The following is a 288358-nucleotide window of genomic DNA, read 5'->3' on the forward strand; positions in this document are numbered from 1 at the left end:
GTGTGTTAAATATGTTTCTGTTTTAGTCCCCCCCCCCCCCAACCTTTCACTACTAACATGTATATCACCAATTGGAAAGTTTATCACCATTGACAACAAGGTACTTATGGCAACTGGTCACCACACTACTACATAGACTACAAATGGCTATTTCAATCAAGCCTGAACATAAGGCATCTGTCACAGAACATATTATAATCTATAGGTTGTGTGATAATTTGTTGTCTGACAATACCTGTGACAGGTGTCTTTTGTCCAGTCTGATCTATATATATATATATATATATATCCTAAAATATTAGCACAACCCTTAAAGCTGTACTACTTTGTTTCACGGTAAACCATGAAAAGATAAAAAGGTGCAATGTATGCTGACACAAATTGATTTCAACACTGGCTTAATAACATTTTAAAGTACTTTTAATATATATGTCCTGACTTGTACACGTATAATATGGTGTGTGATAATCTGTACTTGACAAAGTCTGTGACAAGGTGCTTTATGCCCAGATCTGATTTCAATCCTGCTTTAAATAGTTCTCAGATAAATATATGAATATTCAAAGATAGATGTGATCATACATACAGTAGTATTCACACACTCACATTGATAGATGTGGTCATACATACACAGTAGTATTCACACACTCACATTCAACTACATGTACTTTATCAAGACTATTGATTCTAGGGCCTGTTTTCTATGTACATGTACGTGCTTTCACCATCGTAAAATCTAATGTAATTGGATTGTTTACATGTACATGTAACCTACGAAAACGCGTGCAGAAATGCTGCGAAAACGCATACATGTAAAACAGGCTTAACAGATGTGTTTGTATTGGCAATTCAATATTAATTGAAATTAACAGAATTTGCAATCTGATTCTTGTCTACCATATGAAATTATTAGTAATATTGTTCAATGCTATCAACAAATTCTAAAAATTAAATAGACACCTGAGGAAATAAAATTCATATAAAATTCACAAAGCACCAAAAACAATGTACATCTGTCACAAACAATGTATTAAAGATACATTATGTAAGATTTAGATAAAGAGCTAGTCATTCTTGCTATAACAGTTCGAAAATAGATAATGTAAAATGAATAATTTGAAAATTTCATTCAAATTACTCTAAGCCAAAAAAAAAGGGTTTCTGTTTCCTGTAACGGATGGAAAATAGGGTAGGGTTGGTAGGAAGTTTTTTTTTTATTTAATGTTACATTGTTAGATCTAGTAGATGTACCGTAGCATAATATTCTGTGCGAAAATCTTCAATTTTATGTTACGTTGAGTCGCCGCCGAGGAACATGAAGCATGAATAGATTGGTGGATGGAATTTTTGGATAATTGTTTAAAATTTATCAGAGGCTAGATTATGATTTAAATATTCTCTTAGGGGGCGCAAATGGACTTTTTAGTCGTTCTATGCTAAAAAAAAAATAGCGTAGGGAGGCCATTTTGTTCAAGGGTAAGAACTCACGATGAAAACTTAAAAAATCATTTATTTGTCTTGTTTTAAATACCAATCGAGCAGATCCTATCCACCTGTTTGAAATATACGTTAGCTTGTTTTTGTCAAATTGCGTGCCGTTACTTATTAGAACGAAGGTTGTGAGGATTATGGCTTTTCAGGATGTGCAGTGTTAAATCTATACGAAACCTGTAGTCCCGATTTTCACGTCAGTTGGCAATCTCGCGTCAAATCGTTCGCTGTACAGTGCTCGCTTATTCCGATCGGTAAATGCAGATTCAAAGAACGATGACATTTATATCCATTTATAGCAATAAATAAAGTCATTTTCATGAATCCAGTAGGCTTAGCGTATTTTGAATGGTCGCTCGTTGAACCAAAAAGTTTTTTATTTCCCTTGAGACTAAAAAAATAATTGAGTCCGCAGGTTTTGTAATGGGTTGGTCGGGTTACCGGAAACATAACATTTTTTTTTTGGCCCTATTGCGATCGAAGATATTAGCCTTTGAAGGTTTGACAAGATGTGCGCAATAATTTCAACCACCTTACTGGTTGTTCAAAGTTAAGTCTCGCTCCTCCATTTTTAGCTTAAATCAAAATATGGCTGAACTGTTCTAATCTTTTTAATATCGGAGAAATCCGATGCCACCGAGAGTTGATTATGGCCTGGATAAGTTAATTAATGTTTAATTAATAATTTAGAAAACATTTTAAGCCTAAAGAAAGACCTGCAATAGGCAGATTTAGCTCTTGCATAATGTTTGTTTAATGTTATCATATTCTGTAAGATTCATGGACATCAGTTGATAATTGCAGTCTGCAGTTGTGCCATATGAAATGTATTAATATTTTACACTGTGCGTGTAGTATTTGACCAAGCATGTTCAATGGCAAGTAAACTTTATAAATATCATCAGGTTGATTATTTTTTTTTCTTAATAGGGTTTGTCGTACTATTGTGCAGCAACCAGTATAATGAAGATAGGCCATGCACAGTGTGGGGCTATTGGCGAAATTTGCTACGGCAGTGTGATTTCTGATTTGTGGTTGTACGGTAATTTGGATTCCACAGGGTGCAATCTGAGACACAATCACCCATTGGCTGACAAATATGTATGAATTGGCCATACATTGTAGAATTCTTAATTTAGAATATTGGCTGAGCGCAGCTATGAACCGGTCTGCCCAGACGTCGGTTTGAAAATGGCAGACCGATTTAAATGAATGTTTATGTTTTTGTTGCGCACAATTCTTCATGAAAATAGTGTTGGATTATTATAAATTTGTGTCGGATGTGGCAAGAAATGATTCCTTTTGGCGATCAAAGAAGAATCACAGTGAAAAATTAGACGGTAAGGATTCCAAAATAGCCTTAGAACTGAGATGGGGGAAAAGCCTTATTTTCATATTAGTTGTCTTTAGGACGCGCCAGTAACGAGAAAGCACTAGGGGTTACTAAAGTACATGTAACTATCTGTAGTTGTAGGGTGAAGACATGGGGATAGGAAAGAATCTGTGCAGACTTACCGGGCCCTCTAGAGTTAGGTCAGCTTCCCCCTCGTTACTTCGATCCGAAGTCATTGGGTCAGCTGGTCTCTTCTACGTTTCACTCAACCTAAAATAAAATAGAATTTAAATTTTAAATCATATGAAATGGGGTAAATGTCCTACTGTTCTGTACTGATGGACCTAATGCAGTGTGCTGTGGGGGAAATTTGACCCCGACAGAGGTTCAACGGTCTACTCTTATATCGAATTCCAACTGTCAAGGGTTCTTTTACATGTAAGCCAATGTGTATACAGGCCCTCAGGTTTTTATGCCCCACCCAAAAAACTATACATCGTCTCTTCCCACCCAGGCCTTCTATCCTGCACCTACATGTATGACAATAGGGATCCACATCTGAAAATCCGGATGAACTTTCTCGGCCACAGAGAGAGATGGGGTTTAATGTCCACTCAACACAAAAAAGGCCATTTCGGGACTAACATATGGTTCAATTTTATTTCAATAATCTGCTTGCGAATGGGTGTCTTCAGCAGTGGGATGAAACTGGAGGACCTGGAAAAAACCCACAAGGTTGAACAGGCGACTCTATTCCTTGTCACGTACAACCAGGTAATCGAAACCACACCAGTTGACTCAATGACTGACCTTATGATACAAAGTCCATTTCGGGACTAGCATATGGTTTAAATTTATTTCAATAATTTGTTTGTGCATAGGGATCTTTAGCTGTTGGAGAAAACCAAAGGACCCAGAGAAAACCCACGTACAAATGTACTTGTAGTTGAACACGACCCTACTCCTTGTCACATGTCAAGCCAGGAATAGAAACCACACCTCTTGACTCAATGACAGACTTCATCATCTAAAGTACACGCGTTAAACCACAATGTTTGTTTCACTAAACTTGTTCCAGTGGACTGTCCGATTTTATAAGTTTTATAGTTCCGAAATGACCTGGTTTGTGTTGAGTCGATGGTAAACCCATTCTCTCTTGTGCGTAGTGTACAGTTCTCGTCAATATATATTATATATATCATAGCTTTTCATATCATACATGTATTTTACAACAATACAAAAAACTGTAAATGGGGTTCAACGTCCTACTGGTCTGCACTGACTGGGCTAATGAAAACGGACATCCCTCTTTACATCATATAGAGCCATGTACATAATAATGATGGCTTATGTTACAGACTTCATATCAAATCAAACACTGTATTACATGTAAAACAAACGGGATGAATTCAGTTATTTATAATCCTACTTTCTGCTCCAACTGGGCTAATGAAGACAGTGGGCTATGAGGGAGGAAGTATGTGTGCGTTAATGTGCACATGGAACCTGGGTTATTCATCCCATACGAACGACTCGACAGCTTTCCTCGTCGGGCCCTCCCTCCCTCCGTCCTGAACCATTGACAAGAAGAAGCCATGCCGGAAAATCCTGGGGAACGTTCTTGTTCAACACTGGGGGCTAACCGGAGACCTCCAGGCTTGTAAGCCAGCTTTCTCCTCAATGAACCACTGTGGCTCCTATAATCATGAAATGAAATAAAATGGGACCTCCAGGCTTGTAAGCCAGCTTCCTCCTCAATGAACCACCGTGGCTTCTATAATCATGAAATGAAATAAAATGGGACCTCCAGGCTTGTAAGCCAGCTTCCTCCTCAATGAACCACCGTGGCTCCTATAATCATGGACATTCACCTTTTATACAAATTAATTTAAATAACACCAATGGCATTTTATCTACACTGAAGCTCATCCTGTAATCAAGGCTTGTAACAGCTGATCAGAACACACCATTACATTCAATCATCAGTTAATTAAACAATTTACATGTATATCAATGAACACACAGTGCTGAGGCTGATACCATTTTAAATATTATCGATCGATGCACGGAAAGCAAACATCAATACTCGCAAATTAAATTAAAATACCTTGACTTAAATTAAGTCTGTTAAAAGGATTATTTAGTGAACAAATTAATTCTAATGTAATTTTCTCTCTGCAGTATAAATGTCAAAGCAAGTATGAAAAACATTGCTGGAATTTTTTCAGTGGAGAAATCATATTTATAGGGGACTATTGGAACTGATAAGAGAATAAATAACAGATCGCTACCGAACTACAATAATTTAATTCTTCATAACTTTTCAATGCATTTGTTTTAATATCCACTCTATGTTGAACATACATTATGCAAGAGCTAAATCTGTCTATTTCAGGTCTTTCTTTAGGCCTGAAATGTTATCTAAATTATTAATTAGACATTAATTAACCTATCCAGGCCATAATCAACTCTAGATGGCAGCGCTAGCCTGCGATCTTTAGTGGATTGTAAGTCGTTTTACTGCATAACTTTCCTTCTCTATTAAACGATTAAATGGATAATCGAGACTATGCTGTTTATCGTACTGACTTTAGTAATGATGACCGAGGCTTATGGGAATTTCAGTCGCTTAGTTCTCGGTTCATAATGGTTCAATTTTTATTTCAATACTTCGATAACGCGTAGGGGTCTTTAGCAGTGGAAGGAAAGCGAAGGACCCGGAGAAAACCCACGAGGTTGAACAGGCGACCCAACTCCTTGTCACATATAACCGGGAAATTGAAACCACGCCAGTTGACTCAATGACAGACTTTATGATACTACGCGCACGGCTGCACGAGCTAACCATTCGGCCATCCAATCCCCCAACTGTCAATTGACATCCAAACTAATTACTCATGTCCAAAGGACTCGAGCTTACATGAAAGTTTAAATGTGTTCCCCTGTTCGATGTATAGCAAGTAGACCAGTAATCATGTTGCACCATTTATGAAATTTTAAATGCTTTATCCACTTTGATGCGTAGCAAGTGGGTTAGTTATCGTCCTACACCACTTACGATGGAAACCAGACTGATCGTCTCTGCTAACACATGATCCAACCAAGGACACCCCTGCATGGTTACTGGTTAGTTACCCATCCTCACAGTGGCTTACTTTTCAAAACAGAATTTAACTATATGGAATGCGAATGACTGTGGAGCAGCTGCGACTCCGTGAGTAAGACGCTGGACTCTCTGTCTGGCGTAGTATCCACCTTTCAGTGTTGCAGGACAGAGGACCTGACAAGGAAATAACTTCTTACTGACATCCGAAATAATGCATGGAAAAAAAACCATGACGATTGGAATTCAAAATAAGAATAAGCGATTAGCCTACCATTCCTCATTTTATTTTTGAACGATCCAGAGTTTTAGTAGTGCAAGCAGATAGGCTTATCCACAAAGGATTTATCAATATTCATAATTTGAAGTCACAAATAAATTTCTCAGCGGGAAGTTGTGAGAGGGTCTATACAATCAGATTTTTTTTCAAATCTTGTTTTGTACCGGTAAGCTTATGGCTTATTCCATATTTTTTATTTCCCGAATGCAGTGAATTTTAATTAGATTAAACTAATAATCTGTTCATGGTTACGCTTATTGACATATTGCTGAACATATCAAGTCCGAATAAAATACATTTTTATCTATAAGTATGATAGACAGTGAAGACGTCTGAATTGCTATAAATTGATCAATCCAACATTATGTTCCGTAGACGTACTTACGTAGTGCAAATTCCCAGCATAAAATACTGAACATTAATAGGAGAAATATAAAGCTCATATTATAGAAGAATTTGATAATTCAAAGATTAAACGTATACGAGTGAACGACTGTGCAGAAAATATGCAAGCTGCAAGTTGAGAAAGGGCATAATCAGATGATTCTTGGTTGGCAAGTTGAAAGTTTTCTCAGGTTGTGGGGGCCGCCATATTGTTTCATCAAACAAGCCATCTATGGCCGCGTTTCATTCGATTGATACTATATCTCACCGTAAAAAAATTCAAATTATTAGATCGTACAATGTTGTATCGAAGTGGTAGGAACCTTATAAACTGTGAATTAATCCAAAAATTCGCGAAGGAACTTGTGAAAACAACCAAATCTTCATGGAAATGATATGGGGGCGCCACTGCTCGACTACGCCTGCTGGTTGTCCTTACATGTTGAATGTGGTTTATAGATTATTTGCGCTTGTACGGACATGACAAGTACAAAATTAGATTCCTTAGGCATTAAAGAATCGAATGTCAATATATTCCAGTTCTAAATTACGTGTTTATAATCCAATTTAGTCCATTACACTTTACACGTGACTGCAGCAAAAATAACCGCAGAACATGGCGTCGACTATTTAGAATGAGCATGCTTTTTTTCCAAATTTCAGCTTACCTTCAATCGGTCGCTAATTGAGGCTTTCCTGGTATCCTCACTAACTACAGCTAACAAACCCAACCACTGCTAAACTAGAAAAACACGAAAATACATTTACTATCATCAAAAACAACGAAAATCTGCATGCAAGGGACAGCTCCGTATCGTAACCTTGTGAGTCGATCGACAGCCACCCTGGTCACATGGGGCGCTCACATCCAACATGGCAACCACTCAATGAATGCAAATAAACTGATTAAGTTATTTCTTAAAGGATATTGTCCTAGTTTAGGATAAAGGAAATGACAGGTAATGGTGTTAATTATTTAGATACTTTTTATTCGGTTTTAATTACATGTTTCGTTATTTCCGCCTTTCACGAGCCGCATTACAGCTAACGGAGTAATACATAATAATGGCGCGAGTGATGCGGTCTTGGGATATGGAGACGCGGAACTTCATTATTTGTAATGATTAAAGCGACCAGTATTCTGTAATAATCCTGCTAATTATGCATGTATCAGGCGGAGAAAACGTATTTATTCTATTTCATCGGCTTCTGCTCGACGACTTTCTTCTTGCAATGGTTGTTAACCGAATAGTTTTATCTGAGGCGAGGAGCCAATTGGAATTTTTCCGTGAAATGTCGTTTACCGTCGTGAGCTTTGCCCTTTTATGGAAACGCGATTTATTGAAAACGACTCACACTGGATTTAAACTGTGTTGTTTCTAGCCATCAAAATTTTTAATTAAATGAGTTTAGCACCAATCAAAGTATAAATAACAAGGTGTTAATTAGAATGTCGATTTGAACTGCATGAATTGAGTCATTTGACCCGCCGATCAGACGAAATGACCTACTTGAAACTTCTCGCGAGGCACAGGAACGGCTAACACGCGGATACACAGTCACTATGGATAGTAGTGTATGGGCCAAGCACACCGCAATAACTACTGTCAGTAGGCTATTCTTGTATTGTAGATAGTGAACGCCAACGGTTGCCCTGCAAAACAATATATTCTCGAATTAAAAACATATAGGGTTCATGAAGTTTTTACCTGAGATATATACAATTATTAAAGCAATATTAATATTGTCAATCGATAATATAGCAAGTCAACGTGCCGGCTTGATAAACTATCACAAATTACCACGTGGAGTATTTTAACACTGTTCATTTTGAACACGTGGTTTGATATGTACACGTTTATATAAAAAAAAAAAATTTTTTTAAACATTCCACGTCACGTCATAATACAGTTATTGCAATATAATTTCAGCGAGATTGTGGATAGGTTTATTAATTCTATTTATTGATTTCATAGGAATGTGTTTCTGTGTAAAATGTAAATCCTGTTAATGTTATCGCTCGATCCTGTTCGGCTCATAACAGTCGGAATAACATGTTTGTGTTTGGTTTCTAATCCAGTTTTAATTGATGTTTGTCATCAGTGTCAATCATAGCCAGTGTGATATTTCATAACAAGGTAATGACGGAAATTAATCTAATATCAGTATAAATTTTAAGTTTTTCGAATTAGGCTACATAGGCGACTATTGTAACTATAAATAGAGAGAGGGGGAGGGAGAGAGGGTTTAACGTACACCGGACACAGACTAGGTCATTTCGGGACCAACACATGGTTCAATTTTATTTCAATAATTCGCTTACACATAGGTTGGACAGGCTACTACTTTACTCCTTGTACAACCGGGGAATCAAAACCACGCCAGTTGACTCAATGACAGACCTTATAATACAACGCGCGCACGTGAAATAAACAGACACAACACGATGTATTGAAATATGAAAAAAAAAAATCTAAAAAAAAAGAAATATATACATGAAATGTGTTAAATAGAATATATGTAGGCGTAGATAAATTAGTCTACAACCTTTGGCAACAAAATATCATCGGTGAAAGAGCGAGACATTTCGGACTTAAATACCAATGTGCACCAACAATTATTATGAAACTTATTGTCTTGCTGAGAGTATTATGAAATAGTAAGTGCAGGGGGACCGCACCACACTCAATTACTCAAGATAAACCCACGGACAGGAAACAATATACAGACACCACAAACAACAAACGGATCAGATCAAGTGAGTGGGTCCGGAAGATAACCGTATCTAGGCGACCACTGCGATGAACTGTCCCGGGCCTGTCCTGATACAGATTTCACTCAAAATGAAAAACAGATTAATAAAAGGGAAGCAATTCAAGAACAGGGAAATATGTCCCAAAATACCAGCGAGTCATGATCGGCTACAGTGCTACAAGAAATCTCAATGTAGGCACATTGAAGGAAAAAACCTTTATAAATAACCATTTTCCTGAAATGTAGTAAAACACCAAGTAAAATTAAATGGCTTATGCAGTACACAAAAATAGGGATCAAAACATTATAAGCGTTTGAAAAAATTCAAGTGTATTAATTACAAAGTTACACATTGTGAGTTTTATATAATGGATGCTGAACAATATACAATGTTGAAATCTGAGCCCAGTCATATATTCTAACACACAAAAGGAACCAGCGTGAAAATACACAGAAATGTGTTCGAAAATGCAGTGGGGGTTAACGCCCTACTTTTTTGCACCGACCAGACTGAAAACGGGCATAGATAAATGAAATGAAATGAAATAAAATGGGGTTTAACGTCCTACTGTTCTGCTCCGACTGGACTAATGAAAACGCGCATACGTCATACAGTATGAGGGAAATTTTGTCAGCGGCGCTACGGCCTATACTCTTATTTCGAATTCCAACTGTCAAGGGATCTTTTACGTGTACACTGGAAAATACAGGGGAACTTTCTCATCCAACACCGGGATCGAAACCCAGACCCCCCTCTCAGTTAGTGAACCAGCGCCTTACTGAGCCACTGTGGCCCCCTCCCCCACATGTGTTCACAGCTTTTATCAGTAGTATTGTAACGTATAACTTCTATACACAAATTTTGAATAAAACCTCATAATATGAAAGGTCTAAAGGGTCCACAATGTTGCTTTTGGAATTTAGATCTATAAATAAACAGATGTCGGAGGGGAAAATATGATGGAATCGTTAGTATACGTGACATGGTGATTATTGTGGGGTGGGTCTATAAGTAATGTATGAGGTCGGTGTCTTTATTAACTCACAGTTGACATCAAAACTTTTTAGCAAAAAGCACCCGACTAAAGAGGAAGGAAGACATCTTTCATTTTCAGCCATAGCTCTTCCTACAGATGTTTCCCTTTGTCATTGTCTAGTGGTTCGAATGGGGCGACAAATACATGTAGAGGTCCCGTATAGACCGGAAATGAGAGAGAAATGGGGTTTAACGTCCACTCGACACCAACTAGGTCATTTCGGGACTAACATGTGGTTTAATTTAATTCAATAATTCGCTTGCGCGTAGTTTTCTTAAGCAGTGGGAGGAAACCGGAGGACCCGGAGAAAACCCACGAGGTTGGACAGGCGACCCTACTCCTTGTCACGTACAGCCGGGATTCGAAACCACGCCAGTTGACTCAATGACAGACTTTATGATACAACGCGCACCATTCAGCCATGGGATCCCCCCCCCCTTAGTGAAATCAAACATGTAATACCTCTGACAACAATCTGAATCGAAATAGTGACCTGGCTGTTTCGAGGGATTTTTGTTGAGGGGTCATTCATCATCGGACCAGCAGATAAGAGCAAAATATCGATTGCACGTAGTTCATAATCAAATTCTGCACCGGTCAAAACAGTGAATCAGCTGATGGTAAAAGCCTGCAGTCACAGCCGCGAGATTAAAATCACAAATTAACCAGTAAAATCTCGAAAAATAACGGCAAGTAGCGCGTAGTGGAGCGAATTTTCTGGAATTGCAGTTTGAGTTTGAGACATCCTGAATCAAATTCAGAATTTTTTGAAACTCTGAACCCAGGTTGGGAATTACATCATCCCAATAATGGTCAGTAAAATTCCCGATTTCGGGATGGAAATAATTTTCATATTTTTCATTTAATATCGCCCGAAAAAATTGTTTTTCCCGACTCCGTCCGGGTGGCTGCAGCTGGGAATCTTTATCCCTTACACATATAATTGTTAATAAACTATTATTATTATTATTATACAGTGTTTGCAGCTGGGAATCGATCTTTATCCCTTGCACATATAATTGTTAATAAACTATTATTATATTATTATAAAGTGTTTAAATCACATAAAGGTCACCACGGTGGTTCAGTGAGTAAGACCTTGGCTCGCTATACTGGATGTTTCGATTCCCCGGTTGTACGTGACAAGGAGTAGGGCCGCCTGTCCAACCTCATGGATTTTCTCAGGAAGCTCCGGTTTCCCCTCACTGCTAAATAGACCCCTACGCGCAAGTGAATTATTGAAATAAAATTGACCCATGTGTTAGTCCCGAAATGACCTAGTTTGTGTCGAGTGGATGTGAAACCCTCTCTCTCACTCTCTCTTTCTCTCTCTCTCTCTCTCTCTGGGGGGTTGGATGGCTGAATGGTTAGCACGTGCGCGCTGTATCATAAAGTCTGTCATTGAATCAACTGGCGTGGTTTCGATTCCCCGGTTGTGCGTGACAAGGAGTAGGGTCGCCTGTCCAACCTCGTGGGTTTTCTCCGGGTTCTCCGGTTTCCTTCCACTGCTAAATACCCCTAGGCGCAAGCGAATTATGGAAATAAAATTGAACCATATGTTAGTCCCGAAATGACCTAGTTTGTGTCGAGTAGACGTTAAACCCCATTTCTCTCTCTCTCTCTCTCTCTCTCTCTCTCTCTCTGGAGTCACGGTGGCTAGGCGGTTAAGACGCTGGCTCGCTAGCCTGGAGGTTGGGTGTTCGATCCCAGCATTGGCCGAGAAAGTTCATCCAGATTTCCCCTTGTCAGTGGTGCAGAACGGATGGCCTGACAATGACAGTTGTTTAGTCCTTCGGAAGAGACGAAAAACCGAGGGCCCGTGTATATATTGGACTGCACGTAAAAGATCCCCTGGCAGTTGGAATTCAATATAAGAGTAGGCGATAGTGCCGCTGCCCGGGCAAAATTTCCCTCATAGAACACTGTATGGCGTATGCTCGTCTTCATTAGCCCAGTATTGGAGCAGAACAGTAGGACGTTAAACCCCATTTCATTTCATTTCATCCCTCCCAATCTCTCTCTCTCTCGCTAACCTGGATTTTCCGGGTATAAATAACACGAGGCACGTGTTGTTGTCAGCTGACCTATATATTAAAGAGTAGATAGGATTATATTATATAATAATCAGTTTCATTATTCATAACATATACATATAACATTACTCTCCATTGGTTGACACGGACATACGTCACAGTTGCTAGACAGGAGATAAACATCAATAAACATAACACAGGGTATTATAATACATTTTATATATTGGATCTTATTGTAAAACATTTCCGATATTCTCATTTCATAATGTCACATTCATTATTCGCTCTATCTATTAGGAACACGTATATCATATGTATATTATTTGTACATAGATCTATATAATGTGTAGGAATTTGTATAGTTCAGAATAAATACAACTGCAAGTTAAAAACAAATATATCTTTAAGTTAGAAAGAAAAGTTTCCTGGAAAGTAGACTTTCCCCAAATTGTTTTTAACAGCCTCTGTAAGATTTCAGTTACACCCGAAAATTCTGGACCTTACAACAGCTTCACATTGTGTAACAAATGTGTAAATTGATATTCTTTCATTAGGGTAATTTAATAAATTTAAATACAGCTATTGGTTTAAAAAAGAAAAAGTACAATAGTCTTCAGATATTTCTGTTTAGATTAATTATTTTTCTCGCCCCGCCCCCACCCCACTGACAGAGTGTTTAGTTTTTAACCATGACATGTTCCCTTGAAAACCAAGAACAGCGTTGGCGCCATCGGTCAGTGATCAACAGGGGGAGATCCAGACGGGGTGGGGGGGGACCCCCTGTTCAGCTACAGAATTTTTTTTTGGGGTAAAACAAAACTTTTTATGAGAAAAGTGTCACGGTCATGTGCTTTATTCTTTATCATCAAATGGTGGAATGGGATGGGCATTCAAAGCGCGAGATAATGATATAGACATATGTGATATCACAATTAATGATTTGCATCAATGAAATTGAATCACAATGTGATCCTATTAATTCATATTAAAAAATGACGTCAAACGGGGTGTTGGATTTATCTCTTTAAAAAACTCATTGTATACACGTACAAAAAGACGAAAGAGACCATGTATTTCTCAAAAGATTTCAAGCGGGTGGGGGAGAGACCCCCCCCCTCCCAAGATACAAAGCCCCTCCTGCAAAAATTCCTGGATCCGCCCCTGATCAATCACTATTAAACGCGTTCTTCATACTGTTTAATTCAGAAAAGCCTATATTAATAAATTATGTTTTTCAAGTTTATTATTAAAAGATGCATTTCGGTTATGAAATATAATCCCTTGGTTGGTTTTCGGTGCGAGATACAACGTAAAATTACAATGACGTCAAAAAGCACCTGTAATGACGTCACAATCACTGGGACGAACTACTTTTTTATGTTTTAGAACTTCAATTGAAATTCAAATCAGACTCGGAGACTTTTTTTTATCGATATTTGGCCATGGTGGGTTTCATAATAAAAACTTTTGCTTCATAAATTTCTTTTCAACTAATTTCAACATTTTTATTTGTTTAAACAAATTTTATGGATGCCAAAATACGTTTATTCGCGTACGCATAGGCCTATAATTTTTAAATTTGAAAGTCCAGTTGAGTCTGCGTTTGAATCTCACACAATCGTATTTATTGATGTAAGGGAGAGAATCCGTTTTTTTAAATAAAGGGAACAAACTCCTTTTTATGACAGAAATATTACCTGGACACAGATCACGAAATATTCCTACGCAAAGGCCAAAGCTATTTTTAGTCTTCCTCTCCCTTTTCCCTTTTCCCCCTTTTGCATGGCGATTTTTGTTGACTTTTTGGTGTAGAATCGAGGAAAAGGGTTTGAAAATACATTTCTGCCAGATTTTGGTGAATATTCATAATTTTGATGCAGAAGGATACAAGAGTTGAGAGGTTGGTTACGTTGAAATGTAGGGCCTGAAATTGCATGTTTACTTGTCTCTACTTCCAGCTTGTGTATCTCAAGTTTTTCATGAAGAACCTCATACGTGCTTTTGGGCAAGTGGTTGCCGCATGTTGCTCCATCTGTGGTAGAAAGCGTTCTACCCAACGAAAATTTGGGAAAAAGTTAGAGCCGGTCTAAGATACGAGAATTAACATTGGAGTCAATGGGGAAATCTTTAGTGATCTGTGTCCACCTAGTCGTGTTGGTGAAAATATATGAAGTTTAAGTCTGGAAGTTTAAGTCTTGGGGTTAACGAACTCAGATGATAACAGAAATGGTGAACAGTAAGAGAAACTTTTCAATTAATTGTGGGTGTTAATTAGCTTAATTAGCCAATTAACAGTATGTTGTTGATCACAGACCAATTCACTCTATGACCTGTATTCCGGTTAATTTTCCACGACGTACAAGATATGTCATTATATATCCCGGTCGGAGCAGTTTAACAAACCATATTTCATTTCATTTCATTTCAGAAAGTCAAAAGTAGCTTTATTTTGTTAATCGCATCTCGAGATTTTTATTCAGGTACTGAGTGTGCGTGTGTGTGTGTGTGTGTGAGGGGGGGGGGGGCACGTTCAGCAGGCCAGTAGCTAGCGGGGGTGGGGGGAGTAGCCACCCCCTCTTGGCACCCCCGCTAGCTACGGTCCTGACCTTGAGCTGATGTGCTTGTCTTTTAACTACAACTGGGGCTTGTTACTTTCTGTACCTTGCAAACTCCTTTTGTTTATTATTTAATTAATGCCTGTATATATTAAACATCTTTAAAATAAGATATTTTAGCTTACTGTTATGAATAATTAAACATTATAGACCTACCCATTGTAGCGTCAGCAACCCTACATTCACGGCAAATATTATCAGTTAAGTGGATCAAGCAATGTTTTTATACGCCCACATTTAAATGTGGTCGTATATTGTCGTCGCCCCCGTCCGTCGGTCCGACGTCCACAATTACTTGTGGACGCTCTAGAGGCTAAAGTTAATATCCAATTGACTTTAAATTTATACACAGTGTTTAAGGCCATGAGACGAAGAAGCCTATTAATATTCAGCGATTTCTGATAATTACTGCCAGAGTTATGGCCCTTGATCACTTCAAAATATCTTGTGGACGCTCTAGAGGCCAAAGTTAATATCCGATTGACTTTAAATTTATACACTGTGTTTAAGGTCATGAGATGAAAAAGATTATTGATTTTCAGCGATTTCCAATAATTACTGCCAGAGTTATGGCCCTTGATCACTTCAAAAAATCTTGTGAATGCTCTAGAGGCGAAAGTTAATATCCGATTGACTTTAAATTTATACACAGTGTTTAAGGTCATGAGACGAAGAAGCCTATTGATTTTCAGCGATTTCTGATAATTACTGCCAGAGTTATGGCCCTTGATCACTTCAAAATATCTTGTGGACGCTCTAGAGGCCAAAGTTAATATCCGATTGACTTTAAATTTATACATTGTGTTTAAGGTCATGAGACGAAGAAGCCTATTGATTTTCAGCGATTTCTGATAATTACTGCCTTGATCACTTCAAAAAATCTTATGGACGCTCTAGAGGTCAAAGTCAATATCCGATTGAGTTTAAATTTATACACAGTGTTTAAGGTCATGAGACGAAGAAGTTTATTCATTTTCAGCCATTTTCAATAATTACTGCCAGAGTTATGGCCCTTGATCACTTCAAAAAATCTTGTAAATGCTCTAGAGGCTATAGTTAATATCCGATTGACTTTAAATTTATACACAGTGTTAAAAGTCATGAGACGAGGAAGCCTATTATGGCCCTTGATCACTTTGAAAAATCTTGTGGACGCTCTAGAGGCCAAAGTTAATATCCGATTGAGTTTAAAATTTATACACAGTGTTTAAGGTCATGAGACGAAGAAGTTTATTCATTTACAGCGATTTTCGATAATTACTGCCAGAGTTATGGCCCTTGATCACTTCAAAAAATCTTGTAAATGCTCTAGAGGCTAAAGTTAATATCCGATTGACTTTAAATTGATACAGAGTGTTTGAGGTCAAGAGACGAAGAATCGTATTGATTTTCAACCTATCTTTACTTACTTTACAGTAGTAGCATGTAGTTATAGTAGTAGTACTAGTAGTAGTTATATTATATATTGTGGGGGGTTGGATGGACGAATGGTTAGCATGTGCATGTTGTATCATAAGGTCTGTCATTGAGTCAACTGGCATGGGTTTGATTCCCCAGTTGTATGTGACGTAGGGTCGCCTGTCCAACCTCTTGGGTTTTCTCCAGGTCCTCTGGTTTCCTCCCACTGCTAAAGACCCTTGTGCGCAAGCAATTTATTGAAATAAAATTGAACCATATGTTAGTCCCGAAATGGCCTAGTTTGTGTGGAGTTGACATTAAACCCCATCTCTCTCTCTCTCTCTCTCTCTCTCTCTCTCTCTCTCTCTCTCTCTCTCTCTCTCTCTTAAATTGAATGGGCCTAATATCATATTTCTTTTCTTTTCTTCAGATATGCTTGATGTCAGTGAAACTTGATGTTAGTGAAACTTGATGGAAGAGAACGTTGATGTTAACGAAACCAGTGAATATTTGATGCCATGTGTTCAATACAGAGTTTAACTATGGGTGTATGCAGACCTAGATTATCATGTTTAAAGATAATCTCATATGATGTTAATCCCGTATATTTAACAACAATGCAATGTTACGCTTTCAGCAGAAATAGAAAGCACCATTCAGATTGTAAGAGTTTCAAGGGCATTATAAGAAAGGATAACTCTACATGCAAACTAAATAATAACAAATCTGTCATCAAAATTCAGGGAATTTCCCATCGTGAATTAAGACGTTCAAGTAATTGGCCTTATACCTTTCAAAGACATTCTTGCGAACATGACAGTCGTTATTTGATTAACCAGCGACACTTTCATACTTGTGTTAGACTTTTGTCCCGTCCATTGACGGATCCTGAGAATAGAGGTCAGAGTCAAGATGGTGTGAACTTTGACACGTTGGGGTCATGGAATAATCGTATTGACATGCCTATACTCATGGAGGAAAGTATTAAGAAAGGTGAGTATGAATTTATTAAGTCAGGTATAAAAATGAAATGGGGTTTAAAGTCCTACTGTTCTGCTTCGACTGGGCTAATGAAGACGTGTATACATATACGTCATACAGTGCCAAGGTTTTTTTTTATAGCACACCAATGTGTACACAGGAGTCAAAAGGTCGCATAATGGGGCATATTTTATCAAATTCGCCTTTTCATCTAGTTCTCATATTTCGATGCGTGTGAAAAGGGGTTTATCGATATTGTTTTAAAATGTTGAATATGGAGTATTCCAAAAAATATAGATATTGAGAACGAAAATGTTGTATTTCCTTGAAAAAAATCAACTTTGTGTCTTACCAAAGCATTACAATCGAACGAAATATAGTCCGTATTGTTTTATGGTTAGTTACGTATTATTGAAATTATTGTTGAGCCCCCGTCCTCCACGGTTCGAAAGCAAATAAACGTGAATCTTTCCCCCCGAGATACGTCCTTGCTTTTTAAAATTGCCAATAACTAGCTTTCCCTCCTTATTTAACCTGATATGTATGGATAATAATAATAATAATGTAAATTTGTAGAGCGCCAAATCCATCCTAAAGCATGCTCAAAGCGCAATGAGACAATATTTATATACACAGTGAATAGAAAGTCTAATTCTCATAGCATTCTCGAAATAAGTGAGTCTTCAGCTGTAATTTGAAAGTAGTCAAAGTTTCACTGTTTCGGATTTTCAGCGGCTAGCTACTTAATGATTTAACGACTACAAGTACATTTTTTACAGACATGAGTAGGCCATAGTGCCGCTGCCCGGGCAAAATTTCCCTCATAGCACACTGTATGGTGTATGCCTGTCTTTATTAGCCCAGTATAGGAGCAGAACAGTTGAATGTTAAACCCCATTTCATTTCATTTCAGAATTTTAAAATTTTGTTTTTTAATTTTCTAATTGTCTCCCCCCACCACAGGTAAACTGATCCCACGTGTGGCTTTCCATGACATTAGCAGCTCCTCCTTGATTGGTCGAAGAAAAACCAACGAAGATCGTTTTGTTACCAAAGAATTAATACCTGGTCTCCATTATTTCGCAATATTTGATGGTCATGGTGGGCCGTTTGCCGTCGATTATATCTCAAGTCATTTAGAAGATCATCTACGGTACTGGACAACAAAGACTACCTCATTAGCAGACGTCATAGAGAAGTCATTTTTAAATATAAATAATATGTTGTGTCGTCATGTCAACCATTACTATATAGGTAGGTAATTTACTAATTATAGGTGTGTATGTGGCTCAGTGGGTAAGGCGCTAGCTCGCTGACTAGGAGGTCTCAGATTCGTTCTCGGTATTGATCGAGTAACTTCCTCGTGATTTCCCAGCGGTGGTTTCCAACTTGTCAGTGAAACAGGATGGAGGCCTGACAAGGACAGTGTCTAGTCGTTCGGATGACACATGTTTACACATTGGCATACATGTAAAAAATCCCATGAATGTTGGAATTTTAAATAAGAGTATGACGTAAGCTTGTCGTCATTAGCCCAGTTAGTGTAGAAAAGTAGGACGTTAAACCCGTTAGACCGGAGGCTTACCGAGGGGGGTGTCCATCAAATGGCCACAAAATCAGACCCATCTTTTCTATAGTAAAATTTATGCATAGAATAAGTTGCTGAGTGGTGATCAGTCCGCCGTTGGGGCATTTTCGAGATATTTAGGGTCAAAGGTCAAATGAGGTCATTTGTACTGAAAGTAAATGTGCAGTCATTCTTGTATCATGAAAATATGCTGAATATGATCAAAAGTAATCACTCTTTCAATAAAAATGTAAACTTACTAAATTCACCTTTGTTCTTTGTGACCGCGGGGGTCAAAAGGTGAAATTTTCCGTTTTTGCACTAGGAAGATTTAAACCAATAAAATGTCAGTGTAAAATATAAAAACTAAAGTGAAACCTGTTCTAATTAATAATAGGAACATTTAAAATTTATCTTTAGTGTGGTCTTAGCACTGTAAATAAATATCTCCATATATCTCGACAATTACGCCACAATATTTATATATATGCCAAGCCTCAAATCAGTTTCACACAATTATAGTCACTAAATAAACGATCATGTTGTACTTAATAAGCTATGACCATTAATCATGTATAAATAATAGACTGAAAACTGGTTCCAAGAGTCGTCCATAACATCCAGACACTTTTGAGTAAAAGATAGGTTACGTGCCCTTGTTTTGAAATTAGTCTCGCATAACCAGTCTATCAACCATTCTACGTCTGATTGACAGGTCGGGATAATCAAGACTACTTTTTTACGAAACATATCAGAAAGCTAGAACAAGAAATTGAATTTAGAAATAAGCACGTTAGGTAGCTCAACAATCGTTTTAAGAAGCTTGTAAAAGTAAAATGAAACTACTGCTAGTATCACGTTCCTGTCTAACCCGAGTGATTCAGAGATATTATTTGTACTAAACCAAAAAATGCCGCTCTTAACGGTACAGTTAATGATAAAGGGATTTAAAAAATGAAACGAACGTAATTTCTAAATCTGCTGTAATAACCAAGAAGCTTAATTTTACTGCTATTCAAAATCGTCAACAATAAATTTTTTACGGCTGTAATAGTTGATAGATTTGTAGAGAATTGCACGTGCCATGGCTATTTATAGTATCATACTGTCAGAAAGTTGGTCTCGGCACGGCGAATGTGCACGCTTCAGTGGTAGTCTCGAACTATCAGCGGTGGACTGTATTTCTGTGAGTACATGGGTCACCCTAATAACAGAACCAGAACACTTCGAAACCGGTTTCAAAAGTGCGTAAATTTGCAAAAATATTTTTGGGACTTTTCCTTTAACGCGATTGAAAGAAATATTGGTTTATATATTTTTAGATACAGACACATATAGTACTGGTACAACAGCTACCGTCTGCTTGTTACGAAACAGTATAGAATTAGTAGTAGGACATGTCGGAGATAGTCGTGCAATATTGTGTCGAAATGGGGAAGCCATTCGTTTAACGAAGGAAGACACACCCGAAGATCCGGTGGAAGCCGAGCGAATTAAACAAAATGATGGACAGATTGTATATAATAGTCTAGGACTACCTCAAGTAAATGGACGGTTGGCGATGACTCGTAGTCTTGGTGACGTGGACTTGAAGAAATATGGTGTTTCGGCAACCCCACATATTAGATCTATAGAGGTGAGTTGTCATAATGTGTATTAGTTTGGATGGGACAAAAAAATGAGGTTCCATGTACACATTGCGTGTGCGTAAAAGATCCCTTGGTAGTTGGAATTTGATGTAAGAGTAAGCCGTAGTTCTGCTGTCTGGGCAAAATTTCCCTCATAGCACACTGTATGGCGTATGCCCGTCTTCATTAGCCCAGTCAGAGCAGAACAGTAGGCTGTTAAACCCCATTTCATTTCATTTTATTTGGTTTTAATGTCTTATATCCAAGGCTCTTACAGAACTTGTTGCATCATTTCTATAAATTGAATTGTTTTACACATACTAACATTTAGATATCTTGTAAACACTAGAATACAGTGATATAAATATTCCCATTGTTTTCATGGATTGTCTCCCTTGTCAGTCTGCTTTCATTTAGATTAAAACCTGTATCACCGCTAAGCTTATGGTCAGCCCTTGGATCCAGTTATCTAATTTGATAATATTTTTGTTGCTTCTTGATGGCAAGGCCTTCAAGGCCCATGTTGTCCGTGGGTTTATCTTGTCAGCTTTTTCTTGGTTTCTTGATGTCTTATTTAAGATTTTACCAGCTGACCAGTATAATGGATTGTGTAGTTGGAACTACACTATAGAATAATGCAAATTTTTATTAGAAATAATTAATTTCAGAAAATGCTTAAATCATTAACAAATTGGTGTGCCTTTACTCTGATTAACTACAATTTTATTGTATTTATGGTGTTGCCACGTGTATCCATAGTGTTGCCATGTGTATCCATGGTGTTGCCATGTGTATCCATGTTGCCACGTGTATCCATAGTGTTGCCATGTGTAATTTTATTGCCATCTTTAACATGAAATCAACTTGAAATTATTGGGTAATTTAGATTCTGGTAGCTATAATTTCTGATTGATCGATTTCGGTAGGTTTTGGACATAAATTGTTTTTTTGGTGTTGAGAGGTAGGATGGCCGAATGGTTAGCGTGTGCATGCTGTATCATAAGTTTTGTCATTGAGTCAACTGGCGTAGTTTCGATTCCCCGGTTGTACGTGACAAGGAGTAGGGTCACCTGTCCAAACTCGTGGGTTTTCTCCGGGTCCTCCAATTTGCTCCAACTGCTAAAGACCCCCACCCCCGTATGCGCAAGCGAATTATTGAAATAAAATTGAACCATATTTTAGTCCTGAAATGACCTAGTTTGTGTCAGGTGGACGTTAAACCCGTCTCACAGCCTGTAGTTGCCTTTTAATCTGCTATATTGTGTCTTAAATTTAAAATTGTTAAAATATTTGCAGGTAAAACATGGCAGGGATGCGTTTCTGGTGCTGGATACAGATGGTGTGAATTTTGTATTGAGTGATAAGGAAACTGTTTGTATCGTTAGCAGTTGTCCATCACCTAAAGAAGCAGCAAGTAGTCTGGTTGATCAAGCCTTACACTTCGGTTCCGAAGACAATACTACATCTGTCATCATTCCATTTGGTGCTTGGGGTAAATATCGCGACGCTGATCGTTCTATGCCGTACAGTTTTGGACGAAATTTATTTGGTAACAGATACAAGTACGGCTGATAGTAATTTAATTCACTAACTAAACCTTGCCAGTAGATTTTGTGGAGGCTTGCTTGACTTTTGCAACAAAGCTTGCCTGTTGATATGGGTGCCATGTTTAATGTAATGAGGTTATTTTAAGAACTGAAATGTTATATAAACTATTAATTAGACATTAATTAACATGAAAAGATCTTAATCAACTCTCGTTGCCATCTTATGTTTCCGATTTTCACTGGATTTGAATCCGATCTGCTGTTCAACGTCTGGTGATGATTAAACGCCAAAATGTATAATCGAGACTTTGTTAATTATCGTGACAGCAGTAACAATGACAATCATGGCTACAATGATTTTAAAAGAAGTTTTCTTGGCTTAGAGTGAAGCAATTTGACTGAAATTTTCAGCATATTCCCTTTACATCATCTAGCTTTTAACTATTATAGTGAGAACTGCCAAATCTTTATCTAATCTTCCATTATGTAGCTTTAATAAAGGGAAATAGTTAGTATAGTGAGAGCTGCTAACTCTTTATCCAATCTTCCAGGGGTGTTGGATGGCCAAATGGTTAGCACGCGCGCTGTATCATACAGTCTGTCATTGAGTCAACTGGCGTGGTTTCGAATCCCCAGTTGTACGTGACAAGGAGTAGGGTCGCCTGTCCAACCTCATGGGTTTTCTCCGGGTCCTCAGATTTCTTCCCACTGCTAAAGACCCCAAGCGAATTATTGAAATAAAATTAAACCATATGTTAGTCCCGAAATGACCTAGTTTGTGTTGAGTGGACGTTAAACCCCATTTCTCTCTCTCTCTTGTCCAATCTTCCATAATGTAGCTTTAATAAAGGGAAATAACTCCTTTTAACAGGATTGAGACTACTATTTCTTAATGATATATTAGACTGGTTCTATATTAAAGACAGGACACAGCCTCAGGACAAAACCAAACCTGATTCTATAGAAACTTATATAAAATTCAACATCCCATTTTCAGAAATGTTTGTTATACAATTGACATGTTTTTATACGCCCACATTTTCATGTGGATGTATATTGTCGTCGCCCCTGTCCGTCCACAATTTGTTTGTGGACACTCTACAGGTCACAATTCTTATCCGATTTTGACGAAACTTGAAATATAGGTTTATCTTCAAAAGATCTTGGCTGCTTTCGATATTGGCATGTATCGGATCGAAACTTCATGGATTATGGCCCCTGTTTGTACAAAAAATCACGTTTTTAGCTTGTGGACACTATAGAGGTCACAATTTTTATCCGATTTTGTTGAAACTTGATATGTAAGTTGATAACCCAAAGATCTCGGTTCCTTTCGATATTCGCGCATATCGGAACCTAACTTCCTGAATTATGGCCCCTGATTGTACTAAAAATAACGTTTTTAGCTTGTGGACCCTATAGAGGTCATAATTTTTATCCAATTTAAAAAAACATATTATTATATCACCGTTACACCCTAAGGACGGCTGAGTTCGAATTTCGTGAAAATCGGCCCAAAATTGACAGACAAAATGGCCGCTGTTCGTTCTCAAATATGTAAAAATATGGTATATCAAGGTTGTGGACCCTATAGAGGTCACAATTTTCTGGCAGCCACTGGTTTTTTTAAATGTCAGTTTGCACACAAGATATTTTACTAGGACAGTGGCTTTCTACTTTAGTTTCAATAATATCACAGTCCTTATGCTCAGAACACATAGCAGTTGCTCAATTATCAAGTCTGCAGCATTCCTAATTGATGGAATTGAGTCCTGTAAAAGTTCTGCTAGTCCTACAGTCTGACCTGTTAATAGCAGAATGATGGCATTATCAAATGTTTTGCGATATTTAGTTTCTGCATACCTCAACGCCTAAAGTTGTCATGGTTACTGGATTGACACTTTCAATCTAGGAACTGGGAGAATTCAGTCCCACCATGGTCAACCAAGTAGCCCATATGGTTTTTTATCCCATTGAAAGGAAGTGAAAACACTGCAGGAATAAATACCCCTTTCCTTTGGTAAAGCACAGGAATCTGACCTTCTATCCGTATATATATGCATACACCATGTCCAACCAGACAATATACAATAAAAAAAGAACAGGAATGCAATGCCTGTTGAAAACTCAATTTTACCTGCTCTCGCTTCGGCTCGTTTTTTTTCAACAATTCGTAATGTCAGGCAACCAAACCTCTGTCGATTCACTCAGATATGTTTTTTCTTCAATCTAGTCGTTTTCATTTGCATAAATACTCCCACAAAACGATATCATAGCCACTTGTTTCCAATATTTACATTACTTTCGTCCGTTTCCATTTTGTCACGGCTGCCATGCGCTGACGTCACACAAAAATCTAACCAACCTCTGAAGTCCTGTATACTTCTGCCTCAAAATTATGAATATTCACCAATACCTGGCAGAAAATGTATATGCAAACCCTCTTCTTCGATTCTACACCCAAAAGTCAACAAAATTCGCCATGCAAAAGGGGGAAAATGGAAAGGGAGAGAAAAACTAAAAATATCTTTGGCACTTGTTTCAATGGTCTACTCACTGAGGATTGATTTTGTGTGACGTCAGCGCATTCCTGTTCTTTTTTTATTGTATATTGTCTGGTTGGACATGGTGTATGCATACATGTATATATACGGATAGAAGGTCAGACTCCTGTGGGTAAAGTAGGAATACACTTCCATTCGAGCAAAGTAGGAATACCCTGTTCATGGGGCAAAGTAGGAATACCCTTTTGATCAGGCAAAGTAGAACACCTTTCTAGAACACCAGGTATCACTTTTCCGTTATGTAGAAAGTCAAATTTTAAAAATAACTCACTGTATTTTTGTTTGATTTGCTTTTATGAACGTATTTAAGATTATACATTGTTTTTATATGGGGTTTTATTTTGGTTTCGGTACCCACAGTTTTTATATGGGGTTTTATTTTGGTTTCGGTACCCACAGTTTTTTGTAACTGGAGATCCAACAATATCTTTGAAAATGAAATATGATAGCTTTTTATACTTACTTCCTGTTTAATATTAATATAAAGATTATTGTATAAATATTGGTTTGTTACAAAATAAAATATTATATCATATAATGTTGAGTAAACCTTGAACACTCTTTCTAATCTACATAAAGCCACCCTGACCTCTATGGGCCTTCGAACAATGTCCGATGGTACTCCCCTGGTGACACCCTAACCCTAGCCACCCTGACCTCTATGGGCCTTCGAACAATGTCCGATGGTACTCCCCTGGTGATAACACAGACAAGGGAGAGGTAGAAACTTACTTCTGTATATTTGAATATACCAAATTAATAGATCTTTGTAGTCTTGATAAATAAATAAAATGGGGGTTAACGTTCTACTGTTCTGCTCCGACTGGGCTAATGAAGACGGGCATACACCATACAATGTGCTATGAGGGGAAATTTTACGTACATGCCAATGTGTAGACTGGACCTTGTTTTTTTTTTGTCCCATCCAAATGACAAGCCCTCCTTCCTGTACCACGGACAAGGGAAAAACCACGCCGGAAATATCTCGATGGACTTCCTCGGACAATGCAGGCTAGCGAGCGAGCGTCTTACCCACCGTGGTTCCTTACCTATAACATAGAGATTCCCTCCATCGTTTCCCTGGGTTTGGAATGATGATGACTGAGTCTTCTTGTTAAGTTTCCACTTTGAGTCTTGTCAATCTGCATCGTTACAGCCCCCCCCCCCCCCACCATAGAATTTGTTGCTAATGTATTCTTTAATGGGTAGCCAAGACAACATGAAAACGTCTACTAGACAAAGAAATGGGGTTTACCATCCACTCAACAAATAAAACTAAGTCATTTTGGGACTAATATAACATAAGAGTCTTTAGCAGTGGGAGGAAATCGGAGGACCAGGAGAAAACCCACGAGGTTGGACAGGTGACCCTACTCCTTGTCACGTACAACCGGGGAATAGAAACCATGCCAGTTTACTCAATGACAGACCTTACGATACAGCGAGCATGCATTAACCCACTAGACCCCACCAAGTTAAAGCTTGAGGAATATTCAAGATAGGTTGCCAGGCAACAAAACATACGCCCACAGCAGCTTAATTGTCGGGCAGTCAACAAGAGTTGTAAAATTTTACTTTTGTCAGTAATGTAACATTTATCATACACTCAAATCTGATTAAGAGTAACAACTCATTAAGTAATTATCAGAAAATCATTAGAATTTGTTTGGCCCATGCTAACGTTTAGTATATAAAACATTTAATATCATGGATTTAGCTGTTCAAGTTATCAAAAATCATTGAAAATCAATATACTCTGTGTATCAATCTAAAGTCAATTGAAATGATTATATATGGGCGTAAACACGGTGTATAAATATAATATCAATCAGATGATAACTATGGTCTCTAAAGCATCCACAAGATTTTTCAAAGTGATCAAGGGCCATAACTCTGTCAGTAATTATCGTAAATCATTGAAAATCAATAGGCTTCTTGCCTTTTTCATCTCATGACCTTAAACACTGTGTATAAACCCTAAACCCACATGGATATTAACTTTTGCCTCTTGTGGACGCCAGACGGACGGACGGGCGGGGGCAACAACAATATACAATCATATTTCAATGTAGGGCGTATAAAAATAGAGAGAGAGAAAAATGGGGTTTAACGTTCACTCGACACAAACTAGGTCATTTCGGGACTAACATGTGGTTTAATTTTATTTCAATAATTTTATTTCGGTCTTTAGCAGTGGGAGGACCTGGAGAAAACCCACGAGGTTGGACAGGCGACCTTACTCCTTGTCACTTACAACTGGGGATTCAAAACCACGCCAGTTGACTCAAGGACAGGCCGTATGATACAGCACGCACGAGCTAACCATTCGACCATCCAACCCCCCTGTATAAAAACAACATAAGAGTATAGTATCTTGCTGAATGCTTATTTATTGTTTTACATATATAGCAGTTTACAAGCCAGCTTTCAATATAAAGAAATTACAAAACAAACAAACAGACGGAGAAATGACAATTTACAATCATTAGACAATTCGTTAAAGATGCATAGCCAAAAATTCACGCTACAAATATAGTCTTAAAATTTCATAGTATTTTTATACTGCAAGAAATACCATTTATGTAGTGTACCAGTACATTATATATTGAAATAGAAAACAAAGATAGCCAATAATACACCCTCAAATAACTCAGAACTATAGTCCTAAATAACACAGAACTTGATTCTTAAATTTCATAGCTCAGAACTTTAGTTTTAAATTTCATAGCTCAGAACTGTAGTCTTAAATAACTCAGAACTTTAGTCTTAAATTTTATAGCTCAGAACATTAGTCTTAAATTTCATAAATTGACTAACTATCCACAACCCCTGCAAGTAAGGTTTGTCGAAAGAAAATTTAGATTCAGGAATTCTTGAAAAGTTAGTTATGGTGCAGTGTTCGTACAAAAATATTTTTATGTGAATGCTGTTTTTGGATAAAGAACTATAAGCCAAAAGATTCCCACAATTCAAAAAAAGTCTAATAAGTGTGTGTATATAATTGAACTAGTTCAGTAAAGAGAAGAAAATTCAGGATTAAAACTGAAGATTTTAGTGTAGTGCAGACTTAAATTATTAACCAATCAAACCCAGTTTTTTTTTCAAAATTTTTTAAATTCCATCCTGTATACCAATGTAGACAATTTGATTTGTCTTTCAGTTCATGGGATCCGAACACATATTTTAAAGATAATATTTCACAGGTCAATGATGTAGTAAAAAAAGGGAGAGAAAATGTAACCGTCAACCAATATTTATGATATAATAAATAGGTCATAGTCATTAATACTTCTTAAATGTCTATAAAATAAAAACTAACACCAGCGATGAAAACGGAGAGGTAAGAATATTGGTATTGTCTATTGCCAGGCCGGTTAGTGGGGGAGGAGTTAAATCAAACAGGGTTTAACGTCCAACTGAAGATGGGCATACTCCATACAGTGTGCTATGAGGGAAATTTTGCCTGGGCAGCGGCACTATGGCTTACTCTTGTATCGAATTCCAACTGCCATGGGATCTGTTATGTGCATGCCAATGTGTACATGGGACCTCAGTTTTTCCTACCAACTGAACGACTAGACAGCTGTCTAAGTCAGGCCCTCCGTCCTGCACCACTGACAAGGGGTATCATTTATAAGCAATTCTGAGTTAAGGAGAGGGGTGGGTAGTCAGAGTGTCGTAACTGGAGGTGTGGGGATTTCCAACCCTCTCCAACCGACCTGATACAAAGACTCTACTAAGACTATGTTAAGAAAGATATGAATCAAATCTAAATGTAATTTATATACATATTTCTACTCTTTAACAATTACCCAAAAAGGGTTATTATTTATTTCTTTTAAAGGGCCAATCCCGATAATATTTTGGAGAATAAAACTGCTTAATTTTGTGTTAAAATCCCTTAAAATTCTCTACCTAAGAGCCGAGCAACTAACTCAATATTTGTAATACGTTTTCAAACAACTTAAACCTGCCAGTCGTCATCTGGAAATGGAGACCGATGTCAAAACTGTATTATACGGTGTCTGGATAAAACCAGACTTTTATAAATAAACGGGAATCGATTATCAGGTCGCCCAACGAAAAAATTGACCCGAAATCTTAAAAGGGTTACGTGTCCAGATAAGCATTTTTGACTTTCATGTCCAAACGACTTAATATTTTGAGCTGATATTTTGAGACAAGGTAAATTCACCATTTCTCTATATTTGGGCGTTTAAATTTCATACGTACTCAGACTTTTATTTTTGAGACTCAATTCAAATCGGGATAGTCCCTTTAATTTAAAATTTATATATATATATGTGTGTATCTATCCTATTAAGATTTTTAATGATTTATTAACATATATATATATATATATATATATATATCTATATAATCCAAACCATATATCTCCATATATTAGCTTAATACACACATTCAAACTCTCTCTTTATATACAAGGGCTTCAATACAAGGAGGATGATCTTGTCCAGTTGCGGTTTCACGGCGGATGTAACGTTTGGTTTCACACCAGGTGTGCTTCCACCATTGTGATATGGCAGACGATCTTGTCCAGTGTGTTTAACAGCTTTATTTAACCTCTGTTTCAACCTTACGGAATTAATGTCCGTTTTAACCTAAATGATTTTCGGCTCCACTTCAACCTAAGTGGTTTTAATGTCCGTGTAAACCTAAGTGATTATAACGTCCACTTCAACCCAAGTGATTTTAACGTCCACCTCAACCTAAGTGGTTTTAATGTCCGTGTAAACCTAAGTGGTTTTAATGTCCGTGTAAACCTAAGTGATTATAACGTCCACTTCAACCCAAGTGATTTTAACGTCCACCTCAACCTAAGTGGTTTTAATGTCCGTGTAAACCTAAGTGGTTTTAATGTCCGTGTAAACCTAAGTGATTTTAACGTCCACCTCAACCTAAGTGATTTTAATGTCCATTTCAACCTAAGTGATTTTAACGTCCACTTCAACCCAAGTGATTTTAACGTCCTTTTCAAACTAAGCGATTTTAACGTCCGTTTCAACCTAAGTGATTTTAAAGTCCATTTCAACCTAAGTGATTTTAACGTCCGTTTCAACCTAAGTGATTTTAAAGTCCGTGTAAACCTAAGTGATTTTAACGTCCACCTCAACCCAAGTGGTTTTAATGTCCGTGTAAACCTAAGTGATTTTAACGTCCACCTCAACCTAAGTGATTTTAATGTCCATTTCAACCTAAGTGATTTTAACGTCCACTTCAACCCAAGTGATTTTAACGTCCTTTTCAAACTAAGCGATTTTAACGTCCGTTTCAACCTAAGTGATTTTAAAGTCCATTTCAACCTAAGTGATTTTAACGTCCGTTTCAACCTAAGTGATTTTAAAGTCCATTTCAACCTAAGAGATTATAACGTCCACTTCAACCCAAGTGATTTTAACGTCCGTGTAAACCTAAGTGATTTTAACGTCCACCTCAACCTAAGTGATTTTAATGTCCATTTCAACCTAAGTGATTTTAACGTCCACTTCAACCCAAGTGATTTTAACGTCCTTTTCAAACTAAGCGATTTTAACGTCCGTTTCAACCTAAGTGATTTTAAAGTCCATTTCAACCTAAGTGATTTTAACGTCCACTTCAACCCAAGTGATTTTAACGTCCTTTTCAAACTAAGTGATTTTAACGTCTATTCCAACCTATGTGATATCGTAGACAATAACCAAGACTACATCAGTATTATAGCAAGTCCTCTCTCTATAGGGCGTAACCGTGATATAGTGAGAGAGAGATGTGGGTTTAACGTCCACTCGTCAGGAGAAAACCCACAAGGTAGGACAGACAACGCTACTCCTTGACACGTTCAAGTGGGGATTCAAATCCACAACAAGGAGTTGAGTTTATATCATATTTTTTAAAGTAGTTGTGATCTGATTGGACATCAGCCTTGTAATGAAGCCCCTTGTAGTATACGTTATATCTAAATTAATATTAATACTTTCTTTCGTATAGGTTTACACTAGAAAATTCAAAATTTAATATAAACTTGTATGTACACACAGCAGATTTTTAAATATTTATCTTCAATAATGATACGTACAAAATTGTCACGAATTTAATTAATTTAATATATTTCGCTGAATTTGCTATAAAATGAATCCAGGAAAATTGGATAAAATTATGGCACGAAGAGATATACTTAGAATTTATAAAGTTTACAATAATATCTGACTTTATATGTATTTACGTTGATTTACTTGTTTCACAGAAGACTATTCCCTATAGTGAATTAATGCCGGACATCAACTGTGCAATATTGTATACGAGAAAATGCCCGGTTGATTAGATATTCAGAGTAAAATATTTTAATAGTTAAATCAGCCAACCCTATCAATATTTTAAATAATAATATAAAAAGGGTCTTTACATATATGTCTAATGATTTTTATAATAAAAATTGGACACAAAAAAAAAACGCACATGCACATGTAACATACAAAAAAAAAAAAAAAACATGCAGCCAAAAATTGTGATTTATTTTTTTTTTTGTACAGATTAGTTTATTTCTTATAATACATATAGACAACAAAACTTTATTTTATATGAAACCGACTAATTTATTCATATAGTTTTTGTTTGTTCGCGGTAAAAAAAACACAGACTATACAATTATATATATATATATATATTATTATTATAATATAAAACGATCGCATTACACAGTTATTTCTGTCTACATGATTCATGTTCGACATTATGTAAAGCCAAACACACCAAAAAACAAGCTCAGCATTTTTGGCAATACTGGGTTACCATACCCTTTTTTTTTTTTTTTAGTTCAGAAAATATTTTTTGAATTTAATCATTGTCGTTTCAGGTTATTTAAGGAAAATATAATAGCACGGATCACAAAAAAATCTGACTGATATTTTTTTTAACATTAGAATTTAAGAAGCCAATTTGTAGTTTGAAAGATTTCCCCGGAAACATGGCCTCTGAAGAAGTGATAGCTAGATTTAACGTTCGGATTTGATCCACTGATTTGATTACACGTCTCATACCAATGTATGATTGGTTGAAATATTTCCCATCATGCCACATGTTAGTTATGACGATTGATCTTATCGAGCTAATATTTTCTACGACTTATAACTATCAGAATAAATAAACTAATTAGCTAAAATACATAATAACATATTGATGATTAATCAAATACGAATGGAGACAATATTTGCAATGTTAAGAGCGGTTGCCAGGCAATGAAACATACACCAAAAGCAGCTAAATACTTCAAACCGTCTATTATGATTGTCACACTCAGATGATAACTTTGCTCTCCAGAATATCCACAAGATTATTTAGATTGATCAAGGGCAATAACTCGGTAAGTAATTATAAGAAATATTTGAAAATAAACTGTGTGTATCAACTTCAAGTTAATAGGATGATGGCCTCTAGAGTGTCAATAAGTAATTGTGGACTAACGGACATGGGTGATGACAATATAAGACCACATTTAAATCTGGGAGTATAAAAACTGTGAAGATGCCATAAAGACTACCGTATTCAAACTCTTTCTAGAATAATAAATAAATCATTTCTTATAAAAACAAAATACTTGGGTTTGAGTTATTCAATAACAATTATATTTGTGACCAAAAACAAAATTCAAGGCAAATTTTGGCAATCAACAAATGGTAATAAAATGGTAGACTTGATTGATAAGTCCATAAGTTAAGACTTTGTTATCAAGTTAAAACAATTGAGGCAATTCCTCTTGTTGATATATATTTGAATGTATTTTTGTGATATAATTCCCTGGGAATGTTGCAACATTGGTTTTTTTTAGTAGTTAGTGCTGTTCTCCTACAGTTAATATTATATCAAAAACTAAAATATTAAACATACATTATGCAAGAGCTAAATCTGCCTAGTGCAGGTCTTTCTTTAGGCCTGAAATGTTTTCTAAATTATTAATTAACTGATCCAGGTCATAATCAACTCTCAATGGCATCGGATTTCTCCGATATTAAATAGATTAGAATGATTCAGCCATATTTTGATTTAATTTAAAAATGAAGGAGCAAGACTTATCTTCGAACAACCAGTACGGTGGTTGAAATTATTGCACGTCTTGTCAAACCTTCAAAGGCTAATTTCTTCACTCGCAGTAAAGTAATTTGAATGAAATTATTCGTTTTCGTTATCTATTTTCGAACTATTATAGCAAGAATGGCTAGCTCTTTATCTAAATCTTACATAATGTATCTTTAAATCAAGGTACCCATATACGATAATCGAAACGCTGTGTCCATAATCAAAATTCTTATTTCTTTTCTCTCCAGAAAATGGAATATAAAAACACAGGATCTGACAAACAAACATGATGTAAATTGGGTTCGGAGGCATCACAGCATGACGTCACTTTTAAATAACAAGATGGCAGGACAGCATGATGTCATATCTAAATAACAAGATGGCAGGACAGCATGATGTCATATCTAAATAACAAGATGACATGACATGATATTGAATTCTTACTTAAAGATGCATTATATAAGCTTTAGATAAAGAGCTGTTTTTGCTAAAATAGTTCAGAAATAGATAATGCAAAATGAATATATTGAAAATTTTATTAAATTTTCTTTATTCTTGACGAAGTTATGACTGTTTGAAGATATAGCGCAGATTGTTCATCGTCGTAGCAACGGTACTTTGCAACCGAGACTAAGTCTCAATTATTCATTTTAACGTTAAATTTTTAAATCTTGCAGTTTGTTCAAATCCATTTAAAATCTTGGCCATCCAATGGTCCAGAGAGTTAATTATAGGCTATGTTAATTAATGTCTAAATAATAGCTTATATAAGATTTGAAAACATTATAAAGATCTACAATAGGAAAATTTACCTCTTACATGATGCATCTTTTATGGAATATCTAAACTGTGTGTTTACAAGATGTCACGTATCAATATAAGGTAGTAAAGTTGTCAAGATTATCGGGGAAAACACCAAAATCAACCCATTTAAAATTCAGATTTAAAACGATACTATTTTTATTTCTCCTTAATACAATCGCTAATAGCAACAAACCACACACACAAAAACATATTGAGCATTTTTAATTTTTTGTATATATTCATATATATTTATTCTACCTAATAATTTATACAAATTTCATACAAAAAAAATTATTATTATTATATTAATATTATATTGCAAGATCATAGCACTAAAACAAAAAGTCGTGGAGTACAAGAAAACTATTCATGGAAATCGAAAAAGCATTCGCACCATTTTTATTTGTACATGTATAATATTTACTTCTGGATTCAATGACTGATTACAATTTTGCGTAATAGTTAAATTTTACAAATCTTAAATTAGCACAGCCTCTTTGATTTGGGTCCAAAATAAGATTTTCGATTTAACTGGATTTTATGGGAATTTGTTTTATTTAACATCCAATTGACACAAACTAGGTCATTTTGAGACTAACATATGGTTCAATTTTATTTCAATAGGGGTCTTTAGCAGTGGGAGGAAATCGGAGGACCCAGAAATAACCCATGAGATTGGGCAGGCGACCCTACTCCTTGTCACATACAACCTGGGAATCGAAACTACGCCAGTTGACTCAATGACAGACCTTAACACACACGCGCTAACAATTCGGCCATCCAGATGAACCCAATTCAATACTTTATTTTAAACTAAATCAAAGAGGTTTAGGCTATGTTATATACATGTGTTTATAAAAGCAGTAGTTTGTAATTTGAGTTATTTCTAAAAAATATATTCTCTTAATTATGTTATGGTCTTGGTTAAATTATGCTTTAAAAGAACTCGAACTAAACTATGGAAGCAAATGATTGAGTGTATTGTGTACCAATATCAATATAATGCCGAGAAGGGTACATCAAAATATATTAAGGGTAATAACAGTTCCCAGGAAAGGCAGGATTTTGTTATTTTTGAAGGCTGATTATAGCATGTTTTTATCTGTACTGTGGAGTGGAAATAACTGAAAGATCTGACCTCAAGTTCACAAAGCATTCTCAGACTTAAGTTAATAATTTACTAAAAGATTTTCGCCTTTTTTAAACTCAAATATAGCCCTTTAAAAACTTTTATTGTTTTAATGTATCAAATACACCAATAAGGAACTATGTGCAAAGTTTTGTGTATCTGGATCAAAGATATTTCTCATAAACAGTGATTGAAAGTTGAGTAAATTCTTAACTTACGTTTGAGAATGCTTTGTGAACTTGGGGATCTGCTATAAAGTAAAATACATACTTGGCTATTGTAATGATATCAAAATTCATTAACAAAATAACAAAAAAAAATAAACCGACCAAACATACAAAAAGCCATAAAACAGAACTAACCAGAATTTAATTATTACTGGTAATGTCTAATAAATTTCACTAGCTTGATACTAAAAAGCTATACAAGCACATTTACTGAAACGTTGTGGTATGTTAACATGCTGGTAATGAATGAATGTATCCAATGAATTTTTGTTTACTCACAAAAAAATACACAAAAAAAAAAATCTAACAAACTGTATAAAAGATTCCTTCCTTGTTAGTATATCGTGATATTTGTAAAATATACAAAATTAGGATGTTCGCGATTTATTACAAAATAAAACGTTTTTCTTCACGATTGGTCAGGTGTATCAAACTCCGTAGAATCGTAGCTCTTGGATGAATTTATTCCACGTAACACACAGTTATTACTTTACGTCATAGACCTCTCCGTTGCGTTACTTCTTCAACAGCAGCATTATGGGTTCATATCACTTTTAATGTCTGATTTGTCTTCAAACAAAGTACGAGCGTATTATATGCACCAGGGGTCAAACATGATGTCATTGTAGCCATTTTGAAATTGTGACGTCATATCAAAAATCAAAGTCCCTCAATCGATGCACAGAACGGTATGTCAGGTTTCATGTTGATATTACTTGTATTATTTTTTAACTGCGTCGCTTCAAGAAGAAGAACAAGTAATTCCAGGTTCAACAGCGTTGTTTTACATCAGCAACAGACAATCCAGTAAATTTCTAACAACCATAACTTTAATTAACAGAAATGATCTGTAATTTAATGATCTAAAACCATTGACAGAAATGATCCGTAATTCAATGATCTAAAATCATTAACAGAAATGATCCGTAATTTAATGATCTAAAACCATTGACAGAAATGATCCGTAATTTAACAACCTAAGACCATTCATAGAAATGATAGTAAATTAATGATCTAAAATCATTGACGAATTTCAGTCTGATGTAAGATGAACAATACCTTCACAAAGTATCTAAACAAATTGTTTTATTTCCTTTTAGAAGATAAAAAAAGTCAGTTCAGGTCTCTGGTTCTGTACTTAAGTAACTGAATTTCCACGTAAAAATTCCCAACCTTTCGGTTAACGCCTGAACAGTAAGTGTCAAGTAAAACAAGCTGTGTTTATCCAGTATTCAGTAATCAACCAATCAAATCGCATACAGACATCCTCAACTTTTATCGGAGGGAGAAGAAAGTAATTTCTGCTAATTGTTTACACTCCCTAGTATTCAGTAATCAACCAATCAAATTGCATACATCCTCAAGTTTTATCGGAGGGAGAAGTAAGTATTTTCTGCTATTTGTTTACACTCCCTAGTTTATTAGTTCCTCTATATTATTTACATATTGTATGCTACATATATGGGATCCAACTGATCAGCCAAGAAACCGTCACGTAGATGCATTCGCTGTTTTTCTCCGCGAGAATTTATTGGCACGATTCCAGGATCTACAACCACCACGACACCCACAATTAAATAATGATCTTCTAATACACTATTGGTTACTAAGGGAACTAAATCCAGAGCTTCATTTTCGTTTCCGTCCAGTTCGACAACAACAACTAAAAGATTGGTCCATGTAAACACAGCACTGAAGGAGAAAAATAATTTAATTATAAAAAACATAACTAACCTGTTTAAAAACATTCTATTATTTTCAAATGAATCATATGGAGTTTTATAGCACGTCAGCTCCAACTGGGCTATATGCTGCCATGAGACAAATTAAACCAATATTACATAAATATATTTATATACATGAATAAAAACAAGAATGACAGATATAGATAAAAATAAATAGATATAAGTCCTTTAAAAGGGGGAGGGTGATTAGATGGTCGAATGGTTTAATGTTCACTCGACACAAACGAGATCATTTCGGGACTAACATATGATTCAATTATATTTTAATAATTCGCTTGTAAGTAGGAGTCTTTTAGCATCGGGAGGAAACTGGGGAGGAAAAACACGAGTTTGGACACGTGACCCTACTCCTTGTCATGGACAACCGGGGAATCGAAACCACGCCAGTTGACTAAATGACAGACCTTACGTGGCAGCGTACACATGCGCTTACCATTTGGCCATTCAACCCCCCCAGTGATGCAGGAAGGAGGGCCTTACAAGGAAAAATGTCTAGTCACTATTGGCATTACGTTAAAGAACCCTCGACTTACCATTCACATATTTTACGATGACATCGCTGGGCACTGTTTTCGATGTCCATTGGGTGATATCTCATTCCACGTAACATTATCGTCTCATCTAGAGCCCCAACAACAAATATAGCATCATGTCGCTCTGAAAGATAGACACACATATAATAATCTAACACATTCATTGCTCTGTCGGGGGGGTAGCTCGTCTCGTTATCTGTTTGATCAATTTGTCAGAGAGAGAGAGAGAGACAGTAGGTCATTTGGGGACTAACATATGGTTCAATTTTATTTCAATAATTCGCTTGCGCGTAGGGGTTTTTAGCAGTGAGAGGAAACCGGAGGATCTGGAGAAAACCAAACAAGATGGGACAGGATATCATATTCCTTGTCACGTACAACTGGGGAATCGAAACCACGCCAGTTGACTCAATGACAGACCTTATCATTCAGATGAACTTTCAAAAGCACAAATGAAAGACATAAAATCACACGATACATTTATCTGTCGTGTGTTTTTGGATTCAATGTCATATTACATTAGCCTTTTTTAATGCACGTGCAAAAACCATGTGAAATGTCAGGCAAAGCTAACCGAGCACATCTTTACTAATCGGCTACAAGATTTGCAAAACCAGTCGATAAATTATTCAACATGATATTACTACAACATGTACATCGTTAATATGTTTCATCTAGAGCCTCCTAACTGTGTACATTATTTCCTCAAACTAGTATGGTTTACAATTTAAAAGCATAATGTCCTCAGTAGTTTACATAGATTAGTCTGTGTTATATTCTAAGATCAGTCATTCTGTGACTGTCAGCGTTGTATTCTAAAATCAGTCATTCTATGACTGTCAGTGTTGCATTCTAAGATCAGTCATTCTATGACTGTCAGCGTTATATTCTAAGATCAGTCATTCTGTGACTGTCAGTGTTGTATTCTAAGATCAGTCATTCTATGACTGTCAGTGTTGTATTCTAAGATCAGTCATTCTGTGACTGTCAGTGTTGTATTCTAAGATCAGTTATTCTTTGACTGTCAGCGTTATATTCTAAGATCAGTCATTCTGTGACTGTCAGTGTTATATTCTAAGATCAGTCATTCTATGACTGTCAGCGTTATATTCTAAGATCATTCATTCTGTGACTGTCAGCGTTGTATTCTAATATCAGTCATTCTATGATTGTCAGTGTTACATTCTAAGATCAGTCATTCTGTGACTGTCAGTGTTATATTCTAAGATCAGTCATTCTATGACTGTCAGCGTTATATTCTAAGATCAGTCATTCTGTGACTGTCAGTGTTATATTTTAACATCAACCAGTCAATCTATCTAACCATGTATTTATCAAAGCAAAAGTCGTTTTGATCATAAATAAGAATATATATATATTATTAGAGAATAATCTTACCTCCGTCTGACTGGGTTAATTCAGTTCGTCTGATAAAACCAAGGAAACCAGTTCGAGCGTACGAGGTACCAACATCACCGGTTTCTAGTCTTGAATCGTAATGATCCTGATTTAATGATTCCTCACCGTAAACTGAATAATATCCTGTAGAATTATGTGGACTGCTCACCCAAATCTAGAAAAACAAACCAACATGTCATAATTGTAGTAATTAATTAAGTATTATATAATTCATGTCGTAGTAATTAATTAAACTCTTATATAATTTGTGTTGTAGTAATTAATTAAACTATTATATAATTTATGTCACAGTTCGTTCGTTCGTTCGTTCTTGGTGTTTAACGTCTGCTTCCACATAAGTGATATCGCAGACAAGACATAGGAGAGCCGAACCTGATTCCTGTTTTTTAGAATATGATTTTGCAATCTTTCCATTTGGCCTTAGGCCATGGATTTGGTTTAGTGGGAAGTTCTTCCCTTTATTTAATATAAAACATATCGTTTGGTAGATGATCTCGTCTGCTTCTGGATTGGTAGATGTCATCGTTTTAGTGTTTAGGTGCCAGGCCCGTCTTATCGTGGCCTCCCCTTACTCCACTATCCCACTCTCTGGGTTTGGTATCAGTTTTATTTGCGGAATTGTGTTTAGGTGCCGAGTTCGTCTGACCGTAACTCCCCCTTACTCAACTATCCTGCTAGTGGGGTTTGTGTTTAGGTGCCAGGCCCGTCTTATCGTGACCTCCCCTTACTCCACTATCCCACTCTGTAGGTTTGGTGTCTGTTTTTGGTGGAATAGTGTTTAGATGCCGAGTCCGTCTGATCGTGACTCCCCCTTACTCCACTATCCTGCCAGTTTGGTATAAATCCCCTATGTAGTTTAGTGTGTAGATGCCGGGCCCGTCTAACCGTGACCCCTTCTTACTTCACTATTCTACTTAGTCCAACTGTGTCCATTAGGGCATGGATTTGTTCGAAGATTTGCAGTTTCAGATCTGGTCTCGGGAAGAGTAGGTTCTTAGTGTTGAATGGTATGTTGTTGGTCTCCATTGTTCTCACTAGTTCCCTTCTCTCCTCCTCGTATACCTCGCAGTCTACCAGGACATGGTTGGTGGTACATTCTTCTCCGCACTCACAGATGATGACTTGGTGTTTGTAGTCTCGCAGCCGCTCTTTCACCCTTAGCTTCGATATAGGTCTACAAATATCTCTTCTAGGGTGATTGAGTGTTGTCTTTGTGTAGATCTTGTCATCCAGCCGGAATCTGTATGTGTCAAGTTCAACGAGATTTAATTCCCAAATTGAATTGACCTGTCTTTTGACCATACTGTAGATTTCCGTGGTGCTGTAGTCTATGGTGCGGAGTGGTACTGTGTCCTTGAGACCTTCATTGGCGAGTCGATCTGCCTCCTCGTTTCCTCTAATGTTGACATGTGATGGAATCCACACGAGTTCTACTTTGCTTCCCTTCTCTATAACCCTCTGGTACAGCTGCCTGATTTCCAAAAGGACTTCTGGTCTTGAGTCCGAGTTGTCATTTTGGATTGAAATCAGACTGCTCAATCCAAAATGACAACTCGGACTCAAGACCAGAAGTCATTTTGGAAATCATAGTAATTAATTAAACTCTTATATAGTTTGTGTTGTAGTAATTAATTAAAATATTATATAATTTGTGTTGTAGTAATTAAACTATTATATAACTCGTGCTGTAGTAATTAAACTATTATTTAATTCATGTTGAAGTGAGTAATTAAAATATTACCTCTCCTAGATGTGAATCAGCACATTGACCTTTAGTTTCAGGATTAGCAATAACCACTTTAACACCTGGTAATAACTACAAATATACGAAAACATGTGGCACCTGGTAATAATTACAAATATACAAAAACATGTGACATCCAATATAAGAAATAAAAAACTCCTCCATTTAGGGTTGAAGGATGTCAATACATCTGTTTACTGTTACAAAGTTTGTTAAAATTGATCTAGTGAAAGAACACATAATTTATATTTAAACTAGTACAAAAATTGACTTTTTTAAAAACAAATGTTTTAATACCTAGTCAAAAGTCTTAAATTAAAAAATTCTAAGACTGTCAAAGTTTCAACTAAATGAAATTCAATCTAGCGTGATAAAAATGAAGATGGATGTAGAAATTTGATTAAGTGCGTTATAAAGTTTACCTTTCCAGATTCCATTACACACATACTATTAGGACTTCCCTTCTCCACCAACGTAACTCTATCATTACGTAACGCACGCAGATCTACGTAGGCTGTTGTTGGTTCTGGACACGATGCACCCTGAAATAAAATAAATTACATTTATATCGCGCTGATTCCACATACAGTCGTGCTTATAGCGCTACAAAAACACAATCACTCTTACAAATATTTCTCATATAAGTATGTTTTCAATCTGGATCTAAACGAGTCTAATGATGGACAGGATCTAAGTTTTTCAGATAGCGAGTTCCACAAATTGGCAGCAACATCACCAAATAGAAACCATGCTACTTGACTCAATGACAGAGCAAATTATCCAACGCCTAAGCGTTAAACTATTCAGCAAAACACTCCCTGCCCCCCAAAATATAAACTATTTACCGTTAAACCAATGGCTACGTTGACACGGCAACCAAAACTGGTACTGACAGATCTATGACTTAAACCTAGACTAGCGAAAAGTTTAGTGAAGGAACTTGTTAGTTGTATTCTTGGTCGTTCTTCAGCTACGATAACACATGCTCGTACACACGAGAGATTCACACCTTTAGTCTGAAATGTAAAAATAAGAATTTTTTTTACATGTAATGATGTGTCATTTTTATTTCGCTAAAATATCAAATTTCTTACACCTTAACACACGCTAAATATGTGAGAGAGAGAGAGATGGGGTTTAACGTCCACTCGACACAAACTAGGTCATTTCGGGACTAACATATGGTTTAATTTTATTTCGATAAATTGCTTGTGCGTAGGGGTCTTTAGCAGTGGGAGGAAACTGGAGAACCCGGAGAAAACTCACGAGGTTGGACAGGCGACCCTACTCCTTGTCACGTACAACTGGGGATTCGAAACCACGCCAGTTGACTCAATGACAGGCTTTATGATACAGCGCGCACGCTAACCATTCAGCCATCCAACCCCCCTCGCTAAATATGTACCCAGATTGATTATTTAATAAAATCAAAATACCATCGCTAGATTGTATCTCCCAATGGATTCAAGCAGATATAAAATAGGCCTGTAATTAAGGTTCCTCCACATCAAATTTCTCCCAACTTTCACAAACATACTAACCTTTAATGCAACAGTTGATGTACCTAGACCCTTCGTACATAATTCCATTACACCATACGAACAAAATGTATCACGAACTGTAAAATATAATAAACATACCACTATATGTAACTAAATACAGTTCTTATACACATATTGTCACACTTCTCGGATATATTTAAACATACATTATGCAAGAGCTAAATCTGCCTATTGCAGATCTTTTTTTAGGCCTAAAATGTTATCTAAATTATTAATTAGAAATTAATTAACTTATCCAGACCAGCGGAATGGAATACATTTTTTGAAAAGTAATTAAATCGATAAATGGATAATCGAGACTTTGTTTTTTATCGTACCGACTTTAGTAATGATGATTGAGGCCAGCCAAAAATTCAGAAGCTAATATCTCGGTTTTAGAGAGGAACAATTTGACGGAAATTTTCAGCATATTCTATTTATGTTATCTATTACCTAATCTTCCATAATAATCCTTTACGTATTGAAAATTATACTTTTGAAATTTTCGCTCCTGTTGTTATCTCTGTGGCCATCCAATAATAACATTGATGTAAATGGCGTCCCGTGTCCTGATGTATGAAATATTAAATCACAAGTAAATGTTATCCTATTTCAACATATGTGAGTATGTGTGATCTTTAAATCCTTTGAATTGAATTGACTGCTGTCATAGACGAACAATTGATTGATTTGTCCACGCAACACAAGATTAGTCAATTATAAAATAAAAGAGTTAAAATGGCTGACCTTTATATTGACTGACAGCTGTTAACCATACAGCAGGATTAGCCTCAACTTCAGACGGTGGAATTAAAATGGAATGATGACCAGAATAGATGCTGCAAAATAAACAAATCAACTTTCATGCATTTGACACAACAATTACAGACAGTACATTTAACTTGCCAGATAACCTTCCCGCAAGACGAGACAGAAATCAGGTTTAATGTCCACTTGACACAAACTAGGTCACTTCGGGACTAACACATGGTTTAATTTTATTTAAACAATTTGCAAGAGCGTAGGGATCTTTAGCAGTGGGAGAAAACCCACGAGGTTGGACAGGCGACCCCCTACTCCTTGTCACGTACAACCGGGGAATCGAAATCCTGCCAGTTGACTGAAGCAGAGTTATTGTATACCAAAAGATGTGACGGAGAGGCAAACAGATGGGACGAACCATTTTGATAGTCCTCTGCTTCCTGCATGAGAAAATATACTAAACATTTACTGACCTGCTCAAACACCAAAGAGCGAAACCAAGACCACAATATGGATCTAGACATAAAACAACATCACGAGATGGATAGAGTTCACACTGTAATTTCTGCGCACGACATAACGCTGTCGCTGCTGCATGGGATAACTGAAACAAAACAATTACATCATATTATATATTATTATCACAACTTTAATCTTTCCACAAAGAATCTTAAAACTGAACTTTTTATCTGGGCTTTTAATAATGAAAATTTTTCATTATTTGTTTTAAAAGAGAGAGAGAGAGAGAGAGAGAGAGAAAGAGAGAGAGAGAGAGAGAGAGAGAAAGAGAAATGGGCTTTAACGTCCACTCCACACAAACTAGGTCATTTTGGGACCAACATATCCTTGGTGGGGAATCAAAAGGTCGTATCTGGATTTTGCAAAATTGTCTAGGAGAGCCAAAAATAGCACAGAGGTTAAGAATCAAAATGTCTTATAAAATCGTCACATCAAAATGTTGTATGTAAAATGTTGTATTTCTGAAGCTTTTTTCAAATATTTCTGTACAAAGTGTATGTTTAGCCATTAAAACAGTATGTAATTATCCACACGTATCAAGTTCATCATCTAGTCCAGAAATAAGGAATGGAAGCTGATTATTTGCAATTTTATACAGCAAAGACGCATCTCAGGAAAATATTCACCTTTACCTGCTTCAATTTCATAGATTTCACACAGTAGAGGCTCAACAATAATTTCAATAATACGTATTTAACCATAAAACAATACTGGCTATATTTCATTTGATTGTAATGCTTTGGTAAGACACAAAGTTGATTTTTTTCAAGAAAATACGACATTTTCACTCTTAATAATTTTTTTTTTTTTTGGAACACCCCATTTACGACATTTTGAAACAGTATCTATAAAACCTCTTTTTATTGGCTTAGAAATACGACAACCAGATGAAAAGATGCACAAGAAAATTCTCATTCTGAAGAAGAAAAAAAGTGAATTTCGCAAACTATGCCATATACGACCTTTTCACTCCCCATCAACAATATGATTCAACTTTATTTTAATAATTCACTTGCGTGTAGGGGTCTTTTAGCAGTAAGAGAAAATGGCAGGACCCGGAGAAAACCCATAAAGTTGGACAGGCGACCCTACTCCTTGTCACGTACAACAGGGGATTCGAAACCACACCAGTTGACTCAATGACAGACATTATGATACAGCGTGTACGTGCTGACCATTCGGCCATACAACCCCCCTAATGTTTGAGTAAAACAGAAAATTAGTATGTGCAGGCAAGTATGCCCAAATGCATAAGACCTAATTTTTAAGGTAAAACTTGTTTATATCAACGGGTTTTAAGATCCAACACAGCGTGTCCTACTTCTTATAAAACTACTCACCTTGACACCAGCTAACATACCAGTGGTTGAAACACTGAAATCTAAATAACAGATCATTTCAGGTGTAGGGGCGCGATATACTGCCGCTAACTTCTTCTTGGTGAGATCATCGGTATCTAAAACAGTTGGCCAGGTTTTAGGATCAACAAATACGGCTGCTTCCTGTTAAAACAAAATAAAATAAAATTTTAACATTTACCCCTTAAAATATTAAGAATGAACGAATTACAAAAACTTGAATAGTTAATGTACATCAATCTTTGTCTAAAAAAAAAGAAGCACATCTAATTTTTAAATGTGAATTCCTACTGGCATGCCTATGTGTATACTGGACTTTATGAATACTAATGATTCACTGGTTGAGCACAAAAACATCATATAACAAATATTAGCTCATGGTCAACGAAAAGGCTGCATTCTTCAAATATCTTAACTTAACTTTTCTTGAAAAAGGGCCCTAGTATTTTTCTTACATTATTTCAACTTAGATTTAAGTAATTTGACAACTATTGTATTAATTAACTCACCTCAGATTTTAGTAATTTGACAACTATTGTATTAGTTAACTCACCTTAGATTTAAGTAATTTGACAACTATTGTATTAGTTAACTCACCTTAGATTTAAGTAATTTGACAACTATTGTATTAGTTAACTCACCTTAGATTTAAGTAATTTGACAACTATTGTATTAGTTAACTCACCTTAGATTTAAGTAATTTGACAACTATTGTATTAGTTAACTCACCTTAGATTTAAGTAATTTGACAACTATTGTATTAGTTAACTCACCTTAGATTTAAGTAATTTGACAACTATTGTATTAGTTAATATGGCTACAGATTTGCTGACTTCTACAGTCATTCGTACAGTAGGTAATGTAGAAGCTATATTCTGGGCATGTGGAGGTCGTATTGTCACTGGTACACATCCTGTACAAACACAAGTTTTAAGGAGAATTATTTTTAAAACAAAATTTTTGTCCAATAAACTTTTTTTAAACCATATTATGCTTATTCCATGGTTTTTGGATTGAAGAAGACAAAAGGGAGGCAGGGGTCACTCTCCTTAATTCCCCAAAGTAAATAGCGTGGCTGATGTCTTTTGGCGTACTTCCCAAACAATTCTGTAATGAGGCTGACGCCCCTCGACTTAATCCCAAAATCGAAACACTCAAGAAATAATTGTAAATTCATCTTTTTGTAAAGCATGGAGTAAACTGGTAAACATGAGAAGAAAATGATGATTAACGGACTTAGTCAAGGTACTGATGTAATCAAACTATACACCAAGTTTCATCACTCTCACTAAATTACAACTAAACTTATCATACTCCTAAGTATCGAGAAATCAAATTGATTATCTCAGTCTAGCCCAGGCAGAAAATGCCCCTCATCAGTCACATGATCAACATTTATACCAAGTTTCATCATTCTACCTCATTTAGAAGTAAAGTTTTTATGTTCGAAATGTTGTTACGGGCAGGCAAAACCCACTTTAACCGTCCCCAGCATCAGGGGGGCAAAAATATAAAATATTGATAACTTACCTACATAAAGACAACCATAAAATGCTGCAATAAGTTCAATTCCTGAAAAAATACAAATAATATTTATCAGTGAATTTTATACAATTAACTTATGCATCTACTTAAATAATATTAACTTTAATTTAACATTTTCTCCAAATTTATCTACCGAGCATTTCACTTCAAAATTGTGCCAACAGGTAAACATAGCAAGATATTTTAAGTTGACACTATTGTGTAGATGCTGTTACTGGCCAGGCCCTTCTACCTGCACCACTGTCCACTGACCGGGGGGGGGGGGGGAACCAACCTGGAAGTTTCTTGGCCAGCACTGTGATCAAACCCTGGACCGTCTGGTTACCTAGCCAATGTCCTAATCACTGAGCCACTGCAGCTCCAATAACTTTATGAAAATATCTAATTAAGAAATAGGTAAAATATTTTACCTGGAGTATAAACAAGAGCAACATGATCTCCTGTATTTAATTTTCCTTTCTCCATTAATAAACAACCTATTCTTTCAGCTCGTTTATGTAATTGGGAACAGGTAACTGTCATATGTTGCTGTACCTGTACAAAATAAACAATACAATTATTCTTCATTACGAAAACTAAGATCTTAATATCACCAGTAGATAATCTCCCAGTTTACCAAAAACTTATAAGCGCGCACCTACTCCTTGTCAGGTACAATATGGGTATTGAATACAGGCCACATGCACGGAGGAGAGAAGGCAGATACAATATGGGTATTGAATACAGGCCACATGTATGTACCGTTGCAGGTACTGCACTCCTAGTCAACTACAAGTCTGGGATCAAAGTCAAGCTACTTGACTTAATGACAGACCCCATGATCTAAAGCGTACATGTTAGACCCTTCAGCCACTCATCCACCCCCCCCCCCCAGTGTTCTATGTGGGAAATTTTGCCAGGACAGCAGCACTATGGCCTACTCTTATATCTAATTCCATCTTGCCAATGTATACACGAGACCGCAGTTTTCCGTCCCATCCAAGCGACTATACATTGTCCCTTGCCAGGCCCTTCGTTTTGCACCAGACGTGGGGAATCCACAGCGGAAAATCCTGATGAACTTTCTCTGTCAACGCAATGTAACCTCCATGTTAATAGCGAGCCACTGTGGCTCCCCCTTGTATTAATGAAGTTTAAAGGAGCTAAATCGCTAATATTTTGGACCTAGAAATTGGCACAAATGGGTCGCAACACATATAATAATGTAATATGAATTTATATAAACTGTTTTACATTCAATCGTGTCCGTTTTACTGTGAATTGTCATCAGTTATGTTAGGCGAAATACGCCATAAGTCTCAACCGCAAGTCAGTTTCTAGCGTCTGGTTATTCCAGTCAACACCGATATTATCTATTGCGCATGCTCTCCAAATAAGAACATGATATCACCGTTTGACATGACTTGTGGAATATGTCTAGCCTCATTCTTTGAGCACATTGTTACAAATGGCGCTGAAACGCATTATGGTACACAATTCGTGTACCAATGGTAAAATGTTTATTTTGTCTTAAATATTGGATATCAGAAGCCCATCTTTTCCAGGTAAGATCACAACACCAATGCTGATTTAATTGACAAATTATTCGTGTTGTCAATGTCGAAGATTTTGGATGATATTGAGTTACAGACTTAGCTACTTTAAATAATTACCCGTGAGTTGAGCATAGTAAAGAGAACATGATCAGGTGTCGTCTGGGCTCTCCATCGTAGGATTTCTGTTAAATATTGATGCTGGAAATAAAATGTATCAATCTTTATGTTTAATATACTGACAAGTATTTATCTTACAGTGGTGATACTGTTTCTGATAAATACATGTGAAATGCTGGAAGTCAGTGGAGGGTCTTGTCTCTTCTAGGGTCAGGGTTATCACCAGAATCAAGCATTCATGACCGGAATCAGCGTTCATGACTGGAATCATGGGTTCATGATCAGAATCAAGGGTTCATGACTGAAAACAGGGTTCTTTACTAGAATCAACCGATCATGACTGGAACCTCCTGTGTAGTGAGCAAATAGCATGCTCACAGAGACACCGTACGTGGTTCCCAATAAATCTCACAACCACAGAAATAATTAACCAACTACAAATAAAACTTTACCACAATTAACCAACTACAAATAAAACTTTACCACGATTAACCAACTACAGATTAAAATGAAACAAACCTTTCTAGAAACATCTGATTCTTCTTCTGATAAACCCAGATCTCGACCAGCAGCCCACGCTAATCTGGCACCCTGGACAATATTCCCAACATGTACAGCTGATGGAGTCACATCTAAAAATATAACAATTTATATACATAATGTCCACATTTCTATCTAGTACTCTGGAAACATGGAAACTCTGGGACCTTGATCACCTAGACATGGAGATGGGAGGGACCAGATATCATCTAGACATGGAGAGGGGAGGGACCAGATCTCATCTAGACATGGAGAGGGGAGGGACCAGATATCATCTAGAAATGGAGATGGGAGGGACCAGATATCATCTAGACATGGAGAGGGGAGGGACCAGATATCATCTAGACATGGAGATGGGAGGGACCAGATATCATCTAGACATGGAAAGGGGAGGGACCAGATATCACCTAGACATGGAGAGGGGAGGGACCAGATCTCATCTAGACATGGAAACTCTGGGACCTTGATCACCTAGACATGGAAATGGGAGGGACCAGATATCATCTAGACATGGAGAGGGGAGGGACCAGATCTCATCTAGACAATTGCTTGTGGACGCCTGACATTGGGGTGACGAAAATATACGATCACATTTCGTTGTGGGCGTATAAAAATAGTAAAATGTAATAATTACCTGGATGTAATTCTCGTGGTTTAGGTAAATTTGTAACACATGTATGAGGACACATTAAAACATTAGCTGGATGTAACGAGCCTTCTAAAAACTTCTTCTTTGTCTCATAAAGATGGATACCACCTAATGGAGTCTGAAATAAATGGCAATAGTTCATCAAGGTTGTAAACTACATGAGCTGTGTTACCACATCAAGTCTTGTACATAATATCTATCAGTCTAGATATTGGTATAATTTGATATCAATTAATATAATTTGACAATATTTAATATAATATAAGTTGACAATATTTAATATAATTTGATATAATTTAATATAATTTGATATAATTTAATATAATTTGATAAAATTTAATATAATTTGATAAAATTTAATATAATTTGATATCATTTAATATAATTTGATAATATTTAATATAATTCAATATAAATTGATATTATTTAAAATAATCTGATATTATTTAATAAAATATCATCTAATATTTGATATTATTTAAAATAATCTGATATTATTTAATAAAATATCATCTAATATTTGATATTATTTAAAATAATCTGATATTATTTAATAAAATATCATCTAATATTTGATATTATTTAAAATAAATTGATATTATTTAACATAATTTGATATTATATGACATAATCTAATATAATTCAATAAAATGTGAGGATTATCATTTCGCCAGATTCATAGAGGATGGGGTGGGGGTGGGGAGAAGCTAGCAAAAATTTCCAAACTGGATTATTTCAGGATATACAAATGACATATTTATCTTATCTCAATAATTTGGTTGAGTGAAGGGATTTTTACTAGTAGGAAGAAAACAATGGAAGGAATAAAGTTTTGATGTTCTTACCTTAGGAAGATAGTTAGGAGGAACTAGAGCTAAACAGAAAACACCAACTTGATGTATAGAATCTACAGCTTGTAATACACGACTCATCCATTGAAAACTCTACAATATATAAATTTAAGTGATATTAATTATATTACATCCAATATAACCGATATAGATTATAATATAACTAATATAGATTATAATATATCCAATATAACTGATATAAAATATAACATAGTCAATATAACCAGTATAACAGACAGTGTCATCAAGAAATAAGGTAAACCTGAAAAATTAAGGCCACTTACACAAGAGAGAGAGAGAGAGATGGGGTTAACGTCCACTCGACACCAACTAGGTCATTTTGGGACTAACACTTGGTTGAATTTTATTTCAACAATTCGTTTGCGCATAGGAGTTTTTAGCAGTGGCTGGAAACTGGAGGACCCAGAGAAAACCCACGAGGTTGGACAGGCAACCCTAATCCTTGTCACGTACAACCCGGAAATTGAAACCACGCCAGTTGACTCAATGACAGACCTTATGATACAGCGCGCAAGTGCTAACCATTCTGCCATCCAACCCCCAAGGTAAACCTCAAAGATTAAGACCACACACAAAAGAGAGAGAAATGGGGTTTAACGTCCACTCGACACAAACTAGGTCATGGGACTAACCCATGGTTCAATTTTATTTCAACAAAGGGGTCTTTAGCAATGGGAGGAAATCAGAGGACTTTGAGAAAACCCACAAGGTTGGACAGACAACCCTACTTCTTGCCACGTCCAACCCGGGAATCGAAACCATGCCAGTTGACTCAATGACAGGCTTTATGATACAACGCGCATGTGCTAACCATTCGCCTCCCCTCTCACAAAAGAGTACTTTCATTTCTATACCCCAGGATATTGTCACAGTAAAATTCACAGGAAATTGATAAATATTAAATGTCCTGTAACATACCTCTTCTTCTGTACAGTCTGGTCTTTGTTCAGCAATTATAACTATCCTTTCATCCTTTAATACACTTATAGAAAATACAGCTATCCTACAAAATACACACAAAAAACATCTTTTAATACATTCATAGAAAATACAGCTATCCTACAAAATACACACAAAAAACATCTTTTAATACATTCATAGAAAATACAGCTATCCTACAAAATACACACAAAAAACATATTTTAATACATTCATAGAAAATACAGCTATCCTACAAAATACACACAAAAAACATCTTTTAATACATTCATAGAAAATACAGCTATCCTACAAAATACACACAAAAAACATCTTTTAATACACTGATAGAAAATACAGCTATCCTACAAAATACACACAAAAAACATCTTTTAATACATTCATAGAAAATACAGCTATCCTACAAAATACACACAAAAAACATCCTTTAATACATTCATAGAAAATACAGCTATCCTACAAAATACACACAAAAAACATCCTTTAATACATTCATAGAAAATACAGCTATCCTACAAAATACACACAAAAAACATCCTTTAATACATTCATAGAAAATACAGCTATCCTACAAAATACACACAAAAAACATCTTTTAATACATTCATAGTAAATACAGAGAGTGAAGTGGGTTAGACGTCCACTCGACACAAAGTAGGTTATTTTGGGACTAACATATGGTTTAATTTTATTTCATTAAATTGATTATGCATGTATGCGTAGGGGTCTTTAGCAGTGGATAAAACCGGAGGACCCAGAGAAAACCCACGAGGTTGGACAGGCGACCCTTCTCTTTGTCACATACAAGCAGGGAATCGAAACCACGTCACTTAACTCAATGACAGACCGAATAATGCCAAGCGGACGTGTTAACCATTCTCCCTCTGAGTATGGATAGATTTAAACAAATGGTCTAGAATGCTTACCTTCCTCTATATATAAATTTCATTGGTTCCACAGCCAAAACAGTTGCAATGATGTCATCAGTATTATGACGTCGGGTTCCTATTTGCATTAACCCTTCCTTACTACCACACACAAACACTAAACCTCCCTGAAAATATACAAAATATTACAACTACATACAAACACTAAACCTTCTTGAACAAGCCCACAGTGAGGCTGATGTCCCCCGCCGAAATCCCAAAATAAATAGGTGACACATATTAATTAATCGCACATTTATTTTTTTCAAAAGTATCGAGCAACAAACTATACACTAAGTTTCATCACTCTCTATCAGATAGAATCAAGATTATCTTGTCCCAAAGCATCGACCAATGAAATTGATTAGCTCTGCTTAGCTTCAGCTCGCAATGTTAATTATTGAATTCAGTCAAGACATTCACCTAATGAACATCTACATCAAGTTTGAACATTCTACCTCAATTAAAAGAGTTGTTATTTTCCAAAGTCTTGACCAATCAAATTGCTTATCGCTCCTTCAACTAAGCAGAAAATTCTCACCATTAAACTTAGTCAAGGTAAATGAATGCCTACACCTAGTATGAACATTCTACCTCAATTAGAAGGAGAGTTATTGTGTTCCAAAGTCTCGACCAATTAAATTGCATATTGCTCTGCTTACCCTGAGCAGAAAATGCTCATTATCGAACTTAGTCAATGTATTGATGTAATGAAACTATACACCAAGTTTCATCACTCTCACTTAATTAGGACTAAAGTTATCGTGTCGAAAGGCGGGGGACAAAAAAAAACATCATAAGGACTGAATGCGATAGTTACTTATTTTTAATTGAATTTGAATTCTGACTGCCAAAGGGATCTTTTACACTAAACGAAATGTAAATCTAAATGTATAACTTACCGGACCTAGGAAGCCAATCAAACCAGTTCTTACATAAAGATTATCACCGATTGGTCGACCATCTGCATGGAGAGGTTCCACCTGAAAAAAACAGAATAACAATCACAATATATTGGCAGATCATGTCGACATTAGTGAATTAAGTTTATTAAAAGTTATTCCTGAATTTAAATTATTCAGATGAACCTTACAACCAAGACTACTGCCTACCTGGAATGTAGCACTGGTAATACCCTGTAGTCCCCAATATCCAGACCCAGTGTAACCAGCACATACACATAATTCTCCTACTTCGTCTGTTTTACATAAGATTGGAGCACCGTCTAATTTTATTACCACCATCACAGCTACAAATACAAAATATATATGTCTATTACTTTAGCAACAATCTCATCTTAATCTCATCTAGAGCAAAAATCTCCTATAGAGCAACAATCTTATATAGCACATAGGGTTTAACGTCCACTCAACACCAACTAGGCCATTTGAGGATTAACATATGGTTCAATTTTTTTTTTTTTAGCAATGGGAGGAAACTGGAGAACCCAGAGAAAACCTATGAAATTGGACATGTACAAGCGGGGAATCGAAACCATGCCACTTTGACTCAGTGACAGACCTTATGATGCAACAAGCACACAACCCCTGTCCTGGCTTAGATTCAACCGGATTCTACCCAACACCTGAGGCTGACAGGTGTTGTAACAAGATTATCGAATTTATCTTTGTAAATATTGAACAGAATTGAATCATTTTAAGGCTGATATCTTTCAGAGATTCAACTTTTATAATATGGTAGTTTGCAAGGGATTTAAGATACCCAAATGGGAATAACTGACTTTAATGTAAATTAAATGAAATAGGGTTTAACGGCCTACTGTTCAGCTCTGACTGGGCTAATGAAGACGGGTATCTGTCATACAGTGTGCTACGAGGGAAATTTTGCCCTATCGCCTACTCTTATATCGAATTCCAACTGCCAGGGGATCTTTTACGTGCATGCCAATGGGTACACTGGACCTCCTATCAGAAGACTATACATTATTCTTTGCCAGTCCCTCCGTTCTGCACCACTGACAAGGGGAACTTTCTCAGGCAACGCAGGGACTGAACACGAGACCTTGAGGTTAGCGAGCCAATATCCTACTCACTGCGGCTCCTAACTTTAATGTATGTATAATAATTTATCTTACCTCCCGGCATCACCTGACCACAGTCTTGTAGAGTTAGAGATGTTAGACTGTTCTCACTATCAACTCTAACAACACCATAACTCAAACCCTGCATAGATAATATACCACGGCCAGTTGCACTAGAACTTGTCCTACCAGGTCTAAAACAATAAAAACATTAAAATATATAAATGAATATATTGAATGAATGTGAAATACACCAGATTAAATGATGCCTGGATTACAGTGTTAAACATTCACTAAAATAAGATACAATAATTCCAAGACTGCGACGAATAACCACTTCTTACTCTAGTTGTAGTAGTGAATGTAAGAATCCGTGGAACAGTGCAGGTCAGTGAGAATCTCACTGATACAGTGGGGGGGAAAAGGAGACAGTCCTTTTTAAAAAAATAATCCCAAAATATAATCTCCCAGCAACACAATTGACAAGACTGTTGTATGGAAGTAGAAGATTTTATTCTGGGACGCATTTCGGGCAGCAGCCCTTTTTCAACTGGCTATCCCAGAACATGTTTTGGGCAGCAGCCCTTTTTCAACTAAAACTCGTCCTGGTATAAAAACTTCTACTTTCGTACAACAGTCTTATCAATTGTGTTGCTGGGGGATTATATTTTGAAAGAACAAGATACAAGAAGATTGAACAAACCTTCTAACAGATACAGTTAAAGCTTCAGAAGAACTGGCACACGGACAAATAGACTCAGGTCGTAAACCTTTACTCTGGAAAGCACTTAGGAAGGAATCACATGATGTTAAAGACCCTGAAAAAAAACAAAAAAACATACATCGTTAAAAATAAACGTAAAACTTATTAACATTTTCTGGTTGTGCATCTTGACTCTTGTCAAGCATTAAGTGTGAGGGTGGGATTTATCAGCACTACATAAAAATATAGATAGCAGCTAGTTAACAGAACAGCCTCTATAGCTTCCACAAATGCAACTACTATTTCTAGCTTTCAGCCACTTTCGTCACTGGCAAGAAGATTCTGCCAAATTTAAACACATCTTAAAAGCAAAGTTAACTCCCTGTGATTTATTAATGAAAGAAGAGTTCGATCATCTTGTTTTTAAAGCAGAAATGGGGTTTAACATCCTACTCCAAGTGTCAATATCCAATGAGGGACATTTTGCCCGGTCAGCAACTGAATTCCAACTGTCAAGGGTTCTTTTATGTGTACACCTATTTGTACACATGGCAATTTGTACATTCACCAATTTGTACATACACCAATTTGTACACACGCCAATTTGTACACAGGACTCTTGTTTTCATTAAATGGTAAATTATAATTGTATACTTACAGGGATTAGCACCATCAGCTACTAATAATAATCGTAGTGATGTAAAATTAATATCTTTATGATCTTTCTGGGCTAATAAACCCCAATGCATGTCTCGAGATTTCACCACAGCTACTGACGCTAGAATTACATAAATCATACATTAATTATGATATTTCAAAAATAGATAATGCAAAATGAATATGTTGAAAATTTCATTCAAATTATTTTATTTTGAGCAAATTTATCAATGGTTGTAGTTTTGACAAGATGTTTGCATTGATTGTAACCACCGTACTGTTCATTCGAGTCTTAGCCTCACTTCTCCATATTTAAATTAAATCATTAATCTACTTAAAATCAGAGCCATCCAATGGCATTGATAGTTGATTATGGTCGTGTCATGTTAATAAATCTGTAATTAATAATTTATATAACATTTCAGACCCAAAGATTTAGCTGTTTAAGATTTGACAATGTTTGTATAGCCCTGTCTTGACACAAACTAGGTCATTTCGGGACTAATGTATGGTTTAATTTTATTTCAATAATTTGTTACACGTAGGGGTCTTTAGCAATGGGTTGAAACTGGAGGACCCGGAGAAAACCCACGAGGTTAGACAGGTGACCCTACTCCTTGTCAAGTACAACCGGGGAATCGAAACCACCCCAGTTGACTCAATGACAGACCTTATGATACAACGTGCACATGCTAACCATTCGGCCATCCAAGACCCCCTTTTTGTAAAGATATCTTGGTATAAATATAATTGGGACAGCAAGACAGAGCCTATTTTAATATTCCTCCCTGAAATAGTAAACTTTAATTTACCTTTATATTTTGTAACCATTTTCATCCAGGAAGCTGGATCGACTTTCATTAAGGAATAGGGAATAAATATCACATGCATACCATTAAAAACACTCTGTAATAAACATACATATATACATTTATATCATCATTTTGAGTTGGCATCAAAATACAGGTACTGAAATGAGATGGGACTTAACGTTTTAGTTGTGATTCATTGCTGACCCAAATCTCAACTAATAAAAAAAGAATATTCTTCAATTATTTAAAGGGGCATAAGGTAAGTTTAGATAAAGAGCTGACAGTTCTCACTATAATAAATAGATAATGAAAACACAATATGCTGAAAATTTCTGCCAAGTTACTCCACTCAGAACTGAGATATTAGTGATTCAATTTTAGGCTACCCTAGATCGTCGTTACTAACGTTGGCACGATAATAAACAATGTCTTGATTATCCATTTTTACGTTAAATCATCCATCACAAAATATCGCAAGGCTAACGATGGCATCGAGAGTAAATTGTGGTCTGGATTAGTTAATTAATAATTCAGATAAATTTCAGGCCTAATGAAAGACCTGCAACTGGCAGAATTACCTCTTGTATAATGTATGTTTAAACTATAAATATTTCAAGAAAAGCATTGTTCTCAGGTACTTTACCCATATGGCCCACAATTTATCTAGGAACCCTAACCTCAGCTAATGAAAAGGTAGCATGTTTAAAATATCAATCCCTAAAGATTATCAAGCAAATAGATAAAAATAAAACTTACACAAAGTATACCATGCCAGAGACCAACTTCTCTTTTAAAATCTAAAACACACACCATTACTTCTCCTTCTGTATAATTACAGCCAACGGTTAACGTCCGACAATGTGATAACATGGTATTTCTGGTTACCGTGACACCCACGGTACTGCCATCTTTATTTATAGTATACTGTAATAAATAAAACAATAAACAATACAGTTTACAATACCTGACTGGCAACGGTATGAATCTCACCTGACTGGCAACGGTATGAATCTCACCTGACTGGCAAGGGTATGAAGCTCACCTGACTGGCAAGGGTATGAAGCTCACCTCTATTCAAATATTAGTAATATGTTAACAAACCCTATAAAAGTGTGAGTTATTTGTTAAAAAAAACCTGATATAGTGTGAGTAATCTGTTAACAAATTCCTATATAAGTGTGAGTAATCTGTGAACTCACCTCACACTAGTGTGGGTAATATGTGAACTCACCTCACACAAGTGTGGGTGAAGTGTGTGTTATATGTTTACTCACTTCAATGCAAATATAAGTAAAATTTTGTGATATCTAGGGTGTCCACAAGCTAAAAATATGATTTTTCCCAACAATCAGGGGCCATAATTGTGACCTGTAGAGTGTCCACAAACAAATTGTGGATGGACAGACGTCCAGATATCCAGACAGACAGGGGCGATGACATGAAAATGTTTACTGACCTCTATATAAGCAGGTACATCATCTGATACACGAGATAATGCCTGCCAATCTTTTGGTGCTTTACTTAAATTTTCTGTAACAAACCAATTTAACTTCGGCCAACCTAAAAGAAAATCATTTAAAAATAATTACAATAAACAAATCAAATTGATAGTGGAACTGTTGTATTTCTCGTTACAACAAGAAATAATTTGTTTGTCAGCCCCTCATGATTATTCGTAACAACCAGAAACTGAAAGTGGCAACCATATTTAAAGGTAGCAAACTCAATTTGAATACAGGGAACTCAATTTGAATACAGGGAACCCAATTTGTACATAGCAAACTCAATTTAAATATGGGGAACCCAAATTTTTCATTCCATCCAAATAACAAGACACAATCGAAATTGTTTCATCGACATTTTGGTAATTGAACTGGAATATACAGATCAGGATTCTATGGAATCCAATTACTGCTTATTACTGAACGACGTCTGGACATTGCTTGATAAGGACACAATCTGTGTGTCAACTGCTCAGACATAGCTAAGTTTAAAATAATCTCAAATGTCCTTTTCTGGACAACAACATCAAGATTTGTAAAATTTTTAATTACCTTTAAAAACTAGAACTTCTCCACTGTTGGATTTTGGTAAACCCTTAAAACATGCTTCGGAGGTCAACGCCCAGTTGACGCTTAAACTTCCTAATAAAAACCCTACTCCCTGACCTCCAGCATCCTAAAATAAAAACAAGGTCAAAGGTTACTTTATGCTTATTTAAAACCCATACTGGTCCTTCATAGATTGATTAAACAGCGGGCTTGTTTGTGTTATGGCAGACGTTAAAAGCTTTAGAAATTATAGAAATAAGCAAAATAAAAAAAATAAAAAAACAAAAAATTCACAAAAACGGACAAAAGAATTTTACAATTGAGACATCTTCACACCGTCAAGAGAATAAAGTATTCTACTGTGTAATCACCCTTGACTATTATCACTACAACTTGTATATCATGTAGAGGTCATTATTACTAGTACAAAGTTCCATGTTTTACACTACAACTTGGATATCGTTTAGTTGTACAAAGTTCCATGTATGACACTAGAACACGGATAATGTTTAGTTGTACAAAGTTCCATGTATGACACTAGAACACGGATAATGTTTAGTTGTACAAAGTTCCATGTATGACACTAGAACACAGATAATGTTTAGTTGTACAAAGTTCCATGTATTAAACTACAACATGGATATTGGGTAGTCACGCTGTTTTATCAGGATTTTCTGTATTCAATGTTTAGTTTCAAACCATTGTTGGCTAATTGTTCAAATTCGTGGAGAATCATCAAAAAATATTGGGCTCCTGCTGTTGCATAGTTTAAAATAGTCCGTCTAGATTAGATAATGAGTGTTCTGTTTACAATTGTAAAATACCAGAGTGTATAGTATAGTCCTGTTCAACATCATGATGTGTAGTGTATAGTCCTGTATAACAAGGACTGTCACAGTCTACAAGTAATTCTGTTATTTTTATTAATCTTCTTACTGAGCATTCTAACAATATGGGATTTAACGTCCACTCGACACAAACTAGGTCATTTTGGGACTAACAAATGGTTCAACTTTATTTCAATAAATCGCTTGCGCGTATGGGTCAATAGCAGTGGGAGGAAACCGGAAGACCCAGAGAAAACCCACAAGGTTGGACAGGCGACCTGCTCCTTGTCACATACAAGAGGGAGAATGGAAACCACGCCAGTTGACTCAATGACAGACTTTATGATATAACACACACGCGCTAACCATTGCAGCCATCGGTGAATACATGTAGATGATAATATCACTTGACGGTTGTGAAGATGTTGTAACGGAAGAAAATATCTTGAAATTAAAAATTAGTAATGAACAGAAATTAAAAATCAATGATGAGTTAAAACTAAAAAATTAATGTTAACGGAATAAAATGAAAGTTAATTATATCAAAATAAATATGATGAGTATGATGAATTAATGGAGAAGACAGTGAAAGAATTTATAACCAAGAGTTGTATCCTCTGAAAATTGCAGTCCAATTACTTCATTCTGATCCAAGATATGAGCTTCTGAATATTAACTAAAGTCAGTAAGATAAAAAACAAAGTCTTGATTATCCATTTTTACGTTTAATTATTTTTCAAAAAATGTATTCCAATCCGTTCAATATCGCAGACTAGCGTCGACATCGAGAGTTGATTATGGTCTGGATAAGTTAATTAATGTCTAATTAATAGTTTATATAACATTTCAAGCATAAAGAAAGACCTGCAATAGACAGATTTAGCTCTTGCATAATGTATGTTTAAGATAAGGTTTCTAACTTTTAAAAGTGTGTTCTATCTTCTCCCACTCCCCCTCCCCCCCCCACCTGAGTAATTTAAATGACCACCCCTTGGAGAGACCATGGACTAGGACCATTAATAGTTTAGCAAGACGGATGGACCAGTTGGCCAATGTGTTAAATTCTTTCACTGACAGAAATGGGGGGTACAATAAATGAAATAATATCAAATCAAATAAAACCAATGATAGAAGATGTAAAAACAGAAAACTAGGACAAAACAAACTAAATAAATACAGTTGATGTAAAACGTCCGACACTGATCCCCAACCAAGTGAGTGAAAGTAATGTTGCCAATGTTAATCATACATTTTTGGGACGACATCAAGAATTAACCAGCGTGATGTTGCGTACAGGTTTGTTCTTTGTCACACCTGGGCTCTGTTTCTCGAAATCTTAACTAAAGATAAAATCCAAATTTTAGTAGATACTTCAATTTTGATTGGCTAAGCACTAAAATCAATTTAATATTATCCAATCAAATTACTAAAATTTGGATTTTATCTTAGTTAAAATTTCTTGAAACAGGCCCCAGATTGTGACTTGAACCTGAACGACTACACAATCTTTGTTTGTCATCCTCGTATACATAGCCTTATAAGTGAAAGCAGCATTTGTAACATCCCAATAAGTAACAGACCATAGTTACAAGTCAAGATGATTTTCACAAAAAAGAGAGATTTATCATTGGAAATTTTACACCAACGGATTAAAAAAAATAATAAAAATAAAATAGCAAGATAAATAAGGCAAGTAGCAAAAATAATGCATAATACAGGGATATAAATAAAACATAACAGATGTTAGTATGGGTATCGTTGGTAACCATTTCTATCACCATATATTGATAATTACACCTGTTCCTACATAGATGCTAAATCACTACGTATACTTTTCCTTGCAAAATGGGGGGTTGGATGGCCAAGTGGTGAGCACGTACGCGCTGTATCATAAGTTCCGTCATTGAGTCAACTGGCATGGTTTCGATTCCCCGGGTTGTACGTGACAAGGAAAAGGGTCACCTGTCCAACCTTGTGGGTTTTGTCTAGGTCCCTCGGTTTCCTTCCACTGCTAAAGACCCCTATGCACAAGCGAATTATTGAAATAAAATTGAACAATGAGTTAGTCCCGAAATGACCTATCCTTATTTAAACTATTTATTAGGGCTACAGGTGCCCTAGAATATTTTGAGTCAGCTAAGAATTAACTCTAATTCAATTTACACTAATACACTAGCCGTATTATCTTTTCCTCATTTTATAAATATTCCAATTTTCTTAATTTTATTTTTTTGGGTTATTGACAAAACTATTTTCTCCTGTTTCTAAATGTAATTAATATTTAAATATAGCTTTTTCTCCTAACTTATACAGTAATTCTATTTCTAAATCCAGTTTAATGAATAATAATATAATTCTGTTTCTAAATCAAGTTAATATTTTACAGTGAATAGTTTTTGCTTTGAAATTATACAGCAACTATTTTTCTAAATCTAATTCATATTTTTAATGAATAGTTTTTTTCTCCCAAATCCATTTCTAAATCTGGTTAATAATTTTTAATGAATAATATTTTCTCCTAGTTTAAATCCATTCAATATTTTTTAATGATTTTTTTCTCCTCGTCTAATTCTGGTTAATTTTTTAAATCACACAGGGTTGTTTTTCTGATCACCTTTTTGTTGACTAACACCAAATCTATTGAGGGTAAATTTATATTAGAAAAGATAAAATCAATCTAGAATCTCAAGAATGCGACCTAATTTTATAAATAACATTTTGTATTGACATCTAACAAATTGAAGAATTGATGGCCATTATGTAACATATTTTTTTTGACAATTAATCAATTTTGTCCTCCAAGACCATGCCCATTCTGGGCAATTACCGGTAAAATTCACGATTTTTATTATATTTTTTTGACAAATGTGTGGAACGTTTTCAATAATTACATGTTCTGTCAATATCCACAAATATCAAAAAAAATTCAAAATTTGCACGCAATGTTTCAAAGATCATGTGTTTAAAACAAATGAAATGAAATGGAAAATCCACATGTACTTTCTCAGCCAAGTTATTGGACTCTAACACTCATTTTAAACTGTAGTGAGATGAAAGTAGGTCATTTCGGAACTAACACATTGACCCGAAGAAAACCAATGAGTTTGGACAGGCGACCCTACTCCTTATCACGTACAAGCAGGGAGTCGAAGCCACAGCAATTAACCCAATGACAAAATGAAATTAAAATAAATGAAACAGGGTTTAACGTCCTACTGGACTCAATAACAGACCCTATGATCTAACATGTACGCGTTAAACCATTCCCCCGACCCCGACCACCCACACACCCGTGTGGCAAGATGATTGTAATATATGTAGTACATCACATAATATATTTTATTAGTATATTTCTACTAAAGATATATCATTATAAAAATTTCTTTAGGAAAGATAATAAAGCAAAGCCTACATGCCCCAAATATATGCAATCATAAAACTCTCTAATTCAGTATAAATTCAATAACTATTGAACGTTCTTTAATGATGCACACTATGCATCTAGCTGACTTCAGCAATTTGATTATAATAATCTTATCATATGCTTTCTATTCTACAACAACAAAAACCTGCTCACAAAAAAATCGGAAGGATAAATTATATCTTGGACAGGAAAGTAAAACTGAAATTATAACTCAATTACTCTGATGTAAGAATCTATGACATTGATAATTTAGAGGTGAAGGAGAATGTTTATTGAAGAAAATAGGGAAATGAAATGAAATGGGGTTTAACGTCCTACAGTTCTGCTCCAACTGGGCTAAGGAAGAAGGGCATATGCCGTGTAGTGAACTATGAGGTTGAGCGTCCTACAGTTCTGCTCCAACTGGGCGAAGGAAGAAGGCCTTATGTCACACAGTGTGCGATGAGCAGCACTATGACCTACTCTTATTTTGAGTTCAAAATTTCAAGAGTTCTGTTATGTGCATGCAAATGTGTACACGGAACCTTAGTTTTTGGTCCCATACGAAAGACTAGATACTCTTGTTTGGCTGGCCCTCATCTTAATCCTTGTCACATATAACTGAGTTATAGGTTTAGCTGCTTGTTTACAACATATGCGTTTAAATAACGTGTTGTATTATATTAAAGTTACAATGGGTTTAAATTCTGATTGTGAACAGTTACAGAAACAACAATGTATTCATTCAAATAACGTCTTGTATTATATATTTAAAGTAACAATGGGTGTGGGTAAATTAGGCTTGGAAACAACGGTTTTAGTTGTACCTAACAAAATCAAAATGTCCGACACTAATGCACTAGTATCTGACATGTATTATAAAACACAACATAAGGTATATATAGATATAACTACTTCTCTGTGATTAAATAACCAGGTTTCCTAACACTTGACAACAAGACCTGTACGTTTTACAAAACATCGTTATTAAATAATAGAGAAGTAGTTATATCTATATATACCTTGTGTTGTGTGTTGTTATGAATAGAGAACTAGTTATATCTATATATACCTTGTGTTGTGTTTTGTTATGAATAGTTAACCGTGCATCTAGATGTCATTTAAAGAATTAAAAATATCAATAAAAACACGGAACGACAGACGAATTTGTGCTGGACAAAGTGTCAGGCGCTGTAGGGGTTGTGCCTGATAATGTCTATGACAGGTGCCTGACAATTTCTATGACAGGCGCCGTAGGGATTATGCCTGTTAATGTCTATGACAGGTGTGTTTAATTGTAATTGTGAACAGGTTTTTTAACGAACTACGACAACAAATAAACTATGTTAGTTACATTCTGTACAATACGTTGATATACCCTCTTCGTTAACGGAACTTCTACCGGTACTGGTACCACTCCTGCTGTTATACAGCCATAAAACGCACAGATATATGATATAGGGTCGTTGTTAGGGTAAACTAATGCTACCTGAAACACACAGAGAGATGATAGTCATATTAAATCTTAGTGTTCACATTAAAGAAATAAAATGGAGTTTAATGTCCTACTGTTCTGCTCCGACTGGGCTAATAAAGACTGGCATATGCCATACAGTGTTCAATGAGGGAAAATCAGATTCAACATTCTTGTAAAAATGAATTAATAACTTACTCTATCTCCTTGTTTGACACCAATACCTTCCTTCTGTCCGACTTTATTCAATAAATTATACGCTATTTTATGACTTCTATTCAATAATTTACCTGTAATAGAAAAAAATGTTTAAACATAGGGATCAAGAGGGAGGGAGAGAATGGGGTTTAACATCCACTTTGCACAAACTAACAAGATGAACATGGTTCTATTTTGTTTCTATATTTCACATACGCTCAGGGGTCTTTTGTAAAGGACACAATGAAAACCCAGGAGTTTTGACAGCCGAAGCTACTCCTTGTCACGTACAAGCTTAGGATCACAACCACGCCACTTGATTCAATGACAGACCTTATGATCTAAACTGCACACAACCATCCAATCACCATGGTTGATATTTGGTATTGTATATTCTTGGATGTGTGTTTGTCCCAGAAATAAATATCACAAGATGATATGAGAGTGAGAAATAGGGTTTAACACAAACTAGATCATTTCGGTAGGGGTCTTTAGCAGTGGGAGGGAACCTGAGGGTAGGGTAGGCGACCCTACACATCGTCATGTGCTAGTGTGTGATTGAGAACTACACGACTTTAATTAATGGCAGATCTAATAATCTAAACCACACAGATTGGTCTACTCAACCACCTGACCTTGCTAGAAGAACACAGATAAAAAAAATTAGGGAAAGTGCTGTACAAACGATTTTTAATAATAGTTAAAATTATTAAAAAGATTTCACAACTAGGTAGAAATGTTACATTCCTATTGCACAAAACATTAATTTTTTAAAATTTAATCCGACATTATTACAAAAAGCATACTTATTTATACTTCGAAAAATATCTCAACAGATGTAACTTTAAAAATAAAATTTAAAATGAATTTTTAACATACAGGTATATTTAATAAGTTACAATTTATTGACATGTCATAGTAATGTATCTGTATCCATGTTGTCACATGGTTAAATATCTTGACAAATCCATCTTTATCATATATTACAGGCATATTCATTTAAATATAAACGAAAGTGGTTGACATCTTGTAACTTGACAGGGTTTTTTATTTCCCAACCCAGTTCACCAAAATATATTCAGACAAATAAATATAATGAGATAAAATCGTGTTTTCTGTACCAAACGGATGAATGAAGATGGACATATTTTATGCTGTGTGCTATGAGAGAAATTTTGCCAGGGCAGTGGTGCTATATATTTTAAACTGTCGGTATAAATGGGACTTCCATTTGAACAACTAAATGTTTTTTCTTGCCAGACCCTCCTGCACCATTGAAAAATGAAGTGAAATGAAATGGGGTTTAACATCCTACTGTTCTGCTCCGAACTGGGCTAATGAGGATGGGCATACACGTATACAGTGTGCTATGAGTGAAATTTTGCTCGGGTACCAGCACTCTTATATCGAATTCCAATTGCCAAGGGATCTTTAACGTGCATGCTAATGTATATACAAGACCTTGGTTTTTCGTCTCACCGCCACTGACAAGGGGAAACCACGTCAGAAAATCCAGATGAACTTTCTCGGCCAATGGAGGGATCGAACACACGACTTCCAGGCTAGCGAGCCAGTGTCTTACCCACCATGGCTCCCTTCACCACTGACAAGGACAATTCAGGCTAAAAAAAAACTTCACAGAACTTTCTTCGACAACACCGGGTTCAATACTCACTGAGTTACCATGGCTACCCTCAGAGAAATATATTAAATAAAATAAGAACCACAAAGAAAATAATCCAACATAAAGCCTGGGTGTATGAATATAATGACCTTGACCTTCTTTACACCATGGGACCAATATTAACCAATCAAACTTACCATAATCGATGACTTTCTTTGTAACACGAGGATCTATACTGACATAGTGATATCTATGTAGTCATAGCAACAATTAAATATATCCCAACAAAAGGCGTGTATGATCTGATCGACTCTTCTAACGGTTATTTTATGGATCAAACAATGGAATTGGAATAAAATTTGTCTTAACGCATAAAATTGGGATGAAATTTATAGATTACGTGAAGTCTGATTAAAACCAGATATTTTTCAATTGATAAGACACTTTTTAAAACAAACATTCAAGTGTGAGGAAGAGAGAGTGAGAAATGGGGCTCAATTTTATATCAATAATTCGTTGGAGCGTAGGGGTCTTTAGCAGTGGGAGGAAACCGGAGGACCCGTAGAAAACCCATGAGGTTGGACAGGCAGCCTACTCCTTGTCACGTACAACCCGGAAATAGAAACCATGCCAGTTGACTCAATGACAGACCTTATGATACAGCGCTAACCATTTGGCCATCCAAACCCCACCCCCCTCAATTGTGAGGGAGACGATGTTTAAAGTCCCATATTTTTGCACCAAATAGGCTAATATAGCCTTGGGGGGAGAGACACAGAGAGAAATGTTGGTTTTTTTTTTTTCAATAATTCGCTTGCAGTGGAAGAAACCTAAAGGGCCCGGCACTTGACACTACTCCCTTTGCAAATACAAGCTTGAGATTGTAACTAGGCAACTTTATAGACATTATATATTACCATAAGTTAAATTATTAATATTAATAGAAATATGTCTTACCGTAAAATAAATTATTAATATTAATGGAAATATGTCTTACCATAAGTTAAATTAAGTGAAGGTTTTCCGTTTTGATCAAGTACTGTTATGGCATTGGCTTTATATGTAGATGATCCATATCTCTGTAACGCTGCTTCTAAATTACGCGGTAATCCTGATGGTATCTGCAATAAAATAAACCAATGAAATGAAATGGGGTTTAACATCCTACTATTCTGCTCCTACTGGGCTAATGAAGACGGGCATACGTCATACAGTGTGCTATGAGGGAAATTTTGCCCTGGCAGCGACACTACGGCCTACTCTTATACAGGATTCCAACTGTCAAAGGTTCTTTTACGTGCACGCCAATGGGTACACAGGACATTAGTTTTTATCCCATCCCAACGACTAGACACCAGGCCCTTCGTTCTGCATCACTGACACGTAGAAATCTCCTGGTTAGTGAGGCAGGGCCTTACTCACTGAGTCACTGTGGCTCGCACACACGTAATATAACGGGATAGAGAAAGATATGGGGTCATTTCGGGAATAAAATATATTTTATTTTTTATTTATTAGCAGTGGGAGAAAACCAAATTTCCGCAACCACTGGCAAATTTGGCATACAATTTATTTCTTTATTAGCAGTGGGAGGAAACTGGATAACACTGAGAAAACCCACAGACCTTATCCTGTAACGCACACACATTAACCATTCGGCCACCCAACCCCCCTAATTCCTTATAAAGATCTCTCTAATTACTTTTGTAGTAGTAGTGTAGGGTTTAATGTCTCCTTCCACCTAGGGTGATACTGCAAGAGGAGTCAGTTGCATGCAAGAGGTTCGTCCTACTAACGTAAACATCTGGTTGGGAACCCACACTTCACGTGAGAAAAACTCGTCAGGGAAACGCTACATGGAAAGCAAGCCTTGAAGCAATAGTAACATTAAACAAAAACAAACCACAAGTTGTTCTCCTGCTACTGGTGTTAATTCACTACCTTCTGGTTTCGGTGCATTTGGATCGGTGGAAGGCACTGAAACACCAAATATAATTACCATGCAACTATGTATTAACTTATGTTAAATTAATTCACCATGTAAAACATATTAATTAATGTAAAATATATTCAAAATATTAAACATATATTTAACTTACTAGTATTCAAAATGTTAAATATATTTAAAATATTTTTCCCAAATTTAAAATATACAAAACATATTCAATATATTTGCAATATAAAATATATTGAAATGGTCAAGTTACAAAATAGTTGCTAAGTAAAATATATTCAAATATCATTTCAATACAAAATATATTGAATTTATTCGAATATGAAATACATTCACAATATCAAATATCAGTATATTTGCAATACAATATAAATTATACACAAATTATCCATGAGGTAAAATAAGTTACAATTTATTGTATCATGTATAGTAACTTACTTTCTAGCGTGGCATCTTCTTCATCTACAAAATATTCTTTTAATGGCCGTCTTTTCGGTCTCTGTAAAAAAAACAAGTTCAACTTATTATTAGTAATCACTAGTGATTTAAAATATAATCTAGACATTAATTCATATTAAAAGCTTAAAATCAACTCTCCAGACCATTGGATGGTCGATACTTAAATGGATTGGAACACCCGCAAGATTTAAACATTTAACAATAAAATAGATTATCCCTCAGAATAAAGTAATTTGAATGGAATTTTTGATATGTTCATTATTCATTGTCTGTTTCTTAAACTATTATAACAAGAACGACCAGCTCTTTATCTAAATCTTACATTAGGTGACAAACCTTTTCTTATTAATACATATATAATTTTAGATTTTGTGCTGGCACTTTGGATCATAAGGGCTGTCATTAATGGGGAGCCACGGTGGATCTGTAAGTATGGCGTTGGTTTATTAAACACGAAGTCCTGAGTTCGATCCCAACGTTGGCCGAGAAAGTTTATCGCGACTTTACAGTGTGATTCCTTACATGAATAACCTCTATACATGGCTGCCAATTATTAAAGATATACCATGTCAGTTCCATTACAACAATGACAGGTTTTAAATAACTTGAAATCATGTGTTCGAGGAGACAACTCTACATTATTCTCAATTTTCAATGATGGCAAACAAGACTATTTATAGACAGAATGACAAGTAACCAGTTGGTAACCTATCTAGTCTGTAGACAGAATGACTGAAACCAGCAACTAGTTGTAGGCGTATCTACTAATATCTAGTCTGTTCAAATTAGAATTTGAATCAGCAATTTCCCTGAATCAATCCTCATTCTCAGTTTCTGGACCTACCTTTAATGTGTTTAGAAGTTGTTGTATTTTAGCAGAAACTTTACCATGTCTTGGAGCTGAAAAATAAAAAAAATAGATTTGGTTAATTCATATCATTTTGACAATTATGAGTAACTTAGCCAAAGCGGTGGGGTCATGCTTGCTTTGTGTCCACGAATCTAAAGTGAGGTTCAACAAGTCATGCTTTCGAATGATGTATTTCTTGGGATTTTCCAGTCTGTCATCTCCCACCCCCCCACCCACCCCTGTGTCAGAGGGTCTGGTAAGACAAAACCTTCTAGTCATTCAGATTGGATTAAAAATTGAGGTCTCGTGTATACCATTGGCAGAATATTAAAGATCGCCCGACAGTTGGAATAAGAGTACGTTAAAGGTTCCCTCTTCAATAGCCTGCTTGGTGCAGAGGACAATCTAGTCTATTTCATTTTATTTCAAACTAGGGGTTACTCTGAAACTGGAAGTAGTAGGCCATTGTCACCAGGCCTAGGTTATTCCCCTGTCCGAGGTACCCCTATACACCAAATTTCAGCCTCAGGACAGTCCCAGTGTAACCACCGACCCTGAACAGACAAACAGACAAAACGACAGTCATAAATACTAGCATTGATGGCGCAATATAATGGTGAGGCACTTTCTTATTATGATAAAACACTCTCTATGCAGGCAAGGTGGTCAAAACCTAGCATAATTTAGGTCCTACTTTACTTCAGGAGCATTTGTTATCACCGAAGAAGATTGGCCAACAAACAAAAAACTTTCAAATGTCGAGGAATATCATCCAATAGAATCAAACAAAGGAAACATATTTACCATCATCATCAGCCAATCCTGTCACAGCTCCTGTTGCTGTCATTCTAACAGATGATTGGTTAAACCTACCAACACGATCCGTCTGACGGGAACTTTTAGCGTTATTTGTGACATCAGGTGGTTGAGATATATGATGTGCTACAAACAATTTAAAAAAATCATAAATATATTTAACTCTTTAGTACTTGGGGGGGTAGAAACAGGGTTTACGTTCAGCCGACAGAAACTAGGTCATTTTGGGACTAACATATGGTACAATTTGCACATTGGAGTCTTTAGCAGGGGAAAGAACCTGGAGAAACCCCACAAGTTTGGACAGGTGACCCTACTCCTTGTCACGTATAAGTCTGGGATCGAAACCACAACCACAACCAGACCTTACAATCTAAAGTGTTTGCATTAAATCATTCGACAACTGAAGCCCCTTTTTAGTACTTGGTATGTCAATACTGACTACAAATACGACAGTTTCCTGAAAAAATTAGATTTCTTTTTTTTTGTGTCAAGTTTTGTAACACATTTCCATAACCAACTAAAACTACCGTTGCATACACTGCAGATGGAGTTTAACATCCACATGACACAAAAAACGACATTACGGGACGATCATATTGTTCAATTTTATTACAATAATTCAGTTAAGCATAGGGGTGTTTAGTAGTGGGAGGAGACCGGAGCACCCGGAGAAAACCCACGAGGTTGGACAGGCGATCCTACTCATTGTCACATACAACCGGGGAATCGAAACCATGCCAGTTGACTCAATGACAGACCTTATGATTTCAAGTGCAAACGTTAAACCACAAGATCACCCAACCCCCATAATGCTATGGAATACAATTACTGCTTATTACTGAGTGACGTTTCAATACAATTACTGCTTATTACTGAGTGACGTTTCAATACAATTACTGCTTATTACTGAGTGACGTTTCAACTAGGCTTCTCTAGTCATTATCAAACAGTAATAAGCAGTAATTGTATTCCATAGAATTTGAACCTGTGTTTGGGTAAATTGGGACCTGTGTTTGGGTATTGGGACCTGTGTTTGGGTATTGGGACCTGTGTTTGGGTGATCTTGTGGTTTAACGTTTGGGTATTGGGACCTGTGTATCAGTTCAATTACTAATCATCATTGAAACAATCAACTTATTACAGTAGTTGTGACTTTGCTAAAACTTCTTGGAATTAATAATTTTTATGTTTCCATGAAAACAAATTTGTTTTAGTATTGCCATTTTCTATATTTACTAAATATAACACTCAAACTTACAATGTCTAGAATTTTGCATAACGTCTGCTAAAGCATGTCGAGCTGTGTTACCAGGGATACGGAAATCTCCATAACCTTGACTACGAGGTCGTTCACCATAGTGATGAGGTGAGGCACCTGTTTCATAAGATGATGAACTGGCACCACTATCTCTAGCTCCACCACGAGAGAATCCACGCAACTGTTCTTCATCAAAAACACTGTCATCATCAGAAGAAGAATCTAATAAAATACAAAGATCATTCAATTTTTAATATTTTAAGTAATCCTGTAATATCTTAGCGAATTATCTCCCCTTTTTATCATATTTCATCAAGTCCCTGTGTCCTTCGAATATCTATATGATTTAGTCAATGGAAATTGTGCAAATTTAATTCTTTAATAAGTCTTAATATGGTAATTTATATAATTGCCTCACTAGGCTTGATTTATTAATTAATCTCAAATTGAAATACTGGATTATTGTACACAATTTGTAAAATGTTTAAATATGAATTATTGTTTTTAATTTGTTGAATGTGTAACTATATGGATTATCGTTCTCAACTTGTGTATTATGGTTTGTTGATCTCAAATTGTAGAATGTTTTATATGAATATGAATTGTTGTGTTGTTGTTCTCAACTGGTAGAATGTTTTATATGGATTATTGTTAGAACTTTGCGTAATGTTTAAAGGGGGCAAATATCATCCAGTTTTCGATATTGCAAACACGACTTATTGGTCAATTTCAGTCAACATTAATGTTGTTATCTTACCGGGAAAAGATAGGCTTTTGATAACCAATATTTAAGACAAAATGACCATTTTAAAATTGGAACATGAATCGAGTGCCAGAATGCATCCGAGCGCCATTTGTAATGAAGCTACTTGTTGAACGTGGCTAAACATACCCGACAGGAGAATACTACAAGAGTAGACTGGAATAACCAGACACCAAAGACTGTCATTTAATTGGGACTCTTTGTGTATTTCACCGAACATAAATGATCAGAAATTAAGAGTAAAAACAGAAACGATTGAATGTAAATCAGTTCATATTACATTATTATATGCGTTGCAACCCATTTGTGTCTATTTCTAAGTGTCAAAAAATAGCAATTTAGCTCCTTTCATATGGATTTGTTGTATGTGTTGTTATAAGTTTGTTAGATGTTTAAAATTAATTGTTGTTCTCTATTTGTTGGATATTTTAAATGGATTATTGTACCCAACTTGTTTGATGTTTAATATAAATTGTTGTTCCCAACTTGCTGGATGTTTAATATGGATTATTGTTCCCAACTTGGATGGATTATTGTTCCCAACTTGTGTGATGCTTAAAATGGATTAATGATCCCAACTTGTTTAATGTTTAATAAGAATTGTTGTTCTCAATTGGTAGAATGGATTATATGAATTATTGTTCACAACGTGTATGATGTTTAATATGAATTGTTGTTCTCATTTGTAGAATGTTATATGTTTAATATGGATTATAGTTCTCAATTATTCTTTGTAACATATTCATTTCCATCCCCTGGGTTTTTAGTTGCCATAATATATACCCTGGCTGCTGCAGTAATATATGAAACAGGGTAGATTAATTTAGAGGTGAACACTAAGCTAATCTTTTTTTTCTGAGTGCATGTGCAGGGGTCTTTCCTGATGGAGGAAACCGGAGTACCAAAGTAAAACCACAAAGTTGAGATTGGGCTTAATGTCCACTATACACAAACTAGGTCATTTCAATAATTTGCTTGCGCGTATGGGTCTTTAACAGCAAGGGGTAACCGGGGTGGTGAATGATTTATAACCATGGTACACCATTGTGTATCTCGTGCTGTAGTTCTTTTTCTCAGACATTTACTCAAGATCATAATTACTTTATTAAATCTATTTATTTGAAATTCAAATCCAGTAATCTCATTAAACTACAGATCCAATTTGTTTTTTTCATCGGCCTCCATTATATAAAGATTTGAACAGTTTTATTGGGAGGTTGCACCAGGTGTCATAAAAGCAGCTTTTGAGCCTATGACGTCATTCATTCGATGAACCACGTGTCTATTTGTAAATACAAATTTTGGTATGGTTTGTCTTTCCACAATTCCGCGATCCAAACAATAAGAACTTGACTCAACAGACATTTTGATTGATTAAACCTTCACATCAATAGTAAGCTGATTATTTAACAACTCTTTCAGATTATAAGTTTTTATTTCAAGATAACAAGTGATTTAATCAATAAAACAATAACAATATCATATACATAGAACACAATATCTCATATCAATCAAAAACACAGAAATTAATATCTGATATCAATCAAAAACACAGATTCAATATCACTTTAGAACACAATATCTGATATCAAATACACAGAAATCAAAATCCGATATTCGATACCACATACATATAAATGAATATCTGATATCAAATATGTAGAACACGATACCTGATTTGAAAGACACAGAACACATATATTTGATATCAAAGACACAGAACACAATATTAGATATCAAATACGCATAACAAAATAATGAACATAAACATGTAAATAATTTTATATAATGAGAAAACGATGGATCCACATGATTATTTGTCCAGAATAAGTTAAAGCACAGTGTCTGTGTATAAATTATAATATATAGGAAGGTTGTTCTTTCCTGTAACACGGAACACCTGTCAGACATACAGGTGACAATTATAATATATAGGAAGGTTGTTCTTTCCTGTAACACGGAACACCTGTAAAACATACAGGTGACAATTATAATATATAGGAAGGTTGTTCTTTCCTGTAACACGGAACACCTGTCAGACATACAGGTGACAATTATAATATATAGGAAGGTTGTTCTTTCCTGTAACACGGAACACCTGTCAGACATACAGGTGACAATTATAATATATAGGAAGGTTGTTCTTTCCTGTAACACGGAACACCTGTCAGACATACAGGTGACAATTATAATATATAGGAAGGTTGTTCTTTCCTGTAACACGGAACACCTGTCAGACATACAGGTGACAATTATAATATATAGGAAGGTTGTTCTTTCCTGTAACAGAGAACACCTGTCAGACATACAGGTGACAATTATATGGAATACATTTACTATCTATAACTGGGCGTTGTTTTTCGACTAGGCTTGTTGTACTGTGTATTATTATTGCGCGATGTTTCGACCAGGCTTCTCTAGTCATTATCAAGTAATGATAAAATATAACAAGACTATATATACATGTACACAATAATACTTGATTAATTCTGACCTGTAAGAGACACCCTTCTAATTACCTTGAAGGAAACCTAAGTTATAAGTAGGCCTTTTATTACTATAACGGCTCCTCTACATCGCATTAAGAGAGGTAAGCTTGTTACATACATATTTACTCTCTGCTTTTTTGATCGATGATTTCAATTCCTACAAGTCATTGTAACAAACAACCTATCAGACATGAAACAACCTATCAGACAGTTTCAAAACTCTATTCCGTAGATCATATTGCAACCGTTCAATCCATACAGCACTGTGAATTGAGTCCCTTGACAATTATGTTCGCAGAATGTAAATATGTATTTCTTTGTCGTACATTGGTCATTCTTAATATTATACACTGTTTCATACATACACCCGTTACTGTTTTTATTGGAATGGCTACATACACGAATTATCAGGAATGTCAAATAGAAATGAAATGGGGTTTAACGTCCTACTTTTCTACACCGACTGGGCTAATAAAGACAGGCATACGCCATACAGAGTGCTATGGGGGGAAATTTTGCTCTCATTCCAACTGTCAAAGTTCTTTAACATGCAATGTGTACACAGGACAAATATTTTTCATATGTCCGTTTGTGCCTGTATATTTTTTGGATGCAATATTGCATGAAAATTTCACAATTTCACATTTACCATAGACGTGAACACATGATACTCATCATGACCAAAGGACAATTAATTATGCAATATTCGTTCATAATATAAAAGACAAATTTGTAAGCGATGGTTCAAAGGGTTCCAGGTTGGCGGAGAGGGGTAATTGTCTCTGTGGTGCGAAGATGTACGTGATATCACACTTCCTTAGCATTTTCACTTAAGCATGAATGATGGTTCAAAGCAGATGAACGATAGTTCAAAGCAGATGAAGGATGGTTCAAAGTTCAAAACCATTCCAGACTGGTGTTGTAATTCTCCTTGGGGTTATGTATGTATCGTTAGAACGTCTTTATCCTTAATCAGTACCGGTGCGTTCTAATCTCATATCACAATTCTTTCCCAGACGGCCATGTCGGCTCAAAGCATATATTAACTGGAGCACACGAAGAAACTTGTCGATAATTCACGAATTATGAATTAGAGTAATATATCAACTCAATCGGAATCAATGACCCTTGATCCATCTTGTAGAAGGCGACGTTTTTTTAATTCCACATACTCTCGTTTTGATTCGATGAGCGCCATCGTAGCATAATGTTCTTCTTCTGCTATCTCGAGTTTGCGTTTCAATAATTGAACTTTTAACCTCTGTTCCTCCTCCATAAGTTGCTGGCTTTGGAAATTCCACGACAAGCTCTGTCGGATGAGAGGATTTTTAGGAAGATGTTGCATGGCTGTCGGAGATATCATGTGATGTGTTTTAGCAAATTTGATTGGTTGAGGGTTGAGTGAGGTCGGAGGTGAAAGGGAAGCAGACGATTGGTTATTCATATCCTCTGGTGACAATGAATCTGAAATGGAAAATGGAGAAACATAAAATAATTTCTTGTGGCCCCAGGAATAACCTCAACAATTGCAAAATAAAAAGAGTTAAGATATTGGGTAGATCAAAGCATATCGCAGACAAAAAATGAAATGGGATTTAACGTCCTACTGTTCAGCTCCTGACCGGGCTAATGAAGATGGACATACGCCATACAGTGTGCTATGAGGAGAATTTTGCCCTGACAGCGGCGCTATGGCCTACTCTTATATCAAATTCAAACTGCTAAGGGATCTTTTATGTGCACATAGGACCTCGGTTTTTCGTCCCATATATCGTAGACAAACCCCAATAATACCTCTGTGGGTGGGAAGGCAGCAGAAGAGGAATTACTGGAGAGAACGAAACATCAAAACAATATTCAAGTCATTTTGAAACATTTTTATCTTTCGGGTTATGTGTGCTTTATGCAGCATTTATGCATAATCGTCTTCGATGGAGGATGAAACAAGGGTTTTTTTACGTGCACATCGATGTGTACACTGAGGAACCTCAGGGGTTCATCCCATTGCACACCCCTGACTTAATCACAAACAATTCTGTGCCGCCTGAAGATAATTTTGAATTGAGGAAGTGAGAATAATAGCGTGGTTATGTAATAATGTCGTGTGTTATAAAATCAATACGATGTCCTATATATAATCTCAGTGTAGCAGTCCTACATATAATCTCAGTGTAGCAGTCGAGCCGTCGAGGGCATGATGCTACAAGCAATACAGATAAAACATTATCAACCATTATAGACATCATACAGGCTCTTTTTGTTTTTAGAATTTATGTGAGAGAGAGAGAGAGAGAGAGAGAGAGAGAGAGAGAGAGAGAGACTAGAACATTTCGTGACTAATACATGGTTCAATTTTATCATAATTTATTTTGCACATAGGGGTATTTAGCAGCGGGAGGAAAACGGATGGCCAGGAGTAAACCCGCAAGGTAGGACAGGCGACCCTACTCCTTGTCACGTTCAAGCGGGGAATCAAAACCATGTCACTTAACGATTTAAAGGGCACAGGTTAAACCATTTTCCCCACCCCCACAAAGCAGAGACGTTGGGGATACAGCCTGAGTAATTTGACTGAAATTTTCTATATATTCATTTTTTATTATCTATTTTTTAACTATTATAGTGAGAATAGGCCAGCTCTTTATCTAAATCTTACATAATGTATCTTTAAAATAATGATAGAATATCGTTATAAATAAAACTCAAGTGGATAATATACCAACGTACCTGATGATGGCGGCGGCGACGTTGTATTTAACGTCTTTTCCTCTACACCCACATCCTCCTCGTGTTCAACAAATGGCTCCTCAACTTCCACATCAATTGATTTCTCTACAGCCATGTTTTTACCTCCTCCTTTTAATGGTTTCAACTGCATGGCTATAAGATCAGCTACTTGAGGCTGGTTGTCCACAATAGTCTCACACGTACCAGTCTCGTCTGTATATGGCTGATCAGGTTTTAGCCCATAGCTGGCTTTCTTGGCCCGTGTTTTTAAATTCTCCCAACATTTCTTCAACTGTTTAGCTGTTCTTTTGGTGATTTTAGGATCAAAATTGTTAAATTCGGCCGTCAATATTTCCCATGTGGCATTTTTCTCCCGACACATCGAAGCATCGTTTCGTCTGCTTTCTAAAATTGGAGCATATTTCATCACTAATTCTGTGATAAATTCTTTTTCAAAATTAGTAAAATTTGATTTGGTGACCCGGTTTTGGTCAACGATGACGTTTATAACGGGAATAGCTTTGCAGTCTTTTAACGAAGACATCTCTTAAATAATTCAGTCATCCATGGCAATTTTAATGTCCATTTGTTTCAAATATACATATTTAAAATAATTCAGTAATATCCATCAAGATGCCTTTGTTTCAAAAAATATATATCACAACAATGTTAATTTACACATTGACTTAACCAGTTGTCATGCTTGAAGGTACAGCGACATCCATATTTTAATATTTCATCAACCACTCCATGTGCATTGATATAGTCATCAACTACACTTGTTTCAGATATATACCAAACCAATGTTAATACACACATGGATTGAATTTGAACCAGTGGTTGTGTCTGAAGGTACAGCCGCGGTATTCATTAGCCCAGTAGGATCTGAACAGTAGGACGTCAAACCCCTTTTCATTTCATTTTGAAGGAACAGTATGCATCCATACTTGAAATTTCATCCCATACTCCAACCACATATATTGATAGTCATGGACACAAAAAATCAACAGTTTCAAAACAAATTAGCCATTTGCAAGAAGATTAATTATAATCCATATCAATATAAACTGTTTTAATATCTATCTACTGTTGACAACAATTCAATCAAAAAACTGTCATCAAATTCTTCTGATTTAAATTATCCAGGTTGCAGACTGGAGCTAGCTAGACAAGCTGTTTGTTATAACAAGCTGTGAGTGTGACTCATGTGGGAGTGGAATATGGGCTATATCGACCTTCAGCCTCTTTCTCAGATAAGTAGCACTTCACCTCGAGGTGATTGTTACTATAAATAGCCCAGCACTACATCAGTGTTAAGGCTGAACTCAGTCAAGTTACTGGTTTTTATTACAGAGTGAACGAGAGTGTTTCAATTCAATCTAAACAATTTGATTTTTATAGTTTTTAATTCTTTTAAACTTAGATCTATAAATATCAATAATAATTTAACAATTAATTTCAATTTAATATAAAATAATTTTATTTTTATAGCTTTTTATTCCCTTGAATTCAAATCTATATTTTTATATTCATTCAACACGAGGAGAATTCATTAATGTTTTATTTTTTTTTATTAGAACAATAAATTCTACAGAGAGAGAGAGAGAGAGAGAGAGAGAAATGGGGTTTAAGGTCCACTCAACATAAACTAGGTCATTTCGGAACTAACATATGGTTTAATTTTATTTCAATAATTCGCTTGCGTGTAGGGGTCTTTAGCAGTGGGAGGAAACCGGAGGACCCGGAGAAAACCCACGAGGTTGGACAGGCGACCCTACTCCTTCGAAACCACGCCAGTTTACTCAATGACAGGCTTTATGATACAGCACGCACGTGCTAACCATTCGGCCATCCAACCCCCCAGATAGAGAGAGAGATGGGGTTTAACCTCCACTTGACAAACTAGGTAATTTCAGGACTAATATATAGGTCAATTTTATTTCAATAATCTGATTGCTTGGAGGGGTGTTTCGCTGTGGGGGAGGAAACCAGAGGACCCGGAGAAAACCCACAAGGTTGAGTTGGCGACCCTACTCCTTGTCATGAACAAGCGGGGAATTGAAACCATGCCACTTGATTCAATGACAGACCATATGATACAGACCGCACACAGGTTAAACCATTTGCCCACCCACCCCCTGCTCTACAACTTAGTCAATGTGACGTTTAAAAGTAAAAGAGATTTTTTTTCTGTACATTATTTCGTAATCTATTTTTTCATTGATTCAAAAATATATTTTTGTTTATCATCAATAAACTATGTGACAAAGAGATATGGGGTTTGACATCCACTTTACACAAACAAGACGATTCCCCAGTTGTACGTGACAAGGAGTAGAGTCACCTGTCCAACCTTGTGGATTTTCTCCTGGTCCTCCGGTTTCCTCCAACTGCTAAAGACCCCTACACACCAGCAAATTGAAACAAAATTGAAAAATATGTTAGTCGCCAAATGACCTGGTTTGTGTTGAGTGGACGTTAAATCCCATTTCACTAGTGACTAGGAAAAAACTCACTCATAGAACACTACATGCCATCTGGGAAAGAAAAGCAGGATGTTTAACTCACAAAGAATTTTGCCAAGGCAGCGGCACTACAACCTTCTCTTCTTTTTGAATCCCAACTATCAAGTATTCTTTCACATACACACCAATGTGTTCACCTGACCTCGGTTTTTTGTCCCATCCAAATGACTATACCCTGTCCCTTGCCAGGTTATCTGTCCTGTGCACCACAAGAGGGAACCAATCCGGAAAATCATGATAAACTTTCTCGGTCAACACAGGACCTCTAAGTTAGCTAGCCAACGTCTAACTCACTGAGCCGAGCCGCTCCGAAAATCTCTAATAGAATTTTAGCTTTAGCCAATCAGAAGGCTGTATTGATCGTTAAAATGGTTTAAAGGAAACTGGCTGCAGATTGACTTACCTTTCTTGTGAACGGTGATCTTACAGGAAGAGTAGGCCCGGGAATCATAAATAACAAATGTCTTAAATGTCTGATAATCACTCCGCATGTCTTCAGATCATCATATATTCACACATACTGTCTGTCTTGAGATAATGGCTTTAAATTATTGTATATTCTGTATACACTATATAACACATACGGTCTGTCTTCACATAACGACTTTAAAATATTGTCACTTAAAATATTGTACATTAATTATACATTAGATATCATAAGGTCTATAAAACACATACTGTCCGTCATCGATACTTAAAATATCCTGCACATATTCAATATTAAACTACTTGACAGTCGATAGCTGTTTTAAAATATCCTATACTTATCCATACACCAGATATAACACACTGTGCATAATACATATATATTGCATGTCGATATTAAACGGTATTAAAATATCCTATATTCATAATGCATGTCTATTCACTAGATATCACATGGTCCATAAACTTATTATACTACATGTCTTTGATATTAAACTATTAGACAGTCAACTGGGTTAAAATATTGTATACATATTATCTATATGTCCATACACTGAATATCATATCGTGGATAAAACATTTACTGTGTACCACTGCATCAATAATTCAAACTAAAATCCACAATATCCATCAATAATCTATAGATATTATCTATATTGTCCATGCAGTTAATATCATAGATATTATTTATATGTCCATGTACTAAATATCATATGGTCTGTAGAACATTTACCGGGTATCACTGTCTCAATATTTAAAACTAAAACCCACATGTAAATACTCTTATGATCAACATAACATGACAATCAATGTTGGTGAGTTGATAATTTAACAGGACAGTTAAAATCATTCTAAATTTAAACACTACTAATGCCCACGCGAAATCTTTTGACTTAAAGCAAAATGATGTTGGTGACCGTATAATATGATGGGTGTTTACCATACAAATCTTTTGAAAGAAAGAAAGGAAAGACATTTAAATAGAGTTTTAAAAAATATATAAAAAATTCTTTAAACTTCAAGAAAGATAATTAAATTTAGACTACTGATAGTCAAACAAATTCAGTTTAAAAAAAAAATAAAGATTGTGTTAAAAAAACATAAAAATTTCTTCAAACTTCCTAGCAAGATATTTAAATCTAGACTACTCAAACAAATTGAAACTAAAAAAAAACATTGAGTTTTCTTCAAGCTCTATCTAAATCTATGCTACTGATACTCAAAAAGTTCAAAATTTCTTCGAACAGCAAGATAAGACTACAGATACTCAAACTAATTGTGCTAAAAAAAACATTGAATTTTCTTCAAGAAAGAGGTGTGTTATAAATGTTTGGTACAGGTAGTACAGGTAAGACTAATTAGAGACAGGTAAAAACAGGTAACATTCACAGTGATGTAAATACAACCACTTCTATATGCATAGCTTACTTCATCTTTTGAACATCTTATGACTGGCGTTTTTACGTTAAGCCAACTTGTGCAGCTTTTGACTTCATTTGAACTCTTTTCTTGACTCAAGGAAATTTTTTTTTTTTTTTTTTTATGAAATTGACAGATAATGATACCTGTCTGTACAAGATCAACAGTTATAGGACAAATTATGTGATTAAAATTAAGTAGTTTTTTGGCAATAAACAACAGAATTATTTATCTATTACATTGACATTTTAATATTCGGAAATGTATAATAACCAAGCATTTCAAAGCAATGCTTGTAGAATATTCTCATGATTTTCATTCGTAAATTTTAACAATTTTGTTACATACTGAATATTGTCATCATTATTCTAAACTAACTGTAGATCATAAAAGTAACGACTTGATTCAGACACTAATCTCCTACACTTATTTCAATATAATTACATGTATTCATTGGCTCGTTGTTTTAATGATTTAGTTTCATAAGAAAGCACATCGTCTTGTTCATTCCTTTTTAGTTATAAATTGATTTTAATGTTGTTACTGGTCAATAAATTTGTATCCAGATTATATAGTAGTTCCTGGTTTTATGAAAGTAACCCACTAGGTTACAGATGAATCAACCTCTTAGAATCCATTCATGTGTCAGAACCTGCACTACTTGTGTTCTGATTTAAATTCAGAATAATGTTAACAGATACAGAATCATTATTTACATTCACAAGACTTTTAATTCTGTTTTATTTTAACCAAGCTGTTTATATTTGGAGTGGTATTACGGTAGTTATTTTATATTATTAGTATTATCATAAGATGACATGTGCCCCTTGTGCCATTGGTCGGCCACCCTGATATTGATATCTAGGGTGAATCTAATTTTTAATCTCGTGTTTCGGGACTAAAATTTTATTTCCATAATTCGCTTGCGCGTGAGAAAACCCACGAGGTTGGACAGGCGACTCTACTACTTGTCACGTACAACCGGGAAATCAAAACCATGCCAATTGACTCAATTACAGACTTTATGATACAGCGCGCACATGCTAACCATTCAGTCATCCAAACCCCCCTAGTGTTTAAAAAGATTCAATATTAAATATTTAAATAAAGTATGGTCCAAAAGAAAAATCTTAGTTTTGTGAAATTCCCGAATATAAAAGTGGTAAGTAAGTGAAAGAGTAAGCAAAACACCAATCAGTATTTATAGGTTAAATGAACCTTTGCTTCGGTTTAATAAACTTCTTTTCAAAAAACGCTTTACTAAAGGCTTAAATGAATTCAAAATTAATGTTTAAAAGCTTTAAATGAATTTAAAATTAAAGTTTCAAATCTTAAATCCATTCAAAATTAAAGTCTAAAGTTTTAAGTCACTTAAAGTTTAAAGTGTTACATAAATTCAAAATCAAAGTTTATGGTTTTAAATTAATTCAAACTTTAAAGTTTAAAGTCTCAAATCAATTTAAAATTAAAGTTTAAAGTCTCAAATCAATTTAAAATTAAAGTTTAAAGTCTCAAATCAATTGACGTTTAAAGTCTTAATTCAATTCAAAATTCAAGTTTAAATCTATTCAAAATTCAAGTTTAAATTAATGCATAATTAAATCATAAAGCTAAAAAAACTGTCCATGAAAATAAAATTCAATCAAGTGAGAAACACATCTAATCTTATTGCCGTTAAACTCAGAACAAACAAATTAGAAAATTTCTGTTACTATGACATCAAGCTTCAGAAGTTAGCAGGATTAAATAGATCAATAGATTGATATATTACATCAGAGAACTTAATTTCACATCCATTCCAAACACAAACAATTCCTCAAACAACAACTTAACATTGTCGCATCCTGTAAATAACTATATTCGGTTAAGGTATACGGCATCCAAATTTATATAAATCCATTGAATTAACTAACTCCACTTTACATCTTTAAACGTCAAACATTCACGGGGTAAAAAAAAGAATCTCTGACTGCGGACTCGATGTTACGATACAAATAATTACGCGTTAAATAGGCTTAACATCTGGTATATATAAACGAGCTACCATATAGTCGAACTAAACACGACCTTAAGTCACAAATAATTAGCCCTCGGTAAAGAAGATTTTCTTTCCTTTATCCACACGAATGTCAACATTGATATAGCAAGCCCTGATCCAACAGACGAAACAAGATTTATTTTCAATCAAAAAAAGATTCATTGTCACTTGACAGACCATTTTATACAGAGAAATTAAACATCCTATTCTGATTCAAAATAACTTTATATTGAGAAACACACAAAAACTTTATATTGATAGACTATTTATACAGAGAGAGAGAGAGAGAGAGAGAGAGAGAGAGGGGGGTCTTTAGCAGTGGGAGGAAATCAGATGACCCAGAGAAACCCACGAGGTTGGACAGGCAACCCTAATCCATGTCATGTGCAATCGGGGATTCGAAACCATGCCAGTTGAGTAAATGACAGGCCTTATGATACAGCGCGCACGTGCTAACCATTCGGATATCCAAACCCGCCCCCCCCCCCCTCATTTATACAGAGAAGCACCCTTAATAGTTGGAATTCAAAGTAAAGGTGAACCGTAGGGTTCGTAACTGGGCAAAATTCCTCTCATAGTCATAGTACACTGAATGCCATATACTCATCTTATTGACTCAGTCGGAGGAAAATGTAGGACTTAAACCCTATTTCATTTCATTTTCTACTTGGATATCTAATATATGAAGTCATAAGACAGTGAACAGACGACTGTCCATGTATAGTAAAATATTTGGTGTGTGGTTTTTTTTTTTGTTTCTATTTAAGGATACAGAAATGTGTTATTGACTCTAGTCAACGATGTAAATGTCATTTTGTCTGTTGCTGTGTGAAATCTTTAAACCAGTGTATCTCTTTACCTGTACACTTAAAGATACATTACCTGAGAGAGAGAGGGAGAGAGAGAGAGAGAGAGAGAGAGAGAGAGAGAGAGAGAGAGAGAGGGTTTAATGTCTACTTGACAAACTATGTTATTTTGAGACTAACATATGGTTCAATTTTATATCAATAATTGGAGGAAACCTGAGAAAACTCACGAGGTTGGACAGGCGACCCTACTCCTGGTCACGTACAAGCGGGGAATCGAAAACACGCCACTAGGCTCAATGACAGACCTTATGATCTAATGTGCATAACCCATTCAGTCAACTCCCCGCCCCCACTTTAATTTAAGAGCTAAATCTCTTTTCTGGCCTTAGATGTAATATAAATTATTATCCAGACATTTATTCACATGGCAAGTCCTTAATTAACTTTCTATCTAGATCATTGGATGGCTTAGATATCAAAAGGATTAGAACAATATGGTCCGCAAACGTTAATATGGACGCCACTCACAGACCTCCGAATGAAGGACTGAAAATTGAGATTTTTTTTATACTTATGACAATGGTAGGTGACAATCAAGAATATTTACACTAATTCTTTTCAAAACTTCAAACATTCATAACTTCCCTCAGAATAAAGTAATTTGACTGAAATTTACAATATACCTATTCTTCATTATCTGAACTATTATAGCAAGAACGGCTAACTCTTTATCTAAATCGTACATAATGCACCTTTAATAGCCTGATGGACATGAATTTCTAATCAAAATCAATTAGTAACATCTTGAGCAGTTAGTGTTTTATATATAAATATATTCTAATCCTCATCTTATTTATTTATTTAAAACTACTTACTTATTGGTACCATAACTAATATACTGTAATATAATCTTTGTCTATATCATATAGATGTCATATAGGTACCATAACTAATATACTGTAATATAATCTTTGTCTATATCATATACATACAGTATTATATATATACCATACCCACAAGGAAGCAAATTAATATAAGCCTACTTGGCTTGCTTTTGTATTGTATATACCGTTAAATTGTAAATACTTCGGAAATAAATACCGTTTAAATTATGTTCCGTTAGATAGTAGCGATATATTTATGGTTCTAGTGGTTTATATTACATTGTTATTAGACGAGCCTGAATATAGGGCACCTGTCATAGACATATATATAGTCAGACACAATGCAATCCTGGACACAGGGCACCTGTCATAGACATATATACAGTAGAATCTGCATTAAGCAGCCACCCAAGGGAATTTTCACAACTGACTGCTTAACGGGAGTGGCCTCTTAATAAAATCTCAGTGCTTTTTGTGCTGACATAAATTAAATATTACGCTTTGATGCATTGGAAGCGGTAAATTTGACCGTCGCTGAATCTTGCGCCGAACGAAAATTCTTTAATCAAATCTCGGACATAACTTAACGGGAGTGGTCTCGTAATAAAATCTTGGTGCTTTTTGTGCTGACATAAATTAAATATTACGCTTGAATGCATTGGAAGCGGTAATTTTGACCGTCGCTGAATCTTGCGCCGAACGTAAATTCTTTACTCAAATCTCGTACATAACTTCTGTATACTTGTCATTTTGTACCAACCTTCGATACTACTGTCTACCATTGTGATGCATTCGATAATATTTATCCATTTTTGTGAAGAAAATCGATGAATTAATTTTATTTTATCAAAAAAGCACATGAACAAAAAAACATCGCTAATTTTATCTCCTATTTACAGGGGATGTAACTCTGTATGTAATATTATAGGAGGCGCTAAAACGTCTGTTTAACAATAAAAATACTAGATGATCGTGACAAAACCCGGTACTTTCATTTTATTCAATCAGAATCAAATAATGTGTGGTTACGCGTGAAAACAATGATCAGGTTAGTTGTTTAATAAAACAAAAGATTAATTAATAGATAATCCCGGGTTACATTTCTTTTTACCTGATCAGTGGGGGTCCAGTTAATTAACTACTCCTCACGGGATTAGCGGGGGTGTTACAAAGAGCGACAAGATGGTATCATTCAACAATGGCCGTTGAATGGGCATTGTTTTGTTGAATTTATTACTAAAAAAGTGACCGCTGGCCACGTTAGAGGAGTGACCGTTGAATAAAGAGATGAAACAACAGAATTTTTACGGGGGAAATTTATTGTGACCGCTTACAAGGAGATGTCGCTGAATAGGAGTGGCTGCTCATACAGATTCTACTGTAGTCAGAAACATCAGACCTGGACATAGGGCACCTGTCATAGACATATAGTCAGAAACATAAAGCCTGGATATAGGGCACCTGTTATAGACATATTGTCAGACAGAGAAAGAAATGTGGTTTAACTTCCACTCGATTATAATATAACTGTGTGATAATTTGTTTCTGTAACAACTAGTCCCTTATATCCAGGCTTGTTTTTATTTAGACCATCGGGACATCTACATAATGTATAATAATTTCACACCTTCAGGTAAATTGTCTTTCTTCAGGTAAAAAATTATCAAAGAAATTGCAGACAGGTAGTGAAGAAAAAGTTAAAATGTATGCAATTGCTAAATCGCAATATTCAGCATCAATTGCATGAATGAAAACTTTCCACAAGAATCCAATATGCAAATTCACTTTAAAAAAAAAAAAAATCAAAAACAAAATATTGAAAAACTAGAAACATGAAAATAAAAACTGCTTACTTATGATCAGTCGTTTGGTTGTACTCGTTCCATCAACAAGAAAATACGACTTCATTTTCATTGACGTAAAATTTTCCAACATTTTCTAACAAAACTTCCGCATGTACGACGAGACTGAACTAACTTCTATCAAAAAATCCTTTCAAATATTCTCTGTAAGGTCACAGCTGAAGGTCGCTACATTTCCAACAACCGAGACAAACTCGACAAGACAACTATTTAACCCACGAAAATCAATTCTAAACCTTTTGTTTGTTTATTTTTTTTTAAAAACATCTTTTCTAGGCTATACAGCCATTTTTAGTTTTTCATTGAGAAAGGTGTGAAAGAACCTAGAATGAAGTCTCTCATGTTGCCCTGTCGGATAATCAAAGACAAATGTCCGTATTTTTTAATATGGAAGAATTTAAAACCAATATGGGATAATATTTGTCAGTAAACTGTTTCGCTATCCAATCGTGTGTTTACTTTACGAGTGAAAACAAGCGAGAGTGATCGGAATACAAACAGGACAGTTTATATTGACACAGACAATTAATCGCACATTTCATACAACATTTTTATTTTTATATCCATCAAATATTACAAATATTTAGTTGGAGAGAGAGAGAGAGAGAGAGAGAGAGACCTATTCAACACAAGCTAGGTTTAATTTTATTTCTATAATTCACAGGAGTACAGTGGAAGGAAACCAGAGGACCCGGAGAAAACCCATGAGGTTGGACAGGCAACCCTACTCCTTGTCACATACAAGCGGGGAACCGAAACCACGCCAGTTGACTCAATGACAGACCTTATGAATTAAAATTTAAAGATACATTATGTAAGATTTAGATACAGAACTAGCTGTTCTTGCTAGAATAGTTCAAAAATAGATAATGAAAAATTAATATATTGAAAATTTAATTCAAATTTCTTTATTCAGGGTGGAGAATATTTGTTTTTAATTTTTTGTTCAATTTGAGGAATGCCAATCTATTTTTTTTTTGTCCTAATTATTTTAATTTCAAACTGGTTTAAAATTTTCAAGACTTAAAACAAAATACCACACGTTCTCAAGTTGTAACGGAGAGCTTACAACATTTAACAAGCTTTGTTGTTTAAAGGTGCAGTCGTTGCGATACTGACACGTCCCACTGCATTCCAAATCTACAATCATACTCTATAAAAATGCATTATGTAAGAGCTAAATCTGTCTATTGCAGGTCTTTGTTTTGGTTTTAAATGTTATATAAATTATTATTCAGACATTTATTAACACGACAAGCCTATAATCAACTCTATAGATCACAATGGCAGAGATTTAAACGGATTGAAACACTATCACTATTTAATGATTTAATTTAAAAATTGTGAATCAAGGCTTTGTCTTGATTAAGTACTGATGCTACGATAATAAACAATCAATATCACTTCTTGTCAAAACTTCAAACAGTGATAATTTCACTCAGAATAAATGAATTTTAATGAAAATTTAAATATATTCATTTTGCAGTACATCAATTTTTGAACTCTTAATTTTAAAGTAAGAATGGCCAGTTCTTTATCTAAATTTTACATAATGTACCTTTAAACACTGCCTGGGTTGGCAGACGACTTGTTCAACATAAATGACTTTGAGTTTTAATCCTTCGAGTCCAACACACGAAGGAATTCTATGATAATCCAAACCAAACAAATGACAAGCTTCTACAGAGATGGTTTGTTTAAAATACGACCCCCGTGACCCCCAAATACAAACAATTAAACTTGGCTTCAGTCAATCTTAAATTTTAACTTGAGCAGGGAAAATTGTGTTGGGTGTGGAGTGTCATCCATTGTGCTTGGTTCCAGATTTGGATGCATTTGGTATAGATGGGGGCTCTAATTTAGCCCAGCATCGCAGCTTGATGATAAATAGGTGGGGGGGAGGGAGAGAGAGAGAGAGATGGTCATTTCAGGACTAACATACGGTTCAGTTTTATTTCAAAAATTGACTCAGTGACAGACCTTATGATACAACACACACCCACTAACCATTTGACCTTCCAACACCCCCATACAGATAAGTTTAAAATGAAAAATCTATAAAATGAATTGGCAGAGTTTTGTTTTGAAACGACGATGGATCCTGTGAGGTAAATGTTTAAAACAATATAAATAAACTTGTAACATTACAAACAAGACATATGTACCATCCAACATTCTATAGGAATCTTTGTAGTTATAATCAATTGTATTGTTCTTGTACATAATGTATGTTATCTTATAACACATAGCAACACTTGTTCTATTGCTCTTATAACACATAGCAACACTTGTTCTATTGCTCTACACCTCCAGTTTTAATTTCTCTTCTCAAATATACAGAAAAGAAATCAAAGGAGATTTAAACATTCTCCTTTCTGTGGCAATCAAGCCAATGAAGACAGAACATATGTAATGCAGTATGCTATAAGAGAAATTTGCAAGGATAACATAAAGTATATTTGCTGTTTAAATAGTCACTGCACATGTTGGTTGTGCTAGCTATGTTTTATATAATGTAACGATACCACAGAGCATGTTTGTTGTGTGTGTTCTATGCTAGATGTTTTATATAAAATGTAATGACACCACTGAGCATGTAGGTTGTGGTTTTTTTTTATGTTAGCTATTGCTAGCTATGTTTTATATAAAGTTTAACGACACCAGAGCATGTTTTGTTGTGTGCAGGGGTTTCATTAAATATTACTGTAGGTGGGTAAAGTATCAGAGTAGGCGGCTAATTTTTTGAGAGTCGAAGGCTCGAAAAGAGCGCTGGAGGCGATCGAATTGAGCGCCGAAGGCGCGAAATAACCTAGGGGGTTCCGGGGCATGCCTCCCTGAGAAATTTTGCCACGCAATATATATGATGCAATTTGGTTGATTTTACACCACTTTCATCAATTTATATAAGGGCCAAATATGGGCATCTCTGTATTTCTATCAGAACCTATAATATCGGGTAAATAGTTTTTGAATGTAAAAGTTAGCACACACGGTAATTAACTAGTGAACAGGTTTGAAAACTCAGTTTGGTGCAGTCGCGGAAAATGGGTCGATCTAACCGTTAACTCAACGATCCCTTTATCAATCTCTTTTGTAATGTATATATAGATATCTGGTACATTAATACATCGTGGGCTATTAAACTTCGTTTTTCAGTCATTATTATTATTATTGGGTGTAGGGTCGGTAGTTACTACGTATTTTATTCCATGTCAGTTTATATAATCTCGTCATGGATTGTATTGTGAATTATGAATTCCAGGTAGGCCTAGATATTAAAATTTTAATTGGATCATACATTTTTGATGGTTTCACAAACCATGAGTTGTTAGTTAAATTTAAATCTTCATTGAATAGAATCCACTGATAAAACACCGAATACGCCGAGAAACAGTCATTAATAATATATTTTTTCGAAAGAATCGCCATTACCGATGACCGTGACATCGTTGCAATTAGGTCAATGAATCAGCGATGTTGTAAGCTTAAGTTTTAAATATTGTTTAACGTTATGATTTTTTACTTTATAATACACATGCTGACAGAAGCTTTATTTTATAAATGTTGTCGTTATTATTGCAGGCTATCATCGTCGAATGAATAAAAACTAAAAGGTGAGAGACAGAAATTAAACGATTACGCAGAGACGTATATTAAGTATTACCGACGTAAACACGTCTTTCCTCCGCTGGTGCACTACTCACTGTAACTACGAAAGATATGGCGATATTTCTTTTGCATTTGATACATACATGTATGTATCACCACCCCCGTCTGCTTTGGCGCCATTTTGTGAAGATCATGCAGCCATTGAGCAGCGATCTTCAAGACAGAAGAAACCGCCATACCCAAGTTACTATAAATAGCACCACTTTTCGACACCCATGGTCAGCACAGGATTTTTGACACGAGGTATCAATGGAAAGATAAAGTAGCAGTTAATTTTGTTGACGTTTATGATTTTCCGTTATCATTGTTCACCGGTCCCATGGACCAACGGTAAGATAAAATACCAGTTATCGGAAACTCTGAAATGCGTGAAAACTAGCCGGTATAAATGACAGTTTTCGAAAGAAAGTATGTAAAATATTAAGGTATAAAGAGATAAGCCTCGTAACTTTTTATATTGAGTATAAATGTAATTGATGGTTAAGAAATTTCGAGTAGAGTGGGTGAAAAAAGGGAAGGCTCGATATTAAAGTACACCGTTAACTCTTTTTGAAAGGAGATACAGAATACCGCCTGTTTCTTGATTATCACGTTGTACTTTAAAACTCGATAACCGTGACGCTGTTTATTGTTGGGCGTGCAGTTTGTAAACTCGCCGGCTACCCGTTCTATATTACGTAGCAAAACTCTGTAAACCATTACATTTATACTTAAAGAAGTACTCCATTTTACAAACTTTTCATGACATAATAAATTCTCAGATGGAATCAAAATATAGCTGGCGCAACGAGCCAAATGGCCGGGGAAATTCGCCGGCAGCCGGCTGTTAATGAAACCCCTGTGTGTGTGTGTTCTATGTTAGCTATGATTTATATAATATGTAATGACACCATTGATCATGTTGGCTGTGTTTGTTCTATGCTAGCTATGTTTATATAATATGTAATGACATCATTGAGCATTTGGCTGTGTTTGTTCTATGCTAGCTATGTTTATATAATATGTAATGACATCATTGAGCATTTGGCTGTGTTTGTTCTATGCTAGCTGTGTTTTATGTAAAATGTAATGACACCAAAGAGCATGTTGGAGTAAATGTTATGACATCATTAAACATGTTGGAGTTTAGGAGCTTTATAAATGTATTATTCTATTACATATCATTACATTTGTGTACTTGTGAAATTTCTTCGAATATGATTAAATTTAATAAAGATTCTAACCTGTGCCATGTCGTTCTGTTCTGCGTTGTTGTTGACCCGGATAGTTGACGGATGTGCGTTTAGAAGGAAGGGGCATAACTGGCACCTTCTTATTATGCATTGCTAATGCTTGCATCACTGCTTCAGTTCGTATTTCTGTAGTAAAACAAAAACAAATATAAAACTCTGATTAATCTGGCTATCAATATAATTACAAATCCTGTTTTTTTTATAATAACATAAACATATATTATATAAATCTCGGATCAGAAAACAAGTCAGTGCTTATATAAATTGATCTCCTACTTTATATATAATTGCATGACTTGTGTCAATTCTAGATTTCATTACGTTTCAATCCTGTGTCCAGTTCCCTTAAAAATCTCAAGTCTATAACCTCAAATCAAAATGATAGGTTGTCAGGCAATGAAACATATGGCCACAACACCTAAATCTTTTGATTGTCACATATTTTTTCTTTTGTCCGTAATAAAAGAATTTGTAAGACCTTAAAATCTGATTAAGAGTAACATCTCATTATGAATTTATCAGAAATCATTAGAATTGTTTTGGCTTTTATTTTACCAAACATGTAACATGATCAATTTGAATATTAAACTTATAGGAAATGGTTGAAAATCACAATACTTATTTGTCTCATGAACATGAACACTTTGTATAAATTTAACGTCAATCCGATAATAACTTTAGCAACTAGAGCATCCACAAGCAGTTGTGGACAACAATATGCAACCATATTTCACTGTACCGGTACATGTAGTAAAGAAATACAATCAACACAAACTCAGATTTTTTATATGACCTACTCTTATTTCTTTTTCAAAACGTCAGCAGATCTTTATTGCACTGCAAATGGAAAACATGGTACCTTGGGTTTTTTTTCACCCCCCATCTGAATGAATTAAATAATATACTTCATTTTTTCATTACAAGGGAGACAACTCCATTATAAGGAGTATAAATTTTTCCCTGCTGCTAATCCAGAAAGCATACAACATCTAGTCTGGCAGCGAGGATCGAACATTTGAATGATATATCACAGATTTAGCTTTTTGTACAAAAGCTAAAATACATATTCGGGTGTACCCTCTATTTAGGGCTGACATATTATTTTATATCACATTTGAATAATGCACTGACACTTACGGGTGTCTTTAGCACTGAGAGGAAATCAGACAACCAGATTTGTGGTCAAAATGCGATACCATAACTATCTCCATTTCGTTTCTAGGATACAGGGGGAGCGACAGTGGGTCAGTGAGTAAGACGTTGGTTCCCTAGCCTGGAGGTCCCATGTTTGATCCCGGTGTTGGTCAAGAAAGTTCATCTGGATTCCAGCGTGGGTCCATCTTGTCAGTGGGGCAGGAGTAAGGGCTGGTAAGGGACAACACATAGCTGTTGGAATGGGACAAAAAACCAAGGTACCATGGACGCTTTGGCATGTACATCAAAGAACATTTGACAGTTGGAATTTGATAAGAGTAGGCCGTAGCACCGCTGTTCGGTCAAAATTTCCCGCATAGAACACTGTATGGTGCATGCCCACTTGATTCTATTGGAGCAGAATAGTAGGATGTTAAAACCCCATTTCATTTCATTTCTAGTATACAGGTACAGGTACAGGTACCCTTACAGACCAGGATATTTCTAGTATACAGGTACAGGTACAGGTACCCTTACAGACCAGGATATTTCTAGTATACAGGTACAGGTACCCTTACAGACCAGGATATTTTTTAAAATTGCTAAAAAAAAAATCGCCTTTGTGACTCTTCACGACGACGATGATACTGCTAGGTGAACCATTCGCCCGATCAATCTCTGGTATCTAGCATGTTAGTTATTTCTGGCCATATGTTTTTCGCCGGCGATCAAATTCACTTTCGGCCCATATCCAACATATATGTAGGGTTAATCATTTTTATAAGCCAATCAGAGACAACATTGATATCACATGATCTCAAAATGTCTGCCCCCCACACCCTTACTGCCGAAGCATGGAATCAACCTCCTGTACCACAATTTCCGCTTTATCCAACAAGCCTTTCTAGGTATTCTGCTTTTTATTGTTAGCAAATAAATAGCAAACTACTACAGCAATCTTGCAATATTGGCAATTCACCATTTAGAACAAGTCACATGATCAACGTAATCTACTTGCAGAATGGCATACACTCTCGAGACGATCGATACGTGTGCTCATTCATGACCGGTCATAAAAAATCGCTGCCAAATTCTAATCAGCGCGATCAGGCGAAAAAATGGGCTCATCTGCCCTCAGCAATAGAGTGTAACAGTTGTTTGTTTTTTCAAACGCAAAATATCTTATTCTATGGCACAAAAACTCGACGCATAATTCAGGTCTCGAAGCTGCAACTGTTTGGTCACAAATCCTACACTCTACCACTGCATTAAATCATACCCAAATCTCTCCCGTACAAACGTTTAAAACTCAACAGATACATTTACAGCATACTCTGTAGACCACTTGGCCATGCAACAACAACAATAGACACTAGTAAATGATAACTCTACTCATAAATCCGACTCCCTAACCTTGGCACCAAATCCCTTCCTTGTCATGTACTCATTTAAAACTTTAAACTCAATAGCTGAATCTATGGCATACCTCAACTTGTTACACTACTTGGCCACCCAACAACCAACAACTGATATCAGTCACTTGGCCACCCAACAACGTATTGGCCACCATACCACTAATATTGGTTGTTTACGCAATACTCTTTAGACCACTTGATCACCCAACAACCAATGCCTCCGAACAACCAATACCTGATACCTGATGCCACCCAACAACTGATACCTGATGCCACCCAACAACCAACAACCAACACCTGATGCCACCCAACAACCAATAAATGATAACTGTACTTTACCTGAATGATATCTATTGTCTTCCCGTGTCAGACGACGCTGTGCCCGTCTGTGTGCTGCTGTCGATGGACTTGGAGCACTTGGTCCAGCACCTAATACATACAGAGAGAAATTATTATAAAGAAAGAGAAAGAGATAGGGATTTAACGTCCTCTCGACACAAAACAGGTCATTTCGGGAGGACCTAGAGAAAACCCACAATGTTGAATAGGCGATCCTACTCCTTGTCATGTACAAGCAGAGAATTAAAAACACACCACTTGCCTCAATGACAGAACTTGTGATTTCACGAGCATGTGTTCAAACACTAGGCCCCCCCCCACCCGACAATTACTATAAGATGAAATGGGGTTGAACATTCTACCTTTCGGCCTACTTTTATACCGAATTGAAACTGTGGGGTTTTTTTACGCACACACCAATGAGCACACGGGACCTTGGTTTTTCATACCGGCAGAAGGACGAGAGAGTTGTCCTTGTCAGGCCCCCCTTTAGGCACCAAATGAAATTTGTTGTCCAACACTGGGTATGAGATGACATTTCTCAGTGAAATAAAATGAAATGGGGTTTAACTGGTGTAATGAAGACAGCCATATGTCATGCAGTGTGTTTTGAGGACAATTTGGCCAAGGCAGCGGCACTACAGCCTACTAGCTTTAACTCTGTACATCTTATCAAGCATTTCACGTAATACACTGCATATTTTGCCATTAATTTCGATTGGCTACTGACTCGATAGAAAATATCATCGTTAATACCAAGTCTCCTGTTTTCCAGCTAAAATGTATACCTGTGATAATTGAGTTGCAAAGTTCGAGGTTCGTTGAATGTCAAGGTCTCCCTGGAGATCGAAATGTTTAATTTGAGTGTATTATTTGTGTCAGGACCTCTGATTGGACAACGCTATTGTTCACATGTCTGTCGTAAAGGGGGATAACTTTGCGGGAATGTCAGACCAATGTAGCAACGGCTATATGTTGTAAAACTTGCAGTCATTGCTTCAGGAACATGACATGTATATTGATTCCAGCGCCTTGACATGCCAAAACCAGCCTTAAAAATCGTGAGGAACTTTCACCGAGTTGCGTGTTAAATCAAATGAAATATTCTGTTGATTTTTGATAATCCTAGATTTAAAGGCGCATTAGGTAAGATTAGATAAAGAGCTGACAGTTCTCATTAAAATAGTTTAAAAAAATACATAATGAAAACAAAATATGCTGAAAATTTTAATCAAATTGCTTTTCTCTGAATCAAGACATTACCATTACAATCAGGTTAAACCATAGATCCTATTTCGTTTCATTTTTTTTAGTTCAAAATTTCGTTTTACTTGTCTTTACTACACTTGGATCTGGAATAGTTGTTATATAACCCGCGTTCTGAATGGCATGAGGGATTAGCCAATGAAACCATCTGTTAAGGCGAATTCTTGCCATGGGATGCACGGAACTGTGGGTAAACCACTAGAAACGTCAACGCTGATTGATTAATCAATGTCTGACGTCATAGGGTCAAAAGCCGCACATACGACCTTCAAGTACATCTGGTCAGTTCTTTATGTAGTAGAGGCCATTGAAAGTATAAAAACATGAAACAAAATATAGATATGTATTTTAATCAGATATCAGCCATTAAAGATTTATTTCTTGAATAATCCATGTTTAAGTGGCATTGGATAAATCAGCAGGCTCTGATCATATGTAATCAAATTAATTCTATCCGGGGAAATAATATGGTTTGTTGAATATCTTGACAACATGTTAGACACTACTGATGTACCAGGATTTATTTTCTTTCCAAGACTTGTTTTAAACAGGTTAATAAAACAATGAAAGATAGGTTGCCAGGCAACGAAACATACGCCCACAGCAGCTAAATCGTCCGGGCAGTCAACAAGAGTTGTCACATATTTTTACTTTTTTCGGTAATGAAACATTTATAATACACTAAAATCTGATTAAGAGCAACAACTCAGAAAACCATTAGAATTTGTTTGGTTTTTATAAAGTTCTGCCCCATGCTAACGTTTTGTATACAAAACTTTTAATACTGTATCATGGATTTAGCTGTTCCAAGTCATAAAAATTCATTGAAAATCAATATACTTGTTCGTCTCAAGATCTTAAACTCTGTGTATCAATCTGAAGTCAATCGGATATTAACTTTGGCCTCAAGAGCGTCCGCAAGATTCTTCAAAGTGATCAAGGGCCATAACTTTGGCAGTAATTATCAGAAATCTTTGAAAATCAATAGGATCATTCGCCTCGTGACCTCAAACACTGTGTATAAATTTAAAGTCAATCAGATATTAACTTTAGCCTTTAGAGCATCCACAAGGTTTTTTGATGTGATCAAGGGCCATAACTCTGGCAGTAATTATCGAAAATCACCGAAAATGGATAGACTTCTTCGTCTCATGACCTTAAACACTGTGTATAAAATTTAAAGTCAATCGGATATTAACTTTAGACTCTAGAGTGTCCACAAGATTTTTCAAAATGATCAAGGGCCATAACTCTGGCAGTAATTATCGTAAATTGCTGAAAATCAATAGGATTCTTCGTCTCATGACCTTAAGCACTGTGTATAAATTTAAAGTCAATAGGATATAATAACTTTGGCCTCTAGAGAGTCCACAAGATTTTTTTGAAGTGATCAAGAGCCATAACTCTGGCAGTAATTATCAGAAATCGCTGAAAATCAATAGGCTTCGTCTTATGACCTTAAACACTGTGTATAAATTTAAAGTCAATCGGATATTAACTTTTGCTTGTGGACGCCGGACGGCCGGACGGACGGGGGCGACGACAATATACGACCACATTTCAATGTGGGCGTATACAAAGTGTGATTTGTGCCTGACAAAACGACAGGCACCAGTTGATGTCTCTTTAACAAAGTCTGGTTTATTTCCAATTGAAAGTTAAATTGAAATTGTTTTTAACAGTGATATTTTAGTGAGAGAGGGTTTAAAGTCAACACAAACTACGTCATTTCGTGACTCACATATGGATAAATTTCATTTCAATAAATCACTTGTGCGAAGGGGTCATTTGCAGTGGGAGGAAACCGGAGAACCCGGAGATAATACCCTCAGGGATGACCAAGCAACCCTACTCCTTGTCATGTACAAGCGGGGAATTGAAACCACACCACTTGACTTTTCGGTGGGATATTTAGTTTCGTCTAGTTGAGTGGGATACTGGGGAGTAGGATATATATCTACAGGTATTTATAACCTACCTTGAAGGTAAGGTTAGGGAGTAGGATACATGTACAGGTATCCTACATTGAAGGTAAGGTTAGAGTGTAGGATACATGTACAGGTGTATATAACCTACCTTGAAGGCAAGGTTAGATAGTAGGATACATTCACAGGTATCCTACCTTGAAGGTAAGGTTAGAGAATAGGATACATGTACAGGTGTATATAAACTACCTTGAAGGTAAGGTTAGGATACATGTACAGGTATCCTACCTTGAAGGTAAGGTTAGAGTGTAGGATATATCTACAGTTTTATATAACCTACCTTGAGCTGGCTGTTTATTATACGGAGCAAGAAGCCGAGTTCTTTTCTTTTCATATCCTTTCTGAGTGATGTCACCTGAAACATGACAAAAAATCATTTTATTATTCATTTCAATTTAAATATTTAAAATTTTCAATCCAAATCAAGCATCTTCCAGACATTTTCTACATTAACTCAAACTGATTATTTGACTTTTAATTAAGATAACAAAATCAAATATCAACAGTTGATAATTTGAATTAAATAGAGGCCACTTCACTAGCTGATATCAGAGTTACAATAATCTTACTATGGGTTGATTAAGATGTGATAGAAGAGCACAGTGGATTTCAGTAGATCAGTTGATGTCTATGTGTTAGATCAGAATGGCTATTAAGATGGCCCATGTCAGGGTTTATCAATGGACGAGAACAAAATCACAATGTCTTTAATGAAGATGGGGGGGGGGGGGGTCATTAGAAAACAATGCCAAACGCCAAATGAGGAAATGGGGTTTAACATCCACTCGACACAAACCAGGTCATTTCAATTTTTATCCATTAAAGAGCTGGAGCACAATGGATCTTTATCAATGGATGGAAACCCTAGGTTGGACAGATGACCCTACTCCTTGTCATGTACAAGGTGGGAATCAAAACCATGCAACTTGACTCAATGATAGACCTTGTGATCCAAAGCGTACATGTTAAACCTTCCAGAACAAAGAGAAGTTTATGGAATCAGTCCTGGGTTCAAAAATCAGTAACCCAAACGTTGAAGCTGGTGTACTCAGAACAATTTGAATAAATGTGATAATGAAAAGTTAGCATAAAGTATTTTGAATAAATGTGACAAAGTAAATTCAGCAATTCAGCATATTTTGAATAAATTTGACAAAGTAAAGTCAGCATAAAGTATTTTGAGTAAATTTGACGATTAAAGTCCGTGTGAAGCATGTTTGTTCATATTTTAACTATTAAAGCACCATTAATCACACGATATCATTACATCAGATCATGTTATATTTAATATATCATGCTAGTAAGTACATGAGACCATGTTATATTTAATAGACGTTGGTACAATATGGTGAATACAGAGTACATGTATATAGAGACTATTATAAAGTATCTTGATAAAAACATAAAACCTTACAACTTCCAGTATAATGACTATAATTTACAGGTTGTATTAAAGTTCACACTACAACCTACACTTCAATCAACACGATTCTTGTTTTTTATTATCGAAACTAGGTACATAATGCATTTACAAAAGAACAACAGGGTCATGGAATGTCCTGTAGTAACAAATTTATCAAGGGCTAATCTCTTCACTCAGAATAAAGTAATTTGAAGGTAATTTTCAATAAATTCATTTTGCATTATCTATTTCTGAACTATTATAGCAAGCATGGCAAGCTCTTTATCTAAATTTTACATAATGTATCTTTAATAATTGTATAAAAAAATAGGCCTGAATAAAATATCAGGCTGTATTAAACTAGTACATGTACATGGTACTTGACATTTTGGACATTGTGTTTGATGCCTGCATTAAAAATATGAATACACTAACACAGAAAAAAGACAAATATGTACCAGACATAATGGCAGACTGCAAGTGGTTTGCATCTGACAAAGTCTGACTTGTATTTGACAAAGTCTGAAATGGTGCCTGACAAAGTCTGAAATGGTGCCTGACAAAGTCAGAATTTGGTGCCTGACAAAAGTCTGAATTTAGTGCTGGACAAAGTCTTAATTGGTGTCTGACAATGTCTTAATTGGTGCCTGACAAAGTCAGAATTTGACGTCTGACAAAGTCTGTCTTGGTGCCAGACAAAGTCTGAATTTGTGTTTGAATTTTGCGCCTGACAAAGTCTGAATTTGTAACTAACAAAGTCTGATTTGTTGCCAGACAAAGTCTGTATTTGGTGTGTGAAGATGTCTGTGAAAGTTATAATATAAAACTGATTATTTTAAATACTGTATACTTACTGACTCACAAGTCGACTACAGATAAATCATTGGGTGTATGTGATAACTTATGATGATGTTAAAATCAAAGAGTTAAACCTGTAGTAAAACAGGTTGTGTATCTCAACCTACCAGTTCTATTTATCCACATTACAACATATCACGCTTTACTTTCTACCATATACTAGCTTTATAAAAATTCTTTTGAATCATTCTAGCCAAATAACGTCATTAATATTTTAAAAATTGTTAGCTAAGTCAAAGTGAACTTCTGAACAAACAAATTTAATACACCATCTTCAAACATTCAACCTGAGACAGTCTACACCATATTATTAACTAAATATTTTTGGTATTGTTTTCTAAATGTGAAATTAAATGAAATGAAATTGGGTTTAACGTCCTACTGTTCTGCTCCTAACCTGGGCTAATGAAGACGGGCATACGCCATACAGTGTGTTATGAGGGAAATTTTGCCCGGACAGCGGCACTACGGCCTACTCTTATATCGAATTCCAACTGCCAAGAGATCTTTTATGTGCATGCCAATGTATACACGGGACCTCAGTTTTTCATCCCATCCGAATGACTAGACAGTTGTCCTTGTCAGGCCCTCCGTCCTGCATCACTAACAAGGGGAAACCACATCGGAAATTCCTGATGAACTTTCTCGGCCAATGCAGAGATTGAACACCCGACCTCCAGGCTAGCGAGCGAGCGTCTTACCTACTTAGCCACCATGGCTCCCATTTTCTAAATGTATAAAATGTTATATACATACATATATATATATATATATAAATAATTAAAAATATGAAATCTGTAAGTTCTTTACTTAAAGTTTCATGTGGTACTCCACACTCATCAGAAGAAAAATCATATATATATATAATGTATCTATGTCCAATCACATTTAATCCACTGCTTGATAGATTAGAGAATCCTAGTTGAAACGTCGCTCAGTAATAAACAGTAGTTGAATTCTATTATGTCGTGTTTATTTCCACAATGTAATTATTCAACACACTCTACTAATTACATATCACTTAATTCATCTGTCATTATGACCCTCTCTATTATAAATCTTATATCATTCATATATTTTCTACCGGAATTATTTAATTTCCTTTTGGCAAAATATTTTTAATCCCATCCCATCAATTTCACTATACATGTAAATATGTCGTAATGTAAACCCATTGATAGTTTAAACTGGTCAAAAAATATCTCCTTTGTTATTGAAATGTAATTTCATGCTCAATTATTTTATGATTTGGGTGCAGTGACCACATCCTGAATAATTATTAGAATAACTTAAGGTTTGTCCAATTCACATGGAGACTAATTAAAAATAGCAATTAACTTTATTATTCATGTATTTATTATGAAGAAAGTAGACAACTACTTGAAATATTCAAATTTGTCATTATGTAAAAGGTAAATCTGCCTAATGCCGATCTTTATTTTGGCTTCAAATGTTATATAAATCAGTCGTTGTTGTTTGTATTTTAGAGGAGAGCCGAAAAAGGCTTCCCTTAATCAACAAATTGAAAAAATCCCTCCCCTAAAAAAGCTCTCCCAGTTTTGATAAGAAAAGTGATCTGATATCAAAGAGAGAGAGAGAGAAATGGGGTTTAACGTCCACTCGACACAAACTAGGTCATTTCGGGACGAACATATGGTTTAATTTTATTTACATAATTTGTTTGCGCGTAGGGGTCTTTAGCAGTGGGAGGAAACCGGAGGACCCGGAGAAAACCCACGAGGATGGACAGGCGTCCCTACTCTTTGCCACGTACAACCGGGGATTCGAAACCACGCCAGTCGACTCAATGACAGACTTTATGATACAGCGCGCGCACGCTAACCATTCAGCCATCCAACCCCCCGATCTGATATCAAGGAGAGTGATTAGTTGTGTGTATGAGAAATGGTTCTGAAGATTAATAACTGCATGTTAGGGGTCATTCCTGGTTTCATAAATGAAAATAAACCCCACATGACTTTGTAAAGGAGAGCGATTTTTAGTTTTAAGGAGAGGGAGAAAAAACTCCCCTCGGTCGACATTCAGGTGAGCAGCAGGCGCTTGAGAGTGTTCGCTCGCCTTTAAAAAAAAATGACTGTATAAATAGCCCAAAATCAACTCTTTGGACCATCGGATGACCGAGACTTAAATGGATTAAAAAACCTGTGAGATTGGAAAATGTAACGATAAAATGGATAATCGACGATCTATGCTACATTTTCAAACTGTCATAACTTCACCCAGAATAAATTAATTTGAATAAGATTTCCAATTCCTATTTCATTATCTATTTTTGAACTATTACAACAATAATAGTCCGCTGTTTATCTAAATCTTGCATAATACATCTTGACAGCTATTCCAACTGTATTTCTAGTACTTGTCATATGATATCGATTAAAACATGTAATTTTATCTGATATTTTGTTTCCTATGAAATATTTACTAATATTAATACAATGAAATCAACTTAAAAATACACAAACATACCAAAAAATATATTGATTTAATTAATAGTTTCTAGAAATCTCAATATGCATCAAAAATGACCGAATAAAAATTATAAATTTGATTAGAATTCAAATATTAGAATAGAATTCAAATACAGACTTAGAATATATGAATATAGCGTTCATGTGGATTAGATTTCCCAGCTGCTTGTGACAAGGAGTAGGGTCGTCTGTCCAACCTCATTGGTTTTCTCCAGGTCCTCCGGTTTCCTCCCACTGCTAAAGACCCCTATGCACAAGCAAATTATTGAAATAAAATTGAACCATATGTTAGTCCCAAAATGACCTAGTTTGTGTCGAGTGGACATTACACCCCGTTTCTCTCTCCCCCCATTTTTTAACACACATAATTAATGGTCTTGTATAATGTATGTTTAAGGGTGATTACATGTATTTAGCAGCAAATAAAAATTATTTAATACAATCAACATGGTTAGTGAGTCTAGCCTTCATCCCTGATAGATATTGTTAGTTTGAACCCAAAACAATATTGTCATAACAGACCTAATATCCACAAAATTAAAGCAGTCAGCTCTCCATCTGATTGTGGATCGAGGAGAGGTTTTTTTTATTATTGAGCTGAGCTTGATTTTGATCCCACATATGTACAATCACTACAATTTACACGATAAGAAGTAAGATCGTCTGCCTAGTGGGTTTTCTATGTGGCCTTCAGTTTCCTCTCACCCACTGCTAATATAAAGGGGATAGACTCTATATAGAAAAGAGAGAGAGAGAGAGAGAGAGAGAGAGAGGGTTTAATATCCACCACTGCTAAAGGACCCTAGGCACAAGTGAATTATTGAAATGAAATTCAACCATATGTTAGTCCCAATATGACCCTATCTATGTGTTAATAGGAAAGAAGATATCAGACATTGTAGGGTGTATGATAATAACTTCACATTCATTATTCATTTAACTTCCTCTATGAAAAAATCATACAATACACAATACTACACGTACGTTACTTACGTCATTCATGTTCAATGTTCAATGTAGGTAGTAATTTATTAGGCAATATGTGTAATACTAATATAATTTCTATAATATCATCCAAATTCTATAATTGATTAAACGATTCTAAAATCCATATTGAAGATTAAATAAAATCATTTATTGCTAAAAGTAGTAAAAGGCATAAAACGTTTAATGGAAAATGGCACAAAAACCTGCACAATCTGTATGCCTTTTATCTTGTATCTATAGCTTACATGTAAACATCATCTTTTTGTTATTCTGAATTTATCCACATTCAATATTTTAGAGTACCGGATAGGGTTTTTAATCCATTTTGAATTGAACCAGCGCAGCTAATGGATAGCTGTCTTTTCAACAACAGAGAGAGAAATAGGGTTTAACGTCCGCTCAACACAAACTAGGTCATTTTGGGATTAACATATGGTTCACTTTTATTTCAACAATTCGCTTGCGTGTAGGGGTCTTTAGCAGTGGGAGGAAACCGGAGGACGTGGAGAAAACCCACGAGGTTGGACAGGGGCCCCTACTCCTTGTCACATACAACCCGGGAATAGATACCACGCCACTTGACTCAATAACAGACCTTACGATACAACGCACAAGCGCTAACCATTCGGCCATCTAACCCTCTTGTTTCAACGACAGATATTTTTGTTTATGCCATACACTAATTGCATCAATGCATAACGTATTTGGAAGTTTTACTGTTACTTGAAATTAAATAATTTACATGTAAGTTGGGACAACATCGTACAGGACAGAGGGACTGGTAAGCTTGGGACTACATCATACAGGATGGAGGGACTGGTAAGTTTGGGACTACATCATACAGGATGGAGGGACTGGTAAGCTTGGGACTACATCATACTGTAATCTAGTCTTATGTACTCATTGACATGCAATGATGCACGTTAAAGAAAGTTTGACAGTTGGAATTTGAAATAAGAATAAGTTGTGGTGCCGCTGTCCAGGAGAAATTTCCCTCAGATTAAAGAGTCCAATCAAAATTTTGACTGGCTTATTATCATGTCTAGATCTTTTGCATTAATATGATGTGCTAAAATAGTCAATCACAAATGTGAAATGAAATGAAACAAGGTTTAAAGCCCTCGTATTCTGAACTCAGCTAATAAAGACGGGTGAAATCACAGTTGGTTGTATTTCCTGGAAAGTGAATAAAAGATGATTTGAAATATGAACTACACCAAGACATGGACGACTCAGGATTTAAACCCAGATTGAAGACCATCTCTATTGATTTTTACACTGGGGTTTAATTGAAGGGAATGAAGTAGTGATGTTACTATAAATAACTTTCTACAATCTTCCACCATTCATCTATTCTACCAATAACCAGACCAATTTTTATAAATCAAAATATTACGTCCTTTTTCTGTCATCTGGTCGTCTACTCCACTTCACAAGAGAAAGGAATGGGGTTTTAATATCTCCTGTCAGTACAATACTTACATGGTTATTCTGAGACTAACACATGTGGTCTTATGTGCATTTCGCGGTATGTATTTAAACATACATTATGCAAGAGCTAAATCTGCCTATATTGCAGGTCTTTCTTTAGGCCTGAAATGTTATGTAAACTATTAATTAGACATTAATTAACCTATCCAGGCCATAATCAACTCTCGATGGCATTGGATTTCTCTGATATTAAATAGATTAGAACAGTTCAGTTATATTTTGATTTAAGCTAAAAATGGAGGAGCGAGACTTAGCTTCAAACAACCAGTGTGGTGGTTGAAATTATTGCACACAGTCTTGTCAAACCTTCACATGCAATAGAGTAATTTGAATGACATTTTCAAATTATTCATTTTACAGTATCTATTTTTGAGCTATTAGATCAAGAATGGCTAGCTCTTTATCTAAATCTTACATAATGGATCTTTAAGTAAAATGCCCAGTTTTTGATCCCAAGTTTGTACAAGATGTAGGGTCTACTGCCCACAACTAAGACAATATTATCATGCACCAATATCCACAAAATTAAAGCAGTCATTGTTTTTCAAAGCCCTATCTGAATCTGGATCGAGAAGAGTTTTTTTTTATGGAGTTTGGTTTCAATTCCACACATGTACGTGGGTTTCCTCTGGTTTCCTCCTTAATTTAACTTCATTTATCTTTTCACTACAATAGTAGATGTTATTTACTATATCTGTACACCTGCATTGTTCCATCACACTTTATCCCTTACCTGGTAGTTCCAAAACTTTTACATATAAACTACTTCCCTTGTACTACTCCCACACTCTTGTATTACTAAGCTAACATAAACTTCTTTAACACCAACTATCATTATGACTATTACACCCAGCTATTATCAACTTTATTTAATTGGCAATATCTCTTCAAGTATAAGGTTTCACTTTTCTTTTAAAAATATAACCTCTAATTAATAATGGACAAGCCTACCAGGATTATTAAACGGCAATTCAGATTATGAACGCCATGTTATAACTTGAGTACTCCATGGTACTCCACCCAATGTTATTGATAAGGTGATAATAATACTAGATCATGGAAATTAGTCAACAGTTCCAATTATCATCCTAATTATAAGAAAGAGAGAGAGACAGAGAGAGAGAGACAGAGAGAGAGAGAGAGAGAGAGAGAGAGATTTAACATCCACTAGGTAATTTCCGGAATAACAAACATGTATGGTTCAATTTTATTTCAATAATTCGCTTGCGTGTTTTGGGGTCTATAACTGTGGGAGGAAACACGATAACCCAGAGAAAACTCATAAGGTTGAACAGGCGACCCTACTCCTTGTCATGTACAACCGGGGTATCGAAACCATGCCACTTGACTCAATGACAGACCTTATGATGCAACACACACATGCTAACCATTCAGCCATCCAACCCCCCTCTATTATCAATAATAATAATTCAATCCACTGTTGAATAAATAGTAAAAGAACATTTCCAACCCCCTATCTATTATTATCAAAAGCAATCTAAGCGTTATTGTAATATTACAATAAATAAAATGAATTGGTAATGTTGTACTACATGTATAATAAATAGAATTCAGGACAATGAGAAATACTTCTATGTAATATTGACTCCATGGTTGATTAAATAACAGTAAAATACATTTCCGGGTAATTTTATAATGCATTGATTTCTTGAGGAGTTTCAAAAAGTATCAATTATCAACAATAATAATTCAATCGACTGTTGTTGAATAAATATCAAAAGAATATTTCCTTTACTAACAGTCAACAGAATATATCTTTATCTAAATCATATGAGGAGCCACGCTGGCTCAGTGAGTAAGACATTGTTTCGCTTGAGGACCTGTGTTCGATCCCTACCTTGCCTGAGAAAAATCATTAGGATTTTACAGCTTGGGCTGGGACAATGTATAGTCGTGCATGTAAAACATCCCTTTTATTTGGAATTCAATATAAGAATCAGCTGTAGCGCCGCTGTCTGTGCAATATTTATCTCATTTATCTTCATTAGCCCAGTCGGAGAAGAACAGTAGAACATTAAACCCCATTTCATTTTATTTCATTTCAATACATTTAATTTTTATATAATATTACCAACAAAACAAGTGGTGTATATTTGTTAACCATAGGTGTTCCCTCCATTTCCTTATCACCTAAACACAGACATTTTTTTATCTCTGTATTTTTACCCCATACTTGTCAAATCTTTGATAAATTATTAGTATATTACATATGTTTGATACCAGTTATAATATTTACTGTAAAAAGACACCCTGTACAGATAGCCTCAAGTTAGGTCAAGCCTGTGGACATTATCATCTGTTAAAAACACTTCCGATATCAAACAAAACTCAAAGGGACAATACGCCAGAATAAAGGCTAATATACAAAAGTACTTATTCCAAGACTGAAAGCGACAATACAACAGAATAAAATGCAAAATTCTAAAACATATCAAAAGCAATCATTCTAAAAACCATACAGAACCAAAATCATTCAAAATGATCAAAATAGCCTAGGTTAAAGCCATTTGAAGTTTTCATTGAATTCAAAGATAGGTTGCCAGGCAAATAAACATACGCCCACAGCAGCTAAATCGTCCGGGCGGTCGACAAGAGTTGTCGTATATTTGTTCTTTTGTAGGTAATTAGGGGGCATTTAATAGACCATTTCATACAGATGACATTATAATTTTCGTCGTTTGAGGGTTCACAAGGTTCTAAAAACTAAAACAAGGGCTGTAACTCTGGAAGTAATCTACAGAAATTGTTGAAATTCAACAGACTTTTTCGTTTTACTAATTCAAATAATACATATCAATTTCATACAGATCAGATGATAACTTTTGTCATTCGAACGTTCACAAGGTTCAACAAAGTAAAACAATGGCCATAACTCTAGAAGTAATTGACAGAAATTGCTGACATTCAATAGGCTTCTTCATTTCACTAATTCAAATGATGCATATGAATTTCATACAGATTGGGTGATAACTTTTGTCGTTCAAGCATTCACAAGATTCAACAATGTGAAACAAGGGCCATAACTCTAGATGTAATTAACAGAAATTTGCTGAAACTCAAAAGGCTTGTTCGTTTTACTAATTTAAACGATACCTATAAATTTCATACAGATCGGATAATAACTTTTGTCGTTAAAGCATTCACAAGGTACAACAAAGTGAAAAAAGGGCCATTACTATCTAAAGAATAACACCCTTCAGTCCATATTTTTGTTAAATTTAATTTTTAAAGTCAATTATGTAAAAACTTTGACAGCTTTCTCAAGGCTTCTGTCACGTTTCTTTATAAAAGGATGTACATTTAAACAATTTATCAAGTTGATTGATAACAAGAATTTTAAAAAAAACAAAACAAAACTATGTCAAATTAGATTTAACAAAAACAAAACATTGAAGGCCAAAAAACAGGTACAATAGAAATGTTTTAAATGTAGTTCGGTTGATATACATGAAACTAGCTGGTGGCGCGGTGATTAAGGCGCTGGCTCAAGGTTAACGCCGAGAGGTGCAGGACGGAGGACCCAGTCATTCGGGTGGGGCAAAAAACAGTGGCCCCGTGTGTACACTTAAAAGTACTCTTGACAGTCGGAATTCAAATTAAGAGCAGTACAGAGGGCCTTACAAGGACAGCTGTCTAGTCGTTCGGATGGTACCAAAAACAGTCCTGTGTATACATTGGCATGTATGTAAAAGATCCCTTGGCAGTTGGAATTTGATAAAAGTGTAGGCCATAGTGCCGCTGCCCGGGCAAAAATTCCCTCAAAGCACACTTTATGGCGTATGCCCGTCTTCATTAGCCCAGTCGGAGCAGAACAGTAGGACGTTAAACCCCATTTTATTTTATTTGATATCATTAAAGATATCCGTTAAATGCCAATATTAATAATGAATGTGTCGTAAACAGGACTGAATGTTTATAAAACCAGAATAATCGATCATTACATGGTATATTTACCATAACAATTTACAATAGTCTACATTAAAACACAATATATCTCATATCCTGCCTGTGATTATAGTTTTTACGAAATTTTTTATATTTTTGTATATTCTATCGTTACCTGTAATAACCCTGCTATTTTATTTTTTTAACATTTTATTATTTTGTTATACCAAATATTTTAATTTTTTTATGATATTGTGTTTTTAGGATCACATATTTTTCTTTTTTACAAGCTGGATTTTGGCACTATACAAGTTCAATAAATTATTATTTATTATTATTATTTATTATTATCATGCATACCTACGGTATGTGACAATTTACAATACTTAAAATGGTGTAAACAAGTGTTGGCCTCAAACACAATCTACCTGATAAATTTATCATAAAACCCTATATGACAATTTACAATACCAGTACTTAAAATTGAATAAACAAGTGTTGGCCTCAAACACAATCTATCTGATAAATTTATCATAAAACCATACAGTATGTATATAACAATTTACAAAACTGTACATCAAAATGAGTGGTAAACAAGACTTGGCATCAAACATAATGTCTTTCGCTATTAAACATTTTCAATACATGAAAGCGAGTTCATTTCAGGACTAACATATGGTTCAATTTATTTCAATAATTCGCTTGCGCGTAGGGGTGTTTAGCAGTGGGAGGAAAGTGGAGGACCTTGGAGAAAACCTACAAGTGGTGAGTCGAAACCACGCCACCTGACTTAACGACAGACGTTTTGATTTAACATGCAAGCTTTATTAACACATTTGGCCTTAAATAAAGGATGAGAAACTTGAATGAATGAAGATGAGAAACAAAGACTTAAATAAAGGAAAATGAGAAACTTAAGGGAACTCTAAATCAATTTAATCTTTTAACAATGAAAAATATTTTTAAAAAATATATAAAAAGCAAGACTAAATTTTACCAATAACACTTACATGTACTCCAACATTAAGCCATTTAATATCCAATCAAAATAAAAGTTGACAAGACGTAAGAATAAAACTATATGATACGTTGAACATCAAACAACTAATATCCAGTTGTCATTCACAAGACAACCAACACCCAAATTAAGATATGAATGATGGATGACGACTTGTTTATAACTTGTCTATTACACACAATGTATCTATTATTTTAATAACCATTGATATATACCACCACAGCTTGTTGTAATGCCTGAATCAATCATACAGGAATACTCATTATATCATTAGGCACAAGGATGTTGGTAGTAACGACTGAAGTACTTGTTTTATTTTACATATCGTTTAAATATAGATTATAAATACCTGATAAATATTGTTAATGAGGAATTAATAACCAAACAGATTTTACGGTTCAACTTCGAGGGATTATTCTGTTAATAATAGTAGTTCAATCTAATTAAAATACAGATTCTATATTCTGTTTTGTTTTTTTCAACTTTGAGGGATTAATTATTCTGTTAATAAGAGTAGTTCAATCTGATTAACATACAGATTCTATATTCTGTTTTGTTTTTTTCAACTTTGAGGGATTAATTATTCTGTTAATAAGAGTAGTTCAATCTGATTAACATACAATCGTTTTGGGGGGTTTTATGCTTTTGATGGCCATCACAATAAAATATATATATATATAGATCGTAAACACTTGATTAATATTGTTAATGACGTTTATTTAATAATATAATAACAAATTTCTGGTTTGAGGAAGTGGGTGATCAGTCAAAAAAGTATTCCTGACTGTAATTTCAATAGAACAATAGAATCAAAAACAAACTACTTCTCAAAATGAGAAATGAAATGAAATGTGGTTTAATGCCCTACTGTTCTGCTCCGACTGGGCTAATGAAGATGGGAAATTTTGTCCGGACAGCGGCACTATAGTCTACTCTAATATCGAATTTCAACTGTAAAGGGATCTTATACGTGCATGCCAATGTAAACACGGGACCTTGGTTTTTCGTACCATCCGAACGACTAGATAGCTGTCCTTGTTATGCCCTCCATCCTGCACCACTGACAAAGAGAAACTATGCTGGAAAATCCTGACGAACTTTCTCGGCCATTGCAGGGATCGAACATCTGACCTCCAGACTTAACGAACCACCGTAGCTCCCACTCTCAAAATGAGAGGTGGTATCCGGTGGTTTAGAAAGAGTAAGTAATGTAAACATTGTTGCCTCCACAGTTTCAAGAGGTGTAATATACAAGACAGGTTATGACTATTCTGAAATAAAATGAACAGGGGTAAAACGTACTGTTCTGCACCAACCAGGGACATAACGACTGATATAAATACACCATGACTATGAGGGACATTTTCGACCAACAGTTGAGCTATATCAGTCTATTCTCGTGTCTTGTGTCAATTTCCAAATATCAAGAGATCTTTAACTTGTTGCTAATGTAATACACACAACCTGGAATTAACTATTCTATTCCTTGCTCTGCCTTGTTAGGCCCTTCGGTGCTGCACCACTGAGAAGGGGGCAAAAGGCTAGAAATTCTTGAGGTCAACAGAGAGAGAGAGAGAGAGAGAGAATCTACTTGACACAAACTAGGTCATTTCAGGACTAACACATGGTTCAATTTTATTTTAATAATTTTTTTGCAGGAAAGAGATTTGGGGAAGGGGCAGAGTATATTCAGGACTAACATATGCTTAGGAATGGGAGAAAAGTGAAGGACCAGTAGAAAAACCTGAAGGTTTGACCAGCGACCATACATGTACAAGTATTGGATAAAGACCATACCACAATGCCAGACCTTATGATCTAAAACACACCCTTCCCTGGATGTACTCTCACCTTACACTTGGTGACATATATATATATATATATACATGATGTTGTTATTTTAGAGGAAATGTGACTAGGTTATAAGGTGTGCTCTATTTGTAGCTTGATGACTCATTAATCCTGTCATATTTTAAACTACAAGTTGACCATACAACATGTAAACAAATCACCTGGCCTCCATTAACAATATCTCCTTACTCCTACACATAACAATAGTTAAAGTGTAACATGCACATGTACACATGTAGGCCTGGGGGTGTAGTACAGTGATTAGTTACATTGTACACCACTCGTTTAGGAAGTGAAATGGGGTGTTACGTCCTACTGTTCTGCTCCTCTGCTGGGCTAATGAAGACAGGCATACGCCATACAGTGTGCTACTACGAGGGAAATTTTGCCCGGGCAGCGGCACTATCGCCTACTCTTATATCGAATTCCAACTGCCAAGGGATCTTTTACGTGCATTCCAATGCATACACGGTTTTTCGTCTCATCCGAAGGGCTAGACAGATGTCCTTGTCAGGCCCTCCGTTCTGCATCACTGACAAGGGGGGAACCACGCTGGAAAATCTGGATGAACTTTCTCGGTCAATGCAGGGATCGAACACCCGACCTCCAGGCTAGTGAGCCAGCGTCTTACCCACTTAGCCACGTGATCCCCTGTTGTATGAATAAAAATGTAAATAATAATTTAAATAACATTTGAAGCCAAAATAAAGACCTGTAATGGACAGATTTAGCTCTTACATAATGTATGTTTAAATATTATCTGGGAATGTTGTTCCTCTCTTTCTGATTCATCAAGTTAATTGTTTACACAGGAAGGCCTATACCACCATATCATACATTAATAACTTATCACATCATAAATTAATACCTTATCTCTTTTTATTAATAATATCATTTCACAGTAATCATAACCATCTACAATCAGTGTTAACTCGACATCTAATCAGTGTGGAGTGATTAAAAATAAAACCTACAACTCTTATTAAAAATAAAACCTATCAATTTTAGTTTTACACAGTAATCGATTTAATGGCATAAAGTTGGAATAAATTACAATAAAAAATAACTTGTAAAAAATGTTTTTAAACAAACCAAGTTTATTATTTGTTATGGAACAGTATCTACATGTAGTCATTCGGATGGGAAAAGAAAACAACACAAGTTTGTGTGTGCACACGTTAAAGGAGAGTTGACAGTTGGAATTCAATGACGTGTACGTGGAATTGCCATTGCCAGCAAATTATCCTCGTCACAAACTCCATGGCATATGCCCGTCGCCATTAGTCCAGTTAGTCAGAAAAATAGCATGTTAAACCAAGTCAGTGATGCAGGACAAGGGGCCTGACAAGAACAGCTACATGTATTTAATCGTTAAGATGGTCAGAAAACATTGGCCTGCATGTAAAAGATCCTTGGCAGTTGGAAGTTTATACAAGAGTAGGCCTTAGCACTGCTGTCTGGGCAAAATTTCCCTCACAGCACACTGTATGGCGTATGCCCGTCTTCATTATAATGTGTAAACTTATGAATCATTCATAGTGAATTTTATAAAAGTCAACCTGAACCAGGCCTGGAAATGATGTTTTTTAGATGTACCGGACAAAATGAAATAGTACCTGACATTTTCAACTTAGTGTCAGACATGTATTAATAATATTAATAAAAAAGACAAATTAGTGCTGGACAAAATGACAGACACCAGAAGTTTAGTGCCTGGCAAAGCCTGAATCTGTGCCTGACATTGTCTGTGACAGGTGCCTTATTTCCAGGCTTGAAGTCAACCCCAATTTGGCAGATCTGTTTAATTTTTCATGTAATCAAACTTAAAAATATCCAATCCACAAATGTAACTTAAACATCCACAATGTATAACGTCAAATAAAAAATCATTTTGATAAAAATAAACAAAACCACTACAAAAAAAAAAAAAATGTGCAAATAATTATGACTAGCCTAATAATTAATCAGCAGTTTTAAATTGACACACAACACTGACATGACTGACCACTCGTACAACAAGTAGACTAGAAACTTGGATACATCGTAACTTATTGCCCGTTTTTATACTTAGTACAACATGAAGTAATCTCTCGGAGACATTTATTATTTAGTGATTGGGAAAAACATGAACAAAACACCGTTTTATTCTGACAGCACGACGTTTTGACTAGTAGTATCCTCTTATCGATATCAAGCACAATGAATTAAGCTTTGTAAGTCTACAGTGGAGCTACATTGACATTGGTATACCAAACTGACGTGGGATTTCGGTCAGAGACTCCTCTAGTACCATTGGCATTACGCCTGCATTACATGTGCGTCTACAATCATGAATGATTATTTGTTGCCGGCAGACAAACTTGGACGTCAAGCAAAAAAATTATATTTAAGATACAAATAAATTTCCATAATCTGATCCAATGCTTCATTACATTATGTAGATCTGGAGGTTAATTCATTAGAATGCCTGGATCTAAATCTATTAAAGTATTTGGGAAATTTGACCTCATTATCATTTGGATATTTGTCTAGTAGACACTGTTCATGTTTTAGACAAAGCTTGACCAGTGGTCTGTACACATACAGTTTTATATGGGAGAAGTTTTTGCTGATAGTCGGCCTAAAGGATTAAAATAACGTGATAAGCCTTCGACATGTTTTGTGAGATTACTCACTCAGTGACTGACTCTTGACAGTGTTATTATGGATTTGGGGATTGTTTCAAAATGAACAAATGAAATACAACCTTCGGATAACTCCAAATCCAACTCGGCCAACTTTTCACGGACATCTTCTGGAAGATGTGAAGGGTCTATTTCTAGGTCTGCCATGATGGTTGTATCACAATGTTCGATATTATTCGTGTACTCATTTATAACATCGTCTACTTTTTCACAAGATTTAGCTGAACGTCGGTAGCCATTTTCTGCACACCACACCTAAGTCTCGCGATATTTCCCGTTAATAAATATGGCGGTCTAAGTTCAACATTCTTTCGGTTGCTTGTGAAATCTTCGATTGTTTTCGGTTTGTTTGCCCCAGTTTCTTCGATTTTTCCGACCTACTCGAAGAGAAAATGTTGCTGCTTTGGGAAATGCACCCAGATCCGGACAAAAAGAAAATGGAAGCGCTCTGTGAGGTAATGTCTGTTAGGCTTAGTGGTTCTTAGGATGTCTGGGGGGGTTCCTGCTGAGCGAACCACTCACGTGATCAAAATAGCACTGACATAACTGTGGATTTTATGAGTAATGCCTATTGGAACAAACTTTCCTCGTTGACATCATTGATTTTAATGTTAGCCTTAGCCTTTTCCGAATTGCATTGAACAATTTGTTAATTAAAAACTGAGGCTAAAACTAAAGCTAAACGAAATTGTTCTTCGGATGGGACACGATTATATTATTGTGTATATAAAAAAAAACAAAAAAACTTTCAACATGCCATATTATTATATTATTATGCCATATGGCATTAATGGGCAACAGTACAAAAAGACCTAACATTGTAACAGTAACAACAAGAACCAAGAACTGTACATGAGTTATATTTCTCGTGATCAAAATAAAACTGTCAGATGTGGGGTTATGGACATCACATTGTGACCCTAAACCAAAACAAAACGGACAAAAAATTTGATCAAACAAAATTTGTTATCAATCCAATGCTATTTACATAAAATAATTTAACATAGTCTTCAGGAAAATCTTTTAATAATATAGCAATTGCCAATGTCACCAAATAGTCTTCAGGAATAGATTTTAAAAAATATTTTGAATATATTACATAAATATATAAATAAATTGATCATCAAAATGAAACTTACAATAAAATCTATGTGTGAGTAAAACATTGTGATCAAGCTTCAGCTCATAGATGTGTTACACATGGTAATCAGTAATACATTAGTAGACTAGAGTGTTGAAGATTCAGTGTATTAGGCTACATGGTAATCAGTAATACATTAGTAGAGCGTTGAAAATTCATTTAGGTTACATGGTAATGAGTAAATACATTATTACTATTTTTAGTAGAGTGTCAAGTACTTAATTAGAGATTAACCACCATCAGTTGATTAATTAGTACTCACCCTTTCCTTTAAAAAATTGCATGCATTTATTTGGGTTGGCAATGAGCATTTTAGTTGATCATGATGATTGGTTGTTATTTTAATCTTGATTGGCAATTAAACTTTTAATGTATTTTATTGTATTGTGCAGTGAAATTGATATGTATCAGTATATACCAGGCTTTATTTCTTTAAAGATACATTATGTAAGATTTAGATACAGAACTGTCTGTTCTTGCTAGAATAGTTCAAAAATAGATAATGAAAAATGAATATATTGAAAATTTCGTTCAAATTACTTTATTCTGGGCAAAATTATGACTGTTTGAAAATAGTTTATTATTATGACAACTGAGACTTCAGTAATCGTTTATTATCTTGACAACTGAGATTTCAGTTACCCATTTTATTGTTAATTGTTTAAATCTTGCAGGTGTTCAAATCCATTTAAATCTCAGCCATCCAATGGTCTAGAGAGTTGATTAGGAGCTGGTTATGTTAATAAATGTCTAATACTAGATTATATAACATCTGAAGCCAAAATAAAGGCAGATTTTAGCTCTTACAAAATGCATCTTTATAAATTAATATTATAAAATATATATCATACGCACATGTAGTTCATTTGGCACCATATTGTATGATGATGTAAATTTATATATTTGTAGAATTCAGCGTATAAGATGAAAGAAAGATTCACTAAGTCGTTATATTATGGAGAATTAACAGATGAAGATGATGATGATAATTATGATGATGGACCTTCCTTACCTCTAACAGGTATACCTTTAATTAGGGAGAACTCTATTCAAATGTTGGGGGTTGGATGGCCGAATGGTTAACCCCATTTTCTCTCTCTCTGGGATTCAATAAGGCCTGGATATCATTTAAACAGGTATTAGCTGGAATTTGTGCAAATTATGAAATAATGTTATTATATTAGATAATAGGATATCAAGATGTGTATGTACTTATCAGGCTAGTAATCTTATTATGACACATCTCTGATATAATGTTGCACAAGCATGTAGATAGTGTTGAATACAGTCTAAGGGAGATAACTCTATTTTATGTCCTCCAATATTTCAGATATTGCTGTGGATTATTTTCAAGATGTGACACCACGTAAACTAGGAAAAGTTGACAGTATATTTGCATCTTCTGTAGCTAGGTATGTATTTTTTATTTGTTTTTTTTATTTAATACTTAATGATTATTTTAATTGTAAGAGTAGGAGACCCAAACCATTATAGAAGCCAAATAAAACAAACATGCAATCTAATTAAAATACAGATCTATATTTCGATATTTTATAATTTCGATGGCCTACACTACATTAAGATCTGACCGATTGTAGTGGAAGGTCCTGTATAACGTTAGACATTCGATTAACCAATCAGTGTTGATGTTTCTAGTGGGTTACCCACAGTTCCATGCACCCCACACTAAAAACTTGCCGTAACAGACCCTCACATCAACCAGAACATAGGTTATATATTTCTAATTGTTCAGATGAGCTGTCTTGATTAGCCCAGTCGAAGCAAACAATAGGACGTTAAATCCCATTTCATTTCTGTTCTGTTCTGATGATTCCGATCACTGCTAGATCAGGGACAGAATTCGACTGTACAACCAACCACTTTTTTTTTTAATGCTTTTGAATAGAAAAAAAAAAATTAAAAGTAGTATTCTGTGGTTAAAAACACTGATTAAGGTTTCAAATATATGAAATAATGTCGAAAGAGGATGTTATTTTACACTTCTTCTTGTATAAAAAATGTTGTAAAATTTTGATATCAAATTCAAACATTGTTTATTATATAAATAATTGGTTTTTTTAATTTCACTGGTGTCTGTGCTTCCCTATATTCATTTATATTACAATGTATATAAATAATTATTTTTAGATTTCACTTGTGTCTGTGCTTCCCTGTGTTAAGTTATATATAAATTATTATTTTGTAATTTCAGTCGAGCTTGTGCTTCCCCGTGTTCAGTAATGATGAGTATGATTTATGCGAAACGTCTACGTCATCGTAGTCCGGAATACCTTGATCACATGTCTTCCTCCGACCTCTTTCTCATCTCCATGGTGAGTTGATGTTTATGTGATGATTATATCTATAGTATTATATGAAATTGATAAACAGTTGTCCAATTCTCTAAAACTTCGGGGGTTTTGGGTGGTCTAGTGTTTTAAAGTATGCCTGTTAGTAGATCATAAGGTCTGTCATTGAGTTAAGTGTCGTGGTTTTGATTCCCCACTTGAACGTGACAAGGAGTAGGGTCGCCTGTGTGTGTGTGTTAGTTGTATTTTACCTCCGCTTCCACCGAGGTGATATCACAGACAATGGGTCGCCTGTCCAACCTTGTGGGTTTATCCGATCCTCCGGTTTCCTCCCACTGCTAATTAACCCTATGCTCAAGCGAATTATTGATATAAAATTGAACCATATGTTAGTCCCGAAATGATCTAGTTTGTGGATGAAAAACATCTCTCTCTCTCTCTCTCTCTCTCTCTCTCTCTCTCTCTCTCTCTCTCTCTCTCTCAAAAACTTAAACAAAAAGTTTTGAATTTTTCAGCCTTTTGAATGATTTAGTTTAAATTTTTGTGAATAAAGCTCCAGAATAAAAATTCTGTTTCCTCTAAATATATTTGTAAATATATGAACCCTCTATAAATCAAACCGTTGCATTCATGACCCAATGTTTGTTATTTAACAGCATATTTACATGTACATGTAGCTAGCCAACAAAAATCTATATTATGGCTAAGCTTCTTTGATATAAATCAAAAATAAAATTAATGATTTTATTGGATTGTATTTGTTGAATTGTTTTGAGGGACGACGATCTGTCTAATGATAAGGGAGTTAGTAATTTTAGCCCTCGTCTCAAGATTTTAAAAATTCTCTAGTAATGATTTCTGGCATGATTTCCCCTTGTCACTGGTGCAGGACAGAGGGCCTGACAACAACAGCTGTCTAGTCATTCGGATGGGACGAATAATGGTGGTCCCGTGTACACATTAGCATGCATGTAAAATTTTCCTTGGCAGTTGGGATTTGATATAAGAGTAAACAGTAGCGCCGCTGTCCGGGCAAAAGGGAGAACTTTGTAGAATTAATGATAAGAGAGTTAGTAATTTTAACCTTCATCTCAAGATGTTAAAAATTCTCTTGTCATTGGTGCAGGACGGAGCTCATGACAAGGACAGCTGTCTATTCGTTCCGATTGGACGAAAATCAAGATCCCAAGTATACATAGGCGTGCATGTAAAAGATCCCTTGACAGTTGGAATATGATATAGGCGCTGTTCGGGTAAATTTTCCCCTCATAGCACACTGCATGGCATATGTCGGTCTTCATCAGCCCTTTAAACTTTAAAACACATTTCATTCATTTTTAGTATGGAATGAATTATCATTTTGTTATAAATTAATTTTAATATTAATATTTTGTTTGTTTTGTATTTAAAGATGATGGCGTCTAAGTTTATTTATGATGAAGGCGTGGACGAAGAAGTGTTTAATGATGAATGGGCAGACGCAGCAGACATGGATATAAGCGAACTCAATCAATTAGAACGAGATTTTCTACAGGCTATTGTAAGTTTCATACAATAAACATGATATATGGTTTAACCCAATCTGATTCCTACACTAGGATCCGGAAGAGTTGTTATATAACCCACGTTCTGGATGATGTGATGGATTAGCCAATGAAACAATCTGTTGCAGCGAGTTCTTGGCGTGCGATGTACAGAACTGTGGATATCCTACTAGAAACTTAAGTGTCTGACATCATAGGCTCAAAAGCCGATTGTATGACCCCTGACATGACCTCCCACTACAACTTGTCAGATCTTCATGTAGTAGAGGCCATCGAAAGTTAAAAAAAAATGATATTTCTAGTGGGTTACTCACAGTTCCCTGCAACTCATGCCAAAAACTCCCCATAACAGACCGTTTCATTGGCTAATTCCTCACATTATCCAGAACACAGGTTATATAACAACTCTTCCAGATCCTAGTGTTGTAAAGACAAGTAAATTGAAATTTTGAACTATAAAAAAACGAAACGAAAAAGAATCTGTCTCAGTTTTGTGTTGACTGGACGTTACACTCCATTTCTTTACAATCTAACCCTCCACCTTCATTAAATTAAAAATCCAACTTTATATAATTAGCATCATAAAGTAATATTTTTATGTAATTTATTTTGTAGGACTGGCAACTTTTTGTAAAGAGATCAGAATTCTTCAATCTGGCCAATCAGATTGAACAAAGGTAATATTTGAGCCAATGATTTTGTATTTCACTGGGGGGGTGGGTTGCTGAATCGTTTAATGTGCGTCATTAAGTTAAGTGGCGTGGTTTCGATTTACCGGTTGTAAATGACAAGGATTAGAATCACCTGTCCAACCTCTTGTGTTTTCTCCTGGTCCTCCGGTTTCCTCCCACTACTAAACACTCCTACGCTCAGACGAATTATTGAAATAAAATTGAACTGTATGTTAGTCCCAAAATTACCTAGTTTGTATCACAGTAAAAATAAAACTGACTTCCACTTACGATTTCAAAACAAAGTATTAAGTGTAGAAATTTTGTATGATCATTAATTGAAATCAGATGAGTCTATATTTTACCCCAAATAAAACGGTTTATTTGCTTTAACCTATAGTATGTATTTTAAAAATATTGTAAATATTGCATTGAACTGTTAAGATATCTTTTTTTTTTTTGATTTTCCTCGGGGATCACCGTGGCTAAGTAGGTAAGACGCTATCCTGGAGGTCGGATGATCGATCCCTGCATTGGCCGAGAAAGTTCATTCAGATTTTCCGGCGTGGTTTCCCCTTGTCAGTGATGCAGGATGGAGGGCCTGCCAAGAACAGCTGTCTAGTCGTTCAGATGGGATGAAAAACCGAGGTCCCGTGTACACATTGGCGTGCCCGTAAAAGATCCCTTGGCAGTTGGAATTTGATATAAGAGTAGGCCATAGCGTGGCTGCCCGGGTAAAATTTCCCTCATAGCACACTGTATGGCATATGTCAGTCTTTATTAGCCCAGGTTAGGAGCAGAACAGTAGGACTTTAAACCCCATTTCATTTCATTTCATTTTTGATTTCCCTCTGTCTTGTTGTCATCTATATATTTATGTTTTTTTCAGAATTGCCTTAAAACAAGCGATAGATCGGGGCTGGTTTTCATATACCGATTTATATATACTCTCTCGGACTGCCCAGATTGATCAACTTTGGTCTAATGTTGGTTCACAATGGCTACAGGTAGGTTTATCTCTCTTCTGGATGGTTGGATGGCCGAATGGTTAGCACGTGCGCGCTGTAGGGTCTGTCATTGAATCAACTGGCAGGGTTTCGATTCCCCGGTTGTACGTGACAAGGAGTGGGGTCACCTGTCTAACATCATGGGTTTTTGCCGGGCCCTCCGGTTTCCTCCCACTGCTAAAGACACCTACGCGCAAGCGAATTATTGAAATAAAATTGAACCATGTTAGTCCCGAAATGACCTAGTTTGTGTCGAGTGGACTTGTTGAATGATACAAAACTCCACATCATATTATTGTGGCTTACCTAGAATCATTGCTGATACTCCATGTAAATCGTGCCGAAAGAAACAGAAAGATCACTGATCTAATACTGATACAGATGAGACAGAAAACTGAGGCCCCGTGTACACATTGATGTGCACATAAAAGATCCCTTAGTAGTTAGAATTTGAAAAAAGAGTAGGCCATAGGGTCGCTGCCCGGGCAATATTTCTTCATTAGCCCAATTTAGGAGCAGAACAGTAGGACGTTAAACCCCACTTGTTTAGGAAAACTATATACATATAGTTTCTCGATTAATTATTGAATGTTGTTTGTTTCAGGTGATACTGGTCAGTTCAACAGCTTATATGGCAGGGGTCATGACCCTAATAGGCTCAACTATCCTAGCATTACAAGTTTCTACAGCCTTGACCTTGGTTGGAACGGCCATGTTAGCTCAACAGCCAATTCCTGCTGGTCCACTTCTGCCGACATCTTTCGACTCCAGCCCATATCTGCCAATCAATGATACTGCCGCTGATGCCATGGAAATAAACGATGCTGCAGAACTGAGTGCCGTCGTCAGGGAAACCAAAGTTACGCAAATTACAGAACCGGGAATTGAAAAGGAGACCAGAACTCCACAAGTCAATCTTCTGGCAAATCTCATTCAAAAACTTTTCGCTCTGGTCACAATGAAAGAATATATGGTTCAGTTTGTTTCTGCTGTGTCCGAGAATTTCAGTTCTACTCAACAACTACGCAGTCAATTTCAAAGGAGACAACCAATACGCAATCAAGTTCAAGGTCACACACTAAATGACACCTTATCAGGCAATGAACATTGTTGTTTCTGTGGCTCAACCGAACTTTCGAATTCAAAACCTGTAAAAACGGAAAATTCAAACCGTTTGGAAATGCAAATGTGTCCAAAATGTCTTCTTGCCTGCCATGCTAGTCTCCAGTCCTCGCGTCACAACCGACAAATCCTGTCCCACACCGAGAAGTGTTACAGACAGTGTCCTAATTTCGCATCCAGACTTCCGGCCGATCACCATGATGTTTGTTTTGTTAGTGAAGTTAGCCATATACACGGAGAAAGTTGGCAGCATGTTCCGTGTGGTTTAGAGGAACCTCCTGGAAGTGTTGATATGGGACGACTCGTAGTCGATGTTAGTTTAGGTTTTAAGACAAGAACACCACTGCCTGTTCTTATACGTGCTTAGTTACCATGACAACTGCTCTCCAAAGCAATTCTAAACAGCGTTTATTCAAATAACAAGAACATAATTCTATGAATGTCAACTTTCTCCACAGTCTGAAAAACCTTTAGTATTATTATGTATTCGTTAAATTGATCCCTATTTCTTAGGGGGGGGGGGCTAAATTAAGAACAAGCAATACTTGGTTTATCTTCTCAATATCATGAAATTAAAAAATTTTAAGTTTTGAAATTTTAGACATAACATTGTTTTTAAGACTCAGAGTAAAAATTAGTTAACAAATTTCCTGGAAATCCTGGGCATTAATCATCCATTGATTTACATGTAGGAAGTTAATGATAATAACTAATTTATTTAACAAGTGAAAATCCACCTCCTGCGGTGCTGCTCTAGGACGGTTTACTTAAATACGATGTTCCAAATAAATAATATGAAGAACAATGAAACATCAAGCATATATGTATTGTTAAAATTACATTTTAAATGTAGAAATGAGGTTTAAATGTCCACATTTATGTAACACCGAGAATTCACCTCTGCGGAGCTGCTCCATTACGCTTTAGTTAATACAATGTTCCAAATAAATAAATAAGAAAAATGATGAAACATTAAGCTTGCACTACACACCAACAAAAACGCTAAGATAAATAACACGGACAATTCATTTCTACTCTCCATCGCTTTACTAAATAATATCGAGATCAAAAAAAACATTGATTATGCTAAAAAGAAAAAGTTGATATCCATAGAATGATTGCTTCTTGTAGCTGATATATTTACAGTCCCTCAGTTATAAATCTATAGTTAGTCTGTTTCCATGGTGATATTAAAATTACTCAGTATACTCAAACTTGGTGTTAATAGGCTCCAAAACTAGAAATTGTACATTTATAAAGAATGTTACGTAGAAATTTGTAATTTATTAAGTTATATCATGACTTTAAACATCTGCCTTCTGACTGGGAACGCCGACAAATGGGAGCTAAAAAATAACCCCTGAAATTAACAGCAAAAATATTTTAACTAGTTGTTGTCTTTTTGGCTTATAGAATTTCTTTTAGCCTAGGTACAAAATATTTCTTTATCAGAATATATTTTATGTTTTGTTATTAAGGTTGTTATGTTAATTATAACCTGTAGCGCTCTGTATTTTATTTGGTTAACGTTACTCTATTTTATATAAGTAGGGTTTGTCATGTCAGTTAGATTTTTAGTAAGGTTTGTCAGTCGGGTTTTTAGGGTAGACATTGTGAATAATAGTCTGAAGCTTTATTTACGAAACAGACTAAAATATTTTACGGTTGCAGCTGAGCCTTAAAATTCTCCAATGAAAACCCTTCATTCTGAAAGATATTTTAGTGCTAGATTTGAAGAATAAAGCTCCAGAAGCCAATGTTTTTACAATAATTATCTGGGTTTGTCACAGAGAGAGAGAGAAAAAGGTTTTAACGTCCACTTGACACAAACTAACGTGGCTCAAATTTATTTCAATAATTTGCTTGCAGGTAGGGGTTTTTAGCAGTGGGAGGAAACCGAAGGACCGGGAGGAAACCCGCGAGGTTGGATAGACAGCCCTACTGTTGTCACGCCATTTGACTCAATGACAGATCTATGATGCAACTCGCACACGTTAACCATTTGGCCATCCAACCCACCCTTGGTTTGCATCAAAGAAAGTTAGGCCAGTTTAAGTATTGTAGCATAAATTTGAGCTGCATTCGTTTTAGGGAAAAAGATCCCAAATGAATAAATCTTGACGTTTATTTATTCCTCTACTGTATAATGTTTTATTCAACGTTAAAATTATATCAGGAAAGACATGAATTATAATAATAATTTTTAAATATATCTTAGCTCAATCAAGAATCAAATATACAATGTCACACAAGTTTCCTTTAAGAATCAGTCTATTTTTACAGTTAAATTTTAATCAAAACGTTACGGCTGTATTTAGTTATATTTGTGCTGTAATATTTCATTTTATTTTATGATCAGTACTGGAATACCGCGTTTTATCAGTGAAATAAAAGTGTTAATCCACTGGCTAGAAGCGGACAAAGTAGTCCATGTTGTTTTTACCTAAAATGATTGTAAAATCATAAAATAAATAGAACATTTTTCGTTTTGTCGTGAATAACATATTTTATTTCATCTCTAAGCAAGAAAACATTTATATTTTCACTCATGCGTAGCATTCGTGAAAATATAAGTTTTCTTGCTTCTCGATGTAATAAAATATGTTATTCACTCTAAAATGACAAATATCCTCTATATATTGGTGCTGTAATATTTATGAAACTTAAAGGCTTGATTCGCCATTTGTATTTTCGTTACAATATCAAATTTCTCACATCTTAATCCATGCGTCTTGTTATTAACGAGCAGAATAGATCGATAAAACTTAAATTATCATAACTTTGTAAATGATACTTAATGGACTGGAACTATTATTGGGCTGATATTCCTATTACCTGTTTTTTGCCTGTAAAATAGAGTTCTGTCCAGAATTCAATTAAATGCCAGATTTCACATTATCATTAACGCAATAGGGGCTGCGAAAATTGCTCAAGCAATAACAAGGTTCTGCTAGTTTATTAACAAATTAACTGACTACAAATCAGACAGAAGATTAATTCAAAATCGTTAAAAATAATTGCCTTGGGGATTGTATTAGTGAGATGATTTTTCTACAGCAATTTCAGGTGTTTATTTGTCTTTAACCAAAGAAGAAATTTTCATAATAAAAACTATTTAATTAGCCAAAAGGGACTATTTCATTAATAAAGAATTATTATAGGCCCTACTTATATTTTATTTCACAGTCCAATATTTAGATTTTTTTGTGTAAAGTGGTATAGACACGAAAATTCAGGATACACATACCATAAAAAAAAACAACATAAATATTAATTTATTTTCAAAGTTTTATCATTATCAAAAATGTCTGACAGTGAAAATTTTGAAATGGAAGCTCCTGGTAGAGTAGTATTAATTATTTACAGCATTGACTATAATCTGTAATTTGATACCAAAATATATTTTATATTTTACACAGTAGATTCTATTTTGTCTTTAAAAATTAGTTAAGAAGAATATTTTTATAAAAATAAAACATACTAAAACTGCCAGAGGTTTTTTTTCTGTTTTAAACGAAATCCTCTAATATTTGAAAATAAACTGATTAAATCAATTACATTTAGAACATTTCTTGTTATTGTTTTGGTGTTCGATCCCTACATTGGGCGAGAGGGTTCATCCAGATTTTCCGGGCGTGGTTCTCCCTTGTCATTGATGCAGGTCAGAGGACATGACAAAGACATCTGTCTAGTCGTTCGGATGGGACGAAAAACCAAGGTCCCGTGTACAGTTGGAATTCGATGTAAGAGTAGGCCGTAGTGCCGCTGTCCGGGCAAAATTTCCCTCATAGCACACTGTATGACGTATGCCCGTCTTCATTAGCCTAATAGGAGCAGAACAGTAGGACGTTAAACCCCATTTTTATTTCGTTATTGTATTGATTTGGTGGCCATTTGTCAAGGAGCTAACCTTCTGATGTGACTGAATGAGAAGGTATTGGGTTGGTACCCAGTGTAGGTTGACCTCAGAGAGAAGAGAGAGAGAGATGGGGTTTAACATCCAGGTTCAGTGACAAGGTTGAACAGGCGATTCTACAACTGGGGAATTGAAACCACGCCAGTTGACTCAATGACAGACCTAATGATACAATGCACACACGGTAATCATACGGCCATCCAACCCCCCTGATGCCACTGAGAGGGTTGGGTGGTTTTCTCTTCTGCTTTAGATCAAAAGGTCTGTAATTGAGTCAACCAGCATGATTTTGATGCCACTTGGGTCATACTTTAGATCATAAGGTCTGTCATGGAGTCTTGAGTCGGTGGTTTTGATCCCAAGCCTATACATGACTAGGAGATGTTGGGCGCGGGTAGAGTGGGGCGCAGAGCATATTTTGTTCCTCCTACATTCAAACATGAAGCATGGCCACTGTTTTGGACTACTATCTACCAGCTAAATGAGCAGAAATGTTTTCCCACCCAGACCTTTCGATGTTATAAAATTCTTGGGTAATTTCCAGACCTCAAGCCAACCTTGACATCATCTCCACCCCGGACCACCTCTGCTCAAAACACAACCATGACACCATCTCGACCCCGAACCACCCCCTGGCATATACAGTCCAAACAGCATCCCTGGGTTGAACCCAAATCCATGCCATAAAACCATTGTCCCGATAGACTAATAAACGAAATACAGAACTGAAAGTGTGTTTATATATAGTGATGGAATTTATTCATAGAAATAATAAACATAATATAAGTTTAATACATATATCACAGACTCCAAGCCAAATCAAAGACATCATCATCTATTGGTATACAAACTCTACATAGATATAGCAACATTAAATACCCAAGGAGATTGTTCGCTCTACTAATTAAGGAGATTGTCCAATCTACTATTTAAGGAGAACGCATTATGGTGAATTCTGCATCTATGAATAATCGAGACTGTTCTATCTACTAATTAAGGAGAATGCATTATGGTGAATTCCCAATTAAGGAGACTGTTCAATCTATGAATTAAGGAGATTGCCCAATCTATGAATTAAGGAGATTGCTCAATCTATGAATTAAGGAGATTGCCCAATCTATGAATTAAGGAGATTGCTCAGTCTCAGAATTATTTTAGCTACATTTCCAGTTCAAAGATGAATTATGTAAGAGCTAAATCTGCCTACTGCAGGTCTTTAATTATTATTTAGACATTTATTAACATGACAAGCCTATTATCAACTCTCTAGGTTGTTTCCGATGGCAGAGATTTAAAAATTAACGATAAAATGGATAGTCGAGACTATGTCTCGCTTGTCCAGTACTGTTGCTATGATAATAAACAAACTACGCTACATCTTCCAACAGCATTAACTTCGCTCAGTATAAAGTAATTTGAATGAAATTTTCAATATATTCATTTTTCATTATCTATTTTTGAATTATTATAGCAAGAACAGCCAGCTCTTTATCTAAATCATACATAATGTATCTTTAAACCATTCTAAATTGTATATTATATATTGAAAAATATTTTTAACAGAAAACAAAGAAATACAGATGAAATGTACAGGTATCAATGAACTTTTAAAAAGGATGAAGTCAATAAATTCTTTAATTTTACAAAAACCATTGCGATGATAAGAAAAATTGAACTGCCATTTTTTTTTTTCAGTGCACAATTTAAAAAATATGTACATTTTACCGGACATAATACTGTTGGTTTCCTCATGCAGTTGAAATCAATCCAGTAGTATTCAATATCTCAGGGGTGTGTCCCTGTTCCCCCACTCTCAAAAATTTTGAAAGTTTGAAGTCAATTTCCTTGCATCTGAGGCCATTTCTGAAGCAAATTTAATCTTTTAAATGTATTGGCTCTCTCCTGGGTCCCTCTTGTATAGTCTCCAAATGGGAAGTTGGGGGGGGGGGGGTCCTGACCCCTTGTATCACCCCCAAAGGGACACGTGCCTGTTTTTAGTGAAGTTACTTAAGCTATATTCGGTAGACAATCAAGCACTTCACAAGAGTTCAGAGAAATTTCTGTATCAAAGGTTTTGATTTGTAGATTGATCCGGATTTGACCAATCACAATCTGGGTATTACTGAAAGAACCCTGTCAAGAAAACGGAGTAATGTTATAATTTTAATTAGACTGAATGGACACAAGATCGTCCAGACCTATATTTGTTGAAGACAAGTGGAGACAGTCTGGATTGGGGCAACGAAGACTGTAAGATACTTTTAGGGGAAATCCAGTGTAGATTGGAGTGATGGAGGCTATGATTCCTGTAAGGGCAAACCAGTTTGGGCTGGAGTGATGGAGGCCATGATTCCTGTAAGGGCAAACCAGTTTGGGCTGCAGCGATGGAGGCAATGATTCCTGTCAGGGCAACCCAATTTAGGTTGGAGCAATAGAGGCTATAAGATTCCTGTATGGGCAAACAAACTTGGGCGGGAGCGATGGAGACAATAAGATTCCTGCAAGGACAAACAAATTTGGGCTTGAGCGATGGAGACTATAAGATTCCTGCAAGGACAAACCAATTTGGGCTGGAGTGATGGCATGTTCCAACATCTAACCGTTGCTTCAGAACTGGACAATTCCCGAAATTTTGCGCTCGTTGTGTTTACACGTGATCAATTAGCATTGTCCAATCAGGGGTCGTCGCACATAACACACTGTAAACAAATATGGCGGCCTCCATAGAAACTCTTTGTTGATCAGGTATGATTTCCAGCAACCTTGACATTGATCGAACCTTGAACTTTGCAACTCGATTGTCACATGTAGACATTTTAGCTATAAGCGCGAGACTTGATAATCGTAACAATATTTTTAACGAAGGAATCTGATAGGATCACAAGCTGGGCTTATACCCAATCAAAAATAGTGCCAAAATATGCGGGGTATTACGTGAAGGGCTTGATAAGATGTACGTAGTTAAGGCGAGATTAAGCCTTCTATTGAAGATGGAGTGATGGAGGCTATAACATTCCTGTACAGGCAAACCAATTTGGGCTGGAGTGATGGAGGCTATAACATTCCAGTAAGGGCAAACCAATTTTGGCTGGAGTGATGGAGGCTATAACATTCCAGTAAGGGCAAACCAATTGAATCTTTTGTTCTTCGGTATCATTATAAACAAACAGCCACTCATTGCTTAAAATTTCAAAGCTAACAATTTCGGAATTCTAAGCTAGGGTAGCCAAGTAAATTACATTTTGTCCTAAAGATATCGGAAATTTATCGGAGGTTTACTCGAAGAGCAAAAATTTCAAAATTGGTCTGGCCTAACTCGTTAATTTTGATTAAACAAAGGTTTATACATATCAGAATATTTACACAAAGTTCAATTTAATTGCACGGTAGTATATATATATATATATATATATATACTTATATAAATAAATACACATATACACAGGCCTGGAAATAACGGTTTCAATTCGCTTTACATCATAAGGGCTGTCATTGAGTCAAGTGGCATGGTTTCGATTCCACGCTTCTACGTGACAATTAAATTGGGTTTTCTCTGGGGCCTCCGGTTTCCTCCCACTGCTACAGACCCCTACACGCAAGCAAATTATGGAAATAAAATTGAACCATATGTTAGTCCCAAAATGACCTGGTTTGTGTTGAGTGGACATTAAATGTCTTACTCACTGATCCACTGTGGGCCCTGTCGTATTTCCAGGCCTGTATATAAATCATGTATATCATAAACAAAATATCATTAGTTTATATACAATATCATATATATATATATATCACATTCATAAAAACAGCCACAAATAATTATTTTATTTCAATTATAATTTTATAAATGATGATAATTATAAGTAGAACTACTAAAGTATACTAGGGGCTAATGTCACAAAAAAAACAAAAAAATACAGTAGCAGGATTTATCCAAATCTCCACACATCCACCATTATCTTATTCAACCCATATCGTAATAACTTTTATCCATATTAGCTAACACTGTAATCCGGGTATCATTTAATCTTGTGTATCTAGCACTAATTTCATTTACATTCGTTCAATATCAAATGGGTGTCCAATTTACAAGTATTTAATTTCCTGACCACTGTTCAAAAATTAATTATTATACATCAATAATCGATTGGGTTGTTAAAATAAAATGTTATTAACATGTTGAGCGTATTGATAAATATAGAAACCATACAACCTTGTACAACATTCAAACATATCACCATCACACATAAATAAACTAAACAGTATTTCTACTTAATTCACTACTTCATTCCTTTAGCACTTGGACTGAGTGGAACTACCCAAAACGTCCTGGCTTCCTGAGTTCACAAAGCATTCTCAGACTTAAGATTTACATGTACTGTTTACTTTCAATCACTGTTTATGAGAAATATCTTTGATCCAGAAACACAAAAATTTGCACATTGCTTCTTATTGATGTATTTGATACATTAAAACAACAAAGGTTTTATAAAGGGCTATATTTTAGACTATCTGAAGTCTGAGAATGCCTTGTGAGCCCAGGGCTTGAGTACCGGGGCTTGAGTAGTATATGCAAGAACTACATGTAGATGTAGTATACGGAGAGTTATTCACATAACTCATGTCGTCTTGGTAACAGTAGCTTTAGGCCGTTTAGGACTGTCCATGGTAATACCGGTATGGAATATAAAACATTTCTCTTAAACATACATTATGCACGAGCTGAATCTGACAATTGCAGGTCTTTCTTTAGGCCTCAAATGTTATCTAAATTATTAATTAGACATTTAATTAACTTATCCAGACCATAATCAACTCTCGATGTCATCGGATGCTCTTGATTTTCAACAGATTAGAAAACGATTGTCAGTTAATGATTTAATGAAAAAATGGATAATCAAGACTTTGTTTACTATTGTAACATCGGTAGCAATGACAATCGAGATTCCACTATTCTCCAAACAGCCCTAACTTATCTCAGAATACAGTTATTTGAATGAAATTTTCAGCATATTCCCTTTTCATTATCTAGTTTGTAACTATTATAGCGAGAACTGTCACCTCTTTATCTTATCTTATATAATCTATAGTCAATATTTATAATTACCAAGTGCTTAAGGATTATACATCAATAATATTTTTGTTGCCTGAAAAATCACTACATCATAATTTACAATTTCAAGTTTTTTCACTCAAACTGCCGTTAATCTAGTATACTTGTGAACTATTGAAGGTCTGTATCGTCTCACCAGACATTTATATAGAAAAGAGAGAGACAGATGGGGTTTAACATCCACTCAACACATATTAGATTATTACAGGACTAACATATGGTTCAATTTGATTTCAATAATTCGCTTGCACATAGTGAGGTTGGACAGGTGACCCTTATCCTTGTCATGAACAAGCGGCAAATCAAAACCTGGCCACTTGCTAAATGACAGATCTTATGATCTAAAGAGAGAGAGAAATGGGGTTTAACATCCACTTGACACAAACTAGGTCATTTCGGGACCAACATATGGTTTAATTTCAATAATTCGCTTGCGCGTAGGGGTCTTAGCAGTAGGAGGAAACCGGAGGATCCGGAGAAAACCCACGAGGTTGGACAGGTGACCCTACTCCTTGCCACGTACAACCAGGGAATCGAAACCACGCCAGCTGACTCAATGACAGACCTTAGGATACAGTGTGCACGTGCTAACCATTCGGCCATCCAACCCCCTTATGTTCTAAAGCTCACACGCTAAACTATTCGGCCACCACCCAAATATAGAAAACCATGACTGATCAAGAAACTGGAGTAAAATTTGTGATATTTTTCCAATCTGATTAAAATACAGATCTATATTTCGTTTATTTTTTTTTATACTTTCGATGCCCTACACTATATGAAGAGCTGACCAGTTGTACTGGGAGGTCGCTTCAGGGGTAATATGGGTGATTTTGTTTTTTTACCCTATGACGTCAAGCCATTAATTAATCAATCAGCGTTGACATTGCTAGTGGTTTAACCTCAGTTCCATGAAGAGCATGCCAAGAACTCGCCGTAGCAGACTGTTTCAATTGGCTAATTCCTCACATCAACTAGAACGAATGTTATATATATAACAACTCTTCCAGATCCTAGTGTAGTAAAGACAAGTAAAACGAAATTTTGAACTATAAAAAACGAAACGAAATGAAATAGGATCTGTGTTTTAACAAGATTGGATATTTTTCAGGCAACAAGTTCACTGGGTTTTTATTTTGCCTACTTATCTACATTCTATATTACATATCTTTCACACCAGACGTCAAAATCATATACAACATCTCTTAAACATAACAATTTCACTTTATATTACTTTTTATCCTTCGCGATGCTCCATAACGGATCCAAGTTACTCAGAGGGTCAGACGTATCTAAATTATCTTTAATGGAAGTCTTCTTGGATGCCATAAAACTGGCCTTCGTGATTCGCTTTTTTCCCTTGTCGTTGGAATCTAGCGTGAATGTATTTGGATTCTGTAAATCTGCCAGCGGAGACGATTTCACTTCTGCTTTATGTTGCGGAGATGATTTCGAAGTTGCGGAACTCAACGAACCAGAACTAAGCACAGACGAATTTGATCCAGAACGACTACGATTTAGTGGACTTGTTGGACAAACATCTTGCGCAACACTATCTATGATTGGCTGACTAGGTGAGACGCCATTATCAGTTTTCGACTGCTGTTGAATTAAATCGGGTAAACTTGACAGATTATCTCCTTTTGTACTTGTGTCGGTCACAGTAGTTGTCTGCCCCTGTAAGAGTATCTGTCCGGTACTATCGTGTTTTTCACCCAACCGGCCGACGTTTTGCTGTATTGTTTGTAAATTAACAGAACCAAGAACGATGTCATCTGCCGACGTGTGTGCTGTCGGAGGTTTTGGTTTCTGTTTTTTATAATGGGGGTTATACACCAATATATTACCTGAAATAAAAAAGGAATTATATTTTTATTGTGTTGCTAACACCCATATAAAATAATTGGAGATTGATGACATATCAGATTATGTCATGTGATTATGTCAACTGATAATGATAACAGTTTGGCCTAAAGGTTCTCTTTTAGGATACAAGTGTTTATTAAAAATGAAATTTAATTTGTTTTCAAATTATGGATAAAACGTGATGTTTTGAAATGAAATGAAATAGGGTTTAATGTCTATGAGGGAAATTTTGCCTGGACAGAAATGAAATTGGGTTTAATGTCCTACTGTTCTGCCCCGACTGGGCTAATGAAGACGGGCATACGCCATACAGACAGCGGTGCAACAGCCTACTCTTATATCAAATTCCAACTGCCAAGAGATCTTTTATGTGCATGCCCATGTGTACACAGGACCTCGATTTTTCATCCCATCCGAATAACTAGACAGCTGTCCTGCCCACATGAACAAATCTACATAAACACTACAAAGCAACATGCCTCCCAAATTTAGTTTTGTCTTAGTTATGATCCCGTTTAACATATGAAATGTGCTATACTTCTACTCCAATGGGCACACACCATATAGCACAGCACACCGCACCACACCACAGCACACCATACACTACCACATCACACCATACACTACCACATCACACCATACAGCACCACATCTCATCACACCATACAGCATCACACCACACAATACACCACCACACCACACAGCACCACATCACACCACAACCAAACGACTAGACACTTTTTCTTGCCATTTCAAATTTTTTATAAATATTTTATAAGTACTTACGTCTTTTAAGAAAATCTTCGGCAAAATATAACAGAGCTTCATAAGCAAAACGGAGTTGTTCTGTATTTTGAATACAGTTTTTACGTTTACTCAACAATCGTTTGGTTAATACTGGTATCTCTATCATACCGTTGCCATGGATAATCTCCTGCATTCCGGTATATATTAATATAAACGTTCCACTTCGACCAATACCATTCCTGAAAATATAAATAATCTAAGTCATTCCAGTTTATATCCTTTTCTTAAACTATAAATAATCAGAGAAAGAGAGAAATGAGGTTTAACGTCCACTCGACACAAATTTGGTCATTTTGGGACTAACATATGTTTCAATTTTATGTCAATAATTCAATTCCACCTACGAAGGGTTCTTTTACATACACATTCGCGTGCACATAAAAGAACCCTTCGTAGGTAGAATTGAATATAAGAGTAGGTCAGAGTGCCTCTGTTTGGACAAAATTTCCCTCATAACACAGTGTACGCGTATGCCCGTCTCCGTTAGCTCAGTAGGAGCAGAAAAGTAGGATGTTGAACCCAAATTTTTTATTTTGAAATTTTAAAGCTGTTGAATTGAAAATGGTACAAGTAGTTAGGAAATGTAAAACAAGGGAAAACTAACATTAAAAATAAAGAAAAAAAAGTTGTTGGCAGGGTAACACAATTTTTGGGAAAAAAATTATGAAAAAGGTAGGTACACCATGCAGGATATATAAACTAATATCTACCACAAAATCAGACAGAAAGCAATTTGAATGATCATTAATATTTCAAAAGTTATCAAAATATTTCTCCAAAGACAAAATATTGTGGTGAGGCAATGTTTTAAACACCATTTTCCGAGAAACTAAAAAAATTATACAGAAAAACTCTCTGTCTGGTTTTGGGTTTATCATTAAAGAATAAGCAGTCCGAAAATGAGACATTTATCTTTATTAATGCCAGAGATATGGTGTACCTACATTTTTCATACTTTTTCTTAAAAAATGTGTTACCCTGGCAACAACTTTTTTTTCTTTATTTTTAATGTTAGTTTTCCCTTGTTCATTACATTTCCTAACTACTTGTGCCATCTTCAATTCAATAGCTTTAGAGTTTCAGAAAGCATTTTTCGGGTAGCCTCACCCTGAACTGTTATTTCTTTTAGAGATTCAACTTTAAGTGAACTTTAAGTAAATTTTCAGTCACTATTAATAATACGTACCCACAATGCACTATGATAGGTTTCATGAGACTTCTTTGTTGTTTATAAAACGTGTGAGCCTCGTTGATAAATTTAACAATATGAGAAACATCGTCAGGAAAACCACTGAAAATACGAATAAAACAGAATAAAACAAACCATCAACAGAAATGTTTGATAAGAACAAGAGGATACTTGTGTGTGTGTGAGAGGGTTTAACATCACTGGATACAAACAAGGTCATTTTGGGACTAACATAAGGTTCAATTTTATTTCATTAATTCACTTACGCGTAGGGGTCTTTAACAGTGGGAGGAAACCGGAGGACCCGGAGGAAACCCACAAGGTTGGAGATGATACTTGTTGAATCGTCATGCTTATATAATAAAACCAGTGATTGTTTCCCATAGAAATTGTATTGTGTTATGTTAATGTGTCTCAATTATTAAATGCCACTTAAAATTAAAATAAACCACGTTTTTTTAGGCCTTCTCTCAACTCCTTCCTGAAGATAATATCTTATGCAGAAATATCTCTATAAAATTTGGCTAGTCTGTCAAATTTTGACTTATTTTGTTTACTTCAGATTAGCCGAATATTTTATCTCAAAAAATGTGAAATCGTTTTAAGACATTATTATTATAACCTGGTTCATAGTTAACAACACTAGTTAGTATTTTATCTTGTCAGTATTTTAGCTAATTAGTATAAGTATTTTAGACTGTTAGTATATTAGCTTGTTAGTATTTTAGCTTATTAGTATTTTAGACAGTTAGTATTTTAGACTGTTAGTATTTTAGACTGTTAGTATTTTAGACTGTTAGTATTCTAGCTTGTTAGTATTCTAGCTTGTTAGTATTTTAGACTGTTAGTATTTTAGACTGTTAGTATTCTAGCTTGTTAGTATTTTGGCTTGTTAGTATTTTAGACTGTTAGTATTTTATACTGTTAGTATTCTAGCTTGTTAGTATTTTAGACTGATAGTATTATAGTTTGTTAGTATTCTAGCTTGTTAGTATTTTAGCTTGTTAGTATTCTAGTCTGTTTAACTCCATTTTATTTGACATCTTGATTTCCTGAGATATAAAATATACTGTTTATCGTAATATTAACAATCAATCATTATAGATAATTGAAGACTAACCTAACTGGCCAATTCTTGTACAATAAATGTACAATTGTTCTTCCTTGTTTTGTCTGAAAAAAAAAAAAGAAAGTCATTTTATCTATAATCTGTACTATAAGTACATGTTCAACAGGTATAGACAAACTTGTTACTTGATTATCAGATGAAATTATTCTACACTCAACTTAAAGACAATATTCTAACAGACTTACCTCTGTATGTAACATGTATATTATTCTCTCGGTCCACAGGCCTTTATATTTAACACTCTGGAGATTCAATATAACCTGACCGTGCTCCATGGCTTTACCTTTCTCTGTGGGCCAGTAGATAGGATATTTCTACAAACAGAGAGAGATAGAGATAAATATAGGATATTTCTACAAACAGAGAGAGATAGAGATAAATATAGGATATTTCTACAAACAGAGAGAGATAGAGATATAATATAGGATATTTCTACAGAGAGAGATAGAGATATAATATAGGATATTTCTACAAACAGAGAGAGATAGAGATAAATATAGGATATTTCTACAAACAGAGAGAGATAGAGATAAATATAGGATATTTCTACAAACAGATAGAGATATAATATAGGATATTTCTACAAACAGAGAGAGATAGAGATATAATATAGGATATTTCTACAAACAGAGAGAGATAGAAATATAATATAGGATATTTCTACAAACAGAGAGAGATATAGAGATATAATATAGGATATTTCTACAAACAGAGAGAGATAGAGATATAATATAGGATATTTCTACAAACAGAGAGAGATAGAGATATAATATAGGATATTTCTACAAACAGAGAGAGATATAGAGATATAATATAGGATATTTCTACAAACAGAGAGAGATAGAGATATAATATAGGATATTTCTACAGAGAGAGAGAGATATTATATAGGATATTTCTACAAACAGAGAGAGAGAGATAGAGATATAATATAGGATATTTCTACAGAGAGAGAGAGATATAGAGATATAATATAGGATATTTCTACAAACAGAGAGAGATAGAGATATAATATAGGATATTTCTACAGAGAGAGAGAGATATTATATAGGATATTTCTACAAACAGAGAGAGATAGAGATATAATATAGGATATTTCTACAAACAGAGAGAGATAGAGATATAATATAGGATATTTCTACAAACAGAGAGAGATAGAGATATAATATAGGATATTTCTACAAGCAAACAGAGATATTTTGAATAACAATACAACTAGGTAATTTTCCAGACAAATATTTAACATAACTAATTTTAGTAATTTTACTTGTGCTCAAGACAGGCGACTTAAGAAGTGAGGGGAAACCCACAAGGTTAGACAGGCCAACCGACCTTATTCCTTGACACATACCACACCACTTGAATCAATGACAGACCTTTCGATCTAAAGCCTAAAGCCTTAGTAAAGCACACATATAAAATTATTCAGCCACCCCCTTCCCCTATCAACTGTGGAAAGAGTTTTAACCACTGTTTGTGTATATATAGGGGATCACAGTGGCTAAGTGGGTAAAACACTTAAGTCGCTTGAATTGAGGTCGCGTGTTCGATCCCTACATTGGCCAAGAAAGTTCATCCAGATTTTCCGGTGTGGTTCCCCCTTGTCAGTGATGCAGGACAGAGGGCATTTCAAGGACAGCTGTCTAGTCGTTCGGATGGTACGGAAAACCGAGGTCCCGTATACACATTGGCCTGCACATAAAAGATCCCTTGACAGTAGGCAGTAGTGCTGCTGTTCGGGCAAAATTTCCCTCATAGCACACTGTATGGCGTAAGCCTGTCTTCATTAGCCCAGTTGGAGCAAAACAGTAGGACGTTAAACCCTGTTTGATTTTGTGTATATATAGTTGTTGAATGAACATCGTGACTGACCTTGCCCGTTTCATATTCACTGGTTATCATAACAACAACTTCTGTTCCTTGTTCGTATACCATTACCCAGAAATCTGTTGTTGTCACGGGTAACGGGGTCTGCGTTGTTATAAACTTTGGACAAGATGGTGCTAAATCCTGAAATTAAAAACAATCAAATTTGAATTACCGTAATCCCCTAGCAACACAATAAACAATCACAGATAATAATTAAGAAATAAATGAACAACTTGTCCCATAATAAGAGAGTGTTGAATTAAAGATATATTATGGGAGATTAGATAAAGAGCTGACAGTTCTCACTATAATAGTTAAACACTAGGTAATGTAAAGGGAACCTGCTGAAAATTTCACTCAAATTGATCAACTCTGAACTGAGATTTTAGCATTTGAATTTTCGGCCTAGCCTCGATCATCATTACTAAAGTCTGTACGATAAAAAAACTTAGTCTCAATTATCCATTTCATGATTAAATTATGAATGGAGAGAGAGAGAGAGAGAGAGAGAGAGAGATGGGGTTTAACATCCACTCAACACAAACTAGGTCATTTCGGGACTACACGTTTCAATTTTATTTCAATAATTTGTTTGCGTGTAGGGATCTTTACCAGTGGGAGGAAACTGGAGGACCCGGAGAAAACCCACAAGGTTGGACAGGTGACCCTACTCCTTGTCACGTACAACCGGGGATTCGAAACCACGCCAGTTGACTCAATGACAGGCTTTATGATACAGCGTGCACGTGTTAACCATTCGGCCATCCAACCCCCCTGGGATATGAAACCTGGACAGTCCAGTCCAGTGACCTTATCGCTCATCTACCCCAGGTCCCTATAATCATTTTAAAATCTATATGAAAGAAATGACTTGTTAATTGAGATATAAATATAAAGAATACTTACATTGATCCAACTAGCATTGATATAATCATCTTTTACAGTAGATAACATTACTCTAGTAGCATCATCTAAAATACAATATATTCTATTCTTATTAGTATCATTAAATTATAGTTTTATCACTTTAATTAAAATATATATATTGGTGTTTTATTAATTATATAATATTATAGTTTTATCACTTTAATTAAAATATATATATTGGTGTTTTATTAATTATATAATATTATAGTTTTATCACTTTAATTAAAATATATATTAAAGGAGCTAAATCGCTAATATTTTGGACCTAGAAATTGGCACAAATGGGTCGCAACACATATAATAATGTAAAATGAATTTATATAAACTGTTTTACATTCAATCGTGTCCGTTTTACTGTGAATTGTCATCAGTTATGTTCGGCGAAATACGTACGCCAGAAGTCTCAACGGCAAGTCAGTTTCTAGCGTCTGGTTATTCCAGTCAACACCAATATTATTTAATGCGCATGCTCTCCAAATAAGAATATGATATCACCGTTTGACATGACTTGTGAAAAATATGTCTAGCCTCATTCTTTGTCTTTGAGCACCTTGTTACAAATGGCACTGAAACGCATTATGGTACACAATTCGTGTACCAATGGTAAAACGTTTATTTTGTCTTAAATATTGGATATCAGAAGCCCATCTTTTCCTGCTAAGATCACAACACCAATGCTGATTTAAATTGCAAAAAAATTCGTGTTTACAATGTCGAAGATTTTGGATGATATTGAGTTACGGACTTAGCTACTTTAAGTTCCCATTTAAATAAGAAAACAAAATAAAAATATCAACGCAATCTGATTAAAACACAGATCCTATTTTCGTTTTGTTTTTTATAGTTCAAAATTTTGTTTTACTTGTCTTTACTATACACTAGGATCTGGAAGGGTTGTTATTTAATCTTTACTATACACTAGGATCTGGAAGGGTTGTTATATAATCTTTACTATACACTAGGATCTGGAAGGGTTGTTATATAACCCGCGTTTTCGTTGAGCGATAAGCCAATGAAACGATCTGTTACGGCAAAATTGTGGGTAAACCACTAGAAACGTCAACGCTGATTGATTAATCAATGTCTGACGTCATAGGGTCAAAAGCTGCTCATATGACAAGACCTTCAAATACAACCGGTCAGATCTTCGTGTAGTGTAGGTCATCAAAAGTATGAAATAAGATCTGTAATTTAATGAGACTGAATATCAACAGTATTCTCCCAGCTTCGATTCAATTCGATAAAAAGTAGAGAGAGAGAAATGGGGTTTAACGTACACTCAACGCAAACTAGGTCATTTCGGGACTAACACATGGTTCAATTTTATTTCGATAATTTGTTTGTGCGTAGGGGTCTTTAGCAGTGGGAGGAAACCGGAGGGCCCGGGAAAAAACCACGAGGTTGGACAGATGACCCTACTCCTTGTCCGTACAAGCGAGGAATCGAAACCACGCCACGCAGATTTAGCTGTTACATAATGCATCTTCAACTGCAACGTTTCAATGTGGGTGCTCTCATCATAATGTTGCAGTTAATTAACCCAGTGATTGATATCCATAAAGTTATATAAATTATCGATGGTGTATTCAAATACACATTCTATAATCTATATCTAATAAGTTCTATAAAACACACAACTTACATGGCATGATGTCTTGATCTCTATTTTTCATTGGATAACATCGTGCAATTGCGATAGAATTCTTCTTCCCTTCTTGCTCTTGATACTCCATTAATTCCTTAAGCAGAAATCAAACTCAATTGAGGGAACATTTTACTAAAGTTGTGATAAATCTGTATTCTCTCAAATTTGTATGACTTGTAAATTCACAGATAATAGTAGGAGTGGGGGGTGAGGTGTGGGGTTCGGGTGGTACAGATGTGACCTCTTCATTGGAAATGTCACAGGTTTGAAAATTTCCAAACAGCGAGGGGATCACTTACGCCCTGTAACAAATTATAGAAAGGACTTTTCTGTCGATCTCAAGTTCTGAATGTGTCATCTTCAACATGCAGGAACAAGGCTTAGAGAGTCTAGAAGGATTTTTAGACCTAATTACATACATGTAACCCAAACAATCGTTACTATAAATGGAACGAAAACACAACAAAAATAATGGATGTACCAAATATTTGAAATGAAATGGGGTTTAACAGCCTACTTTTCTGCACCGACTTGACTGATGAAGAAGGGAATACGCTATGAGGGAAATTTTACCAGAAAAAGAGCCGCTACAGCCTACTCTTTTATCGTAATCCAACTGTCAAGGGATCTTTTAAGTGCATGCCAATGTGTACACAGGGTCTTAGTTTTTCATTCCATCCAACATGGTGGAACCACTCTGAAAAATCCTTATGAACTTTCTCGTCCAACGCAGGGGTCGAACACAGGCCCTTCAGGTTAGCAAGCCAATATCTTACTCACTGAACCATCATGGCTCCATGTAAGGCCTACATTTGATTATAATACAACTATATACCTACCCTCCATATGATGTCCACTCGAGAATGAGCTGAAGCTTCATTAGCTGATAAATCATCAACACACTTCCCAAATGTCTCCACGTCCAGAACTAGTTTATTCAGGGCCGCTGGATGTGAGTAGGGGTCTTTGGATTCAGGGATTCCTCTATTCTTCATTGCTTCTTCTTTCTGCTGCTGTTTTTCTTGGGCTGTGAGAACTTTTGGCGCAATCACCGGATCTGGAATAGCAGCTTGCTTGACGCTATCTGGACTAGAAGATAAGATTTCATCGAGTGAAGAACTCTGTCTTGATAGATTTGGAGTAATTGTGGTTGGAGGCATGTTCACAGGGGTAGAAGGATGACTTGATTGGGGCTCTTGTGGAATGACTGGGGCTTTCTGCTGCTCAGTATTTCTAACTTCAAGCGGTGCCTGTGTTGTCTGTCTCAAGGGTAGTGCTGGGGTCTGAGATGGAGCTGGTTGCAGGGGCTGCTGAAGATTTACTGGAAGTTTCAGACCTGTAGAAGGTACCTGAGGAGCCATGGGCATTCTGGTAGTGCCAGGAGTGAAGCCTGTTGCACCAACATCAACTCTCTGATGGACTCCTGTCTGTTGTCCTGACACTCCACTATATTGTTGAGGTTTCTGCATGCCACCGGTTACCGGCTGTCCTGAAATCTGACTGAGATTAGGACTTACATACTGTCCTTGAGATGTCTGATAAGGCTGATATTGTTGTTGATAGACACTTTGCCCCCCTGGTGCTTGCTGTTGTGGAACAGCTGGTCCTCGAGGATTGTACTGCATTGAACTGGAATTTGGATTTTGATACGGCGATGTCTGATGGTAAGTTCCTTGCTGATTTGGGAGTTGCGCTGGCTGTGTTTGTCCGGGTGCCATGTATTGACCTTGTTGATTTGAAAATTGAGACTGCGTAGAACCTTGAGGAACTTGTGACATACCTTGCTGAACCCCAGAAGCAGTCGGTTGCTGTGAATACTGATTTGGCTGTTGCTGATAACCAGGTACTGGTGGTCTAATATGTCCTTGATTCTGTAACATTTGTCCAGTATTTCCCATTTGTGCACTTTGAGGCAAGCGGGGGCCTTGACCTGTTCCCGGCTGCATATTTACTGGAGCTACTTGCCCAGGTGGTGCCATAGGTGATGTTTGATTTGGCATCTGTGGAGGTTGTTGCAGAGTCTGTCCTGAATATGCATTCTGTCCCCCATACTGTCCCTGTTGAATGTTGGTACCTTGGGGACACTGAGATTGAGGTGCATACTGTCCAGCACTTGCGGATGGAATCGTCTGTGTCTGAACAGGATTGTTCATTGGTTGTTGGTTAGCAGAAGGTTGGTAAGTTTGATGCTGGGGACTTTGTCTTGGCTGTTGATAACCATATTGAGTTTGGACACTTGATCCAGTGGGATTTGGGGTTTGTGTTGTGACTTGACTTTGAGGTATAATTACCATATTTGGTTGACTTTGTTGATTTGAATAATATCCTGGAACTGAGGAGTGAGGTGCATTTGGCTGAAGCGGAAACCTTTCACCTTGTAATGGATAACCAGTGTTATTCTGATGTGATTGAGATGGGTAGGTCAATCCCGCAGGTTGGCTGGTGTTCACTGATTGATATCCAGTAGGCATTGGACCTCTAGGATGATACTGGGGATTTGGAGGAACCTGTTGCATCATCGTTTGAGGCTGTGATTGTAGAGAAGTCTGTTGATACACGTAGCTTTGTTGAGAAGATTGCTGTGAGTTCTGAGGATATTGTTGAGGCGGGGTCATGGACGTTCTCTGAGGATACTGTGTATGCATAACTGAAGCTTCATTTTGCACTTGATTGGGGGAGGGAGATGGGCTTGGTCTTTGCCAATACTGGGAACCTGGTGGAACTGCTTGTGGGTTTCCAGAAAATCCTGCTTGTTGGTTTCCAGGATACATCTGTTGTTGTTGTCCAGCCTGCATGCTAATCTGGTTGCTCTGATGCATTGGTTGTTGAGCTCCAGGATGTATTTTTGATTGTGTGCCTTGCACAGTTGGTAGTTGATGCCCTTGTTGGTTGACTAGATGTCCAGGTTGCTGGTAGTTATACTGTTGATTCCCTGCTGATGGATTGTAAGCCTGGGAATGTGATGATGGAGTTTGACTAGAATTTACTGCGCCGTGTTGAGGAATGTATGGTTGCTGTGCTGAGACAGGGTTCTGATGCCGAAGTGAATTATTATACATCTGACCCTGGTTTCCTGGAGGAGCAGCATATTGCTGATGCATCTGATTTGGAGTGGAATAAGTAGGCAAGCTCTGGGGTCCAGAAGGCCCTCGTGGGTTTACATTTTGGTTCCTTTGCGGATGTCTCTGTGGTAAGCCATGATGCAAGTGTTGACTTTCATTTGTCGGAGAAATCACTGGGGTATCGACGGACGACACTGTTGATGTACTATCCTGTCTGTACATTTGGTTTGCTCCTGGGTTCACAGGATAACTAGCATTCCCTGCATTAGGTTGAGAAGGATACTGGTTCATCATATTTGGGTTGTACTGTGAACTAGCTGAAGCCATTGGAAGATTTGGTAGAGAAGCTGGCTGACGTGGGATTTCTTCTGATCTTTGATCTTGTCGAAGAGTTTGTGCAGCAACATCAGGAGGCAGATTTTGGCCTTGTACCAAATCTGGACCAGGAAGAGATACTTGGGGAATCTTTGGATCATATGGAACATTTGGATAACTAGCCGGAATATTTCTGCCATCAGGAATTCCCGAATGCACACCTTGAAAATGTTGTGGAGAATCAATACCATCTAAGCTGGGGCTAGGACTGGGTGTTGCCGATCCCCTCTTTGATTTTGGTCCAAATGTTGCTGGCTTCATGAAAGGGAGATAATCTTTGAGCTTTGGTCCATCAAATGAAGGTAAAGTGGGCTGTGGAGAACTTGGGCTGGGTGTTGGTGGTTTGGGTGCTGAAGGTCGAGATGGTGGGGGTACTGAAATCAAACAGAAAAATTAAAGTTTAACACTGAGTAAAATAAATAAGAGACAAAATTTCAAAGTTATATTTAGAGAGGGAGAGAAATGGGGTTTATCATCCACAAGAGATAAACTAGGTCATAAGGTTCAATTTTATTTCAATTATTCGCTTGCACGTGGGGGTAGTACACCGGTGTTAGGAAACCAGACAACCCTGAGAAAACCCCACTGCTTGTCACATTCAAGTGGAGGATCGAAACCATGCCAATTGACTCAATGACAGACCTGATAATGCAACACCCACGTTCTAAACCAGAAGTTATGATCAGATTATATGTTCCTGAAGTTTAGACGAAAGATCAAATCATACCAGGTTGAAAAAAAAATTAAACAATATGGCCATTCGTTAATTATTTTATTGAGTCCAACCACCAAAGTTTTAAGATGAAATTAAGAATTTATTTTTTATTCTTAAAGGTACAGTAGAACTTGCTCGGGCGTGCACTCCTAATCAGCGAACACTTGCTTCAATGAGCACCAAAGATTCCCCCCGAGCGATTTTTAAGTAATTTAACCTCTACTAAGCATGCACCTGTTCAACGTGTGCAACGGGCATCACAATTAATTCCCCCCGTAACAAATCTACTGTTTCAACGGTCACTCCTCTAACACGGCCAGCGGTCACTATTTTACTAATAAATTCAATAAAACATCGCCCATTCAACGGCCATTGTTGAATGATACCATCTTGTCGTTCTTTCTTTGTAACACTCCCGCTAATTCCGTGAGTAGTAGTTAATTAACTGGACCCCCACTGATCAGGTAAAAAGAAATGTAAAAATAACAATCAACCCGGGATTATCTGCTTATTAATCTTTTGTTTTATTAAACGATTAACTTGATCATTGTTTTCACGCGTAATGACACATTATTTGATTCTGATTGAATAAAATGTAAGTACCGAGTTTTGTCACGATCACCTAGTATCTCTTTTCCATTGCCACTTTGTTCAATTGTTGTTAAACAGACGTTTTAGCGCCCCCTATAATATTACATACAGAGTTACACCCCCTGTAAATCAGTGATAAAATCAGCGATGTTTTATTGTTCATGTGCTTTTTTGATAAAATAAAATTAATTCATCGATTTTCTTCACAAAAATGGATAAATATTACCGAATGCATCACAATGGTAGACAGTAGTATCGAAGAAGTTATGTTCGAGATTTGAGTAAAGAATTTTCGTTCGGCGCAATATTCACCGACGGTCAAATTTATCGATGCAAGTATTGATGTTCGCTCCCAATGCACCCAAGCGTAATTAATTTATGTCAGCACAAAAAGCACCGAGATTTTATTAGGTGGTCGCGTAATCGCTAAAATAGTTGGGGTGGGAAATACTCAAATTCACGGCATTTTGAAACGCTTTTAGACGCTATGATTCAGTATGATGAAAGTAAAAGAAATATTGGGGGGCCAGAAATCCAGCATTACTAAACAAACATGTATACGCGATTACTTTGAATTCACATGTATTGTTATTGTTATACTACATAAATAAAAAAATATATGCAATCTATATCTTTATTTTTTGTGGTTGGGGCAATACCTCTAGTCAAAGAGCACCTCCATTAAGCAAGCATTTTTAAATTTCCCTTGGGTGCTTGCTTAATACAAGTTCTACTGTATATATTTATTCTTTGTTAAATTCATATATCAATTGTACACAATAGTTGCTTTGTTTGTTGTTTTTGGTGCTGGGGAAATAGTATTAGTTTAGAATAGGAGTGAGAGAACGAGAGAGAAATGGGGTTTAACCTACACTCGAGACAAACTAGGTCATTTTGGGACTAACATATTTTAATAATTTATTTGCGCATAGGGGTCATTAGCAGTGGGAGGAAACCAGAAAACCCGGAGAAAAAACCCACAAGGTTTGACAGACGATCCTACTCCTTGTCACGTACAACCGGGGAATTGAAACCACGCCAGTTGACTCAATGACAGACCTTATGATTTCACGTAACTTGACTCACTGACAGTCCTTACGATCCAACGTGCATGCGTTAACCATTTGGCCACCCAACCCCCAGTTTAGAATTGAGAACAGAAATACCTTTTGGTGCAAATCTGTTTTGTATTTGCTCTCGTTCTTCTTGCTGTACCTTACAAACACCACGACATCTTTGTAATAATCTGCAAACCGTTTCTTCTAACTTCTTATAAAACTCTAAACCCTTCTGACTCTTCGCCATTAAATCTTCATAAACATTGTACGAACTGATCAGTTCTTTTACTCGACTTTCACGCCTGAACAAAAGGGAGAGGAAAAAAGGGGGGGTTGAATTCACTCAATATATTGTATGGTGGGGGGGGGGGTGAGTATTCTAGGGTGAAACCCCACACACACCAATCACAGAGGAGAGTGATGGAGTTTAATGTCCACTCGACACAAAAATATGTCATTTCGGGACTAAGATATGGTTCAATGTTATTTCAGGGACTTTAGATGTGGGTGAAAACCGGAGGACACAGAGAAAATCGACAAGATTGGACAGGCAACCCTACTCCTTGTCACATACAAGCTGGGATTCTAAACCTCGTCACTTGACTCAATGACACACACAGACTAATCATAGAATTGAACCCACGAGGGAATTGATGACAGACTAAAGAACTACAGGACTTGATAAAGAGATGAACAAACTAATCTTACTCTTCTTCAATTTCCAATCGACAAGGGTTCTTTTACACGCATGCCAATAAATACGTGAGAACCTTGATTTTCCATCCCATCCAACTGACTAGACACATATAGGAGCCACTGCTGATAAGTGAAGGCTGGGCATAAAAAATCCCCAAAGTTCTTATAAACCCACAAAGGAATTGAGATCTAGAACCTTCTAGTCTAAGAATCCAATGCTCCAACTGCTCGACAACAATGATCAATTTATACAAAGATGGCCACCGTACCTGGCAACCGACACGGCTGTATTTTGTCGTATTGTCACGTATTCAGCATTATATTCTGTTAAAAATCTTAATTCATACTCAAAAGGGATCACAAACAGGGCATTCGAGTTACGAATCCAGAGCTCTGACTGCTTGACAATTATGTAATAAAAATTGCGTCAATTCATACAAAGATGGCTACCATACCTGACGACCGACTTAGCTGTATTTTGTCGTATCGTAGCGTATTTAGCATTACATTCAGTTAAAGCTTGTAATATATTATTCTGTGCCATCATATTCTGTTCTAATAATGTCTTTAATTTATCATGTTTCTTTAGCTGTTCATTAAATATAGTCTGAAAAAAAAAAAGAAATGCCTCAATGTTGCTGATCGTGATTGGCATTTTTCGGACAATATCTATCCAATATTGGACAGAAATGGGGTTTAACGACCCTACTGTTCTACTTCAACTGGTCTAATTAAGACGGGCATACAAAGTGCAATGTTTTATGAGGGAAATACGTCCTACTCATATATCGAATTCCAACTGCATGGTTTCCCCATGTCAGTGGTGCAGGAAGGAGGGCCTGACAAGGACAGCTGTCTATTTGTTCCGATGGTACGAAAAAACCGAGGTCGTGTGTATACATTGGCGTGAATGTAAGAGATCCCTTGGCAGTTGTACATGCTAACCATTCGGACACCCACACACCCCTTGGAGAAAAAGAACTTTTTTTTTATGATTGTCGTAGAACAAATATTACTCACCTCCTTATTTCCGCCATCTTGAGTAACAAGAACATTGGTTATATCATCTGATTGTATCTGATCACGTAACTGATCGTGTAACATTGATCGCTGATTCTTCATCTCCTCAACTTTATTCAACAATTTACGGAGTTCGTCTACAACAGCCTCATCACCGGGACCTGAAATATTTAAAATAAATAGGGTCATATAAAACAAGTATTCTGGTTCTCAAATACTGCATCAATCAAATAGGGCCATAAAAAATTAAAAATAATCTCGGTAATTACTGCATGTAAATAATTTAACTCAGATTACAGGAAGTAGATCTAAATAAAATTTGAATGAATCCAGAGATGTTACTGACAATCATTAATGATACTGGATAATCATACATTCACGAATGATACTGGATAATCATACATACAATCAAGAATGATACTGGATAATCATACAATCATGAATGACTGGATAATCATACAAATCATGAATGACTGGATAATCATACAAATCAAGAATGATACTGGATAATCATATATACAATTAAGAAGAATGATACTGGATAATCATACAATCCCTAAACATGTGCCGAATGTCCTGAAGATATTTGTCAATAAAGATTTCAGGACACTGTAATATTCATACGCGAGGTGTCCATTTCACCACAGTTTGCGACCAATATGAATCAAGGAAATTTCCGATTTGTGCTATAATTGTGTTATAATTTTTTTTTTTTACTTAATCTGTCAACTGTTATAATCACTAATTTTACACCACTGACAAGGGGGAACCACGCCGGAAAATCACGATGAACTATCACGGCCGACGAAGGGATCAAATATGTAATTAATTAAACACATTGAACATGTTTCACCTATTGTGGTTCATTGCAGCCCAAGGCCCCCTTTTTTCACTCCATTCTCACTGCTCAAAGAGAAATAGTGAGTTTAACATCCACAAACTAGGTCATATCAGTATGGATACAATATTATTTCAATAATTTGCTTGCTTGCGTGTAGGGCTCAGTAGCAGTGGGAGTAAACAGGAGGACCCGGAAAAAATCCATTTGGATGGACAGGTGACCTTACTCCTTGTCACGTACAAGCCTTGGATTGAAAACATAACACCCAGACTCTGTCCAAAATAATAATATACTTTAGAGTCTTACTTTTCTCTGGCTGGCTCGGTGGAAGTGATGTAAGAATGGTCTCCGGTGGTCCTGCTAACAAACGTAAATTTGTGATATGCATATTCATAGCTGCATGAAGATTCTCATTGGATAACGTTCCTTGTTTATGTTTCTCCTGACAGATCTCTGTTTCTTTACGAATCTCCGATAATATAATATTGTTTGTACGATTTCCCATTAATTTCTGAAAAATAAAAACAGGCACCGAAATTAAGAGAGAGAGAGAGATTGTTCAATTTTATTTAATAATTTGCTTGCGCGTAGGCGTCTTTAGCAGTGGGAGGAAACCGGAGGACCCGGAGAAAACCCACAAGGCCAGACAGGCGACCCTACTACTGCTAGTCACGTACAACCGGGGAATCGAAACCACGCCAGTTGACTTAATGCCAGACCTTATGATACAACACGCACTCATTAACCATTCGGGCAAACATATAATACACATCATCAAATGAAATGAAATGAAGTTTAACGCCCTACTGCATCGACTAGGTTTATGAAGACGGGCAAACCCCATGCATTGTGCTATGAGGGAAATTTTGCCCGAACAGCAAATGAATTAAACTGTCAAGGGTTCTGTTATCTGCCAGACGAAATGTCATAGGCCCTTGATTTTTCGTCCCAACGACTATACGTTGTCCCTTGTCAGGCCCTCCGTCCTGCACCACTGACAAGGGGGAACTATGCAAAACAATCCTGATTAACTATCTCGGCCAAGGCTGGGATCGAACATGGGACCTCCAGGTTAGCGAGCCAATGTCCTACTCACTGTTTACTCTGAATTTAAGTTACAACAAACTATTTTTACCTGAAATTCCTCCTCTTTCTTCATCTCTTCTTCCAGTAATTCCAGAATTTCTTTAATGTTCAAATCTACATCTGTTGATACACTAGAAACAGCTACAATACAAAAACTCAAATATTACACTAGAAACAGTTATAATACAAAAACTCAAATATTATACTAGAAACAGCTTTAATACAAAAACTCAAATATTATACTAGAAACAGCTACAATACAAAAACTCAAATATTATACTAGAAACAGCTACAATACAAAAACTCAAATATTACACTTGACATAAACTAGGTCATTTCAGGACTAACATATGGCTCATTTTCATTTCGTTACTTCATTTGCATGTAGGGACCTTTTTCAATGAGTGGAAACCGGAGAAAATCCACAATGTTGGACAGGTGAGACAGGTGAGACAGGTGATCCTACTCCTTGTCACGGTAGAAATTAAACTCAACTGACATTATTTTGATCTATGAGATCTTGTATTGCGTGAGGATCTATACCAGGGCAGAAGAGTTTCAGTCTAATCTTTTTAATTTTAAGAGACCTCATATTTTGTCCCATCCGAATGACTAAGGACTTATGACTCACCTGACATTTGATCTATAAGATCTTGTATCGCATGTGTTCGTACACTCAATGCCGCACACTTCTCCAGTAAATCTTCCGGTAATCGATCAACAGGTGGAGTTAATTTACTTTCATCTATTTGTAACGACGACAGAAACTGACTGAAATAACAAATATTCACCCAAATAAAGAGAGATAGATAAATGGGGTTGAACGTCCACTCAACACAAACTAGGTTATTTCGAGACTAACCCATGGTTCAAATTTATTTCAATAATTCGCTTGCGCTTAGGGGTCTTTAACAGTGGGAGAAAACCGGAGAACCAGGAGAAAACCCATGAGGTTGGACAGACCACCCTACTCCTTGTCATGTAAAACAGGGAAATCGAAACCATGCCAGTTGACTCAATGACAGACCTTATGATACGGAGCGCACATGCTAACCATCCGTCCACCCAACCCCCCTTTACCCAAATAAACTCTTCGTTCAATTAATATCATATATAAAAAAATGTTTTTTATTTTTAATCAATGGAATTTTTTTATATATTACATTGAAGGAAACACATCTCAGTGTGGCTAGAGATAGAGATAGAAATGTAGTTTAACATCCATTCAACACCCATCATGTAATTACCTGACATATGTGGTATCATAAGCCCAATGAAACATATTAGTATTTTTGTAAAAACATTTTAAATAAGTAAAAATAATATAAATATAATTACTCTAATTCTGCGTTCTTTTCTTCTACTTCACCAGCTACAAGTCGTAAAACTTTCGCTTTCTCTTCACTATAATAAAATAAAACAGGTTTTAACGCACGGGTTCTATGATGGCCGTATACGTGGGTCCAGAACGAGGGCTACGGAAAATGACAAACTTGAACTGACCCATTAGTTATTTTTGCACGCTGGTAAAATAGTGTATTTTTCAAATTTTCACACACAGGTACTATTTTTCAAAACCCAATTTTCATCCAAGGCTACAATTGACCTCCGCTATGTAACTATAAAATTCTAAATACTACAGCCTGTACAGTGAGAGAGAAAGAAAGAGTTTGGGAATAATAAATGGATGAAAACCCATGAGGTTGGACAGGTGACCCTACTCCCTGTTGCGTCCAAGAGGGGAATCAATAACAGACCTTGTACTCTAGCGCCTCCCCCTTTTATTACTAAATAAAATCTCCAAAATTCTGCACAGTTGCAAGCACTATTTCAACAGACTTGTAATTTAATAATTTAAATCTCCAACTCTCCGCAAGAATATTTCACCTATTTTTTTTACCGGTCAAGTATTTGTCAGAACCGCTATTACATCTATATCTCTCTGTGGGCAATGAAGAATATTTTGACTGTCAAGTGTTGGTCGGAACCGCTATTTTATAAAATATAGTTTACCTGTAGACTGAGGATGCTTCATGTGCTTCCATGGGAACCAGTTTTTGAAAGATATCAGGGCCAGATATTTCTGTATCATTGGGATTAAATGGAATACCTTTCACTAAAGATGCTCCTGGAAAGTATATCAGAAAATATTTCGATTTTAATTAATGAATGTGATTCATGAACAGGGCTTTGTTTTTGGGGTGATTATTAAAAAGATATTGTACTTACTAGAAATGAATAAAAGTTCGAGGAACAGGCACTCGCATTCATTTATATTTATAGTGAATAAAATATCTCTGAGACTTCGGTGAACAGGCATGTAGGCTTTATCACTTCGATGGAATCGGGCGTTAAATAAAGTTATTTGACACACACAGGGAACTAGTAACTTGTCACTCTTAATTATCAATGTCTCACATTAACCACAGGTACACAAACATTATTAAATTGTTTTGGTCCTTATTTGGATCCACATCAATATCGTGATATAAAACAGTTTTATTTCTTCGACATCGACAGAACTTAAAATATCAATTTTTCATTTATCCTGTTGTTTTCTTGGTATATATTTACCTGGTTATGAATCGTGATATGAATTGTATCGTAGCACCTGAATCGCAATAGGTATCATATCGTGACTGCAGTAGCAATATCCAGCACTACAGGGAACAGGTAAAATGCCTTTGTGATGCAAGGGTTGTATCATATAAAGTGGCAATATCCAGCACTACAGGGAACAGGTAAAATGCCTTTGTGATTCAAGGGTTGTATCATATAAAGTGGGTTAAGTATCAGTTAATAATGTAGGATCTCAACCTGGAATTGGGAAGGTCCTTTACCACCTCCCCATGAGAGACATGCACTACAAATATTTTGATCATGCTAACTTATAATGTCCCAGTGCATCATTTGCATATTTTGTGGACAATACCAAATTTTCCACAGCTTAATTCACATGGAAAAAATATATCAATGACGGACAATCTCCTGACTTAGATAAACATCAATGATGAACAATCTTCCGATGGACAATGTCCTGTCTTGGACAAATATCAATGGCGGACAACCTCACAACTTAAATAAATATCAATGACGAACAATCTCCCGTCTTGAATAAATATCCAATCTCCCGGCTTGGATAACTAACGTAATCATGATAGAGGGAAAATGTTTTTATTTCTGGATTTATTCTCCGACTAGGCATACGATCAATCAATGTAAGTATTTTAGTTCTTGGTGAATTTCACTGATTGTTGATCGGGCGCTATCTGGATACAGTTAGGCAGTTTCATTTTTCGCGCGCTGCCGCCATATTTTTCGGACAAAAATGATAATGATACGACCCCCTTGCAAGTAAAATCAGCCCGTACACCTATGATTCTCAGTAAATTACCTGTACTTACCTTTTATTTCTGGTAAGGTGTCTAAAGGTGGCACTTTATCATGATAAACAAAATCATTGTCTTTTTTAGCTGAGTTATACCTGTAATACAAGTTTATTACATTAGAGATCACTATGACAACAGATGTTTATTACATTACAGATCACTATGACAACAAAACATGATTTATACAGATAAATTAACAAGGACAGAAAAAATGAAATCTTTTAAAATAATTTAAATTGTTTGAATCCTGAGATAAAATAATGTGATATATTCTACTTACTTTCCTCCTACAACATCCTGGGCAAATTTTAAGGCATCTTGAATTTCTGGTACCTCATTCTAAAATACAGGTAAATTAATACAGTTGAGTGAATTGTATTTTTAAATTGGGTTGAAATCAATGTAAACACAATAATCCACATGTTGAACATGAATTGAAAGTAGATCAGATGGTAACTTTCAAGGGACAAAACTTGATAGTGTGTTCACAACATTCTACAAAGTGAAACAAGTACCATAACTCTATAGACTTCTTCGTTTCCCTAATTTGAATGTTAATTTTTGCTGTTAAGAGTGTTCTCTAAATAATCAAAAGTATAAAACAGGGTCCATAACTCTTGATATAATGAACAGAAATAGATGAAATTCAATAGGCTTCTTCATCTCACCAATTTAAGCAACATATATAAATTCTAAAAAGATTGGATGATACATTAAGTATATAGAGTTTTCCCAAGAAATTGTGGACACCTGACCTATGGAGAAATAGGGGAAATGAAATGAGGTTTAATGTCCTACTGTTCTGTTCCGACTGGGATAATGTAGACAGGCATACATCATACAGTGTGCTATGAGGGAAATTTTGCCTGGGCAGTGGCACTACGGCCTACTCTTTTACGTTCATGCCAATGATTTTTTTACCGTCCTACTGTTCTGCTCCTACATGGACTAATGAAGATGAACGGACGGACAGGTGTGAGGACTATATACAAGGCATATTATAAACGTGTACAAACCTTGGCTAATTTGACACTTTCATTAAGTTTATCATTTGATGCTGTAAAATATGCCAAGGTCTCTCCCCATTTTCCTTTCTCTTCGGACTCTTTACCGGTGTAGTAATATGTTATACATTGATATAAACTCACTTTTAACTCCATCCGCTTCTTCCAATCCTATTAATATATCAATAACACATTAAAACATAGTTTAAAATATAGAGAGAGAGAGAAGTGGGGTTTAACGTCCACTCGACACAAACTAGGTCATTTCAGGACTAACACATAGTTCAATTTTATTTCATCAATTCGCTTGGGCGTAGGGGGTCTTTAGCAGTGGGAGGAAACTGGAGGACTCACGAGAAAACCCACGAGGTTGGACAAGCGACCCTACCCCTTGTCACGTACAACCGGGGAATCGAAACCACGCCAGTTGACTCAATGACAGACCATATGATACAGCACGCACGTGCTAACCATTCAGCCATCCAACTCCCCTAGTTAAAAATACATGACACAATCCAATCCCATTAATACATCAAAAACACAAGATATTTAAAGATACATTATGGGAGATTAGATAAAGAGCTGACAGTTCTCACTATAATAGTTACAAACTAGATAATGTAAAGGGAATTTGCTGAAATGTTCAGTCAAATTGGTCCAATCTGAACCAAAACTATAGCGATTGAATTTTCGGCCTAGTCTCGATCATCATAACCAAAGTCAGTATGATAAAAAACATAGTCTTGATTATCCATTTCATGATTAAATTATGAATGGAAGTCGAACAGGAAATCGGAACCTAATCCAAAAAACATCGCAGGCTAGCGATGGAATCGAGAGTTGATTATGATCTGGACAAGTTGATTAATGTCTAATTAATAATTTAGTTAACATTTCAGGTGTAAAGAACGACCTGCAATAGGCTCTTGCATAATGTATGTTTAATATCTCGTTTTTATAACATTTCAGGTGTAAAGAAAGGCCTGCAATAGGCAGATTTAGCTCTTGCATAATGTATGTTTAATATCTCGTTTTTATAACATTTCAGGTGTAAAGAAAGGCCTGCAATAGGCAGATTTAGCTCTTGCATAATGTATGTATGTTTTACTGAATTGTTTAGAGCTAGTTGTATATCCTCTGATCATTTTAGAAATAAAATAAAATGGGGTTTAACGTCCTACTGTTCTACTCTGACTGGGCTAATGAAGATGTGCTATGAGAGATCATCTTTTTAGAGTAAAGGAGTGAATGAATTCTACTTTACCTTATAACTCCTTGAGTTGACCAGTCCTTCTGTATTGCAAATATCTAGATTTTTAATGGCTAATTTATAAAATTCGACAACTTGTGCTGCCACTTTAGCTGTTATAGTATTCTTTCTACTGTCTATCATAGATTTCTCTAATATACATTCTTGTGCTTGAGCCTACAAAATAAAATATACCATACATTCTTAGCTTGAGTCTACAAAATAAAATATACCATACATTCTTAGCTTGAGTCTACAAAATAAAATATACCATACATTCTTAGCTTGAGTCTACAAAATAAAATATACCATACATTCTTAGCTTGAGTCTACAAAATATAATATACATTCTTGACCTTGAGCCTACAAAATATAATATTTAATATAAATTCTTGTGCTTGTGCCTAGAAAATATAATATACATTCTTGTGCTTAATACGGACACTAGCACACCTAAAGATCGCCGTTCTAGGTCGGCTTCAGCCTACAGGAATAGAGAATATGGCCGCTGTGACTTGTCACGTGACCATAATCCAACCTCAGTAAAGAAACGAACCCGATACGAAGATGTACCTGAAAATTGGTCCTCTAAAAATTTTGTCAAGAATTACAAGAATTAGGGATGGTGATATTAAATGAATGTGAAAGCAATTTGTGCTTGATACACAAGATTAGATGATACCTGAGTTACAGTGAAATGTGCTGTGCTTGAACCTTCATATTTGACTATATTTCATTAGAATATAATATAGATACATTCTTGTGCTTCAGTCTTCGAAATATAATATTTCATTTAAATATAATATACGTAAGTTGTTTTATCTTCTGGGGCTCACTATCACAGAATGTGGATTTACTGTTTTATTTATTTCTTGCATCTATTTACCTCGGTTCTTTTTTTCGTACCATCCAAAAGACTCAACACTGTTCCTTGCAAAGCCCCGAAAAGTCATTTCAATTCCGATTCCCAGGAGCTCTGTATTTCTGACAATATTTGATGTGAAACAATAGTTACTAGCGGATGACCCAGCACTGCACAGACTGTGTCCGTAACTCAGAAACCGGAAGTCGTAGGCCAATGCCATCAGGCCTATGTTACTCCCCGGTTTGAGCTACCCCTATACACCAAACTTCCCGCCTCAACCATGATCAGACAAACGATATTAGTACAGATATCAGAAACTTACCAGCATGAGGTTGACTTGAAAGGTTAACATTTCGTGCGCCATGTCCGTACTCATGGCAGAACTACCAAAATAATCACGAAGATGTTCGAATGCCCAGGCGGCACATTGAAAATGTGTACACGATACTTTCATGCCCTGAAATAGAAAATAAATCTTATCTTAATTCAAAACCAAAATCATTGTGTATTTAATTCCTTGTAGAAAAAATGCCCAGACAGCACACTGAAATTGTGTACGCGATACTTTCATGCTCTGAAATAGACAGATGGAGTTTAATGTCCACTCAACACAAACTAGGTCATGTTGGGACTAACACATGGTTCGATTTTATTTCAATGATTTGCATGCGTGTAGGGGTCTTTAGCAGTGGGAAAAAATTGGAGGACTCTGTGTAAACCCACAAGGTTTGACAGGCGCCCCCTACCCCTTTTCACGTTTAACGTCCTACACCGGTTTGGCTATTAGGGAAATTTTGCCCAGACAGCGGCACTACGGATTACTCTTAAATCGTATTCCGTCAAACATGCTATGATGTGCATGCCAATATGTACACAGGACCTTGTGCTTTTTTTCCTATCCGAACAACTATACACTGTCCCTTGCCAGACCTCACTGACAGGGGGAACCAAGCCACAAAATTCTGATGAACTTTCTCTGTCTACACAGGGATCGAACACGGGACCTCCAGTTTAATGATCCAACGTCTTACTCAGCGAGCCATGTACGTACCTCGGCATTTTGTCTGGTATCCACGGCACCCAGTATAGAATGTAATGATCCTATATTATATAATATACAAGCTTGTTCAAACTTTATATCGGCTATTATATGTTCTCGTCCTGTCTGTATATCCTCCCTGAAAAATATTAACATCAATTAAAATATATACCCAGATCAGAGAGAGAGAGAGAAAGAGAGAGATTGGGGGGGGGGGGGGCGAGAGAGGGCTGAGAGAGAGGGTTTAACCTCCACCCGACACAAACTAGGTTATTTCGGGACTAACATACAGTACGATTATATTTCAACAGTCCACTTGTGCATAGGGGTCTTTAGCTGTTGGAGGAAATCAGAGGACCAGGGGAAAACCCATTAGGTTGGACCAGTGACCCTACTCCTAGTCACGTAAAGTGGGGATTTCAGAAACATGCCAGTTGACTCAATGACAGACCTTATGATATAACGGCCACCCCACCCCCTACAAGTAAGTAAAAGTTTTTGAATATTTACCATGTGAAAGCTATGGCTGTTTCTCCACCCTCGGCTAACTGAAATCTACCCTGTAGAAACTGTAACTGTGCGTAATACTTCTTTAACGTCGTACAGCCTATAAAATCTCTTGATACATGAACAGCAGACTGAAAATAAACAAAAATTAATATTAAATTTTATTTAGTAACTAGCAGATAAACCAGCGCTGGCCAGGATGTGTCTGTATATACGAAACCGAAAATGGTTGGCCAACGCCATTTAGCCTTTGTCACTCCCGGTACACTAAATTTCAGCCTGGGGACAGCCCTTGTGTAGCCGCCAACCCTGAACAGACAACCAACAAATATCAGTATAGATAAACATCTTTATAGTGCTAGGTTGATCCATGAATACCGGTAGCAGACGGACGGCGAACAAATTAATAATATCATATTTTATTTAGTAAAAAACTTCTTTATAATCTTATAGTGGTATATTAGGTTGATTATGTTGCCTATTTAAATACAGTAGGCCATAATCCAACAATAGTCATTCCCAGAGTTCAAAAAGCATTCTCAGACATAAAACAAGAATTTACTCAATTTACTCAACATTCAATTACTGTTTATGAGAAATATCTTTGATCCAGAAACAAAAAACATTGCACATAGTTTCTTATTGATGTATTTGATACATTAAAACAACAACAGTTTTATAAAGGGCTATAATTTAGTTAAAATAAGGCAAACAATTTTGAGTAAATTCTTAACTTAAGTCTGATGAAATCCTTATACTGCATTCAGTAATTGAATATAAAATAATAACACACAATTTATATGGAAAACAATCACTGATTTTATTTCAATGTAGTGTTGAAATGCAGTGTGAAATAAAATAAGTGATTGTTTTACATATAAATTTGTGTTTTTAAACTAAAGTCTGATAATGCCTTGTGAACTTGGGGCCTGGTTCTTGACAAAAGGACTTCTTTATAATTTCATCATGTTTTTTATACGATATGATTATTCAGTTTCATTTATGATAAATGAGTCATCCCCATATTTCTGGATTCATAGAAAACATTTTTATACAGCTAGATCCTTTAACTGGGGTAAACATTTTTATAGAGCTAGATCCTTTAACTGGGGTAAACATTTTTAAACAGCTATATCCTTTAACTGGGGTAAACATTTTTATGGAGCTAGATCGTTCGTTCATTCCTGGAGTTTTACGTTCACTTCCACCAAGGGAGATATCGTAGACAACAGATCTAGATCCAAGGCTAAACATTTTCAGATATGTGCGCTACACACCCAGGTATCATTTAATCTTGTGTATCTAGCATTAATTTCTTTCACATATGTTTAATATCAAATCTTTGTTTAAAAATTAGTAAAAACTGTTTAAAATCACCATAAATCATTTAATTTGTACATGTGTCCAGTTTAAAGCTGATTGATTAATTTTGATAATGAGTGTCGCATATTTTTACTTTTTTCGGTAATGAAACATTTATAATACACTAAAACATTTTCAAAGTGATCAAGGGCCATAACTTTGGCAGTAATTAATCGGAAATCTTTGAAAATCAATAGGATTCTTCGTCTCATGACCTCAAACATTGTGTATCAATTTAAAGTCAATTAGATATCAACTTCAGCCTCTAGAGCATCCACAAGATTTTTTTAAGTGATCAAGGGCCATAACTCTGGCAGTAATTATCGTAATTCACTGAAAATGAATAGACTTCTTCGTCTCATGACCTTAAACACTGTGTATAAATTTAAAGTCAATCGGATATTAACTTTAGCCCCTAGAGCATCCACAAGATTTTTCAAAGTGATCAAGGGCCATAACTCTGGCAGTAATTATCGTAAATTGCTGGAAAATCAATTGGCTTCTTCGTCTCATGACCTTAAACCCTGTGTATAAATTTAAAGTCAATCGGATATTAACTTTGGCCTCTAGAGCGCCCACAAGATTTTTTGAAGTGATCAAGGGTCATAACTCTGGCAGTAATTATCGGAAATCGCTGAAAATCAATAGGCTTCTTCGTCTCATGACCTTAAACCCTGTGTATAAATTTAAAGTCAATCGGATATTAACTTTAGCCTCTAGAGCGTCCACAAGATTTTTTGAAGTGATCAAGGGCCATAACTCTGGCATTAATTATCAGAAATCGCTGAAAATCAATAGGCTTCTTCGCCTCATGACCTTTAACACTGTGTATAAATTTAAAGTCAATCGGATATTAACTTTAGCCTCCAGAGCGTCCACAAGATTTTTTGAAGTGATCAAGGGCCATAACTCTGGCAGTAATTATCAAAAATTGCTGAAAATCAATAGGCTTCTTCGTCTCATGGCCTTAAACACTGTATATAAATTTAAAGTCAATCGGATATTAACTTTAGCCTCTAGAGCGTCCACAAGCCATTGAGGACGCCGGACTGACGGACGGGGGCGACGACAATATATGACCACATTTCAATGTGGGCGTATAAAAATGAAATGGGGTTTAACGTCCTACTGTTCTGCTCCGACTGACCTATTAAAGATGGGCATACACCATACAGTGTGCTACGAGGAAAATTTTGCCTGGGCAGCGGCACTATGGCCTACTCTTATATCGAATTCCAACTACTGCCAAGGGATGTTTTACGTGCACGCCAATGTGTACACGGGACCTCTGTTTTTCATCCCATCCAAATAACTTCACAGCTGCCCTTGTCAGGCCCTCTGTTCTGCATCACTGACAAGGGGAAACAACGTCAGAAAATCTTTATGAACTTTCTCGGCCAATGCAGGGATCAAATACGCGACCTCAAGACTAGCGAGCCAGCGTCTTACCCACTTAGTCACCGTGGCTCACTTTCCTCTATATGGATTGTACAATACATGTATGTCATTTCAAAACAGTTCTCCCTTTATGTAGTTTATACAAGGAGGAAACTATTTCAACTGGGTTTCTTTGAAAAAGTTCAAAACTTAATATCACAATATGAATCATGACCTCATCGTCTGCTGTGAATCTTCTTTTCTAATCATTTAATTTCTTCATCCTAGATATACATATTGGCTACATGTAGATCACTGAAAAATGAAACTTTAACTGCCTACACTCCTGAATCGATGGGGCTTATGAGGACGGGGAGACACCGTGCAGTGTGTTATTAGGGGGAAATTTTGCCCATGGTCAAGATTCAAATGGATTTAAACATCTGTGAGATTCAAAACTTTAACGATAAAATGAACAATCCATGTTTAGTCTCAGTTGTCAAGTACCATTGTACGATAATGATATGTACGTTATATCTATCAAACAGTCCTAACTTCACTTAGAATAAAGTAATTTGAATGAAATTTTCAATGTATTCATTTTTCATGATCTATTTTGGAACTTATTCACTTTATCTAAATCTTACAAAATGCATCTTTAAACATACAAGAACTAAATCTGCCTATTGCAGATCTTTCTTTAGGCCTGAAATCGTATCTAAATTATTAATTAGACATTAATTAACTTATCCAGACCATAATCAACTCTCGATGGCATCGCTAGAGTGCAATCTGTAGTGTATAACTTTCCTTCACGATTTAATGATTAAATGGATAATTGAAACTATGATTTTTGTCGTACCGACTTTAGTAATGATGATCGAGGCTAGGCAGAAATTTCAATCCCTTAATTCTTGGTTCATAGTGGATCAATATGAATAAAATTTTCAGCAAATTCCCTTTACATTATCTAGTTTTTAACTATTATAGTGAGAACTGCCAACTCGTTATCTAATCTCCCATTATGTATCTTTAATAAAAGTAAGGCCTGTATATTTATTGTTGTATTAATAAACTAAAATCAAGGTAGGCCTATCCAATTCTTACCTGTCTCAGTTGTTCTATTTCAGCACAAGGTTTATTATAAAGGGCTGGATCCTCTCCATAATGTTCTTGTATATACTGAAAAACAACAAACACTTCACTAAAGACATGCTCCCTCAAGTATAACTAGGTCTTAATTTAAAGACATGCCCCCTCAAGTATATTAAACAGATATCTTTGAATTATAGTGCCTTTAAAGTATGCATTATTTACATTTTTCAGAAAAGATCAAATTTTCCATGACTAAAAAAAACCCATCTTCTTATTGATACAGGGTAAATTGTTGGTTGCATCATATATTAAACTTTATTACATTTATAGAGAAATCGCTGAAAAATGTTTCGGGGTACACAGCGGACAGTCTAAATGTACTTCGGACAGTATTTCCAGTGGTGGCACTTCTTGGTCTACTGTACTAACAAATAGGTGGGATTTTAAGGGACATTAGAAGGATACAGGATCACTGACAATTATTTTTTCCCACAAAACACTAATTAAATGAAATGAAATCTAACGTCCTACTTTTCTGCATGGACTGGGCTAATTAGTAATGAAGACAGGTATATTACAGTTAGTGTCTGAGTGAGAATGGCTCCATTATCAAACCTTCTTTTTATAATTTTATATATTATATAAGCTTATACATGTAGGCCTAATAGTAATGTCGAAACATATTTATGCTTTTTCTATACATGAACGAATAAAATTAAATTACGAATACAAAATGTACATTAAGCAGAAAATAGACACTTATCTGATGAGAGAGTTCATTGTACCAAGACAATGGCCTATTTAATAATATTAATAATATACCGTAAACCTAAAGATAAGATGCATCATGCGTAAACGTAAAGCTAAATCTGCCTTTTGCAGGCTTTTATATTTACAATATATTAATTTTGAATTATCTATTTTGGAACTATTATCGCAAGAACGGTCAGCTCTTTATCTAAATCTTAAATAATATATCTTTAAATTGACCCCAGAGAATCAACTGTCATAAATTGAGAGTTAAACACTCACTAGTAGATGATAGACCAGCCTACAACATCACATGCATGACCATGAATCATTTCTAATAATATTGACAAAAACATAAATAGACCCTTGATTGATCAATTAATCGTTTGGATCATATAAAAAATAAATAAGTATATTGGTCAGGTTATTATTACATAAAATATGAAAAATTTTATATTCACCCAACATCCGTCGGATGACATGACATGCAACCAAAACAACATTATTTATCGCAATGTATTTTTCATTTCATTTTTTTTTCAGGTGGCCGTCAGACGTCACACTCACCATTTCGTTTGATTCACTAATCGGATGTGATTTAAAACGAGTTCTAATTAGAAATCGAAATTTCGACTTTTATTATTTACCTGTTTAAGTGTCGGGGCGAATTCCACATATTCTGGGCTGTGTTTTAAATCGAACGACAGCATCGGCAGTCTCGGAACGGCCTCCATCTTGGTTATTTACAGATTTACTACTAATATTTAGTCCTGGCGTTACAACCGGAACGAAATTCAATTTATAAATATTAATTTTTTAATATGTACAACTATTCTTTTCAGTTTTTGATGTAATATATATTTCATAAAATATTTAAAATGCTTTGAAATTTGAAGAAATGTTTAGAAACAGCGAATTGTTTGAGGTTGCGTTAATATTGGGAATGCCTAACCAAGAAATGCGTAGCATAAATGTGACCTTAAAATCCGAAACAAAAATCCATACCAAGCGTTACCCATATTTAAATAATCGATTTAATGTAGTCTTATTTGTGGGTTTGAATAATTATCTTCTTCCGACTAGCTTAAAATTATGAAATGCAAGTTCAAACTATCGGACATCGGTTTATTTGGGCTTGCATATAATGGAAAGTGACGTGCATTAGGCAGATTACATTTACCATCTTTCTATGGGAACAGACGTTATTATTTTTTGATATGTATCTGCGTTCACGTAACAAATAATTTCGATTGTACTTTGATATAATAATTCATGTTTGAAATGATAAAATGAAAAATGGAGAGAGAGGGGGAGGGGGTGCACGTTAACGTCCACTCGACACAAACTAAGTCATTTCGGGACTAACATATGGTTCAATTTTATTTCAATAATTCGCGTGCGCGTAAGTCGGGGACATGGAAGGACCCTGAGAAACACTGCACGATCAGGTTGGCGGGCGACCCTGTTCTCTGTCACGTTCAAGCGGGGAATCAAAACCACGCCACTTAATTGCCTCAATCACAGACCTTGTAATTTCACGCGCATACGTTAATCCATCGACCATCCAACCCCATTTTTCTCAGATAAAATAATATTATAATTATTTCTGGCATACAAAACATCACCCACGTATACAGACCGTTTTTATGTTTTCGGTACAACTGAGTTCATTTTTCTTCGTGTATTTTTTTCTGTATCATTTACAGGATAATGACTTGGAGGAAATTGAAATATTGTGTTTACGACCGAAGAATATGGAGTGGGGAGTTAAGAACTATGCAGACGTATAAGCATATAATTAACGTATTTTTCCATTAATGTTTTTAACAAGAGAAGGCAGCGTGCCGTGTCTGGTTGACCATTTTTTTGTCCTACTTCCAAGCCCGGAAGTCCATCTATTTCAAAAAGCTCAGCATAGAGAAATATTATTTGATAATGATCAGGGTACACGTGACCGCCACCTGAAATTACAATTGTTTAAAATATCAAATCATGGTTGGGGGCGAGGGGAGTGGGGTTGGATGGCCGAATGGTTAGCATTAGGTAGGATTAGATAACTGACAGTTCTCGCTATAATAGTTACAAAATAGATAATGAAAACAGAATATGCTGAAGAGTTCAGTCAAATTACCTTACTCTTAACATAATAGCGATTCAATTATAGACTAGTCTCGATCGTCATTACTACCGTTGTTACTATAATAGAACATATAGTCTCGTTTATCCATTTTTATGGTTAATCATTAACAGCTGTCGCATCGCAGATTCGAATCTGTTTAAAATCGTACGCAACAGATGGCACCGAGAGTTGGTTACGGTCTTGTCATGTTAATAAAGAAAGACCAGCAATAGGTAAATTTATCTCTTACATAATGAAATGCAATGATATGAAATGTGGTTTAACGTCCTACTGTTCTGCTCCGAACTGGGCTAATGAAGACGGGCATACGCCATACAGTGTGCTACGACGGAAATTTTGCAAGGGGAGCGGCGCTACGGTCTACTCTTGTCAATGGATCTTTTACGTGCAAGCCAATGTGTACACGGGACCTCGGTTTTTCGTCCCATCCGAACGACTAGACAGCTAGACCACTGACAAGGAGACACCACGCCGGAAAATCACTCCAGCATAATGTATATTTAACAATTTATGAACGTTTGATGCACATTTTGTTGGGGTTTTATTTTTGTGGTAGGGGAGGATGACTTGGAGTGGGGGGTGGGGGGTACGGCACATTTGTGCACTAGACCCACCAGATATGAACCCCATTATCGATTTTAAGGTCATTAATATATGACATGATGAATTTAAAACTATTTTAAGATCCACCGACCGATATATTCGTCTTATTACATAAACACATGTCTGTAATAGGCCGTGGCATTTCTAAAACCATTTTAATTATCCCGTACTCCTAAACAGGACTGTTCAGCTTTATATTTCGGTAACTGCAGGAGAGGTTTTGTAATTTCTGGCCAACGGGTTGCCTGAAACACATCAGATAGCCTACCGTCTGTGTGCATTGAGATGAAGCCATAGAAATTTAAATTAAAAAGCTCCTCCTCATTTGATGATTCTGGGAGAATTATGGCGGGAAACCTTGTAAGTAGAATTGGCGTCAGATATTAAATGAAAGCTGTGAAGAACTCGAACATTAATAAAAGAACTTCTGCAAATTACATTTGTGTCCAAATTACATTAGAGCCCCGGACTAAACGGATTTCTCTACGACATGGAAGCGCTATATTCAAGCAGAAACACACACACCAACGATTCCAATGGTCGCAGAGAGGGATTTTACCATTCTTTGGAATTACCAAATGATTTTTATTTGAGGAATTCTGTCGGTGTTTATACGTTACAGGGTCTTTTAGGATCGCAACATAATCCACGAGATGTCAGTGACGATATGGGGGAGACACCAGACGGTGAAGGTGATTTTGACGGGAATAGATATCCGAACTCAGGTAAGTGTGTTTCCTTCATGCGTGAAATGAAATAAAATGGGATTGAACGTCCCAGTGTTCGGCAGCGACCGGGATAATAGGAAAGAGAGAGAGAGAAAGGGGGTTGTCTACTCGACAAAAATTAGGTCATTTCGAGACTAACACATGTTTCAATTTTATTTCAATAATTCACTTGCGCGTAGGGGTCTTTAGCAGTGGGAGGAAACCGGAGGATCCGGAGAAAACCAATGAGGCTGGACAGGCGACCCTACTCCTTGTCACGTACAACCTGGAAATCGAAACTCCGCCAGATGACTCAATGACAGACCGTATGATACACGCGCACGTGCTAACCATTCGCCCCCCCCCCCCATGGGCTAATGAAGACGGCATACGCCATACAGCGGACAGCGGCATGCTGTTAAATTGAATTCCAACGTTGCTCCATGCCAAGCCCTGCACCACTGACAACGGGGAAATTTCGCGGCAAACAATGGGATCGAGCACAACCAACGTCTTACTAACTGAAACACCGCGGTTACTTGTTTTTGTATATAAACCCTCTGTATATTATTTGTATTATCATTTGCTTGAAAACGTTGAGAGAACCCTCAACGAAACATTGTTTTAATTAAAATAGTAATTGTGTTCCATATTATGTTTTTGTGTTTATTACGTATGTCAATTGATTAATGCCGCTCAAAGAAGAAAATATATTTTAGTTAATTTGATTGTTATATGCCTGCACGAAATTCCCAAACTTCTCTAAATCGTATCAAATATATTATAGTTATCTGGGCGATCGACTATTACAAACACTTTTCGTTCCAAATATGAGAGGGTTTTTTCAGATACCACAAAAGCAATGTTGGCCATAATGTCCGGCATGAATTTCAAAATATACGGATCTGAAACTTTCAGACTATGTTATTTTTTTTTTATCATTTTGGAATGAATGGGTAAAGGAGTTTAAGAGCCTATACCAATCTGTACCTACAGGCTGCAGGGTTAATGACGATGGACATACACCATTCTGTACCGACAGACTACAGGGCTAATGACGATGGACATACACCATTTTGTGTGTTATAATGAGGAAAATTCTGCCCCGACAGCAATTGAAATCCAACGTGGGGGGGGGGGGAATTTGGTGCATGCTTAAACCCACACATAGTTATTCATACCCTAACTCTATAGACCGTGATTTTTTATCTGAGAATTCCGAATGCACATACCCTGTGAAATCTGGAAGCCATTCTTTTAAAAAGGTCATGTGAAATTTTATATGGCGGCCCTCCAGAAAATACACCCAGTTTTTAGGGGGTCTCCGAAAATGAAAATTCATCATGAATAAAAAACCCTCTCAGCGGCGTGCCCCGTCTCCGCGGTCAGTGCCCTCATTTTGCGCCCCCCCCCCCCTTTTCAAAATTCCTAGATCCGCCCCTGATCCCAATTGAGTATTCACTGGTGACTTCTGAAAAAGTTCATAGCTTTAATTGAGTTTGAGCCATTTTATGTGTGTATGACTAGTCTCTGTCTACGGTTGTATGCCGTCTGACTTACCTTTTTTTTTTCATTTTGCAAAACATAAATATTTTTCATATATATATATTTAGCCAGGTGTGTGCGCTACTTTTTTCACGTGTTCTAAAGTGTGCCGTTGGCAAAAAAAAAAGGTTGAGAACCACTGGACTGGGGGAAGGGAACGAAACATCAATACAATATTTAAGTCATTTTGAAACATTTTTATCTTTTGGGTTATGTGTGCTTTATGTGTGGATAACACGGATTGCATGGAGACTAACACCACTCATTAAAAAACTAATTAACTTTCATTTTACCGGTAATCTCAGTTTTCATTTGGTATTTTATTTTTATTTTTTATATTTTTGTTTTCGATATTTCAGATTTTGAGAGATCGTGTGGAGCGGGTAACGACGAAGGGGGTAAGGGTGCCGGTAACCTCCCGACGGTCACCAGTCAAACTAATGCCAATAACCATCGTTTTAACGTAGAAAACCTCACCAAATTCGCTGACAACAACTCATTACGTAAGTATAAGGGGCGAGGAGGGGGGGGGGGGCGAACTGGTGTGGTTTCGATTCCACGGGTGTACGTGACAAGGAGTAGGGTCGGATGTCCAACCTCGTGGGTTTTCCTCTAGTCCTCCAGTTTCCCCCCACTGCTAAAGACCCTACGCGCAAACGAATTATTGAAATGAAATTGAATCATATGTTAGTCCCGAAATGACTTAGTTTGTGTCGAGTGGACTTTAAACCCTATTTCGCTCTCTCTCTCTCACATAAGTATACGATTCACTCGTAAAAGAAAATGAACAGATTTATCAAATCTAACCCACAACATATCTTATATAGTAGGCCCAGCAGTCTATATTTTAAAACAACACGACATGCCTACATATTCTACATCATTTCGAACTGTACAACCTATTCTTGATATCGAATTGTACAACAATTTATTGATAACTAATTGTTTAGCCTCATTTTGATAACGAATTGTATAACCTTTTCGTGATAATTAATTGTGTAACCCTTTCTTGATAACTAATTGTATAGCCTTATTTTGATAACTAATTGTGTAACCCTTTCTTGATAACTGATTGTATAACCTTTTCTTGATTTCTAGTTGTATAGCCTTATCTTGATAATTGTATAACCGATTTCTTAATAACGCATTGCATAGCCTAATCTTGATAAGGAATTGCATAGACAAATCGTGATAACGAATGATGTTAATCATTGTGGGGAAATTCCGACTAAGGTCTGATTTTATACTTTCTCGGCCCTGTCTATGAAAAAAGGATAAAGTCCTATCAAATTTTTATGGTATTATGAGCTAACAGTGATTTCCATTATGGACTGGAAGCCATTATAATCCGCGGGATGTTGTTTATAAAATATAACAACGCCGATGGCCAGCCAGCTCATGGTGTTGGATCTGAGAGGGGTCACAATAAGCTAGACAGGTGCCTGTAGCCTATTTTATGATAGAACAATAAATGTTAAACACGTTTTATAACTGGATCCCTGCGGTGTGTTCAGTTAAAGGACAATACATGTATTGGTGTCAGTCATTATTACATATGTGATAGAACTGGTTAATCACAATCTGATTCAAATACAGATGTATATTTAGTTTCGTTTTTTTATACTTTCGATGGCCTACAGTACATGAAGATTTGACAATTTATAGCGATAGGTCACGTCAGGGGTCAAAAGACCGACTTTTGCTTTTAACCCTATGACGTCAGACATTTAATTAATCAATCAGCATTGATGTTACTAGTGGATTACCCACAGTTCCGTGCAAAACACGCCTAAAAGCTCGCCGTAACAGACCGTTTCATTGGCTTATCCCCGACATCATTCAAAACACGAGTTAAATAACAACTCTTTCAGATCCTAGTGTAGTAAAGACAAGTAAAACGAAATTTTGAACTATAAAAACGAAACGAAATAGGATCTGTGTTTTAACCAGATTGGGTTAATCACTTTCCAAATATAATTTTAACACAGAGATCATTGCTACGATATATGCGTTATGATGCTTTCAACAAATGGAAGTGACGAACGCAAAAGGAAAACACGAGTTATCCTTCTATATAACTATCTGAAGTGACGAGTGATAACAGATTCACGGGCGAATTTCTGCTCACTAATAATTCCTTCGAAGACCAAAAGTTGTTATATGAGACTGTGGGAGGATATCTGACAATTCAAATAAATAATTGACTCTCACTAGATTAGAGAAAACGAGAAAAATAGAATGAATAAAAATAAGCGAATGTACAGGCTATTTCTATATTTCTCGTTTTGTCTTATCTAGTGCCAGTCAGTTATTATTTTTAAGTTGGCCCCTTTCTAGTGCGGGGACCAATTTGGGGAAATTGATCGAACGTGGCCAAAAAATGGCCCTGACATCCCCATTAATTCACCAATGAAATGAAATGGGGTTTAACATCCTACTTTACGGCACCAACCGGGATAATAAAAACGGGCATCTGTGATAGAGTTAAGCGACGTGGTTTCCATTTTCCGCATATACGTGACAAGGATCGCCTGTGAAACCTCGTGGGTTTTCCCCGGACCCCGCCGTTTCCTCCCATGCGAATTAATGAAATAAAATTGAACCATATTTTAGTTTGTGTCGAGTGAACGTTACCCCCCCCCCCCCCTCTCTCTCTCTCTTTCTCTCCAGCTAGCTGCGCAATTTCCCCATACGCACAAGCGTATTATTGAAATAATATGTTATGTCATTCCCGGGGGGGGGGGGGGAATGGCCGAATGGTTAGCACGAGCGCGCTGTATCATAAGGCCTGTCATTGAGTCAACTGGCGTGGTTTCGAATCCCCGGTTGTACGTGACAAGGAGTAGGGTCGCCTGTCCAACCTCGTGGGTTTTCTCCGGGTCCTCCGGTTTCCTCCCACTGCTAAAGACCCCTACGCGCAAGCGAATTGTTGAAATAAAATTAAACCATATGTTAGTCCCGAAATGACCTAGTTTGTGTCGAGTGGACGTTAAACCCCATTTCTCCCTCTCTCTCTCTCTGTCATTCCCGAAATGACCCGTGCCAGTTGGACGGTAAGCCCCATTTCTGTCTCTTTCTCTTTAAGTTAATCGACATTGGATCCCACGATGATTATTTTGGACGTTGATATCCCACGATGATTATTTTATTACATTTCAGCGTCCAAAATAAATTCTGAAATATTATGTAAGAATTCTATTTTTATCTTATATGTTTGTTTGCTCAAATAGTCACCTTTTATTATCAAGTCAACGGCTTGAGCACGCGAGGTTAAACGAGGACAGAAACACAAAAGTAGAGGCCTTTAATTTGTATGATTTAATATGACAAAATAAAATGAAATAAAATGGGGTTTAACGTCCACTATCATAACATCAATAATAACACAAGATATTTATAGTTTAAAGATGCACTATGCAAGAGCTAAATCTGCCTATATTTAATGAAATGAAATAGGGTTTAACGTCCTACTGTGTTGCTCCTAACCGGGCTAATGAAGACGGGCATCACCATACATTGTGCTATGAGGAAGATTTTGCCCGGACAGCGGCACTACGGTCTACTCTTATATCGAATTCCAACTGTCAAGGGATTCTTTACCTGCACGCCAATTTGTAGCCTACACGGAACCTCGGTTTTTCGTCCCTCCCGAGGGACTATACACTGTACATTGTCAGGCCCTCTGTCCTGCACCACTGACAAAGGGGACTCGCGCCGGTAAATCTCGACGAAATTTCTCGGCCAACACAGGGATCGAACACGGGACCTCCGCTTTAGTGAGCCAATGTCCTACTCGCTGAGCCACTTGTAAGTTTACGTGTAAGACAACATCGTGGACGTCATCTACATATGACGTCAACGGACCACAATATACGAACTATTTTCACTTTCCCTTGATGCAAGATGACGTATAAGACAGGGGTAACTCAGTCGCTGCCTTTATTTGGTGTGATTTTATATGACAGATCACATAGCGAAACACAATAAACAAACTATTTTCAATTTCTCTTGATGGAAGATGACGTAGAAGATCCATGATTTAATTAAAACAGGGGTCACTCAGTCGCCATTTGCACGATTTCGCTTCATTCTGTTTGTGCCACTTGAAAGGAATCTTTCCCGATCCGCCGAAAGCTGATGCGTTACTAAGGATTCTTCAAGAAGTATTTAATCAATTCTAAGACGTTTTTTTTTTCTTTCCGTTTTTTTTTCTGGTGAATATATGTCCTCCGGCGGATATTCCTTTTGTTGATATTGTGGAGCACGAGACTTCTTGTTTAGTTTAAACAATACGTTATTCAATAAGCTGAATTGGATTGAACAACAGGCAAAGGCCTATATAACTTCTCCCCAAACTTCTTGTTTGGTTGGGGGGGGGGGGGGGGGAGTGAGAGAGAAAGAGATATCCACTGAAACCTTTGTAAACTTTGCGGATTTTTTTCACTGATGATAAATATATGCCCATCAGAGACAGCGTTTAGTCGTTCTGGTGGGACAAAAAACCGAGGTTCCGTGTACACATTGGCTTGCACGTAAAAGATCCCTTGGCAGTTGGATATAAGAGTAGGTCGTAGCGCCGCTGTCCGGGAAAAAAATTCCATCATGGCACACTATATGGCGTATGCCCGTCTTCATTAGCTCAGTGTCGGAGCAGAACAGTGGGACGTTAAACCCCATTTTATTTGAAATTTAATTGATATCCATGAAATATATTTTATGTTAATGTAGATGTTCCCAACAGGAGGAAACAGAGAAGATACAGAACAACGTTCACCAGTTTACAACTTGACGAATTAGAAAAGGCATTTCAAAAAACACATTATCCAGACGTTTTTTTCCGAGAAGAATTGGCGTTAAAGATTGACCTTACCGAGGCAAGGGTTCAGGTAGGCAAGGCTAAGTTTTATGGAAGCCGATAACAGGTTTCTTAGTGTTTTGGTTCTGTTATGCAAGATCTTTTTCGACGTTCCAAAGTAAAATTTCGGTACTAAAACACCTAAAGAACGTGTCCGCCTTATACTGTTCGTTGAATTCTGTCAATTGCTCTTTAACGTGCACGCCAACGGTTTTCGTACCTTCCGAACAACTAGACACTTGTTCCTTCAGCTGTTATTTAGCGCAGTGTCCTTGAAAATGGAGGGAGCCACTGTGGCTAAGTGGGTAAGACGCTGGATTGCCAGCTTGGAGGTCGCGGGTAAAGCGGTGGGTTCGCTCCCAGTGGTAGCCGAGAAAGTTCATCGGGTTTTCCGGCGTGGTTTCCCCTTGTCAGCGGTGTAGGGCGGAGGATCTGACAAGGACAGCTGTATGCTCGTTTGGATGGGACGAAAAACCGAGCTGGTGTGCACACATTGGCGTGCACGTAAAAGATCCATTGATAGTTGTAATTCGATATAAGAGTAGGCCGTAGCGCCGCTGTCCGGGCAAAATTTCTCTGTATGGCGTATTCGGAACAGTAGGACGTTAAACCCCATTTTATTTCATTTCATTTTGAAAATGGAGATCGTAGCTCTTGATACTAGTGAATCTACGACGTTATTCAGGAATTTGTCGGGCCCTGCACAACTAGCAAGTGCAAATCACGCAGAAAAAAAAATTCCAAAATAATCCTCTGGTTAGTTGGATAGCGCCTTCCCTACGAAGTCACGCGACCCAGTGCATATAATGTATTTATATTGATATCTTCTTTATTTCATTAACTAAGGTCTGGTTTCAAAACCGTCGGGCAAAATGGAGAAAACAGCAAAAAATAGAAAATAAAGACTCCGGCAATTCTCAAGGTAATATTTGAAGATATTCTTCTTCTATCATAACAAATAATTGCGGCTTCTATAATAGGGGGTGAGCGGGGTGATATTTGGAGACCTAATTGTATCAAACAATGGCGACTTCTATAATAGGAGGTGAGCGGGGTGATATTTGAAGACCTTGTATCAAACAATGGCGACTTCTATAATAGGGGGTGAGCGGGGTGATATTTGAAGACGTTATAACAATGGTGGCTTTTATAATAGGAGAACTTGAGGGTAGGGGACGGTACACGGAAGTTTGCTGTTAAGATACGTTCTTTGGATGCGTCTTGTAGGGGTTGAGATAAATATCAAAATGTTTACTAATTTTAAATGACCTAGCACACAATAAAAAAAAAACTCGAAAAAAGAGAAACCTCGGACTGTCGGCCTCGGGTTTTTCTTTTTCCTCGTGTTTTTTTCTTCAGCCTTTCTTTCCCCAGCATTATCCCGGTCTCGTGCTTTATCCTACACAGAATGGAATGAAATGGGATTTAACGTCCTACTGTTCTGCTCCTATACTGGGCTAATGAAGACGGGCATACGCCATACAGTGTGCTATGAGGGAAATTTTGCCCGGACAGCGGCACTATGGTTTACTCTTATATCCAATTCCATCTGTCGATGGCTCTTTTACCTGCACGCCAATGTGTGTACGGGGCCTCGCTTTTTTTGTCCCATCCGAGCTACTATACATTTAATCCAGTTGGGCCTCCAAAAGATTAATATTATGTGTATTATATTTCAGCACTGCCGCCCAACACAAAGATTGGTCGAACCACTGGCATTTCTTCAACACCAAACACCACAACCGTCACGCCCATAACAAGCATGTCTTTATCTAACATGTATCTCCATGGTAACCTGGGAATCGATTGGCAGCAACCTTTCACATCCAGCCTGGGAGCTTCGTCTTTCCAGACGTTTCTCAACAATCAAAAGTCGACCAATAACAGATCCCCCTTTATTGACGGTGGGTATATATTGTTTACTGAAGTTTCAAACACACGTAGCGAATGGGGTTTAACGTCCTACTCTTCTGCTTTGACTAGGTTAAACATGCATTATGCAAGCGCTAAATCTGCCTATTGCAGGTCTTTGTTTCGGCCTGAAATGTTATTTAAATTATTAATTGGACATTAATTAACCTATCCAGACCATAATCAACTCTAGATGCCATCGCTAGCCTGGATATTTATTCGATTTGAATACATTTTGTGATGTACTATTTAACGTAATGACGACTGAGACTAGCCTAAACTTCAATGACTGAAATTTTTAGCATATTTTGTTTACATTATCGATTTTTTAAACTATTATCAGTTCTATATCTAATCTTACCTAATGCACCGTTAATGAAGAAGGGCATACGCCATATGGTGTACCATGAGGGAAATTTTGCCAGGACAACCGCTATGGCCTACTCATATATCAAAACAACTCCCACGGGTTCTTTTACGTGCACACCAATGTGTACACCGGACCTCGGTTTTTCGTCCCATCCGAATGACTATATACGTTGTCCCTTGCCAGGCCCTCCGTCCTACACCACTGACAAAGGGGGAACCACGCCGGAAATTCACGATAAACTTTCTCGATCAACACATATGGATCGAACACCAGGGCCGGCGGAAGCAATTCTTGATTGGGGGGGGGGGGCTTCCATCCTAGGTCCTTATAGGCAAGGGTCCAGGGGCCGCAATAACCTGGAAAAAAGAGTACTTGCGGCCAAATTATTGGGGGCCTTTAGCCCCCCCCCCCCAGCCCCCCCCCCCCCACTCCACCGGGCTTGTCGAACACTGGACCTACTGTCCCTGATTTCACAAAACATTCTCAGGCTTAACTAAATTTACACAGAATTGTTTGCCTTATTGTAACTATAATATAGCCACGTATAAAAGCTTTTGTTGTTTAAATGTATCAAATACATCAATAAGAAACATTTAGTGTTTCTGGATCAAAGATATTTCGCATAAACAGTGATTGAAAGTTGAATAAAGTCTTAACTTAAGCCTGAGAATGTTCTGTAAAACCGAGGCCAGTCAATGTCTTATTCACTTGACGGTATAAGAGTAGGCCATAGCGCAGTTATCCGAACAAAGTTTCTCCGAATTGGACACTGCAAGGCTTCATATACGTCATGTAAAATATACAAGAATGCCTATCGGTAATTGTTTTATAATAAGCCTAGCTGAGACATAAAAATGTTAGATGTTGTCTTTTTTATCACACATTTTTGGCAGACAAAATATTAATATGGCGGTAAAAAAAATATGAACATTTTTTTTATATAAAAATTGTCATCCATTTTGGCGAAAAAAAAAAAGAAAGCCAGTATGAGCCCTTATGGCGTACCACCGTGTTCATAAGCCCAATCGGAGCAGAACAGTGAGAGAGAGAGAGAGAGAGAGAGAGAGAGAGAGAGAGAGAGAGAGAGAGAGAGAGAGTTTAACGTCCACTCGACACAAACTAGGTCATTTCGGGACTAACATATGGTTTAATTTTATTTACATAATTCGCTTGCGCGTTGGGGTCTTTAGCAGTGGGAGGAAACCGGAGGATCCGGAGAAAACCCACGAGGTTGGACAGGCGAGAACAGTGGGACGTCGAACTATATTTCATTTCATTTCATAACGAACCCGTGAAAGTGACCACACTGTTTATTTTTAGTGTAGGCCTATTTTATTTTTCAGTTCGAGAGTCACCAAACCAAGAGCACATCAGGAGCACGTGCGGATCAGTGGATGCTGGTGGCCATTCTTCGGAGTCTGATCCTAGATCGTCCAGTATTGCCCAGTTACGCCTGAAGGCCAAGGAGCACTCCCAAGCCATCATTACCCAGTAATATCGAACAATAAACAAAAACTCAACCAGAAAACTACTTATTCTTAGGCCCATTTGTCTCTAAAGAAAATTGATTTGGTCATATCAACGTTTAGGGGAAGCAAACTTGCGTTATATTTACAATGTATATCACACTGATGTATTTAATGAATTTGTATTATTTTTTCCAAATATAATAAAAGATTGGAATGTTTCGCCTTCCAACTAAGAAAATGTAGAAAATATTAAATAGTTTTCACATCCATCTAAAGAAAATTCATTTGGTCATATCAATGTTTAGGGGAAGCAAACTTGCGTTATATTTACAATGTATATCACACTGATGTATTTAATGAATTTGTATTATTTTTTTCCAAATATAATAAAAGATTAGAATGTTTCGCCTTCCAACTAAGAAAATGTAGAAAATATTAAATAGTTTTCACATCCATCAGGTTTTTAAACTTTTGACAGATGATCGATTTGTTCGATGAACAGATTTACTCTAATACTTTCACTTTAACAATTTCAAGTGAACACCAGTCTCGGTCGAATTAAATGTAAACACATGATTAGCGGCTTTATATAATATGGAAACTACTTACACATACATTATGCAAGAGCTAAATCTGCCTATTGCAGGTCTTTCTTTAGGTCTGAAATGTTATCGAAATTATTAATTATACATTAATTAACTGATCCAGGCCTTAATCAACTCTAGATGGCAGCGCTAGCCTGCGATCTTTAGTGGATTGTAAGCCGATTTACTGCATAACTTTCCTTCTCTATTAAACGATTAAATGGATAATCGAGACTATGCTGTTTATCGTACTGACTTTAGTAATGATGACCGAGGCTTATGGGAATTTCAGTCGCTTAGTCCTCGGTTCAAAGTGGTTCAATTTGAATGAAATTTTCACCAAATTGCTTTTACATTATCTAGTTTTTAACTATTATATTGAGAACTGCCAACTCGTTACCGAATCTCCCATAATGTATCTTTAAATATATTAACTGAATTTCAAAAACTCTCAAGCTCTGAGGCAACATTGGTAGTATAAGTTCTTTCTCCATGTAACAACACAACATGAGTTGTGTCCCGGGTCGCCATTTTTGGGGAATGCTCACTAATCCGCGGGTTCATTAGTCCACCGATATCTATTGTTAGAGTTAGGGTTGGACTAGACCACGGGTTGTTTAGTCCATTGATATTTATTATTAGAGTTGGGTTAGGGTTAGGTTTATTGATACCCATATTTATAGTATTTCTTATATCGGCGGAAAAGTGAAACCCTCTCCTATTTTTAATCTGACTTGACTAGCCTTAACCGACCTCTAAAGGCGGGTTAACCATAGATCGTTTATTATACAGATCTAGGGGTTAACCACGGAGACTTTAGTTTCCAAAATGACGGGTTGCCTATGGCCAGGAGCGTGGCCCCCCAAAAACAATATTTATATGTGTGTGTGTAGGGGGGGGGGGGGGGTCCTGCCTGTGCCGCCAGGTGATATTGGGCTGTGTGGAACATGCTAAGAATCGATTTGTAGCATATCTGACCCACGTATATGTTTGATACTTACTGGTTAAGAATTATGATTATAATGTTGAAACCGCGTGATTTTTTGTCGGACGGAGGGTCTGGCAAATATCTGTAAAATTTCGCGTATCACACTTCATTACCAATGTTGGTGGAGAAAAACAGGACATTAACCCCAATCTTATGGACATCTTGATACAAGCATCTGACATTCTGTGTGGCACAGCAGAGATGAAACTCACATTTTAAAAACAATATGGGAAGCTTATTCAAACCATGCATTTATTTGTCACGACTTTCCTGAACCCATTACTGATACAGATTTATACGTATTTTTTGCTCCCAAAAAATAATTTCAATAATGATAGAGCATTCTAATTGGCCAGTGGTTCATGCAGTGCCGGACTGGGCCTAAGCCTATAAAGAAAAAAGAAAACAGAAAAGAGAAGAAAGGAGAGGGGGAGGACAAAAAGAAAAGAAGGAAGGAGAGGACAGGATACTTGTGTGGGCCTTGGTCAATGACCTGACACTGGGCTCATGCAATGGATAATCACATACTCCATGGAAACAAAATTGAAACCATTTGATTGTCACTGAACAGAATGTCCGGGGTTCGATCCCGGTGTTGACCAAAAAGTTCTGCAGGATTTTCCAGTGTAGTTTATTCTTGTGTGTGGTGCAGAGCGGATGTTCTGTTCGTTCGGGTGGAACAAGAGAGAGTAGGGAGAGAGAGTTTAACGTCCACTTGACACAAATTAGTTCATTTAGGGACTAACATATGGTTCAATGTTATTTCAATAATTCGCTTGCGTGTAAGACCCGGAGAAAACCCACGAGGTTTGACAGGGATATAACAAGTAGGAGATATAATCTTATTTACTTACTTGATATCCCAATAAGCCGTATCTCATATATTTCATAGTTCGTCCTTGCGGTACCGTTAGGCTTCCAAGTAGTTGCCGTGAACGGTTTGTCCGAGTTCTTTGATGATTCGTCCTGTAACATTAACAAGGGCAGGGGAGGATTCAGGGGGGGGGGGTCGACCCTCAGCTACATAATTTTTTGTGTAAATCAGTACTTTTATGAGAAAAGTTTCTCGGCCGTGTGCTTTATCCTTTATCGTCAGATGTGGGACAGGATGGGCACTCACAGCACGGAGATAATGATATAGACATTATGTGATATCACAATTAATGCTTTGCATCCATGAAATTGAATGACAAAGTCATTGTATTAAATTCATAATAAAAATTGACATCAGACTAGGTTTTGAATTTCTCTGTTTAAAAAGCTCAATGTGTATGTATATACGCTAAAATGACGATAGAGACCATGCGGGAGCGGGGGGGGGGGGGGATACATTGTCTCAGGAACCTGGCAAACCCCTCCTGCAAAAATTCCTGGATCCGCCCGAAAAATCCCGATAATCTTTTTCGGTCAACAACGGGATCAGACACAGGGCATCCAGGCTAGGGAGCCAATATCTTACAAACCGGGCCAGTTCAATTTTCGTCAAGGTCGCTGAGATATAAATAAGGTTAGGACACGTGGTTGTTGGCGACATTGTATCTTAGGGTTAGGGTAAGCATTAAGGTTAGGTCCAGGTTCAGGGTTGGGATTGTCGCTAGCCTGTTTACATCTTGAAGTTGGCCTTATAAATTAGATCTAACCCCAGTGTAAATGAAATGAAATTGGTTTTAACGTCCTACTGTTCTGCTCCGACTGGGCTAATGAAGACGGTAACCCCCGTGTAACCCAAGCGATTCGCACTAGAGCTGGGAGAGAATGCGATCGTATAGATAATAGTAGGTTGACCAAATATAAACAAACCAGTGCGTTTTATGGGACTTGGGGACCCTTTTATAGTACTGGGGGCCCCTCCACTGGACTTGTGGGCCCTGCCTCATGGGTTTCATATCATTCGATGTTTTCTTTCAGTTTTATTGTTTGAGATTTTTACAAAGAAATTTGGGTCGGAGGATGGCGCCTCGCTACTGCCTGGGCCATCCCAGGGCCAAAATCGACTATAATGGGCAATTTCGTACTCAGTAAGAAGTACTCTTTCATTTAAAATTGGTGCCTAGAATGTACGCGTATAACCCATTTTGGGGGTCATTCTAGGGGTCACCAGGCCAGTGCAGACGCCTATTTCTGGACATCCCTGTTCAGTATGTCCATGGCTATATGGTCAGATATTGGTATACTATGTTCGCCTAGGTCCAACTCTCTTGGCTATCGGTCTATCAGATAAGCAATGCAATGCGCCGAAAAATACAGTCCTCTTATTTGAATTCCAACCGATTTTTTTATTACCCTATCAACATGCACACAGGACCATCGAAAAGATTAGACACATTTTTTGTCCGTCTAGTAGGTGTCCTACCCACACAATCCCAGTGGCTCCTATTAATAAAATACAAACTCTAGTTGTTTTTTTTAATAACATAATTTTATTTTGTCACTGTTTAGTGTTTTAATCTTGTAATAATACAATAATTACTATTATTTTACACGAGATGTACAACCTGTGAGTGAAACAAACACACTGTAAACACTGTGTACACAAGTGGTGAACATTAGTTGTGTACACTAGTGGTGAACACCAGCTGTGTACACAAGTGGTAAACATTCGTTGTGTACTCAAGTGGTGAACATTAGTTGTGTACACTTGTGGTGAACACCAGTTGTGTACACTTGTGGTGAACACCAGTGGTGAACGACATCTGTGAACACCAGTGGTGAATGACATCTGTGAACACCAGTTGTGTACACTAGTGGTGAACATCATCTGTGAACACCAGTGGTAAACACTAGTGGTGAACACCAAATGTGAACACTAGTTATGTAAACAAATTTGTTAAATATATTAACAGTCCATCACGACAAACTTCAATATAATAACATATATGATCCGAATCAATAAAACAAGAATACATAGGAACTGGTGTGCTCAGTTCATTTTACCTGGGATAAAGATGAACTTTATATAATGTTGATGACATGAAGTGAAATAGGGTTTAACATCCTACTGTTCAGCCTTACCAAGGCTAATGGTAGATTATTCAATGTATTTATAGAGCACCTGTTAAAATCCAACCATATATCATATCTTGTCTGGTCTATTACACTCTTAGCTGATGCCCTGACGACAAGATACAATGTGCTGCCTGTTACATTAACATAGCCTCCGACACCCAGTGTTGATTATGTCTAATATCTAACTTTAATACAAGTTAACGATACATTAGTTAACAGTTTTATAAAGAGTTGGCCATTCTTTCTATAATAATTCAAAAATAGATGATTAAAAAAAAGAAAATGCTGAAAACTTTAGTCAAATTACTTTGTTCTGAACGTAATTGTCACAGTTGGAAGTTTGGACTAGAAATGACATTAATTGTGTCTGCACTGTCTATGAGAATTGGCAAACGTTTGATATTCTCGATTATCAAGTAACATGCTCAATGGCTATGGTAGCCTCGCTTGGCAGGCCTTTCATCACCAGTTTCCGGTAGTGACATCAGCGACTAACGGTAAACGTTAGCTTGGTCCGCCATTTTACACTTTCCGGTAGTGACATCAGCGACTAACGGTAAACGTTAGCTTGGTCTGCCATTTTACAGTTTCCAGTAGTGACTAATGGTAAACGTTAGCTTGGTCCGCCATTTTAATTTTAGTTAGTTAGTTAGTTGTTAGTTGTGTTTTACGTCCGCTTCCACCGAGGTGATATCGCAGACAATTTTAATTTTAAATGGACGACTGTTTAAATCCAAACTGTATCCAAGCGATCCGTGTGTCTACAGAGTTGATTTTAAGCTTGTCGTGTAAATAAATGTCTAATTAATAATTTATATAACATCTGAGGCCTAAAGAAAGACTTGCAATAGACAGATTTAGCTCTTGCATAATGCATGGAATCCGATTCAAGAGAAACAAATAATGGCTGTATATAATATATTATATTGTGAACAATGTATGATATATATTTGTGTGGGAGGAGATAAATACAACTTTAATACAGAAATGCATTTGAAAGATGACAAGGTGAATAGAATACAAACAAAATTAAAAAATTTCTTGCATCTCGGCAGGGTATCCCATAATAATAAACAACATAATAATATACTTCTAGAATTTTCTTAATCTATATATTTGCGTATCAACTTCTATATTCGCGTATCAACTTCTATATTCAGTCTATTTGCGTCAATTCTATTCACTGGTCACCAAAGACCATATGCTATCTATTTAGAAGATATTCAATCTTATGTAACTATACATGTACATACTCTATTAACTGGGGGACTTATTCACAAAATTTCAAACTAAAATAGTTTAAGAATCCAGCCATTTCATTGGCTTAAAGCTAAAAATTATCAGTTAGATTTTAAACTTCAGCCAATGAAAAGAGTGCTTAGTCGTTTAAATATTTTAGTTATCATGAATAAGGGTACAGTTCACCAAAAACCATTGTACATAGTAAAGCATAATTTCTTGTCAAGATAGGTTGCCAGGCAACGAGACACAGATTTCATAATGTAAAACTAGGTTGCCAGACAACAAAACATAGACATCATAATGTAAAGATAGGTTGCCAGGCAACGAGACATACAGATTTCATAATGTAAAACTAGGTTGCCAGACAACGAAACATACACATCATAATGTAAAGATAGGTTGCCAGGCAACGAGACATACAGATTTCATAATGTAAAAACTAACACAGTACATGCACCTTAATCTAAATATTTGCGTATTGGATAATTTATATATTTGGTATCAGTTTCTATATTAGTGCTTTGGAAACTACACACATGCATCAATTCTATTAATTACTCATCAAAAATCATCAAAGTAGGGCATCATTCCTCTCACATACAGATGATTTCATAGTTTAAATACTAAAACAACACATGATGAAAAACTAAATCTATGTATTTGTCACATATCTATTTCTGTACTCGGACTCCATGGTAACCCGTTCCAAGTAAGCTGAAAGCACACTTTGTTATGTCTATTCTGTACCTATCAGATCAAGCCAAACGATAAAACAATGCTGCCATTTTTTTAAGAAGAAGAGAAAAAAAAAGAATTCGCAATGCAACTGTATCAAAAGTCCAAAATCTAGTTCATTTTAGCTTTAAGTCCAAAATATAGATCCTTTCAACAATAACTCAAAAACATGTTTTTCTTAAAACTTAAATCAAAAACATAGTTCCTATTAGTCTAAGTCCAAAACATAGTTCATTTGAGCTGTAAGTCCCAAATATAGTCTCCTTTAGCTGTAAGTCCAATATATAGTTCCTTTCAGCAATAAGTAAAAAAAAAAAAAAAAAAAAAAAATAGTTTGTTTTACCTAGAAGTCCAAAATATAGTTACTTTTAATAATAAGTCAAATTATAGTTTCTTTCAGCAATAAGTCCAAAATATAGTTTCTTTCAACAATAACTAAAAAATATAGTACCTTTCAAGTCCAAAATATAGTTCCTTTTAGCTATAGGCTCAGTTCTGTTATTCAGCCATGTACATGTGTGAAAGATGGCCCTTATTAAATTCTAACATTTTAAACATACACTATTTAATATAAAACATATGCCCTGAGTCGCTACATGTATATTTATCGTCCCATTTAACAACCACCTTAGACGAGAGAACGAAAACTTGCTTAAAGCCATTATGTCCCCACCCTCTTTTGTTTATATTTGCCATTAGCTGAGAGCAAAATACATACCAGATATCAAAAACTTCAAACCCAGCTAATCGGTAGTTTCGTAGTTAAAAACAAACATGGGCTGCATTTTCAAGGGGGAAGAGTGAGTGAGAGAAATGGGGTTTAACGTCCACTTGACACAAACTAGGTCATTTTGGGACTAACATATAGTTCAATTTTATATCAATAATTTGCATGTGCATAGGGTTCTTTAGCAGTGGGAGGAAACCGAACGACCTAGAGATAACCCACGAGGTTGGACAGGCGACCTTACTATTTGTCACATACAAGCAGGGAATCAAAACCACGCCACTTGACTCAATGACAGACCTTGAGGTTTCACTCTCACGCATTAAACCACTAGACCCCCCCCCCCCCCCTCCAAAAAAAACCCAACATTTTCAAAGCAATACGTACTCGGATGTTTCGGACACATGGTCAACCCTATAAATAAGGCATGTCACAGACAATGTCCGGCACAGATTCAGGCTTTGTCAGGGTACAAAATCTCTGGTGCCTGTCATTTTGTCCGGCATGATTTGTTTTTGTTTTTGATATCTTTAATATCTGTCCAGCACAAAGTTCAAAATGTCCGGTATCAGCGGTATTTACCCAAACCCACCATTATTTTAACTCATATAATAATAATTTATATCAATATTTGACAATATACCGTTCTTTATGCCAAATTGTCTTTTTACTCTGTATTTGTTTAAAAAAATGACAGATTTATGAAAGAAAGAAACACAGTAGGAGTGTACGAGTTGTCAACATAACTACGTCATGATCTTAATTTACAAATTGTCAAACATAATTCAAAATACATTAATAACATATATATAAATTAAATATGGCACTATTAATATATTGCTACTTAAAGCAAGGCACTATAGATAGAAAACTGGCTTCAATTCAAACTAATTCTTATCCTTTGAAAGAAACCTCTAAATTTACTAGACGGTCAGTTTCTTGTGTATCATTACAATTAGCTTTATGTCCCCAGTTTTTGATCAGCACTATCTCGATTTATGTAGAAATCAACTAAAAAGTCTTCTTATTTGAAACTAGAAGTAATTAACGGAAATATTGGAAATTCAATAGGCTTCTTAGTTTCACTACTAATTCAAAAATATAAATATTCGGATCATGATTTATGTCGTGGAAATCAATAGGCTTCTTCATCTCATTAACATTAATATTTTTAATTTCTTTGAAATAATTATTTTTATTGCATGTACGTTGACTGGCAGTAACAGCTCTGGGCTAAACTTTTTCGATATGAAAAGTATTAAATTCCCGGTTTTAATTTCCGTGTTATGAAATTATAATTCTTATAAATAAATCTATGTAAAATTTTGATCAAGAGAACAAGTATTGAAATCTGAAAATAAAACCTTAAATTTGATCAAATTGAATGACTTTTGACAAAGGGAGAGAGAAACGGGGTTTAACGTCAACTCGACACAAACTAGGTCATTTTGGGACTAACACATGGTTCAATTTTATTCTAATAATTTACTTGCGCGTAGGGCTCTTTAGCAGTGTGAGGAAACCAGACGACCCAGAAAAAATCCACGAGGTTGGACAGGCGACCCTACTCCTTATCACGTACAACCACGGAATCGAAACCATGCCAGATGACTCAATGACAGACCTTACAATACTGCGCGCCCATGCTAACCATTTGGCCATCTCCCCCCCCCCCCTCTCCTTTTGACAAAGGATTAAATCTGATCTATAATTAATGATATACAAGATTATTTGGTCTATTCCCATACATTTGTTCCAGAAATACCGGTAATAGAAACATTTGTTCCATTCAGTAAGACTTTAAGCACACAAAGGTCCTAATAGAAATACCAGTAATAGAAACTACGCAAAACAAATCAAAAAGCAAATCAAAAAGCGAAAAAAAACCCCAACAAACCAAAAACAGAATTAGAAAATTTTAGAACAGTAAATAACTTAAATATTTTAAAGTCCTAGCCACAGTTCACAAAGTATTACTCAAAATTGTTCGCCTTATTTTAACTAAAATATAGCCCTTTATAAAACTTTTGTTGTTTTAATGTATCAAATACATCAATAAGAAACTATGTGCAAATTTTTGTGTTTTTGGATCAAAGATATTTCTTATAAACAGTGATTGAAAGTTGAGTAAATTCTTAACTTACAATTTGAGAATGCTTTGTGATCTTGGGACCTGGATGTGTCATTTTAAGTAATCTCTAACAGATATACAAGCCCTGTTCAGTATTTACAAACAAAGATATGGTCAATTGAAATTTCATCCATCTATGCTGTTCGCTATGCAATAAGCCACCCGCCTATTTGTTGTCTACGATAATTTATTGATAGGTATGTTATAAATTTGATTGAATCAATCTGAGAGATTATCTAGCTTTGGTATTTTGATTTTGTTTTCTTAATTAAATAATGAGTTAGCGTGGTTTTAGGCGTGAGAAATATAACATCTTAGCTCTTAACTACAAATACAAATGATACATTGATACCTTAAAATGTTACATGTTAGAATCTCTAGTGATAAAAATAAAAATCTCTTGGCGGGGTTTCATGATTTAAAAAAAATATTTGAATGACGCAAAAGTCGCACTTGTCCTAGATAATAGATGACCATATCCACGGTTGTCATGCTCAGGTCTAGCAACAGGTTGTCATGGTAACAGATGTCCAGAAGGCCGTGGAATGTTCCATGATAACAGTCTGCTGACAACATGTTTGTGTTTGAATCTGAGGAGCTGTGGAAGAAACCCTTGAACTCTGTACCCTTAAAGAAATATACATGGGGTAGGTAATAATAAAGTTGGTATGGAATTTACAAACAAGCAACTGAATTCAGTCAAAGCAACAAACTGACAAACCGTTTCTAACTCAAAGACTCTTCCACAAAATCTTGAATTCTGTACCCTTAGGTTCCGCATATGGTTTAGGTATTCGACAACAGTCCCCGAAAAAACCCACCCCAAAACAATCAACTTGGATGATGTTATGAGCTTTGTACCTTATTTTGAAAATACACACAAAATATTTCCTTCATCTGGGAATCTTCATTATTGGATAATGATGCAAATATTTTTTTCATTTAGAAGAGGGATTTTCACATCTATTTTTCTACATAATGATGAGTAAATGATGATATTGTTCCATTCACACAGAGGAGGGGAGGGGGGAAGGAGGAAAAGAAAAACCCAAGTTTCAAAAAATTCACTAACAATTCTGTTCACATCACTCTAATATTATATTCTGATTGAATTTGAATATAAATTACTTATAAATATTAACAATATAGTTATCATTTCATAATAGCACAACACTTTATATATATATACAGTGCTAGGTCTTTCATAGTCATAACAAAACTTCTCTACTTTCGATTTCAGCTGTACTTTTACTTTAGTTATCTTACTTTCACTTTATATTATAAGCCTTCTTCAACGCTTCTATATCACTAGATGAAAACTCGGTAGAAGCGGATTTTTCAAGTTTTGCAAAAGCACTTGATATGTCTGAAAAAGAAAATAAAGTGAAATGAAATGGGGTTTAAGGTCCAACTTTGACTTGGCTAAGGAAGATGGGCGTACAGTGTGCTATAAGAGACATTTAGCCCGGACAACGACACCACGGCCTACTCTTATATCAAATTATAAATAATAATCATAAGTGAGTTCTTATATTTAAACCGCCTAAAGATCTTTTTCAAGAATTTTCGGATAATTCCTTTTTGTGAACATAAGAACCTCATTTTTTTGTCCCATCCAAACGACTATACATTTTCCCTTGCCAGGTCCTCCGTCCTATATCGCTAACAAGGGGGAACACACCGGAAAATCCAGATGAACTTTTTCGGCCAGCACTGGTGTCGAAGACACAGCACCCCCAGGGTAGCACTGCTTGGGAAAGTAAAATAGCACAACTACAAGATACTCATAACAAAACACAACATAAGGTATATATGGATATAACTACTTCTCTGTTATTTAATAACGACGTTTCGTAACACATACAGGTCTGAAAACGTGACCTGTGTATGTTACGAAACACTGTTATTAAATAATAGAGAAGTAGTTATATCCATATCGTCGGGAAATTAGCCAAATACACTTTTTTCGCATTTTTAAAATCTCCCAATTAATATACACATTTCTGTCTAAGCTGTGTATCTCTACGCCAATTAGAACTGTTCTGGGTATCATGTGTCCAAATGTTGTATTTTGATTTGTGGAAATTTGGAAATGCAAAATTTTCAATTTCTTAATCTTTAGAAATTCTTAGATACACCCTTTTGCCACTTCACCGACGATATATGCCTTGTGTTGTGTTTTGTTATGAATAGTTAACCGTGCTTGTAGATGTTGTTTAAAGAACTACAAGATACCCAAGTTATATAGAACTATATTAACCTTTTATATCTTCTGTTGACAGAAACATGGAAACTGTAGAAAACCTTGGTACAGTTGATAAATGATGCAACATTTTATAACCGAGATCATTTTCACCTGAAAGAGACATAAAATCATCAGGTTAATATACAAATAAAATTAAATGAAATGGAGATTAACATCCTACTTTTGTGCACCAACTGGGCTAATGAAGACAGGCTCGCACAACATGTTGTGTATCATGAGGGAAAATCTTAAGCAGACAGCAAAGTTACTGCCTAATCTCTGAGAACAATTTGGCTGCATTATCCCTAGGCAGTAGCAGACTTGCTTTTAAAAACGGACTTTAAGAGTTGAAGAACAGGCCATGCTGTTCAAGACATTTTTAACTTATCTGATTAACGTTTTGAAGGGGTGTGTGGTACCAATTTACCTTTAGAAGGGGTGTACGGTACCAATTTACCTTTAGAAGGGGTGTATGGTACCAATTTACCTTTAGAAGGGGTGTACTGTACCAATTTACCTTTAGAAGGGGTGTACGGTACCAATTTACTTTAGAAGGGGTGTGTGGTACCAATTTACCTTTAGAAGGGGTGTATGGTACCAATTTACCTTTAGAAGGGGTGTACGGTACCAATTTACCTTTAGAAGGGGTGTATGGTACCAATTTACCTTTAGAAGGGGGTGTACTGTGCCAATTTCCCTTTAGAAGGGGTGTACGGTGCCAATTTACCTTTAGAAGGGGTGTATGGTACCAATTTCCCTTTAGAAGGGGCGTATGGTGCCAATTTACCTTTAGAAGGGGTGTATGGTGCCAATTTACCTTTAGAAGGGGTGTATGGTGCCAATTTACCTCTAGAAGGGGTGTACGTTACTAATTCACCTTTAGAAGGGGTGTACGGTACCAATTTACCGTTAGAAGAGGTGTATGGTACCAATTTACCTTTAGAAGGGGTGTATGGTGCCAATTTACCTTTAGAAGGGGTGTACGGTACTAATTTACCTTTAGAAGGGGTGTATGGTACTAATTTACCTTTAGAAGGGGTGTACGGTATTGTAGGTCCAATAAATATTAACAAAACGCACACATCCATGACTTATATATTTTTCCATAACAAATCAGTCAGTTTACAGCAACGACCCACTATCTTCCAAATGAAAATATATCAGCCCTTTCACTTATTTATCGGCACTGGGCTGACATGAATCTTAAACACTGGTGTACGGCACAACCTTACCGTTTTCCAACTGCCAAGGGATCTTTTATGTGCACACAAGACCAGTTTTTCGTCCAATCCAAACAAACAAGTATGCTACGAACTTACCTTTTGAGACAATGTCTTTGTGAATACATTTTAACATCGTAGTCAACATAGGACCTTCTAATTTATTAGTTAACACTGAAATATATATACCAAATATTCATAACATCACTAGAATCAACAAAAAGTTTAGAATCTGTTTTAATATAACCTTAATGTTAGGGAGGAATGAAATGGGGTTTAACGTCCTACAATCTGGTTAAAACACAGATCCTATTTCGTTTTATTTTTTATAGTCCAAAATTCGTTTTACTTGTCTTTACTACACTAGGATCTGGAAGAGTTGTTATTTAACTTGTGTTCTAAATGGTGTCGGAGATAAGCCAATGAAACGGTCTGTTACGGCGAGCTTTAGGCTTGTTTTGCATGGAACTGTGGGTAATCCACTAGTAACATCAATGCTGATTGGTTAATCAAATGTCTGACATCATAGGGTCATAAGTCGGTCTTTTGACCCCTGACGTGACTTATCGCTATAACCGGTCAGATCTTCATGTAGTGTAGGCCATCGAAAGTATAAAAAACGAAACGAAACGAAATATAGATCTGTATTTAATCAGATTGAATGTCCTACTGTTCTGCTCCGACAGGGCTAATGAAGATAGACAGGTATACGCCATACAGTGTGCTAATGAAGATAGACAGGTATACGCCATACAGTGTGCTATGAGGGAAAGTTGCCAGGACAGCGGCACTATGACCTACTCTTAGATCGAATTCCAACTGTCAAGGAATCTTTAACGTGCATGCCAATGTGTACACAGGACCTCAGTTTTTCGTCTCATCCGAATGACTAGACAGTTGTCCTTGTTAGGTCCTCCGTCCTGGGAGGAATGAATAAATGAAATGGGATTCAAATCCTACTTTTCTGCTGCATCCATGCAGGAGGCGAGGGTTGCATCCATGCAGGAGGCGAGGGTTGCATCTGCGCAGGAGGCGAGGGTTGCATCCGTGCAGGAGGCGAGGGTTGCATCCGTGCAGGAGGTGAGGGTTGCATCCGTGCAGGAGGCGAGGGTTGCATCCGTGCAGGAAGCGAGGGTTGCATCTGTGCAGGAAGCGAGGGTTGCATCCGTGCAGGAGGCGAGGGTTGCCTAGTGGTCAATTGTGTTTATGTGAAATATAAGGTCTGTGATTGAGTCATTGTGAGAGAGATACACTGGGGTTAACATCCACTCAACACAAACATTTTGGAACTAAAATACGGTTCAATTTTATTTTGATAATGCACTTGAGCATAGCAGTCTTTAGCAGTGGGGGAAAACCGGAGGACCTGGAAAAAACCCACAGGGTTGAACAGACGACCCTACTCCTTGTCATGCACAAGCGGGGAGTTGAACCCACACCACTTGACTCAATGATAGACCTTGTGATTTAACACGTACACTTTAAACCAAATCGGCCACCCAAATTATATCTAAAAGAGACATGAGAGATAATAGTTGCCACATCGATTGTTCGATAGTTTTCAAATTTTTAATTATTGGAATGGTTTTGAAGTACAGTAGAATCTGCATTAAGCAGCCACCCAAGGGAATTTTCACAACTGACCGCTTAACGGGAGTGGCCTCTTAATAAAATCTCGTTGCTTTTTGTGCCGACATAAATTAAATATTACGCTTGGATGCATTGGAAGCGGTAAATTTGGCCGTCGCTGAATCTTGCGCCGAACGAAAATTCTTTACTCAAATCTGTAAACTTGTCATTTTGTACCAACCTTCGATACTACTGTCTACCATTGTGATGCATTCGATAATATTTATCCATTTTTGTGAAGAAAATTGATGAATTCATTTTATTTTATCAAAAAAGCACATGAACAAAAAACATCGCTAATTTTATCACCTATTTACAGGGGGTGTAACTCTGTATGTAATGTAGTGACCGCTGGCGACGTTAGAGGAGTGACCGTTGAATAAAGAGATGAAACAACAGAATTTCTACGGGGGGAATTTATCGTGACCGCTTACAAGGAGATGTCGCTGAATAGGAGTGGCTGCTCATACAGATTCTACTGTATTGTCAGATTTCTAGAAGTTGTAAATCTTTCGAATAAAGCACATTTCCCATATATTTGTATATTTTTTAAAATGAAATGGCATTTAATGTCCAACTATTCTGCCTCAACTAGTCTACTCAAGATGAGCATATGGCTGCCATGTACTATGAGAATTATTTGGCCTAGACAGCGGTACGACGGTATACTTTTATTTTGAATTCTAATTGTCAAGGATTATCTTCTGTACATGTCAACAGGTAACGGGAGAGAGAGAGAGAGAAATGGGGTTTAACGTCCACTCGACACAAACTAGGTTATTTCGGGACGAACATTTGGTTTAATTTTATTTACATAAATCGCTTGCGCGTAGGGGTCTTTAGCAGTGGGAGGAAACCGGAGGACCCGGAGAAAACCCACGAGGTTGGAAACAGGTAACGGACCCTTGTTTTGTTGGTGTCAACTGAAGAACTAGACATTGCAGGGACCAATCTAATTAAAATACACATCTATATTTCGTTTTATTTTTTTATACTTTCGATGGCCAACACTACATGAAGATCTGTTCAGTTGTAGTTAAAGGTCACGTCAGAGGTTGTATGAGCAGCTTTTCACCCTATGAAGTCAGACATTGATTAATCAATCAGTATTGATATTCTAGTGGTTTACCCACAGCTCCATGCATCGCACGCCAAGAAGTCGAAGTAACAAATGGTTTCATTGGCTAATCCCTCAATTCAACCAGAACGCAGGTTATATAACAAGTCTTCCAGATCATAGTGTTTGAAAGACAAGTAAAACGAAATTTTGAACTATAAAAAACGAAACGAAATAGGATCTGTGTTTTAATCAAATTGGTCACTGAGCAACAATGGCTCTGGTTTCTTTTAGAATATAACTCCTAGTTCATTCAATACAAAATGGATGGTTGGGTGGAATTGTGGGACATATCTATATTTACCTTTAGGTAATTCTTGTGGAGGCACTTGTCGTAAAAGATCGGTGTAGGGCTCAGATTGTTTTGATGATTTCAATGAGTTCCAGGCCGTCATAAATTCATATGGTGTGGCTTTTATCTTTTTCGGATCGATGGATGACGTTTGCATCTGACCCATGACGGGAGAACTTTCTTTCGATCCCTGTTTCTGTTTCTTCTTCTTGGTGGATTTTGACTGAGCAGCACTATCAGTGGGGGATTGAGCATCTGTTTCCGTCTTAGGGGAAGCCTCTGATTCTGACGATTTTTTGGAATCCGCCTTTGACTTTTTTGAGGATTTTGACTCTGTTTCTGACCCATTTTTGCTATCTTTTTTCAACGATTTTGAGTCAGATTTCTGTGATTCGGATGACGTCCGTTCCTTTTTCGTTGCTTTTCCATCTGTTTTCGTCACTTCAGCTTCTTCCTCTTCTACTACTGTTTCGCCAGTTTTCTTTGCTTTCGCTTTTGCTCGTCTTTTCGCCGACTTCGATAATGGTGCCTCGGGCTGCTTCGGTTCTAACCAATCCAAATCTTCTTGTATCTTCTGCATCTCGTCCTCTTTTGACACAACAGGTGATTTTGCTGATGATTTATTTACTGTTGTCTGCAGAGGTTCGTCGTTCTTGCCTTTGTTCTTTTTATTCTTAAACGTCCTTCCCGTATCTGTTGGTTCTTCCGATGACTTTCTAGAATCTCTCCCCGATGATGATTTCGCGCCTTCTGATCTGTTTGCCTTTGAAGATTTTTGAGTAGATTTTGATTCTGGCTTGGTATCTGGGACGGCTTCTTCTAAAACTTAAACAAACAAAAACAACAATATATGACCACATTTCAATGTGGGCGTATAAAAATAGAATAAAATTTGAAAGCTGCTGACTGCGTCTCAACAAAAAAAACTAATTCATTTCACGAATAACATATGATGCCATTTGCAATATTTCGCTTGAGCACAGTTGGAGAATACTGGAGAATCCAGACTAAATTTAACGATAAAATGGATAATCGAAACTTAGTCTCAGTTGTCCAGTACCATTACTATCATAATAAACAATCTACGCTGCATTTTCAAACAGTGCTAACTTCACACAGAATAAAGTAATTTGAATAATATTTTCAATATATTTTTTTTATAAAATTATTATAGCAAGAACAGCCGGCGTTTTATCTAAATGTTACATAATGCATTTTAATTAATATTTTCCATTTTTGGACGACAAAATTCTTTTTATCAAAATACCTTTTTTAACATCCGCTGTGATTTCTTCTATTGTACGTGGCTTCTTCTTCGCATTTGTCTGCTCTGCTGGGGGTGTATTTTCTTTTATAAAATTCAATTCCTATAAAAAACACAAGATATTTATAAATATCAATTCCTACAGAAATTTATAAATATCAATTTCTACAAAAATCCATAGGCAATGTAAGACCATTAAAAAAACAAATATTTTTGTTCTTGATGAAAAATGCCAGTCCAAACATGTTTAGTCCAAACATGACATCCATGCCTGGATGAAAACCTCAACTTGTCGTCTCATCGGTTCACTAATAGCCCGATCTATTAAATGGGCAAATGGGTCAATTCCCGATAAAGAGAAACCTCAACTTCAACACAATAACAGTATCCGGATCCAGAAATCTAATAAGAACTTCTGAAGACACCCGCCCCCCCCCCAAATCCCAATCTATTTCACTTACCTCTTTATATATTTTTCTAACAGCATCAAATTCTTTCTGAGCTGCTGTATTTTTGGGATCTAATTTAAGGACTTGCGAAAGATCCTGAAGACAATCTTTATAATGTTTTAACATCTAGAAAAAAATAAAATCAATCAGACTTAGAATGACATCGTTTTAAAACTTAACTTGACCTCGGTTTTATAATACCATCCAAATGCCTACCAGTTAGTCTCTCAAGCACCACCCCTGATCACGGAAGGCCCTGGCTGTCTGCCAACACTTCTCTCATTTCCAGGTTTCAAAAATTCGGTTCGTCCATCGAATGATTAGGCATATTTTCCTCAGAGTTATCCCCCCTCCCCTGCCAAGTGAACTCTGGGATGGGAAAATCCTAATAGTTCTCGACTTCCAGGAGTCTAGAATTTGGTTGGACCTTGCCTGTTTCGTCCATCGAATGATTAGGCATATTTTCCATATCAGCCTCACAGTTATTCCCCCCCCCCCCCCATGTCAAGTGAATTCTGGGATTGGAAAATCTTAATGGTTCTTCCCTGTTTTATGTAAATATAGGCGATTGATACTGAATAGCACGGCACGGGTACAGCCATTAACTGGAAGAGAGACATCGAGACAGAAATGAAGTTTAACATCCACTTGACACAGACTAGGTCATTTCAGGACTAACACATGGTTCATTTTATTTCAATAATTACCTTGCGCATAGGGGTCTATAGCAGTGGCGGGAAACCGGAGGACCTGGAGAAAACACATGAGGCTGGACAGGTGACCCTATTCCTTGTCCTGTACAATCGGGGAATCGAAACCACGTCAGCTGGCTCAATGACTGACGTTATGATACAGCGTACACGCGCTAACTATTCAGCCATCCAACCCCCCCACAGACAACAGTCACAAATATAAGTATAGATTCAACACAAACCTTATTTGCCAGAGCTCTTCTATATAGAGCTTTACAATTTGTACTATCGAGTTCTATCGCTCTATCACAATCCCTAGCAGCTTCCGCAGGCTGAAATAATAACATTTATAAATCAATCAATTTAAATTTGAAAACAAGTTACAACAATTTCTACATATTGTTCTTGGCATTTTCAAAATTGGAAGAGTGCTCTTCACGTATTACGTGGAAAATTTGGATATTATGAGGCTAGATTTTGTCAGGATAACACTATTTCTGCCTACTTCAAATTCCAACCAATCTGTACACTACACTAGATTTCATAATCTGGCCCCAAGTTCACAAAACATTCTCAAACTTAAGTTAAGAATTTACTCAAAATTGTCCGCCTTATTTGAACTAAAACATAGCCCTACATAAAATTTTTGTTGTTTTATTGTATCAAAGACATTAATAAGAAACTATCAAAGATATTTCTATCAAAGATATTTCTCATAAACAGTGATTGAAAGTTAAGTAAATTCTTAATATAAATTTGAGAATGGTTTGTAAACTCTGGGCCTAGTTTCATCTGAAGACAAGAACATATCGTTCTGTACAAGATATATTAAATATTATCTATATATTCACTAGAACTAACCTGATTTAGTTTGAGGTAACAATGAGCTCTATTGGTATAACCCACAGGATTATCTGGACACTGTTTTATACATATATTATAACATTCAACAGCTTTTATAAACTCACTCTATAAAATAATAACATATTTATTATAACATTCAACAGCTCATATATATTATAACATTCAACAGCTTTTATAAACTCGCTCTATAAAATAATAACACATTTATTATAACATTCAACAGCTTTTATAAACTCGCTCTATAAAATAATAACACATTTATTATAACATTCAACAGCTTTTATAAACTCGCTCTATAAAATAATAACACATTTATTATAACATTCAACAGCTTTTATAAACTCGTTCTATAAAATAATAACACATTTATCATAACATGAAATGAAATGAAATAGGGTTTTAAGTCCTACCGGCCTCTCTGACTGGGCTAATGAAGACTGGCATACACCATACAGGGTGCTATGAGGGAAATTTTGCCAGGGCAATGGCACTATGACCTACTCTTCTATCTAATTCCAACTGCCAAGGGATTTTTTACATGCATGTCAATGTGTACATGGGACCTCAGTTTTCCGTCTCATCCAAACGATTAGACAGCTGTCCTTGTCAGGCCCTCCCCGTGTGTCAATTTGGAACACTCTGTACTCAAAATCGATACCCTCCCCCCTCCATTATATATCTAAAATTATATCACCAATTATATATGAGAAAATGCAACTGTTTAACTGTTTTTAAAAATTAAAAAAATTTGCAATAAGAACCTTTTGAACGTGACTATTGCCTAACTTTTTGCATTCTTCAAATTCTAGATCGGGATTAGGTAGTTCCTCTGGTGGTGGACTAGATTCGCTGGGGAGAACAGACGGGGAACTTGTAGTGCCATCTAGAATTATCTCTGGTATTTCCCAGGATAAAGCTGTGACCATGGGAGGTAACTTTTCCCTCCAAGTTGGACCGTCTAATTGTTGTAATATATTTTGACACCTGAAAATAAAAAGATGTTTATAAAGACAGGTTGTCGAAACAGCAACTCAGTCGTCCCAGGACTCCATAAGTTGTCAACAGTTTTTTTTTATCTTTTGTAGGTAATCAACACAAACTAGGTCAGTTCAGGACTAACACATGGTAAAATTTTATTCCAATAATTCACTTGTGCGTAGGGGTCTATACCAGTAGCAGGAAACCAGAGGACCCGGAGAAAATCCATGAGGTTGGACAAGCGACCCTACTACTTGTCACGTACAAGCGAGGATTCGAAACCACGCCAGTTGTCTCAATGACAGACCTTATAATACAGCGCGCACGTGCTAACCACTCGGCCATCCACCCTCCCTGATATATTTAGATTTCAATGGTTTCTGCCAAGCCGTTTAACAGAAGGGGATGTATTTTTAACAGCGTGTTGTGTTGCACATACTGACTCTAGTGAGTTAAACAAGGTCTTATTTTCTCACTAAAATGTTCCTTTACATTGTACAGGTGTTCACAGGGACTGACACAAGACCATTTAGAAGTAAAAAGTTTGCCCAGTAACATTGAATGGGGCCTATTTTAGTTTCGACCAGGATTCAATATGATGGATACTGAACGTACAGGGCGAGTGTAATGAGACCAACGTTCAGAGCTGAACTAGGGTATATCCATGATCTGGAAGTATCATAGCTCTGAAACTGGAAATGGTAGGCGAATGTCACAAGGCCTACCGATCCAAGCTACCCCTATACACCAAATTTCAGCCTCGGGAACAGCCCTAGTATAGCTGCCAACAGACAGACAAATGACAGTTACAAATATTAATAAAAGATATTCACCTGGATGCACCTGATAGAGCTAAGACTACTGATGAGTCTATACTTAATATATGTTTATAATCTACATAGGCTTGACTATATCTGAAAAAAAATATACAGTGTATTCATAAAAACTTATATCGAGTATGTTGATGTATCACGATTCACATTCTCACAATTAAGTATTGAATCGTTAGACGCTGAATCGATGTATCCTGATTTTTTTCATGTTTTTTGTTGCTTCAGTAAGTACCCTGTCGCTTTTCATTATCCACATCACACATTATCCATAGGTACACATTATTTGATCCACATTAATATTGTTACATAAATCACTTTTATTTCTTTGACATCCGCAGGACTAAAAATATCAACTATTCATTTATCCTGTTTTCTTGGTAAATACTGCCTTGATTATAAATCGTGATACAAATCGAATCGTAGCACCTGAATTGCAATTCGTACCGTATTGTGACTACAGTAGCAATACGCAGCAGATACCCCTGATAATAAGTTGGAATTAGGCCTTAATAATTCTGAGATATATCTTGGCTCATTTTGGGATTTGAACGTGGGATATTCTAGACAAGAGTACACTACCCTGGCGACCCCCTAATTCTAGCCAAGAGTACACTACCCTAACTGTTTTATTACCCTGGCGACCCCCTAATTCTAGCCAAGAGTACACTACTCTAACGTTATCAAAGATGAGTTTCATATCCAAGATGAGATTAATATTATCTCATAAACATGCGTTAATCCATAATGAGTTTTATATTAACATTGTAAACATGCGTTAATCCATGATGAGTTTTATATCAACATTGTAAACTTACATTAATCCAAGATGAGTTTAATATTAACATTGTAAACTTAAGTTGATAAATAAATCTGTTAATTACATAACACCTTTTGAGAAACTAAACAATTATAAACCCAACACTCATTAAATAAGCCCCAAGGAAGAGTGGCACCGCCCTGCTATTCAACCGGACAGAATGACCAGACCAATACAAACGACCAAATTACTATATATATGTACATAATATATGTTTCCGTTCACTCTGTCTGATCTGTCATAATGTTTACATGTCTGTCCCAATGTTCGACCACATTTATGTCTGTTTTGTAAAAGTCCACTTTCACCTACTAATTCATGTCTCTTGCTGTTACCTATTGTCTTTTGTACATATATACAAAAACCTAATCATCCTATTTTCCACTAAACACATTGTAAATTATTGCACCTTGTACAAATAACATGTTATTGTCTGCGATATCACCTCGGTGGAAGCGGACGTAAAATACAACTAACAAACAACAACATATCTAATCTAGACAGACCATTTAAACTAGTTGACAGTAGGAACCCAATATTTTTTGCCATAATTCTCAACAAATTTACCTATAATGGTTTTAAACTAAACATTAAATACAGAAACTACCCCTAAAACTACAGGATACCTGAGATGTAGTGACGTAGATGAGTTTTATATAAACTTGCCAACTTACTTTTCTAAATGTTCACATGCTGCCGCCCGCCTGAGTAATGGTTTAACCATATGAGGAATGATATCCAGAGATCGTTGACAATCAGTAATAGCCGCTTTACAATGACCTGTCTTCAGATAACACGCTGCACGATTACTGTACATTAATGATAAATTCACTAGTTGATGGATCACATCTATAAATAGAACAAAAGATGGGGTACACATGGATCTCATCTATAAATAGATTTATATCATAGGAGAGAGAGAGAGAGAGAGAGAGAGAGAGAGAGAGATGGCACCTGATAATCTATGTCTGACAAAGTCTATGACAGATGCCTTATGTCATAAACATATCCCAAAAGACAAGTAGGAGATTTTATTTATCACCCAACCCTTTCTTACGCCCACTAATAAGTAAATATAATTCTTTGGTATAGATTTAATAAATTTCATTACATTATGGTGTAGTGATACTGCTAAAGTCATCCAATGATTTCCACATTGAAAACATGAATTATTTGTCAATTTAAATCAACACTGATGTTGTGATCTTATCGATGAAAGCATGTGCTTCTGATATCCAATATTTATTGTTTCACAATGTCAATCCTTCAGGTACCACAGAATATACTTTTAAACATACATTATGCAAGAGCTAAATCTGATTATTGCAAGTCTTAATTTAGGCTTCAGATGTTATAGAAATTATAAATTAGATCTTTATTTAAACAACAAGACCAAAATCAACTCTGTAGACCCACGGATGGCTCGGCTACAGCTCGGATTTAAATAGGATTTCACTAATTGATTAAATCAGATAAGGGGTAACCTGATGAAAATACGTCAGTTAGATCGAGGCTAAATGATAGAGTGTACTTAGCGAGGCCGCTGTAAAGCGTTTCCATATGCCATTGAAAACTTTACTTGATAATCGAGATATGTAGGTGGAGTTAACGCCTGTCAATCAAACGTTCGGCGAAGGTGAAGACACATTTCGCTACCATTTCTAGGCAAATATTACAACGATGATAACTATGTTCAGAATAAAGTAATTTGACTGAATTTTTCAATATATTCTTCTTTCATCATCTTCTTTTGAACTGTTATAGCAAGAATGGCCAACTCTCTATAAATATCTCCCATAATGTATCTTTAAGACAAAATAAACATTTTACCATTGGTACACGAATCGTGTACCATAATGTGTTTCAGCACTATTTGTAATAAGGGACTCGAAGAACGAGGCTAGACATAATCCACAAGTCATGTCAAACGGTGATGCCATATTCCTATCTGGAGATCATGTGCACTAAATACTATCTGTGTAGACTGGAGTACCCAGACGCTAGAGATTGCCATCCGATTGAGACTTCTGGCGTATTTTGCTGAACATAACTGATTTGAAATTAGAGTAAAAACGGAAACGATTGAATGTAAATCGGTTTATATACATTCATATTACATTATTATATGCGTTGCGACCCATTTGTATCAACAATTTCTAGGTCCCAAATATTAGCAATTTAGCTCCTTTAAGGGGAGTTTTGTAATTGTTTATGGTAATTGAGAACTTTTCTCCAACAATATTACTGGATCCAAAAAGTAGTTCCAGTTTAATAAAAAAAAGTAGATCGTTTTTAATTGACCACAATCGATATCTATTGTAGAATGTGTTATTGGGTGATAAAGATATATATCTGTACAATCAGAGTTACCTACCTTTTTCTAGTTCGTCTATGAGATGTGTATATCTTAATATTGCTTTTGGGTATTGACCAGTTCTAAACAACGCACTACCCTCTTCCTTAACAGCGACCATATTGGGCGGCAACTTCTCTTGTTTAAATACCGTACGTCTAGAATAAGCGCCCTCTGCTTGTGGAAATGTTTCAGCTGGTTTGGTTTCCACCTTAACTTCTGCTTGTGTTTCTGGAGACACCCAATCGTCCTTTTCGTCATCTGAATCAGATGACACCGATTGTTGTCGTGGAGACATAGTTTTCGGCCTGGCACCAGTTTTGGCCCAATCCTCTTTTTCTTGCTTTTGGATGTCTTCTTGTTTTACAGATTCGACTTTTGTAGACGTTGTGTCAGCGTTTTCGTCTTCGTCTGTTATTTCTGTAATTGTCAAACCTGAAGGTTTTTCAACTTCAATTTCTTCTTCACCTTCTGAGTCTCTCGAATTATTTGTAAATCCTGGAGGTTTCTCCGGAAGGGTCTCGGTGTTAACAATACCCATGCCCATCGCATTAAGGTCGATATCAGAGTTTATATTTACGCAGTTTTCAATTTCATCGAGAGACCAAATGTCTTTTTCTGGCTTTTTTTTGTTGGTCTCTACCTTCGCTTCTACGACCTTTTGAGCAGTTCCCGTGTTCTTTTTCGCAGGATCCTCATGCAGGCCATTTTGTTTATGAACGGGAATTTCTTCTATTTTAGTTTTAGCGTCCACTGCGTTGCTTTCTGGAGTTGTTCCGTTGACGTGATTAACCTCGTCATCCGAACCTTCCGTTTCTTCGATGACCATTCTCCGCCCCTTTACTTTCCTTTCCTTCTTCTGATTCTCTGCCTGTTTACGAAGATCAGCGCTTTCCTTCAGCAGGTCCTGAAATAAACAAAGATAGGTTGCCAGACAATGAAATATACACCCTCAGTAACAAAGTCGTGGAAGTGGTCAACAATGGTTGTCGTAGGTTTTCTTTGTCTTTTCTCTTTTGTCGGTAATGAGTGAGAGAGAGAGAAAGAGAGAGAGAGGGTAATGGGGTTTAACATCCTCGACAGAAACTAGGTTATTTCGGGACTAACATATGGTTCAATTTTATTTCAATAATTCGCTTGTGCATAGGGGTCTTTAGCAGTGGGAGGAAACCGAAGGATGCGGAGAAAACTCCGGAGGTTGGACAGACGACCCTACTCCTTGTGTCGTACAATGGGGAATCGAAACCACACCAGTTGACTCAATGACAGAACTTATGTCACAACGCGAACGCGCTAACCATTCGGCCATCCATCCCCACCGGGAAAGAAAGAATTTACAAGAATTATAAGAAATAATTAAAATTTGATTGGCTTCTAGTTGTTATATAAAACATGTTCCGTTAACAATGATAAATGTGTTTTAATTTCAAATCCTCAAGATTTTTAAAAAAAATCAAGGGTAAAAACTCTGGCAGTAATCCTCAGCTTCTTCATTTCAAAGATAAACACGGTGTGTAGAAATAAAGGCAATCGAAAAATAAATTGATAATAATGAGCATTTACAAACTTGCTCAAAATAATCAAGAGCATTAACTCTGGCAGTAATTATAATAAATGGTTAAAAATCAACGCACAATTCTCGGGGATGCCCTTTTACATTAGTCCGATTGGTGCAGCAAAATAGGATGTTGAACCCCATTTTGTTGCATGCATCCTTACACGGAAATTTAAATCCCACACAAAATGAAATGGGGTTTAACGTCCTACTGTTCTGCTTCGACTGGGCATACACCACCTTATATCAAATTCCAACTGCCAAGGGATATTTTACGTCCGTGACAATGTGTACACGGGGACCTCGTTTTTTTGTCCCATAAATCCGACACATAAAGTCTTACCTTAGCTCGTTTATTATTTTTATCCAGATTTGCTATATCATTGAGATCACGATCTGCTGATTCGACATCTTTCAGACCCAAGTACGCTGTACTTCTTCTTAATAACGCTGAAATATAAACACATAAAATTAACGGTCATAGATCTAACTCTGCCCATTGCAGGTCTTTCTTTCGGCATCGAATGTTTTATTGAGAGAGAGAGAAAGAGAGAGAAATGGGGTTTAATGTTTGCTCGACATAAACTATGTCATTTTGGGACTAACAAATGGTTCAATGTTTAGTTTTAAACCGTTGTTGGCAAATTGTTCAGATTTGTTGAGAATCACCAGAATTATTAGATTCCTATCATCGCATAGTTTAAAGTTACAATTTCATATTTTCTAAGAAAGTCAAAACATAATTATTTCTATGTCTTTTGTTCAATAGGTTGTCAACTCACTATTATACGATCATAGGTGTCATTCTCACACTTAAAACTCATTTACACCGGAAATAATAACACAATTACCTCCCAATTACCTCCCTTGTTTTCTATTCTCCACCATGGAGTAGCTATCCTCAGATGTTTGAATTTGAAGAGGAAAATGATATTTTTGCCAATTTCTCAACTGGCAATAGTGAATTATAGGATTAATAGGATTATTCTTTAACAAGGTAGAACTATTTATAGATACCATCTATTTTAAGGCTTTATTTTAATAAATTTTAAAAATATAACGTAAAAATATGAAATTGCAGCTTGAGTAATTAATTAATCTGTTGTAGTGAATCTTAAAGACTGAGTTGATAATAAATTTACCTTTGATATTGTCTGGTTCCTCATCTAACACTTCATCACAATCTTCCAAAGCTTCTTTCCATTTCTCCAATTTTAAATCTAATATTGGAATGAACAAAAACAATTTCAGAAAAAACTAATTGCTTTATTTGTACCCCTCAAACACCAAAACCTTAAAGATGATTATGTCAGATGCATTATGTAAGATTTAGATAAAGAGCTGACAGTTCTAGAAATAATAGTTTAAAAATAGATAATGTCAAAAGAATATGTTGAAAATTTCATTCAAATTACTTTATTACGGGCAAAGTTGGAAGACAGAGACTATCGTTAAATTTTCAAATCTCCTGGGGGTTCTAATCCATTTTTATCTCTGTCAGTCGATGACCTTGAGTCTAGAGAGTTGATTATAGATTTGTCTTGTTAATAAATGTCTAATTAATAGTTTATATAACATTTGAAGCAATCATAAAGACCTGCAATAGGAAGATTTAGCTCATAGTCAACAGAATTTGTTTGGAAAATCTAATGGAGGATTAATATTGTCTAACTAGACGATATAAAACCAGAACACCAAAATCGAGAAATAGAATAGTAGTTTTAAATCTTGCAAATGGGTTTCTTGATTCAAAAGGTCATATCACAGTCAATATTAATGCTAGAGTCATATAATTTGGCAGTTTTAAATAATTTTGTACATGTACTATAACATATATTATTTGTTTCATAATATTCTGAGGTTGTCATCTGCCAACTTTCTTGACATGGAATGATCTTACTGTCTCATACATTTGTTTTACTGATATTTTTAAAATATGTCTGGCACCAAGTTATAAATGTCTACAACTAGTTCCATAATATCCTGTAAAATGTCAGGGGCTTGTTCAATATAGTTTGCCATTCTGTCAGGAACATGTAAAGTCTCTATTTCCAGGCCTTGTGAAAGATACTTATGAAATGAAATGGGGTGTAACATCCAACTGTTCTGCCTCGACTGGGCTAATAAAGACGGGCCTACGTCATACACTGTGCTATGGCATACTCTTATTTCGTATTCCAACTGTCAAAAGATCCTTCACGTGGACAGGACGGCAGTTTTCCGTCCCATCCAAACAACTATACCATACGTTGTATTTTGCAAGGCCCTCCGACTTGCACCATTGCCAAGGGGGGAACTACACTATAAATTTCTCTTGGCCAACACCTTGATTGAGACCTCCTGGATAGCGAGCTTACTTACTGAGCCACAGTGACACCCCAATATACTTACATGCTAAAGCTCTATTATTATATAAATTAGCCGTCTGCACCAAGGATAAACTTCGGGTGTAGTATAAAACAGCTTCTTCAAAATCACTACATTTAAACGCCTGAAATAATACACACAAAAAGCAATTGTTAGTGGATCATTTGAAAATTCTGATCAGTTTTTCTAAGGCCTAAGCTATTTCGTTACTGTATTTACAGACATTTTTCCTGTAAATACCAGTAAAATTGAAGTCAAGATATCGACAAGATCACTGAATGCTATATACTTCCAGCACACCTGATTGACACTTAGCCACGAGGGAATATTTACTCCAACAGTCGTGCTACAGTCTATTATTATTTTGATTTCTAACTGAATTCCAAGTGTAACTTGCTTATTCCTTTTCCAAGGGAGATAACTATTATTTTATATACTCTCTAGAATAGAGATCACTTTTAGTTATTGGATATGGCTGAGTGTATACTGTATCAAGCTTGAGTTTTGGGCAGTTCAAATGGGACCGTGATTTTCCGTCCCATCGGAATGATACAAAGCTTTTCCATGTCGGGTCCTGTATCCAGAGGAATGTTCTTGGTTTTCCAAACCAGTGTCATACTCACTGAGTCAGCGTTTATTATAAGTTGTAATTACCTCATTGCCTTTATCTTTTTCTCTTCCAGCTCGTATACAGATTTCGTCATAAGATAAACCTACAATTATTAACAATCAAATCATTTGGATGAAAATATAAAACTAGTGGTTGCCATAAAAAATACGCCCACATTTTGCCAAAGATTGATGGAGAATAGGGAAAATCTGTCAAAAACTATTGTACTATCAGGTTCCACAATCCAGAGAGAGAGAAAAAAGAAAGAGAGCAAGAGAGAGGGGAGGTAATTTCAGGACTAACATATGGTTCAATTTTATTTCAATAATTTGCTGGAGGACTCACAGAAAACCTACTTCACACAATCTAGATGATTTTAAGACGAACATATAGTTCAATTTTATTTCAATAATTCGCTTGCATATAGGAATACAACCAGAGGACCCGCACAAAAACCCACGAGGTTGGACAGGCAAACCCTTCTCCTTGCCACGTACAAGCTGGGAATCGAAAAATGCCACATGACTTGATGACAGACCGTGTGATCTAAAGTGCTCCCATCTCAAGCATTATCTAAAGCGCAATAGTCAGACAATTTGGCTACCACCTCCCCCCAATGGAATAAACAAAATTTAGATCTATATTTCAATGAGGATATAAACAATACCTTCGGAGTCAACTTTAGTTGAGATATCAACAACTTTTTTATTTGTTCTAATATTTTTATTCTCTTCTTGTTCCTGTTGCTTTCGTTCTTCCTCTTTATCCATGTTATCAAGTTCTTTATCGACATCGATTCTATAAAATAAAACAACCCAAACTCAGAGAAACAGACATCAATAACCAGTAAACACAATAAAGCAGTCAGAAATATTGGAAATCAAGTGTTTATGTATACATGTATTATATATATATCCAGGGCTGTCGGTAATTTTTCACAGTTGATTAGCAGCACTGAAAATCAAAAAGTCCAATTTTGCCAAATATGATTAGCAAATATAAAAAATTGATTAGCAGTTTTTCAGTTTCAACATAAAACACGTAAATAACAAGATATTACTTTCATTCATAACAAATGATCAGATTTCATTCTTAGATTTTTTAATACTGCAACTGCTAGTACTAGTGCTGTGACAGTTTGTGATTGTGATGTAGACTTTTGGTTGCGTCTTATGTCTGAAGCCAATTCTTGGCAGTGACTTCCGAAGCCCCACTCATTTTATTTACACTGGATTTTTTTTTTTTTCAAAATGAATACTGATATAATTACTCAAAATTGACATGTCTCGCAACGTGAGTGGTACTACTGGATTCCCTATTTCCGGTTTAATAGTCCCTATTAATGTCCCTAGAGTTATGTCCCTGTATTATATAGTATAATGAATTGCGTCTGGGTAGTTCAAGAAGAAAATGTCAAATGGAGAAGTCAGTTTTGTTTATAAAATTTTATTTGGCATTTTATACACATTGAAAGTGTTGAGAAAGCCTCAATATTCGTGTCAATATCCAAAATGACAGGCATATTAATGATTTGCAGTTACTGCGAATCAGAAACGTTAGATTTTAATTTTTGATTAGCAACGGACAAAATATGTATCGCAAATTGTGCTGCGATACTGTTGTCGGCAGCCCTGTATATATCGTATTTGTTCGTGGATTAGGTGTATTTGTAGATAATTGACGACGGCTGAGTTTAGAAGATAATAAACAATCTACTCTACATCCTGTTAAAACTACAGATATCTATATATACTTACTTATCCCAATCAGAATAAGATCTTGGTAGCGATGATTTATTACTTTTAACTTCTGGTTTCGTTTCCTACAAACAAACAATAAATTAAACATAAATAAAACTTGTTTGAGATGTAATTTTAATTTTCCATATTGTGAATCTGGCTGTGACTTACATTACAACTTGGGTATCGTTTAGTTGTGTTGTTTTAGGGGTAGTTTCTGTATTTAATGTTTAGTTTCAAACGATTGTAGGCAAATTGTTCAGAATAATCAAAATATATTGGCTTCCTACTATCGTATAGTTTAAATGTTCCGTCTAGATTAGTGTTGGTTTACAAATGTTTTCTTTCACTAAAAGTGTTGAGTAATTAACAGACTAATGCATTCCTATCTCTCCTATTTTATTCCTGTCTCTACAGGTAATATCTATCATAGTTAAGTATTACAGTTTCTACAGGTAATATCTATCATAGTTAAGGAATGAAATGAAATAGGGTTTAACATCCTACTGTTTTGCTCCAACTGGGCTTATGAAGACGAGTATACACCATACAGTGTGCTATGACAGAAATTTTGCCCGGACAGCGGCACTACGACCTACTCTTATATCAAATTCCGACTGTCAAGGGATCTTTTACCAATGTGTACACAGGACCTCAGCTGTCCTTGTCAGCCCTTCCATCCTACACCACCAAGAAGGGGAGCGAACTCATGACCTCCAGGTTAGCGAGGCAGCATATCTTACTCAATTAACCACTGTGGCTTCGGTCATATTACAGGTCAGCAGACAAGACTGGACAATAAATCAAAAATAATTTTAAACATTACCTGTTTTTTGGTTGACAAGTTGATCTGCCCTTTCCTAACGGGAGGCAGTGTCTTGTTTCCTGTTAGAGTTGTGTCCCCTGATCCACTATCCTTACTTTTCATGACTGACAGAAAATCCTACAAAAAAAATTATCAAATTATCCTCATGAGAACCTCCACCTTTTACTTCGTGCACCGTCACAAAAAATTTAATACTTTGACATTCTCATTATAACAGGAACATCAATCAGCCAGCACGAGATTTTGATGAGGCCCCTCCCGATCCCCCACCCTCACTACTAGAGGAAGATGGGAGAGTGTTTTAAACACTAATGATCCAAACCAAGCATGAAGCAGGATATTTTAAGATCAGTTAGTCAAGACTACTGAAGGATTTAGATAAAGATATGTTCTATCAGCTTATGAGAACGACTAGGGGAAGATGGAAGGGTGTTTTTAAAAAAGAATTCAGCAAAGCCGAGGATGATGCCTGTAATAAAGGCATATATGACAGTGTCTAAAATACTACACAACTTAATGAGAATATTTATAATGCGCTATATCCATAAACCAAGTTTATGCTCAAAGCGCTACACAATTATTATCCTTGGCCAGAGGACTCTAGATCTTAAGGCCCTAGCCTGCAAAGCCTATAGCTAAATCCATCGCTGACTACAGCATTGATTGATGACTTTACAATCTGAAAGTGCTATTATTCTAATGATTGCGTGTAGCGGCCTTTACAAGTGGGAGGACCCCGGAGAACTTAGAGAAAACAAGCGACTCAATTCCTTGACACGTACAAGCAAGGAGTCAAAACCCCGCCACTTGACTCAATGACAGACCTTACAATCTAAAGTGCATGTTAAACCATTCAGCCACCTAACTCCACTCTCTAGCATGATATCATGCACTATGATACATGTATTTATTTATATCGTCACACATTGCCGTAAATCATTCAAAATTCTTAACAGCATAAGGATGAACACAAAAATGTTTGACTGGAAGTCCAGAGACAAAGTGGACGCTCGATTGTCAGTCCGGAACATCCAGAATTACAAATGAATTATGCAGAATTCATTCCTGTCTGTCCTCACAACAGAAGTGATTTAAGTAGAATCGTGACGTAATTAAACACAACAAATATGCCACAGCTGTCATGATTGGTGGAGATATTTTCTTATGCCCCAAATTCACTCGATTGACACTATCTTAGGGATTTAGAGAATTCAATTCTGGAGAGAGAGAAATGGGGTTTAACGTCCACTCAACACAAACAAGGTCATTTCGGGACTAACATATGGTTTAATTTTATTTCAATAATTCGCTTGCGCGTTGGGGTCTTTAGCAGTGGGAGGAAACCGGAGGACCCGGAGAAAACCCACGAGGTTGGACAGACGACCCTACTCCTTGTCACGTACAACCGGGGATTCAAAACCATGCCAGTTGAGTCAATTACAGGCCTTATGACACAGCGCGCACGTGCTAACCATTCTGCCATCCAACCCCTGAACTCACTGCCGCAATGTATCGTTGAATCGATGTATCCCGATTCACCTTCTCAAGATTTGTATATTGAATCGCCAGATGCCGAATCGATGTATCACGATTCTTTTTTATGATTTTTTTTGTCGCTTCAGTACATGTAAGTAACCTGTCACTCTCGTATACACGTCACACATTATCCACACACACACACTCTTAAACTGATGTGGACCTTATTATGATCCACATCAATATCGTGAAATAAAACAGTTTTATTTCTTCGACATCAGCAGGACTAAAAACATCAATTATTCATTTATCATGTTGTTTTTTCTTGGTAAATATTAACCTGGTTATGAACCGTGATACGAATTGTATCGTAGCCCCTGAATCGCAATTGTTATCACATAGTGACTGCAGTGGCAATATCCAGCCCTAATCCCCATATAAAAGAGATAACTTATTTATTAACGGAATTGCAATTGAGTGACGGTGAATGCAACCCTGCCACAGTTTTGTCAGTCTTGACACCCGGTTGGTTGAGATATTTTCTTATGCAGTAGATGGATGCCCAAATTCCCTTTTTTCACTCGACTGACACTAATCTAGGGATTGAGAGAATTTAATTGCGGAATGTTTAAATAACTTGTTTAATCGACAAATTTTACCTGCATATCCTCCTCCATCTTGTTTTTCTCGTCCTTTTGTAAATCACCTGGTTGTAATACAGGAGTTTCTTTTCTCAAAATACGACTAAAAAACAACAAAAACACAGAAATATTCAATTCATAACAAAACAACAACACAAGGTATATATGGATATAACCACTTCTCTATTATTTAATAACCACGTTTCGTAAAACATACAGGTCACGTTGTCAAGTTAATGATAAATATCCATCTAGTCAGCCTATTTATACATATTTCTGCTTATATCAGATGTAAAGACTAGATATAGTCAAGCCTGGACGTAAGAGCACCTGTCATAGAGTTAGTTAAGCCTGGACGTATGGCACCTGTCAGAGTTAGTCAAGTCTGGACGTAAAGGCACCTGTCATAGAGTTAGTTAAGTACAAATATCACATAAAATATTATATATACAAGCCAGGATATACATGTTAAGCCTGTATATACATGTACATGTTAAGCCTAGTACACAACCTGGCCACTATCCGTGCTATTATGAGCAGTCTACAGGGGAAATTTTAGAAAACCTGTGCGTGAGGCTTATATACCCACTGTAGAAGATCAAGACTGCCCCTAGAGACTTGTGACAAGTCCTATTTACAAAACTTTCCCCTGGTTTGTTGCGGTCGGTCTGCAAGCTACCAAACTCTACGACCTGGGCATGTCCATAACACATATGACAGGTTGTGCGCTAGGCTTAAGGTACCTGATTTTTCATGTCTGACAAAGTCTATGACTGGTGCCTTATATCCAGATTTGAAGCTAATCATTCCTGATTCTTAATTTGTAAACAGGAATAGCAGGAACTGAACAGAAGGGAATGCATACCATACCATCTTGGTAAAATAAGGTTAGACAATAACATGGTCACTTTGGTACAGTATTAAAAATTCAATAATTCTTTTCTTGCACACAGCATTCTTTAGCTACTCAACACAATCTAATGTGTATGTGTTAAACCTTTCAGCCATAGGACACCCCAACAAGATAGCAACAAAATGAAATGGGGCTTATAAAATGTCCTATTTGAAACAAACTAGGTCATATCGGGACCAAAATAGGGTTCGATTTTACTTCATTAATTCACTTGAGTGTATGGGTCGGGAGGAAACCCAACGACACAATGAAAACCCATGAACCCGACTGGACTAATGAAGGCAGGCTAAGGTACATGTAGCAAACTGCAGTTTATAAAATAAAGCTTCATGTAGCAGGGGTTAAAGATAAAACTATGTTTCTAGATTTCTATTCTTTCTATTACCTTTTTGGGTTGAGTTTTTCAAGTTTCTCGACAGCAGCTTTTTCTAAGTCGGGATAAAATCCTTCCTCTCCAGATCTGTAGTAGAAAGAAATATTTAATCAGATTTATACTGCATACAATAACTTTAGATACAGTCTGTACCAACTTATAGTAGATATCAATATAGAGAGGGGAAATAAAATAAAATGTGGTTTAACCTCCTACTTATTGGCACCGACATGTAAATGTGTTAGGTTCATATTCCACAATTTTATATGTATTATTTGAATGAAATATTCTATTTATATACATGGACCCTATAATACATTTCAATGAAAGAATATAATTACATATCTATCATTTAAAATATTCCCATCAATTAATATTTTATAAGTAGAAGACTTTTATAAATTGTTATAACTTTTGTTTAATGCTTTTTTATTGTACAATGAAATGTCCATGCAATTAAATATGTTTAAACTAACAGGTCTAATGTACATGGGCAAACGGTGTGCAATGAGAGAAATTTTGCCTGGGCAGCGGCGCTATGGCCAATTCTTATTTTGAATCCCAACTGTCAACTTGGGTTCTTGTACGTGCACACCAATGTGGACAGGACCTCGGTTTTCCATACCATTCGAACAAGTTTATGTCATCTCTTCCCCTGAGATGGGGAACCAAACCGGAAAATCCAGATGAACTTTCTCGGCCAATGCAGAGATCTAACTTGGGGACCTCAAGTCAGCTGACCAACATCTTACTCACTGAGCCACCGTAACTCCCCCGAGAGATTTTTTTATCTATGATATATCTCTTATAATGTTAAAACTCTTGTTTCCTTACCTCAAAACTTTGATGATTTTCTCCAGTTCCTTTATATTTTCACACTCTGATATAAACGTGTAGTCAAGGCAACTAAGGGGCAAGTCATATTTCTTTGTTTTTTCTAACTGTATTGCCGAATCTGTCATGGTTTAATTAATTCTAGTTTAATAATATTCACCTAAAATATAAAAAACAAATATATTTTTTTCGAACTATACTGCTGAATTTGTGATGGTAAAATTAACACTAGTTTGTGACTGTCATCTGTCTGGTCAGGGTTGGCGGCTACACTAGGGCTGTCCCAAGCGCCAAGAATTAAATTTGGTGTATGGAGGTAGCTTGGACCGGGGAGTAACAGAGGCTAAGTGGTGTTAGCCTACCGCTTCTGGAGTTACGGGCATAACCTGGGCAGTGCCGGGTTATCCACTAGTTATAACACATACTAAAAATTTATGTCGCCAAAATAAATTAGTAACTGATTGCCCATTCTCGGTACTAAATGTTTAGTAATGTTGAAATAATTTACTTCAACTTCTACCCACAACATTGTAAAGCGCATTGAGATATTATTTGTATATTGTAATGCGCTATATAAGAATAAATTATTATTAGGGTTTCACACTGCGTAGCTTGTGTGAAACACTATTGTTTTTGTTAAAATTATTATTAGGGTTTCACACTGCGTAGCTTGTGTGAAACACTATTGTTTTTGTTAAAATTATTAGGGTTTCACACTGCGTAGCTTGTGTGAAACACTATTGTTTTTGTTAAAATTATTATTCTTATTATTATTATTCTTCTTTTGTTTTGAGTAGATCTCAGCAACTGATTGTCGGATCGTTACGATTTCTTCGGTTTTATCGGAAAAGTGGGTGTGACTTAGAGGATAAAGCTATTTTGAACGTTCTGCGACAATGCGAAATGTCCGAAATCACCGAAGCTATCGTTTTTAGAAATATTGCAGTAATTTTAACAATAATCATTGGATTTTAACTTTCGATGCATTTTGGCATAGCCGGAGACGGGGCACATAGCTACGCTACTTTTGATTTTTGATTTTCGGCAAATCTTCGCAGATATTAGGCGCTAAATTTAGAAAATTTAAATTTTTACAAAAAACTTTTTTATTTATGAATATTTTTTAGTCGTGTTTTTCACAAATATAACGAGTCCTCTGACTTGGGCAAAAATGTGAAATATTTTTGTCTTGGTAATTTTCCTTGGCCCCCATTGGCTAATTCAGTTTTTCAGTCCTAGATTAATTATTTATTGTTCGATTTGTATAAAACAAAGTTCATATGCTCCGTTGTCTCAATTGTCATTTTTTTTGTTACCAATAGTGTTATCTGTCGGCACCGGAAGTGGCGTAAATTGACAAAAAACTACAATTTTGACAGTTAGGTACCATTTTTCGAAAGCAAATATTATTTTTTTCAAATCTGGTATAACTGAAATTGTGCGCCCTTTAAAGGCGCACAAAATGTTGGGACCAGTTTTTTTAATTTCGATTCCGTTTTCGGGCTATTTCGATTAAAAGGTGAAAAAAGGTGTAAAATTAAGCTATTTACAACCCATCCAGCGTTTTCATATTTTAAAATATTACTTCGTAACTTTCATAAACTCGTAGCAATAATCTATACGGAGAGAATGTATGTGAAAATTAATTTGTAATATGCGCAGTTGCCGAGAAATGGGCAATTTTGCATGAGTCACTTTTTACGCTAGTTTGCCTGTAAAAGAGTCAATTATTATTCGATTTTCATAAAAGTGACACCATTTGATGTGTAATGTCAATTTTAACTAGGTCAAACCAATTTAACATTTTCAATATCACCGGAAATGACGTAATTTGGGCAAAAATTGTATTTATAGCCTTCGAAACCAGTAATTTATTCAAATGAGTCATATTTGTTATTTGTTTAAAATTTTGATATTTGATTCAAATCAACTAATACAATGAACCCTTACGATCATATAGATATCACAAAATGGTTTCTAACTTGTTCAGTTGCGGAGAAATAGGCAATTTTCAACAGGTCACTTTTTAAGGTTTTTTGTCAATAAAAGTGTCAATTATTATTCGATTTTCATGAAATTTTCACTGTGTGATACATAATGCCATTTACGATTTCATACCAGTAATTTAAGATTTTCATTATCACCGGAAGTAACGTCATTTTGACAAAAACTGTATTTTTAGCCTTCAAAACAGATATTTTATTCAAATGAATCAGATTTGTAATGTTTTTAAAATTATGATATTTGATTCCAATCAACAAATAGAATGAACTCATTCGATCATACAGATACCTCAAAATGGTTTCTAACTTGTACGGTTGCAGAGAAATAGGCGATTTTCTACAAGTCATTTTTCAAGGTTTTTGGTCTATAAAGGTGGCAATTATTATAGGATTTACATAAAATTTTCACCATGTGATGATGCTATTTCTGATTTCATAAACCAATTTAACATTTTCATTATCACCGGAAGTAAAGTAATGTTGTTTCTGCGTCCATTTTATTTCATGTGTGCAATGCTTATGTGGAAACCTGTTTAACGGTTTCATTGGTACCGGAAGTGACATAAGTTCAAGGGTAACGTGGCACCGGTGAAACCCGTCATTACTGCTTCGCAGTTCTAGTTATTCTTATTATTATTATTCTTCTTTTGTTTTGAGTAGATCTCAGCAACTGATTGTCGGATCGTTACGATTTCTTCGGTTTTAGCGGAAAAGTGGGTGTGACTTAGAGGATAAAGCTATTTTGAACGTTCTGCGACAATGCGAAATGTCCGAAATCACCGAAGCTATCGTTTTTAGAAATATTGCAGTAATTTTAACAATAATCATTGGATTTTAACTTTCGATGCATTTTGGCATAGCCGGAGACGGGGCACATAGCTACGCTACTTTTGATTTTTGATTTTCGGCAAATCTTCGCAGATATTAGGCGCTAAATTTAGAAAATTTAAATTTTTACAAAAAACTTTTTTATTTATGAATATTTTTTAGTCGTGTTTTACACAAATATAACGAGTCCTCTGACTTGGGCAAAAATGTGAAAATTTTTTGTCTCGGTAATTTTCCTTGGCCCCCATTGGCTAATTCAGTTTTTCAGTCCTAGATTAATTATTTATTGTTCGATTTGTATAAAACAAAGTTCATATGCTCCGTTGTCTCAATTGTCATTTTTTTGGTTACCAATAGTGTTATCTGTCGGCACCGGAAGTGGCGTAAATTGACAAAAAACTACAATTTTGACAGTTAGGTACCATTTTTCGAAAGCAAATATTATTTTTTTCAAATCTGGTATAACTGAAATTGTGCGCCCTTTAAAGGCGCACAAAATGTTGGGACCAGTTTTTTTAATTTCGATTCCGTTTTCGGGCTATTTCGATTAAAAGGTGAAAAAAGGTGTAAAATTAAGCTATTTACAACCCATCCAGCGTTTTCATATTTAAAAATATTACTTCATAACTTTCATAAACTCGTAGCAATAATCTATACGAAGAGAATGTATTTGAAAATTAATTTGTAATATGCGCAGTTGCCGAGAAATGGGCAATTATGCATGAGTCACTTTTTACGCTAGTTTGCCTGTAAAAGAGTCAATTATTATTCGATTTTCATAAAAGTGACACCATTTGATGTGTAATGTCAATTTTAACTAGGTCAAACCAATTTAACATTTTCAATATCACCGGAAATGACGTAATTTGGGCAAAAATTGTATTTATAGCCTTCGAAACCAGTAATTTATTCAAATGAGTCATATTTGTTATTTGTTTAAAATTTTGATATTTGATTCAAATCAACTAATACAATGAACCCTTACGATCATATAGATATCACAAAATGGTTTCTAACTTGTTCAGTTGCGGAGAAATAGGCAATTTTCAACAGGTCACTTTTTAAGGTTTTTTTGTCAATAAAAGTGTCAATTATTATTCGATTTTCATGAAATTTTCACTGTGTGATACATAATGCCATTTACGATTTCATACAAGTAATTTAAGATTTTCATTATCACCGGAAGTAACGTCATTTTGGCAAAAACTGTATTTTTAGCCTTCAAAACAGATATTTTATTCGAATGAATCAGATTTGTAATGTTTTTAAAATTATGATATTTGATTCCAATCAACAAATAGAATGAACTCATTCGATCATACAGATACCTCAAAATGGTTTCTAACTTGTACGGTTGCAGAGAAATAGGCGATTTTCTACAAGTCATTTTTCAAGGTTTTTGGTCTATAAAGGTGGCAATTATTATAGGATTTACATAAAATTTTCACCATGTGATGATGCTATTTCTGATTTCATAAACCAATTTAACATTTTCATTATCACCGGAAGTAATGTAATTTTGACAGGATCACTGACATGTAGCAAATGAATTGATTGCTGGATTTGGTTGTTTCTGCGTCCATTTTATTTCATGTGTGCAATGCTTATGTGGAAACCTGTTTAACGGTTTCATTGGTACCGGAAGTGACATAAGTTCAAGGGTAACGTGGCACCGGTGAAACCCGTCATTACTGCTTCGCAGTTCTAGTTCTTATTATTATTATTATTCTTCTTTTGTTTTGAGTAGATCTCAGCAACTGATTGTCGGATCGTTACGATTTCTTCAGTTTTACTGAAAAAGTGGGTGTGACTTAGAGGATAAAGCTATTTTGAACGTTCTGCGACAATGCGAAATGTCCGAAATCACCGAAGCTATCGTTTTTAGAAATATTGCAGTAATTTTAACAATAATCATTGGATTTTAACTTTCGATGCATTTTGGCATAGCCGGAGACGGGGCACATAGCTACGCTACTTTTGATTTTTGATTTTCGGCAAATCTTCGCAGATATTAGGCGCTAAATTTAGAAAATTTAAATTTTTACAAAAAACTTTTTTATTTATGAATATTTTTTAGTCGTGTTTTACACAAATATAACGAGTCCTCTGACTTGGGCAAAAATGTGAAAAATTTTTGTCTCGGTAATTTTCCTTGGCCCCAATTGGCTAATTCAGTTTTTCAGTCCTAGATTAATTATTTATTGTTCGATTTGTATAAAACAAAGTTCATATGCTCCGTTGTCTCAATTGTCATTTTTTTTGTTACCAATAGTGTTATCTGTCGGCACCGGAAGTGGCGTAAATTGACAAAAAACTACAATTTTGACAGTTAGGTACCATTTTTCGAAAGCAAATATTATTTTTTTCAAATCTGGTATAACTGAAATTGTGCGCCCTTTAAAGGCGCACAAAATGTTGGAACCAGTTTTTTTAATTTCGATTCCGTTTTCGGGCTATTTCGATTAAAAGGTGAAAAAAGGTGTAAAATTAAGCTATTTACAACCCATCCAGCGTTTTCATATTTTAAAATATTACTTCGTAACTTTCATAAACTCGTAGCAATAATCTATACGGAGAGAATGTATGTGAAAATTAATTTGTAATATGCGCAGTTGCCGAGAAATGGGCAATTTTGCATGAGTCACTTTTTACGCTAGTTTGCCTGTAAAAGAGTCAATTATTATTCGATTTTCATAAAAGTGACACCATTTGATGTGTAATGTCAATTTTAACTAGGTCAAACCAATTTAACATTTTCAATATCACCGGAAATGACGTAATTTGGGCAAAAATTGTATTTATAGCCTTCGAAACCAGTAATTTATTCAAATGAGTCATATTTGTTATTTGTTTAAAATTTTGATATTTGATTCAAATGAACTAATACAATGAACCCTTACGATCATATAGATATCACAAAATGGTTTCTAACTTGTTCAGTTGCGGAGAAATAGGCAATTTTCAACAGGTCACTTTTTAAGGTTTTTTGTCAATAAAAGTGTCAATTATTATTCGATTTTCATGAAATTTTCATTGTGTGATACCTAATGCCATTTACGATTTCATACAAGTAATTTAAGATTTTCATTATCACCGGAAGTAACGTCATTTTGGCAAAAACTGTATTTTTAGCCTTCAAAACAGATATTTTATTCAAATGAATCAGATTTGTAATGTTTTTAAAATTATGATATTTGATTCCAATCAACAAATAGAATGAACTCATTCGATCATACAGATACCTCAAAATGGTTTCTAACTTGTACGGTTGTACAAGTCATTTTTCAAGGTTTTTGGTCTATAAAGGTGGCAACTATTATAGGATTTACATAAAATTTTCACCATGTGATGATGCTATTTCTGATTTCATAAACCAATTTAACATTTTCATTATCACCGGAAGTAATGTAATTTTGGTACCGGAAGTGACATAAGTTCAAGGGTAACGTGGCACCGGTGAAACCCGTCATTACTGCTTCGCAGTTCTAGTTATTATTATTATTATCCCCAGTATGTCACTGGGAATACCGAGGATGCTGTTTTCCAGAAGTATATGTTATAGTCTACTCTGTTACTTAATGCCCCGAAAAGTTAAGTCAAATAATATTTACCACAAACGAAAAGATAGGTTGCCAGACAACGAAACAAACGCCCACAACAGCTAAGTCGTCCAGGCAGTCAACAAGGGGCGTTGCATATTTATTCTTTTATCAGTGATAAAAACATTTACAAGACAGTAAAATCTGATTAACAGCAACAATCAGAAATCATTAGAACTTGTTTGGCTTCTACATTTACATGTTGTTCTGCCACATGCTAATGTTTAGCATCTTCAGAGAAAACAACTACAATGTACTCAAATGAAATTTGAAGCACAAGGACAAGATGAGCCATAATAACCAGTCATAGTAACTCTGCTTTTGCTTCAAATATCATTTGAGTAGTTGTGTTCTCTGAGGAAGTAAGTTTTAATACTTATGAAACCTTAGATGCTATTAAAAGGTGGTTTTGTGATACCGTACCCTTGACTTTGTTTTTAACCACTCCTACATGTACTACTGGTGTCATAGTATCAAGTTTATTATGACTTGGATCCCATCTAAGTTTATGTTATTCAATTGGTTTTGCATTTGTTTATTATTTGGTTGTTTTTTTTTGGGGGGGGGGCAGGGGGTGGGGGGAATTTAGTCAGTCTGTGCAACCAAAATTGTATGTCAACATAGATGTTGTTGGCCACCGGGAATCTATTTATTAAATATAAATGGGGTCACTTTTGACAAACAGGAAGTATTTTACGGATGGGACAAAAAATAATCCTCGTATCTCGTTTTTTTATCAACGGATCTTTGTCAGGTTTTCATTTTTGGATTCTTTGCCTGAATCCCTTATGGGCTCTGACGTACGTTTTTTCGAAATTCGGAAGTTCGCTCCCATTTAGATTTAGCATCAAAGATTTGAAAAAGTTTTCTTTATCATTTGTTGTATCAAGTTGAAACTTAGTAGAAATAAGGAACACGGAACACACTGATGGCTTCAAAATGGCACATTCAAAAATTTTGTGACCACTTCCGGAAATTACCGAGGCCTTCGGATTTTTCCCAAACATGAATAGTTCTCTCCATTGTAAAAATAGATCAAAAATGACATATGATGGTGTTAGCCCCATATATTTTTTTTCATTTTCGGAGACCTTGTTACATAACATTTTCAACCGTTTGGCCGCCATATTGGATTTTACAAAAAATCTTCAAATCGATATTCAGTCGCCAATTTGATTCCGATTTTAGAAAACTTTTTTTGTTTTGAACCTACATGTACTCCAATTGGCAACAATCCTTTTAATGACCCTTGACATTTTCATATATGGTGACCGTCATGTCTACTAGCAATTAATATCAAAATGTTCGGTCTTGAAGTATAACTTCCAGTTTTATTAAGAGTTCAACTTTAATAGGTACTGGATATCATTATACTCAATAACGCATGGTGTAACTTGATTGTTGTTGTGATCAGGCGTGACGTAACGTACTAAAACACGTCAGTACTCTTTGGAGTTCTAGTCTTTTTTTTAGAGTAACATTTCAATGTGGGCGTATAAAAACTATTGCCAAATCTGTCATGCGTTTTTAATACTAGTTTAATAACAAAAAAACAAAAAAAATGAAGTTCAGTTTTATCACACTAACACTGGAATAACAATTACTGGTTTATTAACATGCAACGTTTCGGCGATGATACTCTCATCTTTATCAGTTTTACTAACACAATACTTTTGGGTCATTCAAGCTGTTAATTTTCATCTGACAGTTTGTATTGTAATTATGGATGTGGACTTTCCAAATAGCATAAAGGGCCTCTGTTACGGCACCAACTTCCAGAAAACTTTAAACGTCACCTCCCAACCCCAACCCCAATTATTTTGCAAATTATGTGTTGGTTTTTTTTTTACTTTAAATAGTGTCCAGGGAGGCAGGAACAAGTCCTCAAGACCCCCTTTTGGCTTTGTGACACTGGCAGCCCGCCCACCCACCAACCCACGTGCTATGTGACACTGGCAGCCGACCCACCAACCCACATCCTAATGGTACAACAATATCTTGAAGTTCTTTATTTAAATTATCCAATATCCAATATATTAAATCAAACCCACGACGTTAAGAAGAGAGTGTTTGGTTGAAATAATAACATCATCCCCAATCGAGGAGTCTGTAATTATACCGGGTACCTTCAAACTGATAGAGTAAGGTAGTGTAATTATCATAAAGGCGCAGCATTCAGCACTGCCACTAATTGGCCATGCCATATAAATTAATCTTCCATAGGCCTATTCCTGCACTAAAACTTTGTCCTCACATCCACGCCCACGGCCTGGGAGGGAGTCAGAGTGGGTACTTCCTGTTTGCCTCTCTAAGTGTGAAACTTGGGCTTTAATCACTGCCATTCAATTAATCCCTAAAGATATTCATCCACAGACCCTTATTCAAGAATACTGATCATTATATCTTACATTACATAACATCAAAATCAGTGATAAAATCATTCATAACTTTATTTCGTTTTATTTTTTTGTGAATTCGGGGAGTTGTGATTTTTACGTAGTTGTTTCGATTTCACTTTTCCTGATTTCTGGTCACACTCACAAAAATCAATGATTTTCTGTTCACCAAACAACGCAATTATTGAATAAAGCTATACTCACGTTAAATAATGAATTCGGTTAGCATCAGTGTTAATTTGGGATAAATTTAAATGGCAAAAACGTTGTTAGATCATGCTAAAATGGTATGATGTGACCATACACGCTGTTCTTCGCCTTGTTTGTTACCTGTCATCGTTCATTTCCGGAGCGAGGCTATCAGCTGTAAATAGATCAAGATTAGGACGCGGATCACCATAACGTATTTTCGCGCCAAATTATTGAAGTATACTTTTCGTCGATATGCACGTGCGTACGGTTTGTTTTAATACGGGATGAATTAAGACATTTTTTTTTCATTTTGAGCCCATTAGTAGCATGCTTATATTTTTGGTGAAACATTGAAATGTTTATTAATTGATCACGAGATCGACAGTGGCGCAGCCAGTATGTCAGGACAGTCTCCCCTCTCCTCCATTGTGAAGAGACGTAAATAGGCTCAGGCCTAAAAACCCCGTTTATTAAACATACATTATGCAAGAGCTAAATCTGCCTATTGCAGGTCTTTCTTTAGGCCTGGAATGTTATATAAACTATTAAAGATACATTATGTAAGATTTAGATAAAGAGCTAGCCATTCTTGATATAATAGTTCGAAAATAGATAATGTAAAATGAATAATTTGAAAATTTCATTCCAATTACTCTATTGCGAGCGAAGATATTAGCCTTTGAAGGTTTGACAAGACGTGTGCAATAATTGCAACCACCGTACTGGTTGTTCGAAGCTAAGTCTCGCTCCTCCATTTTTAAATTAAATTAAAAAATGACCGAAGTGTTCTAATCTATTTAATATCGGAGAAATTCAATGCCATCGAGAGTTGATTATAGCCTGGATAAGTTAATTAATGTCTAATTAATAATTTAGAAGACATTTCAGGCTTAAAGAAAGACCTGCAATAGGCTTATAGGCTGTATGTTTAATTAGACAGTTATTGACAAAATAAGATCATACTCAACTCTCGATGGCATCGGATACTCAAGATTTTAACTAGATTAGGATGGTTCGCCATTTAAAAATTTAACTTAAAAATGGGAAAGCGAGGCTAAGTCTCGAATATACCAGTGCCCTGGTTACCACTATGCACACATCTTGTCAAAACTACAAACAGTGATAACTTGGCTCAGAATGGAGTGATTTGAATGTAATTTTCAATATTTTCATTTTGATCTATTTTTGAGATATTATATCAAGAATGGTCAGCTCTTTATCTAAATCTTACATAACGTATCTTTATAGAGACATTATGCGGAAGCCGAATTTTCTGATTCCAGGACTTCAATTGTTACATAGATCATATTTATGAATCCTTCACAAATCAAGCTCCCCCCCCCCCCACACACACACACATACACACATACCCACCCTCGACCATTGGATGGCTTAGATATTGAGTTGATTAGATAGTGCTCGCCGCATCGAAGTTAAACGCTGATATGGCCGACGAAGCCCAAACATTCTAAAATGCATGACCTCAGACAAGGTGACTGCCGAGTGCCGACAAAAGGCTTCCTATTCTTGGATTTGAAGTTAACATAAATTTAATTGCATCTGCAACCCGATGAAAGTTGACATTCATATCTCCGCTGAGAATAAAATAATCCGAATGACATTTTCTATTTTTGAGCTACTACAACCAATCTGTTTCACATTGGTAATGCGAATATTAAACCAGTTTGCTTTAATGCTTTGACAGCAGGAACTGTCAAACTTTTTTCTTTTAAATCTCGCATATAATTCCTGTTTTAAAAATAGTCTGTGTTTTAATCAGGGTGTTCCTGTTTTAAAAATTATCTGCCCTTCTGACATGAGTATGTGGGGGTACTCGATTGAACGTTCCGGAATTGAATTATTTCAATCCCAAAAATAGTGACAATCGAGTGAAAAGGTGGATTTCGGGCTACAACGCATGCGTCGACTGAATAAGTTAATATCTCAACCACGCAACCATGCAGCCGAAACCTTTTAATTACGTCACGATTCTACTCACACCACCTCCGTTGTCGGGACTGACAGAACTGTGACAGAACTGAATTCCGCGTTACTCGATTGCAATTCTGTCAATTTGGGACGTTCTGGACTGTGAATCGCGCATCCCCATTATGTTTAGCTGAAATGTAATTTTTATCCGAGTAAGTTCCTCGAGATTTTTGTCAATGGTGCAGGACGAAGGGTTTGGCAAGAAACGGCGTCTAATCGTTCCTAGGTGACGAAAATCCAAGGTCTCGTGCAGTTGGCTTGCACGTAAGTGACGTAATAGTACCCGCCATATTCGATGAAAATAGTCTAAAACGACACTGTCCGGGCAAAATTTCACTAATAACACACTGTATATGGTTTAAGTTCTTCTTTATTATCCCGATTGATGCAAAAAAATATGCTTGCCCCAATGCCCTGGTGCTAGCCCCCGCTCCCAGGGCAGGTTGTGGAAGGCCTGAAGTTACAGGATCTGAATATATTACAGGATATATATGAATATCGAAGGCCAACTATGCTTTACTTCACGAATAGTAATTTATTAATATCCGAAAATAGCCACACCTAGCAGCCCTTTTTTACCGTCTTGGAACCGCCATTCATAATTACGGTGTATTACTCATACTCGACCTCTATAGGTTCTCTACTTGCGATTTTCCATTTCTCTTTATCGCGCATTTTGATTGGTTGTTGTACACGGCATATACTTAGCCCCACCTTCCTGATGTTAAGACGTCAGATCAAATGTCGGGCGTAGGAAAAGCTTTCAACTCTTCGATTTAAAAGAGATGATTTGTACCTGTGCGAGGCAGGTTATATATTTTTAATTGTCATTGGGTGTTGCAGTAACTTGCAGAAATGTAATAAATAACGATAACCAATCGTTGTTTTGAAGAAAAGTCGACAGTTTGGATTGTTGATTTCCGATGTGATTGACATCAGCAGATCTATATATAGCATCATCTCTACCAGAAAGATCTATATATAGCAACATCTACCAGAAAGATCTATATATAACAACATCTCTACCAGACAGATCTATATATAGCATCATCTCTACCAGAAAGATCTATATATAACAACATCTCTACCAGAAAGATCTATATATAACAACATCTCTACCAGAAAGATCTATAAATAACAACATTTCTACCAGAAAGATCTATATATAATAATATCTACCAGAAAGAACTATATATAACAACATCTCTACAGGGTCGAGAGATGAGTTTTTTTTTATCTACTCGTACATGATTATACAATGCGATTGAGAAAGAACTATATATAGCACCATCTCTACAGGGAGGTAACAGGGTCTGGAGATAAAGTTTTTTTTATCCACTCGTACATGATTATATACAATGCAATTGAGAAAGAGTCAGACGCTGCCGAATGTACGTAGCTCCACGTGAGGTAGAAAGCGTTCAACGCAACGAAAATTTTGGAAAGATTTAAGAGTCGGACAAATAGACGATAATTTACGTTAACGTTAATGTGGAAACTGTTGCCATATTGCCAGAAACTCGAATGAAGTCCACGTCGTAAATTAGATACAACCTGGAAGACGAAAAATCAGAATGGCTGACAACATGACTGTTCTAACTTCCTGAAGTTAAAAACATTAGCATATCTTGTTAACCGGCAAAAATATTAGAAATATAGTGAAAAGGTATAACATATGAACCAACTACAGACGCTCCACTTACTAATAGATCGGATAACTGCATGTTAAGTCTTCGGGTAAAGAAAAATTCTTTGCTCGATATTAGGAATTTTAGTCATGTCGAAGTCATGTCATGGACATGCATGTTTGCATCAGATAATACAGAATTCCCTATATATATATATACATGATTAGAAGGACTGTATGTATGTAGGTGGTTATAGTTGGGCAGACAGGTCGAAAAAGTGTTTGGCAATTTGTTGTTATTTCCATTTCGCTTATAGATAGAGTAGATCTTCTTCTTCCTCTATAGTGCCTGACTCTAGTAGAGTGTAAATATGCACTGGTGCATCCCGAAAGACAACTAAAAACCATCTGGCTTGTATGTACAGTTAAAAACGGTTTAAAAACGGGGCAGTTCACTTCACACATTGGGGGTTGATGTTGGTGGCTTGTGTTATTTCGTTTGGCATTCTGTTCCAATCTGTGGTGGTCCTTGGAAAGAAAGAGTACTTGTACACGTCTCTATGAGTTGGTGGTTGACGGTACTTGTTGGTTCCTCTAGTTCTGCCATCGCCTGGTGTTAAGTAGTCTAGCGGTGGGATGTCTATCAGCTCATGTGTGATCTTGTAGAACATGGCTAGTCTAGACCTGACTCAGCGTGTTTCTAATGACTCCCACTGTAGCTGTTGAAGGATGGATATGGATTCAATGTTATTCATTATTCACAAAGCTATATCTGTGATCGAGTGTACACCAAGTCCCACTTGGCACGTATGGCATCAGCAATAACTAATTAACTATAGGCCTACCTTGTAATTATAAGCTTGTAGAAAATATACTGTAGACCGAATAGCAATCGGTAGCTGGTTTTATACCTCATCCAGCGTAGTGATACGGGAACATGTTTTGGTTAGTCTTGATAACCCTGATTATACAGATGGGTCCTCATTGGTTGATACACTGGAAACGTAGTTCAGCGGTAAAATCACAACACATACATGTAGAAACAATTGCAATGGGATTCATGATGGATCAGTGAATAGGGTGCTGGCTCTAGTATAACTAACCAAGTTCTATCTAGGTGTTTACTGAGAAAGCTTCCCTTGTCAGTGGTACATGACAGAGACCAAGGAACAGTGTCTAGTCCTTCAGATGGGACAGAAAATTGAGGTCCAGTGTACACGTTGGCTTGTACTTAGAATAACCCCTGAAAGTTGGAATTTGAAATAAGTTTAGGCAGTGCCTCTTTCAGGCAATATTTTCCTCGTTAGACTGGTGGGGGCAGAAAAGTAATACTTTAACTCCATTTTATATGAGTTTAAGTTTAGTGGATGTTAAAACCCAATTATTTCTGATTGGTTGATGATTTTAGATCTATCTTTGATTCTTATTGAGAGAGAGTGATGAAACGTGGTGTATGATTTCAGTATACTGTCAAAACCTTGACTAATCTGAAATGAAATGAGGTTAAATGTCCTACTGTTCTGCTCCGACTGGGCTAATGAAGACGGCCATACGCCATACAGTGTGCTATTAGAGAAATTTTGTTCAATAAGAGGCACTATGGCCTACTCATATCAAATTCCAACTGCCAAGGGATCTTTTACGTGCACACTAATGTATACAGGGGATCTCGGTTTTCATCCTTGTCAGGCCCTCGGCCCTGCACCACTGACAAGGGGAAACCACGTCGGATAATCCCAATGTAGGGATCGAACACCCAATCCCTAAGCTAGCGAGCCAAAGTCTTGCCCACTTCGCCACTTGACTAATTTGACAAATATGCAGTTAATTAATGTTTCATCTGGTTATCTTGGGATTGAGGCAGGGGACAATAGCGTTGTCCAATCAGAGGTTGTGACACAAAACACTCAAATTAAACATGGCGACATTCAACAAAATTTGAATTTGACAAGTGGATTATCACAGGTATACATGTTAGCTGGAAAGTGCGAGACTTGGTATTTGCAGGGATATTTTCTATCAAGGAATCTGAGAGATCCCCAGCTAGGTCAATAGCCAATCGAAATTAATAACAAAATAAGCTAGGTATTATGTGAACCACTTGATAAGATGTACAAAGTTAAGGCACCTGTCACAGACCTCGTCAGATACAGACTATTATACAACACATTATTATTATTATTATTATTATATGTTGTCTGATAGTCTGACAAGTGACAATGTCTAGGGGGGGTGGATGGCCGAATGGTTAGCGCGAGTGTGTGTTGCATCATAAGGTCTGTCATTGAGTCAACTGGTGTGGTTTCAATTCCCCGGTTGTACATGTACATATCAAAGAGTAGGGTCGTCTGTCCAACTTCATAGGTTTTCTCTGGGTCCTCCAGTTTCCTCCCACTGCTGAAGACCCCTACGTGCAAGTGAATTATTGAAATAAAATTGAACCATATATAGACCTGATATGACCTAGTTTGTGTCGAGTGGACGTTCAACTCTCTCTCTCTCTGACATGACAACTCTCTAATAATTTGTGTCTGACAATGTATGTGACGGGTGCCATAAATGTCGAGGCTTGCTGTAGGTTTGTAGCCTAAATTGATATTATCAAGAATAATTTAATTTTATTTGTAATTGTGTATATTTCAGTAGATGTAGATAATTGAGATGTCGTTACGCCCGAAGAAGATTGATTTTGGTCCGGTTTGGGACGTATTATTAGTCACAGTAAAAGGTGTGATAACTTGTGGTAGCGTGGAGAGAAGGGTCTGGAACGACAGATTTACATATCCTTTTTTATACACCCATCTGTTCGTCATTCAATCTGAAAGTCATTTACATTGCTGAGATGAAGAAGCCTATTTAGTTTCAATAATAACTGTTAATTACATCAAGAGTTATGACACTTGTTTCACTTTGTTGCAGCTTGTGAAGCTCTAACATCAAACATTATCTGCCGATATATGCTTCATTTAGATTAGTAAAAAGGAAGAATCCTGTTGAATTTCAGCAATTTCTGTTAATTACATCTAGAGTTATGGCCCTTATTTCACTTTGTTTAACTTCATGGGTGTTTCTCCAGGTAATCCAGACCCCTGCGCGTGGGCTAAGATAATAAAAATAAGACAACTTGTCTGAGATATCACCCTTGGTGGATGCGGGTGTTAAACACTACAAACAACAACAACATAAGGCACCTGTCACAGACTGAATAAAGTGGTGGAGGTGTGGCGTGGTGTGGTCTTCATTCCCAGCTTGTACATGACAAGGATTAGGGTCACCTGCTCAACCTATACATATACTGTTCAACCTCGTAGGTTTTCTCTGGGTGCTCCGGTTTCCTCCCACTGCTATAGACCCCTACGCGCAAGCAAATTATTAAAATAAAATTAAACCATATGTTAGTCCCAAAATGACCTAGTTTGTGTTGAGTGGACGTTAAACCAGATTTCTCTCTATATATATACATATACTGAATTAAGGAAGGTTAAGTAGCCAAATGGGCTAAAGGCTGATTTATATGCCACCTCGAGAAGCCTCGAAACCAAGCTTTACCTGCGACACTGAGCAAAGCTAGGCTAAGCAAAAAAATTCAAAAGCTGGCGATTGTAGTAAGCAAGGCTGAGCCAAGCTGGTCTTGTCGTGGGCATTCATGTTGTTAGATGGATCACATGATCGCAACAGCAGACCTCTTGTTGCTGATTGGATGATTGGCTGCAATGTTTTGACGGAAGTATAATTCGGCCTTAAGGCATGTGCTGTAGATCATAAGATCTGTGATTAAGTCAAGTGGCGTGCCTTCGATTCCCATCTTGTATGTGAGTAGGATTAGGATCGCTTGTAAAACCTCTAGGGTTTGTGTAGAGTGAACGTTAAACGCCATTTCTATATCGATCTGATTAAGATACAGATCTATATTTCGTTTCGTTTTTTTTTATAATTTCAATGGCCTCTACTACATGAAGATCTGACAAGTTATAGTGGGAGGTCGTGTCGGGGGTCATACGAGCGGCTTTTGACCCTATGATGCTAGATATTGATTAATCAATCAGCATTGACGTTTCTAGTGGGATACCCACAGTTCCGTGCAGAGCAGGCCAAGAACTTGCCGTAACAGACCATTTCATTGACTAATTCCTCACATCAACTAGAACTCCTGTTATATAACAACTCTTCAAGATCCTAGTGTTGTGAAGACAAGTAAAATGAAATTTTAAACTAAAAAAACGAAACCAAATAGGATTTGTGTTTTAATAACAATAATCGTTTTCTATAGCGCTGAACATTTAGTCAGTCTGACTGCTCTGTGGCGCTTTACAATGTAGATATGATTATAATAAACATACATGTATATACAAATAAACAAAAGAATACAAAGGAATAGTCAAGTTACAGTATACAAATGGAAATCAGATTGTTTCTATCTCTCTATTATATCCTTAATCACAATGTACAGATGTATATAAATTATGTGTAAGTTGTCCCGAACCACTTGGTGATAGACTTTATCAAGAAACAAAAAATTTCCTGGAAGATCATGTTACTCAGTTAAACAAGGTAAGGCATGGTCCAAGGGGGATAACTTGTCTCATGGGGTCAGACCACACCCATTTTAATCATAACTTGGTGAATTCATTTGAACCCCATCCTTTTTATGCATAATGTGGTGAATTCATTCATTCATTTTCATTAGTTATGGTCAAAGGGGAGTAACTTCTCTCATGGGATCAGACCACAGCCAGGTTAATATTAACCTAGCGGTTTCATTCGGACCACACCAGGGATAGATTTTAGAGGAGCACAGGCTTTGATTTTAGAGGAGAGGTTATGGTGTTGAATATGTTCGTTTATTTTACAAATTTTCAATTTCTTCAATTAGAAATGTTAAAAAATTAGAATCTCATAATCCTATTAACATTTAGAGGAAGGCATTGTAAACAGTGCCCCTAAACTTGACCAATTCCTGTCACACCCCATTGATACATTTATACATAATGTGGTGAATTCATTCATTCATTTTCATTAGCTAAAAGGTGGGGTGGATGGTTAGTAAATGTGTGTTGTATCATAAGGTCTGTCATTGAGTCAACTGGCTTGGTTTTGATTCCCTATTTGTATGTGACAATGAATAGGGTCGGCTGTCCAATCTCGTGGGTTTTCTCCTGGTCCTCTGGTTTCCTCCCACTGCTAAAGACCCCTAAAATAGAACCATATGTTAGTTCTGAAATGACCTAGTATGTGTCGAGATGGACGAGTGGACATTAAACTCTCTCTCACTCTCTCCCTCTCTCTCTCCCTTCTCTCACTCTCTCTCTCTCTCTCTCTCACTCTCTCACTCAATCACTCCCTCACTCTCTCTCTCTCTCTCACTCTCTCTCTCTCTCTCTCTTAATTAAAATTGTTAGTAAACAGGCTCTAGTCATGAACGTGGGATTCCCAGAACTTTTCAGTGATTTTTCTGCACACATGGAATTATAAAAAATCGTGGTCTTAGCCTTATGTATCAACCCTTAGCAGCGGTACAGCATCATCCCAATCTAGATTAGGTTTCCTGCGGGGTATTGAGTAATTAATTACACCTGACTTACAAGGGTTTAATCTTTATATGATTTATTTCATGTATGCTAGGAGGTGTTAAGTAACTGTGATGAAAACTTGTTGACGTTTATCATAAACATCTTTATATGATTTGTTTCATGTATGCTAGGAGGTGTTAAGTAACGGTGATGAAAGCTTGTTGACGATTTATCATAAACATTGGGAAGAATATAGTCGTGGTTCAGGTTATTTGAATCAACTGTATGGGTGAGTAAATATCATACTAATTAACACTGTAACCTGGCTAGCATTTAATCTTGGGTATTTAGCTCTCATTTCTTTAACATTCATTCAATATCAAATCTAGCCTCGAAAATTTGTTATGAAATGTCTAAAATCACCCAAAATCATCTAATTTGGGCTCAAATTGAAGATAGTCTAGTACCATTAATCAGTGTCCGTAACATTTTACAATGTTGTGTACCTGTGTACAGGTAAAACATTAAATAGAGTTACCTCCCCCTTATTACAGCAGATAATCCATACAGTGGTTTTTATTTGTGTCCCTTTTGAAGTTAAATGGTAATAACTGAAAACCAGAATATTTTTTATATAGCCACTAATTGTGTGTTATGGCTAGTTTAACACACATACAAAAAATTGAACTCGACTCACTACAAACTTTTGCGATTTCAAGCTCTGTTCAGTTCCTTGTATCTGATGTCTTGGAACCATGATGCATATCAAGTGCTTAGTTGGCTAAAATGTTATGCATTTTTTTGAGTATTTGTACTGTATTTTTATATTGTTTTTGAATATTTGTATTTATATGTTTGTAGTTATTTAAATACAACGTTTATAAAAAAACAGAAATACAGTGAAGCTGATTTAAACTATGGTGGATTTGCTATTGATGTTGTTGACCAGATGTTAGAGATAGGGGAGGTAATCTATAATTATTGATTTATTGATAGGAGAGGGGGTGATCTATAATTATTGATCTATTGATAGGGGAGGGGTGATTTATTGTAGGAGAGAAGGGGTGATCTATTGATCTATTGATAGGAGAGGGATGATCTATTGATAGAAGAGGGGTGATCTATTGATAGGAGAGGGGTGATCTATTGATAGGAGAGGGGTGATCTATTGATAGGAGAGGGGGGATCTATTGATAGGAGAGGGGGGATCTATTGATAGGAGAGGGGTGATCTATTGATAGGAGAGGGGTGATCTATTGATAGGAGAGGGGGGATCTATTGATAGGAGAGGGATGATCTATTGATAGGAGAGGGGGGATCTATTGATAGGAGAGGGGTGATCTATTGATAGGAGAGGGGGGATCTATTGATAGGAGAGGGGTGATCTATTGATAGGAGAGGGGTGATCTATTGATAGGAGAGGGGGGATCTATTGATAGGAGAGGGATGATCTATTGATAGGAGAGGGGGGATCTATTGATAGGAGAGGGGTGATCTATTGATAGGAGAGGGGGGGATCTATTGATAGGAGAGGGGTGATCTATTGATAGGAGAGGGGGGATCTATTGATAGGAGAGGGGTGATCTATTGATAGGAGAGGGGTGATCTATTGATAGGAGAGGGGTGATCTATTGATAGGAGAGGGGTGATCTATTGGTGATTTACTTGCTGTGTGGGTATGTTTCGTTGTCTGGCAATCTATCTTGTATTTTTTCAGTTGGCGCTAGACATATGGAAAAGATTGATGATAGAACCTCTTAAATCACAATTATTAACTCTTTTATTACAAGATATAAAAAGGTAGGCTCATTCCTTTCTTATCAGGCCTTGTGTGGTTGTGTGGCCGAATGGTTTAAAGTGTGCGCGTTAGATCATAAGGTCTGTCATTGAGTCAAGTGGTGTGGTTTCGATTCCCCACTTGCACGTGACAAGGAGTAGGGGTCACCTATCTAACCTGATCAGGTTTCTCCTTGTCCTCCGATTTCCTCCCCCAGATAATTTAAAGACCCCAACACTCAAGCAACCAATCGAAATAAAATTGAACCATATGTTAGTCCCAGAATGACCTAGTTTGTGTCGAGTGGATGTTACACCCCAACACACTGCATGGCAGTGTGCTCTTCTTCATTATCTCATCTGGTGAAGATCCAACCTCGTGGGTTTTCTCCGGGTCCTCCGGTTTCCTCCCACTGCTAAAGACCCCTACGCGCAAGCGAATCGTTAAAATAAAATTAAACCATGTGTTAGTCCCGAAATGACCTAGTTTGTGTCGAGTGGACGTTAAACCCCATTTCTCTCTCTCTCTCTATCTGGTGAAGAAAAGTAGGATATAAAACTGAATTTCATTTTATTAGTTCATTTGTTATTATTAATTCATTTGTTATTAATTCATGTGTTATTGTTATTAATTCATGTGTTATTGTTATTAATTCATGTGTTATTGTTATTAACACATTTGTCATTGTTTTTTTTTTGTTTTTTTTGTTTTTTTAAAATTCAATTGTTATTGTTATTTATTCATTTGTTATTGTTATTAATTCATGTGTTGTTGCTATTAACACATTTGTCATTGTGTTTTTTTTTTTTAAATTCAATTTTTATGGTTATTTATTCATTTGTTATTATTAAATCATTTGTTATTAACACATTTGTTATTATTAATAACACAGTTGTTATTGTTATTAACAGTGTTATTAATTCATTTGTTATTAACACATTTGTCATTGTTGTTTTCCAGAGATAGAACTGGTACATCTGTGAGCCATACTGTTATTCATGGGGTTATTAATTCATTTGTTAATGTTGAAGAATATAAAAATAAACATGCAATGCAGGTGACTAGTAAAATTATTTATATCGATGAAATGGGTTTAATGTCCACTTGACACAAACTGGCCTGCCTACCTACCTACGTGGGTTTTCTCCAGTGAAGTGGGTAGGAGACTGGTGCTGAGTAGTGTAACAGGTGCTTGTGTGTGTCATTCAGTTGAATGACATGGTGCTAGCCTGGAGGTCATGTGTACAATCCCTGCATTGGCCGAGAAAGTTCATTCAGATTTTCCGGCGTGGTTTCCCCTTGTCAGTGATGCAGGATTGAGGGCCTGACAAGGACAACTGTCTAGTCATTCGGATGAGACGAAAAACTGAGGTCCCGTGTACACATTGGCGTGCACGTAAAAGATCCCTTGGCAGTTGGAATTCGATATAAGAGTAGGCCGTAGTGCCGCTGCCCCGGCAAAATTTCCCTCATAGCACACTGTATGGCGTATGCCGGTCTTCATTAGCCCAGGTTAGGAGCAGAACAGTAGGACGTTAAACCCCATTTCATTTCATTCCATTTTGAATGACATGGTTTTTGAACCGAGGCTTGTTCATGACTAGTAGAAGGGTTGACTGCCTAACTTCCTGGATCCTCAGGTTCCTCCTAGTGTTAAAAGACCCTTACCAAGGTTTGCACACTCCTTGAAACTCCTTGAAAATCCTGGAAAAATGAAAATGTAGTCTCACACAACAACTTTTGGTCTTCGAAGGAATTATTAGTGAGCAGAAATTCGCCCCTGTATCTGTTATCAACCCATCACTTCAGTCAGTTATATAGAGGGATAACTCGTGTTTTCCTTTTGCGTTCGTCACTTCCGGTTGTTGAAACATTGATTAGTCATCTATTGTAGCAATGATCTCTGTGATAAATTATATTTGGAATGTGTTTAACCAGTTCTATCACATATGTAATAATGACTGACACCAATATTGTTCTTTAAACCCAATATATCATTCTTTCTCTCTAAATGCTAAGACCATGTTGATGAAATCTAAGCGAAAGACAGTCATTCAAATTATTAAAATGTTTTTATTTTATTTTCAGTTATATGAACAGTTATTTGAAATTCCGTTTTTACATGAAACAGGTGAATATTATCGACAGGAAGCTCGTCAATTAAAAGATACCTGTAATTGTTCCGAATATATGGAGAAGGTAATATTTTACGGATAGATTATTGAAAATTAATGCTCTACTTTGGGGGAGGGGGTTTGTGGCCGATCAGTCTAGTTCTGTCATTGAGTAAGTGGCATGGTTTTCAATACCCTGCTTATCTAACCTTGTGGCTTCTTCCAGGTGGCCAGGTGGTCTGGTTTCCTCCCACAGCCAAAGACCTCTACGTGCAAATGGATTTTGGAAATATAATTGAATTATATGTTAGTCCCGAAATGACCTAGTTCGTGCAGAGTGGGTTTATAAATCCCATCTCTGTCTGTGTTACTTTCTCTCCCGCTCTCTCCCCCCCCACCCCGCTTTAATTCATCCATACAAATGTTAAGAAATTGTTCGTCCATTTCCCCTATGATTTTAAAACCCCCCAACTTATTTCAGTTTGTTTTTTCAGTTTTATCTATGATTTAAATAAAATTGCTACATATTTGAAAATTTTGTAGGTCATTCAAAGACTAGATAATGAAGATTTTAGAAGTAGAAAATTTTTACATCCCACTTCGTACGCTAAAGTTACTAATGAATGTCAAATGAGATGTGTGGCGGACCATCTTCAATTTTTACACGGAGAATGCCGTGAAATGGTCCAATCAGAGAGGAGAACAGGTGAAATATTATTTGTATTAATGCACTATAAAAAATATATTCTTGTTTTCACTTAAAAAAGGGCTGCATGACCTATTTTTATTTCCACATCATGAAATGTTGTGAAATGGGCTAAGGTGAATTTTGTTGTGCACTATTAGCATAATTTTTGTGGAGTTTTTGTGCTGAAAATTTATTATTTATTGTTCTGTATTTAACAGATTTAGGTAATATGTATAAATTATTACGACCGATACAGTCTGGGCTAGGAATTCTGGTACAGGAAGTGGAGGAATATATCAAACAAATCAGTCTAGAGGTCGTTAAAACATTAAAGGCAGATAATGTAAGTATATAATCACTATAGCCATATAGACGTGTTCGATGTTGAAATTCTTGATGAAAATTAACCCCTCGACCAAAAAAACGGTTATTGATAAAGGTTTTGTCAATTTCAGTGGCCTTTTCCCCAATCCCTATTCAGATAAAAAAAAGTTCAGATCACACATAATGTATAAAAATATCTGCTACCTATATGATAGCAAACATTCTGTTTATGTCACCAAGCCTAGAGATGATGGCCGAATGGTTAATGTGTGCACATTGCATCATAAGGTCAGACATTGAGTCTGGGCTTGTATGTGACAAGTAGTAGGGTAGCCTATCCAACCTCATGGGTTTTCACTGGGTCCTCTGGTTTCCTCACACTGCTAAAGACTCCTACGCACAGGTGTTAGTGCGAAATGACCTAGTTTGTGTCGAGTGACGTTGAAACCTCTCTCTCTCTCAGGATGAGGTTCAGAATAATTTGCTCTGATTTTTGTTTCTCCTATGTTTTTATGTATACCTCTAATAGCTAGAGTGATACAAGATTTGTTAGTTAATATACAGGCCTGAACGTCATCATCATCATGGTAAATGAATGTATTTTATTTGATTAGATGCCGACGCGGTTTGTGGAGTCGATGTTAGATATACATGATAAATATACAGAATTAATAAAAAACGTCTTTAGTGGTGATCAACAATTTGTTGGCGCTCTCGATAAGGTAAGCACTTTCTCAATGTCAATCTCGGGTCCTTAGCACCATAATCCAGGTGTATCACTTAATCTTGCGTATTTAGTATTATTATCTTTCACATTCAATATCAAACCTTTGTATGAAAATTAGTAAAAATCTTCTAAAATCACCCAAAGTCATGTAATTGTTACTAGTGTCCAGTTTAAAGGTGACTGTGTAATGTATTGGCGTTTAATTTACCTGTCACTGTTCAAAAATAAACAACCCACAACCCAATAGATTATTGGTGTATAATGATTAATTTTTAATTTTTTAACAGTGGTGGGGGGGGGTGTTGGATGGCCAAATGGTTAGCACGTGTGCACTGTATTTTAATGCCTGTCATTGAGTCAACTGGCGTGGTTTCGAATTCCCTGTTGTAAGTGACAAGGAGTAGGGTCGCCTGGCCAACCTTGTGGGTTTTCTCTGGGTCCTCCCGTTTCCCCCCTCTTCTAAATAACCCACACACAAGTGAATTATTAAAATAAAATTGAACCATATGTTAGTCCCGAAATGACCTGGTTTGTGTCGAGTGAACAATAAACCCCATTTCTCTCTCTTTTATCTCTTTTTATACATACACAGTATAAAAATTATTTTTTCCATATAGACAATAAAGATAACCTTTTAATTAGTAGCCACACTTGCTCAGTGAGAAAAACGTGAAGGACATTTTGCAAGTGTCCAATATCAGTGTTCGTGGTAAAAATTCTTTGGGATTTTCATGTGTGGTTTGCCCTTGTCAATGTTGCAGGACAGAGTGCCAGGCAAGGGACAACGCATAGTCGGAATTCAATATAAGAGTAGGCCGTAGTACTGCTGTTCGGTCAAATTTCCCGGATAGCACACGGTACAGCATATGCCCGTCTTCATTAGCCCAGTAGGATATTAAACTTAATTTTATTTTATAACCAAAATGTCAGTTGTTTGTGGGTTATAACTGACTGTATTTATAGCTCACTGTCAGAATCAAGACCATGTGTATTATTATTATTCTGTTGTGTTTTTTCTTCACCAGGCGTGTGCTGTTGCTATTAACCATAAATCTAACCCCAAATCAAATTGTAAATCACCAGAAATGGTAAGTATTGTTAGGAGTGGACACTTGTTTTTGTCTCTCCTCTATGTTTTTATGTATATTTCTAATAGAGTGATACAGGGTGGTTGGGATGGCCTAGTGGTCTAAAGTGTCGCGCTTTGAGCTCTAGCTGGCTGGTCACCTTTGGCTTGCAGTTGTAGTTCTCAAAAAGACATAATTTCATGACTGATGGGTCACTGGACTGTACATGCCTGACATTTTGATTGATAAATACATAGAGCTGGGTGGTATCCCTGGAAACAAATTTCGCGATATATTCAGCAGTCATGTGATGTAAACAAGGTCTGATAACGTCTGATAACTTCGTGGGATTAACAATCATGAGTTTATAACATTAATTATTCATGATTTAGCAATAATATATGGTAAATAAGAGAAAAATATTTACATTTTTCAATATTTCTGCTAAATATCGTCCAGAAAAATCAAAACCGTGATATGTTAGCCTTTCTATATTTTTCTGAAGGTGGTATTTCAGATGTTTTTTATTTCTGCAACGGTCACTGATACGGGATGGAGGGCTTGGCAAAGAACATACGTGTAGTATAGTCGTTCAGCACGTATGTAAAACCAAGGTCCTTTATTTGTACAGATTAGACAAAAGCATAACAGAACCGTTGGCTGTTGGAAGTTAATAAAGGGCCGCTGTCCGGGCAAAATGTCCCCCATAGCACATAGCATGGGATGAGAAATCAAGATCACATGTACACATTGGCATGAACGTTAAAACAATCCTTTACAGTTGGAATTCAGTATAAGGCTGAAATAAGAGCCAAGGGTTAATGTGTCTATGCATGGTTAAAATATTTTCTATCTTCAGCTTTCTAAATACTGTGATAGTTTATTAAAAAAGAGTTCAAAGGGAATTTCCGAAACAGAATTAGATGACAAGTTGGCAGCTTCTATTACCATATTTAAATACCTCGATGATAAAGATGTTTTTCAACGGGTAAGTTGTTTAGAGTAAGGAACGTTTTCAGGGTGCTTATTTTTTGTGTTTTTTCCGTGTGCATTTTCTATGTAACCGGCAAAAATGGGCTCGGAAACCCCAGGAAAACGCGTACATGGAAAACCGGCTTTATGAATGTATTTCCATGAAGGTAATTCTCGAATTTAGTTCTCCCATTAATCAAATAAATGGGAGAAATATAAAGAAAAATATCTCAACTATCTGAAGAGATGAAACATGAATATGTAATGATTTTACAACGTGTAAAGAATATCCCGATAACAAGAGGAGTCGCAGTGGTTCAGGGAGTAAGATGCTGGTTGACTGACCTGGAAGTCCCCAAGTTGGACCCAAGTATTGGCTGAGAAAGATCGTCAATTCTCCGGTTGTATGTGACAAGGAGTAGGGTCGCCTGTCCAACCTCGTGGGTTTTCTCCAGGTCCTCCGGTTTCTTCCCACTGCTGAAGACCCCTACGCACAAGCGTATTATTGAAATAAAATTGAACCATATGTTAGTCCCGAAATGACCTAGTTTCGGTCGAGTGGAGGTTAAACCCAATTTCTCTCTTTATTTCAATGATTTGCATAGTATTTATAAATTAATTGTGAAGTTATCAAAATAATTGGAAATATATATATTTCTTTCCTAGTTCTATTCCCGGATGTTAGCGAAAAGATTAATTTATTCACAATCAACGTCAATGGATGCCGAGGAGTCTCTGATCAACAGGTTAAAGGTCAGTTATTTGTTTTTATATCCAGTCACATATTAATGAAACGTAACAACTGGCCCCAAGTTCACCAAGCATTCTCAGACTTACGTTAAGAATTTACTCAACTTTTAATCACTGTTTATGAAACATATCTTTGACCCAGAACACAAAACTTTGCACATAGTTTCTTATTGATGTATTTGATACATTAAAATAACAAAAGTTTTATAAAGGGCTATATTTAGATTAAAATAAGGTGAACAATTTTGAATAAATTCTTAACTGAAGTCTGAGAATGTTTTGTGAACTCAGGGCCAGACTGATTACACTACAACTCCAGTATCGCGTAGTTCAGTTGTATAGAATGATTAGTTTCAATCCATTGTTGGCGAATTGTTTCAATTCGTTTAGAATCATCAAAAATTATTAGTTTCCTACTGTCCCGTAGTTTAAATGGTCCGTCTAGATTAGATAATTAATGTTGGTTTTATAACTATTTACTTTCACTAGTGGGGGGTTGGATTGCCGAATGGTTAGCACGTGCGCGCTGCGCTGTATCATAAGGTCTGTCTTTGAGTCAACTGGTGGGGTTTCGATTCCCCGGTTGTATGTGACAAGGAGTAGGGTCGCCTGTCCAACCTTGTGGGTTTTCTCCGGATCCTCCGGTTTCCTCCCACTGCTAAAGACCCCTACGCGCAAGCGAATTAATGAAATAAAATTAAACCATATGTCAGTCCTGAAATGACCCAGTTTGTGTCGAGTGGACGTTAAACCCCATTTCTTTCTCCCCTTTCTTTAGGCTTCATTATATAAATTACTGTTTACCCATTTATTAAACATACATTATGCAAGAGCAAAATCTGCTTGTTACAAGTCTTTCTTTAGGCCTGAAATGTTATCTAAATTATCAATTAGACATTAATTAACTTATCCAGACCATAATAAACTCTCGATGTCAAGGCTAGCCTTCGATGTTGGCTGGATTAGATTCCTATATGCCGCTAACGGCCGTTGACAATTAAATCAAGAAAAGCGGATAATAGAGACTTGCTGTTTATATTAATGATTTTAGTAATGATGACCGAGACTATGCCAAAATTTTCAGCAAATTACCTTTACACTATCTAGTTTTTAACTATTATAGCGAGAACTGCCATCTCGTTATCTTATCTCCCATAATGTATCTTTAACATGAAAAACCAATAATCAACTCTCTAGAACATCAGATGGCCAATGTAATGATAAATTTAAAAATGGCAAAGTGAGCTAAGTCTTGAATAATAGGTACCCTTGTTACGATAATAAAAAATCTATGCCACGTCTTGTCAAAAATTCAAACGGTGATAACATCTATTCAGAATAAAATAATTTGAATGAAATTATAATATAAACAAGAATTTTTATTGTCAAGGCATATAATATATTGACCAATCACCAAAGCTGTAACAAGTTTCCTATGTCATTACCCTTGTGTGTTATTGCGATTGGCAGAAACATTGACAGGACCTAGTTCTATATCATGCAATTGTATTTCGTTAATTTTTTAGTATTCCATATTCATCATAAAATTGTGTTGAAAAAAATGGTTGATCTCTTTTTGCCGTTGAGTCAACTGGCGTGGTTTTGATTCCCCCGTTGTATGTGACAAGGAGTTGGTTCGTCTGTCCAACCTCGTGTGTTTTCTCCATGTCCTCAGGTTTGCTAAAACCCCTAAACTCAAGCGAATTATTGAAATACAATTGAAATATGTTAGTCCCGAAATTACCTAGTTTGTGTGGAGTGGACGTTAAACCCCACCTATCTCTCTCTCTCTTTTAACTATAGCGGGCATAAATAAATCATTATGGTTTGTGGTTTCTGCAATCTAGAATTATTTTGTTTTTGTGTTTCAGCAAGCATGTGGTTACGAATTTACCAACAAACTACATAGAATGTTTAATGACATCACCATCAGTTACGAATTAACTTCTATTTTTCATGACCTCGCCAAGAGACATGAGTATAATCTGGGCGTCAGTTTTAACATCATGGTTTTACAGGTCAGTTCTATTTTGTAGCGGCGGTGGATTGATCTCTCATTCCATTTCCATTGGTCTGTTCCTTCCTCATTCATTCATTCCCCCATTCATTCCTTCCTTCCACTATCATTCATTCTTACATTCCTTCCTCCATTTCTCCCCATCCCTCCTTCCTTACTTCCTTACCCCCCCACCCACACACACTTTTGCGCTTTTGATCACAAGATCTGTCATTGAGTCAAGTGGCATGGAAATGCTGTTGGTCTTGCAGACGTAACCATGGAAATGAAAATTATGTTGCGATATTAAGGTGATACTGTGACTGTAAAGAACCCTTGGCAAATGAAATTCAGTGAAGGGTAGGTCCTGGCAAAATTCTTACCCGGGGTGTTGGATGATTGAATGGTTAGTATATGCGCGCTGTAACATAAGGTCTGTTATTAAGTTAACTGACGTGGTTTCAATTCCCCGGTTGTATGTGACAAGGAATAGGGTCGCCTGTCCAGCCTCGTGGGTTTTCTAGGTGTCCTCTGGTTTCCTCCCACTGCTAAATACCCCAATGTGCAAGCTAAATATTGAACTAAAATTAAACCATATCATCGGTGAAGTGTCAAAAGGGTGTATCTTGGGAAATTAGTCAAATACACTTTTTTGCATTTTTAAAATCTCCCAATTAATATGCAAAAGGTTCTATTTCTTAATCTTTAGAAATTCTTAGATACACCCTTTTGACACTTCACCGATGATATGTTAGTCCCGAAATGACCTGTCAGGTGGACATTAAACCCTCTCTCTCTCTCTCTCTCTCTCTCTCTCTCTCTTTCTCCCCACCTGAATTTCATATGTATCCATGGAGATATTAAGTTGATACTGTGACTGTAAAGGATGCACTGTTAATATTTCAGGCCGGTGCTTGGCCGATACCACAGAGTAATTTACCAACATTTAACGTGCCACAAGAATTAGAAAAAAGTGTGAAAAAGGTAAGAGGCCACACTTACCATATTTACATATCAAACATATTACTATGGTAATAATGTCCAAGTGAAATGTTATTAATTATCATAGTGAAATGTTATATTTATTGTCCAAGTGAAATGTTTAGTGAATTGTCCAAGTGAAATGTTAAGTGAATTATATCAAAGTGAAATGTTAAGTGAAATATTAAGTGAATTATCAAAGTGAAATATGTGAAGTGACATTATCAATTGTTAGAATATTATTAAACATACATTATACAGGAGGTAAATCTGCTTATTGCAGGTCTTTCTTTAGACCTGAAATGTTAGATAAACTATTAATTAGACTTTTATTAACTTGACAAAACCATAATCAACTCTCAAACCATCTTATGTGTCCAATTTTCATTACATTTGAATCCGATCTGCTGTTCAACGCCCATTTATGGTTAACTGCAAAAATGGATAATCAAGACTTTTTTTTATTATCGTTACATTCAAGGCTGCAGTGCTTTTAAAATGAGGTTTTTTCAACTCTTGAGTGAAGTAATTTGACAGAAATTTTCAGCACATTCCCTTTACATTATCTATTTTATAACTATTATACCAAGAACTGCCAACTCTTTATCTAATCTCCCATAATGTATATTTAAGCCTGACACACGTTCAGTGTTGTATGAGGAGTTGGATGGCTGAATGGTTAGCACTCGCGGACTTTATCATGAAGTCTGTCATTTAGTCAGCTGGCATGGTTTTGATTCCCTGGTTCTACGTGACAAGGAGTAGGGTCGCCTTTCCAACCTTGTGGGTTTCTCCGGGTTCTCCGGTTTCCTCATACTGCTAAAGACCCCGACGCACAAGCGAATGATGGAAATAAAATTAATCCATATGTTAGTCCTGAAATGAACCCCATTTCTCTCTCTAAATGTTGTATGAGTTCAATTGAATGTTATATATTATGTAATTTCAGTTTGAAGGATTTTATAATGATAAATTTAGTGGAAGAAAATTAACTTGGATGCACAATTTCTGTACAGGTAAAGTTATTTTTAAGATTTATTTTATAAAAAAAATGGCTCTAAAGGTCTCTTGACATGTGTTCAGTGCTAAATTTAAATCTTAAAAACGTGCCAGCATTTGCAAGAACCTACAAACTTCTTGTCAATGCAGATTTATTATTATATTCACCTATTCGGGACTCGCGCTGTCTGTCGCCAAGTCGGAATTTACCCAAAAAATAAATGGAAATAAACAAAATGGCAGACAATTCTTATCGCAGAGAAAAAAATATTTAATTGTTGATTTCCGTTTACTGTGGCTTCATGCAGCAAAAATATACAAGCATACCTAATTGGATATTATTATTTCAAATTATATTATCACCCTGGGTCGGAAAGGTAAGAACAACGAACGAGTCGAATATAGCGACGATTCTGGATTGAGAAAAAGGGCTATTCATTCACGCAAAATGTAATTTAAAGAAATCTGGATAATTGTCAATCCTTGGATGAGGTTTGACGTGTAAATACTGAAAATATATTGTTCAATACGATGTTCTAACAGACTAAAGTCACCAAAAATGAAATCTGATTATAGTAAATTCATCTCAAAACTGGCCTAATTATGAAAGTTGTTGCATATTGAATGTACCCTTAATTGTTTTATACTAAGCCTACCTGAGAAATAAAATTATCACGTCTTTTTTTTTTATCACACATTTTTGGCAGATAAAATATTCTACTTGGCAGAAAAAATATATGAACGTTTTTTTTTACATAAAAATATTATCTATTTTGATGAGAAAAAAATTGGAATTCCAGTGTGAACCCTGCTTCATTTATTAGTTCAGGAAGAATTGACACATTTTGAAATGTTACAAATGGATATATATTATTGTTATTATAAATCAGGGGGGTTGGATGGCCGAATGGTTAGCATGTGCGCGCTATATCATAAGGTCTGTCATTGAGTCAACTGGTGTGGTTTCGATTCCCCGGTTGTACATGACAAGGAGTAGGGTTGCCTGTCCAACCTCATGGGTTTTCTGCGGGGCCTTCGATTTCCTCCCACTGCTAAAGACCCCTATGTGCAAGCGCATTATTGAAGTAAAATTAAACCATGTTAGTACCGAAATGACCTAGTCTGTGTTGAGTTGATGTTAAAACCTGTTTCTCTCTCCCTCCTATTATAAATCTGTGACTTTTTCTTTCATGTTTTTTTTTATTCTTTCAACAGCTGATTTGAAATTAAACTATGCCAAGAAGACATATTTTGTGACGATGGGAACGTTTAATATGGCCATCTTACTGATGTTTAACGACGTGGATAAACTCAGTTTTAAGGAAATACAACAATTCACTAGGTTACCGGAGAAAGAACTGACGAAATATTTACAGTCTTTGTTGGATATTAAAATCTTATCGGCACAGGTAAATATATGTAATTCTTTTAAAACTGGTGGTGTCTTTAAAATGGGGGGTGGGGGTGGATGGCCAAATGATTAGCATGTGCGCGCTGTATCATAAGGCCTGTGTGGTTTCGATTCCCTGGTTGTACGTGACAAGGAGTAGGGTGGCCTGTCCAATCTCGTGGGTTTTTTCCGGGTCCTCCGGCTTCCTCCCATTGCTAAAGACTCCTACGCGCAAGCGAAATATTGAAATAAAAAAATTAAAATCATATGTTAGTCCCAAAATGACCTAGTCTGTGTCGAGTGGACGTTAAACCCTCTATCTCTTTTAAAACTGTGGGGTTGGTTGACCGAATGGTTTAACGCTTGCGTACTGGATCATAAGGTCTATCATTGAGCCAGTTGGCGTGGTTTTGATTCCCCGCATTATGTCAATAGGAAATTGGACCTCATTTCCGTTATTTAAAACTTTTAATGAGGCAACAATCTAGAAAGTTCATTGAATTTCCTGTTTGGTTTTCTCTTATCAGGGAGGGTTGGGTTCCCGAATGGTATAACGTATGTGCATTAGATCATAAGGTCTGTCATTGAGTCAACTGGTGTGGTTTCAATTCCCTGGTTGTACGTGACAAGGAGTAGGGGTCACCTGTCCAACCTTGTCAGGTTTCTCCTTGTCCTCCGGTTTCCTTCCCCAGTGTGCTCTTCTTCATTATCTCATTCGGTGAAGAAAAGTAGGATGTAAAACTGAATTTCATTTTATTAGTTCATTTGTTATATGTGACAAGGAGTAGGGTCACCTGTCCAATCTCGTGGGTTTTCTCCGGGTCCTCCGGTTTCCTCCCACTGCTAAAGACCCCTACGCACAAGTGAATTATTGAAATAAAATAAATTGATCTACATGTTAGTCTCGAAATGACATAGCTTTCCCTTGTCAGTCGAGTGTAATGAAAAAGCTTCTAAATTTAGTACTCTTGCTACAGACAAGTAGAGTGTTAAAACTTTATTTGACTAAATCAACCTGAGTCATGTTGGTTAGTGAGGAAGATGTTGGCTCGCTAATCTGGATTTTCTGATATGGATTCCCTCTTGTCAGTGGTGCAGGATGAAGAACCTGGCAAGTGTCAAGATATAGTCATTTGGATGGTCGAAAAAATTGAGGTCCCGTGTACACCTTGGAGAGCATGGAAAAGAAGCATTGGGAGTTGGAATTCGACATAAGTGTATGGCATATGCCAGTCTTCATTAGCCCAGTCGGAGCAGAACGGTAGGACGTTAAACACCATTTCATTTCATTTGATCCCGTCAACCACTATGAACCTTGTGTCGTAAAGATTGAAAGCTGATTTTGTAAATTGGACTATATTTTGTTTTCCAGACACCAATGACAGCAGAGACTATATTTAGTTTGAACATAAACTATAACAATAAAAGAACAAAGTTTAAAATTTCAACAATGGCCCAGAAAGATTCTCCACTTGTAAGTACTTATGTCTCCATTTCTATAACATATTGTAATTGACTCACCATTTTATTGTATATTGTAATTGACCATGCTAAAATATATTGTAATTGACTTGCCAAGCTATGACATATTGTAATTGTGTATTTCTACAGGAAGTAGAGATGACCATTCTATAATATATTGTAATTGACCCACCATGCTGTAATATATTGTAATTATGTATTAATACAGGAAGTAGAAATGACCCACCAAACAGTAGATGAAGATAGAAAGATGTATATACAGGCTGCTATTGTTAGAATAATGAAAGCTAGAAAAGTTCTTAAACATACTCTGTTAATAAATGAGGTACTGTACACTTAAACATACTCTGTTAATAAACAAGGTACTTTACACTTAAACATACTCTGTTAATAAACGAGGTACTTTACACTTAAACATACTCTGTTAATAAACGAGGTACTTTACACTTAAACATACTCTGTTAATAAACGAGGTACTTTACACTTAAACATACTCTGTTAATAAACAGGGTACTACTTTACACTTAAACATAGGGGGATTGTATGGCCGAATGGTTAGCACTGTATCATAAGGTCTGTCATTGAGTCAACTGGCGTGGTTTCGATTAGTGGGTTTTACATGACAAGGAGTACGGTCGTCTGTCCAACCTCGTGGGTTTTCTCTGTGTCCTCCAGGTTGCTCCCACTGCTAAAGACCCCTAAATGCATTTGTATTATTGAATTAAAATTGAACTATGTGTTAGTCTCGAAATAAAATTGAACCATGTGTTAGTCCCAAAATGACCTACTTTGTGTCGAGTGGACGTTAAACCCTGTTTCTCTCTCTCTCTCTATTTTTATACACCCACATTGAAATGTGGTCATATATTGTTGTCTGCCCCGTCTGTCTGTCCGGAGGCTAAAGTTAATATCAAATTGACTTTAAATTTATACAGTGTTTAAGGTCATGAGACGAAGAAGCCTATGGATTTTTAGCAATTTCCGATAATTACTGCCAGACTTATGGCCTGTGATCACTTTGAAAAATCTTGTGGACGCTCCAGAGGCTAAAGTTAATATCTGATTGACTTTAGATTGATACACAGAGTTTAAGTTCTTGAGACGAACAAGTATATTGATTTTAAATCTTTTTTGATAACTTGAACAGCTAAATCCATGATATTAAATGTTTGGTATACTAAAAGTTAGCATGGGGCAGAACTAGAAGCCAAACAAAATTCTAATCATTTTCTGATAATTATGTAATGAGTTGTTACTCTTAATCAGATTTTAGTGTATTATAAATGTTTCATTACTGGCAAAATCTGCATCCCAACAACTTTTGTTGACTGCTCAGATGACTTAGCTGCTGTGGGCATATGTTTTGTTGCCTGGCAACCTATCTTTATCTGTTTGGTGTAGTTTATTTTTGAATGTTTGTTTTGTTACTTTTAAAGTATTGTATTGTTAATTTTTTGATTTGGATATTTTGATATTTGTACCATTGTATGAAAAGTGTCACGGTGGTGTGCTTTATCATAAATTTATCATCGGATGGTGGAATGGGATGGGCATTCAAAGTGCGAGATAATGATATAGATATATGTGATATCACAATGAATGTTTTGCATCAATGAAATTGGATCACAATGTGATCGTATTAATTCATACTAAATATTGACGTCAAACGGGGTGGTTTTCTCTCTTTAAAAAGCTCTGTGTGTATGATGCCTATGTAATTTGGAGACTATGATGGCATCATGCATTGTCAACTGTCAGATTCCCTTAACAGGAACCTGGCAAGCCCCCTGGATCTACCCCTGATTGTAAAGCACCAGGTGAACAGGTATAACAAATGTTGGTAAGAAAAATAAGTGGACATATAATATTCCAATCTCCTCTTCTTTATTTTTTCAGGTGATAAAGCAGTTGGTTTCTCGATTTGTTCCAAATATTAGTATGATTAAAAAATGTATAGAAACGTTGATAGAGAAAGGATATTTAGAACGAACTGCCGATTCTAACGATGAATATAGTTATGTGGCATGATCCACATGTTAGTGATAATTAACTCGTTCCGGACACCTATATTATCATGTACAGAGACGTTGAATTAATTAATTTGTTGAATTAATGATATCCAGTGAATTTAAGTTCAATCTATTGGGATGTCAACGTTATACTAATACAAAAGTACTACAAACAATATGTTAGTGTTTATTTAAGACACCTGTCTTATCATGTAAAGAGAGACGTTATCAAGATTAGACTATGATATGATTTGTTGAATTAATGATATCCAGTGAATTTAAGTACATCCAATAATTGCGACAGCCCTGTTATCTCAATACAAAAGTACTACAAAATATTTTAACCTTGCGAACTTCCAAGAAAATTCAGACGCGTGGTAGCTGGTTTTCTTAAAACACAAAGAAATGTATCAGCTCATAGTTAAAGGTCAGTGATCTTCATCTGGGGGATTTTGAAACCTTTGCAAACTACAATAAAGTGAAGATTGAGTCTACACTACAAAATATTTTAGATGTTGTGAACTTCAAAGAAAAATTATCAAGTGTTATCAAGTGTTCTTGAAGAAATATATGAACTCGTGGATCTACACTACAATACTGTGAAGATTTGGTCTATGAAGAAACATTAGTTCAAGGAACACATCTTTCAGTTTCCTTCCACGTCTCGTGAATTAAAGTGAATTAAAATCAATCGGCTGAAAATGAAAATAAAATTATATATATATTGATATTAGTACCCTTATTGAATTGGATGAATTATTTAATTATTGACGTTTACTGTGAAAAAATTGGACGGAACAAGGAGTAGGGTCGCCTGTCCAACCTCGTGGGTTTTCTCCGGTCCTCCGGTTTCCTCCAACTGTTAAAGACTCCTATGCGCAAGCGAATTAATGAAATAAAACTAAACCCCATTTCTCTATCTCTGTGTTGAGAGAGCCCTGTCCAAGCTTGGCCGCATTTTTTCCTGGACTCATGAATCTAATTCAGTTCTCGTCTTTTAAGGTGTTGGACAAGTGTTGAGTGTTTGGCGACAGGATGCCTAAACGATTACCCAGCGGGTTATTACATAATGCCAGATTGGCTTTCTGTACAAGTCAATTGACATTACATAACATCACTGGCAATGGCGGACCAGATGTTAACGAATCAACTATCTGTCATAAGTGACGCCATAATTGCGTTTAGATATTATTCCCCTATTGTGTAACTTATTTCTGTTGGGTTGGCCGAACATGTACCTCGGTGTTTTCCACCGAGGCATCTTCTTGTTCCTTGTATACTTCAGCAATTCAAGAGTAGCATAAAGCGCGTCTGTCCCGAGCCGTTGCAGTCATCATACCACATCATACCAATCTGATTACAATACAGATCTTTATTTCGTTTCGTTTTTTTTTTTTATACTTTTGATGGCCTACACTACATGATGATCTGACCAGTTGTACTGGGATGTCGCGTCAAGGGTCATACGAGTGGCTTTTGACCCTATGACATCAGACATTGATCAATCAATCAACGTTGACGTTTCTAGGGGTTTGGCCAAAGGTCACGAGATGTAAACAGAGCTAACGCTAATTCCAACCCTAACCGTAACCAGGGACTTAGCCCTAACCCTAACTCTCGTGACTGAAGCAGCTGACGGTGACATCAAATAAAATCAAGGCCTAATGATTGAATATTTACACATGACATGGCGTCCCTCACACTGTCCATTTCGTAATCTATTCATTACTTAATTACATTCCAAAAATAAGTTTCAATTACTTTTTAATCACATTTTATGATACATATCAATGTTTCCAACTATTACAAGCCTCAAATTTTAGAATTAAGAAAATTAAGTATATCTTTAAAAAATCTAACTTAAAGATACATTATGGGAGATTAGATAAAGAGCTGACAGTTCTCACTATAATAGTTCAAAACTAGATAATGTAAAGGCAATTTGCTGAAAATTTCAGTCAAATTGATCCACTATGAACCAAGATTTTAGTGATTGAATTTTCGGCCTAACCTCGATCATCATTACTAAAGTCGATAGGATAAAAAACATAATCTCGATCACACATTTAATGATTAAATCATGAATGAAAGTTTAGCCACAAATCAGTTCCAAATCCAATAAATATCGCAGGCTAGCGTTGACATCGAGAGTGGACTATGGTCTGGATAATTAATGTTAATTAATGTCTAACTAATAGTTTATATAACATTTCAGGCCCAAAGAAAGACCCGCAATAGGCAGATTTAGCTCTTGCATAATATGTTTAACTCTGTTTTAAAAAGAAAGAAAATATAGGCCATGTAATGAAATTCATTATTTTTTATTTAGGGTCCACTTCTAGACATGTAAGCGGATTACAAAATAAATGTAGATTGTAAATCATAGAAAAATGATAATTTAACATTCAAGTTCAAATTCTTTATTCCGTTTAGTCAGCAACTCATCAGTTATAGACCAAGAGCCAGTTACGAAATTGGCAGCTATTGATAGGCCAAATTCAAAACACCCAGTCTTACGAGGTTGCAATAGGGCATTTGGCTGGGAGGGGCAGATAAAAAGGGCTAAAATTTGCCTCATAAGTAAAAGGATCAGAATGTTTTCTAAAATGCTGCCATACAATGTATGAATATAAAAAATATAAATCTTACGAGTAAAAATGGGGCCAAGCCCTTTTCCTGACTGCATGCCTCATAAGTAATAAGATTGAAATTGGTGCCAAGTGTTAGCTAATTATTGGACGGTTGTAAAAATATCAAATCTGACTGGTTTCAGTGGGGCAAACCCCTAATCTGACCACTTAAATGCGCCTCATCTGACACGTCCACAAAAGCGGGGGGGGGGGGGTGATACATTTTGCCTAATAAGTAAACTGACTGAAACTGGTGTCAAATTTTAACTGCGTATTTCTTACCAGTTAGTGTTTTCGTTACTGACTCTTGGATTATTAATAGAAACAGTAGAAACGAATAACACTATGTACCATAACAAAACAAAACACATATTAAACTGGATTACATATTTAAATATATCAGTTAAAAATATAGGAGAGGAACCGTTTTTTTACGTACGTTCTCGGGGGTTTTCTAGTTCCCATGAATATAAACACAATACTCATTATAAATCAGTTCTAATTGGTTTTGACTGAATAATAATGAACTCGGGAAAACAAAATTCAGAAACAATTCATCTTATATAGTTAAATTTACTCCATGTATTATTCTACACTTCCGTGATGAAAATTATAACTACAGTTCAGGGGCCTGTTTCACGAAATTTTAACTAAGATAAAATCCAAATTTTAGTAATTTGATTGGATAATATTAAATTGATTTTAGTCCTTAGCCAATCAAAGTTGAAGTATCTACTAAAATATGGATTTTATCTTTAGTTAAAATTTCGTGAAACAGGTCCCAGGTTTTATTTCTTTCCGTTTTTTATTTATATAAAAAAAAATAAACCTCTAGAATTAGTCACAAATCTTCTTCGCTCTCAAATAAGTAAATGGCTGATATGTCAGACGGTGTGAGTTCTGCCAAATACTATCTCCCCACTCTATTTTATAGTGGCAACACCTTAATTGGTTTACGTCATAGACTGGCCTCGGTCCCAGTTTACAAATATGGAATAGGCATACCCCCTACACTGCAACCTGGGAGGGACTTATTACTAAATTTGGTCAACAGACACATTCCGTTCCTCACCATGAAGATGACATATGACAAATGTGTTTATTAACTTATAGTTCAATTCATGTAGATTTCTATTATTTCAGGTGTTATTTTGCTTGACCAAGAATCTATAAACAACTATTAGTCAAGGCCATAATATTATTACATAGGGTCGCCTGTCCAACCTCTTACGTTTTCTCCGGGGTTATCCGGTTTCGCTCTATTTTGCAAAGCCATACAGTTACAAAGACATTTTTCTCATTATGCCCCTCTCTTGAAAGAGAGAAAAATAAGGTTATTTTTAAAGTCATAAAGTAATGGGTAATGACAATTAATAACATTGCTAAATATATGAAAGTAATTTGAATGATTAAATTTAAATAGTAATGATAATGGCATTGTTCCCAGTTCAGTTACTAAGTGCTATTAAGAATGGGTTCGCGAGAGAATCATGCAAAATTTAAAAAAAACGGCACAAGCGGTGTCGGGCGATTTTGACCATACTTTGCAGATTTGGTCATTGGGTACCCCGTATACCCCACATGAAATATGAGGGTCACCAACCTTGTAGTTACGGAGAACCAGCTATGGCCATTTTAGAGTTAAAAAACGTCATTTTTGTTTAAAAAAACCCCCTAAATTCAAATATTCCCATAAATTGTCTATTGATTTTTTATTTTTTTAAAATTATTTTTTATGAATGATCATGTCTACTACTTCAATATATATGACTATTAAATTTTTCCAAAACCATTTGAGGCTATGAGGAATTTATTTTGAGACGTAGTTTTTGCTATATGCTAAAACATAGAAATTTCATGATGCCATTTCTATTAATAATGGAAGTTGAGGACTACTAATACTAATATTTGGTTTTGACAAAATGACTGGCACGGATTTCTTTCATATTAAATTTGATGGTCGAACTTGAAGAAAATGACTTCATTTTTGGCATCATTTTTCCAATAAAATCATCCATTGCCTGGATTATTAGGCCTGATAATGCCCCATGCAACCGCCTTCCAGCAACCCTGTGTAGGGCCGGTACAGATGATTCGGGAGTTCCACAAGGATTAGTCCTTGGACCTGTGCTTTCTATAATGTATACTAAGAATTTGGGACAACTAATTGACAATCATGGTTTCTAGGACGACATTCTTATGCAGACGATACACAGCTGATCGCAAGTTATTCCCTTTCAAAAACTGTTTCATTCCCTAATTATTCTGACATCAAATTGTGTACACATGACATTAAAGATAGGATGACAAGACATATGTTGAAATTAAATTTAATTGAATTAAGTAAATCAGAATGTATTTTATGTGGTCAAAATACACATCTGAAAAATACAAGTTCAAATGATGTGGTAGTACGAGATGCAATATTTGTACCATGAGACACTGTGAATTTGGTCCAGGAACATTGGCCATGTAAACACTTTATTAGCCAGGAAGCAGCTGCTACACTTATATGTTCATTGGTATTCCCAAGGATTGACTACTGTAACAGCTTGTTAGTAGAAACATCTAGTGCCAATATTAAAAAAAATCAACTTGTAGAAAATACCGCAGCTCGAATTCTTACCAGATCATCAAAACACTCTCAGATTACTCCTCTTCTGAAATCAATCTATTTGCTGCCAATCATCTTCAAAAGTCTGTCTTTGACGTATCAGTGTGTGAATGGCTTAGCTCAAATACTAACTTTATGCACATACAAGTTCCCTCGAGTAACCTCCGGCCGAACACACATTCATCAGTTTTGTTGCTCAAGGTGGAAATTAATATCATTTAGATACGGATCGTGCTCAGTGAATGCGCCTAAACTGCGTAACAATCTTCCAGAGATCATTAAATCATCGCAAACCCTTTCTTGTTTTACATCAAGACTTATCAAGATTAATTAAATTAATTTAAATGTATGCGCAGTGGACATGCTTCTGTACATGGAGTACGTGCGCTATATAAATGTACGCATTAATATTATTATTATTATTATTGGTCAGGCCGAAGTTAGATTTGCACTCCAGCCTCCAAGATGGCGGATGAAATCAGCTGTTCATCTCCCCTCTTTTGCACAAATAAAATGCGATTTAGTAGCCAGTTATCGGAAATAAACTATAATAGCATATTCCCGAAGCAATAGCCAGAGAAATGCCGATCTGGCCATTGCTGGATTGACTTCTGATACGTTTTTGAGGGAATGTGTCTATTCTTCCCGTTCAATCAAATCGCTCCTAAGTAAAGCCTTTCGTTTAATCTGGGGTCTTCCCTAAAACTTTGGACAGTGATTTAAGGTATTAAACACGGTGAAAGCATTGTTCGTCTCCAAACAGTATTGTTTACATTGTAGACATGTTGATAGCCTCGTTTGTCACGCAATTATTTTTTCTGCAATATTCTGCTATGCACTGTTTAATAGTTCGTAATAAATTTCGTGAATCATGACGTAACGTTATGTTAACATATTTGAAACTCTGTTTAAACCAGAATGATATTGTTACGCAGTTAGGTATTGGTTGTTAATCGGACAATTGACCAATCATAATTTGGAACAGAAAGTTGCTTTCATTACGGCAGTGTTGAGTGGGATTAGGTCTAATCAAACAAAACACTGGGGAAGTATGCTAAAATAATGACCTTACGCTCATATAGAATTTGTTTTTTGTCTTTTTGAAATATCGCTCGATTCGTTTCGAATCGTTTGTCAAGTATAGACAGATGTATATGACTAGTACACCATTTAGTTTTTATGGTTTGCTATTCAAAAATTCATCATCCTTCTACTAGATCATGAGGTTATATTGCCGAATTAATAAAATGTTGACAAATTGTCTAGAGAAATTAATTGTATTTACCATGAACAGCTCTTTTGACATTTACAGTAAATTAAGCTTTTCAAACTTCATCGTTTGAAAATTTTAACAGAGTAATTTTGAGCTCAGTTTTCGTGATTAGATACTTATTGGATAGATAGATAGATAGATAGATAGACAGCGCTAGCTAGATAGATGGATAGGAATAAGTATTTGTCGTTTTAACAATGGAACATTTTTTAAACTTGAATTTTTTGATGAAAGTATATAATCTGCGTTTATATTTATTTCTATTTCTAATTTGGTTTCACGTGCCATGTTACACTTTTCACTGTGTAAATAAAGCGGTTTATTTTTCGTCATTTTTGTTGAAAATCCGTTATTTTTGTACAAAAATGGAAATTATTTACTACTAAACGGGTCGAGTGCCACCCAATTTTTTTCTTGATCTTAAAACTATAGATCATTGCCTTTTCAGTCAGCATTCCAAAAAAATACTTAAACCCGCAGTGGATGAGATATAGATAGAATAAAATGACATACATAAATTGAGCTATTTTGGAACCTTGCAGCACGCAAGTACACGCAAGTACATGATCTACATCTTTTGCACGGAATCTAACTAAATATATTTTGTTTCGTTGACTTTTTCTGATTGGGGATCACGATGGCTAAGTGGGTAAGACGCTGGCTCGCTACTCTGGCGGTCGGGTGTTGGCCGATAAAGTTCATCCCGATTTTCCGGCGTGCTCCCCAGAGGGCCTGACAAGAACAGCTATCTAGTCGTTCGGATGGGACGAAAAACCGAGGTCCCGTGTACACATTGGCGTGCACGTAAAGGATCCCTTAGCAGTTGGAATTCGATATATAAGAGTACGCCAAAGTGGCGCTGTCCGTGCAAAATTTCCCTTATAGCACATTGTCTTCATTAGCCCAATCGGAGTAGAACAGTAGGACGTTTGTTTTCGCCGGTTACACGGAACGGTCCGATAACGTTTGCATTAGTGAATCTTAAACAACCCACTAATGCGTCTACTTGAATAATTTTAGCTGTAACTTAAATCAGCATTTGGTAAGATTAGATAAAGAGCTGGCAGTTCTCGCTATAATAGTTACAAAATAGATAATGAAAATGGAACATAGTGAAAATGTCAACCAAATTGCTTCACTTTAATCGAGATATTAGACTAGCCTCGATCGTCATTACCACGGTTGGTACAGTAATAAACAAAGCCCTGATTATCCATTTTCACGTTAAATCATCCACCATAAAACATTTTGAAATCCACTAAATATCGCGGGCTAATGATGACATCAAGAGTTGATTATGTTCTGGATAAGTTAATTAATGTCTAATGATGACATCGAGAGTTGATTATGATCTGGATAAGTTAATTAATGTCTAATTAATAATTTAGATAACATTTCAGGCCTAAAGAGAGGAATGCAATAGGCTGATTTAGCTCTTCCATAATGCATGTTTAAAATGCATGGTCTTGAAGAGTTAATTAATCGGTGGATCTAAAACTTATGAATTAGCAGGGGAACTATAATTTTATTTATTGTAAAAAGTGATAAGGTTAAGAATGTGATATGATTATGCATGGGGACATATACGTGTTATAAGTGGTTAATTTATATTTTGATCATAAGGAAGGAGGGGAGTAGAATCAACCTAATTATTATATTAAGGTTACAGAATTAGTAAGAAGATAAGCTTAAGGCACTAACCTAGTTAATTGTGTAGATAAAGGGCTATTGATTGCAGGATTATATTTTAATTAGTTGGTGGCTTCAGTCCCCTATTTAATCTGTATATTTAATAGAGATAGTGAAGTCATATTCAAAGGGAAATAGTTGTTGTTATAAATCTTTATTAATGTTATGTTTTGATTGTTATATTGTTTTTACTCATGGATGTACTATAAATGTAGGTTATTATTCATTATTGATCATTGCTTGATAAATATACCTGTAAGAGTATTGAAACGTTGCATGTAATAAACTAAGAAGTAGTAAATCCATAAAGTTGTGTTATTATGAATAGTCTAATTAATAGTTTACATAACATTTTAGGACCAAAGATAGGCCTCCAATAGGAATATTTAGCTCTCGCATAATTCCTGTTTACCAAACACATGCACAGTAACATAAACGTAAAACTAAACAATGACATTTTAAGTGTTTGCATGTGAGGGAAAGAAAGCGGTAGTGACTTGAATGGTTTTCCATCAGCCGCTTTCGACTGCTTGTGACCATTGTTTTGTTGTAGTTAAAAAGGCTTTAGCGGTCGTCGATGGTATAGTCGATGGTATGGTGGTGGTCGTTGGTAAGGTCGTTGTTGGTACATAACCTAGAAAATAATAAAAATAAAAATAAAATTATTTAGTTATTAGGGATTTATATCCAGGGTGTGTTACATAGATCGGGACCCACACTGCGACTCGCGCTAGTCAGGAGGGCTCCCGTTACAGGACCCACACTGCGGCTAGCTAGCCAGGAGGCCTCCCGTTATCTCTCTGTTACATAATCACAGATGTTATAGACGCTTCCTGCCACCTTGGCATGTGAAAGTGATTTTAATATCAGCATATCAACCTGTCCGACCCCTGGAGTTCTTGGTAGCATTCCTTATGTCACTATGTAATCTTAACTTGTTGTTGGCATGTAAGATCCTTTGTTTGGAAGGGTTTATAAACCCAGATAACAAACGAATCGATAGTGAGGTTCGGGCAAGGACACGGAGTCGGAGGCTAGGCGAGGGCGTCTAGAAATTAACTTCAGGCCACGCAGGTCTGGAGTTAAGACCGAACAACGGCCATGTAATGTAAGTTAGTTGGGAGTTGGCACACTCGTGCCTAGCCAAGCTAGGCCATGGCTCCCTCAACACAAGCTAATTACTCAGTCTTAAGCTTTGTACATAATATGTTAGAAGAATAAAAGTATTATGAGATGCTAAACTGGTCTTGTCATCTGAACCTGATATAAAGACCCAATACTTGGCCGAGAAAGTTTCTCGAGGTTTCCCCTTGTCAGTGGTGTGGGACACAGGGCCTGGGCAGAGGTCCCGTGTACACAATAGCGTGCTGTGCTGTGCACCACGAACAAGGGGATGAAACGCTAGAAACATCCCTAGGGATGCTCCCTTCCAACACCGGGATTGAGGAGGTACCAGCTGCTCTGTGAGCAAGGGCCATTATTGTTCAATATATGCGCACCATAACCGACTAGTATGCGTACCCATATGTGTAGGATCACAAGGCTTGGCAGTCGATATTTAAAAAAAATATTTTGTGGGTAGAAAACAGCAGCTTGTTGACAACCGTGTTACAACAATGGGATGTGATATTGCACTTGGGTGCCACAAGGATCAGTATTGGGTCCTATCCAGTTTGCTTTCTATAGAACACCAGTAGTTGCATTGCCCTAAATAAACCTGTATTTTTTAATATTGGTATTAACTGTAACTGTAATGATGACATAAAGTAAACACCCGTAGGTCGTATATTCCATCAAAATCCATTCATAAGTAATTGAGACATTTCCCTCAAAGTAGGCTTTCAACTGACTCTGTATACAATCGTTAACACGCCCATAATCTTGTTGTTTATTTATGATTACATTGTCACTTTGTAAAGTGCCCCTGAACATGTTATATGAAAGGGCGCACTATAAATATGATGTAATAATAATAATAATAATAATAAATTATCCTATATCCGTATGACGTCATAGATACTAAACGCTTAGCCAATTGCTTTTCCCATAGAGACAAGCACGCGACAATGTGTACGAATTAACGTCTGTTTTTTTTAAAATCCAAACACGTCACGAAACAAAACAATACAATTAAGTAGGTCATGGTTCACTTCAAGACAACCACGACAAGACAACGTAGAGAGAGGGAGGGGGGGGGTAACGTCTACTCGAGACACAAACTAAGTCATTTCGGGACTAACATATGGTTTAATTTTATTTCAAAAATTCGCTTGCGCGTAGGGGTCTTTAGTCGTGGGGGGGAACCGGAAAACCTGGAGAAAACCCACGAGATTGAACAGGCCATATCACTCACCTTACGTTAAACCACGGAATCGAAACCACGTCAGTTGACTCAATAACAGACCTTATGATACAACGCACATATGCTAACCATTCGGCCATTGAACCCCCGAGACAACGTAGAATCGCTTTAAATTTTAGAGTCTATTTATTAAAACAATTTTGTAACCATGACAGTCGCCTGTATTGAAATTTTGAGACCACAGCGAACAATTAGGATGAACAATTACAGTTCAACCATCGGGTACATTGGTATAACATCAATAACCAAACGAATAGGCCATTTAGAATAATAGAAAAAGACAGACTCTATTTTTAAAAAAAATATGGACTAAAATGTCCCCAGCAAGAAAACTTGAAAAGAATGAAAAACATCAAAGAAATCGATTGTTAAATAAAAATCGTCTTAAATCATCTCCTTATCACAAGTATGATAGTAATATATCCATTTACGTAGCGCCAAATCCACAAAACATGCTCGTGGTGCCAGGCTGATCAATAAAACAAGTCTAAGAGAAAGATTGGTTAAAAGGAGATAAATATCATGTTAGCCCCTAACCACATGTATAGGTAACACGTTACTATTTATTAATCTTTCCCGTGGCCTCAAAATAAACATATGGAAAAAAATATATATTTTAAACAAGTACGGTCGTACTAGATGCACCGAGATCCGACCATGACGTTACTGCAGCCATCTTGGAATGGTGACGTCATATTCAAGACTTCCTATTATGACGTCAAAATAAACATGTGGAAATACGCGCCTCTTTGTACTAAAAAAAAAAAGAAGAACCGCGAACCAACCTTGACGTTATTGCATCCGCACAGAGTAGGGTGGCCACCTTTGCTTGATCATATTGCGGGACATTATCTTTTTTTAAAAAAAAAACGAGGCAGTATGCATAACAATGTTGATATATAGTCACTTCACTTTTCGTCATAGCAACAATAGAAAATCAAACTATGAAATATTCACACAAGCTTGGTTTGTATTCGTATGTCATATGATATTTAGGATAATAATACATAGCAACAATATAAATTCAAGTCATATAATATTCATATCAGCGTGTTTTGTATTTTTATTCCTTCATCATCTTGCATTTAAAAAAAAACGAACACAATTTCCTTTGTAGCTGTAATAATGCCTTTCTTTCATTTAAACAAAATATATAAATTATTAATTTGTGCGACAGAACTGTTTGAAAGGCTGCGTGTAAATATATCATGGTGTTGAATGAAATTTTTAAGTTACAATCAAATGACTGCCGAATTATCATCCATGTATCGCTAAAATTAAATCATGCCGAAGGTAGTGAAACGTTTTGAGATTTTATCGCTAAAGTTTAATCATGCTAAACGTTGTGAAAACTGATTCAAATTTTATAACTTAGTATAAAGGATGTTATGCTGGTTAAAGATGCATAATTTAACAGCTGGGTGGGTTGGATGGCCGAATGGTTAGCACGTGCAAGCTGTGTCATAAGGTCTGTCATTGAGTCAATTGGCGTGGTTTCGATTCCCCGGGGTTGTACGTGACAAGGAGTAGGGTCGCGGTCACCTGTCCAACCTCGTGCGTTTTCTCCGGGCCTTCTGGTCTCCTCCCACTGCTAAAGACCCGGACACGCAAGCGAATGATTGAAATAAAATCATATCATCTGTTTGTCCTAAAATGACCTAGTTTGTGTCCAGTGGATTTAAACCTCATTTCTCCCCACTCTCTTTCTCTATATTCGAGACTTAGCCTCGCTTTCCCATTTTTAAATTAAATTTTTAAATGGCAAACCGTTCTAATCTAGTTAAAATCTCGAGTATCCAATGCCATAGAGAATTGATTATGGTCTTGTGTTGTTAATAAATGTCTAATTAATGATTTATATAACATTTCAAGCCTAAAGAAAGACCTGCAAAAGGCAGATTTAGCTCTTGCATAATGTATGTTTAAACTATTATTGCAAGAACTGTCAGCTCTTTATCTAAATCTTACGTAATGCATCTTTAACTTTCCCTGGTTGATCACCAGGTCATGCTATATTAATAATACAAGATACCCTTTACACCATCATCTGTTATGCATCAATGGGTATATTTGAATTTTAACAATTCAGAGACGACAAGGCGAAAGCGAATGTAATTGATACTCCATTAAACCAAGTATACATATCAAAATAAAGGAACAAGCAATTCGATACACCCGTTGTCTTCCAGTAGTTTTTTTAGTATATAAACTAGAAATACATAAATCTTCGGTCACATCAAATGCCCCAGTAGTCAGCTAATGTTGTTTGTTTATGTGATTCACCATGTAACACATTTTAATACTAGTATTTATTTAATTTTATTATTCTTTGGGTAAGAGGGGGGTTGGGTGGCCCATTGGTTAACGCATGCATTTTAGATCATAAGTTCTGTCATTGAGTCAAGTGGCGTGGTTTCGATTCTCCGCTTGTACGTGACAAGGAATGAGGTCGCCATCTAACCTCGTCCACTGGTTTCCTCCCAAAGCTAAAGACCTTATGTGCAAACGAATTATTGTTTGTTTCGAGTGGGCGTAAAATCCCATTTATCTTTTTCTCTCTCTCCTCTCTCTTCCCTCTCTCGACTGTTTTGACAATTATTGACTTTGGTAATTTATTCCATAGAAGAGGTCTGGCATAGGACAAAGCACGTTTTCCAAGTTGTAAGTTAATATTTGGAGATTTACAAAAATTTTAAATATAAAATGTGAATTAATTATATTCGTTTAATTTAATTTTAGTATGGTGACGGTCGTGGTGTTGTCGGTTGCGCTGCTGATAGTGGTTGTGGTGCAAGAGATGGGGTGGGGTGTCAATATTTTTGTCAATATTTGCCATTTCTTTGAGTTAAACGTAATTGAAATGGGATTTAACGCCCGACTGGGCTAATGAAGACAGCCATACACTGAAAAAAAAAACTTGTGTTGAAACAACACAAACTTGTGTTATTTTCAACACAAGTTAGGTGTCTCTATTTAACAACACAATCTTGTGTTAAATGTTGAAACAACACAAAACTTGTGTTAAATGTTGAAACAACACAAAACTTGTGTTAAATGTTGAAGCAACACAAAACTTGTGTCACAAAACTTGTGTGAAAATCTACACATTATTTGTGTTGAAATTTCTGAAACTTGTTTGTGTTGAAATTTCTGAAACTTGTTTGTGTTGAAATTTCTGAAACTTGTGTTGAAATTTCTGAAACTCGTGTTGTTTCGTACAAACTTGTGTATAACAAAAACTTGTGTTGTATTTTACCAATTTATATCCAGTATAGCAACCTTTCGAATGCAACCCCTTCCATTCGTTCTGTTTAAACTGTAATTATTGATAAATGACATAATAATTTTGTTTGTTAAATTATTATTTATTCAATAAATGATATGAAAAAATAAATTAATGCCTAATTAATACCAATACAGACATCTCGAAGGTTAATAAACAAAGTTAATTCCAATACTAATAAAATTGTGTTATACAATGAAAAAATACCCCCAACCCCCATTCCCAATTATTAAATAAAAAGTAGCTATTTAAATTGAAAAATAAAGCACCGAGACATTTGGAATATTAATCAACGAAGTTAATTTCAATACTAATAAAATTGTGTTCAATAGTAACAATATCCCCCCACCCCTCAAAAAAAGCTATTTAATTTTTTTTTACAATTAACCTTAAAAAGAACTGAGAATATAATATATATGTTCACAATATCCCTACCCCATGGTCCCAAAACATACATTTTAAATATATCTAAATTTAATATCAACCAAACCAAGCACTAAAGACATTAATAATGCACTAAATTGAAATACTTTTAAGAAAAAATAGTCCCTTTAACAGATTAGGAATTCAAAATTTTCTACAGTATATAAATGGGAACTAATAGATAAAGCACAGGCAAATAATTATAGATAGATAAAATAAATATAGCATAAAAATCAAACAAAATGGAGAAAATTAAAAATTTGTAAAACAAAAATTGATTAATTAATAAAACCATTTTATATAAAAGAGGCATTAACATTCGAAATGTTCACTAAATGTTTAAAAATAAAGGTTGATTTCATCCTACAATAATACATTTTTATAATTATCGAATGTTACTATTAATTATTGATGATCCCTCTATATTATTTCAAGTTTTCAGGCCAAATCTTTAGTGTTTAGGATTACACTGCATTCTATATAATGAAACAATATTAGAGATGGTTTGGTATTTGACATTAAAAACAAAAATGTGATTAAAAAGGCAATATAACTTTTGGGTTTCCACAATAAGATCTGTGAAAGAATTTGATGACTTTATATTCAGAATTTAGAGTTGTTTTCTTTCTTTGGTATTAATATTCACTAAATAGATATAATTCTCCAAGGATGTTCAAGTGATTATTATAAATACACTTATCGACAAATGGGGTTTTGATGTGGATTTAACTTGGTACACCAGTCATGGGTATAGAGTTATTTAGGGGGCGGGGGAGTTGAAAAGAGCATAATTTAACAATATATTATATTATTTTGAGACTCATATGTATGACTACATGCGAATGCAAAAGACGGGGGGGGGGGTATTTTAGTCAGGTAGCATTATTGCTTACTCATGTACACCAAAAACACGTCATCTCGCCTAAACAGATGTTTTACGCCAAAACGCTTCAACTTGATTGATTGCCATGTTTTTGGTGTATATTTATATCTTTTCTTGGGCGCCGAATCGAACTACGGCTTTTAAAATGTTCAAAAATCGACGTAAATTGATTTTTTCAACGTTAGTTGGTATACAACGACGAGCACATGAGTGAGTAGACTGTGGGAAAGTTACGACAACTCATTTCCAGGCGCCATTTTGGGTCCCAATTATGACGCCATAAAAGCTATGACGTCATGGCTTCATACAGGTTTACATACCAAAATTTGTTTTTTTCTTGCAGTATTAGACGTTGAGGGATAATATAACGTTTTACCCTAAAAAAAATGCAAAAGAAACCAATACAGTTTGGTTCAGTGATAAATATATCAAACAAAATCATACCCAAAATCGGGGAATTTTCTGAGAGCGATATCTCGTAATCAGTGTGTTTTACTATTTACTCGTTGGATTATAAATGATTTCTTTTTAAATTCCTCAAACACAGAGTGGTTATGAAAGCGAAATGTGCCGAAAAATCGAATTTGACAAACGTCAAATTAAAAAAAAGAAGTATTTGTTATATGGTGCCGGGCGTTTCTTTCATAATGGCCACCAAATTTGGTAATATTATTATTATTATTATTATTACAGCATATTTATAGCGCGCCCTTTCATAAAACATGTTCAGGGGCACTCTACAAAGTGACAATGTAATCATAAATAAACAACAAGATTATGGACATGTTAACAATTGTATACAGAGTCAGTTAAAAGCCTCATTAAATAAATGTGATTTAAGTTGTTTTTTAAATGAATATAGAGATGTACAACATCTTAAACTAAATGGTAGATTATCCCATAAAACAGGTGCTTGATAACTAAAAGAGACTAGTTGAACAGTTTTGGGCTTTAAAAATAGTTTATCTGATGTACGTAATGTTCGACCATTATATCGTGGTTATGTACGCGAAATGTGCGGAAATCGAATTTGACAAACATCAATTAAAGAAATGTATTTTCCATGTGGTGCCGGGCATTTCTTTTAAAAGGGCTACCGAATTTGGTAATATATGTATAAGGCAATTTAACAAAAAAAACATAAATTTGGTAGACTAAAAGGGCATCTCTTAAGATACGTAAGATATGACTTTTGCAATGTCCTTTATATGGTTTTCGATGTCTCTGAATTTGAAGATAAATTTTGAAAATACAAAATAGCAGCAACACCAATTGGCGGATATTAAATTAATCGTCATTTTTCCTGTTGGATATTAGATAGTGTCTCTTAAGCATGATGTACACTGTAGTTCGATGTACCCTTTAGTTCAGATATAGTCTCCAAACCGTGTTTACACTGACTGTAGTTTGGGTGTAGTTCGTCAAATGAAGATGAATTTTACGATACAAAAAAATGAATATATTGTAAACGCGCTTTAAATATCTGGATGCGATAGACTTCGTGATAAAAAATTCAAGGTACATTATATCATTGGCAATAATAAGATCCAATTTTAGTTTTTAGTTACACACTGTTAACCACCAATAGATGTTTTAATGACAATAAATCATAAAATGTATTCAGCTCGACGTAAGACATAAATAGATACAGTTGGTTTAACTTGAATAGAAGTTTTAATTATCTATGCTGCATATATGCATATATCACCTTGATGTTCATATCGTCTTACGTATTTGTCAACATCAAGGTTAGTGCGACCCATTTGTGACAATTTCTAGTTCCCAAATATTAGCGATTTAGCTCCTTTAAAAGCGAATGCAAGTTAAATATGTTTAATCAGAGGCGGATTCAATGGGGGGCACGACGGGCGCCCCCCCCCCTAATTTTCAACAGTGCCCTTTTTTACGGCTGAAAGTGCCTTTTCTCAGACTCAAATATGTCCGTTCCCAACCCGTTGTAGGGATCCCAAATGACTCGAACCATCGACTCAAACACACCAGTCTGGGAAATAGCTCTTGGAATGGCTACAGATGCAAGGAAATGACGGATAATTTTCTTGGGCCCCCCCCCCTCAGCGGCAAGCCCCGTCTCCGCGGTCAATGCCTTCATTTTGCAGCGCCCCCCTTTTCAAAATTCCTAGATCCGCCCCTGGTTTAATAGTACTTTTATCTAGTGTATCTTTTATTTTGATTTTTCTTATAGAATAAGGCTATATAACAATAATGTGCGCTTCTTGTTGTATAATACTAATAATAGTATGTTCAGCTATACTTTTCGTTTAAAAAATGTATGTTTTATGTCCTATATACACTTATTCGCTGAAATCTATGACATCCAACAATATAATAGGTCATATAAATAGATAATAAGTTTGCATGACGTCATATGAAATTCCTGGCCTAACAGTTGTCGCAACTTTATCTATACACGGCGTTGCGTCGACCAACCATGCAATGTGAAGTAGATGTCAATATGGTTATGTGCATAGGCGTACGAGCTGGGGGGGGGGGGGGGGCTGGGAACCAAATGCTGGGAAAATTTGGGCACACAATTGTACTTTGTAAAAGTTGTATAAACAAATAATGTGTTCTTGAATGTGTCCAATTTAACAGCGAATTTATTATTATTATGTAACATATTAAGAACCTAACTACATTTTTGGGGCACCAACCACCACCGCCCCCCAGTCAAAAATTTCCCCGTACGCCTATGGTTATGTGTAAAAATATTCAGTTCAATATATTCACGGTGTATGATTTTATTCATACTTCAATTTTAGTGAGTTACTTCTGCAACGTTTTTAGAAAAAATTGCTATTAATTTGGCCAGTACTGTAATAGCAAGTGTATAAATATTTTCTGTTCAGTCTGTACACAGTAACATATCTGAGAACCATATTATCATTTCTGCCCAAGGCTCCCTGTGATTTATAGTTAGCAGTGATACAAGGCAATTACCAATTTTCCGTGCTCTTGGCCTGAAGAAATAAAATAATAAAAGTCAAGTTTTTATTATTATGCAAGTGGAAAAATACAATTCTTCATGGTATGATTTGAATAAATACAACTGATTTGAAGTTGGAATTATTATTTGTCTAAGATGACTGGGCATTTACAAATTGAAATAGCTACTCTTCATCAAGAAAATACATGAATATTTTTCCCAATTCACCTGGATTTTATTGTAGGTCTTTGTACGTGAAATAGCTTTATTTAACGTCCGCTACCACCGAAGTGGTATTGCAGAAAATTAACAAATTCGGATTCCCTTTTAAAGGAATTAGACTACACTATCGCTGGATTGTATTATATTCAAAATGGCGCCCAGAACACAAAACAAACATTGCAATTCAGGGCGGACTGGTGTCGAGGTTGTATCCTAAGAATGATTTTTTGAATATTTAATCAAACAGAAACACAATTATGCACATGCAGTTATGATATAATATTAAATTAGCTTACCTCAAATACCTCGAAATATACTGTTTGGTCAGTTTGTCCGCCCGCCATATTTCTATTAGTCACACATCCTTCGGCCAATTAAAATGGAGGTATATTTTGTTTTAACCGAAACGAAAAATTTGCGTTATAAATACATTGTATTAAAAAATACCTGATATTCTTATTTTCTGAACAAACTTTTTTCACAACAATATCACTTTTTTCGATACTAATGCTTAATAATACAGTTAACATTTGCAGTACCACAGGGTTTAATACCGCAAAATTACTTCAATAAATATTTCTTTCTTTGTTTTAAGAGTAATTCATTTACAGTAAGAATAAATTTCCAATTTCGATTAATTAATGAACCAATTAAATTAAATAAAAAGATTAACTCGACTATTTCCACGCCCATTCAAACATTTTTTTAAAACGTAGATATAACACAATTGTTATTGTCTTTCATGTGTCAAGTTTATTGGGGCGATATCAATCAGACACTTCCAAATGCAGACATTGTAATAACCTGTCTCTGTATAATGTCTTAGACAAGATGTGAAAATAAACAAAGAGTAGAATCAGAATAATCTTTTATTATATCTAATTAAATAAATAGTTTATATTTAGATAATAATTGACTAAAACTTTGATCTCTTATATCAGTATACTGTTATAACATACGTTGTTTTAAAAGAGATATTAAATGCATCGCACGATACATACATTGCGATTTCTACTTAATGTTTGTAATAATTAATATATCCTTTTAGATAATTAGAAATATTAAAAAATAAATCAAGTGAATTACTCGACATTCAAATTCAGGAAGAGTGGTTTTACATATAGGCTAGTGATAAAGGAACATAATAAATGTTATCTTTAATGTCGACGTAATTAATTATATGGAAAAAAACCACATAAGATTTTATAAATGTACACAAGTTTGTGTTAAGACATTGAAAAAAACACAAACTTGTGTCATTGCAATGCAATACAACACAAACATGTGTTAAATATTTTTAACACAAGTTCTTGTGTTGAGATCCAACACAAGGGTTTTTTCAGTGTACGCCACATTTTGTCCTATGAGGGAAATTGTGCCCGGGACTGGTGTTACGGCCTACTCTTATATATAATTCCAACTGCCAAGGATTCTTTTGCGTCTCATCCCAATGAGTATACGTTGACCAAGACCCTCTGTCCTGCACCGGTGACAAGGGGGAACCACGCCGGTGGATTTCGGTGGATTTTCAGAATGATGTACAGGGAAAGGTCATTTACATGTTGGTACCAATACTCAAATAGACTATAACGAGACTAGATTCACGCATATTACTGTATGGAAATCTTCCATGTGAGCAATTGCGGGACATTTTGGCTGGTTTTCGGGACGCGGGACTTGGAAACATTTTGCGGGACTGTCCCGCGAAATGCGGGACGGGTGGTCACCCTAACAGAGTAAAAATACACAGAGTGGCGACTCGCATTACGGCCAATAGAAACGCTGCGACGCGCAATACATCTTGGGAATTGTCTGTAAACACACACTGACAGTTCGCTCAACGACGTTACGATATCTATATCGATGAACTAAATCTCTTTAATTTCGTAGTTTTATAGTATTTTCGGTAACAAAACTACAGAGAATTATCACATACAATCATAATATGTTAGTTGTGTGTGTGTTTTGGGAATTTATAAAACATGATTCACATTTCTAAAACATGCATAAAGCGTGGTACGACCCGGAATGAATGAAGTGAGACTGAGACGAGAGACGGCATTTGTGACGGTTTACGAATTGGTCTATTTAAGGCTCTAAATTATTGTCGATTTTTAAGAGGTTTTATTAACTTTGAAACTATTCCACTAAATACTTGTTGTTTCCATTCCTAGATTTGAAATGTAATTTCCATACACTTTAAAATGGGTCATTTGAAAATGTCAAAGTGCCACGCCTTTTTTTGGATAAGGCCTATTATACTCAACATCAACATGATTTATTTTTTCTCCCAAAGAAAATTCCTTTGTCTTCTTGAGCTTATTACTTACTGTGTGCTTCTCTTATTTATGTTATGCAAATGAAGCAGTCGTCACTCCGATTAGATTAGACCGATTAGCTATTATACGCATTTGTGAACCAAGTTGATTATGCTAATCGTTACATTTGTGAGACGATTTAACTCAACTGATTAGGCAAATCGACCTAATCGTCCCAGGAGGTGTTTAGGCGATTAGATTTGACTTTTTCAAAATGGCGGAATGTTCGACGTCGTAAGTAATTTTTAATGCTTATTGTTGTTTTTCTCCATAAAAAAATGATTTTTTTAAAACGCATTTGACGTGTTTAATGTTAACTTTATAGTCCACAAGAATGTTAGATCACCTCTAAGCAATTTTATTCATTTACAGTTTTTTCAATATATTCCTCGATCCTAGGTTTTCTCAGGACACTTTTTACATGTTTTGTCACTTCAGTTTTCAAAAAAATTCTTGAACTTGTTGGACATAGGAGATTGTTTCTAACGGCAACCATTTTCCTTTTTTGCGTAGATAACCTTCATTTGTCTTTAACAAGTCATCAATAATTAGCAGAGACAATTTTTTTTCTGATCGGTGTCCGTGATGGCAGCCATCTTACCAAATCGTAATTATCAAATTTCACATTTGTGGACCATAGCTAATCAAATCGAAATCATACCAAATCGTACTAGCAAATCAAAACCTAATCTAATCGACTCACAAAAACGCCATAAGTCTGTGGCATCCGTCTTGGAATGGTGACGTCATATTGAAGACTTCCTATTATGACCTCAGTCGAAACACAATCTGACTAAAATACAGATCTATATTTAGGAGGGTTGGATGGCCGAATGGTTAGCACGTGCGCGCTGTATCATAAGGTCTGTCATTGAGTCAACTGGTGTGGTTTGGAATCCCCGGTTGTACGTGACAAGGAGTAGGGTCGCCTGTCCAACCTCGTGGAGTTTCTCCGGGTCTTTTGGTTTCCTCACACTGCTAAAGACCCCTACGCGCAAGCGAATTATTGAAATAAAATTAAAACCATATGTTAATCTTGAAATGACCTGGTTTGTGTCGAGTGGATGTTACCCCCCCCCTCTCTCTCACTCTCTCTCTCTCTCTCTCTCACTCTCTCTCTCTCAGATCTATATTTGGTTTCGTTTTTATACTTTCGATGGTCTCTACTACATGTAGATCTGGCCAGGTGGGTGTGAGGTCATACGAGCGGCGTTTGACCCTATGATGTTTCTACTGGGATACCCACAGTTCCGTGCAACGCACACCAAGAACTCGCCGTAACAGACCGGTTCATTGGCTAAACCCTCACATCAATCAGAACACGTCAATGATAACTACTCTTCCAGATCCTAGTGTAGTAAAGACAAGTAAAACGAAATTTTGAACTATAAAAAACGAAACGAAATAGGGTCTGTGTTTTAACCAGATTGGTCGAAACGTCGCCCAGAATCTATACTAATATTTGTGACTGTCGTTTGTCTGTTCGGGGTTGGCGGCTAGTCTAGGTCTGCCCCGAGTCTGAAAGTTGGGGTATAGGGGTAGCTCGGACCGGGGAGTAACATAGGCCAGGCGGCGTTAGTCTACCACTTCCGGTTTCGAGGTTATGACCCCCGAGCGAAGCCGGGCATTCTTCTAATAAGCAATAATTGTGACCTGTGTATTCCAATTCATATGACATAAAATTCCCTATAAAAAGTATTAAATGACCTACAAAACATTACGTAAACAAACGCAAGGGTTAAATAAATCACCATGTTTTCGAGATAAAAAAATCAGATTGTTTGATATTACAACAAAACAGTTCTGTGTCAATATTTTGTCTACAGGATGTTTAGTTAGTTTAATAGTCTGTACTACATTGATTCTATTTTCCTCTTGTTTGAACACGAATCATTAACGGTGTTGTCTTTGTGCAACGAATACCAGAAACCAAACAGATCTTAAGATCATCATGTCTAATTTTAAACATACATTATGACGTCACATTAATAATGACGTCATTGTATTAATCATATTAAACATACATTATTCAAGAGCTAAATCTGTCTATTGCAGGTCTTTCTTTTTGTCTGAAATGTTATCTAAATTATTAATTAAACATTAATTAAAGATACATTATGGGAGATTAGATAACGAGTTGGCAATTCTCACTATAATAGTTAAAAACTACATACTGTAAAAGCAATTTGCTGAAAATTTCAGTCAAATTGATCCACTATGAACCGAGAACTAAGCAGGTCAAAGTTCCGCTTAGCCTCGATCATCATTACTGAAGTCGGTAAGACAATACTAATAGTCTCGATTATCCATTTAATCGTTAATCACGAAGGGAAAGTTTTGCAGCAATTCGAACTATAATCCAACAAATATCACAGGCTAGCCTTACCATCGAGAGTTGATTATGGTTTGTATAAGCTAATTAATGTCTAATGAATAGTTTTCATAACATTTTGGGTCTAAAGAAAGACCTACAATAGTCCGATTTTGCTCTTGCATAATGTATGTTTAACTTACCCAGACCATAATCAACTCTCGATGGCATCGATAAATGGATACTCGAGACTATGATTTTTACCCTACCGACAGTAGTAATGATGATCGAGGCTAGGCCGAACATTCAATCGCTAAAATCTCGGTTCATAGTGGATCAATTTGACTTAAATTTTTCAGCAAATTGCCTTTACATTATCTAATTTTTAACTATTATAGCGAGAACTGCCAGCTCTTTATCTAATCTCCCATAATTTATCTTTAATATAATTAAGGATGACCCCATCGTACGCATATCGATGCTATAAGTAAATCTTGGGATAATAGGGGGACATCATTACAACAAGTCGGACGAAAACGAATTTTCAGACCAGGAACTGCGTCCTTGTTCGTATAGATGTTCTTGTGTCCCTTGTTCCTTGGGGGGTTGGATGGCCGAATGATTAGCACGTGCGCGCTGTATCATAAGGCCTGTCATTGAGTCAACTCGCGTGGTTTCGATTCTCTGGTTGTACGTGACAAGGAAAAGGGTCGCCTGTCCAACTTATTGGGTTTTCTCTGGTTCCTCCGGTTTCCTCCCGCTGCTAAAGACCCTTACGTGCAAGCGAATTATTGAAATAAAATTAAAAACCATATGTTAGTCCCGAAATGACCTAGTTTGTGTCGAGTGGACGTTAAATCCCATCTCTCTCTCTCTCTCTCTCTCTCTCTCCCTTGTTAGTTTGGTATTTGAGCATCAATAAAGATGTAATTTATAATTTCTATAACATCTGAAGCCTAAATTAAGACTTGCAATAATCAGATTTTACTCTTGCATAATGCATGTTTAAGTATCGGGCATACAAAAACACTATTTAATTTTCCAATTACAATCTTAATCCAGTTGATTGGCTGGTGACGTCACAAAGACCACACATAGAATATACACTACTATGCTCATATCACTGTCTATACACACCACCAGTTGACCAAATCATTATCTCATTATAATTATCTACCTATAATTTTTAAGAGCTGCCTTTCTCGACTTTAATTGTTATAGATTACACACTTGTGACTTTTACAAGAAAAAAAAAAATTACACACTTGTGACTGTAATATTTTAGAGTGAATTTTAAAATGCTGCAATATCATATTGAATGAAAATTATTTTTGTGAATGATAGTTATGTTTAAGTTATATAACATTTTTGAAAAAATTTTCACAAGTTGATTTCCTTTATTTTGTTAACGTAGAATGGTAATGAACTGCTCTTTTCATTTTCTTTGTTTTATTTGTTTCGTTTGAATTTGATTTATCTGTTTAGTTTTGTGATTGTTTAATTTTTGTTAATGAAGTTGATTCTTTTAAACTTCGTTTTTATTTTTGAACTCTACTTGGTGTAGGTGTTCATCAGGTAATACCTCGACTAAGTTCAATATAGAGATTAGCCGGTTGATTTGTTGGATATAAACCTTTGAATAATAGCGCCTAACAGGCAGCTGTGTTTAATTATGTTCTCCTGATTTTGATTGTTTCTGTGTGTTTGAAGTATATGTTTGGGATATGCGCTTAGAAACACTTCACGTGTAATGAAGCGCTATATAAATCGAACAATAATAATAATAATAATAATCCCCGACTTCGATTTTGATATGACATGACGCCACCATTCCAAGATGGCTGCGATGACGTCACACTCGGTAACTGAGCTAATTTCTCTGGCCCCGAGTTCACTAAGCATTCTCAGACTTAAGAATTTACTCAACTTTTAATCACAGTTTCTTATCGATGTTTTTGATATTTTAAAACAACAAAAGTGTTATAAAGGACTGTATTTTAGTTGACATAAGGCGAACAATTTTGAGTAAGTTCTACCGGCGGTACCCAAAACGACCTAGTTTATATCGAGTGGGTGTTAAAAACGTAGGTTGAACTGCTTGGCGTGACAGTACAGTAGATTATATCATGCCGACTAATGATTTTTATTTCTGTATTATTCTTCTGTTTAAATGTTACAACATGCGAGTCTAAAATACACGCCTACAATTTAATTAAACATTTAGGCGGGTATAGATAAAAAATACACATAGAACAAATTGCAACAGAAATATTTCTTTGGGAACTGTTCTGGCATGGTCTCTAGTACTCCCATAACAAAAGTGACCATTATCGATCTTGGGGAAATTTGCATACTTAGCATAAATCCAAGATGGCCGCCAGTAGACCACATTTAAACAAAGGAATAGAACGTTCTTGTTATAACAGTTCGAAAATAAATAATGAAAAATGAGTACATGTATATTGAAAATATGATTCATATAACTCTAATACGAGCGAAGATAGTACACGACATCTCCCATCGACTGGCCAGGCCTTCTATCCAACACAACTAAAAAATGACAAGCAACTTGCTATTCCACTGGCCTCCGGTCCAGGGCCCAGTGGTTTATGTGACCCAGTGGTTTATGACAAAACGATTTAAAAAAAAACCCTATTAAATTGCAAGATCCGATATGTAAAGTTTTTGTGTGACTATGGGAGAAAGTATCAAATGGTTGTTGGTTGACCGTATAGAAACTGTGTACTTAATCATAATATTAAGATGTTTTTTTTTTTCTTTCAAAATATGTTTAATTTAGTTCAAGAAAAGTAAGTATGTAAAATGTGTGCATAAACCCCTTATCAAGATTTTTTAAATATTATTTGAAAAACATCCAAAGCTGAGTATAATAAACAAACCACCTGGGGAGCCAAGGTGGCTAAGCGGGTAAGGCGCTGGCTCGCTAGCCTGGAGATCGCCGAGAAAGTTCTTCGGGATTTTCCGAGTGGTTTCCCCTTGTCAATGGTGCAGGACGAAGGGTCTGACAAGGGCAGATGTCTAGTCGTTTGGAGGAGACGAAAAACCAAGGTCCTGTGTATACATTGGCGTACTCGTAAAAGATCCCTTGGCAGTTAGAATTCGATATAAGAGTAGGCCACAGTGCAGCTGTACGGGCATAATTTCCCTCATAGCATAACATTCAAAATGTTATTTAAATAATATTTTCACAGATCTCTAATATTTTGCTGATTTTGTATTGCTGGAAAGCAAAACATGCTTATGCTCACTTCATCTTACAAAAAGATACAGCTATTTTTGTTATCGGAACTAATGGTGTTTGGTGGCTCGCTTACCTGGGGGTGCCGTGCTCGATCCCTGCTGAGAAAGTCCATCGGGTAATATCGGGCGTGGTTCCTTCCTTGTCAGTGGTGTGGGAAGAAGGGCTTGTCAAGGGACACTGAATAGTCGTTCGGATGGAACGAAAAACCGAGGTCCAGTGTACTCTTAGGCAGCTGGAATTTGATATAATGATATAATAGTTGCCTGTAGCGCCGAAGGAGAATAGTAGAACGTGGCTAGAACTATTCGTTAAGGTCAACTCAAGTTTCGTCAAGGTCACTGAGATGTAGATAAAGTGTGGGCACGTGATTGTTGGCGAGATTGTAGGTTAGGTTTAGGGTAAGCGTTAGGACTAGGTCCAGGGTTCGGAGCAGCGTTGGGATTAGCGCTAGCCCTGCTTACATCTCGTGCCAAATGGTTTAACCCGTGGTGTTTAGATCACAAGGTCTGGCATTGATTCAAGTGTAGTGATCGCGATTCCCAGCTTGTAGGCAACAAGAAGTATAGAGTCACCCTTGCAACCTCGTAGAGTTTACCCACAGCCCGCTCCCTTTCTCTGAAAGGACATGTGAATCGATATCTCATAATGTTTTGCATAATGGAACAATCACTGCTGTGTTTACAATTTTCGACCGCAATGCGGATAAGTCGAGGAATAATATTGATGAAACACACATTAAAATTTAAATTCAGTTCATTATAACTTGTCTAAGTGACTTTAAAATGCTGCCATACAAAGCGGTTATAAGGTTTCGCTGTGAATACCACAGCGGTGGCCAGGATTCGTCTTTATAAGTTGACAAACAATTCTAAACAAGTTTGGAAAAAAATCTTAAAATAATAAACTACAGAGCTATTACCGTCGGATTTATCTATATGGTTAGTTAAACACACAGCGCTATTACTTGTTATTGATATTAAACATACATACATTATATAAGAGCTAAATCTGTCTATTACTGCAGGTATTGATTCTGACTTTAAAAGTTCTTAATCAGTCATTATTTCACATGCCATGCCTACACGCCTACAAATCAACACTCTCTCTCTCTCATCAGATGGCGGAGATTTAAACCCTCGAAACACGACCCCCATTTAATGATTTAATTAAAAAATTTATGGTGACCTGTGGCTGAGTCTCGATTAACCGTTGCTACGATAATAAACAATGTTTGCCACATCTTGTCAAAACTTAAACGTACATTATGCAAGAGCTAAATTTGTCTATTTCATGTCTTTCTTTAGGCCTGAAATGTTATCTAAATTATTAATTGGACCTTAATTAATCTATCCAGACCATAATCAACTCTAGATGGCATCGCTAGCCTGCGATCCGAAGTGGATTGTGAGCCGATTTACTGCATAACTTTCATTCTCTATTAAACTATGCTGTTTACCTACTGACTTTAGTAATGATGACAGAGGCTTATGGGAATTTCAGTCGCTTAGTTCTCGGTTCATAGTGGATCAATTTGAATGAAATTTTCAGCAAATTGCCTTTACATTATCTAGTTTTTAACTATTATAGCGAGAACTGTCAACCCCTTACCGAATCTCCCATAATGTATCTTTAAGTGATAACTTGGAAGAGAATAAAGAAACCTGCACGAAATTTTCAATATCTGTCTTTTGAATTATCGGTTTGGAACTATTATAGCAAGAACTTACAGCTCTTTGAATTATCCGTTTGGAACTACGATAGCAAGAACTTCCAGCTCTTTATCTCGGGCTTGCAAAATGCATCCGTGACAAGGAGTATGGTGGCCTGTCCAACCTCGTAGGTTTTCTCCGGGTCATCCCCCAACCCCACTACTAAAGAAATGAAATGAAAATGAAAGGAAATGGGGTTTAACGTCCTACTGTTCTGCTCCGAACTGGGCTAATGAAGACGGGACCACTGCTAAAGAGACTAAAAAAGGGGGTCGATAGGAACTATATAAAAACTGCGCTGTCTTAAAGGATCCAAGTCACAAACTCAGTGTTGTCCATAATATTCGAAATTAAAAACAAGAATTAGAATTCAATATTGGTCAATTTCCAATATTTAAGACACAATTAACATTTTATAATCAGTACACGAGTCGTGTATTTTATAATTTCGGGTGCCATTTTGTAATGAACAAATAAAAACATATCCCACAAGAGAGAGAGAGAGAAATGGGGTTTAACGTCCACTCGACACAAACTAGGTCATTTCGGGACTAACATATGGTTTTAATTTTATTTCAATAATTCGCTTGCGCGCAGGGGTCTTTAGCAGTGGGAGGAAACCGGAGGACCCGGAGAAAACCCACGAGGTTGGACAGGCGACCCTACTCCTTGTCACGTACAACCGGGGATACGAAACCACGCCAGTCGACTTAATGACAGACTTTATGATACAGCGCGCGCACGCTAACCATTCAGCCATCCACCCCCCCCCCCCATATCCCACAAGATCACGTGGCTGTAGTAAAGGCTCGTTCACAAACGACTGCAGTTCACCAAACATAGTGTTTTGAAATTACAACATCTCTTCTAAAAATTGAATATAAATCACTGTTCATACATTCATATTACATTATTATCTGCTTTTAGAACCATTTGCGTCTGTTTCAAGGTAACATAAATAGAGCCACACGCCCGTTATAATTTATGTATGGGTAGCTGAGTGAATTCCAGGTGCAATGATAGACATTTCGTCCACTGCTGCCGAACCGATTTGAACATGAAAATTAATGTTAGGCAGAGGATATTCGCCATTCGATTGGCAGAGAGTTATTCGCCATTCGTTTACGTTATTTGCCATTCGTTTTCGTTATTTGCCATTCTTTTTTTTAAATCGTTATTCTCTGTCCTATCACGATGTCTAGTCGAGGGGTAATGCTACCAACCACTTAAACTAGTTTAACTTCGACCTACAAAACGCACATACATTATTTTCGTTGCAGCAAAAACGCGAAAATAACTACTACAACAAACGTTGTTTGACACAGTGCCATTGGAGGTCTATTTATAGCCTGCGGTGACTACCCGAAAAAGTACCATACTTTATGACCTGTCTTTGAAAGGTTTAAAGATACATTATGGGAGATTTTTTATAGAGAGTTGGCCATTCTTGCTATAACAGTTCAAAAGTAGATGATGAAAGAAGAATATATTGAAAAATTCAGTCAAATTACTTTATTCTGAACATAGTTATCATCGTTGTAATATTTGACTAAGAATGGTAGCGAAATACGTCTTCACCTTCGACGATCGTTTGATTCACAGGCGTTAACTCCACCTACATATCTCGATTATCAAGTAAAGTTTTCAATGGCATACGGAAACGCTTTACAGCGGCCTCGCTAAGTACACTCTATCATTTAGCCTCGATCTAACTGACGTATTTTCATCAGGTTACCCCTTATTTGATTTAATCAATTAGTGAAATCCTATTTAAATCCGAGCTGTAACCGAGCCATCCGTGGGTCTACAGAGTTGATTTTGGGCTTGTTGTTTAAATAAAGATCTAATTTATAATTTCTATAACATCTGAAGCCTAAATTAAGACTTGCAATAATCAGATTTAGCTCTTGCATAATGCATGTTTAAATGAGACAAAATAGTTTTATTCAAATATATGGATTGGAAATAAACAGTGGTTGAAAATGAAAGGTTCGGGTAGATAAAAAAACCAAATAAAATAAAAACCTGCTGCTAAAAATGAAAAATTAAAACAAATGGCACAAAAAAGATGAGCGTTATGTACAATAAGATATTAATAAAATACTTCATATTTTTACCTGTCTGTCTTTGGTAATGTTTTATTTTATGTTGATATTCACCGTGTACCCTGATGGGACACACATGGTGATGGACAGCGAGAGGGAGGGTCGGTTCGCCATACGTCCATTCGAAACAAACTAGGTCATGTCTGGACTGACATATGGCTCAATTTTATTTTAATAATTCACTTGCGCATAGAGCTCTTTAGCAGTGGGAGGACCCGGAGAAAACCCACGAGATTGGACAGACGGCCTAATTCCTTGTCACGTACAAGCGCGGAATCAAAACGACGTACGCTAACAGGTTGTACGTGACAAGGATTAGGGTCGCCTGTCCAATCCCGTGGGTTTTTTCCAGGTCCTACCACTGCTAAACTACGCGTAAGGGAATTATTCAAATAAAAAAAATGGAGCCATATGTTAGTCCCGAAATGACTCTCTCTCTCTCTCTCTCTCTCTCTCTCTCTCCAGAGTACACCGAGACGCGGCATGCGAAGCCGGTCGCTTAAACAAAAATTCATCATTCCCGATTAATGCCACTGTGTATTCTAAATCTTATGCCGAATTTTAATCCCTTAGTCAATTTTAAGAAATTACGATCTCATCCCTGGCTGGTACGCCTATGTGAGTAGTTGTAAATGAATTATATGTTTGACAATAAAACACACGGTCGAGAAAGAAATGTAGGCTATGGGTAGTAAATGAATACGGGATGCCAATAAAGAAAAGGAGTAGGATCGCCTGTCCAACCTCGTGGGTTTTCTCCGGGTCCTCCGATTTCAAGCCATTGCTAAATACCCCTACGCGCAAGCGAATTATTGAAATGAAATTGAACCATGTGTTAGTCCCGAAATGACCCTCTCTCTCTCTCTCCCTCTCTCTCTCTCTCCAGTTTGAAATGGAAGGTATAAATAGAAATATACGGTAGGCAATTATAACACGCAGTTGGAAATGAAGTATTGCTAGGAAATGAAATATACGAATGATATATAGATAGAACATGCGGTTGCCAATGGAATAATATGGGAAGCCTACTCCAGGTGGTAGGCGGGCGGACAGGCAGATCAGGTAGAACAATTTCAATAAGCCTCTGCTGCTTTCGCAGGAATGAAATTAGATTAAGTTTGTATTTTATCTACTTTGTGATAAACGAAAGTGCAAAGAAATGCGTTTTCAATGTTTCTGGATTAGTAAAGATACAAAATTTCAAAGAATACGGAACTTTTCACATGTGTGCTACTTCCATCTACACACGATGTCGGTTTCTCAGTCTTCGCCTCGCTGTGAACGAAGGTGTTTATATGCACTGTGAAGCTTCAAATAACACATGACAATTAAAAAGGGATTCTGGGCCTGTATTTTGAATAAAAGCACAAACAATCTGCAAGAATGATAGGCTTATTATATAAAACGAATGGCGAATAACCATCCTTATGGTTCTAGGCTATTCGCCATTGGAATGGCGAATATCCACTCCGTTAATTATTACGGCTTTTATTCTTTGCGTGTGTCGTGTTCGCTGTTTTGGATGCGTATAACGGTTATATTTGTCTGTGAAAATTATTGGAAACTAATAGCATTATCATAAAGGATATTTAACATCTACAATATGAGTAGGGCAAGCACGCTCTCCATATTGCGTTTGGAAACCACGAACTTTTCCCTCATCAGAAAGATTTAACTATAGTCTAGTACTTGTAAATGTTTAAAAACATCAGCCTAAATGGTAACTGATAAATAAACGACAATGTTTTCTTATATTTTAGTTTCATCTCTCTCTCTCTCTCTCTCTCTCGCCCTGCAAGAATTCCACTGTTATACCACACAAGCCACAAAGTGAATAGTGTATTTACCTTTATCAACATAGCCGAATGTTTTATTAGATTCTTTCAAAATGGCGATCATCCCTGGATCTTCAGGGAAGAATTCAGACACCGTACAAATGACCGAATGGATTGGCGATTCAGTTCTGGTGACAAATAAGGTATTACATCTGTTGTCAGTTTTACAATGGATGAAACAATCAATCCGTGATTTACTATTCTCCTGCCACAAATAGTCCTCTGGTATTTTATTATCCAGGAAAGAATATCTTCGAATGGTTGTCTCTCGAATAATAAGTACACTGGCATTTTCACAATCTGACACTTTGACACAGAGAAAAAGTACTACTTTGGTTAACACGAAAGACGCGAGCATTTTGAAAATTACCGTCATTGTGTACTATTTATGATCTTATGACGTATCAAGGTAACGATGTTTTTGTAAGTTTATGTAACTTTTTTACAATCCTTTCACTTTATAGTAATAGAATATGTTTACGGTAACAGATTATAAAATAATAGATTTTAAATCACCGTGAATATAAAAAAATCCACTTTTATAATCTAATAGATTTTAAACCACCGTGAATATTCACAATCCGCGGTTATATACTAACAAAGTTTAAACCACCGTGAATATACACAATCTACGGTTATAAATTAACAAAGTTTAAACCATCGTGAATATACACAATCTACGGTTATATAAATTAACAATTCCTTATTTCAGATGAAAATCCAATAACACTTCAAATGTAAAGGGAAAGGGGGTAAACGTTCGACTTGTATTCGAATGAATTCCAAATTATCAACCATCGAGCTTAACTGATTTACACTAAATTGTAATTATTTTCAAATTTCGTGAACACAAATTCACCGTGATGAATACTGTTATCTTTCTAAAACAGAGTTTCTGTTAATAATTTATCAACCAAATTCGATTCCTTTAATCCAACACAAGGATAAACTCCGGATAAAATTTATTCCAAAACATGCGCAGGATAAATTTCACAAAGTTCTACTCAACCAGTGAAACAATGAAACAAAAATAATTTCTTATTTAAAACAAAATATCAGTAGTCAAAAAGCCGAGTTCTAAGCGGTTCTGAAGTCTTCGAAAAGAATCCAAACCAATAGCGATCATTAGTCCAAAAGCTGAGTTTTTAAAGATTCTGAAGTCCTCAGAAGCACGTCAAACCAACAGTGGTAACAGCACTCTCTTGGGTAGAATTATTTCAAAACACTTAAATTCTATAGCGGCTTAAAGTCCTCGGTGACTCTCTCTTGCGTAGTTCTATTTTACATTCTTTAAATCTATAGCCTTACTGACTCGCTTGTGTACTTTTATTTTCAAACAATTGAAATCTATAGCGGCACCGACTCTCCTCGGAAAGGCTCTCTTGCCCTGTTGGATTTCAAACACGTCAATCTTGGAGCAGATTCAAAACAAACTAGAAATTTGTCTCCTAAGATCAAACAATATAGACCAATGTTAAAACAATGTTATTCTTACGTAGAGCGACACGATTTATCATATAAAAACCACACTGAGCAGCTCCGATGCATTCAATAAACGCACGACTTCAAATAGTTGTTTTCTCCGAGAATAAAAAAACCCCGAATACTATCGTGTCTTAAACTATATTGATTCCATCAGAATTTTCCGTATAAGAAATTCAAACCAATGGTTGCAATGGTTGAATGTTTCAAATGAAAATATCACTGTTATCGGGAAGGCAAATTCGTGCATTTCTTGAATCGCGGTTCTCACACAAGCAAGCGTGTGAGAAAAAAACAGCAATGTCGTGAAACCAAGGAGAGAAGTCACAATAGTGTAAGTAGTTTATTTATGTCTATCTGTGCGATTAAATGTTTCGAGACACCAAGTCGGTTGTTTTGTATCGGAAATTACAAAGCAAATTATAGAGGAAAGCAATTATCAGATGGTTGATAGAGCGAAGTTATTGTCTCTTGAATCAATCAAACTTTTCGTATTAATATTCATCTGTTGATAACATGTTTGCTTATCGATCCAGGAAGGGTTGGGTGGCTGAATGATTTAACGATGTGTGCGTTGGATCGTAAAGTCTGTCATTGAGTCAAACGTCGTGGTTTCGATTTCCCCGCTTGTACGGGACAAAGAGTAGGGCGGCTGGCCAAACCTGGTGGGATCCCTGCAACGATAGATGCGTTATAAAGATTTCAAGAAAGGAAAATGACGAACGCAAAAGGAAAACGCGAGTTATCCTTCTATATAACCGACTGAAGTGACGAGTGATAACGCAGATACACGGGCGAATTTCTGCTCACTAATAATTTCTTCGAAGACCAAAAGTAGTTATATGTTTCCTTTTTCGTTCGTCACTTCTCTTTCTTGAAATCTTCATAACGCATCTATCGTATCAGTGATCTCTGTGTTAAAATTATATTTGGGACATGTTTAAGCAGTTCTATCACATATGTGATCATGACTGACACAAATATTGTCCTTTAAGACGCTGGCTGTCTATGGAGGTCCCGTGCTCGATCCCTGCGTTGGTCGCGAACGTTCATAGGGACTTTTAGTGGTGCGGGACAATGCATAGGAACAACGCATAGTCGTGCGGATGGTGACGAACACGAAAATCCGGGGTCCCGTGTACACGTTGTCGTGCACGTAAAGATCCCTTGTCGTGCACGTAAAGATCCCTTGTCGTGCACGTAAAGATCCCTTGTCGTGCACGTAAAGATCCCTTGACAGCTGGAATTCGATATAAGAATAGGCCGCTTTCAAGGCACAATTTCCCTCATAGCCCACTGCATGGCGTGTATCTGTCTTCACGAGTCTAATCGGTACAGGACGTTAAACCCCATTTCATTTCACTTATCGCTCTGCTGTTTGAAATTTTTGATTGTAACCGGTGGTAACAGAGCTTACGGAATTATTATTTAACATAAAGGCATTCACAGTCCATGACAATGATTTTATTGGGTCACAAAAACGTCAACTTGTCGTGCACGTAAAGATCCCTTGTCGTGCACGTAAAGATCCCTTGTCGTGCACGTAAAGATCCCTTGACAGCTGGAAATCGATATAAGAATAGGCCGCTTTCAAGGCACAATTTCCCTCATAGCCCACTGCATGGCGTGTATCTGTCTTCACGAGTCTAATCGGTACAGGACGTTAAACCCCATTTCATTTCACTTATCGCTCTGCTGTTTGAAATTTTTGATTGTAACCGGTGGTAACAGAGCTTACGGAATTATTATTTAACATAAAGGCATTCACAGTCCATGACAATGATTTTAATGGGTCACAAAAACGTCAACTTTTCAATATGGGTGAAAAACATTGAATAAAGTTAAATGGGGTTTAAAGTTGACGTTTCGGTATCAACCGGGATACTGTAGAAGAGCATTACACTATTTGCATGGACAGTCGTTTACGCCTACTATCAACTGTCAAGGAATCTTTTCCGTGTACGAGCACGAGTATACGGAAGAAACTCGATTTTGTGTTCAATTCAAAAGACTGGAAGTATTTTGCTTGACAATCAACAATCTGTTTTACTCATTTTACTCCTCTGCATACTATTTTATGTACCCGGAAACAATTCTTTATCCGGATATACCTTTATTTACTTTTCTAATACTTCCAAAAAAAAAAAATGTTTTAGAATTTAATTTGCAAAAGGAAAACGAAAAAAAGTTAATATTGTGAGCTAATTAACTCGAATCGATGTGATCCCTTTCAGTGATTGTAGCGGTCTAGCGAATATTCACTGCTGATCAGTGTGACTCAGTGAGACAATAATAACAAAAATTAATGTTTGAAAAAAAAAACCCAATTAATGTTTGAAAAAAAATAATAAATAAATACATAATTAATGTTTGAAAAAAAAAAAAATTAAAAATTAAAAAAAATGCTTATATCCTAAAAGTGGATTGAGTTTAAACTAAAAAATAACAAATCATTATAATTGCCGCATAATCTAAAACAAAATTTGTCCAAAAATTAATTTCCTAATGAATAACAAATGGGACAATGCCGTCACGTATTTAACAGTGTTAAATGATTTCACACGTAGGGATTAACAAATAAAGCTGATTCCAGAGACAAAGACGTCTACGAAACAAAGGTGGCACTAAACGGAGAATCGATGGCGTCTATTCGATGTAGTATTAATAACAAAACATCGATTTCGGAAATTAATTTCGAGACAATTAGTTTTGCTTTAGATGACTTGGTGGCAATTATAAGGATATCTTGTATTTATAAGTTACACGCAATCCACTTTCAAACTCCAATTTCTGTTTTCACCTCGGGGTTACCGGTGGCTCGGTCGTATTTGCAAATAATCGTCAAAAAGAGGTTTAGTGACGCCCCGGCCAACCCCTTGATTGTATATTCTGAAGACTCAAGTATAGGGTCTAGAACTGACAGATAGATTCAAGTATAGAGTCTAGAACTGAGAGGTAGACCCAAGTCTAGAACTGAGAGGTAGACTCAAGTCTAGAACCGAGAGGTAGACTCAAGTCTAGAACTGAGAGAAATAGACTCAAGTCTAGAACTGAGAGAAATAGACTCAAGTCTAGAACTGAGAGAAATAGACTCAAGTCTAGAACTGAGAGATATGAGTAAGAAAGATATTTTAAATATGTAAAAACAGATGAAATAAATATAAGTTTATCCCAAATAAAGATGCATTATGTAAAAGCTAAACCTGCCTATTGCAGATCTTTTTTGGGGGGAATCTGAAATGTTATATAAATTATTAATTAGACCTTTATTCACATGGCATTTATTATCTTAATATGGAAATCGAAACTACGTTATTAATCCAACAGTGATACCTAACATCGCTAAGGATGAAGTAATTTGACTGAAATTTCCTATATATTCCCTTGTTATCATCTATTTTTAAACTATTATATCCAGAACGTTGAGCTCCTTATCCAAAGGGGGATCATGGTGACTAAGTGGGTAAGACGCTGGCTCGCTAGCCTGGAGGTCGGGTGTTCGATCCCTGCATTGGCCGAGAAAGTTCATCCAGATTTTTCGGCGTAGTTCCCCCCTTGTCAGTAATGCAGGACGGAGGGCCTGACAAGGACGGCTGTCTAGTCGATCGGATGGAACGAAAAACAGAGGTCCCGTGTACACATTGGCGTGCACATAAAAGACCCATTGACAGTTGGAATTCGATATACGAGTAGGCTGTAGTACCGCTGTGCGGGTAAAATTTCTCTCATAGCACACTGCCATGGGATCTTTTACGTGCATGCCAATGTATACAGGGACCTCGGTTTTTTCGTCCCATCCGAACGACTAGACAGCTGCACTCCATCTTGCACCAATGGGAAACCACGATGAACTCTCTCGGCCAATGCAAGGATTGCGTTTTGGTCGTGTAATGCCACACCCACCACCAGATACCCGGTAGCCTTACATTCTGACGATACCAGTTATGCATGCATTGATACTATATAGGAGACAATTGGTACACCTTACCAAGAGTAAACTGATTATCATTGGGTTTGTCTGGTTATCTGATTGATGGATCAAACTGTCTGATTATCTTTAAAATTAGATGGGTGTCTTCATTAGGCCTAATCTTGGCATTTTTTAAAATTATTATTGATTGATCATAGAACTGATTATTTGAAGTTTCACCCTCAGTCAGTAATATCAACTCAAGCTAAATAAATCATTCATATAAGATTTATTTCTGCAGTTGGGACGGATCAGAAAACTTCTTTTGTGTGTAATTGTTAATTTTAAAGATACATTGTTGGAGATTCGATAACGAGTTGGCAGTTCTCACTATAATAGTTAAAAACTACATAATGTAAAAGAAGTTTGCTGAAAATTTCATTCAAATTGATCCACTATGAACCGAGAACTAAGCGTTTGAAATTTCCGCTTAGCCTCGGTCATCATTACTAAAGTCAGTAGATAAACAGCATAGTCTCGATTATCCATTTAATCGTTAAATCGTGAAGGAAAGTTATGCAGTAAATCGGCTCATAATCCACTTAAGATCGCATGCTAGCGATGCCATCTAGAGTTGATTATGGTCTGGATAAGTTAATTAATGTCTAATGAACTCCCACAGAAAGACCTGCAATAAACAGATTTAGTCTTGCATAATGTATGTTTAATTAGACATATTGGCCAGAATTTTATATGAATTTTGGAAAACCTTATTTATTTACTTGCATTTTGGTTTTACAGGTATTTCGGAAAAAGTTTATTTGAGATTAGCATGCCAGGTGGAATCATTAGATTCATTACCCGGTATTGACAACCCCCACCACCTACTTACCAACTATGCCAGAAGCTACTAATGCAACACAACCTTCAAAATCAACAGCACCATCTACATCAAGGACAACACGATCTAGACGGAAGTTGCAATTACATGTAACATGTCATGAAACACCATCCATCCACCCCCACTGAGTCCAAAAAAAGGCAAAAGACAAAAAGGGAAAACTGGCACAACAAGGAAGTGAGTTGAAAAACTCAGAAATGAACGAATAGAGGGACTCCAGTAAAAACAAACATTCTTTTAATAGTCGTAATATATTTACACAGAAACAAAAACAGCAAATAGAAGAATATTTACAAAGAACAAATTTTTAATAATCATAGAAATATTAACACAAATTTTTTTTTGCAAACTCACGCTGGATTATCTTTTACACACTTTCTTGTAATTATATAAAAAACAAAAAAAATATAAGCTCAAGAGAGGAGCAGCTATTTTCGTATAATTAATTGTATAAAAATAAGTTGATATATTTACATAGAAATACAAAAATATGTATGATCATTTCTAATAATAATTATTTACAAATTGCTAACACAAGTTGTTGTCTTTTGCTGAAATAATGCCTTTAATTTTGTTTAATATTTTGGAAGAAGTTGTGAATTAACAGTCAAACCAATCACCAAATCCAATTCCTGTAACAGATGTGGAGTTATGCCTACAGATATTGAGAAGTTATGTTGTGGTAACAGACCAGAGAATTGTATTTCTTTACAACCAGTAAGTGATTCTATTTTGTCATAATATCCTTCAAAAGATTCCATCAACGAAGACTAATGTCATAGGCGTGGGTTGTTGAACAGCAGTAGTTAAAACCCCTTCCTTTCACTCCTTTTCAAATTACCCGGTTTACTGAAAATGAAAATAGATTTTCAAAATAGTTAAAAATACATTATGGGAAATTAGATAAAGAGATGGCAGTTCTCGCTATAAATGTTAAAAACTAGATAATGTAAAGAGAAATTTCTGAAAATTTCAGTCAAATTGGTCCACTCTGAACCGAGAATTTGGGCCTAGCCTCAATCAAAATAAATATAGTCGGTACGATAAAACAAAAAAACATAGTTTCGATTATCCATTTTATATCGCAGGCTAGCGATGGCAGCGAGAGTTGATTATGATCTTGACAAATTAATTAATGTCTAATTAATAATTTAGATAACATTTCAGACCCAAAGAAAGACCTGCAATAGGCAGATTTAGTGCTTGCATTATGTATGGAGTTATTATATAAGTTGTTATATATATATACAACCCACGTTCTGGAAGTGTTACGGCAAGCTTTTGGCATGAATTTCACGGAACTGTGGGTAACCCACTAGAAACATCAACGCTGATTGGATAATCAAATGTCTGACGTCATATGGTCAAAAGTCGCTCGTATGACCTCTGACGCGACCTTCCACTACAACCGGACAGATCTTCATGTAGTGTAGGCCATCGAAAGTATATAAAAAAAATGAAATATAGATCTGTATTTAAATCAGATTGTTGCCAATATGTACCGAACCGATGTCCTACCAATTGGTAAGGACGAAGATGTTAATCACAGAGACGACACATGGCTTACAGGCAGTTTGTGATGTGACGCGTTGTTACAGCGAATAGAGTCGTAATAGTCTAATACCCTCCTGTCGTGTCCTATAGATATGGACAATATACTGGTTTCAATCCAAGAAGACTATTATGAAAAATAAAAAAAATCTTACATGAAAATCTAGTTCTCTTTCTTGGCTTTTTCTGAAGTTGGTTCAGGCTTGGTTTTAGCAATGGTCCCAGCAAAGACCCAGTGGTCTTTTCCTTCATGATTTGCCTTTATGCTCCATCCTAATTTGGGAGGGGGGGGGGTAGGTTTAATGCCTGTTTCCACCTAGAATTTTGCCAGAGAAGCCACATAGTAGGCTTCGACAAGTATGGGTAGGAGATGTGAGATCAATAATTAGTAGGCCTATTCGATTTTGTTTGCATCCAAGCTAAAATTTCACGGGGTTTGTGTGGGAAACCGTAATATCTCGAACGTACGCAGTCTGCCCCGCGTTGCAATCAGTGTTGTGATTTGCTGAGGCTAAGGTTGATTTGACTGGCATCTGGGCCCTGTGGGCCTACACCTAGTGCCGATTAACCTTGTGGGGGGCCCGTGACATACCAACTGTGCGGGGGCCCCATTGTTGTTTGTTCAAATTGTTCGTACTGACCGCGGATCGTACAAGCATGTACTCCACCCCCTTGAGTGCCTGGGCCCCCCAATATCCCTTACTGCCCAGGGCCCCAATCCTCGCTCCCTCAGCCCAGGTACTGGTTGTGTCTGTCCGGCATAAAATATTAGTAGGACCCAGAATTGTGGGGGGGGGGCCCTAAATGTTGGGGGCCCGGGACATCTGTCCCACTTTGCCCCCCTAGATCCGGTACTGCTTTCACCATATTACATAGCAAAGATAACATAAAGCCATACTGCTTGGCTCCTTTCATTGGTGCAAAAAGCCCAGTTTGCTTAAAAGTATTTTCTGTGGTACCTGAAGGATTGAAATTGTGAACGAGTTATTGTTTTGGGGCTTAATTATTGTACGAGATGCTTAACAGTCCTTAGAAAAACCAGTAATTGCTGGGATATTTGCAAACTGAAGTGAAAATATTGAAATGATGATTGCCAAACAAACTGACAAACGTTTGGTTATCAGCTTCATCCTTTCATAATTTAAATGCAGGTTACTTAAATAAACATTAGCTCAAATGAATTAAATTAAAAGAAAGTCAACAATAAGGAATAAAAATGGAAAATTAAAAATTAAAAAGGTGGATTCAGAGACCATGAATAAAGGGTGCACACGGACGATAAAGTCGGACTTTGCAAGCACGAAG

The 288358-nt window shown here is 36.2% G+C and overlaps 9 protein-coding genes across 11 annotated transcripts in view; 4 read left to right on the top strand and 5 right to left on the bottom strand.

Annotated features, from left to right (window-relative positions):
• Window positions 1-7456, bottom strand: part of LOC126832448 (la-related protein 4) — a 59520-nt gene extending 52064 nt beyond the window's left edge. The window contains exons 1-2 of the mRNA XM_056103470.1: window positions 7260-7456; window positions 3007-3094 (exon numbers count right to left, since the gene is read on the bottom strand). Coding sequence (XP_055959445.1) covers window positions 3007-3060 — 54 coding nt within the window. The 5' untranslated portion in view covers window positions 3061-3094; window positions 7260-7456. The remainder of the gene's footprint in view (window positions 1-3006; window positions 3095-7259) is intronic.
• Window positions 7430-20636, top strand: LOC126807828 (protein phosphatase 1K, mitochondrial). Its single transcript, XM_056103222.1, has 4 exons — window positions 7430-7550; window positions 16859-17421; window positions 18373-18663; window positions 20299-20636. Exons 2-4 carry the CDS (start codon window positions 16947-16949, stop codon window positions 20634-20636), a joined length of 1104 nt encoding a protein of 367 aa, XP_055959197.1. The 5' UTR covers window positions 7430-7550; window positions 16859-16946.
• Window positions 20637-27085: 6449 nt separating this feature from the next.
• On the bottom strand, window positions 27086-45156 carry LOC126807829 (disco-interacting protein 2 homolog A). The gene is made up of 13 exons (XM_056103373.1): window positions 45123-45156; window positions 44552-44713; window positions 43166-43296; window positions 42678-42769; window positions 41931-42007; window positions 41235-41405; window positions 40812-40931; window positions 40387-40461; window positions 38625-38799; window positions 37227-37350; window positions 29878-36640; window positions 29608-29634; window positions 27086-29553 (listed from the first exon to the last, which is right to left on the bottom strand). The coding sequence occupies exons 2-11, from the start codon at window positions 44606-44608 to the stop codon at window positions 36388-36390; spliced, it is 1275 nt and encodes a 424-aa protein (XP_055959348.1). The 5' UTR covers window positions 44609-44713; window positions 45123-45156; the 3' UTR covers window positions 27086-29553; window positions 29608-29634; window positions 29878-36387.
• Window positions 45157-51688: 6532 nt separating this feature from the next.
• LOC126832449 (disco-interacting protein 2 homolog C) lies at window positions 51689-114768 on the bottom strand. Its single transcript, XM_056103372.1, has 22 exons — window positions 114556-114768; window positions 98085-98159; window positions 94554-94643; window positions 91657-91791; window positions 70823-71044; window positions 69550-69687; window positions 68740-68795; window positions 67875-67935; window positions 67386-67459; window positions 66480-66603; window positions 63859-63950; window positions 63541-63675; window positions 57960-58083; window positions 57362-57465; window positions 56662-56829; window positions 55906-55999; window positions 55095-55214; window positions 54437-54551; window positions 53788-53927; window positions 52805-52941; window positions 52595-52675; window positions 51689-51820 (listed from the first exon to the last, which is right to left on the bottom strand). Exons 1-22 carry the CDS (start codon window positions 114638-114640, stop codon window positions 51689-51691), a joined length of 2502 nt encoding a protein of 833 aa, XP_055959347.1. The 5' UTR covers window positions 114641-114768.
• On the top strand, window positions 114753-125853 carry LOC126807827 (uncharacterized). Its single transcript, XM_050532670.2, has 8 exons — window positions 114753-114948; window positions 116544-116655; window positions 116965-117046; window positions 117847-117967; window positions 119355-119483; window positions 120103-120164; window positions 121048-121165; window positions 121770-125853. The coding sequence occupies exons 1-8, from the start codon at window positions 114886-114888 to the stop codon at window positions 122652-122654; spliced, it is 1572 nt and encodes a 523-aa protein (XP_050388627.2). The 5' UTR covers window positions 114753-114885; the 3' UTR covers window positions 122655-125853.
• Window positions 125854-126939: 1086 nt separating this feature from the next.
• On the bottom strand, window positions 126940-163569 carry LOC126807824 (tyrosine-protein phosphatase non-receptor type 23). Its single transcript, XM_050532664.2, has 26 exons — window positions 163474-163569; window positions 162089-162163; window positions 158246-158373; window positions 157748-157874; window positions 157019-157153; window positions 155847-156008; window positions 154595-154753; window positions 153859-153917; window positions 153594-153673; window positions 152203-152317; window positions 151528-151593; window positions 150821-150960; window positions 150239-150330; window positions 149410-149614; window positions 148263-148423; window positions 147698-147849; window positions 146655-146848; window positions 141585-144556; window positions 140743-140839; window positions 139080-139144; window positions 138177-138314; window positions 136490-136618; window positions 136296-136348; window positions 135173-135277; window positions 133966-134165; window positions 126940-133160 (listed from the first exon to the last, which is right to left on the bottom strand). The coding sequence occupies exons 1-26, from the start codon at window positions 163558-163560 to the stop codon at window positions 132544-132546; spliced, it is 6513 nt and encodes a 2170-aa protein (XP_050388621.2). The 5' UTR covers window positions 163561-163569; the 3' UTR covers window positions 126940-132543.
• Window positions 163570-165887: 2318 nt separating this feature from the next.
• Window positions 165888-176556, top strand: LOC126807832 (retinal homeobox protein Rx1). The gene is made up of 6 exons (XM_050532680.2): window positions 165888-166294; window positions 168181-168324; window positions 172550-172707; window positions 173523-173598; window positions 174356-174580; window positions 176301-176556. The coding sequence occupies exons 1-6, from the start codon at window positions 166060-166062 to the stop codon at window positions 176450-176452; spliced, it is 990 nt and encodes a 329-aa protein (XP_050388637.1). The 5' UTR covers window positions 165888-166059; the 3' UTR covers window positions 176453-176556.
• Window positions 176557-184976: 8420 nt separating this feature from the next.
• On the bottom strand, window positions 184977-221082 carry LOC126807825 (sperm-associated antigen 1). The gene is made up of 23 exons (XM_050532665.2): window positions 220957-221082; window positions 211927-212086; window positions 211105-211179; window positions 209825-209909; window positions 207690-207806; window positions 206882-206946; window positions 205792-205922; window positions 205169-205227; window positions 204539-204638; window positions 203290-203367; window positions 202491-202597; window positions 200614-201499; window positions 198914-199088; window positions 197423-197503; window positions 196373-196595; window positions 195609-195716; window positions 194990-195079; window positions 194068-194181; window positions 193610-193709; window positions 192355-193167; window positions 189404-189478; window positions 188100-188195; window positions 184977-187205 (listed from the first exon to the last, which is right to left on the bottom strand). Exons 2-23 carry the CDS (start codon window positions 212052-212054, stop codon window positions 187108-187110), a joined length of 3804 nt encoding a protein of 1267 aa, XP_050388622.2. The 5' UTR covers window positions 212055-212086; window positions 220957-221082; the 3' UTR covers window positions 184977-187107.
• A 3411-nt stretch (window positions 221083-224493) lies between these two features.
• Window positions 224494-248074, top strand: LOC126807826 (cullin-2). Of its 3 annotated transcripts, none has more exons than XM_050532669.2 (21): window positions 224494-224599; window positions 227207-227337; window positions 229006-229111; window positions 230262-230359; window positions 230932-231037; window positions 231788-231870; window positions 232808-232904; window positions 233936-234046; window positions 234505-234667; window positions 234868-234992; window positions 235588-235695; window positions 236726-236788; window positions 237627-237755; window positions 238406-238492; window positions 240361-240507; window positions 241392-241469; window positions 242416-242482; window positions 243681-243874; window positions 245228-245329; window positions 245546-245662; window positions 247234-248074. In XM_050532669.2, exons 2-21 carry the CDS (start codon window positions 227222-227224, stop codon window positions 247363-247365), a joined length of 2229 nt encoding a protein of 742 aa, XP_050388626.1. In that variant the 5' UTR covers window positions 224494-224599; window positions 227207-227221; the 3' UTR covers window positions 247366-248074. The 3 variants fall into 3 exon arrangements, with proteins under 3 accessions (XP_050388626.1, XP_050388625.1, XP_050388623.1); XM_050532668.2 differs by having other exon boundaries at window positions 224496-224599; window positions 227204-227337; XM_050532666.2 differs by having other exon boundaries at window positions 224502-224670; window positions 227204-227337.
• Window positions 248075-288358: the final 40284 nt, after the last annotated feature.

Source organism: Patella vulgata, chromosome 9 (assembly GCF_932274485.2).
Source record: "Patella vulgata chromosome 9, xgPatVulg1.2, whole genome shotgun sequence".
In the NCBI taxonomy this organism is placed as follows: Eukaryota; Metazoa; Mollusca; class Gastropoda; family Patellidae; genus Patella; species Patella vulgata.

What these genes read in the sequence shown, in the direction of transcription:
- LOC126807828 (XM_056103222.1), top strand. Translation starts at nt 16,947, where the DNA reads ATGTGTTCAATACAGAGTTTAACTATGGGTGTATGCAGACCTAGATTA. An exon ending in GGAGGAAAGTATTAAGAAAG is followed by an intron (nt 17,422 to 18,372) that starts GTGAGTATGAAT and finishes CCCCCACCACAG; the next exon opens with GTAAACTGATCCCACGTGTG. An exon ending in TGTCAACCATTACTATATAG is followed by an intron (nt 18,664 to 20,298) that starts GTAGGTAATTTA and finishes ATATATTTTTAG; the next exon opens with ATACAGACACATATAGTACT.
- LOC126807829 (XM_056103373.1), bottom strand. Translation starts at nt 44,608, where the DNA reads ATGATCTGTTATTTAGATTTCAGTGTTTCAACCACTGGTATGTTAGCT. An exon ending in GTATGTTAGCTGGTGTCAAG is followed by an intron (nt 43,297 to 44,551) that starts GTGAGTAGTTTT and finishes GTTTTGTTTCAG; the next exon opens with TTATCCCATGCAGCAGCGAC. An exon ending in GTGTAATGGAATCTGGAAAG is followed by an intron (nt 40,462 to 40,811) that starts GTAAACTTTATA and finishes GTATATTTGTAG; the next exon opens with TTATTACCAGGTGTTAAAGT.
- LOC126832449 (XM_056103372.1), bottom strand. Translation starts at nt 114,640, where the DNA reads ATGGCAGACCTAGAAATAGACCCTTCACATCTTCCAGAAGATGTCCGT. An exon ending in ATGTACCTGCTTATATAGAG is followed by an intron (nt 56,830 to 57,361) that starts GTCAGTAAACAT and finishes TATTTATTACAG; the next exon opens with TATACTATAAATAAAGATGG. An exon ending in TTAACTGTATCTGTTAGAAG is followed by an intron (nt 53,928 to 54,436) that starts GTTTGTTCAATC and finishes TTATTGTTTTAG; the next exon opens with ACCTGGTAGGACAAGTTCTA.
- LOC126807827 (XM_050532670.2), top strand. Translation starts at nt 114,886, where the DNA reads ATGTTGCTGCTTTGGGAAATGCACCCAGATCCGGACAAAAAGAAAATG. An exon ending in TTTGCATCTTCTGTAGCTAG is followed by an intron (nt 117,047 to 117,846) that starts GTATGTATTTTT and finishes TTGTAATTTCAG; the next exon opens with TCGAGCTTGTGCTTCCCCGT. An exon ending in GCCAATCAGATTGAACAAAG is followed by an intron (nt 120,165 to 121,047) that starts GTAATATTTGAG and finishes TGTTTTTTTCAG; the next exon opens with AATTGCCTTAAAACAAGCGA.
- LOC126807824 (XM_050532664.2), bottom strand. Translation starts at nt 163,560, where the DNA reads ATGGAGGCCGTTCCGAGACTGCCGATGCTGTCGTTCGATTTAAAACAC. An exon ending in GAAGCATCCTCAGTCTACAG is followed by an intron (nt 151,594 to 152,202) that starts GTAAACTATATT and finishes ATTTTATTATAG; the next exon opens with TGAAGAGAAAGCGAAAGTTT. An exon ending in TCTTATAGATCAAATGTCAG is followed by an intron (nt 150,331 to 150,820) that starts GTGAGTCATAAG and finishes TTTGTATTGTAG; the next exon opens with CTGTTTCTAGTGTATCAACA.
- LOC126807832 (XM_050532680.2), top strand. Translation starts at nt 166,060, where the DNA reads ATGGAAGCGCTATATTCAAGCAGAAACACACACACCAACGATTCCAAT. An exon ending in GAATAGATATCCGAACTCAG is followed by an intron (nt 166,295 to 168,180) that starts GTAAGTGTGTTT and finishes TCGATATTTCAG; the next exon opens with ATTTTGAGAGATCGTGTGGA. An exon ending in CGCTGACAACAACTCATTAC is followed by an intron (nt 168,325 to 172,549) that starts GTAAGTATAAGG and finishes ATGTTAATGTAG; the next exon opens with ATGTTCCCAACAGGAGGAAA.
- LOC126807825 (XM_050532665.2), bottom strand. Translation starts at nt 212,054, where the DNA reads ATGACAGATTCGGCAATACAGTTAGAAAAAACAAAGAAATATGACTTG. An exon ending in AACTAAAGTTGACTCCGAAG is followed by an intron (nt 205,228 to 205,791) that starts GTATTGTTTATA and finishes TAATAATTGTAG; the next exon opens with GTTTATCTTATGACGAAATC. An exon ending in AAAATAATAAACGAGCTAAG is followed by an intron (nt 201,500 to 202,490) that starts GTAAGACTTTAT and finishes TGTTTATTTCAG; the next exon opens with GACCTGCTGAAGGAAAGCGC.
- LOC126807826 (XM_050532669.2), top strand. Translation starts at nt 227,222, where the DNA reads ATGTCGTTACGCCCGAAGAAGATTGATTTTGGTCCGGTTTGGGACGTA. An exon ending in AGGGTCTGGAACGACAGATT is followed by an intron (nt 227,338 to 229,005) that starts TACATATCCTTT and finishes TTAATCACAATG; the next exon opens with TACAGATGTATATAAATTAT. An exon ending in TTGTTGGCGCTCTCGATAAG is followed by an intron (nt 235,696 to 236,725) that starts GTAAGCACTTTC and finishes TTTCTTCACCAG; the next exon opens with GCGTGTGCTGTTGCTATTAA.